This window comes from Heloderma suspectum, chromosome 2 (genome assembly GCF_057233095.1).
Source record: "Heloderma suspectum isolate Gila_16-S chromosome 2, 16-S_ref, whole genome shotgun sequence".
Taxonomy (NCBI): domain Eukaryota; kingdom Metazoa; phylum Chordata; class Lepidosauria; order Squamata; family Helodermatidae; genus Heloderma; species Heloderma suspectum.
In genome coordinates this window covers 165,215,312-165,445,334 of record NC_139459.1, presented here as the reverse complement: position 1 = coordinate 165,445,334, position 230,023 = coordinate 165,215,312, and the positions used below count along the sequence as shown (strand labels likewise).

General features: G+C 44.5%; 4 protein-coding genes across 7 annotated transcripts; 2 read left to right on the top strand and 2 right to left on the bottom strand.

Moving 5' to 3' along the window:
• Positions 1-1,200: 1,200 nt before the first annotated feature.
• Positions 1,201-88,091, top strand: VAV1 (vav guanine nucleotide exchange factor 1). Its single transcript, XM_084835718.1, has 27 exons — positions 1,201-1,684; positions 21,825-21,941; positions 32,630-32,688; positions 34,793-34,858; positions 36,288-36,396; positions 36,820-36,912; positions 38,567-38,635; positions 46,720-46,823; positions 48,056-48,155; positions 49,148-49,243; positions 49,652-49,720; positions 50,071-50,157; positions 54,487-54,572; positions 58,527-58,659; positions 58,901-59,010; positions 66,231-66,332; positions 66,997-67,094; positions 68,415-68,437; positions 74,571-74,616; positions 75,349-75,485; positions 76,933-76,998; positions 77,781-77,812; positions 78,832-78,948; positions 80,053-80,140; positions 82,220-82,334; positions 84,042-84,193; positions 85,054-88,091. Exons 1-27 carry the CDS (start codon positions 1,481-1,483, stop codon positions 85,105-85,107), a joined length of 2,532 nt encoding a protein of 843 aa, XP_084691844.1. The 5' UTR covers positions 1,201-1,480; the 3' UTR covers positions 85,108-88,091.
• A 6,383-nt stretch (positions 88,092-94,474) lies between these two features.
• Positions 94,475-186,122, top strand: SMARCA4 (SWI/SNF related BAF chromatin remodeling complex subunit ATPase 4). The gene is made up of 36 exons (XM_084835713.1): positions 94,475-94,598; positions 108,338-108,426; positions 111,410-111,659; positions 114,751-114,883; positions 116,429-116,821; positions 116,960-117,058; positions 118,747-119,005; positions 119,567-119,693; positions 123,950-124,123; positions 127,113-127,286; positions 127,429-127,596; positions 130,496-130,546; positions 137,965-138,095; positions 139,130-139,187; positions 141,580-141,698; positions 143,407-143,557; positions 143,730-143,893; positions 145,937-146,003; positions 147,394-147,504; positions 151,619-151,861; positions 153,978-154,091; positions 156,922-157,029; positions 157,978-158,064; positions 159,048-159,094; positions 159,854-160,020; positions 163,112-163,275; positions 165,531-165,758; positions 165,911-166,009; positions 166,270-166,347; positions 168,697-168,924; positions 178,326-178,579; positions 180,392-180,500; positions 183,448-183,549; positions 184,342-184,474; positions 185,094-185,233; positions 185,623-186,122. The coding sequence occupies exons 3-36, from the start codon at positions 111,438-111,440 to the stop codon at positions 185,653-185,655; spliced, it is 4,935 nt and encodes a 1,644-aa protein (XP_084691839.1). The 5' UTR covers positions 94,475-94,598; positions 108,338-108,426; positions 111,410-111,437; the 3' UTR covers positions 185,656-186,122.
• Positions 175,993-201,354, bottom strand: DNASE2 (deoxyribonuclease 2, lysosomal). 4 transcript variants are annotated; one of them, XR_014787980.1, is made up of 8 exons: positions 194,817-194,910; positions 193,647-193,760; positions 190,761-190,938; positions 189,939-190,017; positions 189,287-189,451; positions 188,015-188,212; positions 178,211-178,343; positions 175,993-177,071 (listed from the first exon to the last, which is right to left on the bottom strand). XR_014787980.1 is itself a non-coding variant. In XM_084835715.1 (7 exons), exons 2-7 carry the CDS (start codon positions 193,739-193,741, stop codon positions 187,487-187,489), a joined length of 1,113 nt encoding a protein of 370 aa, XP_084691841.1. In that variant the 5' UTR covers positions 193,742-193,760; positions 201,289-201,354; the 3' UTR covers positions 185,917-187,486. The 4 variants fall into 4 exon arrangements, 3 of the variants coding, with proteins under 3 accessions (XP_084691841.1, XP_084691840.1, XP_084691843.1); XM_084835715.1 differs by lacking the exons at positions 175,993-177,071; positions 178,211-178,343; positions 194,817-194,910 and adding exons at positions 185,917-187,884; positions 201,289-201,354; XM_084835714.1 differs by lacking the exons at positions 175,993-177,071; positions 178,211-178,343 and adding an exon at positions 185,917-187,884.
• Positions 201,355-201,984: 630 nt separating this feature from the next.
• On the bottom strand, positions 201,985-221,882 carry LOC146353114 (uncharacterized). The gene is made up of 12 exons (XM_084832202.1): positions 221,452-221,882; positions 220,632-220,770; positions 216,062-216,196; positions 215,407-215,524; positions 210,394-210,444; positions 208,278-208,355; positions 207,387-207,443; positions 205,472-205,531; positions 204,042-204,106; positions 203,266-203,347; positions 202,805-202,863; positions 201,985-202,240 (listed from the first exon to the last, which is right to left on the bottom strand). Exons 2-12 carry the CDS (start codon positions 220,679-220,681, stop codon positions 202,042-202,044), a joined length of 954 nt encoding a protein of 317 aa, XP_084688328.1. The 5' UTR covers positions 220,682-220,770; positions 221,452-221,882; the 3' UTR covers positions 201,985-202,041.
• Between the last annotated feature and the right edge of the window lie 8,141 nt (positions 221,883-230,023).

The window sequence follows — 230,023 nt, the reverse complement described above, 5'->3', positions numbered from 1 at the left end:
AAAGCTCCAAGGTATGTCCAGGCTGCAAATTGCCATGTTCTGGCTCAGTCTATACTTTCCAGAGGCCATATTGATAATGTATCAGAAATGTGATAAACCATTAAGGGCGCAGTTCTATCAGGATACTTGGAGTCTGATGCCTATCCAATGCAGAGCAGCCAGAGCACAGAGGGAATCCTCTCCTCCATGCTCCAGCTACCCTGCATTTTCAGCTAGACACATGATTTCAGCTGCCTAGCCAGGTCGCATTGGAGCGGGAGGCGGGGAGGCTGCGTGGCACATAGGAAGCCTCGTAAAGAGGCTTCCACAGTCTCTTCCCCTCCCCACTTCTGGGAATGCCCCCCTTTTCTCCCTCTCTGTGCTGTTTCCGAGCGTGGAGACCGGCAAGAGCCGCGCTGCCTGTGAGGGGGGCGGCGAGCGTGGTTTCTGGGAACCAAGCTCAGTGCCCTGGCTCTGATCTTGGTTTCCAGAAGCCAAAAAACCCTATGGCCCTCTAGACCCTGTCTAGTGGCCACTGGAGTGCTCTTTAAGAGTGGCTACTTATTACTGCACCAAGTGACCTCACCACCTCATAATCATGTTAGCCAAATATAGGCTGCACCTCACCATGTACTGGCTCAATCCAGAATTTCAGTTGGAGCACCTGAGGATCATGGGAGTAGGCAAAAACATCTGGAGGGCCACAAGTTTCCCACCCCTGATAAATTGTGGAACTCCATCCCACAAGAGGCCTGCTTGTCATGCTAGCCTTCTGGCAAGCAGTGAAGATATAGTTATTTCAGCAGGCATTTCAGTTGTTTATTGATTCAAAATTCAGCTACTACTTTTTCATTTTTGTGGGGTTTGTTTGTCTTGTTTTTAAGTGTTTCTTTTATTAGCTCCTTTAAGGTCTTTTTGAACAAAAGGCAGGATACATATATTTAAATAAAATAAAGGTAACTTGCCGCTGAGCATCTCAAAACTTAAGTGTGCCAAAACCTGCCCCAGTCCCCAGAATGTTTAATGAAAATGTGTTCCCTGCAAAAAGAGACAGCACAAGATATTTCAGCTCCTCATGATGTACTCCCAAATGTGTCACTACCTGAGACAGACTGCCTCATCCTGCTCAATTGCATGAGTGGTCCTGCCTGCAAACAGCTCTGCCTACTGCCGGTGCCAGTCCTTTAGCATTAGGGTTATACAGAAACAGGTGATATTTCCATCCTGCTTCCCAGCAAAGGACTAAGCAGATGCTTCTCAAGGAGTGAGAGCTGTGTGTGTGTTTTTTAATTTGGCGCCACCTCCTCAGGGGTGGGGTGAGGAAGCTCCCCAGCCCCCACACCGGCCCTTTTCTTTGTGGTCTGATGTCAGTTGCAAAAGAGGAAGCTGTCGCCTGTTGCTGTGTTTCCCAGCCGTGTGGAAGGGTGCTGCTGGTGACAGCAGAAAGCGACTCTTACAGCAGCTACAGCAGTGACTTGAGCTGGAGCAGCAGTGTGTGGAAATGGAACTGTGGAAGCAGTGTGCCCGCTGGCTTATCCAGTGCCGGGTGCTGCCCCCGAACCACAGAGTGACCTTGGAAGGTGCCCAGGTCTGTGACTTAGCCCAGGCCTTGCGTGATGGTGTCCTTCTCTGTCAGCTGCTCAACAACCTCACTCCTCATGCTGTCAACTTACGGGAGATCAATTTGCGCCCTCAAATGTCCCAGGTGAGTGAAAAGACTAGTGGGGTGGGGGTGGGGGGGAGTATGTATCTGAGCAGCAGTTTGTAAGGGGTTAATGTTCCCCAGTGTGGGGAGAAAGGGAGGGAAGTACAGTCTCACCAGAAACCTTTTTATGGAGTTCATGAAACCATGTTAGTCACTGAGGGGATTCACAGCTTCTGGATGGAGATGGAGAGAGAGAGGGAGAGATTGGTATTTTGCCATCATGTTCACAAGGGTGGTAGGGTGGAGAGACTCAGGTGTCAGAGGACCCAGGCAGCATAAATAAATAAATAAATAAATAGGGGATTAACAGCAAGGGAATCAAAGTGGAGGATAAGAATCTCTGTGGTGACTGCATGGTCAATATTTGCGAGCTATGATAGTGGGAGAGGAGCATGAGATATTATGACACACGAGGCACCAGTGGGAGCATGGAATCCACTTGGGTTGTACTTGTGGGGTTGAATCAGGGAGCAAAAGGGTTAACGTGTCTCTGAGGAAGTAATTGCAGTGTGATCATATATGTGTGGGTGGGGAGTATTGGTCTCCTGCTTTTAGCTGGTGTGCGAAGCAGGGGCAGGGAGGGGTTTATTGAGGTGCACAGACGTGTAGATTTCGCTTTGACTGTGGGATGGGGATCGGGGTTGATACGACACTGTCTCTGCCAGCGGGCAGGGAAGAGGTGACATTTGCTCTTTGAAATTAGAAGGAAGAACAGTAAGGAGTTCTGCAAGAGCGATGGAGGTCACACATACGGAATGGCAGGGGCCTAACTGAACCCGGGGTAGCATGACCAGGCTCATCTGTATTAAATCATGGCTGGAGAGGTGGCCTGCCCACGTGCTCTGAGAGAGGCTCTGGGGCCACCCAAGATATATGGTGACAAAAGTCAAGAACATACGCAGGGCTCTGCCAAGATGTGAGGGGCCTAAATCTAGGCTAACAGCTTTGAAAACCAGGCTAGAGATGAACAAATCTGTCAGTTTCATTTTCTCCCTCATTCTATTTTTTTTAAATCTCAACTACTTTCTACTTTGTTTATGAAGTAAGTTGTGAATTTTGATAAGTTTTTATCAAAACATGAACAAATTTCTTGAATTTCTGCACCAGCTAAATTCAATAGGTACAAGTATTCCCAGCATGGAGAGGGAATATGGACAGAAGGAAATTGAGGGGGAATAAGTAGGTTGGGGGAGGGAGTTCTTGAAAGTGTAAAGAGGCCCCACCACCAGTAGAAGCACCACCCATGTCTCCTCTGGTTTAGGACAAGGGTCCCAATCCAGATTTCCTGGAGTCCCAGTTCAGTCCTCTAGGCTTCCCCGGATGGCCATGCTGCCTTCCCAGGCCCCACCTGCTTTCCCCCAACCACCAATCATTTGGTGGTTTCCTGGCTTTTGTGCAGTCTTTTTTACTCATTCTAAATGGTTGAAATGACTCTCGTAAAAGTTTGTTACTGACAGTACGGACTTTAAACTCAAATATACTGGTGTTCTGGATATCTTTGGTCTTGCTGCTTTTGCCTTCAGCCCCGCCACAGGAACATGGCTCCTAAGAGCTTCTCCAAAGTGGAATTTTACCCTTGGGCTGAAAGACATTCAATATCCCTGGTTTAGGAGATGCAGTTTTAACTTTTCATTTTCTTCCCAAGCACAACAGGCTGAAATTTGTTCTTTGTTTATAAATAAAGGCAGAGAGTTCATATTTCTGAGGACCTTTTCAGACAACAGAATTCATGGAGAAGTCAAAAGCTTTTAGCCAGAATACCTAAATAGAGCATTCTGTGTTCAGAGGGATCATTTAAGCACCAGGAAGGGCATTGTACCCCTGCTTGCAAGCTTTCCAGAGGCATTTGTCTAGCTGCTGTTGAAAACAAAATGGATTCTTGGCCTGATCCAGTAAGATAATTCCCATGTTCTAATGTGTCTCTCTGTGTAACTGTTTTAATCTTACTGTAATTTCTAGCACCGGTGGCACAATCATATCTCCACACAATTCCTCCAAGGTTGGTACCGTCAGAAGACACTGTGATATCTGAGGTGGAAAATCTAAATAGCACCCCGCCCCTTCCATTAATTAACTTCGGAGCAATCCCATGCCTTTGTGTAGCTCCCATTAATTTCAGTAGGGCCTCCACAGTAAAATGTATCCAATCTATCGTGGGCTTGGTCAGATCTGCTAATTTCATTTGTCACCCTTAATGGCACACAAAATCCACAGCCTGAGGCCTTCACCTTGCCTTGCTTCATGGTAGGCCTACTTTTTGTTGCTGGAAGGAAGTTAACCTTGCTGCAAGGCGCAGCTCTTTCACAGATTATTTTGTGCTGGATGGCTGCCTCCAGGAGCCCTGCTTTCTCAAACAGGTTTAAGGGGCAAACGATATATTAGACATAAATCTGTGTAGCAAAGCTTTATTTTTGTTTTGTTTTTTTAATTACATCCAGTCTAAGGAGGCTGATTTTGAGTGGAGGAGTGGCAAGGTGGTGCTTAACTAGTGTTACACTACTGTGTCGTTTTATTGTTCTTTTTTTATTGGCCTGAGAATTTCTATTTGAAAAGCAAACAATAAATCCTACAAATAAATAAAACTAAATCAAATAAATAAAATTAAATATTTCCTTACTCCCTGTTTTTCTGCTCAAAATCAACTTTTCAGCTGTTTCCGTCTTCTGGATCTCGAAACCCGAGAGTGGGGGAAGTAGCGGGGGGGGGGGATTTAAGTAGAAAATTAGCAATTAAAAAAAGGTTAAGGACTGCCTCCTCCAGCTGCTCTTCTACTCAAAATCAGTGTCCAGAGGTGAGGCTGCTTTCTGTTAATAAAAAAGAAGTCAGGATGTATTTACATGCATTGAGGTGTAATGTAGAGTTTGCACCTACAACAAACAATTCAGCCTTCATGAAAGGTATGGACAGTCAGTCCATAAAAGATTTCTACTTGCACAGCTCCGAAAATATGAACGCTTTATAAAAATTGTGGACAGGTTGCAACCTTAGGAGAGAGGAAACCTTGGGGCAGGGGGTCTTGGTGGAAAATACAATGCTTTATTTTGTTTAGGCAAATTCCTCATTTGTGTATGGATCATTATGGAAACTGTTATAAAGGAGCACACAGTTACCAGATCTCAGCAGCGTAGCTGCAGGGAAGATAATTTCCCTGCAGCCATTTCCTCTTGGTTCTCATTGCATCTCATTGTACACAGCCTGACTGGTCTAACATTTAGAGGGCTGTGTTTGTGGGGTGCCATATGACTTCTGGCAGTGTTTATCAAAACATCTAAACTCACTCTATCCCCTCCCCAACCAAGTACTTGAACTTTCTGTTCAATGGGTGAGCACCTGCATAAGGGAATTTGTGGATTAGGGTAAAAGAATATTAAAGAGGTATGTGTGTGTTTAAGGACACATACCCTCATCCCCTCTCTTTCATGGTCCCACTCTCTTAATTGGCACCAGTCTGACCCATCCAATGTAGCTTAGGAGGGAGGGAACGGGCAGAGGAAAGGTGAGAGGCTAGCATTCCTGGAGCATTTGATGAAGGAGCCACTCCATCCAGTGAAGACCTGTTCTCTACAGCTGAGCTATAGCCCTTGACTTGAAAGTGTGGTACTGTCATTAAGGCTGCCAACCAACCAGGGGGGAAATATATATTGTATTGATGTATTTTTCTAGAATCCTAAATTATGCCTGATATCTTATATTTGTAAGGTAACCAAGACACAAAATGACTTTTCCTCCAAGCCTGATTGCTCAGCAGCCTGCCCCTAATTGCTAGTGTTTTCAAGAAAATATTCTATTCTACTAAAAGGTACAACTACATATTATCATCGTTATCATAGGAATTTCTCCTGACCATAAAGCCTTATGCTTAACAACCTTGTTGGGTTTGTGTGACAAAACTATTAGGGCTTACCGGAGGTTTTGGCAATGCCCTGGTGTTGGGAGTCGCATTTCCACCCAGAACCCAACCCCACTGAAATTCCTACTGCTAAATTTGCTACAATGGCAAAAAAGCAGCAATTTTGCAAGGGAACCATGTGTGTGGGGAACATGCACCTGGTTTACAAGCAGAATCTTGTGGCTCCCGAGAGATTTCTGGAAGCATAATTCTGCTTGCACACAAGGCGTGTGCTCTCTCTGCATGCCTTGTTTGCTTGTAAAAGCACCGCTTTTTGCCACCACAGCAACAATTTCAGCAGCAGGGGCAGGGGGCCTGCAAAAATGGCCATGGGGGCCGCATGCGGCTCATGGGCTGTATGTTGCCTAACCCTGGCTTACAGCCTTAATAAGTATGGTAATTTCATATTTGCATGCTAAAACCTCTAGTCCTAAACATCTGATGAACAATTAGTGCACAAATGGACTTCCAAAGTCCATTTGACAAATGACATATTTCTGACAAATGACATATTTTTCTAACTGGAACTTTTACACAGTGCTGGTAAAATTTTAAAGATCACTTCATACTTTTCCACTGCTACTTACATTCATTCACACACACACACACACACACACATACACACACACACACACTTCTTGCTCATTTCCCATAAGGGTGGTTCTAAGAGAGATTTGAGGCACAATCTTATGCATGTTTAGACAGAAAAAAATGTCCTACAATTCCCAGCATTCCCCAGGCAGCATGGCTGGCTGGAAGGATACTGCGAGTTGTAGGACTTTTTTTTCTAAACATGCATAGGATTGCACCCTAAAACATGTTCAGGGGACTGAATGTGGGAGCATTCAGGATATATGCTCCATATAACTCCTACCACCACTCAGACAATTATCCACTTCCTGGCTCAAGCTAACTTTCTAGTTATGTGGCACCCTGTGGCTTAATGGTGCAGTGACCAACATGGCACCAATTGCAAACAAAGCATACGCTTATCAGTGCCTGGGTTTCACCACAATATACACAGAAGTATTATTATCCTTTATTGATCATTGAATGTTGCAAGGAACATTTAAATGTGTTCTGTGCACAGCTGTGGTACCTCTGGCAGAGCACATGCTTTGCCTGCAAAAGGTCCCAGGTTGAATTCCTCACATCTCCAGGTAGGGCTGGGAAAGACTCCTGCCTGGAACTCTGGAGAGCCGCTGCCAAGTCAGTGTTGACAATACTGAGCTAGATGGAACAATGGTTTGAGTCAGTATCAGGCAGCTTTCTATGTTCATATGAAGTACTGTACCTGTATTTATCCCTCCCTCAGGGCATTATAGCTGCTCCCAATCCAAACACTGAGAGCCCATTTGTACAATCCTGAGGTATGTGGAAATCTCCCCTGCGCCCCCCAGTATCTGGGTTGTTGTGCAATACATATGACATGGGGTTTCTCCACATGGAACTTTTATCCTGCTATTGTGATTAGTTACTCATGGAAGTTTGCAGGTCCTTTAGAAGATCCTCCCCACCCCACCCCACCCCCCCGGTCTGTTTAGAAGACCGGGGCTGCAATCCCTGTAGCTTTCTTCACACGGAGCTTTTATCCTGCGATTGAGATTGCTCCTTCATGGTAGTTTGCGGGCTCTTTACATGACGCAGTGACCCTCCAGGGAGTCTCCTGCGCTAAATGACCTTTATTCCATTTTTAAATAGATTGGAGATAATGAGCTATCAAATTACAGCGTTTGAGTTCCGCTTGAGTTCCCTCATGAAAAGAGAAAAACCGGCAATAAGGGGAGCCAGACCACACCATCTAGCGGCTATATAATGAAACATATGGAAGACTCAGATAAGGGGGAAAAGGAGGCGGAAAGAGGGGGGAAGGAAGCGTGTGTAAAGGGAGTCCGTCGTGATCCTGCATTTACAACAGAAGCAGAAAGCCCCATTTTAAATGCGGGGTTTTAGGCTGGTGTAGAGCTGCCCATTGTCAGGTGCTCTAGTCCAATTGTTGGCAGCATCCAGGCTGGAAAGGGGGCACCAGGCACGCAGTTAATTTGGGGGCCTAGGGAGACCACCCTGGTAGACTCCTTCAGATGGTTCAGAGCCTCAGACTGATGGAATATAGCAAAACCAGGGCCCCATCTACATGGTGCCGACTGGGTCTTTTGTATCGTTGGAGCTGTGCAGCTCCTGCGCTGTGAATGCTAAACGACCTAGATATACGGGGCCTAGTTACTGTGCAGTTTTGCTGAGGCGCAGGAGCCTGCCAAGCACTGTCGCCGCGAGCAGTGGCGCCCGGCAAAGAGGGACACAGTTGCTTGCGGCGGCACGAAGCTCTGGTTCCCTCTCCCATCACGGCTGTGTCCCTCTCTGCCAAGCAGAGCCCCGGCAGAGAGGGATGCGGTTGCTCTCGGCACCGGTGGCACAAAGCGCCACTTCCCTCTCCCCTCCCCTCCCCCATCATGACTGCAGGCATGATGGGAAGCAATTGGGAAGAGAGAGAGGGAAGAGAGGGGAGGAGGAAAAGGGCATCACACCGTCACTCACTGCCCACTCCACACCCACCGCAAACCGCGCTGTCACCCCGAGGGATGGTTAGACAGCACACCTCACTGTGGTGAAGCTGCAGCAGCTGAAACATTCGGAGGAAAACTACACCTTGGAAATCCGCATTTTCTGGGCGGAAACCACAGAAGACTGTGAGGTGGCGACTGCGTCGTCTAATCAAAAGGACCTCCACTTACAGCAGCCCCAGAGTAAAAGGCATGTCTAGATGTGCCCCTAGAGTTCTGTATCTGGCAGTAGCACAAGATTGGCTCTCAGGGATCATCTGATTCCCTGGACCAGATGGATTCAGGTTTGTGGTGCTAGTTCCTTGCTCAAACTGCCTGCCGACCCCACATTCAACCAGCACACAAAATGGGGATTCGGTTAGTGCCTGACTTGCAAGACTTCTGGCTTGAATGCAGTTCAAGCCCAGAGGTTCCCAGCAGTCTATAGGCACAAAACATGATTTGATGTGCACTGAAGTGCTCGTGTTCATGATGGAGTAAACGCCACGTGACTCCTTTGCCTTTGCTGTGAGCATGCTTGAATCCAAGCTGAGCCCAGACAGAAAAATATTCATCTGATGTGCACCAAAGGGCATCTCAGTGAAAGAGTTGACTTATATCATTTTAGTTCCTGGCTTGTAGTTTCCTTTGTAATGTCTCAGAAGAGAACACAGATCAGAACACAGATAGTGCCAGAGATTCCTCTACCTACAAAACCCATCCCTGGACTGATCTGATAAAAAGTCTGTTGTTCCACAATAGCCATGTTGAGCGTCTAGCCATGCTCAGCCTAGGTGGAAGCTAAAGCATCTCATTAACCATGAGGGGAAAGATATTGTAGTTACAGACCCACCAGCCTAACGTGTGGACCAGCTACATTTGTGGGAAATGTTATTAAGTCTAGAATTATTATTTTCAGTCCTTCTAGTAATGAACACAGGTGGTGAGTGCCACCAGGGCAATAGCCAAAATGGGGTAACTGAGAAACAAGAGGGAAGTATCAGCATGCTTAGGAGAGCCTGAAAGGCAGCCTATAAATATTTTAAATAAATTAAATAATGAAGTTAAAAAATCTTTAAAACAAAACACTTGAAGAAGCAGCCCACACCCTAAAAGCCCATCAAGGACAGACTGCATTCAGTAGCTAAAGAATGCCAGAGTTGAGGAGGGGGGTGCCTTGTTTGGAGGGAATGGCACCCTGATCAGGACATTCCTCTTAGGAGGGTGATTACACTGCAACATGCCCCATTTGTTTCCTCTACTCTGGTGGCTGAGTACCTATCAGTTTTGAAGCGAAATGGTGCCACCAAAAAACAAGATCATCGTTTCTATGTACCTGGCAGACTCTATGGGTATGTAGAGGTATGTAAGTTTGTAAATTAAAGCAAAAAACTGCCTAACAAGAAACTGTGAACTTACAGAAGGCTGATGGAAGTTGATTCTATGGGTGGTGGCGGGGGAGAGTATTTAAAGAAACCAGAAGTTAGGCAGATTGTAGCCCTGTGCAGGTGTTCAGGCCTCCCACATGTGAGGGCTAAAAGTGGGGTGGGGGTGAGGGCACACATGCAAGCCCGGCCCCCCAATGTCCCCATGCAGAGAGCCTGCCTTCCCTGCTACCGGTCTTGCTGCATTGAGGAGCAAGGTCTAGAAGGGGTTGCTATTTACATTACCTTGAATGCAAGTAGAACCCTTCACAGGATCAAGAACCTCCTTGACCAGCTGAAGCTCTTGAAAGCTTATAGCAAGTATCCTGGAGGGAGAGTTAGTTCCATGAAATTAAAAACCTCCTCTACAGTATACAAGAATGGTTGAGTCTCCAGACCTGTGTGCCCCCTGTCTAAGGTTATATGGCACAGCAGGGGAAAGCTGGGGAGAGTAAAAAGTGTAATATATCCCTTCTCTACTCCTTAAACTACACCCCCCCCCCCGCCCAATATCTGTACAGCACTACAAGCTCCTTTTTCCAGGCTGGCCAGAGTAGCATAGTAGCTTGAATAAGTAGCACTCTACTTAAGGGATGAGGATACATTGCAACATTCTGTTGGAGATCATACATGTACACACAGAAGAGCAAGTCTGGCAGAGACATGATCAGCACGGCTTCTGCAAAGGGGAGTCCTACCTTACAAATATTTTAGTCTTCATGGCGAGTGTTAAACAAACACGTAGATAGGGGCAATCCAGTAAACAATTTTCAAAAAGATTCTGACAAAGCCTCTCACCAAGGCTTCTCAGGAATTGTAGCAGTCATGGGGTAAGGGGGCAGGTGGATTAGTAATAGGCCAAAAGACAGGAAGTTGAGGCTAGGAATAAATGGGCAGTTTTCACAATGGAGGAAGTAAGCAGTAGAGTCCAGGGATGTTATGTACAAGGATCTTTTCAACTTATTTATAAGTGATCTGGGGTAAAGGGTGACCAACGAGGTATCCATATCTGCAGATTACAACTAGCTATTCAGGATGGTAAAAACCCAAGCAAGCTATTAAGAATGCCCAAAGAACCATATTCCTGTTCCCCAAATCCTAACAGCCCATTTTGCATATTATGCAAATTCTTTCTAATTATGCAAATCCAAGTGGTTGGTTAGCAAAGAATTAAGCAACCTCCTGCTGCTTTTTGGGCTTTTCTACATGAGGCATTTATTGTGAGGTTGTCATTCCCTATTCATGATTGTTTATGGGTTCTTTAGACAACATTATGACCCTCCAGTTTTGCTTTTGTGTTTACCGAGCACTTTTGGCAAGTTTTTTAAGAGCAGGGAACATGCAGCATTTAATTGTGGAAATGAAAGAAAACACTTTTTTCACTTGTGTATTATTCTGCTATACCACAATGCCATCTAGAGGCTAAGTAGTGGGAAAGTAGGAAAGAAAATACTTTTCATGTAGTACTGAGATCTCAATTCTGTGGTGAAACCAAAAATAGATACAGCGGATTAACAGCCAATTAACAGCCCTGTGTAGAAAAGCTCTTCCACCCCAAATCATTCTGTTCCCATACTGCTTTGTATCAAGGAAGCAAGACATTTGGCTTTTCTTATATATGTTCACATATAATGTGAGTGAACCTCAAAGGCTAAAAAAATGAAGACAATTATATACTCTTTCCTTGTGCTCTTTTCCTGAACCAAATCACACTTATTTAGGGTGCTTCCAGATGAGGCTTTTATGGTGCCATCACCCTGCTTCATTCACAGAATTTTATGGAGACGGGGGGTGAGGTCCAGACATTATTATCTATTCATGACCCTCCTGATTTTTCCCACAACTTCTTCTTTTTCCTTAACACAGAAAATCCATTAAGGAGAAAAAAATGGAACAGCTACACAATGCTTTCTGATTACTAGCAATAAGAGCTGTCTGTCTGGAAGCACCCTTAAATACACTGGCCTCTAGCCTAGGAGGTATTTGATGTTAGCTTTGTTTTGGTTGCCTATGGCCCAGCCAGCATTAACAGATACACATTTTGACTCTAGTGCACATTTGTGTCAATGTACTACTAGTGCAGGAGTGAGCAGGTGTAGATAAAGATCTACTGGTAGGTCTCTGGGTGATTTGCAGCAGATTAGCCGGGATTTCCAACAGCAAATCATTTAACAGCAGCAACAGAAATGCTTTTGTGTGGGGGTGGAGGGGGTGGATGGGTCCTAAATTAGGCTGCTGAAACAGAGGAAGTTGGGGTGAGGAGGAGGAACCAGGAATTCATTTTTGTGTGAAAGGACTGTGAACACATGCATTGTACTAAAAACAATTTTGTGGGTTGAGCATGTGCTCAGAATGCACTCTATTGCCTAATTCTACATGTAAGTCTGATCCTATCCCCACACACCACTGCACTTGATTTCACGAGGACCAACAGTTCCTCGTAAAAAAAAAAGTAGATCCCACAAGCCAAATGTCTGTCAGCCCGTGATCTAGTAGAAAATTTGCCATATAGGGCAAACTGGGTATTTTCTAAAATAACACCCTTCTTTCTTGTAAATCATGTGGCCCTTATGTGGTCGAATGATTTAGCCAGGTTGTGTCTAAGGTCATTCTTCTGCGATTTTCTAAACACAAAATGCCGATGTACTGCTTTCCCTCCATTCTCAGTATCTCTGGAGAGTATTCAAAATGCTTCACCCCTCCAATTCTATGTATATAAGGTGACTGGATGGTAGTTTAATTTTGCTTCACCACTGGTGATGGGACAGCATCCACCCATCACACTTGAAGGCAGCAGGGTAGCTTAGGAGGTGCAGGGTAGGCTATGTGGGCACACAGCCACCTCCCAGCATCTGCCACCTGAGGCAACTCTCTCACTCTGCCTAATGGTAGGGCTGGCCTTGGAGGGGAGGGAAACAAAGGTTTGCCTAAGGCCGCTTAGGGAGCAATCCTATAGCTGCTAGATAGCGGCTAGATGGCCATAGGATATCTGTTTTCCAGGAACCAACCTCCCCCCACTTCCACGCTGCCAATGGCCCTGTCCTCCACACTCACAAGAGGAGCGCAGAGTGGCTGAAAAGGGGCATTCCGGGGGGTGTTCCGGGGCAGGGAAGGCAGAAATGCCTGTAGAACACATCCAATGTGTCGTACAGCAGCCGCCTCCCCCGCTCAGCCCTTCCATGGCTAGACAGCCATAATCAGCTGTCTAGCCAAAAATGCAGGGCAGGAGGAACACAGAGGGAACTGCCCTGCCCTGCATTGGATAGGTGGTCGCCTCTGAGTTTGCAGGCGGCCGCCTATCTGAATAGGATTGCGCCCTTAATGAGTTATGGCAAAAGCAAGATTTGAACCGCACTCTCCTTGATTTATAGGTCTTAACCATTCCACTACACCAGTTCAAGATGCTAAAGCTGTACTCCTATGCATGAGAATAAGCCTCCATTAATTCAGTGGGACATAACTTTTGGGTAAACCTGCACAGTACTGAATGTGTTTGAATTGCAGCTGTTCTACAGTACATGCAATCAGATCCATTGAAAGAGTAAACATTGTATTAAACACTTACATTGTTGTTCTTAATTAAGGAAACAATTATGGTCATTTTACTAATTCACCTTGCTTCAGATGTCTATGCAGTACCGGCTATTGGACAGTAAATTAGCACAGCATGCAGATGGGGATAAATAGCACCCTGGGTGAGGAGTACCTTTGATAGCCTCCCCGCTCCCACACTCCTGTAGTCAGTTTTGCAGGGCCACCCAGAGGATTTATGGGGTCTGGTGCAGGTGTGATGTCCATCGAGAACAACATTGCTCAAAACCTTGATCTCTCAGCCACTGTGCTTCAGTTTGCACAACCCAAAGTTGAAAAAGACACATTCTAAGCAGTGGCAGTGCGCTATGCAACACAGCAGGTAGTAATTCCTATCTTTTGGTAAGCATTCTTTATTTTAAAATATCAATTATTTTTATCTTTAAAATAATAAAGAAACGTGATATATAAAAAGGTATCCAGCTAACCTCTTGCAGTGTACAGCTTTATTTTATTATTATTTATGTAGTACTTATAGTGTTTATAGTATCTGAAGTGCTAAGCGCTCCGTTGCCCAGCGCTGGAGTTCCAGGCAGCTGTAGCTTGCAACCACCATTTAATTTCCACACAATGCCTCTGGGCCCTCGATGTAGCATCGCTCCAGACCAATGCTATGTCAGGGGCCCAGAAGCATTGTTGCACAATTAAAATGGTGGCTGCCAGCAGCATTGCTGATGCTGGCAATGTAAAGGGAAAGGAGGAAGGACTGCCATGCTCTCTGCCAAAACTGGTGTATGCTTTGCTCCAGGCACCAAAATATCTTGGGCTAGCACTGGGAGTTGGAGAGAGCAGCTCAAGGCACAAGGCTCTGTCTGAGCATGTCCCAGACTCTGAGTCACCGACTGGAAATTCAGTCCTTGGCCATTGTCATTGGCTCCATTCAGCACTCAGCAGTTTGGTGGCTTCAGCACTGGAGCAGTTTGGGTCGTCTGGAGTATTCATACAATCCTAGAGTTGGAAGAGATGGACATCAAGTTCACATGCATACACACCTATGAGATAGGGTTGTATGTATGTGTATGTCTTCTTCAGCCCCTGCCCCATAACTTTCTAGACCTCAGAGTGCCATAGGCAAAGGGCAGCCAAGTCACAACAAATCAGAGAACTCCAAGGTTTTCTTCACACGGAGCTTTTATCCTACGATTGAGATTGCTCCGTCAGGGACGTTTGCAGGCTCTTTACAAGATGCCATGACTCTCCAGGGCATCTCCTGCACGAAATGGCCTTTGTTCCGTTTTTAAATAGATCACAGATAGTGAGCTATCAAATTACCCCACTGTGTTCCACTTCAGTTCCCTCCATGAAAAAAGGAAAAGTGGCAAGAAGAGGAGCAAGATCAATGAAAGATAATGGAAGAATCAGATACGGGGAGTAGGAGGGGGAAGGGGTTGGGGGAAAAGGAAGCACATGAAAAAGGGAGTAGTGATCCTGCATTTAAAATGGAGGCAGAAAGCCCTATTTTAAATGCAGGATTTTAGGCTGGTGTAGAGGTGCCCCAAGTGGCTCAAGAAAGCAAACCAAGACATGTACTATGAAGATTCAGGGCCAGCCAAGTGGTTATTATGGGGTAGTTATATATGGGGTACTGATGAGAGGTACATGTACATGATCCCTTGCAATGTAGCAGTGGATGCTGGGATGCCAATCTTGGTTTGTGCATGACAATGTGTGATCTGAATGTTATACCCCAGCATCCTGAGTGATATTGCAAAGGATCCTGGGATGCATCTCTTGGGTGATGTGGTATAGCCATTTGTGGGTGGCACATTTTCCCAGGCTGACTTTGGGAGAGCCACAGAGTCACCAGCCATTGTGACAGAGGGGAGATTCCTTCCTATTCTCTACCAGACCCTGAGCAAGAATAAAATCCATATAGCAAAACTTTCCTAAGGAAATGCTGTAAGTGGAAAGTCCGTGCTTCCCAGCAAGCTTGTTAGCCTGATAACACAAAAGAAGAGAAATACCAGTCCAGAATGTAAATAAGAAACATTTTTAATTGTCATTGATCATGGAAGCACCAAAATAAACATAAGAAGAAGTCAGGAAGTTGCTGAATTGTGTAGGGTGAAAGAGCAAGAGAAGGCCTTTTTTTGGCTGGGGAAGTACCTGTAGCAAAGTTGTGGCGAAGAGTAGCGTGGGAAGAGGAGAATGGCCTCTCAACCATTTCTGTGTCCACATACTGCTGTATCCCTCTTTTGGAGCAGCTCTTAGAGGGAACCCAGAGATCCATGATTCTTGGGGAGAGGCCTGGAATTTAGAGCAGCTAGTTTGAAAAGGTCAAGTTGCTTTAATGGGACAGGTCCTTGTACTATATACACACCCACCTGTTTTTGCAATGGTTATGACTTATTGTTCAATAGGACTGTGTGATTTGTGTGCGAGGGGTGATACTGATTTTATCCTAGTTCATTAGAATGGCTCCTCTTAAAAGTAACATAAGTTCATAAGAAAGCTGGGGTGGTCCTCTTAGGGAGAAGGAGAAAACAAAGATAAAGCTAAAGCTCTGTGGCTGAAAAACGGTGAATCATGATAATCTAGATAGATAGGGGCATAATCAAGGACAGGAAGCCTTTGGAGAAAAGATAAGTAATGCATCACAGAGTAAGGACAGATTACCATCATTGTGAGAAGAAATTCAGATTAGGCCTTTCTTGAAAAAGCCATCTCTAGAAATGCATTATGGGGAGGGGAGGGTCATAGCAACCGTCACAGGGTTGTTGTTGTGAGGATAAAATGGAGAGGAGGAGGATTATGTATGCCGCCTTGGGTCCTTGGAGGAAAAAGGGTGGGATAGAAATGCAATAAAATAAATAAATAATAGCTGAGTGAGAGAGCACATGCTTTGCTTGTGGAAGGTCCCATGTTCAATCCCTGGCATCTCATAAAAATATCTCAGGGCTAAAGTAGGACAGGCTTCCCCAACCCGCTACCCACCAGATTTTTGGACTTCAACTCCCATCAGCCCTAGTCAGCATGGCCAAATTATCTGGAGGGTACCACGTTGGGGAAGGGTGATGCAGGAGATCCATTATCAGATGTCCACACATTTTTCTCTTTAGTTAAAAGCAGCTGTGGCCGGAGGGGTGCAGGGAGGAGATGGGGTGCGACCCTTCCACTCCATGCTGTTTGTTTCCCTGATGGAAATTGCTCTTCCCTAAAACCTTCTATTAGCTGCTGAGTGGAGAAAGTCAGGTATAAAACAAGTCTTTTAGCAGCATCAGACAATGGGATTTTCATTTGGTATGCATGTGTGAGGATTAAATCCTCTTTCCCCAGCCCTGCAGGGCACCCACCCTGATCCAAATCTCTCTCTCTCTCTTTCACGCATGCACACACATGCACACTGTGATTGCTTTTAACCAAAGAAAAAAATATTGGGAGATCCTATCACAGAGTGTCCGTGTCACATTTAATTTGGTCCTTAGCTGCCAGTCAGAGAAGACTGTACTAGGCTACATGGTTCAATGATACCATCCTGTATAAGTTTCCATTGTGATGGAGGGTGCCTAGTGCCACCAATCAAAAGGCATTGTGCAGCTATAACAGATTTTCTTTGGTAAGAAAAAACACAGAAGAAGTGGTGGGAAACCTCAGGAGGGTTAAAAATGGAAGGCCCCTATAAAATTCTGTGAATGAGACAGTGATAACACAGTAAAAGCCTCATCTGGAAGAACCCTAAACATTTTTTTGTATGACCCTTCAAGTTGGTGGCCAACCTCTGATCTTGCATTTTGGGGGAAAGTAATTGAGTCTATTGTGACAATACAACTTCAGACATTTCTGGATGACATTATTTCCTGATCCTTTTCTCTCCTGCTTTCCATTTGGGTTTGGGTCAGTTACTCCTTTAGAGGTGCTGCTGGATTATCTTTGCTAAGAGATGAAGAGGCGGAATACCACCCTGTTGATCTTTTGGACCTTTCAGAAGGCTGCAACAGTGGATCATTTACGTTATTGAACTGCCAATAAAATCTGGCAGGTAGCTTAGGGAAAACCCAAGAATGACTTAGATCTTTCCTAGCCAGTCATATCACATTCAGAGATGCCATGGAAACAGTCAGCAGTTGTGAAGTCTGGTCAGTGGTGTACCTTGGGGCTTTATTCGAGCACCACTGTTTAATTGTTATAGGAAGTTGTTGGGAGAGGTTGGGAGTGAGGTGTCTGGTTCTAATTTTGTTTTTCCATCTTTTTGGGAGCAGTATTCTTGGTCCTAAGACAAAATCTCACATCTGTGGCCAAGTGGATGTGGTTAAAGAGACTGAAACTGAGTAACACATTGCTGGTGTGCAAGCCAAAAGTTACACCCCAGCAATCTCTGAGCACTGCAAGGGATTCTGGGATGCGGAATCAATTGAGAATTGAGGCCTCTCAATTCTCGAGATGTAAGCACTCCTTGTCTTCAACATAAATACCACCCAACCTCTGCCTCAAAATATTTGTAGATTGTACCCATTTACAGCCTCTTGTGCAGTGCACATCTTAGCATGTTTACTCAGAAGTAAGTCCCACCAAGGTCAGTGAGACTTACTTAATTCTAAGGGCATCTCTACACCACCCTAAAATCCTGCATTTAAAATGGGGCTTTCTGTTTTCATCCGCTTCATAGAATCATAGAATAGTAGGGTTGGAAGGGGCCTACAAGGCCATCGAATCCAATCCCCTGCTCAATGCAGGAATCCAAGTCAGAGCATCCCTGACAGATGGCTGTCCAGCCCCGTCTCGAATGCCTCCAGTGTGGGAGAGCCCAGTACCTCCCTAGGTAATTGGTTCCATTGTTGTATTGCTCTAAGGGCCGATCTACATTGCGCCCGCCATTGCAATGAATTTGGTGTCCCATTGGGTTAAACACTCTCACATTAAAACGTGATTATTCACGCTCACCCATTTTCGCTGTTGCAGTGCTTCATCAAATGCGTGAGCTCGGTTCGCACTCGAGCGCTGTGCTGTTTTCCTGCTGTTTTCCTGCGTGCGCTTGTCTGATCTCGGATGCTAAGCGGGGTCGGCCCCGGTTAGTAGTTGGATGGGTGACCGCCTGGGAATCAGGCTTCTTGCATTGAGCAGGGGGTTGTTCTATCCCTTCAAATGAGACTAAGTTTTACCCTCTCCTATCCCCTGCTCCAGATGTTTTTTTTTTTAAATTAAGGCGTTATCCTCACAGAATCAGGGCTCGGAACAACCCTGTCCTCCACACTCACAAGAGGAGCGCAGAGTGGCTGAAAAGGGGCGTTCCGGGGGGCGTTCCAGGGCGGGGAGGGCAGAAATACCTGTAGAACACATCCAATGTGTCGTACAGCAGCCGCCTCCCCCGCTCAGCCCTCCCACGGCTAGACAGCCATAATCAGCTGTCTAGCCAAAAATGCAGGGCAGGAGGAGCACAGAGGGAACTGCCCTGCCCTGCATTGGATAGGTGGTCGCCTCTGAGTTTGCAGGAGGCCGCCTATCTGAATAGGATTGCGCCCTTAATGAGTTATGGCAAAAGCAAGATTTGAACCGCACTCTCCTTGATTTATAGGTCTTAACCATTCCACTACACCAGTTCAAGATGCTAAAGCTGTACTCCTATGCATGAGAATAAGCCTCCATTAATTCAGTGGGACATAACTTTTGGGTAAACCTGCACAATGTCTCAGGGGAACCAAAGGTTCAGGTGAACCAAGTCTGGAGGGAGGGGGGAGTATCAAAACAACCACATGGTGACTGAGCATGCTCAGTGGGTAAGCACAGAATGTAAACTGTTTGAGAGGGGAAATAGGGAACTCAGGAGAGGGAGAATGGAATGGAGTATCCTGGAAAAAGGCATGACTGGTTGGCTAGAATCCTGAAGAGGAGCATTCCACACTGCAACATTTTGTTCCAGATCCCACTTGATGGCAAAATGTCTCAGGTGCAGTTTTCATGCTGTCATCTGATGCTCTTTACAAACTGTACCCATTCAGCTCCAATATGATTGGAGATATGATGGCCACATACCAAACCTGAGACTACCTCAACACTGTATAAGGTGGAGGATGGAGTCTTATTTTAAGAGCAAAATATAGCATGTGGATGAATGGAGCCTTTCCCTGCCCCATAGTCTGTTTACCTGGGCACTTTTCCCCAGCTGTGCTTACTTCTGGTGTCAGAACAAAGCTGGAGGAGGGGAAAAAGGAGTTCAGGCATCAGATGGGAAGAGGGAAGTTATGGGACGAGGGAAGGTTAAGCACCCCTCCAACATGTACCCATTTTGCCCTTAAAATTGGATCCTCCACCCTATACAGATGATATGGGCAGATCTGAGTTTAAACAAATGGATCTGCAGTCATCATGTCAAGTGTCCTCCTTCAGCTGTACCTGAATGGCACCTCGCCCATGGTCAATTTAATGCTGTAGCACTCAACCAGAATGGGGCTGGGGGAGGTAACACAAAGAAGAGGTACAGACTAACCAACTTGGGCAAGTTGCACCCCCACTACCTTTCCACCCCTATGGATCCTGCAAGCTCCTCAAGCTACTGCTTGGACTAGTCATGACCAGTACAGTGATCAACGCAGAACCTGAGTGATGTCGTGTATGCACATGATCCTGAACGAAAGTCAGTTAATGCACAGAGTTTATGCATGGACGCTCAAAAGATCTTGAGTGAGGAAGCCCCCTTTGGGGGTAACTTAGTACATCTTCCACAATGTTCACTGTTCTTTTTTGACAAATGTCTGACATATGCTTTAGCATGGCCTCCCTTCCCATCTCAAATGCAACTTCTGGCTAGGGGTGGGAAGGAAAGGATATCTTACCTCATAGACAGTGTGGGGCAACAAGAGGTAGGGCCAGGTTTGCTCTGCTCTGCCAGTGGCAATAGCCTCTGTGGTGGAAGAGAGGGCAGAGGATGGACAGAAGAACAGCTCTGCAATGAGGCTGTTGCCACTCTAGTGGGAGGAGTAAGGAGCATAACCAGGCCAGCTTCTCTGTTTGGATAGTAGGGGTGTGGTGTGGTGAGTGGGGCTGAGGAAAGAACTGGAATTTGCCACCCTGCCCCCACCCATCAAACTTTATGGGTCGTGTGATGATGAGAAAGGTGTAGTTGAGAAAGGTGGTAAGTGTAAGGTGCTAAACGCATACCAACACCAACCATGCCACTCAGCACTTTTTTGCTGGAAGTAAACATGTTGGGGAAACACAGCTGTATGCTCCCATCCACACTGGATGGGGAAGTCAGTTGTGCAAGTGAGAGGGTTGCGTCTTTACTGTTGGCTTTCTGAGTTCTCATATACAAAAGTTGTTGTTTTTTTCAAACTTTTCTTCCTGCTTTACAGCTGACTGGTGTGAAAGTGCCAGAATGTGCAAAGGCCACATTGTGCAAAGGCCATCTACAAGTACCCATTCATATATTTAAAAGCCAGTTTCTGGGTTTCATCATCTTCTGCTTTTTGTTCCAAGAAATGTAACACAGTGGGGCAGAATACAGAGGGAGATATACTGCACCTCCTATAAGGTCTATGTGACATTCTGGGCTTCATCACACTGGGCTTTTATCCTGTGATTGAGATTGCTCCTTCACGGAAGTTTGCGGGCTCTTTACATGATACAGTGACCCTGCCATGACCCTCCTGCACTAAATGCCCGTTGTTCTGTTTTTAAATAGATCCCAGATAATGAGCTATCAAATTACCCCATTGTGTTCCTCTTCAGTTTCCTCAGTGAAAAGACTTAAAGCGGCAAGAAGAGGAGTGAGATCAATGAAAGATAATGGAAGACAGGGAGAAGGGCGGGGGAGGAGGTGCATGTAAAGGGAGTCACTGGTGATCCTGCATTTAAAATGGAAGCAGAAAGCCCCGTTTTAAATGCAGGATTTTAGGCTGGTGTAGAAATGCCCAGAGACTTCCCTCCACTGATTCCCTGTCCATCATAATGATGGATATTTTTCCAGCATCTGTTTCTTTATGTTGAGGAATGTGTGGCCCTCCAGATGTTGTTGGACTGCAACTCCCATCATCTCTCACCATTGGCTATGCTGGCTAGGGCTGATGGAATCTGTAGTTCAACAAAATTTGGAGGACCACACATTCCCTACCCATGTTTTATAATGGCCACTACTGGACCCCGACATCTTATTTTTTGTCACACTTTCCCAATATTTCCCCCATGGACCAGTGGAGGCTGGTGGCTGATGTCAGTGTGGTGGTGAATCTGCTCTGGGTTTCAGTCAGAACCAGTCAGAACTCTAAAGGAGCTATCCAAGGTTAGGTTGAGTGGAAGCCAAATTGTGTTACAATCCCCTGCAGTGTCTTGCTCTATGGCTCTGGTATGTTCATCTAGAAATTCACAAATGTTAGAGGTCATTTCATGTAATCAGTTTTAATCTTTGTTGTATCTCAGTTTGTACTGCAGGGTTCTGGTTTGAAATATGCAACAAATTTAAGGTACATACAAAACAATGTAGAAAAAGACTTGAGGGTACTTTGTTACAAAGCAAATAATGGAGTGAGGAGGTCCCTCAGCATAGGTGAGTCTGCTGACGACCAGTGCCACTTCTTGGCAGTTTGACTCAAAGTTAGGGAGGACCTGGTGCAATCCAACAGAGGTGGCTCAAGAGAAAGTAAAAGCCAGTGGTGTGACTGAATGAAGTGCGTGTTTGGTATGCTGAGCTGCGTGGAGGTGGCATTGTTGAGTCTTCTATGATTCTCACCACCTTATGCCCCTTTTTTGCCCTTCCCTTACAGTTCCTGTGCCTCAAGAACATCCGAACCTTCCTCAGCACCTGCTGTGACAAGTTTGGTCTGCGCAAGAGTGATCTGTTTGAGGTCTTTGACCTGTTCGACGTGAAGGATTTTGCAAAGGTCTGATTACTTCATCTGTCTTTTTCACAAAAACACAGCTTTCATAAGCACAGTGTGGTACTCATCTGACTCCTGAGTTTTTGCACCAATGCAAACAAGCGCTTAAGGTCATTAGTGAAGGACTCTCAGTTTGCCCTAGCTTCTACACTGGGACAGCCAGAGCAAAATATCTTTGAGTGGCCCAAATAAGATCTTCTTGCTGGCACATTTATTCTGTTTCCAAGAGCTACATCTCTCTCTCTCTCTCTCTCTCTCTCTCTCTCTCTCTCTCTCTCACACACACACACACACACACACACACACACATATAACAAAGAACTGGGAACATGAAGGAGAGAGGAGATTGGGAATTGATCCCATGATGTAGAGGGAGAGGCCAGAGAAGAGCAACCAACAAGGAAGTACAACTGGCAGGAAGCAGCAGTGAAAATTGTACAAGCACTGAAGCCCCACATTTTGACCACTGGTAGACCCTGCTTAACCCACTCACCCCAAGAAACTTAACTAGATAGTGCCCACAAATGTTCAAGTCTTTCTTTGCAATCATAAGGGCTAGAAACCTGCTTTTTTAAAAAAGGAAAGGAAATATTCTTAGGATGCTGCCATTCTTAGTACATATCAAATTATACAGCTGCACAGAAAACACACAGGTATGCAGAACACCCAAATCTCATGTCTTTGCTGTTTTGTGAGCTTCTATAACCAAGCAGAAAAATATTGTGTGCCTGTTAAATCCTTAAAGTTCTGAGAAAGTACACACAGACATCCCTTCCCAAACCAAATGCTACCTCTGCCTCAAAATTACTTTGCTGTGTGGTGCTATACTGCTCAGTAAGTGCAACTGGCAGGAAGCAGCAGTGAAAATAATAGAAGTAAGATATAAATTGGAGCAAATGACAATTTACCATCTTTTGTCTTGGGCAACAAAAAATAAGGGCTGCGTAGTGTTTAACAAACCATTTGTCTGTGAAAATAAGGCCAGGTCCAGAGGTCATGACCAAATCATGGATTGGCTGTTGAGAATGTGCTGCAAGCTCATGCACCCCTCCCCTCTCCCCTCTTGCACACTGATTCCCTCCTCCTGGTTTGTGTTAAGCATCGTTTTCCATGACATCTGAATTGGGCAAAGTAGGATTGCCACATCTCCTGGAGCTCAGACCCTGAGACAATGGTGCCTGATAGGGAAAAAGAATGGTGCTTGGTCAGTTAGTGGGCAGATGCTAGCTGAGTCATGTCTGTACCTCAAGGGTGGAGCCTGAAGGAAGCGAGGGAGGTGGCATCACATCACAGGTGTTCTGGGAGGGAGCCAAGCATCTTAAAAATGCTTTCAGTCTTCCCTACAAATGTGTCTCACCAGACCTTCAAGAAAGGTGGATGCTCATATTCACTGTATCTCAGCCTTCCTCTGCCTGGCACCCTCCAGATGTGTTGGATTACAACTCCCATAATCCCCAGCCAGATGGCTGGGGATTATGGGAATTGCGGTCCAACACATCTGGAGGGCGCCAGTTTGGGGAAGGCTGCTGTATTCGATGCCCACATTTGATCACTCCAAGAAGTTGCATCACACACACACGCACAATTCAGAAGCTGCCTCTGAAGCCACCTTCTAATGTCACAGAGGTTACTGGGGCCTCTCAGATCATGGTGAGCGAACACTTGAGGCAGCAAAATGTTTGCTGGGCCAGAAGTGGTGAAAAATTGGCCTGAATACAGCATTGCCTAACCTCTAAGAAGGGAGGTGCCATGAAACACCGAAGCCTGGGGGCTGTCCAGCAGCATGTGAACCGCTTTTCCTGACCTCCTGCTCTCATCTCAGTAGACCAAAAAGCAAGCAAGCATTTGCCCGCAACAGGATGTGAAGTGCAAGAACAGAACCACACAGCAGGCTGCAGTGGGCGTCTCCTAGGGAGGAAGCCTATAACACGTGCAGCTGTGCTGCAGAAAGTTTCCTTGAAGCCAGATGTTGCCTCCAAACCACCACCACCCAACACAAAAAACACCTTGGGTTAGGATGATCCAGTCTTAGCTGCAGTCTTGGATGGTTGCAGAGAAAGACATGAGAAGAGAACTCATTTGTGAGAAGTGAAAATAGATGGAGAGAGAAGGATCACAGAATGACAAGGGGGTCAAGTGGATGATCCAGTTGAACTCCTCGTCCTAAGATGGGCTATCTTATATCAGCCTTCCCCAACCTGGTGCCCTCCAGATGTGTTGGACTACAACTCCCATAATCCCCCAACCAATAGTCCAACACATCTGGAGAGTACCAGGTTAGGGAAGGCTGACTTGTACCTAAGGACCAAGTTAGAAGTGAGGTGATTCATTAGTGCATCTGCCCCATTCACATACAAAGTGAGGTGGGTAGATAGGTGAGGTGCTAATTTTAACATTAAAAAGGGCATGTGGGTGAAGGGAACGGACCCCTTCCGCCTCACTTCCATCGTCTGGGCTGTAGGTTCAACATCCCTCATCCCTGTCTTTTGTTGTATATATTATTTATTTATTACTCTATTATTATAGTATATATTATAGTACATAATATGCCATCATCATCATCGTCATCATCATCATCATCCAAAGAGCTCAGAGTGGCATACATAATTTCACCACCACCACTTATCCTCACAATAAGCCTGTGAGGTTGGTTAAGCTGAGAGTTAGCAGCTGGCCCAAAGTCCCAAAGATTAGAACCTGGAATTCCCCAGTTTTAGTCTAACATTCTAACTGCTACTCCACACTGGCTCTTAAACCCTGCCTAACCCCTGCTGTATTTGTGAATGGGACAGTTTTGTGACTAAACAACTGTGACTGTCTCATCATGCTTAGTTTGGCCCTGAAACAGTTCCTGTCTAATCTTTTCTTGATTGTTTCTAAGGAAGGGGTTTCTGTAGAAGAAGCCAGTGTGGTATGGAGTACTGGGTTTGGGTGTGGGCAAGGTTCAAATACCTACTCAGATCATGCCTCTTTGGGGCCTCCTGCCTTAGGCAAGTACTTCAGTTGCCTGTGTAGTACCTTTGACCATGTCCTTGCTCTGCAGTTGCTCCACTTGGATTTCAACCTTAGAATGACTCACATTGCTACAACTTTCAAGCACAAGGATCGTTTTAAAGCTGTGAATTCTGAAACTGGGGACATCCATTATAGGCATATGAAGTGCCAAAATAATGGACTGATATAGGAATGATGATAATATGCAGGCATGATCCAGCCAAAATCAAGCACTTTTAAGCCCCATTATTTTCAAAGGGATATACATTTAAGCATGTGCTTAACTTTCTAATTTAAATTAATGAAATTTAAAAGTGCTTAATTTTGTTTGGGATTGTGCCCTGTTATATAGTGTTTTTCTTAAATTTTTAATGCACTTCACATATATTATCTCAGAAATGTAAACAACCTTGTAAGGTAGGCCAGTAGGGATGACTGCTGAGAAATAATGGCTTGCCAAGGGAACTCATTGCTGAATTTGAAGTGAGGAATTTAATGTGGGGAATTCCCACTTCACACTGAGTCACCAAGCTAGATCAGCACTTAATAACAATAAAAAAAACAAGAAAGAGTTTTGTGGCATCATAAAGACTATCACATTTATTAAGATATCAGTAGTCTATCTGCAGTGCTTGACCAAGAAAATGTGCTGCCTGCAGCAGAACCCAAATGGTCACACACCCGCACACACACACATGCCTGAAGTGGAACCCAAATGGCGCCCCAGCCCTGTTAGGGCCAACACTTCAGAAAGGCTTGAAGTTTCATTTTGTTTCAGACACCTCTTCCTGTGTCCCCACACCCCACCTCATGAAGCAGGTCACTTCACTCTGTAGTATGATAGGGCTGACCCAGAGGCTTCAGGAGGGGGATCTTCATGACAACGGAATGAAAAGCGCATTGGCGTATTATCCAGATTTTAATGGAATCGGCTTTGGTCCGTCAGGGGCACATGAAGCAAGAAAAGCTGAGTGTACCGTACCTTTAAAATCTGCTTTCACGGGTCACACAGCGCTTGAAAGGAACATACTTCTGGGTTGGCTGGGGGGAGTGGAACTGAATGTCATCAATGTGGCAGGGGCTGCTCAACCAATGAGAGGGGCTTGTTTCCTCACAGCTGTCCAGGCTCCCCCCTGCTACTACATTATTATGAATGGAGAGTAACTAATCCATAATTCCATTCCAGCAAACTGTCACAGAGTTAGAGCTCCCCCCACCTTCCCCCCCATGTGCGCACTTTTGCATGAAGAAGCCAAAATCCCTGATTCTCCAGAGCAGCATCTGAAGACCCCCTATGAGAGCACCCCACCCCACCCAATTTTGCCCCTTTCCAGCAAACTGCCATCGAGTTATAGCTTCCAACACCCCCCTCCCTCTTTCCCTGGGCACTTCTCCCTGCTCTCAGTGACTGGCTTCTCTGTTCCCTTGATCCCGAGACCACAGTAGATCACTACTGCAAATAAGCCCTTATGCGTATACTGCGAATAAGCCCTTAAGCCCTTATTGCAAGCATCACAGAGAAATAAAGTTACAAGGCATCAGAGAAGTGACTTCACACAACATCAGAGACATGACTTCACACAACATCAGAGAAGCAACTTCACACATCACAGAAGCTAAGTAACGCAAATATCAGAGAAGTGCATAATCACGGGGACTAGTTACTCCCACTGGCCAAAAGGAAGCGCAGCGGGATTCTGAAGGCTCGAAAGAGCACTCTAGCACTTTGATGAATTGGAAAGGCTAGTTATTCTAGTTACCTAGGTTACCAAGGGCACGGCCAGGTGAAAGACACACCCCTAAGAAAGCCCCGATCATACTGAATTTAAAGCGGAGGGATGGGCACACAGCAGCTGAACCACAGGGGAGCCGAATTAAAGAAAAACAACAGAGTAAAAGTATTCTGCAAAAATGCGGCTTCCCCACAGGTAAAGTCTGGGGTGGCTGCAGAGTGGCCACGATGTCATGTGTCCCTAACAACTTTAAGCCACAGCAGCTTCGGAGAAAACCTCCCATGTAGATGACCCCAGGAAAGCTTACAGCATAATATATGTGTTAGTCTTTAAGACACCAGAAGATTCATTGTTGTTTTTGCTGCAACAGATTAACATGGCTACCCCTCTGGAAAATATGTAATGTAATTTATTATTAATATTTAAGGGCATCTGGAAACTAACAAAATAGTTGTATCAATCTGGAGGCCTGATCCACTCATGGCCCAGTCAAAACAAGTTCTGGAGTTACCAAGATGAAACAATACCACTTGTGTAAAAGAATGACATACAGTTTATTGAATACATGGTTGTAATATGCAGAATATAAACAATAAATGCAATAAAAAGCTGACACACGCCCCTCCATTGGTAGCTCACAATCCCCTCATTGGGGTTGCATTGGTATCCTGGATGCAACAAGGTGTTGTCCCAAGGGCCCATAGTCTCTTGGCAGGCGGGTGCTCTTCCTCCTCACAAAGTGAGATGAAAAAGCAAACCATCCTGCTGGATTTTATAGGTGTCTCTCCTCAGTTCCAGAAACTGTCAGGAGAAACACAGGGCTTCTTCACACGGAGCTTTTATCCTGCTATTGAGATTGCTCACTCACGGAAGTTTGTGGGCCCTTTAGCCATTAACCTCCAGGGTGTCTGCTGCACTAAATGACCTTTATTCCATTGTTAAAGAGACTGGAGATAATGAGCTATTACACTACCCCGCTTGTGTTCCACTTGAGTTCCCTCCATAAAAAAGGAAAAGCCGCAAGAAGAGGAGCTAGACCAATGAAACATATGGAAGACCCAGATAAGGGGGAGAAGGAGGGGGAAAGGGGAGGGCAGAAAGGAAGTGCGTGTAAAGGGAGTCTGTTGTGATCCTGCATTTAAAATGGAAGCAGAAGGCCCTGTTTTAAATGTGGGATTTTAGGCTGGTGTAGAGATGCTCATAGGATGGGAAACAAATCACTCCCCTCAAGAGAAGGGGGGGGGGCTCTCCTTCAGTTTCTCACAGGAGAGTAGAAGCAACATCCTTATCTCAGAGAACAAGATCATGCAGGTGTAAGATCTCACTCTCTGCTTCCCTAATTTATGCTGTGTGCAAGAAGAAATCAACTTCTAGCATGGCCACAATAAAATGCCCAATATACAGGGCTATACAGGTCTCTGTGCGCTACAAACAACACATAGAACACTGTGTTAGTTCATACCTGACTCCTCACCATTCTTCCGAAACCAAATCCAATACAACAGTAATTGCCCTCAGTAGTCTCGATAGCATTTTTATACATGAAGTTTAAAGTAGCCCTTTGTGAATGTAAAACCTTGTAGTTATGTGGCACCCTGTGGCTTAATGGTGCAGTGACCAACATGGCACCATTTGCAAACAAAGCATACGCTTATCAGTGCCTGGGTTCCACCACCACATAGAAGTGGGAAATTCTTTATTGCTCATTGAATGTTGCAGGGAACACTGGTTATTTAAATGTGCATTTTCTGTGCACAGCTGTGGTACCTCAGTGGCAGAGCACATGCTTTGCCTGCAAAAGGTCCCGGGTTGAATTCCTCACATCTTCAGGCAGGGCTGGAAAAAAAAAACCCTGCCTGGAACTCTGGAGAGCTGCTGCCAAGTCAGTGTTGACAATACTGAGCTAGATGGAACAGCGGTCTGATTCGATGTAAGTCATGTGCCTCTGTCCCAGCTAGGGATGTTGGGGGATTTCTCCACGAATCTCCGGGAGGCCGAATGCCAACGCGTTCGGCCCACCGAAATTGGTGGAGAAACGGTCCCCCCCGCCCCCCCCGAATGGGACTTACCTTTGTCGAATGTCCCTGGCGGCGGCGGCGGCTCCCAACGGCGGTTTGGCGGCGGCCGGTCTTCTGACCGGCCGCTGCCGCCACCATTTCCAAGTAAAACAACAACAACGACAACAAACGTGATAGGCTACGTAAAGATTTACGTAGCCTATCACGGCTAGATTTTCAAAAAACACCGTGATAGGCTACGTAAATGTTTACGTAGCCTATCACGGCTGACTTTGGGGGGGGAAGCAAGTATGCAAATGGCGGCGCCCATGGGCGCCGCCATTTGCGTTCCTTAGTTGGGCACGTGTAGTCTTTGTAAACATTTATGTAGACTACGGCGAAAATAAGGGCAACGCAAATAGCTTTTCTTTTTTTCCCCCAAAGTCAGCCGTGATAGGCTACGTAAACATTTACGTAGCCTATCACGGCTGACTGCAGGGACGCAAACGGCGGCGGCTACGGCTGCCGCCATTTGCGTCCCAGCAGGACAGCAGGATTCGTGGCCGGAGGGACGGGGCGCCTCCCCCCTGGCCAGAATTTCGGCCGGAGGGACAGGGCGCCTCCCCCCCGGCCAGAATTTCGGCGGGGAGGGATGGGGCGCCTCCCCCCCGCCCAGAATTTTGGGGGGAGGGACGGAGCGCCTCCCCCCTCCGCAAAGCAAGCTGCGGGATCAGGTAAGGGACTTTCGTCCATCCCTAGTTCCAACCTATGCTGGCCAGAGTGCTCATTCTCATTCCAAATTCAAGCCCTTCCTTCACTTCTCTTCCACATGTACCATCATGAATAGACAGACAATTTAAGCTGCACATGCAAAAAAATGCCCCTCTAACACTTGCTGGCACAAGGAAAGTAGTCAGCTGATAATAAGTAATATGGACTGTTCCTTTCCCAGCAGGAGGTGGATTCAAACTACCTTTTTTTCCTCCTGTACTACAAACATGACAAGTTATAAATAAATTTATCAGAAGGTTTTCTGTTAAAAACGTACGACTATAGTTTGAGCAATTGTAACAGTAATAGCTTAATTTACATGTAAACTTTCAGGAACTTTTAGTAGGATAATTACACAAAAGCTGTTGCAATAGATGTGACATAATATCCCTTAAAGATTAGTATGTGTAAGTGTGAAAGAAAATTTTGTACCCTCTAAGTGGTACTTGACACACTTTGACTTTGAAAAAAATTTTATCAAGTGAGCAAAGTCAAATAATGGAAATGTAGTAGTTCATTAACCAGTTTTACTCAGATATGGTTTATTTATTTATTTATCATATTTCTATACCACCCAATAGCCAAAGCTCTCTGGGCGGTTTACAAAGATTAAAACATTTAAAAATACAATGTACAGATTTTAAAAGCCAATTCCATAAAATACACATGAACAGAACAATATACAAGAACATATATCTAAAACAACTTCAACAAGCATTCTCAAAGCAGACAACCATAACCATACGCCATTCCAGGATCAATTAAAACTTATCATATGCTGTCAAATGCCTAGGAGAAGAGAAAGGTCTTAACCTGGCGCCAAAAAGATAACAATGTTGGCGCCAGTCAGGCCTCATCGGGGAGATCATTCCGCAATTTGGGGGCCACTACCAAGAAGGCCCTCTCCCTTGTCGCCATTTTCCGAGTAGGCAGTCGGAGGAGGGCCTTAGATGTTGAGCGTAATGTACAGGTAGGTTCGTGTTGGAAGAGGCGCTTTGTCAGGTATTGTGGTCCCAAGCCGTGTAAGCCTTTATAGGTTAAAACCAGCACTTTGAATTGGGCTCAGAAACATACAAGCAGCTAGTGCAGGCGGGCCAGAATCGGTCCAATGTTTGGACCTTCTGGTCCCCGTTATTAATCTGGCCACTGCATTTTGCACAAGCTGCAGCTTCTGAACCATCTTCAAAGGCAGCCCCACGTAGAGTGCATTGCAGTAATCTAACTTAGAGATTACCAGAGCATAGACAACTGAAGCCAGGTTATCCCTGTCCAGATAGGGGCATAGCTGGGCCACCAACCAAAGTTAGTAGAAGGCACTCCATGCCACTGAGGCCACCTGAGCCTCAAGTGACAAAGATGGTTCCAGGAGGACAGCCAAGCTATGGACCTGCTCCTTTGGGGGGAGTGCAACCCCATACAAAACAGGTTGAGCACCCTCCATCCAGTCAGCAGAACCACCCACCAACAGCATCTCAGTCTTGTCTGGATTGAGCTTCAGTTTATTAGCCCTCATTCAGTCCATTGTCACAGCCAGGCTTTCTGATTCAGCACATCCACATGGTTGCATTGCACCAAGATGCAAATATATGGGCAAGCAATCATGCATCGCATGAAAGATATTGCTAACTGTAGACTCAGGCCAGGGATCAGCCATTTATACTTTGTAAAGTATCATCTAAAATGGTGATGTAAATAATGATAGTGATGAAGGTGATGATGATGATGATGATGTTGATGTTATGAGCAGGCAGATTGAATGTAGCAGTTAATTGGAGAACAGAATAGTTAATTCCCTTAACCATAAAGGATGTATAGAAAGAATATGACAGATTACGAAAATGACAAAACAGAGTTGTTTTTTCAGGGTTAGATGTCAGCTAAATAATAAATTAATAGGGTAATATTTATACGTTACTGAAATGTGAACTGATACGCTCACTCATATCCTTCCTTTTATATTATTTTCTATGTTGTAAAAGCTTAGTTTTAAACATTATTAATTGAAAGAAAAGAAGGAAGGATGAACGAATGAACAAACTAGAGCAGGGACTGGGATGAGGTAGATTAGGATCTACTGGTAGATCTCTGGGTGAATTGCAGTGGATTGGCAAGGATTTGGTGGGGCCACGAGAGACGGCTTTTATGGTGGCTCTCTCGCGGCCCCAGGCCCTGGAATTCCCAGCCAAGGGAGGCTAGGTGGCCCCTCTCTGTTGCCCTTCCACTGGCAGGCAAATATATTTTTATTAAGGCAGGCCTTTGGCCTGTAACCTCGTCTGTTACCGAACGGGTTTTTACTTGGTTGAGTACTGTCTATTCCTTTTATTTTCTGTTTTTAATTGTGCTTCTGGATCTGCTTCTATGTTACATCTTAATTAAGATTTTGTTCTTAATCTGTATTTTATTATTGTTAGCTGCCTTGAGCACCAGTTTTAGCAGAAAGATAGGATAATAAATATATAAATAAATAAGAGTTCCTGACTCCCAATTGTCAAACAACAGCAACAGTTAAAAAGCCTTTCCCCTGAATTAGGTTGCTGAGAAAAAATACTTGGAGAAAAACCAGGCGTGGATTTGTGTGTGAAAGGACTTGTGAGTTTGGTTCCGGTACTGATAATAAATTACAGAGCTTAGCATATGCTCAGCGACACCCTGTTCCTTAATGCTCTGTGTATGTGGGCCCACGTGAGCCAGTGTTCTGAACATGACCCCAGTTGGTAGATCTCATGGTTCTAAGTAAAAGAGAAACGGGGGGGAAAGATGTAGATCCTGCAGGCCTGCAGTCTGCCCACTCCTGAACTAGTCAACCAGAAAGGTTACGTTCATCAACACGTACCAGGACCAGAGTTATGAATAAAGTGCTCTTCACCCTGCATCTCAGGCAGACCTCTGTTGGTCTGCTGTGCATGCCCTGATTGGAGAGAAACTGGGGACTGGCAATGCCTAACTGGCAGGGGGTAGGGTGGGGAAGGGGCTGTGTCTAAGGCAGGGCCGTTTTTCACTCCCACCTCCTGCCTAAGGGTTGTGTGTGTCTGCTTTGTTAAAACAGATTTTACAGTGTTGTTGTAGTGTGTGTGTGATTGGCTTTGCTTTTTATGTTTACAATCTGAATGAACAGAAGCTGCCCTGATTCTACAAAGAATGGTGGAATGTGAGTATCACTGACTGCTTCTCTCTCTCTCCTTCTCCTTCCATGCAGGTGATTGACACCTTATCAATATTGTCGTGGACGCAAGTTGCCCAGAACAAAGGGTTCATGTAAGTGCAGATGGCTTTCATTTGTAGCAGGCAAGGATGCGTGTTATTTATGCAACTTTTATAAAAAGACAACCTTTTCATTTGGGACGGCATGCAATGGTCTCTGTCTTTCTGTCTATTTCTCTCTCTCTCTCTCTCTGAATGTGAATGTATATATGTTGTGTGTTTATGTGTGTGGCCTTCCCCAACCTGGTGCCCTCCAGATGTGTTGGACTTCAGCTTCCATCAGCCCCGGCCAGCATGGCCAATGGTCAGAGCTGATGGAATTTGTAGGCCACAACATCTGGAAGGCCCCTGGCTGGGGAAGGCTGTTCTAGACAGAGGACAAGGGGTATTTCCTAACCACTCTGCCTGCTCAGGGGGCGCTCAGCTCTCCATGCAGCCCTCACATTCTTCCTGCTGAAGGGCCAGTATTTCCCCTTGTTCCTGCCCAGCAGACGGGGGTCCAGTCAACCATCCAGGGTGCCATGGGGGGTGCCCAGGCTGCTAACTGATGAGACTGGCTGAACTCTTCTGGTTGGGGATGGCTGGTCTACCCTGTTCAGATCGAGGTATCACTGCTGGTGTTATTGATATAGGACTGGTGGAGGAAAACCCCCAAGCTTATACACATTTTATAGTTCTTCACAGTGTGAATTGGGCTTCATCCAAGAGACCCTTATGGGAATAGAGCTTTGGCTATTGGGCAGTATAGAAATGTAATAAACAAACAAACTCCTTGGTGGTCTTCCCTAGCCCAGTTCTACTGATGATAGAAGAGACATTATGACCACATCCATCCACAAGACAAATAATTTTGTGGCACCTTAAAGTCTAATAGATTTATCATGGCATACGTTTTCATTTATTTCATTTATTGTGGCATAAGCTTACATTCCATTCCACTGAGGCAATTAATGGATTACTTCGTAATAAATTCATTAGCCTTTAAGATGCCACAAGATCTTTGTTATTTTGCTGCAATAGACTGACATGGTTACCCGTATAGAATGTGTGCCACAGACTTGCTCCACTGATAATGCTGAGGGACAGTAGGGACTTTATTTTTAAGGGGTGTTTTGGTTCTCTGGGGTTTCTTTTTGGGAAAATCTCAGTGCCTGAACATCACAAGCCCATAGTCTTCTCTTATCATGACTCAGGTCATCATAAGAGTCGGCACTGTCTATGGTCTTTGCTATTTTACATTACATGTACAGTAGCCTTCCCCAACCTGGGGCCCTCCAGATGTGTTGGACTGCAACTCCCATAATTCCCAGCCAGCTGGCTGGGAATTATGGGAGTTGCAGTCCAACATACCTGGAGCATACTAGGTTGACCTATAGAGACTGCCTATGATGCCATTTGAAAAGATGTTTTTCAGACACAACCCTGGGCCTTTGAACTAGGGTTGTTATCTTTTCAAACAGCCCCTGTAACTTGTTAACCAAAGCTTAATGTCCAGGTGTAAGCAGGTGAAACATTTTGCACCATAGAGGCAATAACAGTTATCACCTGCTAATTGCTGTATATCAAACTACACTTTTCAAGGCACCATTACAGGGGCCAGCTGATAAGCTGGCCACCCTACCTTTGACCTGTGAGGCCAGGGATGGGTAATGTGTGGCCTTCCTGTCGTTGGTGGACTACAACTCCCATCAGCCCTACCCAGTATAGCCATTGGTGAGGGATGCTAGGAGTTACAGTCCAACAACACCTGGAGGGCCACACATTTACCATCCCTCTATTAGGCTTTGGCTACCCTGTGATGATATACCAGCCTTATGTGACTGCTTACCTCGCCCAACAGAGTCAGGCAGCCCTTGTTGAGAGCTGCCTGAGGTTGAGTGACCAAACAAAGGTGCTATGACATGTGAGAGAAACAACCCCCATTCCACTATAAACATGGCTTGGATTCAGACTTAGTCATACTTTGAGTAGCGCTGTTGAAATCAGTGGGACTTAAGTTAGTTGTGATTAACTTAAATCCCACTGATTTGACTAGGTCTTTCCTAAGTAAGACTAAGTCTGGATCCAACCTAGTGGGCTCCTCTCCATATTAGTACAGTTACGTGATCTGTTTGTGAACGTCACAGTCTGATCTTAAACCATCTTTGTTACTTTATAGGCCATTCCCTACTGAGGACAGCATCGCTGATGATGATATATACAGTGGCTTATCGGATCAGATTGAGTAAGGAGCAAGTTCATTCTGGGAGGGGAGGGATAAATCTTTCATGCTCAGGATTGCCACTATTTTTTCCTCCTGGAAAAGCTTTTGGTTTCTTGAAATTACAAATTATACTGCAAATCACCCATAGATCTACCAGTAGATCCCAAACTGTCTGCCTTTCCCTATCCTTGGGCATAAAGTTCTATTTTAAAGTCAGTTTTATGTTTTGGAATAGAACGAGCATGATAGCTGTACATCAGCTTCACTCCAAAGGGACAGGAATGCAGTCCTTCAAAAGTAATATTGAGGGATGGGTTTTAAAAACCATATCCACAAGTCACCCAAGCAGTTGCTTGTGGTAGCCATGGTTTTCATGGCACAGCCAGGCTTTGTTTCCCGACACATTCGTGTTGTCCCCTGGCTCCTTCACATGCCCCGAGGCTTTTTTCCTATCCCACTAGGCTCCACACCCTGATCTGACAGTCATCACCCTCCTGATCCCAGGTGGTAAATTTTGAAGTGCAGGCACTCATGAGGAGGACGGCTAGCCCCCAAGGAGAATCCAGAAATGCAGGCAGCTGTGTTGATCCATACAAACCATTTCTAGCAGTTCTCATCTCCACCAGGAGCAGGTCTTTGACTCTTTGGTAAAGCTAATTCAAGACCAAGCCACTCCAAAATACTTTGCATTACAACAGGGTAGGAATGTACAGATTTTGTTAAAACTGTTTCTTCTGTTTTTTGTGGATTGTCAGGCATCTTTCGTTCTGTTGTCTGCTCATTGACAGAATCAGATTTTTTAAGGGAAGTATGAGAATTTTGTTCCACTTGCACAAGTGTGCATTAGTGCAAATGTGCATTAGCACAAGTGCACATTTGTACAAATCCCCCCCCAAAGTTAAAAAACAGTCCACAGAATCTGAGCAACTCAGAAAAAGCTGATCTGCTGTGGAATTTGCAGGTTGGATTCATAGAAATCCGAACTCATTTGAATCCAATGCGGATTTCTTTGACATCGTTACAGCAGGGTTAACGCACAACAATATATTGTTGCTGGGAAAATGAATTTCTCCCCCAGCCACTGTGGGGATTGCAGCTAAGCTCTGGGGTAATAGGGAAGTCTGAGGGGGATTGCAAATGATGTAATTGTCCCTGTTAATCAGAACATCCTGATGCCTCAACCCTGCAAGCCCTGACTCCATTACAACACTGGTTAGCCTCAGGAGACTGGGCAACCCTATTTAGCTGGGGACTCTTCTGTCCATGCATTACATCTGATGCCCCCTTTAGGGTTATTTAGCCAAGGGTAGCAGCTAGAAGACTCCCCTGCCTCTAAATGACAACCTGGATCAAGCCTCCTGACTTTTTCAACTATTCTCCAAGGAAAGCTGGGTCTAGCTCCCCTTGTGTCATGGGCTCATGGGCTGTTTGCTCTCTCCCTTTCCACTAGTGACACCATGGAGGAAGATGATGACCTCTATGACTGTGTGGAGAATGAGGAGGCAGAAGGAGATGAGATCTACCAGGACCTGATGAGGTCAGAGCCAGGCGTCACACCGGTAAGTGACGAGGCAGTGGTACTTGGCGACTGAGTTATCCCCATGAGCCAGAATTACTACGGCTGGCTCCACTGACTCCAGCAAGAGGTCCAAAGAAAGACAGTACTCAATTGATCCATAAAGAACTTTTAATGTAGCACTATTAATATTTTGCAATATTTATCTTGTTCCTCTTCACAACAGCTCTGTGAGGTAGTCCCTAGTACAATTTTACACACTTTCAGAAATAATAAAATAAAAAGTAGGCACATCAGCATTATTCCCATTTTACAAAGGGGACACTTGGTTCATTAAGATGGTAACATCTTAGGGTGACCCCTTGAGTGACTGTTTCAGCATGCATTTGAACCTGAGTCTCCTGACTGGACCACGCACCCTGTTTTGATAATGTGGTTCTCTACTATGTTGTATGTTTGGCAACAGAGGATGACTGAACTGGACAAGAGGAAATGCTGCCTTCAAGAAATCCAACAGACAGAGGAGAAGTATACAAGCACCCTAGAATCTATTTACCAGGTATTCATTTATGCCTAATGGCCACCTTCTCCTCCATCTCTTCCTCATGGCAGCACAGGCTGCTTAGCCAGATTTCTCCCTGCCATACATTTAGGAACAACAGCCTTATTAGGGCAGACACAAGCACTGTCCTCATACTTCAGGGATGTTAAAACTCAAGCCGGTTGGCTACATTCAGCCCATCTAGAGCCCCACTTCAGCCCTCTGGGATTCCCCAGATGCCTCCTCCCCTTCCCCTGCCCCTTTCCCCCCAACTGCGGATCATTTGGTGTCTTCCTGGATTTTGCACAGTTTTTTCCCCCTTCTAAAAAGTTGAAATGCCCCTCCTACAGCTTAGTTACTGGCAGTTAGAGTTTTAAACTAGAATATGATGGCATTTTTGGCCCTGCCCCCTTTTGTCTTTGGCCTACCCTTTACCCCTTGGTCCCACCTCTTTTTACTTGGGACCCACCCACCACCGGAATGCGGCTCCCAAGAGTGGTCTCTGAAACTGAATTCATCCTTCAGGCTGAAAGATGTCCAGCACCCCTGTGGTATGTAGTGCTCTCCCTCTTTGTGCTACTCACTTTGTGATGTGATGTCATCATGCTGGGAGTTTCCTCACTTCCACCAGCAGCAGCCAGCGATGTGGAGCAGGGGCAGGGAAACACAGTACGTGACGACATCCGCTCACAAAGTGAGTTGTTGCACTAGCCATGATGGGAAACAGGGTAGGGTAGGGGGGGAAATAAAAATGGGGTTGCCATGTTTGGCAGGAGCCCCACATCTGACGTCATATTTAGTGTTCCACCATTTGTCAGTAGCAATCCAAAAGTGACGGTGTGTTCCTGAACCTAACACCCTGAGGGCAGGAGCCCCACATAGGCTTTTTTTCTCCACCCCAGCACAACTATTTAATGCTAAACTGGGCCTGCACAGTTCAATAAGTAAAATTGACCAAGGGATATGTGTGGGTTTTGTGCATCCACTATGCCAGCCTTCCCCAACCTGGTGTGTTCCAGATGTGCTGGACTACAACTCCCCTCATTCCCAACCAGCATGCTGGGAACAATGGATCTAACACAGCTGGAGGGCACCAGGTTGGGGGAGGTTGCAATAGTCCAGCTGTGCACCATGCGGGATTCCACTCACCTGCAGTGTTGCTGGGGAGCAGGAGATCTGCAGGGGCTGTGTGGCTGGGAGGGCTCAGGCATGAGATATCCTAAAGCACCCAGTCAGACATGCCAGGCATGTGGGTTTATTATTGTGGCATGAGCTTTCATAGGCAATACAGAAAAAAATGCCCCTGAGCTCCGGCTAGTGGTACTTCTAATCTAGATATGGGAAGTGTCAGGTCCTAAGGCCAGAACATGCCTTCATCCTATTTTCCTCAGCACCCCACCCACCACTGAAAGTCCCTGTTTGACTGTGGTGCTTTTGGTATGACCTCACTGCTGTTTACTCTGTGGGGTGTGGGAGAGGACACCTGCAGAACTGCTGGCATGCACAATGAATATGTTCTCCTGTTCATGGGCCTTCCCAAGTTCCTTCCTCACATTAGTGTTTTTTCCCTTACTACTGTGTATTTATTGCTTGCTTGTCAGCCCAATACGCATCTTGCCCTTTGGATTGTGTTTATTACTGAATCAGTTCAACCTGCTTGTGCTCTTTCCAGCATTTTTTGAAACCACTGCAGCTGTTTTTGCGACCTCAGGACCTGGAGAATATTTTTATTAACATTGAGGTAAGATGTTTCTGTGCTTTTGGCTATACTGATTTTAAGCAGTCCTGTGTCAGCAGTCCTACATCTATTCAGCATGCCACATTACTGTGGTCCATTGTCAAAGAAGTAAATTGGGTTGGTTTAGCGTAGTTGGTAAGATAAATTGGGTTGGTTTAGCATATAACAAACCCATGTTGGCTTTCAGTGGTGATGTTGCCAAAGTTCGTAATACCCTGGCTCTGAATATTAACCTCAATGACTTGGAATGTTTGCTTCCAGTTTGCGATAGGGAAGTAACAAAATCCAAAACAGATTCAAATGCGTTAGGATTTCCATTAACCTGACCAGAGGATTCTGTGGTGGGCCAGCTTTTTCCAAGTCACACAGATTCCACAAACTTGCAGACCATTTTTTTAACTGGGGGGGATGGGACTTGTGCATTAGCACAAGTGTGCATTAGCACTAATGTGCATTAGTGCAAGTGGAACAAAAGTCTTGTACGTCCTTAAAAAAAATCCAATTCCGTCAATGAGCAGCTAATGGAATGAAAGACACCTGGCAATCCCTGAAACACAAATAGAACAGATTTAACATAATCCAAACATCCGTAGTTTGAGGTGAGCAATGAGGAGGGAATGGAAGAATCAACAAAGCTTGGTCTTGTCCATTTTCCCCAAGCCTCACCTCAGAGCTCAGGTCATCCCATTTTCATGCTTGATCGCAAGTGTTTTGTTGTTGCTGTTCAAGCAGGAAAAGTGTGCATTTAGATGAGCATTTTAATGCCCTCCCCACCCCCATTGACTACAGCATAAACATGAGTACGATTCGAAAATGCACATTTTCCGAATGCAAACAAATTTGGGAGCATGCAAACTTCTCCTGAAAAAATGAGCTCGTGTTTGAGGGTGCAAATAGGACAAATTTGGCTCAAAATCAAATCCACATGACATTCTTGTACATCCCTAGAGGTGGGAAAACGTTTTGCCTCTGAAGACCACATGCAGCAATGGCCAGCAGTTGAGTGTCATCTGCGCACACACATGCAAAGCCTTTCCCTGTGCCCCCACCCCCAGTCTCTCTCTCTCTCTCTCTCTCTCTCTCTCTCACACACACACACACACACACACAGAAGGTGCATTTTGCTCAATTTTCAGGGATCCCCCCTTTTTGTCCCTTCTACCTGCACCTCACCCTGCTCCATTCAGCAGGGCCCCCTACCCTCTGTGCCACATTTTGTGGGGCTGGAGGGTCTGCTGCAGGGAGGAGGGGGTAGGGAAGCTTGCTTCTGCCAGCCCAGTTGCACACACCAAAATCTGGATCCAACCCGTTCGCCCAAATTCAGAGAAAATTAGTAATGCTAATTTCAAGTCCCATTGAAATCAACAGGACAAGTTAGTTGCAACAAATTTATATCCCATTAATTTCAGTGGGATTTTAGTGTGACTAACTTTCTTTGGATTTGGGTCAGTACTTTTTTGTGGGACCAGTACTTTTAAAATTCAAGAACAGCAAAACCATTGAAAGCTGGATAAACAATATATTAATGAAATAAAAACTAGCCAACCCTCATACTAAAGGCATTCTATTATAATTTATATATATTCTGATATAAATTCAGATCTAGTTTTAGTGGCAATAATAACAAGACATGTTCCTCAAGCATAATTAAAATATTAATCCTATTCTGGGTGTTTAAAAGTTTACATCTACTTAGCCAATTGCATGTCTTGCAGTTCATGTAATAAGTCCAAATTTTGTCATAAATTGGACAGCTGAAAAGACAGTAAGGAATAGCTTCTGTCTCATTTCTTCCGCAAATACATATGTTTGCTGGTCTCCTCATACATCTTCCCAGGAGCATTGCTGTTTCCAGAGACAAATAATAAACTTGTGAAAAATTTTCTATGGTTGGTGTCTCAGAGCTCTGCCAAACAGCCTTCCTCTAAATTTTTTTCTTATACATTTGCTTATTTTTAAAATGTAGAATCCTGCCCTTTTAACACAGGCTTGAAGGAAGTTTGAAGATATAAACACAAGCAGTACAATAAAACCAAAGATCAATTGCAGCAGTATAATTAAAACAGCAGCATTAAAAAGCCTTTCTACAAGAGGCATTTATTGTGCACTTGTGATTCTTCACTCATGGTAGTTCGCGAGTGCTTTACCCGACGTCGTCATTGACCAGGCCTCTCCCATGTTTTGCAACCATTCTAGTGTGTGTGTTTTTCATCAAGGAAAGTCTGGTATATCTGGGAAAGATGGAATTAAACCCTTGTATTGAGCAATTCTGCTATACCATAGCACCACCTAGAGGTTATGTAGTGGAACATATAGAAAGGCAGAGAAGGAAAAACACCAGGAAAAAACATGTGTACAGGATCGGATCTTCCACAAAGATTGTGGAAGCAGAAGCCTTGGTAAAGTGGCAGGTTAAAAGCCTTGTGTAGAAAAGCCCAGAATGGTAATGAAAGTAAAACAGAATAAAACCAAACATTTTGAAATACCTGGGAAAATCAAAAGGTCTTTTCCTGACACTGAAATGGCAAGGCTCCTTGGTGAGAGCATTCCACAGACAGGGCACCACAACTAAAAAGGCCCAGTCAGCAGTCACCATCCCCCTAATTTCAGAGGACAGGGGCACCCAGAAAAGGCCCTCGGATCATGAGCTTAATGCACAGTCGGGTACATATGGGACAAGGTGGTCAGGTACCCCGGGCCTAAGCTGTATACAAATTAAAGGGAAAGGGACCAGCAACCAGTGAAATTGCTTCAAAACTGGCCAGATATGATCCCCAGCGGCCAGTCCTGTGTTAGAAATCTTGACACTGGCAAGGAAAGGTAAAGATTTCAGTTCCACCACACGTGACCATTCTTGCTGCGTTCTAATATAATATCACTGCACATCTGCTGGCATAAAGATTTGTCAGTACTGATATTCAGGAACAAGCGATCGTTCAAAATCAGACCATGGGATGAAAACAAAAAAGATACTTTAACCAGCCCAGGAGTAAGAGAGCAATCAAAGTGTAAAAGCTATTCCTGGATACATATTTTAACAAGATATTAACATTGTTGCTGTTACCCAGTAAGTAAAGAAATGAAGCAAAAACTTTTTTTTACTGAGTAACAGTCAATTTCATTTTTTACCAACACACCTGAAATTGATCTAGAGACAAACAGGCTAGGGCAGCCTTCCCCAACCTCCAGATGGCCATGCTGGCTGGGGATGATGGGAGTTGTAGTCCAACACATTTGGAGGGTGCTGGGTTGGGGAAAGCTGCGCCAGGGTTCGGATTCCAGTGATCAGTGAGCATGGTTTCAGTGTCCTACGCAGCTTAATATCCCTCTCCTGTTGTTATTTCCTGCCCACATGAAAGGCCTGGCTGCTAACCTCAGTCTTTGAGCTCTTCTCCCAGTCCTTTACCTGCGCACTTTGATGTTTGCCCCAAGTTATTATTTTGCAAGAAGAATAAATTATGCAGGCCCATGCAAACATAGGATTTGCATAACGCCTCGGTGCAAGATTTTATTTCTTCATGCAAAAGGCACCCAGCCCCGATGACAACATGGTACTAGAAACTCCTCCATCTACAACCAGGTTTCCCCAGCCTAGTGCCTCCAGATGTTTTTGACTACAACTCCCAGCATTCTTGACTATTGGCCATGCTGGCAGGGACTGATGGTAGCTGAAGTCCAAAGACCAAAGATGGTAGTTAAAGACCTAGTGTCCCCCACATTAGGGAAAGCTGCTCTACACAACAGCAACCATTTGGAATGAGTACCATGATTTACAATGTGCCAAGTAGCCACAGGACAGATTGTTTATTTGACTGTAATAATTTCCCTCCTGCCCAGCTACATATTCTGCTTTACTTGTGGCCTAGACTTCCTTCCTCTTGTGTCCTCTGTAACCTTTCACATACGAATGCGTGTGTGTATGTGTCACTGCCTTCCGCTCCTAATTGCAGTGCCAGAATTATTCGCCTGCAAGGTTGAGCCATTTGTTCTGGCAAGAGTTTTGCTGCTTGAGCCTCAGTCTACAAAGCATTAGGAGCTGAAGAACTGCTATTGGGGATTTGAGTCAGAGTAACCTCTGGATTCATTATCCTTTACAGCTAATTGAGTTTTCTCCTCCTTTTCTGCAGAATCACAGCCAGGCATGCATGAGGTAGAAAAGATAGCTACTGCATAGCTTGGTTCCAGTTTATTTTGTAGGAAGACACAGGACGGGCTCCAGCTTTGGGGAAGTGTCACAGCCCTGGAGGCATGCAGAGTTTCCCCCTTTAGCCTGCTGTGCACACGTTCCATTTCTCTGGTCCAAAATTTCAAAAACCTACAAAACATAAGCACAGGGCAACATAGGAAGCTGCCTTTTGCTGAGTCAGAACGTTGATCCATCTAGCCCAGTACTGTCGACTATAGGCCTCGATGGACATCACGATAACCCATGGTGGCTTAATAAGCTTCTCACAGCAGCTTATTTTTTAAATAGTCCACAATGCCCTGCCACTGGGCTAATAAGCCGCTATGGCTAGCGTATTAAGCTACTGTATGTAATTTGAATCACCCCTGCCCCCTGTCCTGCTGCAGTTCTCACACTAGGACCAACCCCTGTCCTGCTGCAGTCCATCACCCTAGCAACGGCGCTGTTTCACCTCTAAAGTGCCAGATGTTTGCAGGATCTGGACAAAGCTTCATACACAGCCTCCCCCAGTCAGGGGACACCCGATCCACCATCAAAACCTGGTGTGATCACTCACCAAGCAGTGAAAATCCCGAGTGCAGCAAAGAAGGGGATGTGATTATAAAACCTTGGGGGTTTGCAGGATCAGGACCAAGCATCATGGAGATGTAACACTCACTCACTAAAGCACAATTCTCCCTATAGCCATTGCTGACAAAGAGGCTTTAATGTCTTCCCAATACTGCAATTGCAAATTCATGCAATTGCGCAAATTCATAATTGTGCGAATTCACAATTCTAGTATTGGGAAGACATTGAAGCCTCTTTGCTAGCATGGGCTATGGGGAGAACTGCACTTTAGTGAATGAGCATTACATCTCTCTGAAGCTCGGTCCTGATCCTGCAAACCTCCAAGGTTTTATAGCCACCATGGATTTTCACTGCTGTCAGTGTCAGGGTGCTGGGTTTTGAGAGTTCATGAGGTGCCTTCTGAGTAGGGGAGGCTGACTATGAGGTTTGGTCCAAATCCCACTGATCCCTCCCCTCCCCCCTGCCATTCATACTGCTGGCTTGGTCGATTGAATGTGTTCCTGAGCACTAAGCCAGTGAAGAGCAGAGCAGCAGCGGTTTTTACTGCTCTTCCCGCACAGTTCTGTAGCTGGCCAGAATAACCCATGGTGACCGCCAGACAACATGATGGGTTAAATAACCCACTCTGCAGACCATGCAGGGACTGTGCTATGTTTTAAATCTTTGTACAACACCTAGAAAAGATTAGCTACTTTTCTATGGCATGAATTCAACAACCCTGCAAGGTGGACTCTTTCTGCTTGTCATGCATCCTTTTAAAATAAACACTGCCACCACCCTCCAAAACCTGCAAGTATTTATAAATTAACATGCAACCCTATGCATATTAAATTGGAAGTAAGTCCCTCTGTGTTCAGTGGGGCTTGACCCCAGGTAAGTGTATATAGGATTGCATTATTATTTTTGTTTTTCTTGTTGGTGTTGTTGCTATTATTATTTCCAGTATTATCTATGTATCGTATCTTACACATATGTGCTAGACTGGTAACATGGAGTAGGTAGACAAGAAAATAAAGGTATATAATTCTAATTGAAAAAGTAAAATTTATTTATTTAGGAAGGAAATAAGAATTTCCATAGCATTTAAATGTAAAAGGAAAAAAGATGTTTCTAAAACTGGCAAAAAACATAAGCAACAGAACAATATAAGATTCCTTAGCCATTCCGTAGATTCCTTATTCTGTTATTTTTTCAGTATTTTATCCCACCTTTCTATAAAATACTCAACATGGCAAACAAAAGTATAATGTTTGAAACAGTAAGTAACAGAGCAGTCCTTACCCATTTGGATAGCTGTCTGAAGGAGTTAGGATGGGGTAGATGTGCCCCTCCGCTGGTGGAGTAGAGTGCCAGCAAGGTAGCAGTAGGGCCAAACGGGACAGTCTGGGAGCATCTTAGGAACAGAACAAAGGCGGCCTTGGATCCAAAGCCTCCCTGCTCCCCTGACATGACCCCCAGATTGGGCCCCTTACCTACACTAGTCTAAGGCTGTCGTAGATATTCTCCTTCCCAATGTAACCAATGGGGGGCGGCAGGCGGGGGAGAGCAGACTTGCTGGGAGAAAAAGGGAACAACCCAGGGTGGGGGAGGCTTCCTGCTTTTGCCAGTGTGAGTCAGGGCTTTGTAAGTGGTGGATCATCTGCCAAAGACCTCCCCCCTCCTCTACTTAGGATTTCATTGTTAGCATCTGTCCTGGATGAAAAGTCCATCATTAGCTGAAAATACAATTAAAAGATCAAGATCAGTACAAGATCAGTACAAAACAGCCACTAAAACCCAAAGTGTCGCACCCCTGTCCCCATGTGGCTGCGCAGCTGCGCATTTAAACATAATGGTAAAAAAAAGAGCAGTGCAACTGCCGCAGTTTACTTCACTTTAACAGCCATGTGTCAGGGCACAGCGGATTTTTCTGTTGGAGAAGTCTGCAGTAAATCACGCATGTACCGCAACAGAAGCTAATTCGCAGCTGCAGTGCTGCGCAGTTACAACAGAGTGAATGTTGAAAGTGGTGCCGTGTAGATGGCCCCCTGGTAATAGTTTTCCCCATAGTATTTCTGTTTAAAATTGTAGTCACTATTTTTAAATGCAGCTATATATTTAAATTAGCTCATGCAAATTTATGCAAATCTGTGTCCTCCTTTGTCCTCTTTTCTGATGATGCATTTCCTCTTTTTTTCCACTGCATACATAAGTGGCCGTTCTAGGACTAACTAACCTACAACTGATTGACTGTTCTCAGAACAGTCCCATTGCATCTGTCAAAAGATTCTTATTGGAATGTTGCGGGGCCCTCCTCTGGTTTTGAAAGCATATCCACTCAAGTTTAGTGGACTTTGGGCAAAGCAGGAAAAGGAGTCAGTCATAGAAGAGTAGAATAATAGTCTTTCCAAAACTTGGGTAATTGAAAGAGAAGTGGCAGTGAACCCAAATTCTGGCTGTATTAGTTGACACAGAAATCTTACCTAGGAAATTCAACATGCATCCTAGCAGGCTAGCTGCTTTAGAAAAGGCTTAGAAAAATGGAGCTGGTCTAGCTACGTTTAGGCCTTAGAAACATGGAGCTCGTGTGGATAAGTTGACAAAATATTAAAAATCCAGCCAACATGGGTTGTTTTCATCACAGGGACTTCATTCCCCTTGCATAGACCACTTCCCCTCCCCACAAATATGTATGGGTGGTCCTGCCCCCCCCATTTGTATGTGTGAGGAGGAGAGGCAGATATGATGGCTTCTTCCTGCTCCTCTCTACCATCTTCCTGGGGGCCTAAATACCATCTCTCAGCTATGAAGGCTAGAGGAGGAAGAGGCACTGCTCAGGGGCATGAGTGATGGGAGCATGGGATGGCCCCAAATGCACTTCTGCATGTGCTGGTACATGCCCAAGAGAAGCAGGCACAGGAAGGGAGTGAGGTGGTAGTATCAACATTCCACCTTGTTGACGGCAAGCTCCCTGGTGGTGTGTAGCTCTGGAAAATGTCCACGGTATAGCAGACAACTTACTTTTCATATGGACCAAGGGTGGAAATTATTTCCATGAGAAACATTTACCAGTAGCATCAAGCTTCTGCAATCTCATTAAAAGTGCAACTTTTTCCCAAAGGATTTTGCAGTTTCCCCAGAAAGCTGAGTAGTTCTACTGCTTGCCCAAATCAAAGTCTCAGGACGATCTCATCATCCCTCCTTCCTCGGTTGTCTTACAGCTTGGCCTTCCAGAGTCTCTGCTAGGGCTCCCGGAGTTCTGAAAACCCCAAGGGCCGCCTTGAGTATGCAAGTGGTTCTTGCTCCATTCTTATGCTGATGCATTATCCTTTATGCTTTATTTTCTACTCAGGAACTTTTGAAGGTTCATCGGTGCTTTCTGGCGGATCTGAAAAATGCATTGTCTTTTAGCAACTCCCAGAACCTCTACCAGGTGTTCATCAGATATAAAGAGAGGTGAGTCCCTCTCCCAAAAGGACCGTGTGTGCCCAACAATAAGGTGGTCCCAACAGGAATGGCTTCCAGAAACTTCCATGTTCGGCGCCTTGTGGATGTTCGGCGCCTTGGGGCTACAGTCCAGAGCTGTCATCTCATCACCACAAACCCAGTCCTTCCTCTGAACAGCCTCTGCAGGTCAGGGTGCCTGGGGAAGGGGAGCTGCCTTTTCCAGGTGCCTTTCTATTGCTTATCATTCACTCCCACCCCAATCTCATTACTTGAGTGTCCTGATTTCCTTTATCTAGTACCATTTTAGCTGCAGGATGCTGAGAGCTGATGTAGTGTAAGCTGTGAACCAGGAGGTCCTTGATTCAAATCTCAGCCACAGGCTCACTCACTTTAGAAAAGCCACTAATCTGTCCACAGCCCCTGGCCCCACTGTACATTATGGAGAAATTAATTTTAACCTACCTTACAGGGTTGTTGTAAGCATTACTAAGGTAATGTATGCAAAGTGCATTGAACACTCCAAAAACATTATCTGAAAGCAGAGGAGGAAGAGGAGGCCTTTGTTATTTATTACCCAGGCCATTTCATACAGAGCAATTTCCTACATGGTGCTCTGTCTCCGTCAGAGTGTATACACTTCTTTCCAATCTATGTTTTGGAAAAATAATGTCCACTGTAATGTATGAAGTGCACACAAGTGTTTAGCCCAATGTGGCAGCTGATATGCCCCACTCTATAAAGGATACATGTGTGGTACTGTAACACATGCATTGACCATCATTGCTTAAAACATGGGGCATGTCTCTGGTAGGATTCCAGATTCTATCTGTCTCATCTCATGCTGGGGTTTATTGCCGTTCAGATGTCACAATCTCTGCCCTAGAAGCCCATTGCTCTAATCCTTATTAGGTGGGTGCCTCTTGTTGTTCCCCGGCGATAAGGAAAATACACTCTGCACATGCAAAAAGATAGTCTGGTAATTGCTTCACATATTCCAGGGCAAGCCCTGGTATGGAAATTCAGTACAATAGCTACGTTTTGTTTAAAATTATGTCTTGGATTTTTCACCCAAGACAGATACTTCACCTTCCCCCAACAATGCATGTGGTATGCAACCCAGTACCATTAGTGGTCCCAATTCCATTAGTGGTCACAGTTCAACCCCAGGTGTTTGCTTACACTGTAGTTTCTACAGCTTGTTGGGCTTCCATTCACACCAGCTTTTTACTCTTCACCTGCAGGTTCTTGCTGTACGGTCGATACTGCAGCCAGGTAGAAGCAGCCACTAAATACCTAGACCAGGTAGCCAATACCAGTGTGGATGTGCGCATGAAACTGGAGGTGAGGGCTGCTCTTCTCATTCATTCGCATGCTGTCACCCTGTATGATGCCCTATGTCGGAAGAGAGACAGGAGGAGTGTGACCTTGTTGATTCTCCTTGATCTCTTGGTGGCTTTCGATACCATCAACCATGGTATCCCTCTGGGACAGCTGTCTGAGTTGGGAGTGGAAGGCGCTATAGTGCAATGGTTTCACTCCTACTGGGAGAATTGGCTCCAGAAAGTGGTGCTTGGGGAAAATTGCTTGGCCCTGTGGATCTTCCAGCATGGGTTTCTACAGTGGTTGGTTTTGTCCCCCATGCTATTTAACATCTAAATGTAACCATTGAGTGCACACATCCAGAGTTTTGGAGTGTGTTATCATCAGTATGCTGATAACACACAGTTCTGCTTCTCCTTTTCATCTTCATCAGTGAAGCTGTGGATGTGCTACATCGTTGTCTGGCTGTGACAATGGACTGGATGAGGGCTAATAAACTGAAACCCAATCCAGACAAGACTGAGATGCTGTTAGTGCATGGTTCTTCTGACCAGACGGAGGGTGCACAATCTGTTCTGGATGAGGTTGCACTCCCCCTGAAGGCCAGGTTCATAGCTTGGGAGTTCTCCTGGAGTCATCTTTGTAACTTGCGGCTCAGGTGGACTCAGCACACAGAGTGCCTTCTACCAGCTTCAGTTGGTGGCTCAGCTATGCCCCTATCCAGACAGGGATAACCTGGGGGGTGTTGCCACGGGTGATTTTTCGTGAGCTGGCTGTGTTTGGAGATTGTTCGGGTCACATGCAAGCTGCCATCTTGCAGCCACCCCAGAGCTTTTCATGGAAAAAACAGATTTCCTGAGACTGCTTAAAGTCCAATTATTTTCCGTTAAGTCTGGTTACTTAGTCTTTTCTCTTTGCTGGAAAGGAGTTAGTAGCTACACAGTTACGTTATTTTGCAGCCTTGCTGGCAACCACATTAAGGTTTTACTTCCCCACTCCTACTTCAATTTCAGGAATGTTCCCAACGAGCCAATAATGGCCGCTTCAGCCTGCGTGACCTCCTCATGGTACCCATGCAACGGGTGCTGAAATACCATCTGCTCCTGCAGGTAACAACCATTTATCAGATTACGTTGTGCCACAAAGGGTGAAAGGTCAGGGAGGAGGAGGAGGGAGGAGGAATGTTGCTCTGAAAACATGTGGCACAATTCTCTTTTGTGCAGTGCCCATTCATTTTAGCCAAGAACCCTAGGTTCTGCTTAGGCAAGGCTTCCCCATCTCTGGGGCTTCTTCCTCCTGGGCTTCCTGGAATGTCTCCACCTCTTTGTGCTGGTGTCATCAAAATCAACACTGGACTCAGCAGTTATTCCAGCAAAAACCCCACGAGAGTATTGGTTTCAGCTCTCAGGGCTGATGCTGACTCATGAATACCAGCATACAGTGAAGGATGCTGTAGCTGTTTTATTTCCTAAATGCAGAAATGTGCTAAGTTCTCTCTGCCCATTCCCTCCCTCCAGGAGCTGATCAAATATACGGTGGAGCCAACTGAAAAGGAGAACCTGAGGCAAGCACTAGATGCTATGCGGGTGAGACACGTCTTCTGGGCCAGCCAGCGTGGCTTAACACAGCCAAAACACTGTTTGTAGCCTTAGAACTTGGAGGGCTCAGTACAAAAGGGAGGACAGCATGGCTGGCTGAGGCATGCTGGGAGTTGTAGCCGAACATGTCTGGAGGGTACCAGGTTGGGGAAGGCTGATCTATATATAGCCTCTGGTAAATGGATCCAAACAATACATTAATTGGGTTGGTGTTCATGTTTTATTTTGTTTTAAACTCCCATGATGTTTAAGCTTATCTCCTTGCTCTTTGGCAACTACTCTAACAGTTTCTGGATATTTTATTGAATATGGATCATACTAATTATTTCCTGGTCTAGGATCTGGCTCAATGTGTGAATGAGGTCAAGAGGGACAATGAAACACTGAAACAAATCACTAATTTCCAACTCTGCATAGAAAACCTGGTGAGTGTTGCTGCAAGAGATTTTGATGATGTTTGGGGACTGAAGAATTCTGATATAATTAGAGAGCAATCCTATACACCAATTAACGCTGCAGGGGGTGGGGACAAATGGGAGAGATATGCCACTACTACGCTGGCAGAACAGTATCCTATATGTGCTCAGTATGGAAAGGAAAAACACCCCTCAGAAATCCTAAATTAGTACTGAAATGGCAGACACACCCACAGCATCTCTAGAAACTGCCAAAACCAACCAATTGGTTTCCTGTCCCCTCCCACAAGCACTAATACAGTTGATGCCCTGAGTCACCCCAAGGGTCATGGTGGTGGCAGCTTTTATTTCCACATTCTGCCAGTTCCTGACCCTGTCCACCCAGTCACATCCCACTGGCTGTCTGCCTTTGAGACTCTACTCCCCTTTGCACCTCTGTTCTATATTGCCCCCAGGCTCCCTCTCAACCTTTATTTCAGGCCCTGATATCTCACCTACTTTCTTCCTCTGTGACAACATATCCACTTTGCTTCTTGGTGATACTGATCATCCCTGTCTTCTCTCCCTAACTGCCTCTTTCTATCTCAGCTTTGGATGGACTCTGCCTCCCTGCACTGCCTTGGATATTCTCTTGGCTTTATCTTCACGAACAACTGCTTGGTCTGTGACCTTTCTGCTCTGGAATTCTTTCTGTCTGATCATCACCTTACCTCCTTCAACACTGCACACAGTCCACCCTCCAGATGTTCTGTCTCTTGCTCCTTCTGTGACCTCCAGTCTGCTGCTCCTGTGGTTTTCTCCGAAGTGTTGTCATCTCCTCTGCTCCTTCTGCCTGATCTGAAAGCGCTGCAGTTAACACCTTCAGCATCCCTGTCCTCACACCTGAGACATCTGCTTCACTCTTGACATGTTTGCTCTATTTTGCCACTCACTCCTCTCATTCCCAGCCCGCTCACCTGCTCTGCAGAATGTTCTAGTGGCCTTTTTAGGGCTCCTAATAGAGCAAATAGTAGTTTTGGGGGTTGGGAGGAAGATTTTCATTGGGAAAATGGAACCATCTCCTTGCATCATGATTGCATCATGACTGGGATTAGGGATGGATGAAAGGGACTTACCTTGTCCCGCAGCTTGCTTCGCGGTGGGGGGGAGGCGCTTCGGTTCTCCCCCCGAAATTCAGCTGGGGGGGAAGCGCCCCATCCCTCGCCGGCGAAATTCAGGCCGGGGAGGAGCGCCCTGTCTCCCCGGCAACGAAAAATAAATAAAAACAAAAACAAAAACACACACCCGTGATAGGCTACGTAACAATTTGCATAGCCTATCATGGCTAGATTTCCAAAGTCAGCCGTGATAGGCTACGTAAATTGTCACGTAGCCTATCACGGGTGACTTTGGGGGGAAAAAAAAGCACGTACACAAATGGCGGCGGCCCATGGGCGCCGCCATTTGCGTTCCTTATTTTGGCACGTCTAGTCTACGTAAAGATTTACGTAGACTACGGCGAAAATAAGGGCAACGCAAATAGCGTTCCCTTATTTTCGCCGTAGTCTACGTAAATCTTTACATAGACTAGATGTGCCAAAATAAGGATCGCAAATGGCGGCGCCCATGGGGTGCCGACATTTGCGTATGCGCTTTTTTTTTTCCAAAGTCACCCGTGATAGGCTACGTGACGATTTACGTAGCCTATCACGGCTGACTTTGGAAATCTAACCATGATAGGCTACGTAAATCGTCATGTAGCCTATCACGGGTGTGTGTTGTTTTTTTTCTGTACTTTTTAATTTTGTAATGGCGGCGGCATTGTAATGCCACCCCCGCCGAAATGCCGCCGAAATGCCGCCGGGACCCGCCGCCGAGAGGGACATTCGCCGAAGGTAAGTCCCATCCTGGGGGGGGGCGGGGGGCCGGCGGAGAATTTCCCCAACACTTTCGGGGGGCCGAATGCGTCGGCACTCGGCCTCCCGAAGATTCGTGGAGAAATTCTCCGCCATCCCTAACTGGGATCCCCAAGGCTGCTATCTGAAAAAAATAAGAGGCAGAGGGCAGGTTTGCACGTTGCTAATCCACTCCTGCAAATAAGCTATGTGGGTTGTTCAGCAAACAACCCACAGTATGCCTGACCGATGATCAGGCTTGCTGTAGGTTGTTCTCCCCCTCCTTCCCTCTCAGTCCTCCAGCTGGCTGTGCCACATATTCTAGGGGATTTTGTGGCAAAACCCGTCTTGTCTCCCCCTCCCCACTCCGATCGCTACCCCTTTTCATTCCCTGGCTTTTTTATTATTATTTGGTGCCTCAAAGATACACAATTGGGGGTCATAATTTATTTATGTTATTATTATTTGTGTTGGTCTTTTGCAGGTGCGCAAGAGCGCTCTTATTCTGTCCAATATGTGTAATCTTGTCTAGTCAAATTTCTTGTCTGTTTCAGCTGTCAAAGGGAGCTGCAAAGGGGAGTAGGTAACATACAAGAAAATTGACAAGATGGGGTTGCATAGGCTGACTTGAACACCTTTGTGAAGGACCAGGAGAGAAATACTACTAAGGGGAAGGAGGACATGGTAGCCCAGTTCAGAAGCACCAAAAGTGGGAGGGGGGAGCCAAAGGAGTAGGTGCACCAAAAGTGGGGGGTGATATATCCTCCTTAGCAGCGTGATCCTCTCACGTTTAAGTGTTGGACTAATGCTTCCCAATGTCCCCCATCTTTTCAGCACCTCCACAAGTCTCCAGCTACTCTGGAAAGGGGAGATATTAACTCCCGCCTTTTCATGGCTCCTTTTCGGAGCACCTGCTGCAGTTGCTACAGTTCCATGACAGTTTTAAAAATCCCACAGAAATGTATGCCAATTTAATGGCTGGTCAGTAAATGGAGGTGAAATTTGTGCAAATTTAATGGACGTGGAGGAAATATTTGTGCACCTGAATGAACTGCTCTGTTACTGTAGGTGCACAAATCTCACCTCTATTTACATTAAATTTGTGCAAATTTTGCCTCCATTAACTTCCCAGTCTTTTAATTTGCATACATTTCCCTTCCATTTACCTACTAGTTCCCCCAAATATACAAATTTTCCCAACATTAAAAAAAACACCTTAGAGGGTTGCAGAATGGGATGGAGCAAATGAGGCACTAGTACCAGCAGTACTTACACCTGACCACTCCCCAAATGGGGCACCACTCACTCCGTCCCATGCAGCCACCTTCTCAGGGTTTTTTTTTTTGAACTGTCAGGGAAATGGCATTGCTTCTGAATTGTGCTACTGGGTTCCTCTTTCATCTCAGTATTTCTCCCCAGGTCCTTTGAAACTCTGGAAAATTAGCCTATGCAACCTCATCTTGTCAGTTTCCTTGTATGTTATCTACTCTCCTTCCCTGCTCCCTTTGACAGCTGAAACAGACAAGAAAATTGACCATGCATATTAGACAACTGTAAAAGCACACTTGTGCACTGTGAAAGACCAACCCCCCCCCCCATTATGACCCCAGTTGCACATTGTCAGGATCTGCTCAGTCTGGGAAGCTCTGCAGCTCCACCTGGGGGCCAGACATAGAAGGCAGCCTGGCTCACAGTATTTGCAGGATCAGGCCCTGACCCTGTAGGTGCTCCCAGGTCCTCTAATGCAGACCAGCTGGGAGCCTCAAGGAGCCCTATAAAGAGTTTCCTCCTCCTTTCAAACCTTGCCACAGTAACACGAATCATTGTGGTGGCAGAATTATGTTCCAGTTGCTTGTTCCTGATCTTTGCTATGCCTTGCTGGTTCTTGACCACTGCCTGTTTGGATTCTGCTTTCACTTCTGGCCCTGCCACACCTTGTTCGGGTCTGACCCTTGCCCAGGGAACCTTTGCTCTCTCCTCATCTCCATCCCACCTGGTCCCAGTGTTCTCACCAAGGATGCCTGCTGCCCACACCCTGGACCTGACACACATTTTTGAGGTACTGAAAAATAAATTTTAAAATGCTGGGGAATGAGTGACAGTTTTTCCAAAGTGCTTTTTCAACACTTTGGAAGGGCAGTCACTGGTGAAATTACAAAAAAGCGAGCAGCATGGGATTTTGCTGTTCTTCCCAAGCAGCTCTGTAGCTAATCACTGCAACTCATGATAAACTCACTCTCCCGAGTTCGGATGACATGATAACAAGCCATGGCTGGCTGCCCATGATGGGTTGTTGTGCTGTGCAAACCCAATCAGAGATTCCCTAATGCATCTCCGTCAAAATGTGTTGTTTGGCCCCTAGCCCCTTGGTCATTGCTATTTTGGAGTTCCATTCCCTCAAAGGGGATGTTCCACGTGCAGGCGGTTTATCTCTTGTAAAGAACATGGTTTCCCTTCTCCCTAGACACAATCCCTGGCCCACTTTGGAAGACCGAAGATTGATGGGGAGCTCAAGATCATCTGTGGGGAGAAGCGCTCCAAAATGGACAGGTGATGGCATGCAAACTTGTAGCAATAGAAATTGATATAAGAAAGGCCAGCCTAAAGCAGCTAAGTGGAACCTAAACCTAGAGGGCTCCTGGAAATGTTGCTGCTTAGCCAAGTAGAAGATTTAGGGAGCAATCCTATGGCCGCTAGACAGTGGCTAGACAGCCATAGGATATCTTGTTTTCTGGGAACCGACCTTGGAGCCTGAGGTCGGTTCCTGGAGAACTGACCTCCCCACACTTCCACGCTGCCTTGGAGGCAGTGCGGAACAGCTCCATCCTCCATGCTCGCAAGAGGGATGTGGAGTGGTTGAAAAGGGGTGTCTGGGGGTGTTCTGGGGCAGGGATGGTGGAACTGTCTGTACAACACATCCAGTGTGTTGTACAGCAGCCTCCTCCCCAGCTCGTGCCCCCCCCCCGCTGCGTCCAGACAGCCAAAATCAGCTGTCTAGCAGAAAATGCAGGGCAGGAGAAGCGAGAAGGGAACTATCCCCTCTGTGCTTCTCCTGCCCTGCATTGGTTAGGTGGTTACCTCCAAGTTCGGAGGCGGCCGCCTATCTGGATAGGTTTGTGCCCTAAGAAAGGTACAGCCAATGTGATAAACCACACATCTACTCACAGGACATATGCCTGTTTGATGCCAAGCATATTATAAAGTCAACGTTTTGCAAAATAATGAGGTAGGGATGGCGGAGAATTCCGCCATGGATTTCAGTGAGGCCGAATGCACTGGCATTTGGCCCCCCGAAATCCATGGCGGAACGGCCTGCCACCCCCTGCCCCCCCACGGATTCCCCCTGGGACGAAGCTTACCTGGGGTGGATGTTCCAGACGGTGGCGGCGGCTGGTCTTTCGACCGGCTGCCACAGCCGCCATTTGCATCCTAGTCTTTGCCGTGATAGGCTACGTAAGTATTTACGTAACCTATCACGGCAAGCCAAGCAAAAAAAAAAACGGCGTACGCAAATGGCAGCAGCTACGGCGGCCGCCATTCGCGTTCCCTATTTTTCGCCGTTTTAGCTTACGTAAATATTTACGTAGGCTATTATGGCGAAAAAAAAGGGGAATGCAAATGGCGTAGTGGGCGCTATTTGCGTTCCTTTCCCCCCCGCAGTTTTAGCCTATGTAAATATTTAGGTAAGCTATTATGGTGGGAAAAAAAGGAACGTGAGTAGCGCCCACTATGCTATTTGTGTTCCCCTTTTTTTTTTGCTATAATAGCCTACGTAAATATTTACGTAGGCTAAAACGGCGAAAAATAGGGAACACAAATGGAGGCCTCCATAGACGCCACCATTTGTGTACGCTGTTTTGGTTTTTGGTTTTTTTGCCCAGCCATGATAGGCTACGTAAATACTTACGTAGCCTATCACGGCAGCCTGGCTGGATGCGGCCGCCATTTGCGTCCACAGCAGCCTGTCCACAGCTGGAAGTCCGGCTGTGGATGGCCCTGGCCGGCTGCTCCGCAGAGCCGGCTGGGCAGGATTCCGGGGGGGAGGACCGGAGCGCCTCCCCCCCCGTCGAGGATTCCGGGGGGAGGGATGGAGCGCCTCCCCCACCACTGCAAATCAATTCCGTGAAAAGGTAAGTGACTTTCGTACGTCCCTATAATGAGGGCAAGATAGTATTTGCAAAACATGAAATAGTTCCAGCAAGTGTCCTATTCCTAGCTAGAAAATACTGAGTGGGATAGACAGAAAAGAGTAAAATTTTGAAATACCTTCTGACATACTGATACCTCACTTCTGAACATTTGTGTCGGAGTGCCCCAACAAGGTTGCTTCCACACAAGCATGTTTTGGAATTGCCATCCTTTGTTCACTGATTTTTTTAATGGAGAGTTGACATGATGCTGCTGTCAAAACACTGCAGTCCAGTGTCTTTTGTGTTGTTTCTTCAGTCCTGATTAGTTCTAATTTTTGAAGCACCAGCCTCTCCAATGTGGACAGGTAAAGCACTAGTGGGGATTTAAATGGATGCTGTGCCTTCAATTAACAGCTTATGGATAATATATTTTTCCCATGTTATATTGATCACAGCTGGGGAATTAGTGATGAATTGCCTGTTTAATAGCCTCTCTTAACGCCCCATTGAACCGGAAGGCACTTACTTTTTAGTAGAGATGTATAGGTTTGCTCTATTAATTGCCCTGATGTAAGTTTCTGTTCTCATCATGGTGCGTGTGTGGAATTACTGGTTTCCATGCATTTTCTCTTTTCATTTTATAGAGAAATAGCATGATTTAATTATAAAACATGAAAAAAATGGCAGGAAACCAGTAATTATCCTTGCCCCATTGGGAACAGGACCTGTAAACAGGAAATTTTTAATTAACATTGGAAAAAACTTGCTGAATGGGACTTACTTGTGAGTAAACATTTTAAAAGGATCTTGTCCATGGCACTGTTGGATAATAGCACTGTTTTGTGTTGTGTGGAATCTTCATTTTAATTCCACTTCCAGCTAATTACAGAAAAACAGTCCTTCAGCAATGGTAAATAACTCTAGTATGAAAACAACCCAGAATTCTCATGACATTATAATTTATGAAATCATACTGTGTGTATAGAACAAAAGTGCAGACAAGAGAAAAATAAGAGCCAAAGAAGTAAGGAAAAAAGGGGATATCTGAGAAAGGTAGCAAAGGATATACACCACTATCAATAAACTGATACTCTATGAGGCCCAAATTAGACATGACACATAGCTATGTTATCTTTGCTCCTACATTTTTTAAACTTAAAGCAGCCTTTCCTACCCTAATGGTTAACTTCATCCTTTCCCCTCCAGCTATTTTTTCCAATATGGGTACCTGTATTTTCCACTCACAGGTGGAAAGACAGAAAGACCGATGGGAGGGGGGCAATTTTGAGTGGAAAAATTACCACAGAGGAAAGGGTTAAATAATCCTTCCTCCTTCTCTTCCTCTTGAGGCTGCTTTTGGTTTAAAAAAAAAAAAGGCAGGGGAAAGAAATCTAGTGCATATCTACTATGGGCCTGAGAAAGTATACAATGTGTCTATAAAGCTTTGTACAAAACACATATTTTGTGTACAAAACACATAATTAATGCCAATTCAATGCTCTGACAAAAAATCATGTTCCACTTTACATTATAAGTCAAGCAGCCAATGAACAAAATAGTTTTAAATTTACTCATGAATGAACGTTTGCTCTGTCAGTCTTGCTGAGTCAATGGGATATATATTGGTCTAATACCTATTTCTGCATAAACTTTACTGTGAAAATTGTACATGATAGCAATCAATGAATATACCTTTGATTCCATCCATAAAAATTAACGTAGTTTCAGACTGCTGTTTTCCTAGTCCACGAACTTCCTAATTCTATACAGTTTGGTTTCTGCCACTGCATTCACTTTCTGTTTCCACAGCTGTTCTCAATGTGCACGAGGGCTATTTCTGGTTCCATCATGCACTGAGATGTGCATATGCTTTCACCCATATTTACAACAGCCCACCTCATTTGTGCTTTTCAGTGCCACATTGCAAGCTAGTGTTATGGGCCCAGTCAGACAGTGCATGGTGGGGCCAGAGGTTGCCCTCATATGCATAGAGGAAACTGTACCTGTGGATGTTGTAAGTAGAGATGTGAAGTCCAGAAAAAATGGGGGAGGAGGGATCTGGGAAAATTAGGAAGGGAAGTAAGTGTGTGTGTGTCCACCGCCCCCTGTTTTTTCTGTTTTTTCCAGTGAGTTTTGGAAAATTTGGGAGGACGTTTCTTCTAGTTTTGTCCCAAGCTTTCACGTTTTTAGCATCCAAAAGGAACCCTAAACACTTGATAGTTTGGTGACTTTAAGTACAAAGAAATCTCAATAGTTACCTTTGCGGCTTATAAAGAGATTCTAGAGTCTGTTTCAGTGCTAAGGACTTCTATCAACTGTATGCTTTTTATATCTCAGCTTTGCTGGATTTTCTCAAGTTAAAAGTCTCTTGCAGATATGCTTTCCTCCTGGATAAAGCCCTGCTAATCTGCAAACGAAAAGGGGATTCATATGACATGAAGAAATTTGTTGATCTGTCCAGCTACCAGGTCCGGGATGACTCTTCTGTGGAGAAAGATAACAAGAAGGTAATGTCTGGATATGTCCTTTTGTTGGGAAAAGCTGAGAAGTGAATGGGAATGATGCGTTTCCTCTGCCCCCAGAATCAGAATTAGGTTTTGCTTTAATTCAACAGGACACCCCACATTCTGTTCTTCCAGTTCTTTTGGTATTACCCAAAGGGGACTGTGAGGGAAGAGGGGGTCTCAACTAAAATGCCCAGACCAATATTTTATTGTAATCAGTTGTTCGTTTTTTTTTTCTTGCCAGTGGACTCACATGTTTGTTCTCATTGAGCTTAATGGTTCTTCAGGCTATGAACTGTACTTCAAGACACGGGAGCTGAAAAAGAAGTGGATGGAACAATTTGAAATGGCCCTGTAGGTCTCTTCTACACCTATACCCTTTGTATGCATTCCAAGCCTCCTATATGTTGGGAACTAATCTGTCAAATCCATGCTTTCAGGGAAGTAGGGTGAACCCCCTCCTGAAGATTGAAGTGGTCTTTGGGGGAGTGAACAAATGTAATGGAAATGTCAGTCTTACTGAAAGTGTGTGGGGGGTCTCTTTCTTCTTCTTCTTCTTCCCTTTATTTGAACTAGCCTTCCCCAACTTGGTGCCTTCCAGATGTTTTAGACTAGAACTCCCAGCATTCCTGGCCATTGGCCATGCTGGCTGGGACTGATGGGAGTTGAAGTTCAAAAATTCTGTCAGACACCAGGTTGGCAAAGGCTGCTTTAAACCAAAAACACCTTGCTTCCCCTTCAAGTGGCACCTCAGCAGCTCACAGCACTCTAGCTGCACTCCTAGGCCCAAATGTCCATGGGAATAAAGCTACATCTTAATCAGTGCTTCCAGACGGAGGGCTCCTACTGCTACCAACCAAAAGACATTGTGCAGCTATTCTATCTTTTTCTCCTTAACAGATTTTCTGCAGCCAGAAAAAAGGTGGAAGAAGTGGTGGGAAAACATGGGAAGGTTATGAGTAGAAGACTATGTCATCTGGGCCCTGTAAAATTCTGTGAATGAGGGAGGGCAATGGTGCCATTAAAAGCCTTGTCTGGAAGCACCAATGTAGTGTTATTCTGAGAGTCATTCTTGGTGGAAAATATGGTTCCCCCCATTTTCCTTTCTCTTTTTTTGCAAACAACAAAACACCCAAACAAATTATATATACCAAGTTCAATACATTACAAATACAAAATTCCAATGTAATCTGAATTAATTAAAAATATAAACCTAATATCTAATATATATTAACATTAATATAAGGAAAAAAGTGAGGGGGAGGAGAAAAACTTCTAGAAATATATTCTCTCACAGCAAACAACTCATTGAAACTACTTCAAAACCCTCTTCTTTACTCCTCTGTTGAAAACCCCCCAATTCAAATGTCAACAAAGAACACATGTCAGCTATCCACAACTGCTAAACAATTAGGGATAGATTTGTCCTTCCAGTATTCTCTAATAATTCTCTTGGCTACTCCCCATGCTCAAAGTACCCATAACTCTTGATATAAGGGCAGATTCCATACACTAGGGCTATAGCCTAAGAACATAAGCATTGTTAACAAGCAATTATAGTTGTAAAATCAGATGAACAATCCTGTGAATGTTGGACCAAAATTAAACAGTAGGACATGCCCAGGTTTTATGTGTAAGTATTCCAATACATGAATTACATTGCCAACAACTAGGGGGCTGTAGCCAACCTTTATTAACATTCTTTGACGTGTCCAATAAATACAAAATGAATGTTTCTGTTGTATTAGCCTCATCTTAAGATGAGGGTTTTTGTGGGATCGGTTCCAGCTTCTTCCTCCTGATGAAGTGGACAAGGTGCTTTCATCTGTAAGGCCGACCACCTGCTTACTTGATCCTTGCCCATCTTGGCTCATTATGAGCTGCAGAGAGAGACTGGGTGAGGGGATCAAGGCGGTGGTGAACGCCTCCCTTGAGGAGGGAGTGATGCCATCAGCCCTCAAGGAGGCAGTGGTAAGACCGCTCTTAAAGAAGCCCTCCTTGGATCCTCAAGTTCTGAACAACTTTCGCCCAGTCTCAAATCTGCCATTTTTGGGCAAGGTGATTGAGCGGGTGGTGGCGGTGCAGTTGAAGGCACACTTGGAAGAAACTGATTATCTAGACCCATTTCAGTCGGGCTTCAGGCCTGGGCATGGGACAGAAACGGCCTTGGTGGATGATATGAGGAGGGCTCTGGATAGGGGTGAATGCTCCTTCCTTGTTCTCCTCGACCTCTCAGCGGCTTTTGATACCGTTGACCACGGTATCCTCCTGGACCGCCTGGAGGGGTTGGGCATTGGAGACACTGTATTGCGGTGGTTCCGGTCCTTCCTCTCCAGCAGGTACCAGAGGGTAGCACTGGGAGAGGAGGTTTCGGACCCGTGGCCACTTACTTGTGGGGTGCCACAGGGCTCCATCCTCTCCCCGATGCTATTTAACATCTATGTGAAGCCGCTGGGGGCTATCATCAGGAGGTTTGGGGTGCAGTGTCATCAATATGCGGATGACACGCAGCTCTACCTCTCATTCAAATCTTCACCAAGGTTGGCCGTAGAATCCCTGTCCAAATGTCTGGAGACGGTGAGTGGCTGGATGGGGAGGAATAAGCTGAAGCTGAACCCTGACAAGACCGAGGTACTTTTGGTGGGAGACAAGAGGAGGCTAGGGGATGTTGACCTGGTGTTGAATGGGGTACGGCTACCCTTGAAAGACCAGGTCTGCAGCCTGGGGGTCATTTTGGACTCCCAGCTGTCCATGGAGGCTCAGATGTCAGCTGTGAGCCAGACAGCGCTGTATCAACTCCATCTGATGCGGCGGCTGCGCCCCTTCCTTCCCGATCATCTGCTCCCATCGGTAGTACATGCCCTGGTCTCCTCTCATTTAGACTACTGTAATGCGCTGTACGTGGGGTTACCCTTGAAGACGGTTCGGAAGCTGCAGCTGGTACAGAATGCGGCGGCTCGCCTGATTAAAGGCAGCCGCCGGCGAGATCACATCACTCCAGTGCTGAAGGAGTTGCACTGGTTACCAGTTGTTTTCCGGGCCAAATTCAAGGTGTTGGTTTTGACCTTTAAAACCCTATATGGTTCCGGCCCAGTCTATCTTAAGGAGCGCCTCCAGCAACACCAGACAGGCCGCTTAACAAGATCAGCCTCGGATGGCCTTCTCTCTGTCCCATCAGCCAGGACAGCTAGACTGGTGGGGGCGAGGGAGAGGGCCTTTTCTGTGGTGGCCCCCACTCTGCGGAACTCCCTCCCTAGGGAACTCTGTCATGCCCCCTCTTTAATGAGCTTCCGTCGTGCATTAAAAACATGGTTGTTCAGGCAGGCATTTGGGGTGGGTTAGGGTATTTTTAAAAAAAATTTATGGTAGAATTTGTTTTAAATTGTTTTATGGTGTGTTGTACATCGCCCAGAGTGGCTGGGTGACCAGCCAGATGGGCGATTAATAAATTTAATAATAAATAAATAAATAAATAAATAAAATCTTAAAATTAAAAGAAGCACATTTCACTGGGCCGGTTCCCATAATCACAGGGTGGCTAATAAGCCATGTTTGTATGCTGGGGGGATTTGCATAATTACCCTCATCAGCTTGTCATGTTGTGTGAACCTGGCCAGGGTGGCTTGTTGCTGTGACAGCTAGCAGCCGATGGTGCTGGTGGTGAACGAGTAATCCAATGTTCTAAAAATCAACACACCATAGGAACCTGGAATGTAAGATCTATGAGCCAGGGCAAATTGGATGTGGTTATTGGGGAGATGTCAAGATTAAATATAGACATTTTGGGTGTCAGTGAACTGAAATGGACTGGAATGGGCCACTTCACATCAAATGACCACCAGATCTACTACTGTGGACAAGAGGACCACAGAAGAAATGGGGTAGCCTTCATAATTAATAATAAAGTGGCTAAAGCACTGCTTGGATACAATCCAACAAATGACAGAATGATCTCAATTTGAATTCAGGGTAAGCCATTTAACATCACAGTGATCCAAATATACACCCCAACTACAGATGCTGAAGAAGCAGAAGTAGATCAGTTCTGTGAGGATCTGCAGCACCTACTGGATAGTACGCCAAAAAAAAGATGTTATTTTAATTACAGGAGACTGGAATGCTAAGGTGGGTAGTCAAACAACATCTGGAATTACAGGCAAGCATGGTCTGGGAGAACAAAATGAAGCAGGACATAGGCTGATAGAATTTTGCCAAGACAACTCACTGTGCATAACAAACACTCTCTTCCAACAACCTAAGAGACGACTTTATACATGGACTTCACCAGACAGTCGACACCGAAATCAGATTGACTGCATCCTTTGTAGCCAAAGGTGGCAGACATCTATGCAGTCGGTAAAAACAAGACCTGGAGCTGACCGTAGTTCAGATCACGAACTTCTTATCACACAATTTAGAATCAGACTAAAGAGAATAGGGAAGACCCACAGATCAGTTAGATATGAGCTCACTAATATTCCTCATGAATATGCAGTGGAGGTAAAGAATAGATTTAAGGGACTAGATTTAGTAGATAGGGTCCCGGAAGAACTATGGACGGAAGTTCGCAACATTGTTCAGGAGGTGGCAACAAAAAACGTCCCAAAGAAAAAGAAAACCAAGAAGGCAAAATGGCTGTCTGCTGAGACACTGGAAGCAGCCCAAGAAAGAAGGAAAGCAAAAGGCAACAGTGATAGGGGGAGATATGCCCAATTAAATGCAAAATTCCAGAGGTTAGCCAGAAGAGGTAAGGAATTATTTTGAAACAAGCAATGTGCGGAAGCGGAAGAAGATAATAGAATAGGAAGGACAAGAGACCACTTCCAGAAAATTAGAAACATCGGAGGTAAATTCCAGGCAAAAATGGGTGTGATCAAAAACAAAGATGGCAAGAACCTAACAGAAGCAGGAGAGATCAAGAAAAGGTGGCAAGAATATACAGAAGATCTGTATAGGAAGGATAACAACATCGGGGATAGATCTGATGGTGTGGTCAGTGAGCTAGAGCCAGACATCCTGAAGAGTGAAGTTGAATGGGCCTTAAGAAGTATTGCTAATAACAAGGCAGCAGGAGATGACGGTATCCCAGCTGAACTGTTTAAAATCTTGCAAGATGATGCTGTCAAGGTGATGCATGCCATATGCCAGCAAATTTGGAAAACACAAGAATGGCCAACAGATTGGAAAAAATCAACTTATATCCCCATACCAAAAAAGGGAAGCACCAAAGAATGTTCAAACTATCGAACAGTGGCACTTCTTTCACATGCCAGTAAGGTAATGCTCAAGATCTTGCAAGGTAGACTCCAGCAATTCATGGAACGAGAATTGCCAGATGTACAAGCTGGGCTTAGAAAAGGCAGAGGAACTAGAGACTAAATTGCCAATATCCGCTGGATAATGGAGAAAGCCAGGGAGTTTCAGAAACACATCTATTTCTGTTTTATTGACTATTCTAAAGCCTTTGACTATGTGGATCATAACAAATTGTGGCAAGTCCTTGGTGGTATGGGGATACCAAGTCATCTTGTCTGCCTCCTGAGGAATCTGTATAACGACCAAGTAACAACGGTAAGAACAGACCACGAAACAACGGACTGGTTTAAGACTGGGAAAGGAGTACGGCAGGGTTGTATACTCTCACCCTACCTATTCAACCTATACGCAGAACACATCCTGCAACGTGCTGGGCTTGATGAAGCCAAGGCTGGAGTTAAAATTGCTGGAAGAAACATTAACCATCTCAGATATGCAGATGATACCACTTTGATGGCTGAAAGCGAGGAGGAGCTGAGGAACCTTATGACGAAGGTGAAAGAAGAAAGTGCAAAAGCTGGGTTGCAGTTAAACCTCAAAAAAATCAAGATTATGGCAACCAGCTTGATTGATAACTGGCAAATAGAGGGAGAAAACGTGGAGGCAGTGACAGACTTTGTCTTTCTAGGCGCAAAGATTACTGCAGACGTTGACTGCAGCCAGGAAATCAGAAGACGTTTACTTCTTGGGAGGAGAGCAATGACAAATCTTGATAAAATAGTGAAGAGCAGAGACATCACACTGACAACAAAGGTCCGCATAGTTAAAGCAATGGTATTCCCTGTTTGACCCTATGGCTGCGAGAGCTGGACCATAAGAAAGGCTGAGCGAAGGAAGATAGATGCTTTTGAACTGCGGTGCTGGAGGAAAATTCTGAGAGTGCCTTGGACTGCAAGAAGATCAAACCAGTCCATACTCCAGGAAATAAAGCCAGACTGCTCACTTGAGGGAATGATATTAAAGGCAAAACTGAAGTACTTTGGCCACATAATGAGAAGACAGGATACCCTGGAGAAGATGCTGATGCTAGGGAAAGTGGAAGGCAAAAGGAAGAGGGTCTGACCGAGGGCAAGATGGATGGATGATATTCTGGAGGTGACGGACTCGACCTTGGGGGAGCTGGGGGTGGTGACGGCCGACAGGAAGCTCTGGCATGGGCTGGTCCATGAAGTCACGAAGAGTCGGAAGCAACTGAACGAATAAACAACAACAACAAAAAGCTTGTCGTGTTGTGTGAACCTGGCCAGGGTGGCTTGTTGCTGTGCATAACAAGCCACCCAAAACACATGGGCTGTTGTAGGGTTCTGGGTGGTTTGTTACCCATAGCAACAGTTTGCACCACACAACAAGCTATGCTGCCAAGGGTAATTATGGAAATTCCTTCAGCATGCAACCAGCATGCATGGCGGGCAGGGGTGGGTAATAAGCCACCATGGCTTATGCCCTCCATGTTCATGTGAATCTGTTTTCAAAAGAACATGCCATTGATTTCAAAGAATAAGACACTCAGGTTAATAATTCCAAAGATCTTGCAAGTAAAATATATCAATTTCATCCACATCTTTGAGTTTCTGATAGAAATAAGTTACCAGTTTAGATACCCCCAATGAAAAACCAAAATCCAGTAAGAAGGAAGCTGCAAATGCATCAGGACCAAAACACTGAGATATTAAATGTTTAGGCTGAATACCGAATTTTGGGAATTTTCCACATAGTAATTAATATCTATTCCCCTGTTAGTCTGCTGTGCACATCAACAAAAGCCAAAAGACTGTCACAGGAAAGCATTTTCCACATCCATCACTTCTGTAATCTCATTGAATTCTTTCTGACAAACAAGCAAAAAAATGTTTAAGTGGTTCAAGGACTAAGATAGAGGGCTTACTCCTCTCATGTTATGGTAAGGATAGTTCTATCAAGAGACTTCTTCCATGTTCTCTTAGTTTCCTATGAGTGAGCAAATGTTTTCTTTGCCTGCTCAAAAAATGATAATGTGGAAAAAAATTATGGGAGTCTCAGCCTTTACAGTGAATTGAAAACAAATGTAGATGGGTAGTGGAAACATTCTATTTGAAGAAGCTGAGAAACAAACATAACAAAAGTAAATTTAATATAAGGGGACCAAGCAATTAATCCATTGCAAGGGCTTCAATAATGTCTTTTACAAGACAAGTTTCTGGGTGGGCAGAAGTGCCCTTTTTTTTTTTTTGAGCCGCTATCCTTGTAGCTTGCTGACTGCCCGTTTCTCCCTCCTGTAGCTCCAATATCTACCCTGAAAATGCCACAGCAAATAGACACGAGTTCCACATGTACTCATTTGAGGAGACCACCTCTTGCAAAGCCTGCCAGATGCTGCTGAGGTATGTATGCTGGACCGTTCTACCCAAGCCGTGGGGGCGGGAGGGTAACATCCTTGATAATATAGCTGCCAGTTTTCCATGATCCCACCTTTTAGTAGTGGTTATGTCCCAGAGGAATGGCCGCGGTGGCTTAGTGGTTAAGACGCTGAACTGCAGACTGGAAGGTCGGCAGGTCAGCAGTTCGAGACCCGAGTGCTGCATGACGGAGTGCACTCCCGTCTTCAGTCCCAGCTCCTGCCAACCTAGCAGTTCGAAAGCAAGAAATTGCAAGTAGATAAATAGGTACCGCTTCAGCGGGAAAGGTAACAGCGTTCCGTGCACCTCGGTGTTCAGTCAAGCCGGCCACATGACCACGGAAGTGTCTTCGGACAGCGCTGGCTCTTCGGCTTAGAAACGGGGATGAGCACCGCACCCTAGAGTCGGACACGACTGAATGTGGACACCTTTACCTTTTTATGTCCCTGAGGAGATGCTAATGTATGGAAGCTCCATGTAATTCATAGAATAGTAGGGTGGGAAGGGGCATTATTAGATTGGAATTGCATCAACTGAGCTTTACTGTGCAGCAGCAGGAAGCCCTGTAAGGCACTTCAGCACAATTACACTTTATACTGAAAAGCCAAAGATATGAACCTCCTCCTCTCTCTCCCCCATCTGCACACAGAGGGACCTTCTACCAGGGCTACCGCTGCACCAAATGCCGATTGCCTGCTCACAAGGAATGTCTGGGCCGAGTGTCCGCATGTGGAAAGTCCAGCTCAGGTAAGTTTCTAGTGTTCTGAGGATGGGGAGAGACACTTCCTGCTGCTATGCTCAGCCTCCTGCAGCCATTTTCTCCTTGGAACCATCTAAGTCTAGAGATGAATGGTCTGGCATTCAGGGGAGCACTTGTGGTTGGTGTGGACCAGCAGGCAGAGTACTGGGATTCAAATCCCAACTCAGTTATGGAGTCTCTGTGTGACTTTGGACAAGTTGCTATCTTTCAGTCTCACTTTCTCCTGTCTGTAAAATGGGAATTATAGAGGCCAGTCTCTCACACCAGAGATAAAGAAAAGTTTATTCACACTGGCTTTAAGTTTTAACACTGCAAGCCTTACAGGGTACAAATACATAATCAAAGAGTACTGATGGCTTTAGCTCACTTCCCCCAAGGTCATTGCAATATATAGTCCCACCCCGGCCTGTCATGACAAGCATTTCACTTGCCTTATTACTGATAGTTCTCTAACATACTTTGAGGCTTAGCCTCAGAAAATCCCTACACTAACTGGCACAGTTTGATGTGCTTACTTCAGTAAACATATTTGTTTAGTCAGCTTTCTCTAACAGGTTTCTTTCGACAAAAACTTGCTACTTACACTTACATTAAAAAAAGATCCATGTTCGTGCCCATAATATAAAAAATATATTTCATAGTATTGTACTTCCTGTAATACCTGTGCAGTCCAGTTTGGAGAATCGGGCTTTAAAGCAGGGTGGGCAACTCGTGGCCCTCCAAATGTTTTGGCCTACAAGTCCCATCAGTGCTAGCATAGCCAATGCTGAGAGCTGATGGGAGTTGTAGGCCAAAACATCTGGAGGTCTACAGGTTACTGACCCTTGCTTTAAAATATTTTGGATATCTTAGCTAATTTCTTAGTAGCTGAATAGCTGCGAAAAACACTGGAAGACTCCAATGTTTCCATTTGAATAATGCAAAAGGGCTTCTGGAAGTCCTTCTTTCTGGCTGCTTTGCAAAGGCAAAGTTGTGGCTGGACCTTGGGGATACATATTGGTGGGGGAATGTGTAGTTCCACCCTCACTAACTACAGGGATCAGGAAGCAGTTGAAGAGCTTCCCTCCCTGCAGCTGAAGAGCTTCCCTCCCTGCAGCCCAAATATATGAGATGCTTCAGGCCTCCACTGCTTCCTTCTGGGTTGCAGGATTAACAAGGCCTGGCGCAGGTTGCCGTGTTGCCTTCTTCCTGGGGGATAATAAGGGACCTGCCGGTGGTAGGTTACCTCTGTTAACTTCATTTTAATCTCCACATCCTCTTTTCCTCTGTGCCTATTATAGTTTTCTCTTATTTTCTGTTTAATGCAGAGTCTGGATCTACAGTGAAAAAGGTAAAAAAAAGAAAAGAAAAAAAGTGTAAATGTACATTGTGAAAATAAAGGTTGAAATATTATCGGAGGGTTTGAACTTAGCAGTGGAAGTGGACAAAAGGCAGAACTACACATAGCCTCAACAAACACATGGGACCCATCTACATGGTGCCAACTTGTCCTTCACATCGTCAGAGCTGCGCAGCTCCTGTGCTATGGATGCTCAACCAGCAAGATATACGGGGCGAGTTACTGCGCAGTTTCACTGTGAGAAACTCCGCTGTGCCCTCCTCCACACCAAAGTATTTCCAGCTTTAGATATGTAAAGGCACGACAGAAGGCCTTGTCGATTGTTGAAATTTCTCATTTGCTAGCTGATGGGTCTTTGTGAGTGTGTGTTTTGCCGACTCTGCGGTTTCCTTGCAGAGAAACAGTGCGCCAAAAAGCCATTGGACCATGGCGAGCAGGAATTCCCTTCCCAATCATGTGGTGGGAAGCAAGCAACAAACTGGAATCTGACAAATATATGCAAGATGGTGATGCAAAGTCCCAGTCCACATTGAAATCAATGGGAAATCTCCCCCCCCCCCCGGATTTGCAACCATAGTGATGCCTTTAGCTGGTATGATTGGCGTGTATCTCTCCATCAACCCTCAGATTTTAGAAAGAGGGATAAGGAGAAGATTTCTGAGGGAGAAGGGGCAAAACGCATTGAAATTAGGGGCACAGTGACGGAAGTCCACCACCACCCTTTTTTAAAATGTAAGTGACAGCCCTTCCAAGTTTGGTTTGGTTTGGTTTTTTGCTGCTCAAATTAAAAGCAGCCATGCTGGACCGGTGTAGCAGCGCAGTCGTGAAGGAAGAGGGAGGAGGAAAAAGGCATCACACAACTACTCACCGCCAACCCCACTCACACCGCAAACCACGACGTCACCTTGAGGGAGGGTTAGACAGTGCACCCCGCTGCAGTGAACCCACAGCAGCCAAAACGTTTGCAGCAAAACGCCACCTTGGGAATCCTCATTTTTCGGGCAGAGACCACGGAAGGCTACAAAGTGGCGAGTGCATCATTTGTGCCAAGGGACCTCAACTCACACCTGCACCAGAGTAAAAGCTGGGTGCAGATGGGCCCATGGTTTCTAAATGTGGGTTTCTGGTTAACTATAATAGGGCTTAGCCCTTCTCCCTTCTTTTCTGCCCAGGCTTCCTCCCCCTATACACATACCCCACCCTGCCTGGCCAGGATTCTTTTCAGTCTCAGGTCCAACTAGGGGGCAGGGTGGGGAAAAAACGAGGAGGGTTTTGCAAGGGAGAATTGGCAGGTTGGGAAAGGTTAAGCACCCCCTACCTCCAGCCAATTCTGCCCTGCAGCTGCCCTTCCCCTCACGTTAGTATTACAAGACGAGCATGGGGTTGGAAATAATGTATTTGCCTTGTAACATGTGCTTCTGCCCAAAGTTGTTTTATTAGTAGGGGCCAGTGACCGTTCTTGTGTGTACTTGAATCCATTCCAAAAGAATTCATTTTTTTAATAAGTCTACACTTGGTGGCCGAAAGTCACTAAGGACACAATCCTATGAGGTTTAGACAGAAAAAAGTCCTACAGCTCCCAGCATGTCCCAGTCAGCATGCTGGGAGTTGTAGGACTTTTTGCTGTCTAAACCTGCATAGGATTGCACCCTAAATTAAGTGGAAGTATGCTGAGCAAATAATAACTAGAAGCCATTGCAAAGAACTCAGGTTTTAGAGCAAAATTTGGGATATCCCTGGTTTGGGTTATATGGATATGTATTATAAAACATAGGTGCTTTTGTGTTCCTGTCCATTCGTTTCTCAGCTAGAGACATACAGCTAATGATTTGGCCAGATTGTTCATAGAATCATAGAATAGTAGGGTTGGAAGGGGCCTACAAAACTATTGAGTCCAACCCTCTGTTCAATGCAGGAATCCAAGTCAGAGCATGTCCAGCCTCATCTTGAATGCCTTCAGTGTGGAGAGCCCACTACCTCCCTAGGGAATTGGTTTCATTGTCGTATTGCTCTAACACTGAGGATGTTTCTCCTGATGTTCAGCTGGAATCTGGCTTCCTGTAACTTGAGCCCATTATTCCGTGTCCTGCATTCTGGGATGATCGAGAAGACATCCTGGCCTTCCTCTCTGTGACAACCTTTCAAGTACTTGAAGAGTGCTATCATATCTCCCCTCAGTCTTCTGAAGGCTAAACGTGCCCAATTCTTTCAGTCTGTCTTCACAGGGCTTTGTTTCCAGTCCCCTGATCATCTTCATTGCCCTCCTCTGAACCCTCTCCAGCTTGTCTGCATCCTTCTTAAAGTGAGGTGCCCAGAACTGGACACAGTACTCCAGATGAGGCCTAACCAGTGCTGAGTAGAGGGGAACTAGTACTTCCTGGGATTTGGAAGCTATGCTTCTATTAATGCAACCCCAAATAGCATTTGCCTTTTTTGCAGCCACATCACATTGTTGGCTCATATTCCGCTTGCGATCTACAACAAGTCCAAGATCCTTCTTGCTTGCAGTGTTGTTGAGCCACATATCCTCCATCTTGTAACTGTGAATTTGGTTTCTTTTTTCTAGGTGCAGAATTAAGCATTTATCCCTATTAAGTTTCATTTTGTTATTTTCTGTCCAGCGCTCCAGCCTATCAAGATCACTTTGAATTTTGTTTCTGTCTTCTAAAGTATTTGCTATCCCACCCAGTTTTGTGTCACCTGCAAATCTGATCAGCATTCCTTGCACGTACTCAACCAAGTCATTAATAAAAATGTTGAGGAGCACTGGGCCCAGGACTGAGCCCTGCGGTACCCCACTCATTACTTCTCCCCAGTTTGAGAAGATCCCATTGATAAGCACTCTTTGAGTCCGATTCTGTAGCCAACTGGATCCACCTGATCGTTGTTTCCTCTAGCACACTTTGAGCTAGTTTGCTCATCAGGATATCATGGGGCACTTTGTCGAAAGCTTTGCTGAAGTCGAGGTATATTATGTCCACAGCATTCCCACAGACCACAAGGCAGGTTACTTGATCAAAAAATGAGATCAGATTCGTCTGGCAGGATTTGTTCTTGACAAATCCATGTTGGCTTCGAGTAATCACTGCATTATTTTTGAGGTGCTTACAGATGGATTGCTTTATCATCTGCTCCAGAATTTTCCCAGGGATTGATGTCAGACTGACTGGTCTGTAGTTCCCAGGCTCCCCCTTTTTACCCTTTTTGAAGATAGGGACAACATTAGCCCTTCTCCAGTCATCTGGCACTTCACCCGTCCTCCATGATTTCTCAAAGAGAATAGACAGTGGTTCTGAGAGTTCTTCTGCCAGTACCTTTATTCCTTTAGGGTGCAGTTCATCTGGCCCTGGAGATTTGAACTCATTCAAAGTAATTAAGTGTTCCTTGACCATATGCCTATCAGTCTCAAGCTGCAATCCTGCCCCTTCAGCCTGTACTTCGCCTTTGCCTGGGGGCTCATAGACCCTCTTTTGGGAGAAGACTGAGCCAAAGTAGGAATTGAGTACCTCTGCCTTTTCTTTGTCATCTGTTACTATTTTTCCATCCTTATTTATTAGCTGAACCACCATTTCTTTCCTCTGTCTTTTACTGTGCACGTAGCTGAAGAAAGCTTTGTCGCTTTTAGCATCCCTCGCTAACCTCAGCTCGTTCTCAGCTTTAGCTTTCCTCACGCCATCCCTGCAATTCTGTGCTACCTGCCTGCACTCATCCTTTGTTGCTTGGCCTTCTTTCCACTTCCTATATGTGTACTTTTTTGTTTTCAAGTCATCTCTAAGCTTTTTGTGAAGCCACACTGGCCTCTTCTGTTGTCTTCCACCTTTTTTTCTTGTTGGAATTGTTTGTAATTGTGCCTTGAGAATTTCCTTTTTTTAAAACTCCCACCCATCTTGGACTCCTTTTCTCATTAGAGTTGCTTGGCATGGGACCTTACTTATCATTGTTCTGAGTTTATTAAAATCAGCTTTCCTAAAATCCAGGATACGGGTTTGGCTACTCACGGCTTTTGCTTCCTTTAGAACCATGAACTCAAGTATAACATGGTTGCTTTCCCCCAGAGTTCCTGTAACTGCTACTTTATCCACTAAGTCAACTCTGTTGCTTAGGATCAAGTCAAGGATAGCCAATCCTCTAGTTCCTTCCTCTGTAGGAGGAAGTTATCCGCCACACAAATCAGGAATTTCCTGGAGGGGCCATGCTTTGCAGAATTTGTCTCCCAACAAATATCGGGGAAATTGACGTCCCCCATTACTACTACATCATGCTTCCTTGAAACATTGGCTGTTTGCTTTTCAAAAGTTTCATCCTTGTCTTCTCCTTGATTGGGTGGCTGGTAGTAGACTCTGACCACCATGTTCCTTTTATTCTTTGCTCCATTTATTTTAACCCAGATGCTCTCGGTGGGGCTACCAAGTTCATCCTCCTGAATTTCTGTGCAGAGATATGTATTTTTAACATATAGTGCAACCCCACCTCCCTTTCTGTTCCTCCTGTTCTTTTTGAACAAGTTAAATCCTTCATTTGCTGTATTCCAGTCATGAGAGTCATCCCACCAAGTTTCAGTTATACCTATCAAGTCGTAATTTCCCTCCTGTATTAAGAGTTCAAGTTTGTTCTGTTTGTTTCCCATACTCTGGGCATTAGTATATAGACATCGAAGACCATGTGCTTCATGGTCTGGCTTTCTTCCTACAAGTTTGTGAAGGCTACTATTAGGTGCTATTAGAGCTGTTCTCGCTGTTGCAGTGCATGAGCCTTTGTCCATTGTTACCCCCAACTTTACATCTCCCTTCCCCATAGGATTCAATTTAAAGCCCTCCTAATAAAGTTCTTCATGCTGTGGCCAAACACATTCTTCCCAGCCTTTGTGAGGTGCAACCCATCACTTGCCAACAGTCCATCTTCCTGGAAGTATAGCCCGTCATCCCAGAATCCAAATCTCTCTCGTCGGCACCACCTTTGTAGCCAGTCATTCACCCGGAATATTTTTATTTCCCTTTCTATCCCTCTTCTAACTACTGGAAGGATGGATGAGAAAACTCTCTGGCCCCAAAGTTCTTGAGCTTCCTTCCCAAAGCTTCAAAGTCTGACATGATTTCTTCGTAGCTCTGCTTGGCGGTATCATTTGTTCCCACATGGATGAGAAGAAAGGGATACCTGTCAGTGGGCTTTATGAGTGCAGGCAACCTTTCAGTCATGTCTCTAATCCGTCCTCCCAGGAGACAGCATACCTGACGAGTCCACGGGTCTTCATGACATACTTGGGTTTTGATCCCACACAACAAGGAGTCTCCCACTACTACTACTCTTCTCTTCTTGTTGTTGTAGGCCTTGGTTTTATTGCCTCTGCTTGGCTGACCTTCAGCCTCTTGCTCGCTCTCATGCAGTTTCCCTTGTAATTCTTCCTCTGCAGGCTGTCCTCCAGTCTCATTATATTTAGGACATACATACACAAATATATACACACAGACACTGGCATATTGATATCCTTGGTCTCTTGAATCCCTGGCTGACAGGCCACATGAGAAGTCTCCTCCCACTTCTCCTTGTCCCCTTTTTATTCCTTCCGTTCCCTATCTCCCTTATTTGTCGTTACCTCAAGTCTCTTCACTGCTTCACCCATCTTTCCCTCATATTCTCACTTCCTATTCGATAGCCTAGGCCTTTACTCTATCCCTACCTCTTCAGTCCTCTACCTCCTAAATCCTCTTCCCATTCAGCTTCTCAATAGCACATACTTCCTCCTGTCCATATATCTTGTGTGAAGTTTTTTTTTTTCTCTGCAAACTGTTCTGTCACCACGGCTTCAGTAAGGGAAGTATGTCAACATGCTATGGACTGAATCTTTCTCCTCATTCTGCTCAGAACACTTGTGAACGTCCTATGACACCACAGCAGCTCAGTCAATGAAAGGATGATTGGAGGGGGAAAGGGCTCCTAAGCCATTGTCAGCAGCTGACTTTTAGCTTAAGATATGTACATTATGTATAATTAATGAAGCACACAGTAACATGTTTGGTATGATATACCCCTCCTGACACTTGAATTTGTGACTAATTTTCTATAACCTGTTGCCTCTCACCCCATTCCTCTTACCTTAACCAAATTCTGTGTGTTTTCTGTGCAGAATAAATCCAACCGGCATACACTGGAGAGAGAAAAAACTGATCTAGGTGAGTTGTAGCTGGTAGCCCACTGTTATGTTTCCAGGATGACACTGATGATGACAGGTAGCATCCCATTACCATGGGCAGAAGCAGCCAAGAGTGATGGTCACTCCCAGTGGAAAATTAGTAAGCTTAGAACAGGGAACCAGGTAAAGATCACAAGTTCTCCATAGGTCCATCAGGTACAGCATAGGATCCTGCTAAGACTTCTTCCAGTAGAACCTCCCTCACCCATGTGCTACAGCTTGGCTTTTGTCATTGCCACCATTGTGAGGACAGGAAGCCTTTTGCGGTGTCATCTCCCTTGCAGGCCACCCCAATGATGGCACCTCTCATTGCTTTGCTACCTCAGTCCTTGTCACTGTTGAAAGGAGGGAAGTGAAATGGGGAGACTGAAGCCCCAGCTCAAGCCAAGCTTTCCTCCCTCCCTCCCTTCCTTCAGTTGTGGCAACATCCCTCAGATAGAGCTGCTGCCATTGCTGAAGGAGGAAGGCTGGCAATAGTTTTCCAGAGCCAGCAACAGGGCAGCTGGAGAACCCAGTAACTCTGCCCATATGCATAGCACACCACTGCCCATGACTTGGTCACACCACAGTGTGACCAAGACACAATAAGAGTATCTTTTTCACGGTCTACTTGTTCTTCCCGGTTATTTAGGAAGGCCCACTTATGTGATACATGTAGGAAAAACTAGGAATTGGTTCATCTCATGCCTTGCAACTCTTCTTTGCTCTTCAGGGCTGCCCAAGCTGGAAGTCTGCCAGGAGTATTATGGTCTGCCTCCCCCACCTGTGGCATTTGGTTCACCACTGAGGCTCAATGTGGGGGATATTGTGGAGCTAAACAAAGCTGAGGCAGAGCAGCTGTGGTGGCAGGTAGGTGTGATTATCGGTGCTATCCAATCACAGCCTTTTGGTCTTGGGGTGGTTCCAGGCCATGGCAATGTAATAATTAGGATGATGAATGGGCTGTGTGCATGTCTTCCCTTGAATTTTCAGCTGGAACAAAATATGTGAGTCCGGGCTCCCTAGAGTCTGATAGGTGAAGCATACTCACAGCCCACTAAAATTGGAGCCCTACTTGGTTCTTACATCCAAAAAGGTTTGCCTTTAGAGTATTTCGGGCCCAATCTACACATTATGAAAGCAGAACTGTGTATTTAAATGCAAGTCTGCTACATGTAAAGTGCAGGGCAGGGTGCAACTGGAAGGACCAAAGGGGCACATAGGTGGAGGATGCTGAACGTACCCCCTTACCCCACATTCTGTTCCCTGAGGTGCCTCCTCTCTGCCCAGCTAGGAGAAAAGTGCCTGGGAGTTCAGCACTCCCTGCCTGGACACCATTGTGGGCCTTTGAATGAGCCCTGTCCTACTAGACAACAGCAGAGAGGGAAGCCCCAATGGCAGTCAGCCCTCCAACCTGTGAGGCCCAGAGATCCCCATCAGTCCTCAGAGAGGAATGTCTGTGGCCCATCCAACATGTCCTCTAGACTAGAGTCCCTTGACTATTTCCAGGGATTAATTTAGCCTGTCTGACAAATCATCAGGCTGTTTATTACCCCAGAGGAGCTTCCTCTCTTTTTATGGCTTGGAAGTAGGCTAGTTCAAACAAAGTCGGTCCACCTCTTAAATGTGCTAAATTTGAAATTTCAGGCTGAAACTGGAATGCTCAAGGACAGTATCTCAGTTCCACCCACAGCACACATTATCCAAGGGCTATTTCTTTGGCAGCAGTTATTTGTGAGTTGTTCTATGGTGTGGATGAAACTACAGCAAAATTTTCCAAGGCACTTCACTTTTTCCAACATAAAGTTATTTACTGGAACTTCTTTCTCACTACCTAAAGGGTTTTTGTTTCATTTTTTAAAACTTCTAATGCAAATCAATCTGCCTTCTGTGCATTATACATGCAGAGGCCCCGGTAAACTCATCTCTGAGGATCGAAACAGACAAGATGTTAGTTTTGCAATTACTAACTCTGTGAATGTTTTTTTTGAAAAAAGAAAAGTAAATAGCAGCTGTTAAAAAGCCTGGGAACAAAAACAGTATATGTGACTGTGGCTGGGGTGGGGGTTCTAACCGTTTGCCCCCACCATAGTTCTAGTCCAGATTGTCCTCCCCTGTACAGCTGCCATTTGCATCAGGAGAGAAGCTCCCATTGGCATCAAAGATACATGATCCATGGATTCAGCAGTGCAGTTGAACATTCCTCGGAGAGTACAGTCATATGATATCCCCCTTCCAGAAACAAGCTGCTAAATTACAATGGAAGCAGCCCTGTCCTGTGTCTGACATGGCTTTTGCTTTCTCCCTTGGGTTGCAGGGAAGGAACACATCCAGCAATGAGGTTGGCTGGTTTCCTTGCAAGAAAGTCAAGCCCTATGTCTGTGTGAGTAGCACTGCTCTGGTTGTGGTGGTGGAAGTGGTGGATGGGGGTTGATTTCTTTGTTTTTTGATTGGTCAGAGTATTCCTAAAACGAGCCTGGTGTGCTTTACTGAGATACCAGAAGGCTTAGATGAGAGTTGGTTCATCCCTTATACCGGGGGGGGCAACACGTGGCCTTTGGGCCGCATGCATCTCCTCAGCTTGTTTTGCTGCCCCCCAAAGTGCTGGGTTTTGCATGCCTTGTTTTAATGGCAAATCAATTCTTCTGGGTCCTCCAGGAGTGAGATTTGCCTCACCATGCTCTTTGTTTTAAAGCAGAAATGCAGGTTTTTTTGCTGCTACTGCACCACCAATAATTCAGAGGTGATTTTGGAAATGGGGGAATTGTGTTCCCTAGTGGAGGACCTCCAAAGGACCCTTGCCCTAGGCATTGCCTTGGCAGGTACTGTGCTGTGTAGTAAGTCACCCATCATAGTTTTAAGGATGAAGAAGAAATGAAGCTTTCTCATTCAGGTCCCCCAGAAAGAATCTTGCTGCTTAATGCTATGCTCTGCATTTGCTCACTTAGGAAGGAAAAGTGGATGTGTTTGGATTTAAGCAGTATAATTCTGCACAGGATTGCAGCCACCATCTTCTGGCTGAAGTCCTGGCATAATTTGTCAGTATTTTACTACCAAAATCAGTGAAGCTAGGACTTCTCCTTCTGTAGTTTTTAAAAAAAACTTTCTAGAAGGAAAAAAAAATCCCAAATCAACAGAAAATAAATATTTTGTTTTTTTTCCCAGACTCCCCCTCCAAATCTATCAGTTTACCGCTGGTAAGTAATGCAGAAGCTTTTTATTCTATGCTGTCTTGGATGAAGCTCAGGCCTCTGACTCTCCTAAGCTCATGCCTCTGACTCTCTCATATATATATAGAGAGAGAGAGAGAGAGAAAGAGAGAGAGAGAGAGAGAGACACACACACACACACACACACACACAGTGCATCCAAACCCTGCAGTCCACATAGGCCTAGGGTTTTCACTGGCTGTAGTCCCCCTCTTAATCTACACTGCAGGCAGATACAACGGGGACCACGTACACTTTGTACAATGCTTGCTGTGTGGCTTTCTCATGGTACATCATAGCTGTTATTTAAAGGCATTCCTCTCACATCACAAGTCCAGCGCTACAGCATCAAACTGAGATCATGGCAATAGGGGGAGGATGGTGCACACTCCTATTCTCCCTTGCTCCCCAACTCTATTCCATGTTGCAGTAGAGCAGGAATTTATTTATTAATTAAATTTATTAATGGCCCATCTCGCTGGTCACCCAACCACTCTGGGCGATGTACAAAGTATATAATAAAACAGTTTAAAACAATAAAATTCTACAGTAAAAACATGAATTCATTCAATGGCTTTATGAGAATACCAGTAGTTATACTGAATTAAAATCAGGCACAGAAGGACTCTTATTCAGCTTGCTTCCCAGTTTTGGGCTCCTTCACACTGGGCTTTTATCCTGCGATTGAGATTGCTCCTTCATGGAAGTTTGCGGGCTCTTTACATGACGCTGTGATAATTCAAGGCATCTCCTGCACTAAATGCCCCTTGTTCCGTTTTTAAATAGAAGGAGGGGGAGGGGGGAAAGGAAGCACATGAAAAAGGGAGTCGTTGTAATCCTGCATTTAAAACAGAAGCAGAAAGCCCCATTTTAAATGCAGGATTTTAGGCTGGTGCAGAGATGCCCTTTGTCGCTTCTCTTCTGACAGTGTGGTACTTAACTCTAGTACAGAGACACCCAGTGACTAAACCATGTACTGCAATTAACAAACAGCCCTCATTGCACAGGTATGCAGGACCTATGGAGAGAGCAGAAGCAGAACAAATCCTTGCCAGTCGTTCAGAGGGGACCTACCTGGTGCGGCAGAGAATCAAAGATGCAACTGAATTTGCCATCAGTATAAAGTAATCTTACTTCTTGTCAAAATTGTTCCCCGCGCAGGAGATTTGTGCAAATAGTATCATGCAGGTGTAGGCAACCTGGTGCCTTCCAGGTGTTTTGGACTATGCCTTCCATAATCCCTGACCATTGCCCATGCTGACAGGGGGTTCTGGGAGTTGTAGTCCAAAACATCTGGAGGGCACCAGGTTTCCTGCCACTGGTGTAAAGAATTAAAAATGAGAGAAAGAAGCCCTTGAAGCTGGCAGAGTTGATATGGATAGAAAGGAATAACTTTTTTGCACACAGTGTGGTCCCCACTAGAATAATTGGACTCAGGTTCCTTTGGAAGGTAGTGCATGACATTTCTCTGCAGTATCTCCAGGTACAGAGGAGGGGGGTGTAGCTCTGGTAGCGTGCATGTTCTGCATACAGAAGGCCCCCAGATTCAGTTCCTGCCACCTCAAGTTAAAAGGATCTGAGGCAGCATAGTTGGCAAAGACATTTCTCTCCCTGGAACTCCGGCACTCAGATTATACGGAGCTAAATGGACCAATAGACCACGAGAGTAAACATGATGGTGCCCTAGGCATGCTTCAGGGCTGCTGGTGAAGGGGCCAGCTAGTCACACGTCAGTCCAGTCAGGAGGAGGGGGCAACTAATGCAAGCATTTGCCCAGGTCAGGGACTGGCTGAGAACCAGAAAGGAGTGGAGTCTCCAGCCCCTATATAAGCCTTCAGTCTGTCATGGATTCTTGCTGAAACAACATTTCCCTTGGAATTCTAAGCTCCAGACCAGAGCTTTTCCTGAACTTAGGAGCTGGCAGTTCCAGCCTCTCATTAAGGAGGGTGTTGCAGCCATACAGTTGTAAATGTATGCTTCTACAGCCATCCTTGGTTTCTTCCTTCACAGTTGAAATGTTTCCCTATTTCAAAGGTTAGCATTGTCTCTACTCATTTTCATTCTGAATGAGGTGCATACCTTGCCAGTTCTAGTGCTTCTTAATTCCATCTTTCAGATTAGAACTGCAAGTATTTCAAACGAGGTGGTAGGTCTATGCCAACCATTAATATTCATGTACAAAAATGAGGGACAGGAAACCAACTACTATGTGGATTTCTATCTCCCAGGTTCAACACTGAGGTCAAGCACATCAAAATCCAGACCAAGGACGGTTTGTATCGCATCACAGAAAAGAAAGCCTTCAAAGGACTTGTAGTAAGAATCAGTTTGCTCTCCTGTCTTCACTGCAATGGTTGTTACAACTTAAGGGAAAAATGGGGGTTAGGGGGAAGAAATCAGGAAGAGGGGAATGAAAGAAAGTTGGAAGGAGAGGAGGAAAGCTACAATACCTTTATTTTAGTTCTAGGTTGGAAGGAAGTGAAATCTTTGGCAAACTTAGTCACAGTAGCAAAGGCCAAACCAGACATTGCGCAGGAGATTCATGAACAGTCTCAACAGTTTGGGTTGCTTTCTGTTTGCACTGAAAAGCTGCCACCAAAGATGTGATCAGAAGCAGAAAGTAGTGTGGGGTGGAGCTGCTTAACCCTTTGTCTGCTCAATATCACCTTCCCATCAATCTGTTTTCCAACCAGGGGCAGGGGGAGATATGAGACTCCAGTTTTATTCCCTGTGGGGAGAAAAGAGGCTTTTGGAGGACAGGTTTGAGCAGACAAATAACAAGAAGGGAATGGATTAAGCATCCCTCCTCCTTGCCCTGCTTCCACTCAAACTGGTGTCTGCTTTTCCTTTAAAAAAAATCTAACTCTTGGTCTCGCCCCAAATTGCTGGAGAGGTTGCTAGTTCAGAGGTACTTTGTTCCATATGGGGTGGGCCTCTGAATATGTGCAAGTATTTTGGACTGCCATTTTCAATTACAAATCTCAAATAAAACAAATAGCTCATGGTACCCTGCAACTAACCCTTCTCTCTATTTTAATGATATACAAAAGCATATGTTTCATAAGGACCTAATTTTATTATTATTAGAAGCAGCTAGGATGGTTATAACATGATACTGGAAAATGAAAGGAGGGTATACTATGATAGATGGGTTTGGAAAATCTGGGAAGTAGCCCTTGCTGAAAAAACACAACATAATTGATTGATCCAGAGGGATAGTCAAGCAGGATTCATCCTTAGAAACTTGGTTCCCCTTCATTACATACATTAATGCAGCATCCAGAGAACAGTGTCCGCAGAGTACACAGTCCTACTTCTGCAAGGGTATAATAACTAGAAAGGCTAACTGATCATTTTGTGGCTATAACAGAGATTAAGGGTGCAATCCTATGCATGTTTAGACAGGAAAAAAAGTCCTACAACTCCCAGCTGGCTGGGGAATGCTGGGAGTTGTAGGCCTTTTTTTCCTGTCTAAACATGCATAGGATTGCGCCCTAAGAGTTATACAGTGAGCATATGTCCAGAGACAATGGTTCTAAAATATGCATAGAACCCATAATGAATAATGTAAAAAAAAGACTCTCTGTGTTGTATATGGTTAATATCTTTGTTTTTATATCACTGTTAAAATACTTGATTAAAAAAATCAAACTATTGGGAGATAGTCAAACTATTCATCTTCTATGTAACATATAGCTTAGACCTGGGAGCCAGTTCACGTCATGTCTCTCTTGTTACAAAGAAGCCAGAACAGAAGTTTTAGAAAGGAGAACTAGAGCTGTTAGAGCAGGAGCTAAGAGGGATTGCAGTTGGGTTCCATTTTTCAGAGGGCCAATATGGTTCTAACAGCTGGCTTGCATTTCCCTACTTTCTCTCTCAAATGAATGAGCTGGGTACATCTTATCAACCACACATAGGCTTTCTTCACATGGAGCTTTTATCCTGTGATTGAGATTACTCCTTCACAGAAGTTTGCGGGCTCTTTATATGACACAGTGATCATCCAAGGTGTCTCCTGAACTTTGTTCCGGTTTTAAATAGATCGCAGATAATGAGCTATCAAATTACCCCGTTGTGTTCCGCTTCAGTTTCCTCCATGAAAAGAGGAAAAGTGGCAAGAGGAGTGAGATCAATGAAAGATAATGGAAGACTCAGCTGAGGGGGAAAGGGGTGGGGGGAAAGGAAACACATGAAAAAGGGAGTGGTTGTGATCTTGCATTTAAAACGGAAGCAGAAAGCCCTGCTTAAATGCAGGATTTTAAGCCCAGCCTTAAATGCAGGATTTTAGGCTGGTGTAGAGATGCCCATAGAGCCTTGCCTCCTCTCCAGTGAGCATATTGTGCAAGCTTCATGATGCTGCATGTATGAAGAAGGGCTTCTCCTTTTTCTCTCTAGGAGCTGGTGGAGTTTTACCAAGATAACTCCCTGAAGGATTGCTTCAAGAGCCTCGATACTGTGCTGCAGTTTTCTTTCAAAGAACCTGAGAGTAAAACAGTGTCCAAGCCATCTGGTGTGTGATCTGTACAGTTTCAAAACTTGGGGATAAATGGGGCAATAGGAAGCAACAAACCTAGGAAAGCAAAGGAGGCTAGCTGTGTTGCTCTGTAGCAACATTATTCTGGGGCAGTGGATACATAGGTTAAGTCTCTAATATGACCCAAACTTCATGGCTCAACCAAAATCAGTTATCATATGCTGGGCAACCCATTATGACTATTCCTAAACAGCCTAGTCCATTCCCCACCTTCCTTCAGTTGGTTTTTTCTGTGCCTGAATCCCCCTTTCATTTTATTGCATCTTAAGGAGATGGATAGGTACCAGAACACTGAGCTCTTCTATAGCCAGTGCAAAACATCAGAACCGGCTCATATAACTTGTGCTATTCTGCACAGTAGTGCTGTGTAAATCAGTTCTCCCCTTCTGTCTCAACCCTGTTTGGCTAACGTACATATAGGAGCTTGTCCGTCCCCCACAACCTTACTTGCCCAGAGCATGAATGGGAAATCCCATCTTTTTTCTGGGTGTCTTTCTACTGATTAACATGGCTGCTATAGATAGAATTTATTTATTTACTTCATTTGTACTCTGCCTTTCTGCCAAGAAAATGGCACTCAAGATGGCTTACGATCATAGGTAAATAAAAACTTGATTAAAACAATAATAAAACAAATACATTAAAAACAAAATTAGAAACACAATAACAAAATAAAACAGCACCCAGTGCAACAGACCTGCTTGTATGTGAAAGGCCTGCTTGAATTAAAACGTATTTATGGGTTGAAGAGTAGAGGTGCTTCCAGATGGAGGGATCCTAGCACAACCAATTAGGCCTTGTCCAGCTATTCCATCTTATTTTCTTTAATGGATTTTCCACGGTACGAAAAAAAGACAGAAGAAGCAGTGTGAAAACACATGAGGCTTATTAGTGGAAGACAATGATGTCTGGATCCTCCATAAAATTCTGTGAATGAGGCAGGCAAGGTGATGGTGTGATAAAAGCCTTGTTTTGTTTAGAATCATGCAGCCTGTAGGCCTTTGTTGACCACAGTTACTTTCATGTTATACATTGGGGGACAGTACCTGCAGCCCATGGGGCCTCCCTATCTGGCCTGCAACCTCCACCCTGCCCTTCTTGGCGCAGCAGTTGGGGGGTTTTGAGCCTCCACTGATGCCGGTGGATTCCTCACCTCCCTGGATGCTGTGAACTCCCCCCTCAAAAAAAATCACTATCTGCATGGCAATTGGGCTTTTTAAAAGCCTCTATTTGCACCAGTGGAGGCTTTTTAAAAGTCTAATTGCTGCATGGAGGTGCAGAGGCAAGGAGGGGAAAGTAGTAGGAAGAGAAAAGAGGGGAGGGAAGGAAGAGAGAGAAAAATGGGAATAAAAAAGGGGGGAGGAGAATGAGACAGAGAGTGAATGAGGAAGAGAGACAATAGGAAAGAGAGAAGTGGACACAAAGGGGGCTGGGAGACAGAAGGGGCAGAGAAAGAGGGAGAAAAGGGGGGGATTGAATGTTTCAATGAGGGAAAGCGGCCCTCGGGCTGAAAAAGGTTCCCCACTCCTGTTTTACTTCATGTTTGGCCATTGCCTTACAGGTGTTATGCCTTAAATACCAGCGGCAGCAAGACAGGAGTTTGGTTCTGTGCAGTTTCAGGGATGTGATGAGTACTCTCTGATCCTGTCCATGACTAACACACCCATATTGTTTTCTTGACAGGGAAAAACTTGAAGTACTTTGGTTCAGCCAAGGCTCGCTACAGTTTCTCTGCACGAGACCGGACTGAATTGTCCCTTACAGAGGGAGACATCATAAAGATTCTGAATAAGAAAGGGCAGCCAGGATGGTGGAAAGGAGAGATCTATGGCCGGGTGAGCACTTTTGCACCCATACAAGTCTGAGCTGCTTGGCTTGGAGAATGTGGTGAATTTTGGACAGAAATGAGCCTGATATGCACACAAAGATCGCCCTGCAGAAGTGAAATACTTGGGGCTAGAAGAAGCTTGATGGTGCTGCTATGACTTCATGCATAACTACAACAGTATGACATGATAAATGCAACTGTGCAGAGAGAGCTGCGTGCCTCAAGTTGTTTGAGCATGCCACTCCACAGTTTTAAGCAAGAGAATGTAATCCCTCTTTTTCTCACTACATGTTGAGATGGTCAAAATTGTCCAGATTGTGCAAAGATCCATTCACAAAAATGGTTTGCCATGTGCAGCCATTTCTGTGCAGTTGTGATTCAAGATCTACACAGGCTGCTTGTCAACACAGAGACATAGGCAGCTAAGCACATGTGAGCTGAAGTGTGAGTCCCAGTAGGACTGGGACCAGAATTGGATACAACTCTCTAGGACAAAGCTTACAAAAGGGCCATTCTGAAGGCAGCGTCAGTTGCAAGCAAGGCTTTGGAACAGGATAAGCAGTGCAACAAACCACTAGAAAGAACAAAAGCCAAGCCATAGTTGAAGCCAGGTATATGGTCCAAACACAGCAACCAGTACAAGGCAGAACCAGAACTAGAGTTAAGCAGAATCAAAAATAGAAGCCAGATAGTTCCACCCAAGGAGCCAAGAGTGGGAACTAGGGAGCAGGAGGAAGCACAGCCTAAGATGCACAGATCAGAGACCTCCATTCAAAGTCAGATAAAGATTCAGGCCTGACCCTAGGAGCATTTTCGCTGTTTATTAGGATTCTAGTAATTCTTTGCCTTGGTGTGCTTTCTCTATAGGTTGGCTGGTTCCCTGCAAATTACGTGGAGGAGGATTATTCGGAGTATTGTTGAGGGCACAGCCCAAATGGGTATATTGAAAGATTATTTGGCAGCGCATCTTGGAACAACCAACAGAATCGGTCTGTTTACTTCCATGAGCTAATGCAAAAACCACTATTATTTATGAACTCTCTTTAGTCCCCACCTCCATCTCCCATCAGTTCCTGTCCTTCATTGTGTGTTCTTGTGTCTAATAAACCGGGTGGTTAATAAGAACCTGAATGCATCTTTGTCCATTCCAAAGAGAAAACCTCAGGGAGGTCAGTATAAAACTCTAATGTGAAAGATGCATTTTAACCTCAGAGTTGCTCATAGCAACAAACATGTTGTGGCCTAAGATCCTTTTCATAGTATATTGTAGTTGCATACTGCAGCATGCCATCTCTTTATTTCCTGAATTGTTCCCCTGTCCAACTCTTTGTAGCCTACTGTGGAAGCTACTGATCTGAAACAAGTGATTTCTATAGTTGTCAACACTAAAAATGCAGCCTCCCCAGACCCTTCTCCCCAGACCTTTCTCCACTATTATCCCAAAGTGGTAACGAGTAATGGAGGAGGAAATTTTCATGTGACAAAGAGACCCCTGGAATCTTCCAATACAGACAAGCATGTGATAATAGCCTTCTAGAGACAGTGCCTTGCCTAACCAAACCCTTTGCTAGTGTGCCTCTAGCCTGTCTTGGAGTCTCAAGAAGAAGTCATATTTTGCACACAGAATGTCCCAGATTTGATTTCTAGTGTCTCCAGTTTTAATACAAAAGATAAGCAGTTGGAACAACCTTTGTCTGAAACCCTGAGGAGCCATTGCAAGTAGGGTCCCTGACTTTTGGGGGGAAGTGGGCACATTTGGAATTTTGATAAGAGTATTGTGGGCATTCACACAAAATGAGTGCCATGGGAGGGAGTCTTGCCCATTTATAAAATGGCTGCCATGGTGGGTATGGCCAGTCACAACACCTACTTCCCAGAAAGCAAACTGGTGAGACTAAAGAAAAAGTAACTTGCCCAAGAACCTAAGTACAAAGCAGAGGTAGGGTCTGAGCACCAAAGCACAAAAACATTCTTTTGAACCCAAATAAAGATGGTGCTGGAGGACAGCATTTCCTTTTGCAGCATGCTAGCCTCCCAGTAAAAAAAAACTGTCTTAGGTAATAAAATAAATATCAGGAGAGACAGGGAGCCTGGCTGGCACTGAGAGATGTCTGCAGGCACAATGGTGCCCACGGGCACTATGCTGAAGACTCCAGCAGTGCACAGTACTAGGCTACACGGATGAATGATCTGACTTAGAAGTAGGCAGCTTCATATGTCCTTCTGAGCCTTATCATTCTCTCATCTTGCATCCCCCAGCGTGAGGGGCACCATCCAAGAACCAATTAAGATGTCATTACTAATTTTAAAGACTTTAAGAAGCTAGAAAGGGATGCTACTCAAAACAGCAGCATCCACAACTTCCCCTAACATTAATAGGGATTTCTTATCATGCTGAATAGGTGCTTCTGTCATTCAGCTATCCAATATGCACCTTACCCTGATGTCAGGTCTGTACCCTGCTTTCCTGGTGTTAAATAACAGTACACCTGGGGAACATAAATGATGGATTAAATTTGTTTTCTGTTGCTTCAGAGGATAGGACCAAACCAATGCATTCTAATATCAAGAAAAAGGATTTCAACTAAACATTAGAAAGAACTTCCTGATGGTATGAGCAGTTCGATAGCAGAACAGCCTGCCTTGGAAGTTGGTGGACTTTCCTTCGTTAGTGTTTTTTAACTAGAGGCTGGTTGGCCAACTATCAGGGATAGATGCTGTAGTAGTGGATTTCCTGCTTCAGCAAGAGTTTCAGTTAGGTGACTTTTGAAGTACCTTCCAACTCTATGATTCTATAATTTTAGAGCTAGGCTGCCATTCTCATTCATGCATAACTGGATCAGCTGCATATCTGAGATGGCTAAAAAAAAACCTGTCAGCCCTGTCAGCAACCTGTGGGGGATCTTCACAACAACAGAATGAGAAGTGTGTTGGATATTATCCAGATTTTCATGGAATCAGCTTTGGTCTGTCAGGGGCACATAAAGCAAGAAAAGCCGGGTGTACCGTACTTGTAAAATCTGGTTTTCACGGATCACACAGCACTTGACAGGAACATACTTTCGAGTTGGGTGGGGGGAGTAGAACTGAACACTATCAAACTGGCAGGGGCTGCTCAGCCAATGAGAGAGGCTTGTTTCTCGCCCTTACCCAGGCTCCCTCCTACTACTACATTATTATGAATGGAGAGTAAATAATTCACAGTTCCATTCCAGCAAACTGTCACAGTTAGAGCTCCCCCCATAGTTTCCCCAATGTGCACACTTTTGGCTGAGGAAGCCAAAATCCCCGATTCTCCAGTGGAGCATCTTAAGCCTTCCCCCACATTTCACCCCATTCCAGCAAACTGTAGCAGAATTATAGCTTCCACCCACCCACCCCTCTCTCCTTCTCTGGGCACTTTCTCCCTGCTCACAATGAAAGGCTTCTCTGCTCCCGTGATCCCGATACTGTCAGGGTGGACACTGAGCCCATAGAACCTCAGAGCAGTTCTGATTCTGAGGAGGAACAGCCGTCCGTGGGAGAGGAGCGCGCTCATCCCTCCCAGGCCCTGCAGCTGGCAGAGATTCCTCCTGCCAGCATTCCAGACATAGATAGCGGTCCTGGGAGTGAAAGAGCGCTGGAGGAGGGCTGGCTGGATGCTCGACGCAGACGCAAAGAGCGATGAGCTATGGAGGGCGTGGAAAGGAGGCATAGCGCCCATTTGGCGCGCAAGCAACGGTCGTGTCCAGAGGACCCAAGGGAAAAGGGAAGGGACTCTCCCTAGCCCATAAGTTCAGGGTCTGCAAGTGATTCTCGTTCAAACAGGGACCAACTGTTTCCAACCCGGGGCATAGGTTACTCTGCTGTTCATAGCTTAGTCGCTGGTGACAGAGTTATTAAGTTGTAAAAGGAATAAAGCCTTGAAAAGAATCCTTTGTCTGTGTCTGGAGTTGGCTACTGGAGTACACTGAAAGAGGCCGGCTAGGGCCCCCTGACAGATACCTCGGCAGATCACTACTGCGATAAAGCCCTAATGCACATTTGCTTAATGCCAAACGAAAGAGTATAAGCTCACTGTTCCCTCAATTTTCCAAGAAGCCCAAATCCCAGATTATCCAGTGCAGCATCTACAGGCTCCCCCTGAGAGCACCCCACCACACCAATTTTGCCCCATTCCAGCAAACTTTCACAGAGTTGTAGCTTCCAAGCCATTTTTACTTCAAGCATCAGGGAAGCAAAGCAATGCAAAGAGAGGCAGGGTAGCGAAGCAATGCAAAAATAAGGAGGGAAGTGAAGTAATGTGCAAGGATCAGACAAGCCTCGAAGTAAAGCAAACATCAAAGAAGCAAAGTAATGCAAACATCAGAGAAGCAGCTCAGTAACGCAAGGATCAGACAAGCACCCAGAGAAGCAAAGTAACACATCAGGGAAGCGAATCAACCCAGCATCAGGCAAACATCAGAGAAACGCATAATGACAGCTCTCAACGGGGAAAAGGAGGCTAGTTACTACCACTGGTGAAAAGGAAGTACAGTGCAATTCTGAAGCCTTGACAGAGCATAATAGCGCTTTGATGAGTCAGAAAGGCAGGCTAGTTACTGTAGTTACTCTAATTACCCTCCCTGGGGATAGTGGTGCCAGTGGGGAAAATGAGTGAATGGCGAGGGGTGTGTGGCAACCCCACCCCTTGACCACGTCACTGCCAGGTCAAAGCCATGTCACAAAGGTATGCCCAGGAGTTAATGTGGAGGAATGCTGCACACTGCAGTGGAACCACATGGGAGCTGCTTTAACTGAAAAAAATGGAGTAAAAGGACTTTCAGATAATGCGACTTTTCAAGACAAAAGCTGCTAGTTGGCAGTGCAATGGCCATGACATCATGTGCCACAAACGACCTCAAAATGCTCAAAATCTGCAGGAAATCCCCCATGAAGACAGCCCCCTGAAGTCTTTGAACAGCCTTAGGGCATATTCCTATGCATATTTAGTCAGAAAAAGAACGTCCTACAACTCCCAGAATTCCTCAGCCAATGCTGGGAGTTGTAGGACTTTTTTTCTGTCTAAACACACATAGGATTGCATCCTTAACATAGCTCTCCCTGGTTCTGGATGCCAATGATTTCTACATAGCCTCGTGAGCTTCCCATATCCATAAATAAATAAACAAACAAACAAACAGTGTGTCATAGTTTCTGGCTTGATTTATTTTTCTAGGGCAAAACATTAGAAATTATTTATCTGGCAAAGAGAAAGGACATCAGTTATGGCATTATTCATACCTGGAACAACTTTTCCCAAATCCCTAAGCCCAACATTTTATCCACGAAGCCTGAAATTAACATTTAGTTTGGTATGTAAATACTCTTCCTATTCAATTTAAATTCAATTTAAAGAACTTTATAAAAGAAGAGTCAACACAGAATAACAGCTAGAGCATTGGGCTAGGACTGGGGAGACCCAGTCTCAGATCTCCACCCAGCCATAAAGCTGATGGGATGATGTTGCATCAGTTACTCTCTCAGCCTAACCTACCTCATGGAGCTGTTGTGAATATAAGACAGAAGAAGGAGCCATGCATCCTGAGTTTCTTTGACAAAGGATGGGACATTAATGTAATAAATAAAATTAATATGTAGTAACGTTGTGACTGGGGCTTGCCAAAAGCACATGTTTCAGATATGCAGAATGGCACAACTAAAAATAAAAATCAGCCTCTGAAGCTAGGGGCTGATCTGCCTGTCTTTCACACTACGCAGTACCCGCCTCGAATTGGAACCGGAATTTCCCGCTTCCATGCTCCCACTTTCAATACCCTGATATCCCGGTATTTCCCCTTAATGTGCTCTGATTTTCCACCTTCGCTACTGTATCTGGTCGTAGTCCCCTCCCCTGCCTGTCCATACATGGCGGTGTTTGTGTTTCCCTCCTGTCCAATCACAGCTCTCGATGGCCCCATGTCATCTCCCGGCTACTGATCGCATAGCTTGCTCAGCACTCAGTGTTTCCTCAGCAGTAAGCAAAGGGCTGGATGTGCGTGCACTTGTCTGATCTCGGAAGCTAAGCAAGCTAAGCAGGGTCGGCCCCCATCAGTAGTTGGATGGGCGACCGCCTGGGAATCAGGCTTCCTGCATTGAGCAGGGGGTTGTTCTATCCTTTCAAATGAGACTAAATTTTACCCCCTCCTATCCCCTGCTTCGGATTTTTTTTTTAAATTAAGGCATTATCTTCGAAGAATCGTGGCTTCTCCACAATTTTTTTTCCTAATTCAGGCATGATTTTTGAAGATTTGAAAATTCGAAGATCATGCCTAAATTAGGGGGGGGGGGAATCGTGGAGAAGCCACGATTCTTCGAAGATAACGCCTTAATTAAAAAAAAAATAAATCCAAAGTGAGGGATAGGAGGGGGTAAAACTTAGTCTCATTTGAAGGGATAGAACAACCCCCTGCTCAGTGCAGGAAGCCTGATTCCCAGGCGGTCACCCATCCAACTACTGACCGGGGCTGACCCTGCTCCGCTTCCGAGATCAGACAGGCGCACACACATCCAGCTCTTTGCTTGTTGCTGAGGAACCATTGAGTGCTGAGCAAGCTATGCGATCAGTAGCCGGAAGATGACATGGGGCCGTCGAGAGCTGTGAGTGTAGTGGGTGTGGAATCAGCAGAAACAGGAAGAGTTTCTGATCCTCCAATGAGAGCCTCCGTCTTTAAGAGCTGGAAAACAGCACAGCGTCGAGTGTGAACTGAGCTCGCGCATTCGATGAAGCACCGCAACGGGGAAAATGGGTGAGTGTGGATAATCATGTTTTAATGCGAGAGCGGTTAACCCGATGGGACACCAAATTCATTGTGATGGCGGGCGCAATGTAGATCGGCCCTAGATGTATATAGATGCTTTATCAGGTTTTACAGATTTAGATTTTACAGACAGCGGCTAGACAGCCATAGGATTAGTCAGTTCCCGGGAACTGCCTTCCACCCCCTGCCCCGCCACCTCTTAGGGAGCGTGGATCAGCCCCGCACTCTGCACTTGTAAGAGCAGCATGGAGCGGGGGAAATGGGGTGTTCCTGGGTGCAGGCTGGGGCGGGGAGGGTGGAAGTGCCGATACAACACTTCCTATGTGTCATCCAGCCTCCTCACCCTGCGCTCCGAGGTCCCACGGCTAGACAGCCGACATCAGCTGTCTAGCCATGGCTGGAGCGCAGAGCAGATGGGCTCCTCACCACTCCTCCCGCCCTGCAGTGCATAGGCGGTCACCTCCGAGTTTGGAGGTGGCCGTCTCCCCCATAGGATTGCCCTCTCTGGTTGCTTCAAAGCCTTGATGTCTGGAAGATGAAAAACATATATTGTAGCATAAGTTAGGCAGCCCTTACACACTCAGCAGAATTAAGCAGTAGAGTTATTCCTGAACTGCACCATTTCAGGTGGTAAATTAATGTGAATGCTTCTCCCATGAGAAGAAAAACTCCCTGCACATAGAAGAACAGGATTACAGGAAGAAATCTAGGCTATGTGCAGGGAGTCCGGCTTTTTGTGTGTGCCTTTTTTCAGTAGGGAAGCAATCAAATATGCAACCCCACCTACCTGCAGCCTGAAATGGTATAATTCATTGATTCTGCTGATGGTATAAACTTATGCTGCCACTCCACAGGTTCAGTAGCAGCCCAAGACATTAATTTATGTTTAAATTTTATTTATTGCATTTCTATACTGCCCAATAGCTGAAGTGCTCTGTGGAATTCACAAAACAAAATGTACAACCATAAAACACGGTAACATAGTAAAACATAATATAAAAAACCTAAGTTTTAAACAGAATAAAACGAAATAATTGGTGCCTCTAAAAATATTATAATCCCCAAGCAACGTAACAGATTCTTGTGTTTTTAGGCTCACTTTGCATACATTATTTGGCATTATATGCATGCTTGCCATGCTATATGCAATCAGGGCACTCCATCACATACCTTTGTTTAAGTGCCTTTTCACAAATCACATGGCAGGAAACCTGGGTTTATTTGTTATTTCTCCCTGAGTGTACATTTCATGGAAAACTACAACTAATCCTGGCTCTCTGGCCCAGGTCTCACTGAGGTGGTAACCCTGAGCCTGGTCTGTCCTCTACATACAAAACAATTATCTGCACATTGAAAGTTAGCATATCATGGAGAAGGCTAGTCTAGAAACCTTCCCCTTGACATCTAAGCACTATTCAGATGTTTGTCTTGGCATGTGTACAGGGGGTTGCAGATTGCTCCTGCTTGTAGCTGCTGTCCTTGCCTCCTACATATATTCAGAATAATATTTTTAAAGCTTATGCATATAGATATGGTATATGTATAGTCTCTATTCATATGATCAAGGACCCTTCCTGTTCCAAGGCTCCCTGATTGCATAGATAGATTGCACATGCAGATGGAATGTACAGAAATTCCTTCAGACATTATATCAGTTACGTATGGGGCAGAGCTAGCAGCCATGATCCTACTTCTCCTAGCGTTCCAGTTTCCTATAAAATGGGATTTATTTATTGTATGGAGGAGCAATTAGTCATGTCAGCTCCCACCTGTAGTCTGGTGGCCTGCACATAGATTTACAGCTTCTGAGCCAAAGTAGATGACGTATCTCCTAACTTGTTAAACTTTAATGGTGCTCTGAATTTTATTAGTACACTGGCAGGGCAGAAGGGACTCAGGAGTGCTTGATCCTTCCCATTTGTCTGCTAAAAATTGTCCTCTTTGAGTTGCTTTTCTCCCTGTAGGAGAAAAGATCCTTAGATTGCAGCATGGAAAGGATGGATATGATGGGTGTGTGGGGAATCCATAGGTTTTAAGCACCCCTTCCCCATCCAATGCTGCTCTGATCAAATCGGAGTGCTCTGCAACAACCTTAAAGGGGAAAAACATAAAAATGTGGAGACACATCACATTTCCCATATTTGGCAGTCAGAAAGAATGAGGTCAAATCTGAGTGAATCAGTATTACCAGTGCCGGCACCACGTTTTCAGAGGCCCTTGGGCAAGATGCCTTCAGTGCGGCCCCACCCTGCGTGGATTCTCCTCATCACTCCCTACCACCACCCAGAGGGAGAGCGCAAGGCAAGTGGAATGAGCTGCTCTGTTTCCTCATCCTTGTTACCACTTGCATGCTCAAGAGAGGCCAGGTGAACAGACAGTGCCAGCAAGAGAAACAGCTGGTGGGCCAGGAAGATCTTGCCATTGGCAGTGGGCCTCCTGCAGGTGCCCAACTATGCCTACTTCTGGTGCCAGCCCTGTGTATGACAAGTGCTTCTGAATACACGTGTCTCACGCACATTTTAGGAAGCTGACCTTTTTAAAAGAACCCACACACACACAAACGTACACCTAAAAAGCTCCCTTAATGCGAGAGGCAGCTCTAACGTGTGGTGAGAAATACGGATGCGCCTCCTCTTGTGCATAACGCATGGGCTCTTTAACGGGTTCACAAGGGCTTGACGTGTGAGCTGGGCCAAAGGGATACCCAGAACACGGAGAAGTGCTTTCCTTTAGCAGCCTTCTTTTCTCCCCCTCAGCTCCCCATCACTCATCGCTTGCTTTACAAAGTCCCCTTCCCCCAATAATCCCCTCAGCCGCAGTGGAGCTAACATTGCGCATGCGCAGCGACAGCCGCTGCCGGCTTCTATGTGCGTTGGGGGGATGGGAGGAGAGATGCCGAAGAGCTCCCAGCGCGCGACTCGTTAAGGCAAAGCGCGTCTCCTTGCCTTGCCAGATACTCCCCCCTCCCCTCACAAAGGAGCGCAAACCCTTCTCTTTCCGCTTCTTCATTGGCTGAGCTAAGGAAAGGGGTGGGGCTTTGTGGCCGAAAGAAGGTCCGCCTTTTCAAAGTGTATGCATAGCTGTGAAGCTTCTAAATGAGAGTTCTTGGCCAAGGTTTTTAACAAATCAGATCGTGTCATTTAGAGAGAGCGAAAGGTCCATTGGCTGTGTACGTGGAAGAAGGCGGGGAATAGGAATGCGAGACGGCTAGCTATTGGCCATTATCTGAAAGCGTAATTCTCCAAAGTGGTTTCCCCTCACCCTTTCTTTCCTCTGATTGACTTCCTATGGAAGGAAGCTGGCGTTGCGACTCGAGAGGTCTGTTAGGGAAAGGCTCTTCTATTGGTAGAAAAGATTGGCCGGTTTAGGCGCGCCCGCGCGCGAGCGCCCCCTCGCCGCGTCTAGACGGTTAGGAGCGCGCGCGCACGCGTGACAGAGAAAGAGAGAACCCGTCGAGCCTGCTAGGAGCGCGCGCGCGCGCGCTCTGTAGTGCTGCCTCCCGCGGGGGCGCGCAGCGGGGAGGAGGGGGGAGCGAGAGCATCTCTTTCACACGCGCGGCGGCGGCGGCTCCTCCTTTGTTCCCCCCACCCGCCCTAGAGATCTCGGGCCGCCCGGCTGGCGGGGACCGGCACGGTAAGAAAAGGGGGGGGATGTTGATCGCGCACGCGCGTGGCTGAATGAATGAGTGTGAACGAGCGAGCAGGGATCGGGAGGTGGGGTGCGGGGGGGCGATCGCCGAAGGTGGAACGCCGTGTGCTGGCCGGGGTGGGGGGTGCGCTGCTATTTCCCCCACGGCCGGAGCCTCACCTGCGGGCTCGGCTGCGAGGGTAAGAAAATAAAGGCGTGTGTGTCTCCGCCTCCCTGCGACCCTCCCCCCTCCTTCAGCATCCCTTCCTCTCACCGCCCCCCCAGGCCCGAGAGGCCCCTCCCCGCAGCATACCTCATCACACCCCACCATCCTTTTTAGCATACCTTAAAAAAAAAAAAAGCATCCTTTTTACTGATATCTCAAGCTAGGGGGATCAAGGTACTTTCCAGCGATTCCCCATTTACGGCTTAATTCATTCATTTATTATTTATCATATGCTTCTCCAACTCTCTGAGTTTTCTCAACTTATTTCTTTATCCAGAGCTCTGATGCATAACTATTAATAAGCTCTACAACTAAATGGATTGGGGGGGGTGGGCACGCATGACTAGTTTACCATAAATTGTGTGTTATATTACAATGGGTACATTGAAAATCTGTTTTTCCATTCATGACATTAAATGTCTGAAACTTTCAAAACCATTTCAGAGCAATGTGTTGTTTATATCTCAAAGACTTGGGTTAAAGTAACAAAAGGTAAAAATCAGAATAAAAATTCTATCATGTTAACTTGTATTAAACCCTTTCCCCTTTGTACAGAGCCAAAACCCAACCTAAACAGACTTTCCCCTGACATTGCCCATCCCCTGTCAGGAAGCCCCTTCTTCTGTTACTCTCCTCATCCCTTTCACCTACCAACTCATTGTGGCTTCTTCCCGTCATCTCCTTCTATAGCCAAGTGCCTATCACTTCAGGCCAACATCTCCTGGGACAGTGCTTGCTCCTTTTCTTACCATCTTCACACCCATTGATTTCACTAGTAATGGGGGAAAGGTGGATTGTACTCTTCCAGTATGCCACTAGCCAGTTTCTAATGGACCACCTAGTTAGTGCTTGCTGGATGCTGGGATTGTTCGACTAAGCAGACCTTTATCTGATCCAGCCATATTCTGCTCTTCAACAAGAATGTTAAGCACTCCTGGTGTTAAGCACCGGGAGCGCTTAACACAGCTTTCATTATGCTTTATGTGTTAACAGATCCCAATTATATGCCCTCTTGCTTTGTATATTTAGAACACATTGGTAGACCATGAGAATTCTAGTCTTGCATTGTTTAAACTAGACCATACAGCACTGAAGTCAGATCACCCTGCACTACAGCATGCCTCTTGACCCAGCTCGCATTACCAAAACAAGCCACCATGGCTTCTTGTGAGCCTCAGTGCGTGTCAGGTGAAATTTGTATGGTCACTACCTGGCCGTGGCTTATCCTGTCATCTGAAACTGAGCGGCATGACCTGTTGGAGGGTTAAACAATCATCAAATAACCCATGAGGTATTGTAGGATTATTTGAGGTTTGTTTGTGTTGTTGTTGTTCAGTCGTTCAGTCGTGTCCGACTCTTCGTGACCCCATGGACCATAGCACGCCAGGCCTTCCTGTCCTGCGCTCTCTCCCGGAGCGTGCTCAAGTTCATATTCATTGCATCCGTGATGCTATCTAGCCATCTCATCCTCTGCCGTCCCCTTCTCCTTTTGCCTTCAGTCTTTCCCAGTATCAGGGTCTTTTCCAGGGAGTTTTCTCTTCACATTAGGTGGCCAAAATATTTGAGCTTCAGCTTCATTATCTGTCCTTCCAATGAGCACTCAGGGTTGATTTCCTTTAGGATGGACTGATTTGACCTCCTTGCAGTCCAGGGGACTCGTAAGAGTCTTCTCCAGCACCACAGTTCGAAAGCATCAATTCTTCGGCGCTCAGCCTTCCTTATAGTCCAGCTCTCACAGCCATACATTACTACTGGGAAAACCATAGCTTTGATTAGACGGACCTTTGTCGGCAAGGTGATGTCTCTGCTTCTTACTATGCTGTCTAGGTTTGCCATAGCTTTCCTCCAAAGGAGCAAGCGTCTTTTAATTTCATGGCTACAGTCACCGTCTGCGGTGATCTTGGAGCCCAAGAAAGTAAAATCTGTCACTGCTTCCATTTCTTCCCCTTCTATATGCCAGGAAGTGATGGGGCCAGATGCCATGATCTTCGTTTTTTTAATGTTGAGTTTCAAACCAGCTTTTGCACTCTCCTCTTTCACCCTCAACAAGAGGCTCTTGAGATCCTCTTCGCTTTCTGCCATTAGGGTGGTATCGTCTGCATATCGGAGGTTGTTGATAATTCTCCCAGCAATCTTAATTCCGACCTGTGATTCATCCAACCCGGCATTTCTCATGATGTACTCTGCATATAAGTTAAATAAGCAGGGTGACAATATGCAGCCTTGTCGTACTCCTTTCCCAATTTTGAACCAATCGGTTGTTCCATCTCTGGTTCTTACTGTTGCTTCTTGACGCTCGTACAGGTTTCTCAGGAGACAGGTAAGGTGGTCTGGTACTCCCATCACTTTAAGAATTTGCCACAGTTTGTTGTGATCCACACAATCAAAGGCTTTAGCGTAGTCAATGAAGCAGAAATAGACATTTTTCTGGAATTCTCGTGCTTTCTCCATGATGCAGCGAATGTTGGCGATTTGATCTCTAGTTCCTCTGCCTCTTCTAAACCCAGCTTGTACTTCCGGTAGTTCTCGGTTCGCATACTGCTGAAGCCTAGCTTGTAGGATTTTGAGCATCACCTTGCTGGCATGTGAAATGAGTGCAATTGTGCGGTAGTTTGAACACTCTTTGGCGTTGCCCTTCTTTGGAATTGGAATGTAAACTGACCTTTTCCAGTCTTGTGGCCACTGTTGAGTGTTCCAGATTTGTTGGCATATTGAATGCAGCACTTTAACAGCATCATCTTTTAGGATTTTAAATAGCTCGGCTGGAATACTGTCATCTCCGCTAGCTTTGTTGTTACTAATGCTTCCTAAGGCCTACTTGACTTCACTGTCGAGGATGTCCGGCTCAAGTTCAGTGACCGCACTATCATGGCTATCAGGGACATTCAGATCTTTCCTGTATAGTTCTTCTGTGTATTCTTGCCACCTCTTCTTAATCTCATCTGCTTCTGTTAGGTCCCTGCCTTCTTTGTCCTTTATCATGCCCGTCTTTGCACAAAACGTTCCCTTGAGATCTCCGATTTTCTTGAAGAGATCTCTAGTCTTTCCCATTCTGTTGTTTTCCTCGATTTCTTTGCATTGTTCATTTAAGAAGGCCTTCTTGTCTCTCCTTGCTATTCTCTGGAACTCTGCATTCAGTTGGGTATATCTTCCCCTTTCTCCCTTGCTTAAGCCATGCTGCCCAGGTTCAGATGACATGATCAGCTGGGGCCAGGTGATGATTATGCAAATCATGTTTGGCATGTGCCATGTGAACCGGCCTCTCTCTTATCCCCATATGTCCCTCCAACCTGGTCTTTCCTCCAGTAACCCCTAATGTTGCCCCTCCATCACTTCCCTGCTGTTTCTCGCTGAAGAGCAATTCCCTGTTTCCTCCCTCACTCCCAACACCTTGTTTTGGTAGTTATGGTCACTAGTAGCCTTACTTTTTGCACCACTTGTTGGCTCATGGCCTATCTTCCCAGTATTGTCCAAACCCATCTCCACTCTATTCTTCCTTCACATCTTTTCACATGGAGTGCCTGTGCTTAGCATTCCTGTTGTCCTTTGTTCCCATGGGCCAACTCCAGAATTATGGAGGCTGTTGGACAATATGTGTTTATGTAATACTTTACTGATGTTTTTTGTAAACTGCCTTGGAATCTGTGTTGTTGTTTTTTAATGAAAGGTGATGCATACATTCCTTAAATAAGTGTTAAACCTGTCTCCAGCCCCCCTGTAATGGGCAAGAGATGGAGGCTCTTTCTGTCCCGATTTTCTTCACCCTTCCCCAAAACCCAATCTCTTATTCCTCCCTTCTGCTGCTTTTCATCTCTTTATCTTCTTTCCCACAAGCACTCATCTGGTTCACGTGACAGTTCTCACATTCTCCCAGAAGACTCTGGAAGAATGCAATCCCTCCTTTGTGCAAGATGCCTGGAAAGGCCAGAAGTAGCATTAGTTTCTCTCTTGGCTTTGCTCTTCTGGAAGCCTGACATGAAATAGAAACCCCAACCTCATTTGAGGATGAGTTGTCTGTATAGAGCTTCCAAGTATGTCAGAAACAGTATGAGTTTCTCCTGTGCTGCTTTGATATTCCTTGAAGTGCTGTTCGCTGTAGTAGTGCTCCTCCATTCCAGAGTAGAGGAGTTGGTTTGTTTATACACGCACAAGACCTGTCACTTTATGTTGTGCTTCTAGCTTGACACACTGGTGCTGCTTCCAACTTCTCTGGGAAGCTAGCATGAAGTGAGAATGCCCCACTACTGTCCTCTGAAGTCCTTTTTATGTACAGAGGAATAGGGGGCATGATTTACTTGGCACCAGACAGTTGAGGAGGTAGGAGGCCCCACACATCCAATCCCAAGCTAGCTCACAATCACGTTAAAAACAATATATAACAAATATTAATAAAATGAAACAGAACAAATGAATAGCTTGTGCCATTCTCATGATGACAGTGTGAAAGGCTTTGTAGGTCCCTTACCCGACACTCGGCTGCAGCATTTGCTTGATCTGATTACCCTCTGGTGCCAGCTATGTGCACATCCAGCCTTCTTTCGGGGGACTGTTCTCAGGGCACCTACCTCACTGGTCCTAGGAACTGTATTTCACATCTTTCTTTCTCTGCAGGTGCACTGCCCTTCTGACCCATGAGCATTCTTGTCATAGCTTCTGACTCCCCTCACAGACAAGGTCCTTTTCCTTTCAATCTCTCTTTGCTCACTGCTCTTTTTTCCTTCCCTTGCTTTTCTTGGGGAAATTGTATTTTTCGCTCGACAGCATTTCTCTTGTTATTTGTGCCCCCTCCCTCGCTTCACATGCTTCCATCAGCATCTCTCCCTGCTGTCTTCCCCAAAGGGATTTGCTTCTGTGTCACTGTTGTCCTTCATCTTTTTCCAAGAACACTTTATCTTCTAGATTTTTTCCCGTTGTCTTCTCTCCAGCAACTCGTCACTGGCTCTTTGGGCTGGAATTTTTGGGGAAATTGAAATATTTGCAATATTTACTTCAAGATGAATATCCTCTTAGCTCAGAAATAATACATAGTAATACAGGCTGTGTTCGCACAAACAGGGACAAGCCGCAGCAAGCTCTTGTACTTTTCCCTACCTCCCCGGCAAGGTCACAAGAAGGAGTTCGGAAGCTTTCGCTTCCATTTTACACTAATTGCAAACTGTGGTTAGTTTTATCTGGATAGAAACTAGCCAACTTCAAACCATCATTTATAAAGCTGGCTTTTTTTCACTAACCATAGTTAAGATTAATCACAGCTTAGTGTTCAGACATATCGCTAAACTATGGTTAATATAAAACAGAAGTGGAAGCTTCTGATCTAACAGCCGTGCCGTGCTGGAAGAGGAGAGGGAAGAGGAGCTGTGCAGAAGCCTGAGGCTCCAGCTCATCCTCATAATGTTAAACCATGATTTATCTCTATGTGGAAACTGGGCAATTGTCTCACATAAAGTTGATGTTGCGCTGTGATGCAGTTGCAAAGGATGACACAGTTGGAAGAATGACATCTAGGCATGTATTAATTTTGTTCCATACTTTGTTCAATATGAGACTATATTTCTCTGCAGGGTCTCAAGAGGCCACTGTGGTTTACAATATTTTTTGCCTCTTTTTCAATTTTATTTTCCCAACAAAATTGTCAGATCAGTTAGGCCAAGAGATTCAGTGATGTGTTGCAAAAAAAAATTCCAAAATTGTAATAAAAACTTTTCTATTGCTATATTTTTCTGTGGAAAATATTACAATTCCAAAAATGCATTAAAGTTTCATAAAATTAGTTTAGTAACATAATAGATACAAGTTAAATTAAGGTGTTTCAGTTGTAATTTTGGGGTGATTGTGCTCAAAAGGCAAATACATTAAACCTTTCTCATACACATGGACACATATGGTCTTTGGCTGTTGAGAAAAGAAAATGAGAGATTTACATGGTATGCTACTTCAATGGTATGCCACTTCAGTTTACTAAGGATGCAGTCCTATGTATGTTTAGACGGAAAAGAGTCCTACAACTCCCAGTATTCCCCAGCCAGCACAGCATAACTGCCTGGGTAATGCTGAGAGTTGTAGGAGTTTTTTCTGTCTAAACATGCATAGAATTGTGCCTTAAAGATAAATAAAATAGCCATATTAAATTAAAATCCAATTAATTTTGGGTAACTGAAAATCTTTCAGGGTCATCCAGTAACTTCTGAGCAGGATTTTATTCAAAATATTGTGAGTTTGGCACTGGAGTATGCATAAATTTAGGGATGGTAGATATAGCCTATAGCTTAAACCCAACAGTGCAAGAGTGGACTTCCCCTTCCTCCTCTCCCTGCTGTAGCCCTCGAGACCCACAACCCTCTACAGCAGATTTGGGTGGTGCCCGGGGGGCTGCAGGAGGGAGAGTGAAATGGTTCCACCAACATTCCATTCCATTGGTGAATGGTTATTGTTTGGCGTAATCCTACATAAATAACTCTTCCTGTTACAGTTTCAAAAAGGCAGGCATACAAACTTGTGAGTGTTTTCACTTGTAGACAGTAGAGACCAACATTCAAATATTTATTTATAAAATCATTTGTTTCCTATCTCCCCATACCCGCTAGCTCACAATCACAAGTTTAAAACAATATGGTATATACATATTAATAAAATAAAGTAGAACTAAACCCCAGAGCAAACTAAAATAACTCTGAGACACAGGAGGGACAGTGAAATCAACCTAAAGACTTGGCCAAAAAGATTGTCCTAAGTATACACTAAAAAGATGTGTAATAAGTGTTTAAGGGTGCAATCCTATGGATGCTCAGATGGAAAAAGTCCAACAACTCCCAGGATTCCGCAGCCTTATGGCTGGGGAATGCTGGGAATTGTAGGACTTTTTTCCATCTGAGCATGCATAGGATTGCACTTTAAGTCTGCAATCCTACACACAGTTACATGGAAGTAAGTCCCATTGAACTCAGTGGGACTTAATTTTGAAGAACAACAACAACAATTCTGTAACAGACTGTGTGGGGTAAAGTGTCTTCTACAGAGTTTTCCCTGGAACACCAACAAATACAACAGCCTGTCAGTTTTTGTGAACAATTCTTGTTTCTGTTTATCTCTCTCTCAGACTTTTTGCTTTCCGTCATTACGGTCCTCTGAGTCTATGCAGATAGATTCCTTTTTTCTTGGTTGAGGGAGAAGGCTGCGGGGTTGTGCAAATTCATCAAAACCATAATTAATTGTGGGTTTGCTTTTAAGCTGACCACCTCAAATGCTTGGTGAAAAACTATCCCAGTTTAGTATTAGCCAATGACAGTAACCCTTATCAGTCAGCAGGGGGGATGCTAGGGGAATTTATGCGTGAGGCTAGGGAGAGGAAGCACACAGTACTGCTGCCTGCCCCTGATTCATTAAGGGCACAATCCTATGCATGTTTAGCCTGCACAAGGCCTTTAAAACTCTGTTCTGTCTAAAAACGTATAGGATTGTGCCCTGTGTTTTAGGAAGCATAATCTCTTTTTGTGATGGGGAACATAGGGCCTGCCAGATGTTGGTGGACTGCAACTCCCATCAGCCCTACCCTGCATAGCCAGTGGCAAGGTGTGATGGGAGTTGCAGTCCAAGGACATCTTGGGGGGGGGGTCATGTTCTCTGTCCCTGTGATAAAGGAACCAAGGCTTTTATTATGCAATTGCTCTGCCTCATCCACAGAATTTTACTGGGGATCCAGATGTCTTCAATTTGTAGCCATTCTGTGTTTTCTGACCCTTCTTCTGTCTTCTGTCTTACCAGAAAAAATACATTAAGGAGGAAAAGACAGAATAACTGCGCAATGCCTTCTGAGTGGTGGTGCTAGTAGTCAACCATCTAGAAACACTCCTAGAGTTAGCATTTTCTTGTCTTTATTAGTGCAGCTTTGCAAATGAATCCACAAAAGGCATGCACACTACCTCAGAAAAGGCATATGCACAGTATATCTGTGTGTTTTTTTGAGCAAAAGAAAAATAACTTTAAAGAGAGTTGGCATCAGCTTGGGGGGGCAGGGCTGCTGATAATTGATGGCATCATAGCAGGTGTGAAGGGGGAATTTAACCTTTTCCTCTTCTGTGTTGTGGCCCTGAGCAAAATTACTTCCCCAGCAGATACTAGATTTGGAAAAGGGATTTTCTTCAGGGCCACAGCACAGGAGAGAAAAGAGTTATATTTCCCCTCCATGCCAGCTTAAATTCTATCAATTAAATCCTCCCCTACAGCTGATGAAATTTGCATTAAAAAAGCCCCTGCAGGTTAGATGCAAAGAGGCATTTCTGTTGCCTGTAGCTTGGCTCTTACACACCAAAGGCAAGCAGGCCAGTGGTGTTTATGAGCCTTGCATTGTTGTCCCTGCATTTTAAGTGCTGGTGGTGGGCCTGTCTTTGTCTGAATTGCACCCATTCATACTCGATGCTCTGACAAATGCAGATTACACGCTGTATTCCAGGAATCAGGATGTATTCCTGTTTTCCTTAGTCATTGCTTTAAATTCAAAGTGTTCAAAGTGTTTTATGTGTATTATCTTAATATCTTCCATCTCAAGTGTGTGAATGTATTTTTCGTCACTTTAGTAGATTTGATTAATCTGCTCTGGTCTCCAAAAGCTCATGATACCAATTGGCTTTGAAGGCGCCACAGGATTCTTTGGCTGGTTTGCATTTAGTGGGAAACCCTAGCTTCCTGCCATGTTCACAAGCTATGGTGAGCTTTGGTTTGCTTTTTCCCTACCTCCAGGTGCTTCTCTCTTCTTTTTTTGCATGCTAGAGGAGGAGATCAGAAGCATTCACTTCTGCTTTTAAACTAACCATAATTCTTTGTTACATTTGAACTTAGGGCACTGTGGTTTGTTTAAACTCTTTATTTTGTAACTAAATACTTCAGGCTTGGGTCCCACTTGCTGCTGGCATGTGACACCTCACTCAAGAGAAGGCAGCTCTAGGGCCTTGACAGAAAAAAGTTATTTGCCCCTAATTTAGTTCAAGCAGCTCAGGAGCAAATTGTGGTTTATGATTCTGGCTTGTTAGTTAACTAGAGAGTTTAAACCAGGGTGGGCAACTTGTGGCCCTCCAGATATTTTGGCCTACAGCTTCCATCAGCCCTCACTATTGGCTATGCTGATTAGGGCTGATGGGATTTGCAGGCCACAACATCTGGAGGGCTGCAAGTTGCTTACCCCTGGTTTAAACAAACCACTGTTCCTAAGTTTGTATGTAATGGGAGCTGTGGTTAGTTCGAAACCAGAAGTGGATGCTTCCAGTCTCCTCCTCTAGCATGCTGCAGCTTGTGCATGTAGTCGGAAGTCTTGGTTTCCCATTTTGTCTGAATTGGTCCTTTGTCTTTTTGCTGTTATAGGCTAACATCACTATTGCTTGGTGTTCTTGATTTAGTGTCCCCACTCATTCTACAGGAGATTTCTTTTTTTGGTAACAAGTTTCTGTTTCCATAGTCCTTTCAGTTAGCAATGTAGCCTTTTATTTTAGATTATATTAATAACTGTCACATCGTTATTTTAGAATGTAGTACCACAGTATTCAAATTTAACACACAAAATGTGCATCCGTTTTCTGATGCAGCAGGTTCCATTTTGTAACGCTGCATGATATTGTCAACATCTGAAGTCTTTAGTACATTTATGTAATATGCAGTTTTATACCTAATTGCAGACTTTGGGTGTATTTGCTAAGGCAGCCAAGGTTGATCAGCTGTGAGGAGCACTAGGCTGAAGATATACATGTCCGTGGTTCATTGCATTCTATAGGCAAAACAAAAGAAGTATCTGAAGAGATTCTATGTATAGCTTTTCAGGTATTATGATGCTATTTTTGATCCAGTATTCTGCAGGCTGCTTAATGTGCCAGTACAATTCCCTTGTGAGCAGGCTTCCTCATTCACTCCAATGGAGGGGCAGCTCTGGGCTTGATCCAGCTTTTAAAATCAAGCACTTTTATCTTCTGTTGCTTTCATTGGGGCAGTGTAATCACTCCCAGCATTGAAAACAGTGGTACTTTAGAAATCCTTTACTGGCTGGATTGTGCTTGTCATGAAGTGGAAGGCCCTTGGGCTTGTGGAAGCTCTGTGTGCACATCGGAGTACATAACAAGCCATGGGTTCAGGGTGACCATTTCGATTGCAAAGGGCAGTTTTCATGCACATATGAAGCCCTGTATCAGGAAAAGCCACTGGAAAAATGTTTTGGAGCAGAGAATGGTGGATGGGGTAAGCATTCCCCTTTCCTTGCTTCTTTGCTATCCACTGTACCCACAGAAGCCGTATTTGTAGTTCAAAATGGGCATCAGGCTACTGGTATACACATGTGGACATCCCATTGAGCTTGCACCTTATTTGAAGATTAACTGTCCAGAACTTTGCAAAGTCAGGGCTTATAGCTCCTGGTCAGAGCAGTGTTTCAACTTGTGGCCTTCCAGATATTTTGGCCTACAACTTCCATCAGCCCTCACCATTGGCTATGCTGATTAGGGCTGATGGGATTTGCAGGCCACAACATCTGGAGGGCTGCCAGTTGCCCACTCCTGCCCTAGAGAGATCTAATGTAGTAAGCTTATTATACTTGTACTTAGTAAACAACAAAGCTTTAAAAGGTACCCCATGTTAATTTTTTGTCCCAATACACCACAAGTATTTGACCTGAAATATCTGAGGAAAAAAATTAAAGCACATTTAATCTCATTTAAATGTTATATTATGTAGAATTTTTATTGGGTTACTTGTAATTTTTTTTAAAGAAAATAGCATGTACTTCCCTTCCATTGTTTAAATTTAAGAAAATAACAAAGGTACTGAAAACTGTTGACACACTAATTAATTTTAGTATCCCAAAAAACTGTGCGTGATATGCTGACAGCCACTCATCTATTTCAATGGAGTTTAACTCTTTTCCACTAAGGTTGTTGGTTCACCTTTAGTTTCGCTGTCACTATTTATTAGTACCAGTTCATTTTAAGACATATATGTATTTCAAAAACATATATGTATTTTCTCACAAACTTGCTAAGGATAATCACCCAAAAAACCTTAAGTACAACTTTGGAACTACCAAGGTTGCCTAACAGCGCATTTGCAATTGACACATATTCATTTTTACTACAGATCTTATGAAATGGACATTTTTCCACGGAAAAATAAAGCACTGGAAAATGTTCTGCCCCACATCACTGGTCAGAGGTTATAAAGTCAGAGTATAGGATCACTGAAGTGGGCTCAGCGATAATCCTGGTAAGATACAGGATTGTCTCCTGGATCCTTGTGCCTTTGATGTTGTGCCAGTCCCTCAGTCCAATAAGAAGCTTGCAACAGTAAATACAGAATGATATTTTGTGGCTTATTTGTAGTGCTTTACCCCAAAAGAAAACTATTTTTTGTATGTTGTTCATTCTTTTAAGTAAAACGCTGTCTTTAACTCAGTGGACTGGTTTGCACAATCATTGCACCCCACCATGGTGTGGATTGCGGCGCATGCTGGTGGCCATTTTGAATATTCAACCACTGGCAGGAGATTGCCATGGTTCATTGTGTCAGCCAAACCCAGGCAGTAGGGGTTGTTTGAAGGTTAACCCTCAAATAATCCGTGGTCTGTTGTAGGGTGATCGCTGCTGTGATCGTGTGAACCTGGTCAGAGTCTCTGGTAGTGGGTTGTGGACTCAGTTTAGAAGAATGCAAATATAGACTGCAACATGTTTGCATTATGTTTAGGTTTCATTTTAAACTGGATTTTTTTAAAGTAGCAATTGCTATATTTGAAATGTGGGATGATGATGATGATAATGATGATGAAAAATAAAGGTTTTAGTCTACTTGGCCAATATGCAGTGAGGAGGGCAGGGGAGGTAGCTGAGAGGATAATAGCTTGGTGAAGCCCACCTGGTGGTTTGTTTTATTAAGTACCATCAGTGTACATGGTGATATATAGAGTAATGTATGTAAAACAGGGCAGGTCCCTACCCCAGGAGCTTGCAATCTGAATTTGAACAGTAAGTAGGATGGGGGTGTATGGAAATGGAGAAGCAAAGGTAATGGATGTAGGGAAGGGAAGAATGGTTGGGAGAAGAAAAGGATAACAGGTGAATGTGAGCAAATACAGGACAAGTACTTAGGACAGGGGTCCCCAACCTTTTTGGATCCATAGGCACATTTGGGAGTTTGAGACAATGCTGTGGGCACCACCACAAAATACTTAATCAGTGGATTGCCACTTTGGTCTACTGTCTACCTGTTGTGTCTACGGATCTTAGGCTGCGTCTTATTCAGCATAAACTTTTGTTTCATGTCTATTGGACACTGCAACATCTCTTTAATAAAGGATTGTCTAATGTGGCTAATTAGTAGTAGAATACAGCTAATGCTTCTTTTAAACCTATATTTTGACAATGTCTAGAAGTTGTTTCTTTTTGGGAGGAGTTTATTACACAGATAAATTTTGTACTGGAACAGTCTTTAATATTCACTAATGTACAGACTCTTTTAATTTTTTTTCCTGCTTCATGGAAATTAACAAATGGTCAGCGTAAATGGATTCTCTGCACCCTTTTGACAGCTGAAAGACTGATATTGCAACATTGGAAGGATATACTCTCACCTCCTATAATGCAATGGACTGAGGATTTTACAACACTTTAAATATTTGGACAGATGGCATATAGACACCACCTTCAAATGGATACTTATTTGGATATTTGGTCTGCTTTTGTTGAAACCCTTGTATAATAGAAAGATATATGCATTTCATACAAATCCATGTATGCATATTTAAAAAATGGAGATAAAATTCATTTTGGGTGCTTGTGGGCACCATATTGGGGATGTACTTGGGGTGCCATTGGAGGTGCCTGTCGGCACCAAGGTAGGGACCCCTGACTTAGGAGACTTCAGAGGAAAGGGATTTTGAGGAAGGAGCTGAAGAAAGAGAGGAAGGTGACACCACAGTGGTCTGGGAATTCTAAGCTGACTTCGACCTAATCTATTCCTTCCTGCCCAGGCTGCCTTGTACCACCCTGGAAAGACTGACTTCTTTTTTTAGAAAGCAAAATCAAAGGGAAATGTGGATGCCTTCTTATGCTTTCATTGGCCATGATCCTCCTTATGGGGAATATGTGGACAAACAGTAGTAAGGGTCACTCTAAATAAGTCTTAACTGAAGTGCATAATGTTTTATTCTGTTGTTCATGTGAACTTGACCTTAGTTCTTCAGCATGATTACTAGAAAGTTTAATTAGAGTGCTGATGTTGCAAATATATCACAAACGGTGTACGTCTGTGGTGTGGGTGTTGCTTTTGTTTTTTGCATGTGTTTAAATGTGTGATTCTTCTGGATTGGACTGTAGCAGTCTATTCGTGTTGTTGGCCTTGATCCTAGATAGGTTTGCCTATACTTAATATTTATACACCAGGTTGCTCTGTTAAATTTGTGCTAGGCAGATGACAGCCATTTTACATCTTGAAGTGCTGACAGGATGCAGATATTTTAAACAGAATATTAAGTACAGTTGTTGTTTTTCAACAGTGTTGGAATAGATATTTGTAACCGGGAGAAAACCCTCATCACCACGCAGGACCGGTGCTATGAGCTAACAAAGGCTTTGAAGTTCACAGGTAGGTGAAATGAGAGGATAAAAAAAATCACATTTCAACTCTTTTAACAACGAGGGGCATAAATAGAAGGCATTTAAGGGGCATATTTGAGTAGTTTTTGTGTCATTTATCAGTGATTTGCTAAATGAGATTGGAAAGTGTTTGTTAAAATAATTTTTAAAAAACCTGCACATTGCCAATGGTAAGTCAAAGCTATTTATTTTTCATTATAAACACAAGGTAACCATGTAAATAAATTACTAAAAGTGTGTCTTTAAAGGGCAATATCTTGTTTAGGAGTGTGTTGCAGGGTGGGGATCTTTCGGGGCATAGTCTCAAGTGGAATTTCATACAAAGGAAAATTCCTGATGAGATTTTAAAAAAAAAGTGACAAGAAAGATCAGGTGGAAGAGATGGAAAGGAAAGGAATGTCTCAATCTAAATGTTTCAGTGCAAGGTAATACTTTCAGTTTTGTATCATACATTGCTAAGGATTACTTATTCTTGCAATAATGTGCATAGGTGTAAGAGAAAACCTACATGCATGACAATTATGCACTTCTGTTTTACTATCTGTACACATATAGGGATCCAGCTGCCAATTATGGTTTGCCAGTACACATGGTAAAATACGCTTATATACAAGCATTGTGCCCTTTGAATATTCTTTATAAAGTGCCTTGTATGTAGATGGTGCTAAATAAATAATAAGATGTTGCTTAATTCCGCTGTGGATGGGTTTTAGCTATGAATCTGCAGGTTTGGCTGAGTGATACTGGAACAAGGACCTAATGGAATCTGGTGAGGTTCAGAAGCCTTTGGTAGCGTGGTAGGCCTTGCGTGATATGTGGTCCTTCTACTCTGATGTGATATGATGAGTAACTGGCAGAACCAGGAAGAATCTGGGCCTACCAGCACCATTTCTCTAAACACAAATGGTGGTTCTACTTACCCCTAGCCCTCTTCTGGCTTGTACATAATCTAACAAGAAGGCAGTGCTCAAAACAATGCTAGAAACATAGAGAGAGAGAGAGAGAGAGAGAGAGAGAGAGAGAGAGAGAGAGAATGAATATACATAGAAAGCTGCAGAGGCAAATTTATTAATGGAAAGTCCAAGAACTGAGCCCTGTTCCTTTTCCCATGAGATCATTGTAAATATTGTAGTAAAACCTGTTTTTAAAAATAAAAGTGATGATCAGGCAGATACCTTAAAAGAGCCCACGAAACATCCCCATCTGGTCACCTGGAGGCAATTCTTGCCACAGACAACCAGGTCGGTAGGTAAGTTGTATAAGTGACTCCTGAAGTAGCAGAGGATGTTATCAAGAGGGAGAGCTGCTCTAGCAGATGTGATGCCGTGCCAGACACAGTTGTGTATCATGTCTGTGTATCATGTCTGACATTTTGTGGAGTTGTATGCAATGAAAGAAAGATTGACATCCCAAATTAAGTTAGTTGTGAGCTGTGGGCTGACCTGGGGAGGCGCAGTCCACACCAGCAGTTGGTGGACTGGTGGTAGGAGAGTGGCTGGTATCAGGCTAGAGACCGTGCAACCCCAGGGGGGATGGATTGGCTTCCAGGGAGATGCAGATGACACCGCTTCCTTCTGTGAAGGAAGATGGAAGGACTGTCTGTGAGCTAATTACAGGGGCATAAGAACTTAAGAGCCATGCTGGATCAGACCAAGGGTCCATCTAGCCCAGCATTCTGTTCACACAGTGGCCAACCAGCTGTTGACCATTAACCCACAAGCAGGACACAAGTGAAATAGCACCTTCCCAGCCATGTTCCCCAGCAACTGGTGTACATAGGCATACTGCCTCTGACACTGGAGGTAGCACATCACCACCAGGACTAGTAGCCATCAATAGCCTTCTCTGCCAGGAATTTATTTAACCCCCTTTTAAAGCCATCCAAATTGGTGGCCATCACTACATCTTATGGTAGCAAATTCCATAGCTTAACTATGTGCTGTGTGAAGAACTACTTTTATCTGTCCCAAATCTCCCATCAATCAATTTCATGGGATGACCCCACTGGGTTCTAGTATGATGAGAGAGGGAGAAAAATGTCTCCATATCCACATTCTCCACACCATGCATAATTTTGTACACCTCTATCATGTCTCCCCTTACTTGCGTTCTTTTCAAGCTAAAAAATCCTAGCTTTTGTAACCTTCCCTTGTAGGGGAGATGACCAGAAATGTACACAGTATTCTAAGTGTGGTCGCACCATAGATTTGTGTAGGGGCAGTATGATATTGGCAGTTTTGTTCTCACTTCCTTTTCTGATTATGCCTAAAATGGAGTTTGCCTTTTTTACAACAGCTGGACACTGGGCTGACATTTTCTTGGTTGTTCACCGCTAGCTCAGATCCCATCAGGTTATACTTGAAGTTGGGATTTTTTGCCCCAACATGCATCACTTTACACTTGCTTACATTGAACCGCATTTGCCATTTGGATGTCCATTCTCCCTGTATGGAGTTATCCTTTTGGAGCTCTTCACAATCCCTTTTTGTTCTAACCACCCTAAATAATTTGGTGTCATCAGAAAATTGCCACCTCACTGCTCGCTCCTAATTCCAGATCATTTATGAACAAGTTGAAAAGCATTGGTTCCAATATAGAGACTTCTGAATATGCCTTATGGGGAGAAATAAGGGGGTTGGTTGGAAGCTGATACCTGCAAGTCTGGCAAAAGAAGCCTTTTATCTGTATCATATTTACCTGGCTATGTATTTTCCTGTGAGTTAATGAAGATGGGCATGCAAGCCCTGATCCAGGGTTGAGGATGGGGGCAAGTTTCAGTCATATGCAGTAATCAAAAGACTTCTGGTACTCCAGTTATTCTCAGTGCTTTCTCTTCCCTAAGCGCAGGTGGTGATGCCTTTGGATTAGCAGCACATCCTGTGTTATAATGTTATGTACCACTGATTATGTTTCATTGACAGATGAAGAATAATTGTAGTTTCCCCACCTAATAATGAATTCTCTTGCTCTAGGATATTACTTTGAACAACATTGTTGACAATGTCCACTCCTGATCCTCCAATGGGAGGGACACCACGTCCTGGACCTTCTCCTGGGCCAGGGCCGTCTCCTGGTGCTATGCTGGGCCCCAGTCCTGGACCATCCCCTGGTTCTGCCCATAGCATGATGGGCCCCAGCCCTGGGCCACCATCAGCAGGGCACCCTATACCACCACAGGGGCCTGGAGGTTATTCTCAGGACAACATGCATCAGATGCATAAGGTAATAAAACATAACGTTACTTCATCTGTGTGTAATTAATTTAAATTGCTTTGCTTGTAAATTCAAATAGAAAATGAAAAAACAAATATTCAGTGCTGGATTTATCCCTCTTTCATTATTGCCCCCTCTAATAAAATACAGCTCATCAGAACCTTTTCTTAGTCTTATGTTTCAGCACAGGAGGTAGGAGACTTATTTGTTGAATGGTTTTCCCCTCCATTGGTCCATTACTTTCAGAAATTCAGTTGTTTATCTTTCTGGTTTTACCTACTTCCTATGGTTTCCAATGTCTATTTCTAAGTGGTGCTGAGACTTTCCCTTTTCCAGATTATGTTAACCTGTAATATTCCAGCCAATTCTTCTCTTTTGAAATCTGTTGTGTTGCTATGTGAAATGGCTTTGAACAGCTATCCATAGATTTTTGTAATTAGTCTCCCCCCCCTTTTTTTTTAAGGAAGTTGAAAGTTATCAGTGTTGGTGGGCCACCTAATAATTTAAGTCATGCCCACTAGCAATAAAACATAGTTCCTGATTTGTCATTAATTCCTTTCCATCTACAAAACTTTCTGCAGCCAGTAATGCATTAGGCTTACATTTGTTTGCAATATACACTTTTGGATTGCACCCAGTCCAACAACAAAACCCTGCACAATTAACCCAGAAGAGTGAAAATTCTGGGTACACAAAAAAGGGGGTGGCGGCTATAACAGCTTGGAGGATTGCAGGATCAGAACCAAACTTTATATGCAGCCCCTTCTAGTCGGGAGGAACCCAATGCACCATCAAAACCCTGTGCAATTACCCCGAGGAGGGAAGATCCCAGGTGTACCAAAAAGGGGATGACAGAAATAAACCCTTGGGGGTTTGCAGGATCGGGACAAAACCCTCAGCTGCACATTTCCTCCCATAGCCATTGCTGGCATAGACGCCTTTATTGTCATCAAAATCAACAGCGCTTTAATGCCGTTGCAAAATTGTGCAAAAGCAAAATTGTGCAACCCCGCCCCCAATAGCCATTTTGCTTCTTCATGGAAAAGTGACCAGAGAAGAAAAAAAGGGGTGGGAGCTATAGCTCCCTGACAGTTTGCTGGATTGGGGTGAAATTGCACAGGTAGGGTGCCCCCATGGGGTGTCTTCAGGTGCTGCAGTGGATAATTGTGCAATTTGTATTCTTCTTGGAAAAGTGTGCATAACAGGAAAAAAGGGGTGGGAGCTATAACTCCCTGACAGTTAGCTGGAATGGGGCAAAATTGCACAGGTGGGGTGCCCTCATGGGGAACTTTCAGATGCTGTAGTGGATAACTCTGGAACTGCGGTGTAGTAGATAATTGCAGAACTCACTTCATGGAAAAGTGAGCAGTTCTTCCCCCTTTCCCCCATTTCCCAAGTTACGCAGTTTCAAAGTACCGTATTTTCCGGCGTATAAGACGACTGGGCGTATAAGACGACCCCCAACTTTTCCAGTTAAAATATCACGGCAAGCGATGTACCTTACTGGCGATTGGCTGGTTGTTGTATACAAAGCCTGCTTGGATTGGTCAGCTCTCCCTGCCTGCCCAGCCCTCCCTGTCTCCAAGACTATCACGCCTCTTTTTTCCATACCCCGGGCGTCCCGGACGCCTGCAGCTTGCTCCGCCCTTCACTTACACCTTCCCGGTGAGGCGCCCGCTCACCTCGTCATCGGGACCGCGTTAAGTCACTTCTTTCCATGAATCCTGGTGAGTGGATTTTCTTCTACCATACTTGTACAGCGCCGCCCTTGCTGCTTTCATATGGTCGCCGCATACGGCGGGGATGCAGCCACGGCCGTTTTTGAGCTCCCCCCACCATATGCGGCGACCGCAGATTCTCCAGTCCGACTCGGTAGTTTCAGCACCCGCCCTATAAGACGACCCCTGGCGTATAAGACGACCCCCGACTTCTGAGAAGATTTTCCTGGGTTAAAAAGTCGTCTTATACGCCGGAAAATACAGTAGCAGTCAGGGAAGCCTGTCATTGTGTAAAACTTTTCTGTAGTGGGGTAGCGTGATAGTGTGAGGCTGTCATTGTACATGAGGAAAACTGTCATATTGTAACTGTAGCGTGGCATCAGGGAAGGCTGTGCTTGTTTGGCTGCGATTGTTCCTGGGCTGCTTGGCAGATCTTAGAAAAAGGGCTCTGCAGGATAGAGCAAAGCAGCTGCATCAGTTTTGGCTGCTCTTGCCAGCCAGCTCTGTAGGTGAGCAGAATAAGCCATGGTGAGCACCAGACAACACGATAACCCTCGGTGGCGTAAATAACCCTTACAGCAGACCGTGGGTTATCAGAGTGGGTTACTTCAGCCAAATAAGCCATCGTGGATTAAAAAATTCTCAACAGATGACACGATAACTCACGATGGGTTAAATAAGCCATGGTGGCTTATTTAACCCATCATGGGTTATCGTGTTGTCCAAACCCAGTCAAGCTGTTAGGTAGACAGTAAACCTATAAGGATGTAGAATTACATCAGAATACTACTGAAAAAAAAACACAACATGCTAAAAATGCACTTATAAAAACAAAATTGAACTTTTTCTGGAGTGGGGAGAGGTAGGGGAAAGTGTTTTTCGTACAAATGTGTTTAGAAATGGCGTTTTAATGTTCAGTTAAATGTATATAGAACTTCTGCATCACATGTTACTGAGAATGTAATCCACGGTATCTGAGATATATGGTGTATACATATGACTTTGCTAGATACTGTTTATGATTAGCTTGGCTTTGGTCTAAAATGTATTCTCCATTATATATGGATATTTGTTCTCAGGTAAATGCCTCCACTTCAGATGGTGGCATATGTTTGGGCAAATTGGGTTGATAGTACTCGGTCATACAAATGCAAATAATAAGAACTTAGTGCAATCCTATACATGTCTACTCACAAGTTCCATTGAAAGTGGGTATAGCATTGCAGCCTGACTCCTCTGGATACCTCTAACGTGATTACCTGAATTTGCTCTATTTGCTGTATGTATTTGCTGAATAGGCTGTGCTTTTTATGTAGGGGTAGCTGAGCTCTTTCATATGTTTAAATGAATTCTAGATATTTGGTCTTATGTTTTTGTTGCAGCCAATGGATTCTATGCATGAGAAGGGAATATCTGAGGACCCTCGTTACAGCCAAATGAAGGGCATGGGAATGAGGCCTGGTGGGCACACAGGAATGGGGCCTCCTCCAAGCCCAATGGATCAGCATTCTCAAGGTACTGCTTCTTCAGGATAAATATGGAGCTGACTGCTAGTTTTCTCTGCAGTCTTGATAACTGATTTTGAAATGGAACCACAACAGCGGAAAAGAATGGCCACAATTTATATAGTCATTTTTGATCTCATGACAGCTCAAGAAGGAATGCAGTCAAGCCTTCAGTCAGTGCTGCCACCGACGTGGTGTAGTATCTTGATCAAGTAAAGCTGTGTAGGAGCATAGCTTTTTAGCAAGACCAGAGTTCCAGTTTTTTGGAACCACATACATTTGTAGTTTTTTAACTGGGTGAGAAGGCAGATTTGGCACATGGTAGTAGCATTGCAGCTACTTTCTGCTATTGGGTTTGTTTGGGAACCTCTGACCTGGTTTGCATGTAATGCTAACTATGTTGTAGCGCTACATGGGCAAGCCCCAATGAGCCTAGAGAAAGCATCAGACTCACATACTTCTTCTCTCTTCTCTTCCTCTTGTGTGCCAGGTGGAGGACTTCTGCTAACTTTAGTTTCACTTGTAATGAATTTTAGCTTAACATTATGTTTGAACCAGGGATCATGGTTTTACCATTAATCTTAGTGTAATTCTTTGGTCCTAGAGAGGGTTTCCCAGAGGATTTTTGGGATTTCTCTCTCCAATGACAGAAAGAGAGGCCTGCCCTCGAAGTGGGAGACATGACCGTACCAATCTCCTACCCATGGCTGTAAAAAGCTCTGCAGCCAGTGCTACTGTGACACTGAAGAGGACAAAAAGGAGACGTGCTGGGGGGATGCCAGAAGAGGCTGTGGATCTACAAAATCCAAAGCCCTTCAGTTCATCTGACATGTCCCCAAACAGTGGGAAAATTATGCCAGTCCTGGAGCTGCCATAGTTTATTTCCTTCCCATTGGGAGCAATGCAGTAGAGAAGTGTTATTTTAAAAAACAGAACACCCAGCTGCAAAAGGTCAAATAAGGGGGGGAAAAGCTTCCCCCATCTTCTGCCCAGCGGCAGGGCATAGGAAAAGGTGGTTCCTCTACCTCAGTTTCTTTCTCCCTCCCCCATAGATTGCTGTGTTAGTCTGTGTCAAACCGTGGGTTATGAAGGTGGATTTCTAAACTAAGTGTTACTTGTTTTAAGCCAGGATTCCTGGTTCAGACATAACACTAAGCTGGGATTCTTTAACAGTGAAACTAAATTGTGTAGATGTCCTTGTAGCTATGCAGGAAGAGGAGAGGGGAGAGGATATTGTGTAAACGTGACACTTAGCTCGGGTCTGTTGAGCCTCATCCATGTAATGCTATACCATGAATTAGCATTATGTGCAAACGTGGCCAGTCTCCTCTGCAAACCTTACTTTTCAATTGTATAGTTGGAGAGTTTATGCTTTTACTTCCTAGTAAATATTGATGGCATAATTGCTCTCATTTTAGACAGCTAATTAAAAACACACACAATACATGTAGTGTCTACCAAAATGCAAAAGTGTGTATAAAATAAAACGTTTTATCCTTGATTATGGGTAGTACATCGTAAATGGATCTTTCTCTCTTCACCCCACCTCCTCCAGGTTACCCTTCTCCACTCGGTGGTTCGGAGCATGCATCAAGTCCAGTTCCAGCTAATGGTCCTTCTTCTGGCCCCCAGATGCCCTCTGGTCCTGGTGGAGTCCCATTAGATGGTACTGACCCACAAGCACTAGGGCAGCAGAATCGAGGCCCAACTCCTTTTAACCAGAATCAGCTACATCAATTGAGGGCTCAAATCATGGCCTACAAGATGCTTGCCAGAGGCCAGCCTTTACCCGACCATCTTCACATGGCAGTGCAGGGGAAAAGGCCAATGCCTGGAATGCAGCAGCAAATGCCAACACTACCTCCACCTTCTGTATCTGGAACAGGACCGGTGCAAGGACCAGGGCCTGTACCTGGACCAACACCTCCGAACTACAACAGACCTCATGGTAAGTAGGGCCCAAAGCAGCCGATCTCTCTTCCACTAGAACCACACCTCCTACTTCCTCTCCTTAAGGAGAGAAGTAGGCTGTGTAGGGGGAAAAAGCCTTACTCTGTGTGTATGTGTCTGTTCAATGTATGCATAGGTATGGGAGGGCCTAATATGCCCCCTCCTGGACCCTCAGGAGTTCCTCCAGGAATGCCTGGGCAGCCCCCTGGTGGACCCCCAAAGCCCTGGCCTGAAGGTAAGATCTGTGGTGGGAATTCACCAAAGTCCAGTTTTGTGTCTAATTTGTATATTGAAATATCATTTGCATGAACAACAGAGTATGATGGCATCTGAAAGACTAAAACTGTAAAGACTTTAAAAGACTGTTTGTTGGCTTTTGCTACAACAGATTAACATGGCTACCCCCTGCAAAAACTGCATAAAACTTGGGATTGGATGCCATATCCCATTGTTTCAGCGATACCAATTTGGGCCTTTTTGCCAGAAAATTAAAGTGGCAGTTTTTAAGATGTTTGGGGCAATAATATTAAAGTAAAATTTCAAATGCTGCCTGTCTGAAAACTACCACTGGATTTCAGATGCAATTTCTGTGCATGAATTATGGTTGGGTTTTTTGTTTGTTTCTTTTCACTGTAGTTGTGTTTTCAAGTAGTAAAGTATCTAGTTTATCAAAGTGTACTTTATTTTATTTATTTATGTGGGAGGTTTCTATTCTGCATTTTTATCAAACTATCCTCAGGTTGGCTCACAATAGCTTGCAATTTTATAAATATATACACACATGCACATAATCCACAGTTCCCTAGCAGATGGCAGAGGCCTTCATTCAGCTTTATAGTCCTAAGGCAAGTGGCAGCAGGGAGAGCAAGGTCTTTGTTCAGCTCCCCTAGTTGAAGACCAGTGTTTTAAATAATACTAAATGGGTTTTAAAATCATAAGCTTTGAAAACTTAACTAGGATTTATTTTGAGTTGCTTGCTTCTGCCTTCCTTGCATAAAGTTATATGTTTTCAAGCTAGTCTGCAGAACTGTGATGTCCTTTGGATTTCCTTTGGATAAATGTCCTTTGGATATCTCATGTCCAGAAATACTATAACTTCTACAGAATTCAACTGTGCTCTCTCTCATATGCACATACATGCTTCCTCTCACACATGCGCAGACTGGGGAACCACAATTTAAATGGGGAAGATGGCATGTGGGGAGAGAAATCTGAACATGCCATCTAGCACTGTCAGCTGGGTAGCAAGGGCAGTGGGGATGCATGATGAGATCTCAGTGCGGGGAGAGCTGGTATGTGTGTGTGTGCACAAGCTAGATGACCTTTCAGCTTTATCAGACATTTTACTGTTGGCAAGAATCTTTTACTCTGCATGTACTCTCGACTCTAACTGTAGTTAGAAAGTTATGGACATTCCATGACATCACTGCAGGTTAGTCAGTGTCTTGGAAAAACTTGTGGTCAACAACAGGAATCAAGCTGTTTTTGGCCTATTATATGTGCAAGATAGTTATTCAGATTTACTGCTCTTAGTGCAGCTCGGGTCTCTGTACAGGTTAAGTACAGAGTACCTACTGGATTGCATCTCAGGTCATTTGCCGGTATGGTGTAGTAGTAGTAGATAGAGTGACAGACGTAGGCTAGAGGGGCCAAGCCATGACACAATAATCAGTGGTTGATCAGGGACAGAGTCTCACTTAACTTCATGGTGTGGCTGTAAGGATGAAATGGAGCAGGGCAGGGGGTCAAGGGGGTGGAACACCAGCATATGCTGCCCTGAGCTCTTTGGACGTAGGCTAACTTAAAATGTATTAAACATATAATAAATGTATTCAGGCACCTAAATGTAGAAGCGTCTTTGAAAATCCCAGTATTTTTGATCAGGTTCATATTGGTTTTCTTCCTAACACTGTTCCTAAATAGGACCAATGGCAAATGCTGCAGCCCCCACTAGCACACCTCAGAAACTGATTCCTCCTCAGCCAACAGGCCGTCCTTCACCAGCACCTCCGGCGGTACCTCCAGCAGCATCCCCTGTAATGCCTCCCCAAACCCAGTCTCCTGGACAACCAGCCCAACCTGCCCCAATGGTGCAGCTCCATCAGAAGCAGAATCGTATCACTCCAATCCAGAAACCAAGAGGACTTGACCCAGTTGAAATCCTTCAAGAGAGAGAATACCGGTAAACAAATGGCATTTTCTATTATATCACTTTGCTGGTACTCTCCTGGTAACAAGTTGACTCTTTAATGAAAGCAGAATTCAGTTGAGTGACTTGTTTGGGCCTGTTGGTGGTACTACTAGTCTTGGGGCTCATTGTGCTAAGTGGCCTGTCATGCTACAACCATGAGAGAATCTGTTAGCCTGTGTTTCCCCTAATATTATATTAGCATTATAAAGCATTATAGCTTTGACAGTATGTTAACATTGCCTTATTGCAGAGGGGTGGGTTCAGGTATCCAGAATGTGTGTTGATGCTCATCTGGTTTCCCAATGCCTTGGTACAGCCTATCCCAAGCTGATGCTGTCCAGATGTTTGAGGCTATTAACTACACATAATTCCTGTCCATGGGCCAGGTGGGCTGGGGCTGATGGGAGTTATAGCCCCCAGAGTACCTGGAGGGCACCACATTGGGGAGGTCTGCCTTGGTGGAGCACTGCTGCATCTGATAGCTCTTGTTTAGACAAAATATAAAGACTTAAACCTTTAAAGTAATTGTATGTCTTAATCTACCATCTGCAGACTACAGGCTCGCATTGCCCACAGAATCCAAGAACTTGAAAACCTTCCTGGGTCCCTGGCTGGTGACCTGCGAACCAAAGCAACCATTGAACTTAAAGCACTACGACTGCTTAATTTCCAGAGGCAGGTAGGTTGTGCCATTACTAGAACTCTGTTGCACAGGACTGTTTTGGAAAGTGGAATTAAATCTGGAAATTGGAATTAATACTACATGGTTTTGTAACTTACTGCAATTGTAAGGAATCATGGTTTCTGTTTGACTAGCTTCATTTAAATAACATCAGAATTTTAAAATGTGAAACCCACGTCCAGACCTGCCAGATTTAGTTAACGGGTTGTCTGGAGATGTTTTTGTTTAGACTTGGACTCTCAATATTGTACTAAATGAATTGTTAGGATTGCCAATACTGTTTTGTATTAGTATGAACAGATACCTTGGAAGGAAAGGATGCTAAGACTGCTTTGGTTTGTCAGCAGTGGAGTTAAATAAAAATCACATTAAATAATGAGGGCGCTTTCCTTACATGGGGCTGGGAATGGTGGCTGAATTTCCAGAGATGGCTGGGCTGTGTCATTCTTAACATCAAGGTCAGAATAGGTGGAGAACTTTGATGCTCCCCTCTTCCTTTCAGCATGTGGCCTAAAGGGTTGCTTGACATGTCTGAATTTGTTTGCTCCTCAGACAGAGTTCTAAAATGTGTGTGTTTTTGTTCTGTCACTCTGTGGCCTGGATTGGGTGGATGGATGTGGATGTAGATGGATGTTTGGTCCTGTATTGTGGCAGGTAGGAGCAGAGAGCCTTTTGGACCATTCCAGAACTTTGTTTTTGTGAAGTCTAGAAATGGGGGTGCAGATATCCAGATTTTTAGTACCCTCTGGCACAAAAACAGAGAGAGGAAGAAATGAGGCCTAGTGACTTGCTTGAGGATTGCTGAAGGGAACATAAGCAGGCTTCTCTTTTCATATGAGCTTCTAGGACCTGGCAGTTTCCTCTGCTCATTAGTCTTATGACTCTTAATGTCCTTTTACTTCCTTTTCCAGCTTAGCTCCCTCAGTCCACCATACTTTCAGTACAGCTTGTTTTACAGTGCTTCTATAGCAAATTGGTCTACCACCACTTGCAGCAGCAGAGCTGCAAATCAGCATCTCAGTGGTTTGTCATGTTCCCCCCCAGTCCTTGGAAATAATGTTTTGCAAGGGTGTAGTGTTGTTTCAAAGGCATTGTTGGGGTGCCACCTTTTAACCCACCATGCCTTTGAAATGATGCTGCGTTCTGATGAAGTGTCATTTCAGAGGTGTTAGGAGGGGGTATGCTGGTCTGAAGGTACACCCATTTGGGGCCTGTCACCACTAATGGCGGCGGACCAATTTTTTATGAAAAGAGTGAGCACACAAGCCTTTCTGCTATTTGTTAAGGTAAGCACTCTCTAGGGGGCAACATTTTTAAGAATTCCTTTTAGCCTATGACAAATACTGGTGTGTGTTTTTCAGCTCAATTTCTGAAGTGTTTTTTTCCTTCCACAAAAAACAAAATGAGTTGAAAACATTTGGTTTAGCACTACCTTGAAAGTGCCTGTATAATTTGGTCTGGTTTCTGCTTTAAATTTTACAATGTCATCCTTTATCCCATTTTCTCTCCCACTTAAAAGATACATTTGGATTTGGAGGTTCATTTCTATTATGTCTGCCCTTATATTACCTTTTAAGAGATGATACAAACAGCTGAGGCTTCAATAGTGACTTTACCTTTTGAAGAGAAAATGGCTATATAACCCCCAGTTATGCCTTCATAGATAAGTTCTTCAAAATTCACTCTTCCCTCTGTTCCTCTTATTTTTCTATTATTTAGCCCTTCTTCACCCCACGCATTGTTCAGGGTCCGTTTCTTTCCCATTCAGCACCATATCCAACAACACCAACTCAGAGTAAATAGCTTGCCCTGCTTTGATCTTTCATTCCGTACATCAACTGGTCAGTGGCTTAGTTTGCATGTCACAATAACCCAGGTTTTTCTGGGTTATTGTGAATAAGGCTGGTACACGCTGCCTGATCGCTCCCACTGCATGTGGGAGCAGCTAAACAACCCATGGATCTTACATTTGTGGTTTGCTTAGCATAATATGTGAACCAGGAACTCTGGTTTGTCTCTCCCCCCAACAAGCCAGAGAAGTAATCCAACAACAAACTGGATTATTTCTTTTGTATTCTCCCTCATAAAGGAAGTACAGTTTTTAAGGAAATTTAGCTTAGTTCCATTCTCCTTTCATTCTGTCTGTCCTTCCAGATTACGAACTTGATTGATTCCTCTGCCCTGCCCTGCCCCAATTCCATCATCTCTCTCTGCTTCTAGTCTGCTGAGTGCTTCTGCAGGGAAAATCTCAAGGCTGTCCTGATTTCCTTCAAATATGGAATCGTTTACCTCAGGGGTCCCCAACCTGTTTGGACCCATGAACACATTTGGGCATTTGAGAAACTGCTGTGGGCACCACCATAAAATGCCTAATCAGGGGATCGATGGTTTGGCCTCTATACCTGTCGCATTTGTGGTTCTTAAGCTGTGTCATATTCAGCAAAACCTTTTGCTTCGTGTCTGTTGGACACCACAATGTCTTTTTAATAGGGAATTGTCTAATTTAGTTATTTGCTGGCAGTGCAATACAGCTAATGCTTGTTTTAAACATACATTTTGGAAGTGTCCAGTAGTTGCTTCTTTTTGCGGGGATGTTACTACACAGAAAAAATTGTACTGGAACAGGCTTTCATATTCACTGATGTACCTACGCTTTTAAATTATTTTCCTGCTTCATGGAAATTAATGAATGGTCAGTGTAAATGGATTCTCTGCACCTTTTGACAGCTGAAAGACTGATATTACAACACTGGAAAGATAAGCTTTCACCTCCTATAATGTAATGGATTGAGGACCTTACAACACTTTCAGTATTTGAAAGGGTGACATTTAGACATCACCTTCAAATGAATACTTATTTGGACATTTGGTATGCTTTTGTTGCAGCCCATGTATAGTTACCAGGAAGTTGTAGTCATACAAATCCATGTGTATATATATATATTTTTTAAAGGGGGGAAATAAAAAATAAAATTTGGGTGCCTGTACACGCCGTGTTGGGGACCCGTTCGCAGGTGCCATTGCAGGTTCCCACAGGCACTGTGTTAGAGACCCCTGGCTTACTTCAGCTCTTCTCTCTTCCTTGTTATCAACTCCCCTCCCCTCACTGTCTGCTGCAGATCTTTCTGTCTTTAATGAGATGACTGCTAAGATTTGTTGTGAATTTTCCTTGCTCCTGGTTCCCTCACCTCTCCTTCCTCCCCTATTTTAGGCACAACTGACTTTTCTTGTTTCCTTTTGCAACCCCATAATCTTCTCTTTAACCATTATTTCCCCATCCAGTTCTTTACCTTCCTTGTCTCTCATTTTTTAATCGATCATGGACTTCCGCTTTTAAGTGCACCCAGATCTTCCCTTAACCCTGGCTTTTCTTCCATCGACTGTGCCATTTCCCTCCTATCCTGCCAACTTGTCAATGAGTAATTGCTTATCTTCGTCTCCCTCCAATCTGTTTCGGTTTGGCTGCTCTTAGTAAAATTTCCAGGGACAATTTTCTGGCTGGGACCATCAGTCTTTTCTTTGTTCCTTACTTTCCTGGATTTCTCTGTTGCCCTTAATACTGCTGCTAGCCTCCTCTGTTAGGCCCTGTCCTCCATGGACCTCTGAGACTCTGTCCTTTCCTTTTTTTCCCTCCTGGTCAGTCTTCCACTGTCTTGTTTGGCAACTTCTCCTCTTGTTTTCCTTTCCATAACGGCAGTTTGTGGGTGTTGTGCTTTGCTTTTGCTTCTATCATCTAAGCAGTGTTCAACACCCTTAAAAATAGGAACAGGTGGAGCTACTTGAATAACAAAATAGAAATACCAAGATCTGTTTTTTCAGATGTGCTCCATGTACGTATGCATGCTTTCTGCCCTACTCAGAGTTTGAGTAGGTGGGATTCTGATGAGGTTCAAAGAAATGGCAGCAGCATTAGGTAAATCACAGGGCTTTCAGCAGAGCCATGCTGGCATTTTCTCTGCTTAAAGCGACAGTCTGATGGTTGTGGGTACAGCTACTGCTGGATCCTCCAAATGTACATATTTGGAGGTATGTTGCACTTACCTTGCTGATTATTTTCCCTTGTCCACTGCTGCGTTTATCCCTTTTCTTTCAAAGTATCTTTTATGTATGTTTGAGATCCAAACCATCTGGGGGTTGGGGAGGGGTGTTGGAACTCTTTGGTTGTGCCAAAGACGCTACTGTTACTGGTCCACTCTCTCTCCTCAACTTGCAGCCATGGGTTGAATGTTTCTTTTTATATTTTTGCCCAAAAGCTGCGTCAAGAAGTTGTGGTGTGCATGAGAAGAGATACTGCTCTGGAAACAGCACTGAATGCTAAGGCATATAAACGTAGCAAACGGCAGTCCCTGCGGGAAGCTCGCATTACTGAGAAGCTGGAGAAACAGCAGAAGATTGAACAAGAACGGAAACGTCGGCAAAAACATCAGGTATGCGATTCTTCTGCTTTTACTTGAAATGGCGGTATGAAGAAGACAGTGGCAAAAAAAGGTGCCAGAGGATATTGTAAAGTAATATTTGTATTTTATTTGCTGTCATTAAGTTGTTGACTTTTGTAAAAAGGTAACAAACAGCAGTCTAATATGGCATTTGGATGTCATGGTAAATCCTACTTTAGCCTAACATCAGTGAGCTAAGAGAAGCCTCAGGCTTGCATGCTCCCTCCAGCATGGCCATAAGGAAGAGTTTGGAAGCTTTTGCTTCCATTTTAAACTTGGTTTCCATTTTCTTTGATCCAGCAAACTGTGATGAGTGTTAACATTAGCTTGTTTCAAGCAAACCATAGTTAACATTAACTACAGGCCTTTGCTTGAGATACCTGGGTCCCAAGTTGTTTAAGGACTTTTTAATATCATACAAAACCTCTGGGAGAGGTAATCAAGGAATTTGGTGTCATCAGACTCAGGTGAGGCTGTGCAGGTGCTGGATTGGTGCCTGGAGACAGTAATGGGTTGGATAAAGGTCAATAAACTCAGACTAAATCCCAACAAGATAGAGGTCCTGTAGGTGGGCAGTTCTCAGGTCTGGGAATTGGGCAGACAGCCTGTTCTGGATGGAGATGCACTCTCTCGAAAGAGCAGGTTCATAGTCTGGGGTTACTCCTCAGTCCAGCTTTGGAGTCATTGGAGGCACAGGTGGCTTCAGTGACATAGGGTGCTTTCACCCAGCTACAACCAGTGTGCCAGCTACATCCATCCCTGGGCAGAGATAGCTTAGCCATAGTGATCCATATGCTAGTAACCTGTTTGGATTATCATAATGCGGTTTACACGGGGCTGCCCCTGACGATGATCCTGAAATTACAGTTGGTGCAAAAATGTGGCTGCCAGGATGCTTCCAGGAACAGCTGTCAAGGATCATAGAACACTGATCCTGAAAGAACTGCATTGGTTGCTTGTCTGTTTCCAGGCTGAATTCAAGGTGATTTGAAGCCAAAACGTCCTAGTCCAAGCCAAAGGTTCTTTCTGTTACTTCTCACTGGCTATGCGAAAGGTTCATGTTCCCCTCTTGTTCAAGTTTGGCCACATACTCCACACCAGAGAGGGGATCTTTTTGGTTCTCTGGGTCCATCGCAATTTCAGGGCATAACCTAACCCACTCACAAAAGATTTGAGAGAATAAAACAGGAAGATCCCCATGTGTACCAACATGACCTCTTTGGGGGGTATGACAAATGAATAAACTAAAATATTATCACTAAAGGATTATCAGCAGGGCTTATGCTCTGCACTTAAAAAGAAATGTTAAAATTCTGCACTAAGAAAAGCTGTGATCTGTATAATTTCAGTAATTTGCATAACTTAACCTTCTAGTTGTGGACAGGGGGCAAAGGGCAAGCCAGGACACTGAAACCCCAAGCCACAGAAACTGGTGTTGTGCAAGGTTGCCCCCCTTCTGGTGCCCCCCATCCCCCAGGCATTACCCAGGCACTATTTTTATTATTTTATACCCTGGTTTTAAAAATAAAATGTTTGTGAGCATCTTCTAAGAAGCCTTGCTTTTCTTGTAGGAATAGGGAAGTCTTGGTAACTTTGCATAGTGCTGCAGCAAGGAGGAGGAGGGCTGCAACAATGGAGGCAGGGAAGTAGGTGGCTTATCCATTGGCTGTAAGGATAAGTTGGAACTGAGAGTGCAGAGGAGCAGCTGAAAAAGCTACCAGGAGCTAAACTGAGGGACTTTTGCTGTAGACGGAGAGTTTTCCCATGGGTGCCAGTGTTGGGCCCAAACAACAGATGTCACAGGAGATCTGTAATAGAGCCCAATGTTTTCAGTATTTTATTTTAAAAAAACCCTCCATGTCATTTTTCCCATCTAAAATTGCCCCATTGAAGATGCTTATAGTCCCCGGGTACCTATTTCCCCCCCCTAATAGCATTGATGGGCTTTTTAGATTGGGCTGGGCAGACTTCAGGCTTGTGGACTCTACTTTGTTTTTTACTGGAAACCTAAGATCCACCAACCGGAGCCAGGTGCAAAAGACATACACTTTGAATTAAAGAATTCTGAGCCCAGGAATTTGTTTTGAGTATCAGAACTGAACAGAGCTCAAAGTCCTTCAACATAAAAAGATCCACTCCTGGTTATCCTAAGCTCTCTTCACTTCATCAGCATAATTTATGGCACACAAGAGTTATTTTGTTGTTGCTGTTGGTAAACCACTGGGAGTCAGAAATGTTCTTCCCTTACATAAGGACCAAATATGTGTGAATCAGAAGATTTGTGATCACATTTCCCAGTTTTTATTTTTACTTTAAAGTAGGAATTGGGGTGGAGGGATTAAGCATTTCCTCTTGTCATTTCCTTTATCTAAACCAGAGGGTAGATCTGGGTCAACTGGTAGATCTCTGGGTAATTTGCAATAGATACGGATGGATTTCTGACTGGATAGCAATGATTGTTACCACAGCCAGACCCAGACTTAGTCTTTTACACTTGGCTGCCGGAGGTGCCTCTAACCCTGTCTCTTCCTGATCCCCTTGACTTCTGTCTTTTGTGAGTACTCACATCTTCTCTTCGCTGGGGTTGCTCCCATTGGGAGGTTCTGGGCAGCTAGGTGCACACTGGGCTTCCTGGAGGTCCCTTCAACCTGAGACCTCTGTTGCTCTCCGCATTGTGGAGATAAACCTAGAAGAAATTACAAGTAGAATTAAGATTTAGGTTGGAGGTCCAGAAGGAAGCCTTAATTGTTGAGGTGATAAAACTCTGCAACAGTCTTCCAGAACATTTGCAACAGCTAAGAATGTCATAGGGCCCTAGATAAGTTGAATACTTTTATGAAGGATCTTGTGTGATTGCTGATACCACAGTTGTAAAATTTTTCCATTTGAAGAGTTTTTGCAGTACAAAATAATAAGCTTTGTCGTGTATTTACTTATTTATTCGTTCATTTATCAATTTTCTTTAATTTTTTTCTTTTAGGAATACCTCAATAGCATTCTCCAGCATGCCAAGGATTTCAAAGAATACCACCGATCTGTCACAGGCAAGATTCAAAAACTTACAAAGGCCGTGGCCACCTATCACGCCAATACTGAGCGTGAGCAAAAGAAGGAGAATGAGAGAATTGAGAAGGAGAGAATGCGCAGGTTGATGGTAAGGCTTTCTTTGAGGTTAAAAAGTCATAAAATGTTCCAGACTGAGTTGTGTAGGCTCAGTTTGGTAATGTTTTGCATTAGATCACTCTTGTTCCCAGTTTTTTAGAAATTAAATATTTTGTGTGTGTATGTGTTTCAAGGCTGAAGATGAAGAAGGGTACCGTAAGCTTATTGATCAAAAGAAAGATAAACGCTTAGCCTACCTGCTTCAGCAGACAGATGAATATGTGGCCAACCTCACAGAGCTGGTGAGACAGCATAAGGCTGCACAAGTTGCAAAAGAGAAGAAGAAGAAGAAGAAAAAGAAGGTAACTCGGAGTTAATGTAGCTTGTTATGATTGGTAACACAGATGAAATGCATGCTCTGCAGAAACAGTTGGGTCAGATGCTTCTCATTTCAAGCCTGCTGCATATTGCTGTTGCCCCCCAGTTGTGTGCCTCAGGGCAGGGCCCAACTCTGTAAACCCAACGTTTTGTTAGAATAATGGCTACGAGTGTTTCACTTTTAGCCAAGCCTAAGTACAGGCTCATAGCTGCTAAAATGTTAATAACAGCAAGCGTAAGTGCTAGAATGCAAAAAGTGAGAGGGCTTTACATAACCTCTTGTTAGCAGCACCTCCCAGACACACAGCTTTAAAACTGAATGATGTGGGTCTGAGTAATACAGTCGGGAAGTGATATTCACAGTTTAGAGAGAACTCAAGTGGTGCTTTCATTCCTTGGCATTCCTTAAATCTGGCATTAAAAGGGCAGGGTTGGAATCACACTGTTTTTTTATTCCAGGCTAGGATCCAAAACGTAGTGCAAGACTGGCTGCATCTCCTGAGGGGTTGTTAAGTGTAGAAAGAGCAATGACAGGAGAGCTGTGACTTCACAGCCAGCTGCTGCAGGGGCTCCGGTGGCTTCTGCTGCTATTTCGATTGTATTGCAATGTGGTCACATCCTCAAGAACCTCCAGCGTTGCTAAGCTGGTAGATCATTCTCACCCATGAACTCTAGAGGAGTCAGCTGAGCACAGATGTTATTCTGAGGAAAGACCATACAATGGAAGAAGTTGTGCAGGGCAAGAATTCCTAGGAGAAAGCCCTGTTCAGCATTGGTTGATGCAAGCGGAAAGCAATTTGGCGGTCATTCTAAGCGTCCAGCCTAGCCTGTTGAGGAGACCAGCTTGTGTAGATTGACATAACTACCACAAGGGCACACATGAACTACTGGGTGCATTCAGTTCTCTGTTTTGAGGCGACTGTCAACTAAATGTGCCCTTGTAGTAGTTAGGTCAATCTATACAAGCCCATCCCCCCTCCAAGGTTTGGATGGAAGCTTGGAATGCCAGCCAAGTAGCTCTCAGCTTGCATGAACTGACGCTACATGGGGCTTTGTCCTGCTGGCATTATTGAAGGCATTTAAAGTATGATAGCAGAATGATTAAGACTTCTCTGAATGTAATCTGTTCATCAGGACCTAGATTGCGGGGGGGTAGCATCTTAACACGTACAGGTATTTCCTGAGACAGTGTGTAGACTCAATTTTCTACAGTTGGACTTGTTTGCATCCCCAGATATACTTGAAAATGGTGTGTTAGCCAGACTGCAGAGCATTGGGGCTCAGGGCTTCAAATAATTCTCCATCCAGTGACTGCAGGTCCTATTCCATGTATCTCCCCCGCTCCCTGCTGCTCCTCTCCACACACACACTTTCTAGAGTTGAAGGAATACTTGGTAAAGTGCAGCTAAAGAAGGCTCTGATGATACTTGTGATGGAGAAGGGCCTGGTTCTCTAATCTGGTTGAGCTCTCCATTAAATGATTGTGGCTGAGTCTGCCTCACTCAAGTAGGGATCCATTGAGCATCCAGATGATGCATAGCTGTGCCTTGTGGCCTGGTGTTGGACCCTTTTGAAAAGAAGAATAAGATTACTTTTTCAAGAATTCCCAGAGTAGGATCTTATGAATCGGACTGGAAAGTTTGCATAACTCATGCAAGTGCAAAGGGCTGAAAGCCTCGGAGGCAAATGGCAAGGAGGACTTGACATTTCTGCCAAGTGGGGCTTGAGGGACTTTTGTCCAACATGCTCAAACATCTGTCTATGACTATTATTCTAATTACTTTTGAGAGGAGTACTCTTCTTTGTCCAGGCATTCACCTCGGTCCACACACAACCTCTTCTCTATGGAATAGGAGACAAACGTTGACTCGACTGTGAATCTTCGTTTCACTTCAGTGGGAAGAAAGTGGGCTGTGGGTGGGGCAGACTTTGTGTCTTGTTCCTTCCAACCACATCTTTGCTGTTGACATGATTTATTATTTATTAGCTAAATTTATGTAACTGCACCGTAAAATAAGTTCTCTGGGTGGCTCACAAAACAAATACAAATGAAATACAATACAAAACAATAAAAGCTATTCAAAACGTAATTTAAAAGCAGATAATAAGGGAGAAGCAAGCAGGGAGGATGTTTAACCCTTCCAGTGCCCACCACTATTCCTCTGCAAACCACTCCCCAGCAACTTTCCCCCATCTGAGGTTATATTTCTGGACAAGTGGAAGGGAAAGCAACTGGGGGGAGTGCAGGGGAAAGGGTTAAGCACTACTATCACCCTGCCTGGTGCTTTCCACCTGAAAATACTCTGCCTCCTGCCTTGCATGCTGACAGCAAATGAGTGATTGGGAATCCTCTATGTTTTGTGATCGAATATTTTCGTTCTGCCGTCAGTCTGGCTAATGTGCTGCTACCATGCGGTAGTTCTACATGGAGAGAACAGGTGTTCCTGCAGTCTGGAGTAATAGAATGAAGGCAGATGGATATAGACAGGGGATCCTGTCAAACATTTTTCTTTATTGGATTTTAGCAGTGGTCAGGCATTAGTGTTACTTTTTCTCCTACACTGCTTGCATTTGCTAGAATTGTTCTTTCTCCCCATCCCCCACTGGAAGCAAGCTCTGAAACTGGATGGGAGCACTTCCAGCTGGAAGGAATACATTCAAATAGTCCTCCCTTTGTAGGCAATCGGAGGCAGAAACCTGTCCTGGGACACTTTCTTTCCACTGTTAGAATGAACTTTTGCACAAAGTTCACCATACTTGACTTTTTTTTTGTCAAGCTCTTAACAGTGCAAAAGTACTGAATGCATTTCATCAGCATAGTGTGTTTTAAAATGCTTTTCAATGACAGATGCTATTAATGATCTTCCTTTGTTTCCTTTCCAGAAGGCTGAGACTGCAGAAGGGCAGACACCAGCAATTGGACCAGATGGTGAAGTAAGAACTAAAAATAATTTGCAGGTCCAAATTGTACAGATTGTATTTTAATGTGAATGTCTGGGTGTTTTTTTTTAATAATAAGAGAAACGTAGGTTGTTTCATATTTGGACTAGCAACTGTAATGTATGCCTTACTGGAGTACTGCTGTATGTGCAGCTGGTTTTGAATGTTCTTTTGGAGATGTAGCTAGTGGACCTGTTGTTGGGAGTTATTGTGGGAAGCACCTTCAGCATTCTCTGCAAGGTCTTGTTGACTTCTTATGGCTTTGTGGACACAGTTCTGATCAGTGGCCATGAACCTAGAAAGCCCTAAAGCAGGAGTGAGCAGCTTGTGGCTCTCCAGATGTTTTCGCCTACAACTTGCATCCTGCTTCACCATTGGCTATGCTAGCTAGGGCTTATGGGAGTCATAGGTACCTCATCAAAAATGTGCCACTTTTCCTAACAACAAAATGAGTAGTGTGATCTATTGGATGAAACAGGGAGATTATACAAAATTTAAAATTTCAAAATCTGCGTAAGTTTCTCCAAGACCTTTTTTCCTCTCCTCAAATTCCTAGCTTTAGGAATAGAAAGATAATTCCAGATTTATTCTAAGAGAACAGGAGTCAAAAGGTTTAAAATACATCTGCTAAAACGTATTATTGTCCAAGGCCTAAGGCATTCAAGATGTGAAAAAGGGCTTCCCATTAAGTAGTAACTGAAATGTATATGTTCTTGAGATTTCTCATTAAACGTAGTTGCTGAATGTAGAACTGCAGCTTTAGATATACGGGTGTGAATGATAAAAAGTTCATTAGGATGGCGTAATACAAGTGTATAGTAGCAATTCCAGTTAGTGGTATATAAATAATATGAAGAAAAAATAAAGCAGATGTTTTAAGAAACACCCTCTTGCAGCATTATAGTACAATATGCAAACTTACACATGCAATGTCAGTGTGATAGACCTTCACACTGATCCCAACCCCCACCTCTTCCTTCTGGCAAAGTTGCTAGTGGCGTTTCTCTGTAAAATCTGGACAAGGGATGGATTCTTCATGTTTCCCCACTCTTTTCATTTTGTCTCTGAAATGTAGTGTGGATCTTTCCAAGTCAGATTTTGTGGAACAGAATTTAAGAGTATCCATGTACAATTACCAGCCATTCCTAATTTGATCAGTCATCCAAAGGAATTACATTTTAAAAAAGAAAGACACACAGAGGAATTATTAGTCATCTATATTGCAGAAAAATACATGCATGCACGCATGCACACCTACTTGTAAATGTATGTTAAATTTATTTATATATAACTGTCCTTTATTGTCAAAACTGCCTAGCACCCCTGTTCTCCTACTTTCCTTCTGACATCAGTGTCAGTTCCTCCCTGGAAAGGATTCTTTCCATTTAGCAGGCAGGGTCTTCATGGCCTGCATTCTCATTTTTTTTTCTCATAAGCCAATTGTTTCTGATATTGAATCTTGAGCAGATTGATATCATCTTGCTCGTCCTTCATAAGGACAATTTGGGGGCTTCTGTCAGTTTTTTCTTCAGCTTGGAGCAAGCTAGCTGTTCTCTTTCAGCTTTTGCTGAAGTCATCTGAAGTTCCTCAATATGGGGGCAGTTCTTCTTGGGCTTCTTTAAACTTCTGTTTCAGCTCTTCATTCTCATTGGCCAAATTAGCCACATTACTGATTAGTCTCTTCATTTCTTCCAAATTTCCTGTTGTGGCATCCTTTTGTGCAAATTCCTATTTGTGCGTAGCCATAAGTTCTTTTGATCCTCTTCGTCTTCCCCACAATCTTTGTGGGTGAAAGCCTGCAAGAGGAAAAGAAGAAGGTAGCAATGAATTCTTGTATGCAGACAGAAAGACCAGAGATTCTACAGACTAGGTCTCAGGACCAGCTGGGCTCTCCTGCTGGTCAGAATCCAGTTGCATGGGTGAAGACAGTTCGCTGAGTCTGTTGGGCAACAGCAGAAATCTGGGTGTGTATTCAAAACTGGAAGTCATAGACACAGACCACTGAGTCACTGGGCTTGGTTGAGTAAGTTTGGGGATTTGGAATAGGATTTGGAGAATACTCTATTTCAGTGTTCACAGGGGAGAATTTGAAGTTGGATATATTATAAAATGTAAGAATATCTGGTCTTATACCTTGTAAAGGGCTTTGCCTCCATAATAAAGGAGTAGCCCTACATCTATCATTGTATCAAAAGACTAAAATTACAAAAGGGCTAAACAATAAAACACACTCCGGGAGAGAGCGGAGGACAGGAAGGCCTGGCGTGCTATGGTCCAGGGGGTCACGAAGAGTCGGACACGACTTAACGACTGAACAAACAATAAAATGTATATAAATATTGGTAAAACAAAACCTGTCACCTGTATTGCAGGAAAAAAAAACCCACACAGCCCTACTCCTAAATGTCCACTAAACTGAGTTATATATAACTGCCCTTTAGAACCTGACATCAGTGTCAGCTCCTCCTTGGAAAGGGTTCTTTCCATTAAGCACTTCAAGCAAAGTCTTCACAGCCTGAGTTTTCATTTTTTTCTCATAAGCCCACTGTTTTTCAAATTGCTTCTTGAGCAGATCGATGTCGTCTTGCTCCTCCTTTATTAGGGCAGTTTGTTTTTGAGCTTCCTTTAATTTCTTCTTCAGCTTGCAGCAAGCCAACTGTTCTCTTTCTGCCTTTGCTGAAGTCATCTGGAGATCCTCCCCGATGTAGGCCAGTTCTTCTTGGGCACCTTTCAGTTTCTATTCCAACTTTCACTTGTCCTTGGCCAGATTAGTACATCGCTGGCTAGTCTCCTCTGTGTTTGCTCCAAATCTGCTATTGTGGCATCTTTTTCTGCAAGTTCCTGTTTGTGCCGAGCCATAAGTTCTTGCATCTTTTGGTGCTTTGTCTTCCCCACGATCTTTGCGGGTGAAAGCCTGCCAGAGGAAAAGGAGAAGGCAGCAATGAGTCTTGAATGCAGACAGAAAGACCAGAGATCTTACAGACTGGGTCTTGGGATTTTGGAGAATATTCTGTTTCAGTGTTCACAGGGGAGAATTTGAAGTTGAATATGCTGTACAGTATATCTGGTCTCATACCTCCTAAGGGGCTTTGCCTCCGTAATAAAGTAGCCCTACACCTATCATTTTATACAAGGACTAAAACTACAATAGGCTAAACAATAAAATGCATATAAATATTGGCAAAGCTAACAACTAACTAAACTAACAGCTCTAAATAACTCTAAACTATTAGATTACTGCAAAGATATTTTCAAAAAAGAATAAAGCAGCACACAAAATCTAAGCATCTGCTCTGTCAGTTAGGAATGAGTACATTCATGCAGCTACTGCGATGACCTCATATAACTTACCGGCATTGTTGAGCAAGCATGGTCTCACTGGGGGAAGGCAGAGAGGAAAGGGGATTGGCTGAGGAGATGCTGCTGGTTACAGGGGCTCTGGCACTAGCCTTAGGATCCAATATTTCAGTGTATCTTTCTTGGGAGTGTCCACAGAAAGTTTAGCCTGAAAAAATGTTAGGGCTGCTAGATGACCAGATAAAAACCACCCCGGCCTGCTTTTATGCCTATTAGAAAGGATGGATCTGCAGAAATCGGCCAGTGAAGCTTCTTTGTGGCGTGGATCTAAACATGATCACCTGCTCGTTGCTGGAGATCAAAGTGCTGTTGAAGGCAAAACTACAGCTCAAAAGATGGCTAAGAAGAGCTCTGTGCAACTGGAAATTCATCCCTTTGAATCTTAGCTTGCAATTTAACAAAACAATCCCAAGATGATCAGAAATAGTTGCTAGTTTTTGGAAACGAATGTGGTATTGCCACAGCAGTTGCATAAGGTCTGATGGACCTCTGCACAATTGCTCTGGGATATAAGCAAATATCCTAAACAACAGAAAGGCTCTCCACATACCCTATGAAGAAACATAAGAGTGCAATCCTATGAATGTCTGCCTAAGCTAGTGAGCTTCATGGCTGAGTGGAGATTTCAGTGTGGGGTTCCCCAGTTCTTCACACTGTCCATTACACTGCACTGGTTCTCAGTAGACAATAAATTTTCTTCTACAAAAGTAAGCAATGTGTATTTTTTCATAAAATGATATTTAAATAATGCCTTTAGTGGTTCCTGCCTGTGCTCCCACACTCATTTCTTTCTCCATTTTTATCATAGAATTACATTGTGGAGCTATGTATTAGGATGGTGACACTTCCTTTGTAGAAATATGGAAAATATGCTTCACATATATTTGACAATGCTAAACCAGGCCTTCAGCCTACAATCCAAAGCAGCAGCAGAAAACCAGGCCTGAGGGAGGTTTCTTCCCAGCTGAGGAAGAACTGGTGAAAACTAGATAGCAATTCTTCTTAGGGACAACTAATCAATGCATAGCATCAAGGCCTGCTCAGTTGCTAACAGATGATGGGTAAACTAGAACAATTATAAATGCAAAATCTAGGGGGCAATGTAACAAATAATGTAATGCCCAATTGGGGCAGAACAAGCCATGCTCAAGCTCTGGGTTTCCTCCTGCACGGAGCAAGGCATTGGACTAGGTGGTCCACAAGTTCCTATCCAGCTCTGTGGTTCTGTTCTATGATTCCTTCCCTGTGGTGATTTCCTGAAGCCCTCCTCTTCAGCACTGCCAGGCAGACGCGGGGTTAAGCACCTGTGTCTGCCTCAGAAGAAGTAGTTGTGTCCTGGGACAGCCAGTGTAATAGGCCTGTGTGTCAAGTATGTATGGCAAAGCCACAAATGCTCATGCTTAAAAAATATAGGCAACTGTTCGACCTGTGTTGTTGATGTTTTTAATATCCAGTGGAAACACAACCCCAACAAAAAGCTCTTGAAATACAGTACTTTTCCTGAAATTGAACCTGGACTGTGTCGAAGAGCAGCCCTTTAAATGTTCCCAGGAATTTGGCTTTCCCTCTCTCTGCAATATCTTTGCTTGCACCCTCAGTGGAATTTTATAATGCTGAAAGCCTTCTGAGTATTATGGGGGCTTGTTTTCAGCATTTCTAATCTTGTGCCGTGGTCTCCTCTTGGCAGCATACCAGGAATGTGATCACCTCAGAGGAGCCTCCCTTTTGGTACCCTGCCCCCATGTGAGAGAGAGAAGGGGGAGTGACTTGTTTAAGATGGCACTTGTCAACCACAGTTTTTTATCACTACCATTATTAAAAACTTTTCTTTTTAATGCTGCCTCAGGGTTAGTTTTTATTGTCTGTGAAAGCAAATTCTTCAGTTAATTGTTGCAATCCTACCAGCTAGGCAGGATCTTAAGCATCTTGTTTGACTTAAAAAAAGAAAAGAAAAAAGGTTCTCAATAAAGGTGTTTGTGGCTTTGATCTAAACACAGATCACCTGCTCATTGCTGGAGATCAAACTGCTGTTAATGGCCCCCAATTCAAAAGGTGACAACCGTACAAGAAATTCCTTTCATATGGGAATTAATCCTTTTCAGTGTTAGTGTGGAATGTAACAACCTTATCCGTTGCATATGGTTTGCCAAACTTTTATGTACTACTTTCCAATTTGCTGTTGGTATAAGCTGTCCTACACAATTGAAATGGTGTACCATCTGTCTTATGAATAAACAAGAGTAATCCTATGGATGTCTACTTCAAAGTGAGTCATTGAATTCAATAGGGTTACTCCCCAATCAATGTGGATAGGATTGCAGCTTTAGGCTGTAATCCTGTACCCATTTAGCTGGGAGTAAATCCCATTGAACATAATGGGACTTAATGGTGCAGTCCTATAAATGTCTACTCACAAGTAACACATATTAATGTCATTAAGAGATTTAAGAATAATGTTTCACCAAATTGATATGTCCTCTTAATAGCTTGGACTTCAGTATTTCATTCTGATCTTAACAAATTAGGATTTGACATGGAAGGTAGGATGACATACATAGTTCTTGTCCCCACCCCCACCTCGCCATGTTATCCTTGCAACAATCCTATGAAGTAGGGTAGCAGTGGTGGTTGGCACCTGTTAGTGCTGGTGGGTGGAGGTTTTGCCTCCGGAGGTGGAACCAAGGCGTCACCAGTGGTGGTGCCGTCCTTTGAATTTCCATATCACAGAAATGGGAAACTTGGATACATGACCTTTAAGATCATGAATACTAAATAGTGTGTGTGGGTGGGTAGGTGGGAAATCCACACAGCAACAGAAAAGCATTATGTTCGACCTATATTCTCCTGTTCAAACAAGAACTCCCATTGCACAGAGAATCAAGTGACTTTAAGATCATGAGTGCAAAACGAGGGTGGGGAGAAAATCCACACAGTCATAACAACCACAGTCCATTGCAAATAGGACACAGAGAGCATACTTGCAAAGCTGAGTGTATGATGGTGGGATAAAAATAATATCCTCAGAGCCACACAGAAAGGCAGCCTTTGGAACCCAACAGCAAGTTCTAACAGCACCAAAATCTTTTTTTTTTTTTTTGCATGAACATCCTCACCACTACCCCCTCTCCATACCTTCTGAAAAGTAACATTGAGTCACACCACAGTACGAAAATCCAGCTTATGCTTGTCTACTCACAAGTAAGAAGGACTGGATTACTCAGGAGTAAGAATGACAGCAACAAAGTTCTGAGAGCATCCAAAATCCACCGCTGCTGCTCTCTCTCAGCATGGGAACCATCTGTATGATGGAGAGACATGAAAGAAGCAGGCTGCCAGGACTGGCTACTGGGCACCCTTCACAGTGCCCTATTTTTACCCATTCCAGCGGGTCCTTTGGGTGGGCAGGGGGGTGGAATTTATGCTCATATATTGCAGCAAGGCAGAGTGCTCCCTCCCAATGCTCTACTTCCCTGCCTCCTCCCAGGGCCCTAGGACTGTCAGGAATGCTTGATGCATGCGTGCCCAAAGCACATGCCCAGTACTGACCAGAGCAGGAAAAGGTAGTCACTCGTATCCTAGAGCAGGAAGTTAGAAGTGCAATAGTGCACATGCCTCTCATGAGGCAGTTTTATATGATAAGAAATGTCAGAAAAAATACTGACAAGAGGGGGTTGAGTTTAGATGGGTGCTGCCCCGTGCATCCCAACATTAGGAACTACTTCTGTAGTGTTGGCTGAGAGCAACTGGGCCAAGATTACCTAGTGAGATTTGTGGCTGAGCAGGAATTTGAATGTGGGTCTCTCCAGTCTAATACTGTCCACTATGCCATGCTGGCTCTCAGGAAACAAACAAAAGTTTTTGAAAAGGTAAGTGATGTCTGATTTTTCGTAAATGATATTTTGACAGAGACATTATTGGCTCCCTCTTGTCCTTCCAGGCTCACGTTTTTCCTCTTCAATAGTACCATAAAATCAAATTATTGCGGAGCTGCATTGGATGATACTTTGTGTATGGAAATGTGAAAATGTGGTTAATATCCAGTTGTACTTTTTCAGCCTTTAGATGAAACCAGTCAAATGAGTGACCTGCCTGTGAAAGTGATTCATGTAGAGAGTGGGAAAATTCTAACTGGCGCAGATGCACCAAAAGCAGGACAACTGGATACCTGGTTAGAAATGAATCCTGGGTAAGCTGCCATCACATCTCTCACAGTATTTTACACCAGAAACAAACCTGTAAAAACTTCCTTTTGTTTTGTGTGTTTTATATATCATATTAATGTGGTGGTCTGTTATCCCTCCATTTTGAAACCCTGATGTGGTTCCAGAAAGGCCAAAAAAGCCAGAATCACAGGCAGTGTGTGTCACGGTGTTTTGCAAGCTTGACAGCTTTCTGCATTTGATGCTCTACTCAGTGATTGTCAAGAACAGCTAGCCTCTAGGTTTATCAACGTTAGATGGCTTTAAAAGGGATTAGACAAATTCATGGGGGATAAGTCTAACAACAGCTATTAGTCTCGGTAGCTAAATGGGACTTCCAGATGGGAACACCAGTTGCTAGGATGTGCAGCAGGAAAGCTTCCCCATGGCATCTGGCTGGCCACCGTTGGGAACAGGGTGCTGGGCTAGATAAACCGTTGGTCTGATCCTTCTTTGTATGTACTTATGCTCACTTCCATGAAGCCTTCCTTTGGGAGGAGGGTATTTCATCACATGCTTTAGCATGTTCATGAGGAAGTGTTCTATTTGTTTTCATTTCCCCCTTCTGCAACATGGTACTGCTTTGGAAATCCCTTGCTTTGAGAAAAAGAGAAAATTGGATTTTCTATAAATTTCCATTGTGTTTTATTATAAGAGAGTAATTTATCATCTTGTTCTGGACAAATTGGAGAGGATTTCTTGTAGATGACAGGCTCTAAGGGGAAAAGAACTTTCTGGGAATGTCCCATTTTCTCTGTTTAAGGGTTTCTTTAATGCAATTGATGTAAAATAGACCTTACACCTCTTGTGTTTGCCTAATGTGCATTCTAGAAATGTCCCTTTTCTAGGAGCTAAGACCCTCTTCCCTCACCTCTGTCTCAACTTCCCCTGTGATTTCAGAAGGGAGGAACAACCCTAGTCAGACTGCCTTCCTACGTACGACTCAGTATAAAGAATATGTCACATTTTCCTGTATAATACTTGTTACCAATATTAAGAATTTTAATATCTATTTAAATAGATATGAAGTAGCACCAAGATCTGACAGTGAAGAAAGTGGATCAGAGGAGGAGGAGGAGGTAAGAAGGAATGGTTTGACTCCCAAATAGTTTTCTTGATCCATTTCTTTAGCAAAATTAGAGATATAAATATGCCATGCTTAAAGGATTTTTTAATCTTTGCCTGAAAAATACCTTGATGTTTCTCTTGTACTCTTATTTCTGTTTTCAAGCAGAGCCTTCTTATTTGCACAGACAACAGAACTCATGTGGTGGTTTATTTTCAGCTTCATGTTGCTGCTTTTGGCTTAAGTATCTCATAAAACAGGCTAGTAGAGCTGAGCTGCCTCTGTGCAGCTCCAACATGTAAAGTTTCTGTCTGCGTGGTGAAGGTAGATTGCCAGGTTATACGCCATGACTGCTCAGTCTTGGTAGGTGTGGTATATTAACCATACAGTCTGACCTAACTATGTTGGAGGAAACTACATCCCACCAGAGAGGTGTGTGAGCAATCACATGGGGAATATGTGTAAAGCAGACTTAATAGCATATGCTCAGTGTCTTTATTGAGTTGTGCTGACTTTAAGGCCATGTGCAAATGTAAATTTCTTGATTGCTTGAAGCAAGAAGATCAAAAGCCTGCTGTTGAATCATACACTCCCTCCCCTTTCCCCTCCCTTCTGAATCATGAATTCCTGCTAAACAGCCTCAGTTAATTTTTATGTCAGTAGTGGCATTATCCACAGTTAAGGCTAACCAACATTCCTACTTCCCTAGAACTGAAACCAGCTCGGAACCCTACTCACCTCTCTGAACCCCTTCTCACCAAGAGCACACTGCACTTCCTGACCCTGTGAACCATGTAACATCCTGCAGAATATTCTGTGACATCATGGCATCTCAGCCAGTGTCTGTCTGTTCAGCCTCTCTTCTCCCATTTCCCTCTTCAGTGCCTCCGTTTCCTCAAACCATCTCCCTTAAGCTCTCTTTTGTCATGTCCATGCCATTCAGATTCATTCCCTGTCTTTTCCTGGAGTCCATCCTTCTGGTTTCCCATCCACTGTCTCTAATCTTTAAACTTTTGTGACATAGCAGCTCAAGCAGATAAAAGCAAGCCAGTGTGTACCTCAGGTTTGTCCTTCTTTTGAGTTTCTGCAAGTCTTTCCTCAAATACTACTGTGTTTCAATTAGCCTGCATGTAGCTCATTCATATTTCTGTGACTATAGTCACCCACAAATGGTATCCACATAAACTTTGCATTGAGAATTATGGTATACATAGGCTTAGTTTCTTAAGAACATAAGAAGAGCCATGCTGGATCAGACCAAGGGTCCATCTAGCCCAGCATTCTGTTCACACAGTAGTCAACCAGCTGTTGACCAGGAACCCACAAGCGGGGCATGAGTGCAACAGCACCCTCCCACCCATGTTCCCCAGCAACTGGTGTACATAGGCTCATTGCCTCTGGTACTGGAGGTAGCACATAGCCATCAGGACCAGTAGCCATTGATGGCCTTTGCCTCTGGAAATTTGTCCAACCCCCTTTTAAAGCCATCCACATTGGTGGCCATCACTACATCTTATGGGAGTGAATTCCATAGTTTAACTATGCGCTGTGTGAAGAAGCACTTCCTTTTATCTGTCCTAAATCTCCCACCAATCAGCTCATGGGATGACCCCATTGGGTTCTAGTATGATGAGAGAGGGAGAAAAATGTCCCCCTATCCACATTCTCCACACCAGGCATAATTTGGTACACCTCTATCATGTCTCCCCTTATCCTCCTTTTTTTCCAAGCTAAACAATCCCAGCTGTTGTAACCTTCCCTCATAGGGAAGATGTTCCAGCCCCTTGGTCATCTTAGTTACCCTTTTCTGCAACTTCTCCAGCTCTGCAATATCTTTTTTTAGATGTGGTGATCAGAACTGTACACAGTATTGTGATACCATCTCCTGTTGGTCACAGTATATTCCACTAGTGGAATCTTCCTATAGTCTCTCCTCTTAATTTAGTTTATCATTTATTTATTTAAAGCATCTTTGCCCTGCTTTTCAGCTGAAAAGGCCCCTAGAGGACTTACAGAAAATCAGTAACAAGCAGCATACTCCCTGCCTTTAGGTTTACAATCTAAAAGACATGACACAAAAGCAAAAAAGGATAGCAAGGGAAGAGAGAGAAATTCACAGGCACCAGTTCTTAAAGTTGCAAAGTTCTTATAACAAGCAGCTTGAATAGAAATAGTTGAGGGAGGAGAGTAGCTCGATGGAGCTGGCTGAGTCAGTGGAGGGGCCCTGAGGTCCCATTTCTCTCTGCTACAATTTGATGGAAAGGCTGCTGCTCGGTGACAGTTGAGGGAGGAGCCTGATGGAGCTGGTCCCTCAGCAGAGTCAGTGGAGTGACTTTGTAGTCCCAAGACATTTTAACTTATCATATTCTATCTATTGTGTCTGACGAGGCCTTAATTTTGGGCAGGAGGAGGAAGAGGAACAACCACAGCCTTCTCAGTCTGCTTTGCCTGTGGAGGAGAAGAAAAAGATTCCGGATCCAGACAGTGATGATGTCTCAGAAGTGGATGCAAGGCATATTATTGAGTAAGGCTCCCTTTGTCCTTCAGAGTCCATGTTTTTATTAGCTGCTGTCTTTCAGTTTTCCCTTTAAAGGTAGGTGGATATGCAGGGTGAGTGTATATGGAGTTCTCCCCTCAAATGGGGGAGAGCAGCTAGCACTGAGATAGGCCCATCCTCTGGACCTGGAAAAGCAGGGTCTAGATTTGGAACTGAAGGAGGAGGGGCCTCGTCCCTTGCTCCCCAGATGACATGTTAGCTTCACAACAGGAGGCAGGTCTTAGCAAGACTCTGTATTTGAGAGCCTGCCAAAATGAGTAAATAAATACACACAAGAAAATATCAGTGCCAGGAGCAGAAAGAGACAGGGTGCTAGCTAAAGGGACAGGAGCAGAGGTTGCCCCCTTCTTCTGCTATCTCTTCTTGCCCAACCTCTTCTGTGGCCCACTCTCCAAAGAAACAATAGGAAAGACTCCCCACCCGCTGCAGGGTAGAGTAATGTCAAGGGATAGGAGTGCTCTCCCTGTGGCACAGGGGATAGCTAGGCAAAATTGCAAAGCTACTCCAGGGGTAGGGGTAAGTGTTGGGGAAGGAGTTGTCACAGGCATTACTCCCCATCTTCATAGAGATGCTGATACAGAGGACATGGTGGATTTGGGACTACAGCTGTTCCTGATCACATTTATTTTATGTATGTAAATTATTTATATTCTGCCTTTCTGCCTGACAACAGCCCTCCAAGGGAGCTGACAATAAGTGAAAATTAATACGTAATAACACACAAAAAGAATCTTTTAAAGACAGTGGTGACTTATGAAAGCTATGAGGAAATGATGATTTAAAATACTTCTCCAGGCCTTACATGTTGCTACTGCTTAGGCTATTCCAACTGCTTTTCTTTGAAGGTTTCATGATGAACATATGGGAGAATAGTGCCCCCCCCCATGTGTGCTACCTAGCAACCAGCGTCAGATAGCACCAGATGTTTTTGCATCTGGGAGTGGGGCATCTCTCTGCCCAATCTACAGTTCATGGCTCTTCCTGGTGGCAGGGGGGGCTGATGGAGGCTCTGGTTGGACAGTGATGAGAAATGTCCACTCCTTGGCCTTAGATGCTGCTCAGATGGTACAGGCATGATTGCCCCAGGACAGGCAACATCATCAAAGACCTCAGCCGATCACCCAGGAGGGGGGAGATTCCAGATCCCTTGAATGATCCTGGAGGAAGGAACCAAGTATTTAAAAGCAGATGTGGCTGGAGGATGGGGGTGGCTTGGTACTGAAGTGCTGAGGGAGGTTTCTCGTCCTTGTCCCATACCACTGTCCTGAACTAAAATACTCTCTCCCTCCCCTACATTCATGTTGATCCTACAAAACAAATATAGAGCAAGTGAGGAGATAATTCTTGCTGAATTAATGAAACTTCAAAACTCTGGAAATTGGGGTGGGGGTGTTGGGGGGGAGGCCTTAAAACACATACAGCCTCACCCTAAATGATAAGACAATCTTTATATTGTCTTGCTGGGTTTGTTTTGTGGCACAGTTGTCTTTGTAGTCCTGTCCTACAAAGGCATTTAATTTTTTTTAAATGTACTAACATAATGAGGACTTTGCCAGTGAAGTATATGATCTAACTTTACTCTTGCTGCCTCTCTCTCTCTCTCTCTCTCTCTCTCTCTCTCTCTCTCTCTCTGTCTCTGTTTTCTTTTTCCATCCTGTTTAATTTTTTCCCCTAGGAATGCTAAGCAAGATGTTGATGATGAGTATGGAGTGTCTCAAGCCCTGGCCAGGGGGTTGCAGTCTTACTATGCTGTCGCTCATGCAGTCACTGAAAGAGTGGACAAACAGTCCTCACTCATGGTGAATGGTGTCCTCAAACAGTATCAGGTGAGAAGCAGATCGCAAGGCCCTTGGCTCAGACAATTGTGTGGGGTGTGAATGTTTGAGTCTTGTGCTTTGCACTACTCTGTGGAAAGTGCAGAACAGAAAACAAGCTTGGACAATATTTTCTCTCCATATGCCCAGTAATGTGTGTGCATTTCTTTTTCTCTTCCCATAGATTAAAGGTTTAGAGTGGCTAGTATCTTTGTACAATAATAATTTAAATGGCATCCTGGCAGATGAAATGGGCCTGGGTAAGACAATCCAGACCATTGCTTTAATTACATACCTCATGGAGCACAAACGTATCAATGGACCCTTCCTCATTATAGTACCTCTGTCGTAAGTATCCTCGTTGAATTCATTTGGTGCTTAAGAAAGATGGTCAGGTTCAACAGTTTCTGCATTCAAATCAAATGCCTTTATTATGTTTAAACAGAATGTGCTGGCTAGCTTGCTGTATTTCCAATATGGTTCTCTGTGCTTGATTGATCTGTATAGAAAAACAAACTAATTTAAAAAACAAACAAACCTATAGTCACCACATTGTGACAAACATAATACAATCTTGTAGGGCAACATCAGCAGTGTATAGTGGTATAATAACTGTCACAAGGGGAGCATAAAGATGGGAACAGTTATGTTTAGCAAGATTTGGCTGGTAGAGTGTACTAATATGAAGGCAGTAGGATGGCTTAAGTGAGACATGCCAAACCTTGGTTTGCTCTAGTTTACACACCAAATTGTGATTTGTGTTCCAGACACAAGTGCCAACCACGGTTTGTACTCTGTGTTTTTCTTCACCCATCTCCAGTAGGAGTCCCTTATCACTCTGCCTTACTCTGTTGCTGGCAAAGTGACACTAGATGAGCTGCCTTGCTACTAGAGGTCAGTAATCTGAAGGGGGCAGTGCAACTGAGGCTGTGCTTGCTCAGCAACCCTTTGAGCTGCTGTCCATTATTCTGATCATGCAGCACATTGCTGCTTCCTTTGGCATTTTGCCGAGAAGCGTTCCCTTTTCGTCATCTTTCTCTCCACTCCCTATTATTTTTGCCCTAAAGATGTGTATGAAGCTTCCTCTGTTTGTTAGAAATGTTTCCACCTCCCCTCCCCATTTTCCTGTTTCATTACCTGGAAACTTCTCAGCATCTGGGATGCATAGGAAAGCAGATGCACAAGCAAGAAAGTCTGCAGAGAGATCAGAACTGTGGGTGGACTAAAGCCAGGCTGAAAATATGTTGCATGAACAGCTATAGCAAGAGCAAGTACTTTAGTTTTCCACCTACTCTGTACTCCCATCTCTATGACACAACAGCCTCAGGAGGTGGAGCAACATCCAAAATGGTAGTTTGTCATTTCGGATTTGAGCCAAACCACAATTTGTGGAAACCTTTGCACACCCAGTTCAAGTAATGGTTTCACTTTTTGGTTTGCTAGCTGATTGCGAACCTTGCCTTGTCAATTCAGACACTGAAAGCAATAAGAGTTAAGCTTTGCAAAGTGTGGTTTGGCATGATGCCTGAATAGAGCCTGTGATGACTCATAAAAATTAGGCGGAAAAAGCTGTTAATGGCTACTACCTATGATGGCCAAGAAATACAGAACTGCTGTGTGTCCCCAGAAGTCCTGCATACTTGAGGCTGAGCATAATTAATGTGTTCAGTGGCTTTCTCCTTGAAGCATCTGATCCTGGCTACTGTTTGAGATATGTTACTAGGCCAGTTGAATCCCATTTAATCCTTAGTTCCTATGTAAATGACTTGGTTTAAATCAGGTCATCAAAACAGTTAGGAAAGGAAAGCCCTGTGTGTAAACACTGTACTTGAAATGCCATGAGGAACTTGGACACCAATTCTTCCAAGGCTTTTAATGGTCTGTTCTTATCAGGAACGCAGTCCATGTTTCATATAGTTATTTAATGTAATGTTTGCAAGAGATACTGCAGAAATATTAAATTTGCTTTGCTAATTGAAAAATGACTGCTGGGAAAACAAGTAGGGTGCTGTTGCACTCATGTCCTGCTTGTGGTTTCCTCGTCAACAGCTGGCTGGTCACTGTGTGAACAAAATGCTGGACTAGATGGACCCTTGGTTCTTCCTAAAGAGGGTTGCATGTCAAAATCAGTTTCAGGATTAGTATCTTGATTGACTGTATCTTGATCTGCTCAAATCACCAGCTAATACCTAATAAACTGCCAGTTGTGAAAGCAAGTTTGAACTATGTTTCCGACATGCAATGTTGCAAAAGGCTTACATGCAGTTCTTATTGATTAAGTCACCAATCTGCATATTATAGTTGTGTGATTTAAAGACATTTTGTCTCTTTAAAACTGCTCAGAGGATTTTTTTGCATAATAAGCGACTAATAACACTGTTTCTGTTCTAGAACTCTATCAAATTGGGCATATGAATTTGATAAGTGGGCTCCTTCTGTGGTTAAGGTCTCCTACAAGGCAAGTACTGTGGTTCAGATTCTCATTTCAAATTTTATGAAAACCTTTGTCTAGATGAGATGATGAGTCAGTTAAGAGTCTATGGCAAAAGTGGAAGATCTTCTGATTGGTGTGTGGAAAGCAAGTTGTATTTTCCCACTGGATGTCATTCAGGAACAACTATGATATAAGGGGAGGGATTCGTTTCTTATTGCCTAACCTGCTTTTGCCCATTAATCATAGGCCAGGAGTCTGGCAGGGCTCCTCCCATAAAGCGAGGCTTGTTCTATAATTTTGCTTATTGACTTGAGGGGGGGGGAGAGGGGGAGAGGTCTTCTCCTTAAGAAAATGTCTATTTCTCAACATGGTACAAGCTCCCCAAAGCTCCCTTGCTTGTCCACTTCCTTCTTCCCCTTCCTTCTTCCCAATAATGCACAGTGCCTCCTGTCCTGCCTAGGTGTTGGAGAGGGTACCTCAGTGCTACGTCACTCCTGTTCTTAAGGGTTGTGTGCCTTTATCAGACCTCCCCCATGAGCCCTTTCTTCTCAGTTTCTCTTCCTTTTTTTTTCAAGCTTCTTTCACTTACCTTTCCTGTTTCTTAGTGCAGTCTGCCCCTTCCTTCAGCTCCTTCACCTATGGACTCTGTGACTAGGTTCACACTGGGTTCACATGATTGCAGGGGTAAAAGAAGCCATCATGGCTTCTCTCCCCACCCCTGCGCGTGCTACTCGCGCGCCCATTGTTTACATAATTACCCCCGCTGTTGCGCAGGTTGGCATGTCATCCAAACATGGCATGTGGCATGGCAGGGTTGGTTTTGTACCCACTGAACAACCCACAACGTGCAGTAGGGGCTGTAGAGTGGATACGAAGCCAGCCCCCACTGCGCCATGTGCCGGGTTCAGCTGACACACCAACTCGCACTGCAGTGCGGATAATTATGTAAATAACAGTGGCCAGGGGGAGAAGCCATGATGGCTTCTTTTACCCTCATCATCATGCAAACCTAGCCCTCGTCTTAGTTTCCCTAACCCTTCAACCAGCCCAACAAGCTGTTCCTGTCTCTAGGGCTTCCGTTAACATTTTAATCCCAACTCCACTGACAGTTTTCCCTTCCTTCACTGAAGCTGGACTACAAACAACGTCGTCCCCTATCCATTGGAATGTTTATGAGCCAGCTCAGCCAGTCAATGTCATGGCCATGAGCACAGTGCAATATAGATTAGCAATCCCCAACCTGGTACCCTCCAGTTTCAGACTACAATTCCCAGCTTTCCTGACCATTGGCCATGCTGGTTGGGGCTAATGGGAGTTGAAGTCCAGAACATCTGGATGGAACCAGGTTGGGGAAGGCTGATATAGATTATTTTTCTAAAAGCTTCACTTAGATTTTCTGATTTCTTATTTTTAGGGCTCTCCAGCTGCAAGACGGGCATTTGTACCTCAGCTTCGAAGTGGAAAGTTTAACGTTTTGCTTACAACATATGAATATATCATCAAAGATAAGCACATTCTTGCAAAGGTGAGACTTCCCTGTTCGTAAGCTCCCTTATTTATTATTTTACTTATTTAATAAATTGATATCCCACCTTTTGGGAAAAAAGTTCGTACAAGGCAGCTTACAATATATACATTTCTAACAATATAAAAACCTCATAATTAAAGCTAAAAACACATAATCAGAATAAAATTAAACAGTGACAACCAGCAATGACATTAAAACCGAACTTAGCCCAATAATCAGAGATAACAGAAAACAACAAGCAGCACCACTTCTAACACCTGGGCTTGATTTTATGCTTATTTTTCACAGTTTTAGCAAGAAAGTATTATGGTATCCTATAGGCAATACTGTAGTTAGACAGTTTTCTTGCAAAACTAACACATTAAGTAATATGTATTTATGAATATTAGAAACACAGATAAATAAAGCATTCATTGTATTTATATGACTTCTGAATAATGAAGAGAGTTCTTCTATTTTATCCTTTTAAACACTGGTAGTGAAATTCCACCTCTTATGTAGCCAAGGATGTCTGTCTCCTCTCCCACTTGTTGAACTAAGACAGATTGTGTCAGTTATATCGCCTGCTGTTCTGAACAATTTAAAACTGCAGTCCACTCTGTCTTTGATTAAGGGCAATTAGATACTATTTTCAGGCACTTACCAAGAGTTACTGAGTGTGTGTACGTGTGTATGTCTGTGCAGTGCATGTGTGTGCATATTGATTTATAAAACAAATTAGTTCAGCCAGTGCAAAACGCACACCTAAATAACAGATTTACTCAGCCCACATGCCAGCTGCCTTGTGAATAGTTCATTAATTTCAACTGCAGTTGAGGGGGTGGAAGATGCTCTTTCTGCTCAGCAACTGTAGTCTTTTTTGCATCAGGGTCCCAGGAGATGCTGCAGAAATTGGTTTTTTAATAGGTGCTTATCCACAACTTTATAAACATGATTAAATTCAAGGAGTGACTGCACATACTAAGTATAATACTAGTCTGGAGCGTATAATATGAAATGCTCTAGAAGTAGCATTTATTCGAAGCCTATATGAAGAGTGAGATTTTTTTCCTTCTCATTTCCTATTTCTGACTTAATATGTTATATGGATTCTGCAAATTAGTGACATAGACCTGATTTGCATGTCACACTTGCAATTTCTGGGTTGTTTAACCAGGAATTACAGGGCCGACTGGAGCACTTGAAGCATGTGCTCGTCATTTCCACTTTTGTTTAACAACCCAGGAACGCTCTGTTCCTGGGCTATTTTGTGACATGCGAACCTGGAAACTCTGGGTTGTTTATGGATTAAACAGCCCACAGCTAACCCAACAATTGTCCATGGTTTACTGTTAAGTTAACTCTGGGTTGTTTAACCCATAAATAATCCATAGTTTCCAGGTTTGTACATCCTGGGTTGTTAACTGAAAGTGGAAATGACAAGCATGCAGTTTGCACACTCCACTTGTCCTGCAATTCTTGGGTTAAACAATCCAGGCATAGCTGCCATGACATGCAAACCAGGCTTCTATACACCTTTCACAGGTGCAAATTATGTAAACTGAATTAAATTTATAAAAACCTAGCTACATCTCCTGCTATCGGGAGAAGGTGGCATAGCTCTCAAGAAGAGGAAACCTTCCCCGGGTTGATTGACAATGTGAGCCAGCTGTGCTTGGCTATGGAGGAAGGCCTTTATCTGCTGGGTCAGAAGCAGAAGCACCACTAAAGGGAGTCACCCCTTTCAGGGGGAGCCACTTCAGGGGGACACAAAGGCAAGGACCACCACCTAACATCTTGGCCAATTTGGTTGTTTAGAGACTTTGATGGGGGACTGGTTGCCCTCTTAGGGCCTGATTATGTGTCTGGGAAGGAGGATATGGGGCCAAGTGGGGGGACCTGGGGGAGGGGGCCCAATCAGTATAGTGACAGGTAGAGAGAGAGAAGGTATTGGGAGGAAGACTAACCAGGTAAGGGAAACATGGCCCAGACAGTCAAAAGCTGTGCAATGTTCCAGTCCTCCCCACACCTGCAGGTTTGGTAGTTGCCCCATCAGCCTGTTCTCAGTTTTCCAGATGCTGCATTTAAATGACAGATTCATGCATAATAAGACCTCCCTTATCTATGATTTAATAGCGCATGAGGTGGCCAATCTGGCATGCATAACTGAGACCTGGCTGGGTGAACAGGGAGGAGTTAGTCTCCTTCAGTTGTGCCTACTTGGTTTAGCACCTGGGTAGACTTGAGGGCCCGGGATGGGAAGGTTTCCGTGGTCTGTAAGAATTCTACCTCTCTCTCCAGGCTCCCTGTCCATCCAACTACTAGTCTGGAGTGTTTGTGTCTTGTGTTGGGCCAGCGGGACAGATTGGGGATTCTGCTGGTGTACTGCCCACCCTGCTATCCAGCAGTCTTCCTACCTGAGCTGACAGAGGTGGTCTCCGGTGCGCTGTTGCAATCCTCCAGATGGTTGGTTCTGGGGGATGTCAACATTCACACTGAGGGCACCTTATCTGGGGCAGCTCAGGATTTCATGGCCTCCATGACAACCATGGGACTGTCCCAACGAGTCATTGGCCCAATATATGTATCAGGGCACACTCTAAATTTGCTTTTTTCCACCGTTCATGAGGATGGTGATCTGAAAGTGGAGGACTTTGAATCAATCCCTTTCTCATGGTCAGATCACCTCCTGTTGAGGCTTTTCCCTTCTGCAAGATGGTCTGCCACTGGAGGCTAATGGATCCAGGGGGCTCTGGGGGGTTTTCTGGCTGATATGGCTGGCGTTCCTATTGAAACCCTGGTCAATCTGTGGAATGCAGAGTTGACATAATTGCTCCTGAATACCCTCTCTGCAGTAGAGCTTGTACGGCTCCATGGTATACCCCAGAGCTGAGAGCAATGAAACAAAATAGGAGACAGCTTGAGTGCAGATGGAAAAAAAACTCCTACTGGCTGCAGCTGAACACTGGTGCGTTCTTTTGGTCATGCATATTCAGGGGCAGTGAGGGTGGCAAAGAAACATCTTGCTGCCTCTTTGAATCCTCTATGTGCTGCTCAGTGGAGCTTTTCAGGCTAGTCCAGGGCTATTACATGCTGGCCCTAAAGACTCTGTGGATCCATCTGAAGCTTACTGTTATACACTTGCTAGGCACTTCCAAGATAAAAATCTCTTGCATCTGCCAGACTCCAGTATTACAGCAGGTGAATCAGGTGAGGTATCCAGAACACAGCCTTCTCCACTTTTCTTGGGTGAGTTTCAGCTGGTACAGCTGGAGGACATTGACAAAGTTCATGGAACCACTTCCATACTGGATCCTTGCCCCTCTTATCTTATAAAAATCAGCAGGGAGGGAACAACCAGCTGGATCAGGGAGGTGATTAATGTCTCTTTGTGAGAGGGACTGGTCACGAGCCTCCTGAAAGAAGTGGCAGAGACACCACTCGTGAAGAAATCCTCTTGAGTGGGTGGTGGCCTACCAACCACAGACACTCTTAGATGAGATCAATGATCTGGATCCATTTTATTCAGGGTTCAGGCCAGGGTTTGGCACAGAAACGGCCTTGGTTGCCCTGTATGATGACCTATGTCTTAACCTGGCGCCAACACTCATCTTTTTGGCACCAGCTTAAGACTGTACTCTACTCCCAGGCATTTAGCAGCATATGATGGGGTATTTATGTCAGCTGTCTTTAGCAGGTCCAGTATCTTATTGACATGGTTTTAAGGCACAGTCCTATGCAATTTTAGACAGAAAAAAGGCATAGAACTCCCAGCATGCCCCAGTCCCATGGCTGGCTGAGGCATGCTGGGAGTTGTAGGCCTTTTTTCTGTCTAAACATGCATAGGATTGTGCCCTTAACTTGTTTTAAATGTTGTGTGTTAAAAATATACTATGTTTTTATTATCTTGTATATGTGGTTTGTAAGTTTTTTGAACCGCCCAGAGAGGTTTATCCATCGGGCAGCATAGAAAATAAATAAATAAATAATCAATCAATCAATCAATCTGAACTATGCCTTACTGTGAGACCCTCTGTTGAAGACTTAATAATGGGGGAGGGGGGAAGCTGTGTATTCCCTGGCAAGTGGGATTCATGTAGACTCTAATGCACATGCTGTCTGGCATCATCAGATTCGTTGGAAGTATATGATTGTTGATGAAGGTCACCGGATGAAAAATCACCACTGCAAGCTAACCCAGGTCCTGAACACACACTACGTTGCTCCACGTCGCCTGCTGCTGACAGGGACTCCACTACAGAATAAGCTACCAGAACTCTGGGCTCTGCTCAACTTCCTCCTTCCAACTATCTTCAAGAGCTGTAGCACATTTGAACAGTGGTTCAATGCACCATTTGCCATGACAGGAGAAAAGGTAGGTACAGGAAGAAGCGTCTAAGTCAGTGTATTTCAGCCAGTGTTCCGTAGAACGCTTTGGTTCCACAACCATCCCCCATGAATTCCAGCCAGCCAGCTGATGAGTTCAGTACCTCAGGTGCTTCACTTTCCCCTCTTGCACAGGTCAGTCACCCCCACTTATTACCAGTTTTCACTTTAGGTGGGAGGTTGGGGTCAGGGAGGAAGGGGTTGGAATTCCTCAAGATATAGCATGTTACAGGGGTTCCTCAATCAAAAAAGGGTTGAAAACCACTGACCTAGCCAGTTTGATATAGGAGATTCTTGTGATTCTGTATGGCTCCACATAGTTTTATTGTTCTGAATTGATCAGGTGGCGCAGCATTCCCAATATCTTTCACATTCTTTTAGTTTTGGTTACATTAATGAGTGGTTTGTCTGCCCAGCAAGGTGGTGTTCTGGATAGGGTCACCCTCTCCTGAGGCAGGGGTATAGAACTCCACACCTGGGAACAAAATTAGCCTTCCTGGTGTCCCAATCCGGTCCTCCACGGTTCCCAAGTTGGCTATGTCCTCATTCTCTGGCCTCACACTCTCTCCCCGACCACTGATCATTTGGTGATTTCTGACTTTTGTACAGTTTCCCCCCATCGTAAAAGGTTGAAATGCCTCTCCTAAGGCTTAGTTACTGGGAGGAAGAGCTTCCAGCTAAAATATGATGGCATTTTTGGCCCTACGCCTTTGCCTTTGGCCCTGCCTGCCACTGAAATGTGGCCGAGAGCTTCACTGAAATGGAATTTGGCCCTTGGGCTGAAAGCGGTTCAACACCCCTGCCCTAAAGGATCACCAGTGTTCTTGGATCCAGTATTATTACTGGAGGCATAAATGGCCTCTATAGCTTCAAAGTTCCTCTTATCAGTTTAGGCTGATACACCAACTGTGACCCTTTCTTGGCAGAGACAGCCTTGCTACAGTTATCCATGCTCTGCTAACCTCCCAGTTGGATTACTGCAATGTGTTGTATGTGGGCTTCCTTTGAAAATGGCCTGAAAACTTCACTTAGTCCAAAATAGGGCAGCAAGATTGCTAACTGGAACGAGATGATAAGATTATATTATGCCAGTACTCTGTCATCTGCGCTGGCTGCTGGTTTGTTTCTGGTCCAAATTCAAAGTGCTGGTATTACCTTTGAAACCCTAAACATCTTAGTGCCTCCTCCCATATATATCTACCTGGACATACATCTCATACCCCCACTAGTGGCAAAATATTAAAAGAAAACCTTGCAAGCACCAGCTAAGTTACCCTGTTTCCAACCATATACTTGCATACTATTTTGGGGGGAAAGTAAGTGTGAAATCTTTTAGGGTATGTGTGTTCAAAACTCAGAATATAACATGCTTATGGTTTTCAGATGAATATTGGAGGGTTGATCTAACTTACCCTGTTGTAATCTCAATCAGTGCTTGTGCATTAAAGCTAAGCTTACAAATTGATACATTGGGGCCAAATTAGGCAGACCTGGCTCTAGGAAGCCAGGTTGCTCCCAAACAGCAGTGGAAGTGCATGGTTGGCAGGAGGGAGGGTGCAAAGCTTAACCCTTCCTTTACCTGCTACTTTTCCCTCAAGATAGACACACACACATGTGCACGTATTTCTGAAACAGCGAAAACATGTCTAGAACCCCAGCTGGCAGAAGGGAGTTGCATGGAGAAAACATCAGGCAAAGTAAGGGTTAAACCACATTACTTTTGCCCAACTAACCCATTTCTGCTGCTAAAGTGCTGCTGCCTTCCCCAGCCATTTTGTGGGTTTTTTGCAACCTGGGTCTGCTGCCAAATTCTAGTTTTGCCCTTGAAATTTCTCTTTCTTTCTCTCTCTCTCTCTCTCTCTCTCTCTCTCTGTGAATTTAATTGGTTGAATTGCTACAGTGGGCATGTTTTGGGGCGGGGGGGACTACAGATGAATCTATGAAATAAAACTATCTGTAATGTTATTATTTGGGTATATAGTTAATAATATAATGGCTTGTTTTTGTTTTGTGTGTTTAAAGTGCTCATAGGTTTTCCTAATATTGTTAGGGGAAAATATTTTAGTAACTGTTGTTTCCTTAAATCTCTGTGTGGTTAAAAATAGGTGGATTTGAATGAAGAAGAAACTATTCTAATTATCCGTCGTTTGCACAAAGTGTTGCGTCCCTTCCTGCTAAGAAGGTTAAAGAAGGAAGTAGAAGCACAGCTACCTGAAAAGGTAACACACATGAGGCAGACAGTATACCTGCTCTTACTAGAATCTTTCTTGCTGGAGGAAAATAGTGTCTTGTCTATAAGCTATCCATTTGGAATTTGATAATTACCAGTTCATTTCTTTTGAAGAGGCTACTGGCGACTCTGTTTATCAAGGAAAGCCTGTAGAGGCTCCGGATATGATGTCTGTGGAGGGGCCATGATTCGGGGGTAGAGCGCATGCTTCGCATGCAGAAGATCCCAGACTGAACACCTCATGACTCAAGATGGTTCTTGGGTAGCTGAGCTGGGAAAGACCTAGACCTGGAAACTTGGAGAGCGACTGCCAGTCAGTGTTGGCAGTAATGGGCTAGATGGACCGACGGTCTGACTCCGTATAAGGCAGCACATTTTGTGTATTCACGGAGAGCATAATATCATGGAAGAAGGCTAAGGCACTGCTAATAAAGTCTTCTTTCATTACTTCATGTGATGTACTTTTGACTTCTCTAGCAAGAGTTTGTGACTTCTCTGCTGACTTGTTTCTATAGAGCTGAGGGTTTTGAGACCCCATCTCCAAAACAGATGCTGGGATCTGTTACAAAATTTGACTTCACGGAAATATGTACTCTCTTGTTTTTCTAATTTGTTTCTGGCTTTCGTAGTCACAGAGAAAAAGTCTGGTCCCTCATTGTCAGAACAAACAAACATTGTCTTTCTCTTTCTCTCTCTCTCTCTCTGATGCTTTTCTGTGTGTACCCGCAGGAGGTGGAAATAGAGCCCTTCCCCAACTTTCTTGGATGGCCTCTTCTGATCTGCATCTAGACTAGTGATCAGGGATGTAGAGATCACTCAAGAGTCTGATATTCATACTAAATAACAGCTCCCTGATGTCATAATGACCGTTGATCCACCTAGGGCATGTCTGGAGTCTGCTACCATGAACTACAGTGGTTGCTTCTTCCCTTCCAGAAGTAAATTGGGCATGTCCTGGCAATGCAACGTTTTCCTTATGCTTGTGCTAACAGCTCGGAGTTTCACCCAGGGGGAATCCCCTTAGGTAACCACAACAGGTCCAATTGACCATATACATCAAAGGGACCTGGTTTAAGGCAAATTTGTTCACAGAGGAAGCCCAAAATAGTCTTGTTTGGCAGAAGTTGGACTACTCACCTTCATGTCAACATCACCATATCCTCAGAAGAATAGCCAGCGTCACCACTAATGCCTGTATCCCTTGGAGGATACAGGTCAGATTTGGCTTTCCAATTCTGACAGTTTTGTTGGAGATATATCAACATGGAAGTCAACTCTCAGTGGATCAGAAGAGTTATTAGTCAGGAAGTTCTGTGCTCTTCAGTGACCTCTTTGTAGATCTAGTTAAACAACTGGAAGGTACTTTTTTTTTAAGTTCAAGCTGAAGGGGCTTACACATTAGCAAAATGACTGGCCTGGCTGTTTCTCACCATCTCTGCTCTCTGTCAGAAGTCCTCCTGATATTTGGTTTGCCCACAGAAATTACCAAGCCAACAGGAAAATATTATTCCGACAGCTGATCAGCCACCATAGTCCACCATGTATCTGGCTCGCTACCTAAAAATTGGGTGTGCAACTGTTAATATACAGGAGTTATCCGTCAAAGATTGCAAAGACTATATTGGCAACCTGCAGAGAAAATAATCTGAATATATGACGCTACTGAAAGTGCATCTCAACAGTGGTGGTACTCAAAATTTCCCAAATCCTCCCCACAAGAGTGTGTGTTCTCTCTCTCTCTCTACACACACATACACACGTTAATATCTAAAATATATTTGTTCTAGCTTTTTAAAATATATAAGTATGCAAACAGTTGCCAAATAAATCACTTAAGAAAGCAACCTAGTTAAGTGATTCCAGTGGGGGGTGGGGAGCCAATTTCAAGACTATTTGAAATTGCGGGTCAGGCGCATTTTAATTGTGTAATGCAGGGGTGGAGGACCTGTGGGCCATGGGCCAGATGTGGCCCACAGGGCTTCCTTATCTAATCCGTGGCCACCTAACTTCTCCTCCTCCTCCTCCTCCTCACCCCACCCCCTTGAGCAGCAATTGGACTATTGTTTTTAAGTTTCCACTAATGCCAGTGCAAACTTCCTTTTAAGATTAATTGCTGCATGTGGGGAGGATGGTGCAGCTGGGGAGGGAAGGGCTAATCCTCCCCTTCCTGCACACCGCAATCCCCCCATGCAACAATTGGGCTTGAAAAAAACCTCTCATTGGCTTCAGTAGAAGACACTTTTCAAAGCTAATAGCTGCATGAGGGATGAGAGTTAGCATGCATGTGGATGTGGGTGAGAGTGTCTGTATGGGGTGGCCTCAGCCACTGCTGGCCTGCAGCCCCCAGAAGGTTAACTATGAGGGAATGTAGCCCTCAGAGCGGAGAAGGGTCGCAAAAAATCATTTGAAGAATTTCTCATACAAATAGCAGGCCGTTCTGCTTGTGTTGGAAGCTGAAATAAAATGAAAACTGTGATGATGTAGGAAGCTGCCTTATACTGAGCCAGACCATTGGTCCATCTAGCATCTAGAGCAGCTCTCCCGGGTTTCAAGCAGGGGTCTTTTCCCTCCCCTGTTGGGTGATGATGAAAACGTAACCTGGGACATTCTGCATACAAAGCGTGTGCTCTACTACTAAGCTGCAGCCTCTTGCTAAACATATCTTGAAGATGCTGCTCTAAGATTACTACAGGTCTGAAGACTGTGAAAGCAATGGAATTCCCAAATTCAGGGAGTCTAGGTTATTTGGATGCTGCATGCATTGTGAAAGCACTTCATGAGTTTCATGAGTTAACATATCTTTTCTCTACTTGAAACAGGTAGAATATGTGATTAAGTGTGATATGTCTGCATTACAAAGGGTACTCTATAGACATATGCAAGCCAAGGGTGTGCTGCTTACAGATGGATCAGAGAAGGACAAAAAGGTTTGGAGTTTTTCTCTAATGTGCAAAATGTTTTATAGTTTTTATGTAGATATTGTTGCCATCACTTATGCTTATGGGGAGAGGGGAAATAAACAGTATTACTATAAGATGGTTGCTTTTGCAGGATACTTATGTAGGTGCAGGTGGGTCTCATGAAGAGCCATATCATACAAGTTAGGCCTTTCTCATGGCTCTCACAAAAAGGCTGTGCAGTGAGAAAATGGCCAGGTGGTCCTTGGAAGGGAAACAGCATGAGAACAGAGGAATTATAGGTGTGACAGGAGATTTTAAGCATCTGATTTGTGGTTGTCCTTATAGATAGCCAGAAAGGGGTATAGGCAAAGATGGTCAGTTTGGGGTTTTGAGGACAATGACCTTCAGATTGTTGATGAAGACCCATCAGCATACTTCATGCAAGGCATTAAATCATTAGTCCTGATCATAATTGTATACTAGACTGTAATGTTTAAATTACTTATTATCCCCAAAATGTCACGCTATGTTACTAATTTTTTGAGATACTCCATCAAGACACTTTAAAACTGCTGTTGCTTTATTGATGCTACAATGCAACACAGTTGCGTGAAGAATTTTGTGAAGACATGAAAGTTTCCACACCCTCCCCAAATTCTTTTCCTACTTATGTTTATTTGGTGAAAGCTACTGTACAACAGCAAGAACAAAACAAAACCCTGGGAAATAAAGCTTAAGAAAGTCATTGTGGGCTGTCTGGTTCCCTTTTCAAGGTCTCGGCCATGATCTCTTGACTATCCTGCTTTTTTGCTCTAGGGTTTGATCCCTAGACATAAAATAACTGTCATGTTGGGAAACATGGTGATGTAATATATCTTTAATAGTTTATCCCCTTCAATGTTTTGCACACACTGATATCCTCAGCTGTAGTTTGCTTCTGCAGAAAGTTTTGGTTAGTAAGTCTTATTCTTGCAGGGCAAAGGTGGTACGAAGACACTCATGAACACTATCATGCAGCTGAGGAAGATTTGCAACCATCCGTACATGTTTCAGCACATAGAGGTAAAGAACTGGAAGCGTTTGCGGTGAAAACATTTTCAGCTTCCTTTATGACCAGTGAGGGTAACCAGGAGTAAAGATGAAATGCCAGAAGTATCAGTGCCTGGATTAATTGCTCTGCAAAGCAGTTTGGGCATGTGGGGCTTTGTGGATGTTAGTTAACCCACAATTTCTCAAACTTTTTGAATGTGTCCCCCCGCAACTTACTCCACCTTCTGGGGGCCCCTCAAGCCTATATGTCTGTTGGGCAGCTGCATGGAGATTCTCACAGGCAGCTGTGTGTATCTTGCTGCTGCTGCTCCCCATTGGAAGCTGTGACTTTGGGTAAATGGATATTAAGGATTATTTTGGCAGGAGTGCTATCCTTTCTCCAGTCCCACCTGGCAACTGAACCTTGAAAGTTGCAGCTCCTTCTCCAAGCTGATGCTTGTAGAGTTTTGCTCAGGGGTGGGAAGGATCCCCAGCCACCTCTTGACTTTTAGCAGTTGGATATTTCCTGAGTCCCACAACTTGTGATACACACAGGCACCCTGGAAGCGACCCACAATTTGAGAACCTGAAGGTTACATATTTGGGTGTTTAATGTGGTGGTTGTATGTTGTATGGTACTTAAGATAAGAGTTAGCCTATATGATGATGGAATCTTGCAGTACTAGAATCCATGAGCATTTGAAAATTTGCACCCATTAAATCCATTGGTATTTGCTTGTTTTGTGCTTCTACATATATTCACATCCTTGTCCCATAGAAAAAGATATTAAGCCAACCAAAATGTCTATTTGTTTAGATCACCTTAGCCACATTAATTTAAAAATGGTAAAAAGAGCTATTTCATTAGCTGCCATGTTAATTCTGTGTAGCGCAGTCCCTCCAGGCAAACAACAGTCAAGAGTTCTGGCAATTGCCTTTTAGAGAAAACGGTCTCTGCAATTGTGTTTGGCATGCTTTCGTCATCCTTATACTGGCTTTTGTACATTTTGTTGCAGGAATCATTTTCTGAGCACTTAGGCTTCACTGGAGGCATTGTGCAAGGGTAAGTTGGCCATTCTAAAGTGTTTAGAGAGTGTGGTGTGTTTTCTCATCTGGAGGCTCAATAGACTGAGCCAGTCTGAAGAGTTTTCTTGTGTAACCTCTGAACACCAAATGCTGAGAAGGCGAGAGCTGTTGCTTTCATGACCTGTTTATAAATTTCCAGAAGCATTTGGCTGCCTGCTTTTGGGAATACAATGTTGGATCTTTGATCTAATCCAGCAGAGCAGTTTGAATGTCTGGGACTATTTCTCTATGCTCGAGCAATGGTTTCCAAATGTTGTTCTGTGAGGCCCTGGGCTTCCTTAGAAGTTTATCAGGGATCCTTCAATTAGAAGATCAGTAATGATGGACAAGCTTCCCTGGAAGACAAATTGTCCACCCATGCCAACCTTTCCCTGCAATGTACTGCCTTAGGGGAATGTTGGTTATGTACTAGGGTCACACCCTCCTTAGACCTGATAGACCAGGCTTGTAAATTCTAGAACAAGGGTAGGCAGAAAGTAGATCTCCAGATGTTTTGAATTATTGGCCATGCTGACTGAAAGTCGAAGTACAAAACATGGGAAGATCTAACTTCTGCCCTCTCCTGTCCTAGAACATGCCCCAGAATCCTCTAAGCACACATAAAACTTCCGTGACAGATACACAAGCACTGTTCAGCAGATAAGTTGACGTGGAAAGGGGACCTTGAAGCTGTTTGAAAACTACTGTGCTAGAAGAAAAAAATTCCGTCTGTTTCTTCTCCTCATGTACAATCTAGACTTGACCTGTACCGTGCTTCAGGGAAATTTGAGCTCCTAGATCGGATTCTTCCTAAGTTACGAGCTACTAACCACAAGGTGCTGCTGTTCTGTCAGATGACCTCCCTCATGACCATAATGGAAGACTATTTTGCTTACCGTGGCTTCAAATACCTCAGGCTAGATGGTGAGTTTGGCACTAGGGCTTGTAACATTGTACTAATTTTGCTTTTGGAGGTACCTGTTCAAGGCCTGGTTTTGGTAGACCATTAATCAAGTATCCTGTCTTCAAGTAGTCTCTGAATATCTTCAATTAGGCTGTGTGTGGAACTGTATACAAAAGTGGAACATAATGACTTTGGTTCCTTTGCATTGTACTGCAGCATGGATGCATAGGAAGTACTCTTGGCACATGCAGTTTTGGGGTCCAATCTTGCATCTCCCAAATGCATGTGGAGCCACCACATAGACATTGGTACTTTGCTTTCCCCCAGTGGGCAACCTCCATGCTAGGCAGGCAGCATTCCAACTAGGCCATTCCCTTTTATACCCCGCACTACAAACATTCACAAGTTCCTCCTTCAGACCCCTGGTGTCCAGATCACTCCAATGAAAAGGAGGAGTGGAGCCACATGCTGAAAGGGGGAGATACAGAAAGGCCTGTCTTGAAATGAATGGCCTAGCTGCAATGCCAAATGCTCAGCAAGACAGAGGTAGGGGTGGGCACTGCTGACACCAGTTGAGTGATACCTGAGGCAGTTTTGGTGCATGCAAGGTGTACAGAATTTCCCTCATGGCCGCTTGGCTGGATGTTCATGCTGGAGAATTGGTAGTATAGGTTTTAGATGGTGTTTAGTCACTTTTAGATTTTATGGTTTTGCCCTAGAAGGCTTTGTCTGTCAATATGGCACAAGCAATTTTTCAAAAAGAGGCTTCAGACATTTGTCATGGAGCTGCTACTTCAGAGGCAGACTTGATTCATTCTCTCATCTGTGCGTGGAGAAGAAGATGCCTCCAGTGCTAATGTGAGCCAAATGAGAGAATGCAGTTCTTCAGCTAGACCACCTGAAGACCTTGGAGAAGTGATCTGGAGGAATTTTCCCATATTGTGTGAAGCACTGTGAGGTGTTGAGAGTCCTAGACTAAGAACCCTTCGGACATTATGGCATTCACTTGGGGACACTATGTAAACACCTCTATCTCTTCTGTAGGTGTATATAGATGCATACATTGCCAATTATAATCGTGGCATTACATTTGAAGAATGCATTAATAAAAAACAGTAGCTCTGGCAATATTATACTTTCACTTTCAAATTATAGAGTGGCAGCAAGACTCTGTCAAATGGCCTAAATTTATTGTAATGAAAGCCATTATAATGACTTGCCACGGTTATTCCTCCAGCCTCCAAGGGTTACTTTTTCCCAATGACTTCTCTTGCTGGTGGCTTTGCCTTGAAATGATGGATCTCTTTTGGATAGTTATCCTGAAAAAATGTTGATTTAGCCTGTTGTATCAAATATTCTGGTAGATGCATTGCTCCATGATAAGATTGTTTTAGCACATTCCTACTATATTTCATAGAATCATAGAATAGGATGATTCATAGAATTTGTTCTTGTTAATTCATGCTAACCTTTATTGTTTCTGTTTTCATATGTTTTCTTTTACGCTCTTGACTCAGGAGTTGTTTCTTAATCAGTGACACAGGCCCCGTTCATATGTTATGTTCCCCCAAGAATTGTTTCTGGGGTGAGTTCAAGAGCAGATCTTGAGTTCACTTCCCCTCACCTCCTGACACTTCACACAATGAGAAAAGAGGCATTTACAGAGTGTCCCGAGATGAATGCCACAATGAGCTTTTCTACACAAGGCTGTTAATCCGCTATATCCACTTCCGGTTTTGTCGCAGAATTGAGATGCAAGCACTACACAAAGAGCATTTATTTTCCTGCTTTTCTGCTACAATACCTCTAGGTGGCACTGTAGTATAGCAGAATAGCACAAATACACAAGTGAAAAAAGCATTTCCCCTGCTTCAGTGTCGATATCGCTTTTTTGATGTTGGTACTGAGGTGTTTTTTCCTCTGTTTCAAGGCCATGTTAGGCAATCTCAAGGAACTGAGGGATTAGACAGGAACCCGTTAGGGGCATGTGCAGCAGGACAGTGGGGGAGGGTTCCTGCCAAAAGAATCCTCAGCTATAGAAGGTTCCCGATAGTGCTGTTTAGCCACAGAAGCAAAGCTGGAGGGTCATGATGTCATCTAAAGAACCCATAAACAGCCATGAGTAGGGAATGATGACCACACAATAAATGCCTTGTGTAGAAAAGCTCAGTGTCTGAAGTATCTGCAATCTGATATGGTATAGTCTCTTCATAATTTTCTGAACATATGACTCCACTGTTGGTCAGAAATTAGGGTCAACTTACACTGTGCTTAGTAACAGAGAAGGTTAGGTGTACCCAAAGATGATGGTACACGGTGCAAGACAGAAGCCTGTTTATGCCATCAACATAAGCTTTATTTTATATGTACCACTGTGTGATTGCTACTTCAGGCTGCAATCAGCAGTCATCCAGGTCTGGCAGATCACGTGATAAAACTCCCATGGCACTGCTGCATCTCCCATGTGGCTGGAACAGGAATTTGACAGATGGTCCAGCTGCCTCGTGTGATTGTAGTTGTCAGACATTGCTGGTGATTGTATGGAGCCCCAATAGTATAGAAGTAGCAACCACAATAGCACTATGAACTGCGCTTTCCAGAGACCATAGCCTGTCTCACTGGTTTTACTGATAAATGATAGAGAAAAGTAGACAGTAGCTTTTAACTGCAGCTTCTGCCACTGGTACATAGCTGAGCATTCATTTATCTTATTCCCCTCTTATCCCCAGTTTGGAGTACAGAAGTAGGAAGAGGCAGAATTGGGAGAAAGCCTCAATACCAACTTCCTGTCCTCTCTTTTTTTTTCTCCCCCCCCCCCCAAGACAGTATCTGCTAATTCAAACCACCTGATTGTTCTCTGATTGTAAGTTGCATTTTGTAATATCATTAAGAGCTTAAACACTTAAATTGACATTCAAGCTCTCCAGATGTAATGATTTTGGAATGTAGCTATTTCTCAACTGTGTTGGTGCCTAGTGTAAAATATTTTCCCCCTGTGGACCAATGCTGTGCTCTTCCAGAGTTCTGGAGTTCCTATAGTGATAGCATTTATATTGAAATAATACCTTTATAGCAGGGGATACAAACCCTCTCTTCTCTGGACTTTTAAAGGGACCACTAAAGCAGAAGATCGTGGCATGTTGCTGAAAACCTTCAATGAGCCAGGCTCTGAATATTTCATTTTTCTGCTGAGTACCCGAGCAGGGGGTCTGGGACTGAACCTGCAGTCTGCTGATACTGTGATAATTTTTGACAGTGACTGGAATCCTCACCAGGTAACAAATATATGCATTACTGGACTTCAGAAAGAAGGATTTTGAAGGGCAGAATTGGTAATGTGGAGTTGGCAATGATAATAGTGTAGTAGACCTGTCATATCTGAAGAAAAGATTCTGTGTCTTGCTCTAATTTGGTCAGCAGTAAACACAGAACAATTCCTCACAAAGGAAGCCTGTATTATAAATCTTTTAGGCATGATGGTTAGCATTCCTGTATTTCTTAGAATCTATAGTGAGAATTGAGGATTCCTTGAATCTGATATGTGGTGGACATTCATCTTATACCCAACATCAACTGCTTGCTAGCTGCTTTGTACCTTCCATGATGGATATCTTTCCCTCACCTTTTATTTTATTTTATATTTTATTTTATGTATTTATTTATTGCCTTTTTGCCAAGGCTCCCAAGGGGTAGTTTACAATGTTAAAATACTAAAACGAATGTTACCAAAAAGATGGAATAGAATTCCCTCAGGCCAATTCCCTCAGGGTACAGAGGTCTTAAGTAGCTCCAGGAAAAGCGGGGGAGGGGCTTCACCAACAGTTTTTGCAAGCCAACTGGTGGTCCTTTCAGGAGTTGATGGCATGATTTCCGTAGCCTGAGCTTCTTCATTTCTGCCTTGCATTAGGGCTCAGAGATCTTAACTTCCCCCAGGGAAGGTGGGGGCGGAACTACCTAGAGCTGGGGTCCTCCGTGTGGTGCTGTGTCCCCCAGTGCGGACGTTTTCCTTGGCACCTGCCAGGCTTCCTGCACCTTCTGATTTTTTAACAGATTTTTTTTGGAGGCTGGTGTTCTGCAGACTGAAGCACTGGCCTCAAGTGCCATCTTTATTTCTAAGAATGCCTCTGAGCCTCATGAGGGCCTCAGACACTTCCTTAGAAAATAAAATGGCATGCAGCTGCAGCCCAGTGCTTCATTTTGAAGCATCCCCAACTGCCTGAAAAAAGGTAAGCTGGATGTGGTAGGAGTGTCCTTTGGGTTTGGGGGAGGGGGAGAATAACAGCTGTATGTTTTGCCTTTTCTCTGTGTGTGTGTGTGTGTGTGTGTGTTTTGTCTGTTTTTATTTGTGGGGAGGATTGTATGGTATTTTCTTGTGTTTTGTGGGGGCAAATATATGATTTGGCATTTGGGTCTCTGACCCCACCTCTGCCTTCTACTCAGTATCTTGGCCAAGTTACTTCTCTGAGCCTCATCAGTTTGCTTTCTGTGAAATGGGTGTTGGCGTAGAAAACTGTGGGTTTGCAAGTATGGTTTTGTGTTTTGGAGCTCAGACTTCACTTCTGCTTTGTACTTAGGTTCATGGGTAAGTTCCTCTTCTATCAGATCCATTGGTTTGCCTTCTGGGAAATGGGTGTTTTGTGAATGAGCAAGCCCCCCCCCCCTTTGGTGGTCTACAACCGTAATAAAATTGATTGTATTGATTGATCCCCTCCCCCAGTAACTACTTTATGAGAGCAGCCACAACGCTCTCAAAATTCCAAACGTGCCCAGTGGCCCAAAGGGGTTGGAGACCCCTGACGTAGAACAACCTGGCTTATACTGAACAAGATTGTTACACAGATGTTTCTGGCGAGTCATTCACACAATCAGTACATTATGTTCATTTAATTGCTAACTAAGGCCAAAAGTCTCTCCGTGTACCAAAGCCAAAGGATGGTGTTTGAAACCAGGTAACGCTTGGCGTTTTTTTAGTTAGCAAGCAAGGATAAGAAGGATTGTTTCTCCTGTGATTATTTAGACATCTGCTCAATGGCTTTCTGAGCAGTCCATTTATGGTACATGTGTAACATAGCAGGTGAGCTCAAAAAGTCAGATAGCCCCAGTGAATGGGTTGCAGTATAGAACATCGGCCTTTAACTGGTGGGTTAGGATACACTTCTGGTTCATAGGCTAACCTAAGGAGGGTCGCAGCAGCAGCATTGCCACCATAGAAATGCTCAGTGTTAAATTAAGGGAGTCCCAAAATGTCTGTGGTAAAGGTGGATCTGGGTCTGAAAAGCTTGAAGATTACTGATACAGAAGCATCTTGCCAGTAGACACCATGGCTGCAGTAGCATTTCCTTTTTGAAGCTATCTAACCCCAAGCATGGGGTAGCCTCCAAGACAGACATCCAGCACCGGGGGACCCACACTGAAATATTGTGGGTTGAACCCTCTTAACGTGCTCTGTTTTAAACACAAGACTGAGCTGAGCTACATTTTAATCACTCTGAACAGTGAGAGCATTCTCCCCCCGCCCGCCCTCCCCCAGGACTTGCAGGCACAGGATCGAGCCCATCGCATTGGACAGCAAAATGAAGTGCGTGTGCTGCGCCTCTGTACTGTGAACAGCGTGGAAGAGAAAATCCTTGCTGCTGCCAAGTACAAGCTGAATGTCGACCAGAAGGTTATCCAGGCTGGCATGTTTGACCAGAAGTCCTCCAGCCATGAAAGGCGAGCTTTCCTCCAGGCTATCCTGGAGCACGAGGAGCAAGATGAGGTAAGGGGGCCATGGAGGACTTGCCTCCTCCTCCTCCAGGGGGCTGGAAGCAAATGGCATGAACCCTTGTCATCCTAGGAAGTAAATTTGAGTGTCAGTGGAAGGTGCTGGATTGACAGCCCTGGAGACTGAAGTCCTCTATCTATCCACAGACCAGATACAGCACGGGCAGCGGCAGTGGCAGCGCAAGCTTTCCCCACACTGCCTCAACCCTGTGCCTCAACTCCGACTTGGAGGAGCCACCTTTAAAGGTGAGAGGGGTAATTCAGTCGCCGCGCCCGTCCAGTCCTTAGCCTCACTATTTAAGTCTGTCAACAAAGTTGCCAACTTGGATGGTGAGCTTCTGCCACGTGGATACCTGTCCACTGAGACCACCTGACTCATTTTCACATGAGTAGCCAAATCAAACGTGAGATGGTAGAACCACATTCGATATAGAGCTCCAAGCACGTGAGCCACCAGATCATATCTTTACACACAAGTTAAATGGGGGAATTTTGAAATCTTTCAGGAAGAAGATGAAGTTCCTGATGACGAAACAGTTAACCAGATGATTGCCCGACATGAGGAGGAGTTTGATCTTTTTATGGTGAGAGTGACTGCCTTGCTTCTTGTATTCCAAACAGGTCAGCTTTATTTTCCTGAATTCAGCCTAATGTTAAAGTATCCTTAAGGAGTGTTAAGTAAAAACATGGTTCTGGGTCCGGAGGTCAGAGCAGGTGGTAGACTCCTGCCAGTAGAAAGAAGTGTGTGTGTGTGTGTGTGTGTGTGTAAGAGAGTGCACGTGCGAGCACACTTCAAAGGTTCATGCAGATTCTGCCCTTGCTTTGCCTTTATGAGTAAGGCCTTTGGGTTTTTTCAATTAGATGGTGCTATTGCTTGGAGGGCAAGTCCCAGTGGCAGCTAAGCAGCTCTCAGTACAAGCATCATGGGCACCTTTACAAAAAGCAACAAGTTGAGAAACGTTTGGTGTGGGCCTGTGGCAGTCTAGTGTGTCTTTGGGAGACAAGAGAGGCTGTTGGCCTGGGCCCACTTGTTATGGAAGTGGGAGAGGGGGAGGTTGATGATGACGGGGTGGCAGTGGGACTTGACTCAATTACAACTTCCACACAGAAACCAAAAGTACAACAGGACTAAACAGGCTCCCTAAGCAAGGCTTTTGGTCTCCATTTATGTATTGAAGCTTATTGCCTGGCCTAAGACTCAGGGCAATAAACATGCTGCACCTGTTTGCCTCTTGGCCAGATCTAGTCTCCTCAGGAGTACTGCCTGCCCTGCTAGCAGGCAAACACCTTTCTTTTTCCTGCCAGTAGCCTGAGCCCTAGAGACAGGAGCAGAAATGCCTCATTCACTCCCCCACATTCCTCTGTCTCCCCTCCTCCAGCAATCAACCCCCCTTCTTCAGGGCATTAAAGGCAGAGGATGGGAAGGAGAAGCCCCTGCCCTCCAGCCTATGCACTCCTGTGTTTCCAGTAGCCACAGATTATTAGAGGAGGGGAAATTATGTTAGGTAAGGAGAGGGAGGTTAGCTCCCCCTCCTCCTTCGCCTGCTAAGTTTACACTGGAGGGAAGTGGGTGGGGAGCTGCTGGAGCTGGTAGCTTTCAAATAAACTATACCTTACATGCCTTATTTGTGCAGTATAAGTGCACATACATTGATATTCATATAACTAAGAAGAGCTCTGAAGTGATATAGTTGCCAGAGTGCTTGCAGGTTTGCATCTGCTCTGATTGGTGTCTGTAGGGGGAGGCAGAGCTCAGTTCATATTTTTTCCATACAAACGTACACATTTCTGATATGAACCCCTTTGGAACTGAGTTAAAATGTCTTCCTTTCCTTCCAGCAAGCTTCCTTTCCTTACAGCAAGCAAAGCCTGTTAACGTGGAAATAAATTTCATTACTAGCAGTGAGGCTTATTTCCAAGTGTATTTAGGATTGCAGCCAACCTCATCCCTCTAGTCCACTGTCTCAGAGGCCACCTTTCTCATGAAAAGCCAGTTCTTTGTGCATAGTTTATGGTGATTCTTGGTACCCTTTTATGATCTAAAGCATTAGACTGTGTGTCAACACATTTTGTTTTTAATTGTGTTGCATTTTGGGCCCAGAATACAGTAACAATGGGAACCTGAATGACTCTTAGGGCCCTTCTGAGGAAAAAAACAGCCCCATTACAGGGGTTTGGTTTATTTATTTAGATTTTAGCTTAGATTTATATTTCACTTCATCCTCTGGCACTCAGTGGGGGAACACAACACTTCACCCCCGCCCCCGCCCCCAAATCTGATTCATCTTCACAAGACAGGAGATATTCACTGAGAATCAGCACCCTTTTTCTACTCCTTGTGCTGACCAAGCAGCAGGAGAAAACTGATAGCCGAAAAATCCCAGCAGTGGTTGTAACTTCTTGTTTGTAATTGCCTTGTAGACAGGGTATGCTATTGGACTCTGTCTCCATTCGGTGGCAACTTCTGCCCTTCTCTCGTGATAATGATGCTTGCTGGTGTAGCCCCACTGTCTTTCCGTAGGAACATCACTCGGGTTGCATGCTGTGATTGTACCACTAACTAGGATTTAGACTATTTTTATCCCTCGGTTTCTCCTTTTGCATCTTGCAGTTGTTCCATGCCTGCCACTACTACTTTGTAACTTTTGTAGAGCTTGCTGTTTTCAAAACCTTAAGGCTCTGAGCTTTCTTTTGTTCCCATTGCCATCATGCTACTCTGACCAATATGTTCTTAACACAGCATATGCATTGCTGACCTTCCTGTACTTAGTGAATCCCTCTTAATTTAGACTGAGATAATAGAACTGCAGAAGGCTTCAGTAGCTTTAAATGGGAGAGCTACACCAGTTCTAAGTAAATGCCCTCGAGTGTATAACCAAAATGACCAATGCAATATTGTTTGGCGTCTTCACCATAGACTGTTCTCCTTACAGCGCATGGACTTGGATCGCAGGCGAGAAGAAGCCCGCAATCCAAAGCGTAAGCCACGTCTGATGGAAGAGGATGAGTTGCCCTCTTGGATCATTAAAGATGATGCTGAAGTGGAAAGACTAACGTGTGAGGAAGAGGAAGAGAAGATGTTTGGGCGAGGTTCCCGTCACCGTAAGGAAGTGGACTATAGCGACTCCCTGACTGAGAAGCAGTGGCTCAAGGTATACATGGTACAGCATCGTTCTCCAATGATTTTCTAAAATTTTATTTCTACCTGTGTCTGTGTTGTCTGTCTGTGTGTCTGAATGTTGAGAAAATACCCAATATCAGAAGTTTTGATGGTCAGCTGAGATTGAGCTAGCAATTATTCAATTTGGTAACAATGCTTCCTTTATACAGTCACCAGAGATAGTCTAGGAAGCTATTAAATTGATACTCTAACCTCACCCTTTAAAAAAAATTTAAAATCATTGAACATTCTTAAATAGATCTTCACCATACAAAACTTCTGTTGGGTATTAGCAACTCAACTGTGTGGAACCATGTTGCTAAACTTAAATTCAATTGATCTCCTTGACAGATGTCAAACATTTCAGATGCAGAAAGCCCACTTGCTATGCAGCTGAGTGTACCTTCTTCTTGCCTGTCCCAGCAAACATTTCATCCTACTTGTTGTTGGGCAGTGATCCAGAGATTGGATGCTCTCCTTCTTTGGTCATTAGGAGGGCAGACTTCAGGGGGGAAACAAGCAGCTGGCCCTGTGCTAGACTAGGAGGCACCACCCTTCCTCCTGAGAGCCAGTCACGTCTCTGTCTACTGCAAGAGAAAAGTGCAGGCTTAGTTAGGTGTGATCTGCTGCTGAACAAGCTAGGAACTTTTTCCTTGGTAGAATTACCCATATGCTGAGTTAGAGAGGAGAGAGTGGTGATTCAAGCTGAAGAACTGCACAGCAAGCAAGGAGACATGCGGCTGCTTCGCTGAACCTACCAAAAGCTTTTGCCGAAGATCAAGAATGCAGGCCTGGAGCCAGAGGACCTTGCTATGAAATTCAGTATCAAGAGTTCCTCCATCCTGCTGTTCAAGGGCATCTCTTTGAACCCAGGTTTCAAGACATTTCTTAAAGCTTCTTGGGGTAAGCTAAATAAGGCACCCTCTTCATGATCTCTCTGTTCCACCCAGAGCCTCAGTTGTTCTTGTTACCTACAATACATGAAACTGCTATGTTCCTTATCATAAATTCCTTCTTGCTGCCTGAGGGAGACTGGACCAGGGGCCTTAAGAATATAGTTATAGTAACTATAGTATACCCCCACTTGGGGGGTGGGGGTTTGAATCTCTGTGTCAGAGCATGTACTTTGCATGTGCAGGGTCTCGGATTCAAGCCAATTGAAGAATCACAGATGGACCAGAGGCAGAGAAAGACTTTGCTGCCGTTCACCATAGGTTACTAGACTAGAAGGGCCATTGGTCTGACATGGCATAAAGCAACTTGCAATACTGCATTCTGCTTTTGTTGGGCTGGCCATTTCACTCAGGACATTTACCAACATAGTTGTAGTGTCTGTGGTTACTTCCAAGGATTTGGGGTCTCTGTACACTCCAGGATGATATACTCATAAGGGCCAAGTTTAGGGCAGAAGTAAAACCTCTTAGCCTGTTTATAAACAACTGGAACAGGACCCAGCTGATTCCTTCTTGGAGGATGCAACATCCAAATGGTTCTGGACACCAGTCTATGCTGCATGTGAATTTCCAAGGATGGAAGACTGAAGCTCAGATCCAGGAAATGCCTTTAGTGCTCTCCAGCTTATCTGATGGCGATGAGAATGCATAGAAGATCTGTCAACCATTCCAGGGCTTCATCCTAACAAACTAGATTCCAAGCAGGATGTCAGTTTTGGGGAAGGGAAGAAAATTCACTGAGGTGATGGCTCAGGAAACCCCTGGAAGGTTTCCTGAATCTCAAATCCTCAAGGTGAGGTTGCAGTGATAGATGTGAGACTACAAGGCTGAGGAGCCTGGTTCTGCCCTGACTGGATTACAGCATTTTCAGAATACAATAGGGCATAATGCTTCAGAATTCATACAGACAACATTTGTACATCAACCTAGAGATTATTCCAGTGTTCCAGAGCCTTAGGAGACCAGCTTGAGCCTTTGTCACCAAGTGGAGAGTTGCTTACTGGTCACAGTTTGGGTTTGAAGTGGGTTTGAAACCTTGCTGAGAACATGGTCAACAGTTCAGAGCTTTGGATTTGAGTTTACTCACTTTTTGTACTTTAACTTGGGAGCTCTATCATTTAAAGGTTCGTGGGAATGGCAACAACTTTCCTTTGCATCTGAAGAAGCGGTGAACAATCTTTTATGAAACATACACTGCAGACAATATATTTGAAGTTCTGCAAGCTGTAAAATACCTGCTGATGAAGGCAAAGGTCTAAACTCATCCAGCAGTTGTCATTGCATCAAGTAGACTCCTAACATTAAAATTGGGATTATTGAAATGGCAAAATTCTTGCTTCTGCAGTTCTTATGGGATCAAGTTGATTTCTACAGTCAAATCTGAAACACTCTCATGTGCAAATTACTGCTTTTAAAGAGAGTGGATTATTTTAAACTTGTGTGTATTAGCAGATCTGTCAGGATTGATTCTGAGCATATGGAGATAGCTAGCAGTTCAGATTCAGAAGGGGAACAGCCAGAACAGGGGGAGGTATCTTCCCGAGCAAGTTCAGATATGGATAAGCATGCTTCTCAGGATGCTAACACAGAAATGGCTGGGCCTGAAGCCCCCCCCCCCCCATGAGAACTGAGGAGGAGGAGAGTGCGGGGTGTGACCTGAGGGATGCTAGACTGCGGTGCAGAGCGAAGCGGGAAAAGTTAGAGGCGGAGCTCAGACGGTCAACCCGGTTGGCGATGCATGAGGGTTGATGTAGGGGAGTATCACTGGAAGGGAGGGGCATCCCTCCCTAAGTTATTCTAGCCAGCAAGTGTTTCAAACTGCTGGCACCATCGTAGCTCCCATTTGGATCCCCTGTTGTCATTTGTAAATGAAGCAGCTGTATTCCTTTGTAGCCTGAGAGTCTTGGAAGATTTGCATCTGTAATGAACCTGTTGATAGTGAATTAAAGGTGTGAGACTGAAGCCTCTCTTCTTGTTTGTGTGCATGAGAAAGGAGAAGGCCAAGGGAACATGACAAGATCAATCTTTGGATACTGAAGCTATACACCTGCCTATAACTGAGCTGTTCAGGTGGCATTCTGCTTTATGTGTTGCCTGTTTGCTGAGTAGGTAGACAAGGAGGGATCAAGATGTATATTTCAGAGTGTTGTGTGGTATCTGGATATGACCTACTAGTATGGAGAACATTTATAGACTGCCTTTTTACTAGGAGGACACAAAATTGTTTACAAATGAAATGATTGTTAAAAACAATGCACAAAACTCAGGATGCTGGTGTTCTTGCAGTGGCCTTCTTTCTTATAGGCATGTCAAGTCTGAAGTGCCATTGGCTATTCGGCGGAAGGATATTTTTAATAAATATTCTAGAAGCCTTGCTGTGGTAAACTGACTGTATTTGTGTGTGTAGGTTCGTTTTAGTGCCATGGACCTCCTAACCACCTCAGTGACTGGATCACTGCCCAGCAACAAATAGAACAGAACATTTAGTCTGAGGTGCAAATTTTCCTTCTGCTTGTTCAGTGGGCAGTAATCCAGAACCTGCCTGTTTTGGGATGGTCTGTGAACTCTTTAGTGTGCTTGCTGTGTGAGGTCTTCATTGCTAGGCTAGGAATAACTGGTTGTCCAGAGGAAGAGATGGTGACCTCTTAGTCCATCCTAGAGACATTTTCGTCAACATCTGCCCCCTGTTGGCTGGGCAGGAAACATGCCCCGTGTCTGGACCGCTACCTATCAAACAAGTAGAAACAAAGAAGGTAAGACCATGTTTTCTGTTTTACACCATGTTTGAGGGTGGCAGGGAGAAAGCTAGCCTAGCCTTTTTGCTTCTACACTAAGTATGTCAAAAGTCAGATGTTTTAGGAAGGATCATGAAGATCATGTTAATTCAAAAAAATAAAACCAGAATGACCGGCCAAGCAAGTTAATGTCCTCTGCTCCTTTTACAGCAGATCACCTCTTTTGTTCTTTCCTGATAGATCCAATGAGTTCAGTTTTATATTTTTAAAATTGCAGAAGCCATATTAGTTGTAAGGATCAAATAGACAATTGAGTGCTGCTATAACACTTTTAAAGACTGACTAAGGGTGCTTCCAGACATAGGGGCCCTAGCACTAACAAGCAGAAGGCATCGTGTAACTATTCCCATCTTTTCTTAATAAATTTTCCATGGTAACAGAGAAGAAGCAGTGGAAAAACACAGGAGGATTACAAGTGGATGACATCGTTGTCCGAACCCCTCCCCTCCCCCCCATTCCATGAATGATGCAGGGTGATTACACATTTAAAAGCCTCATCTGGAAGCACTCTAATTGGTTTATAAGCTTTTATAGAAAAGGGTCAACTTCTTCTGATGGATAAAGCTGATGAAGAAGATGGTGAGTCTGTGAACATCTTGGTGAAAATGTAGTTTCTTCCACTAAAATAACGGGGTGGGTGGGAGCTGAAACTAAGAGGAATGCAGAGAAAATTATTCCTGATAGCTCAGGTGAGGAACAGCAGTAATTATGACTGGGGGTGGCAGAGTTGCAGTTCAATGTATCTGGGGGGTGCCAGGTTGGGGAAGGGCTTCAGCTTTTCTATAAAGATGTAATGTGAAAAGTGGCTCAAACAGACACCCAGTGTTCCTGCCAGATGTTCTAATCAGTTGAATGCTGCAGGAAAGGTCCACATGGCTTCCAGCCCTGGGGAAGAAGTGTGAGGGCAAATCCATCAGCCATAGAAGTGTCCGTCAGGGCAGCACCTTGGAAACATGCAGATGGCTTCCTCACCAACTTCTTTTTTCAAAAAACGTGTTGTCCTTAGTTATTCAGGGTAAGCTGTTTTCATGGGATGTTTTTCTCCTATGTCCTTGCCTTGGAGAGGGTAACCTCTTCCTGCCTTTGCTGAGACAGGTAATACGTTTGGGATCTTTATGTAACCCCTCTTTCTGAAGAAAATTATGGTATAGATCTGGGTTATGGAAACTAGCAGAAAGGTCAGGCCAAACCTAGCCTGATTAAACTTCCTTCACCAGATACCACACAGGCCTGTCATGCAACACAGCAAATACTATATTGCGGTGTGGCCACAAAAGGTTGTTTCCACATAGACATTGGAACCTGCACCTTTTTGCTGCACATTATAGGACCATGGGAGACTCTGAACTCATCCTGGCATTTTCCTGGGACCTAAAAGAATTGTGCCAGTATTGGGACAATGTGGTTAACTTGTTTGGTGCAGAACTTTTTGCAGTTGTTTTCCCTATCTCTCCCCCCACCCCACCCCCCTCATCAAGGAGAAGAATGTATTGAGGAATGAATGTAGGAGTTTGGACACTCCACAGCTGGATAGTGGATCCATTGACCAGAGAATCAGGGAAGGAATGAACCAGGCTGTATTCCCCAGGAAAGTTATAAAGGCCTGCTATAACTTAGGCAGTGAGTGTCTAATGAATTGGGCATCCCAATGAGAGGGAAATTGTTTTTATATACCTTGAAAGGTGAGGCGGGCTTTTGTCATTTTACTTCATGGGGCAAGAGATATCATTTCCGTTCTGGAAGGAAAAGGAAAAAAAAAAGATTTTATACTTGTGCCCTTTAAAAATTTAAGGCACTTTCTGCTAGAGCCCAAACAGTATCTTCAGCATTTCTGACAGATGTGTCTGTGCACTGGACATCTTGCAAGGATCTAGCATGGTCTTCAGCCATACATTTCGCAAACCTGAATGATCTGATGCTCTCTCTTGAAGAAGCACAGCAAAGGAGGGAACAGTGGTGTCTCGCAACTAATGTTCTGGACATCTTACATCCTTTGCTGCTAAATGACACAGAGAACCCAGAAAGAAATGGAAGCCATGCATATTCATAGTTCCTTGAGTCATTGCATCCCATCCACCTTTCTCTGGAGGCAGCTTTGGCTGAGCTAGGTAGTGAGATACGCAGACGTTGAGAGGAACTTAACAGAAAGCAGCAGTCTTGCCCATCCTTTTATTTTGGTATCAATTCAGAGGGAAATGTAAGGGCAATGCGTACCTGAACTTTCTGCAGTGCTTCATGTGTTAGGCCTTGCTGAGATACAGTACCTAGAGTGTGATTAAAGAGGACCATTTCAAGAATTATGAATACAGGATGAGAAACCTCCAAATTTTAGGGAAGCGGGGGGGGGGAATCAAAAGCAGATGTTGTGGGTGCCCCAAATCTCTAAAGAAAAGTCAGGGCAGTTTTCTAGGTCCAGTCTTTTGCTTACAGTCAGTCAAGAGCCACCTGTATCTGTTTGGCTTGTTCTCTCCCTGTTCCCCAAATTGACCAGAATCAATGAGAGACATGCAGACACCAAGTCTCAGTTCCTGGGGAGTTGACATTGCCATGCCTACAGCACAGATTCCAGCAGATTATCTGTAAAGTGGCTGTTGAGTGTGCGGAGGACATGTTTGGAACCAAAATAGGAGAGGCAGAGGAACCCCTACTTCTGCACGCTTGTTTGTTTGTTTGTTTGTTTGTTTGTTTGTTTGGAGGTGGGTCAGCATGACACCCGTCACCAGTTCTCAAACCCCAAAACACTGGAGCAGGGGGGCAGTCAGTGGCCATGCATCTGCACTGTCTTCATGCTGCCCAGGTTTGTTGTCAGAGTAGAACAATGCACATGTGCAAATGTTAAGCTGGCTGGTGGTTGGAGGTAGGCTGAAGAGAAGCCTTGAGCCAAAGGGGGCAATTTTCATGGTCAGTTTCTCCCCCCCCCTCCTGCCCCCCACATAGAATTATTTTAAGCTGGAGGGTGAATTAACCCCTCATATGAAGCTGCCTTAGACAGACCATTAGTCCATCTAGCCCAATATTGTACATTCTGGCTACTAGCAGCTCTCTGAAGCCGTCTTTCCTAGTTCTGCTACTGAGAATCCTTTTGAACTAGAGTTGTCATGGATTAAACATGGGGCCTCGTGCATGCAAAGCATGTGCTTGACCACTGAGCTAAGCCCCTCCCCTTTGCAACTTAAAAAGGCAACAGGAGGCTTTGGTCTCAAATGACACATGTCCTCCAAACCTAGTTTTCCCCACTGCCTCATAATAGGATGCACAGACAACCCAAAAGTGCGAAAGATTACACAACTGATATAGTTAAGTCACTCAACTCTAATGTTTAGGCACAAGTCATATATACATTTTATTACAATCATATATAACTTGCATTGAATAAAATCCAAATGCACAGTGCAGACAGTCAACTCCAACAGGAGATCCAACAAATGAAATACCTACACGATATTGGGATAAAGGCGCACAGTTATCAATTCCTAAATGAGTAAGTGTATATATTTAAGGAAATCACACATTGACACAGAAAGTAGAACCAAGTTTTAAGTTCCTAATAGCCAAATATAATAAATAAATAAATGACTCATTAAGAAATGAAACGAAGTATAGGCATCTGGTAAATTCTTGTCCTGAACAGGGATACTATGGGTAGGATTGGAACAAGCCACAGCTTGGAAGTTCATTTAAGATCCTGGCTTGTTCTGATCCAGGTAGCCATAATTCCCAGTTTAGTTGTAACAAGAAACTAAGGTCAATTAACTTAGGAAGTGTTGAATCATTCTGTGCCAAGAAGGGAAGGGGTAGAGCATGGACAGAACACACAGGAACAAGACTTGTGCATATCTTGGCTCAATATATCCAAACCAGGCCATTCAATATGAAGTCTGCAGGCTGATGCCATCGTGAACTTCCTTGTATAGGCTGCTTACTAGCATTGAAAGCTTAAAGGTGCAGCATGGCTAGCTGGGGCAAGCTGGAAGTTGTAGGCCTTTTTTCTGCCTGTACATGCATAGGATTTCACCCTAAATGTGTTGGTGAAGCAGCTGTCAATACAGATATTGGCAGCTGCAGGAAACCTACTCAGATTTTAATTGCTGTTGCATCAAAAGATTAACTCTGTTGCCTCCAATCATACATAGGTTCCTCATGAGGGTCTGTAATTTAGTCCAGAAAGCCTTTAACAAAGTCTCAGGTTGGAGGGCTTCTTTGGCTAATTAGACTTGTAAGCCACCTGTGTAGTGACAGTTGCCTCTGAAGAAGATACAGTGCACCCATGTTAGTATCCATTTAAACCGCAGTTCTGCCCCTTCCATAAAAAGAGTTTACCCATTTTTCATTAAACTGAATGTGCAGCTTCATTGAGGAAGGCAACTCTTCTGTCTGTCCTCCCTTGGCTCCCAGCCATCCTAGAGAAAAATAAATGTGAAGTGATAAATATTTGAAGGTCAGAATGTGGCACATGGAAGCAGGACTGAGGGGAGATGTGAAGTACCCAGTCTCCCAGGCTCCTAGAAATTTGGTGCTGGCCATTAGGAACCTAAAAGTTTCATATAATTGGTATCCCTACAATTCTGAGAATTGCACTTAGGAATGAGAAGTAATGCTTTTCAGTCTTGCATTCTGCTTGATCTCATTCTTTAACACTCATACAGGGCTGCATGAGAGAAACAGGACTGTGGAATGAAACGCAGACTCCTATGGCGTTGGAATCATTACATTCCTACTGCAGTGATATGCCCTAATACCAGGTTCCGAGGGTGAACCTGGGTCTCTTTTTTTTTGTTCCTTCCTCTCTTTGGGGAGACCTTAGACATACAGGCATGATTGACCACATTCATGCCTTACTACCCTTGCATCTCCCCCCCCCCCCATATGTTGACTTTCCCACTGTCAAAATGTAGGCTGTAAACTACTTGAGGACAAGGACTGTCTTTGCTTATGAAACTTTGTAAATCCCAGTTTATATTGATGGCACCGTATAAATAAATGATGAGGACTAGAACCATGTTGGCAGGCCATTCTTCTCTTAAAAGCTCTTCCCCAGTTTGCTGATGTTAACAGATGGTGTCAGAATTGCAATCTTGGGTTAATTTTCTCTGGATGCTGAATACGTGAGAGCCTCTAGCCATGTATGACTAAAGAAAAAGGAAAGATGGGCAGTTTTTACTTGTGAGTTTTCCTACTTCTGTTATACATGGCCTGCAGTTCACCTGCCTCTTTTCCTCTACTGTTGTTCAATCTGAAGCATTAATAGTTATGGTTAACTGGTGGTTAGTAGGCGCAGATCTCTTTGCAGCTTTAGAAGAATTTTGCAACCGAGCTGGCAGGAGGGGGCATCCCCACACCCTGCTCTTCATAGTTTCTACCGACTCCTCTGCAAAGGCCCTGTCTGCTGGCCTTGTTTAACACGAGAAGAAAAGCTCATAGGTAAGAGAACCAGCTTTCCTTTCCCACCCTTGGAGTTGCAGTCGTCCATGATCCTTATGGTTAACCTGGGAAATTGTGTCTTATGGGAAGCAGCCCACATAGAGCTCCCATTACTCACTGTGCTAGATTGCTTGGCTGTGTGTGAACGTTCGTGTTTAACCATTTCACGGTGTGGTATCTTCATGCATCCTGTTCATTGTACCTGGCTGACGGACTGCTGCTCCTGTCTGTAGGCCATCGAAGAGGGCACGCTGGAGGAGATAGAAGAAGAGGTGCGCCAGAAGAAATCCTCTCGCAAGCGCAAGAGGGACGTGGACGTCAGCTCATCCACCCCAACCACCAGCACTCGGAGCCGGGACAAAGATGACGACAGCAAAAAGCAGAAGAAGCGTGGCAGACCTCCTGCTGAGAAGCTGTCGCCAAATCCACCCAACCTCACCAAGAAAATGAAGAAGATAGTTGATGCTGTGATTAAATATAAGGACAGGTAACAGAAGAAGGGGATGTTTTTAGATATTTCTTTTTAAATTGGATTTCTGCTCTCAGGGTGAATGTTCACTTTGCTAAATCTCTCTTGCATAGACTTGCTCCGCTACATCTGCCGCACTGTGCTTCAAGGAGTAGGGAAGTCACACTGATGTCTGTGTCACATATCATGAGTTATAAGGCAAACTGTGAATTAGTTGCATGTAATTAATATAATTTGCGTTTCATTTTCATCATCATGCAGAACCTGGACTTGGGTTTGTGGGTCGGTGTGTTGTTCTGCAGAGATTTTTTAAAATTCAGTATTTGAACATCTCGGAGGTAGAAAAAAAAAGATACATGGGTACATAGAAATGAGGTGTTGTCAAGTGATCTCAGTATGGCCTCCTTATTGTCAGCATTTCCAATGTTCAGGCATGAGTGCCATTGCTTATGTAGCCAAAATGGCACCATCCCCACACGAGAGGGAGGCATCAGCAGGCTTGGGTAAAACTCCAAGGTTTGCAGAAGAACCAAAAAAATCTAAAGAAAAAACATTGGGCCAAACCCAGCAAAACAGCCCAATGTGGACTGAGCATAACCACTGTTGGGAAGGAAAAAACTGGAAAGCTGAGGGGGAATGGAAGCAGGCATGGCTGATAGGCTGGAAAACTGAATGGGAGCGCTGCACACTGCAACATTTTTTTGCAGGCCCCGCTTGCTTAATATAATTGCCATCATAGGACAGAACTCTCTGTGCTACTATGAAGGGTAAATTTCATGGCAGCACAGACAGGAATAAATTCCTTTTAGATATATTTAAACTGAATGGGTCAGTTCTTGAAAGCTACCCAAATGGATTAATTTTTTGCTCAGGTAAAATTGGAGAAGAAAATATTAAGCTTCCAACCTTGGCAGATCTTGATCCGGTTAGCAGGATGCCAATTTCCCTCTGCTCTGTTGTGATCTGGCCTGACGTGTGTCATTCAGGACCTTGAAGATATTTCACGTAACAAACCTTGTTCCTCAAGTCTGATGCACCAGCACTGATTTTCCATATTTGGGAAGGCTAAACAGAGCTGGTACTTATCCACTGCGTGCTGGTGTTGACATCAGCCAGCACAAAGTTTTAGGGCCAGTCGCCCAGACTTTAATTACGTGGTTAGCAACCATATCTCTGTGTGTGTTTTAATGAATAGTAGGTACAGGGGGGCACTATTTTCATTGGGAATGCAGTACGCAGGGAAGGGAAGTTTAGCCTTTCCTCCTAGCCACTATCCTGATGAAAATCCATTCCCCATGTTGCAATTAGTGTTAGGAAAAAAGCTCCCATTGCTGCTTTTTTTCCTAACACTGCTTAAAGGAATATCTTGAGCCAGTGTGGTATAGTGGTTAGAGTATTGGACTGGGACTCGGGAGATCTGGGTTCTTGTCCCCACTCGGCCATAAAGCTCATTGGGTGACTTTGGGCCAGTCACTGACTCTCAACCTAATCTACTTGTGAGGGCAAAATAGAGAGGAGGAGAAACATGTACACCACCTTGGGTTCCATGCAAGAGGGAAAACAGTGGGATAGAAATGTAATAAATAAATACATATCTAGCTTGTCTGTCACTCAACCAATCTGTGGTGGTGTGGTAGACATAGTATGTTAACCGTTGATGTGTTGCCATATTAAATGCAGAACATTTCGCTCTTTGTAAGTAGAGTCATCTTGCTATTTTGCTGTTGGGACTTTACAGCTACTGAGGAATGTGGAGAGAGTGAGTTGGCCCTCTTTGCTAAAAGGGAGACAGGCTGTTTTTTAATCGTCTTCCTTTTTCTTGTCTTGTAGCAGCAGTGGACGCCAACTTAGCGAAGTCTTCATCCAACTTCCTTCTCGTAAGGAGCTTCCAGAGTACTATGAACTCATCCGCAAACCAGTGGATTTCAAGAAAATCAAGGTAACTCTTTCCTTTTGCCCACAGAGAATACAAATACCAACTCAGCAGTCATCTCGCTATTCTCATATTCTAATAATTCAAAGTTGGTCAACAATTTAAGGCAATGTTCCTATTGTCCATCCTAAACAGGGCAGAAAATTCATCATGTTACACCCGCAGTACAGTTTGCTGCTCACTTGAGATAGTTGGCTATAAGTGAGAAGCTATGTGGCAAATGGCACCTGATGCTATCACTGCAGTGCCATCCTAGGCATTTGTTCTGGGCAGTTAAAGCTGGGATAGCACTGTGCTGGAGTTTCCAGCTGGGGAAATGCAGTGCCATTTTTGAGTGATCACAGGTCCAGACGTGCTCATTCTTTCTCCCCTTGCTTTGAAAGGCCAGATTGCCAAGCATTTAAGCTTTGTAGCTTAGTGCCAATTGCCAGCACAAAGGCAAGTGAACAGATGTCAGCCATTGCCATGTCGTTGACAAATGTCGCACTGATATCTGCAGTGGGCAGAACCAAGATTTTCCTGTTTTATTTCCAAGAATGCTTTCTGGTAGCACAAATGGCTTGTAAGAAGAAGACTACACACAGCTGTTGCTATAGATAAATTTCCAGAACAGAGTAGTACAAATCTTTGTAATATTCACAAGATTTACAGTTTTTAATGTCCTGTGGTTTGATAGATGAGGCCAATTCCAGTTTGCTAGTACAACTACCCATTTTTGCTCAGAAGCATCTTACACAGAAGTGGTTGGTTGAACTTGGACTTACGTCGTATACATCCAAACATAGATATTTCAAGGGGCTTCCCACTTTGGCACAAGAAATTTTCATTAGTGTATTGGATCTTGAGTACTGTCATCAGTGAGCTCCTAACAAGCTATAAGGTGCGTGTTTTATGTTCTCCTCCACGTTTCAGCTTTCTGGAATAGTAGTTGCATCCAAGCCTTTCAAATTGGCTTCAGAGTAAAGGATAAAAGGCATAATTTGGATTAGCAAAGATCCACCCGTTACGCAATTGAGTGGAGCAATTAATTATTTCCCTTAATGCCTCCACACATTATTGTCTTCTCCCCTTGAGTGCTAAGATGTCTCAAAGGCTCATCCAGTGCCACTACCAGATGTGCCACTTTTTTCCTATCTTAATAACTTGTTTCGTTATTCAGGGGCTCCAATCTTTTAAAATGTTCCACTGTAGTCACTAAATCCAGTAAAAGCTTTTTAAACTCCCAGTAATAGCATAGTTAAAGCCCTGTAATAGATGTTACAGTTGTCTCTGGGTGTCAGTGCTTACTCCTTCTGTGACCCATCATCACAGATGTCCTACAAGATCAGTAGTGTATTGGTCATTTAGGTCCAGAACTGCCAAAAATCTTCCCTTGTGCTCCTGAGCGCTAAGTGTAGTACAGTGGCTCAAAGGCTAAGCTGTGAACCAGGAGGTCCTGGTTCAAACCTCGTCTTTATCACAAGCTCTTGCTAAGTGGCCTTATCAGACATATAAACCGTCACTCACCTGGGGTACATAAGGACTGCCTCCAGATGACTAGGCAGAGAAAGTGTTATACACTGGAAGGCATCTAGTCCTTTTTCTTTCAGGTGGTCAAGTGTGCCACAAATTACTAGCATGGGTGATTGGGAGTGAGCAAGCTAGTTGAAATGTTTGTGGGGTAGTTATTTTTGTACATTTATTTACGAAGTTGCCCTATATATCTGAAGGACTGCCTTCCCTAGGAAGACAGTTTGAGCCCTAGCCAGGCTGTATTTCGATGGGGCTCAGAGGTAAGAGCAAGACTAAGCAGACTTTGTTTGGATTGGATTGCCTTCCCCACCCTTTTTATTGTGGTGTGCTCTATGATGTGGGGTGGAAAATTTTCCACTGCTTTGTTTTTCCATGGGAAAAAGTCCATTTCATAAGCTCATTAATAAAAATGAACTTATGCCAATTGCAAATACAATATTAGCCAACCCTCACCATTTCAGAGTTGTACTTAAGGTTTTTCAGGTAATTATCCCCAGCATACGTATATGTCATTATGTATGTAGTACATATATGTCTCAGTGTGAAATGGAAGTAATAAATAGTGACAGCAAAACTGAAGGTGCCCCAACAACTTTACTGGAAGAGAGTTGAACTCTGTTGAAATAGATAAGTGGTTGTCAGCATATCATACACAGCTCTTCGGGTTGCTAAAATTAATTAGTGTGTCAACACTTTTCAGTACTGTTGTTTTTTTCTTAAAATTAAACAATGTAAGGGAAGTGCATGCTACTGTCTTTAATTTTTTATGAGTATCCCAATAAAATATTCTACATAATATAACATTTAATTCACATTAAGTGTACTTTAATTTTTTCCCCTCAAATATTTTGGGTCAAATACTTCTGTGTTGAGACAAAAAAATAATATGGGGTACTTTTTTTAGCTTTGTTTACTAAAGACAAGTAAAATAAACATGCTAAATTAGATCTCCCTAGGGCAGGAGTGGGCAATTTTGTGGCCCTCCAAACATTTTGGCCTATGTCTCCCATCAGCTGTAGCCAGCATAGCCAATGGTGAGGGATGATGGGAATTGTAGGGCAACTGGAAGGCCACAAGTTGCCCACTCCTGCTCTAAGCCATCAGAACATTTTCTGATGCAAACTGAAATTTTTCCTATGCAAATGTCTCTAATTTGCATTGGAAAATTTTCCAATTCAAAATTTTCTGGAAAACCCACAGCACTGTGCTATGGATCATTTTATGATACATTAATGTAGCAGGCAGGTTTTTTGTACGCCATCACCTTCAGGTTTTAAGATTGCTATCTTCTCCTTCATTTAACTGCTGAAAGGGTGGAGTTATATTTTCACGCAGGTAGGTGGATAGAACAGGATCCAAGGAGACAAAGTAAAACTTCTTCAAACTTCAGTGAGCAAAGAAGATCAGGATTGTGACCCTTTTCCCCCCACCTCCTTTTCAGGAACGCATTCGGAACCATAAGTACCGCAGCCTGAATGATCTGGAAAAGGATGTCATGCTCCTGTGTCAGAATGCACAGACTTTCAACCTTGAAGGCTCTCTGGTAAGACTCTTCCCAATGATGCTAACTGTGCAGGCTAGGGACAGCATGTCCTTAACCCTAAAAAGGAAGACTTACTGCATTCCTCTCAGTCCCCCAAGGTGTGAGTTGAACTTGATCTCTTTTTCTGGAAGTAAATTAGAACTGTCAAAACTTGACGGTAGACGCGTTATCGTTACAAATCGTTGCTGTGTTGCCTGTCTCTGAGACAATTGGTATGACACTTCTTAAGGAACCTGGTGTGTGAGCAGAGTACATGTGGCAAGTTTTGAGGTTGCACCAAATTATTCTTTCCTATGGGGATTTCTTGGATTTAAGTAGTATGGAAGAATTATCTGGAGAATTGTTCTGTGAAACTCAAAAGTTGGTCTCTATCCTTTATGCGAACAATCTCTACCTACCCTTTAGTTATATCAAAGTTTTAAAAAACTCATCCAGTTAACCTAGATTATATATATGATCGTCAGAACCATTTAAAATAATCAATTGTCAGTTACACATTAATCCATTAAGAGCCAACATAATATCCCATCTCATCTGCAATGTAGGGATAATACTTGCCTGCCTTACATTTTGTTGGAAGGATTAAACAAAATGTGTGTGAAGTGTTTTGAATACTCAGTAGCGCTAAATCAATCCTAAGTATTATTGGTATTAAACCTGAATAGATCTCCCTTTAAACAAAAGCACCATGACAATGTGAAACAAGGGATGACATGGGAACTAGTTTTGTGGAACTAGGGCTTTGCACCATACATGATTTCCATGTACATCTCCTTTTGTGGCTCCCTACAGATTTATGAAGACTCGATTGTGCTGCAATCTGTTTTCACCAGTGTAAGGCAGAAAATTGAAAAAGAGGAAGATAGTGAAGGTGAGGAGAGTGAAGAAGAAGAGGAGGGAGAAGAGGAAGGATCTGAATCAGAGTGTGAGTAGTTTTCTACCTGCTTCCTCTGCCAAGTTTCTTTTGTGAAGTGTGTGTGTTTCATAAGAGGTCTGTCATATGCTGACTAGAGCAAATATTATCTGAAAGGCATAACCAAACCATCAGTAAAGCTGAGATTTCACTGAGCTAAGGTCAGTGTATAGAATGTATAGAATGGAGGCAAGGCCAGGGCGTATGAGGAAAGCCTCATGTTCCCACTGCTTGTAGTGTCCTTGATCTGGATGTGAATAGAAGACTTCTTGATTTTCCTTGATGCAAAAAAGGGGGGTTAGTGTGGAACTACAGATCCTTTTAGTCATTCCTCAAAGCCAGGCAGATTGTGGCTATACTGCTTATTGAACAAAAAGATAGTGAAGGTCAGATGATGTAGTAAAGCAGATTAAGCTGAGGAAGCAATTGACAAACTTCTAGGTACCACTGCGTTAATGTCCCTCAGTTCTATCTTGGTGAAGAGATGAAACCTACACAGGTGTGTGGGGGAGGGGGTGACTGAGCCTGTCCATCCTCCCTATTTTGGCTGTACTGTGCTAAGGGAGAACAGGAAGGCTGTCTCTAGGCTAGGCATTCAGTCTCATCATTTTCTCTTTCTTTTTCCCTCCAGCTCGGTCTGTCAAAGTGAAGATTAAACTGGGCAGAAAGGAGAAAGCACAAGACCGGATGAAGGGTCGCAGGCGTACCAGTCGTGGGTCACGGGCCAAGCCAGTAGTTAGTGATGATGATAGCGAGGAAGAGCAAGAGGAGGTAACGGCAGAATTTCATTTCCCCCAAATAGTTATCAGTGTCCTAGGAGACTCTGGAGGAGAAATTTCTGCAATTATGGTGAAGGGGGAGGGCAAAGGGGAGAAAGAACAGAGAACTTTTATTTTAGGTAGGCAACAAAGCAAACATAAAAGTGGGTCCCACATTGTTATATCCACTTAAGTATGTGGTGTAGTGGATAAAATGTTGGACTAGAACCTGGGATCCCTATTCATTCATGAAGGTTCCTGGGTGACCTTAGATCAGTCACTGTTTGTCAGCCTAACCTACCTCACAGGTGTGTTGTGAGGATAAATTGTGTGGGAGTGGGGCAGGGGACACCGTGTATAAAATGTTAACAGCTAACAAAAATATTTTCCTTTCTTTCTCAGGATCGCTCAGGAAGTGGCACAGAAGACGATTAAGTGACATTCCATGGTGCAGACCTGAAGCATCAGTCTTTCCAAAGCAGAGATGCTGTATTCCCTTAGCTGCAACGGGTAGCGAGAAACATAGTGTCGGATGTGGGTAAACTGTATAAAATTCTTCCATATTTATACTGCAGTGAAGATGTAGGACTTGTTTGTGTCTTGCCTTGTCCTCACATCAGTAGCATTTGTAACAGCATTAACTGTTTTAAAAAGAATTATGAATTGGGGAACACTTGATATATTTTTTTTCTTTTTATGGCAGTACTATTTTCAGTTGCAGTATTGAATCACTGTAGTTTTAACCTGTGGGTGCATGTGTGTAGCAGTCCACTTCCTAGTACTGTATTTTATGAAATAGGTCGAATGGCCAGCTGCCCACCAAGTGAGGAGAGGGTGGCAGTGGCAACTGTGTCAGTGTCACTGGATTTCAAGCAGTAATAAATTAAGCAAAAAATATCTTCATTGTGGTGCATGCGTGAGTTTTTCCCTGCTTGCAGTGGCTTCATCTTGTACTCAAATGACTATAATTCTCCAACCACTGCTTCCATTGCACAGCTCCTTGTCTTGGCTGATTACTCAGAATCAGAGTTGTCTGCTCAAGACCATCATCCCACTATTTTTTTTTTCACTTTACAAACCTTTCTAAAATCCCACCTGTTGCCTTGCCTCTCTTGTGACACCAGTTTTATTAGAGGGAGATGGCCTGCTGGGTTGCAGCAGCTTCTGTGATGATCCAGTGCACCTGGCAGATTTAGGGTTAGGCCTGCTTCATGGGAGCTGGGGGTGAGCATACCAAAGTCCCCCCCCCCCCCCCCGGGTGAAAACTAAGATGGGAGTATCCAAACACATTGCCTTTAAAGGGTTTTAGTCTTTAATGTCACCATTTCAGGTATAATACAGAGGTTTCACTAACCTACACCAAGTTCTTCACACTGCCATACCCCTCTTCCATTCTAGGGCTCACATTCCTCCACTCCATTGGGCTTCTACTTCCTTTACTCACAGTTTTAGGAATCCTTGCATTTTGAAATGGGAGAGAGAAGGCATGGAGAGATCACCCTGGCTTGCAGACATAGGCCTTCTGTGAGGTCGCTCTATCCTTGGGTCAGCAGTGAGTGGGAGAGCCCACAGAGTTCCTCTTCCAACTATGGCCTGAGCCATGTGTATTCCATACTTCCATAGAATTATCACACAAGTGTGGAAACCAGTATCTTATACACAGTGTGATTTTCATCTATAACAGGTTTAGGGCCTTTGAAGCTAAAGAGATCCTTTAAAATCACTGTGGCTACCTTAAAGTCTGAGACAGATTGGGTTTGTGTTGTTGGGGTGGGAGAGTCCTGTCCTTGCCACTTTTTCTCAAATTAGCATGCCATGTATCATAGTCATATAAATCCATGTACTTTGAACACCCAACTAATGGAAACAGATTTATACAAGGTGTACATTTCTGTTGCAGAAAATGGAATTCCTTGAAGCATTTTCTACATGTAGCTCACATAATGCTGGTAGTGCTATTGTGCAACAGGAGAGGATGCTGATGAAGGGAGAAGTCCAAAGCATAAAGCAACACCTGCCCTATTCCCAAGTCTGGAAATCAAGGGATCCTTTCCAGAAAAAAACTAGTTTAGGGGAGCAAAGAAGTAGCAGAGCCAATTATCAAAAGGACCAAGAATTTAATCTTGTTGTATAGGGCCTTAATATACTGTGACTGAAAACTGGGAGGAGTAAATTTGATAGTAGAAAATATTTGGGCAGAGCATATTTGGGCATTACCCTTTAGGATCATCTGTGGCCCTTTCCCAGCCTGATGAACCACACTCCCCTAATACGGCTGAGATTCTTCAGGCAATTGCAGCCCATATACTGGGTGGTACTGTGCATCATCACAGTCAGTATAATTCTGTACCAAGGAGTGGAAGGCCTTCCAAATGGCTGGATCACGACAACAGATGGTGCCACCCCCACGCCATTCCTCTGCACGATTGCGATTCATGTCTCCAACACAGGTCCAGCCAGGATCATTCTCTGTCCCCACACACCACTTGGAATGGTCCTTTCTGGAAAGGAAGGTGGGGGCTGGATCCTGGAAGGCTAGTTCCTGCACATTGTAGACTCTGAAGTGCCCAGAACAGTTGGAAGGGAGGATCCCTCGGGATCTGAGCCAGAACTCGACATAGAGATCACTGCCGAGAGCCTGGGCCAACCAGCCAGAATACAGATCTGGGTAGGGAAATAGTTGTATGAAGAGACTTGAAGTGATGAGGAGGACATACTACCTACCCCCTTTTTAAGCCTGTTGCACTACATCTCCCATCACCTCCCTTTTCAACCATCCCATCTCATCACCTACCGTCACCAAAGGAACGAAACTTTGCAAAGCTGACAAATTCCTTGCCCCCCAAAGATGTCAGGGCCACACTGGAGTTCCATGGCTCCTTATGGATGTGCTGCCCCTCTGAAGCATTCAACAAGGCAGGCAGGTCCTGAGCAAAAGTACCTTCCACACGATAATCATAGACATGGGGCTCAGTGAAGAGCAACTGATTCCCTGGAACAGAGATACATGGTATGGAATATCAGATCTGTTGCCTGGGAAGAGGTCCAGCCTCCTGCTTGAAATCGAGCCCTCCCTACCTAGTAGATTGGTTGCACCCCTTGGAAACCTTCTGAGTGAGGGAGGCTTAATTCCAAAACAGAAATCGTGCATGCACCCAGAAATGGAACTGCGGGCACAAGACACCCATTAGATTTGCAAGTGATGCATCAGCTACCGTGCCTGGCTTCTTGGCTTGAGAGAGGCCTACTCTTTGTGGGTGTGAACTCCACAGTTGCAGAGAGCAGCACATGAGGAGAAGTGTAAGGGATAGCTGGCCCCTTCTCCTCTTGGAAAGGATTGATATGGTACATGCAGACATTCTTTAGATCGGGTGGGTGAAAAGTAGGTCTCCAGAAGTTTTGGACTTCAAGCATTCCTGACCATTGGCCATGCTGGTAGGGGCTTCTGGGAGTTGTCCAAAATATCTGGAGATCTACCTTCTGCCTACCCCTGCTTTAGATGACTGACTGGCACAGCGACAGCCTGTAGCTTCTAATGCCACAGGCCTACAGGGACCAAAGAAGCATCATCTTGTTGAACTTGTCCCAACAGGACACCTATTTTATCTGAAAAGCTTAGCTAAGGAACAGATAACTGCCTTGAATGTCCAGCAGTGGTTATTCTGTTCCTTCCCTTTTTTCTGTTCCCATAAATGACAAAGGATGGACTGTAGCGCGCGCACACACACACACACACACACCCATATAAGAGCCAGAGGTGAAATGTATCATTGGAGTTCTCCCTCTCAACTTCCCATGTCCTATGCCACATTGTCATGGGGACGGAGATAACTTTGGGTTGGATGGTTCTTACAATTCCCCCCTCATGTTACTCTGCAAAATACCGTGTTCCATGATGGTGCTGTATGAATCATCATCAAATCCTATTTTTGCGTAGCACATCAATCTGGAGGAATCCTACTCTGAGGCAGCCTTCTTGCTCTTCCCAACAAAGAGCCTGGAAAGAACCCCCAAATTCTGCTTTCAGTATGGCTGTTCTATCCATATTAAGATCTGAGGCACCTACCAATCTCTTTGAACTGGCTGTATGGATAGGTAACACACAGGAAGGTCTGCCCAAAAGACAGCGCACTCTGGGGCCAGGCATATTTCTTCTCAGCTAGACTGGGGGGGAAATGAGGAGTGCTGTGAAGGAGCCAGAATCCCTGGGTTCTATCCAGAAGGATGACTCCTAAGGAAAAAGCAAAAGGTAATGAACCTTTCCCTCTGTGTGCTTTAGTTTTAGGAATGCAGCAACAGGTGCCAAGATGGCTGGTCTGCCCCCAAGGAGTCCACTAACTCATGCTCCATGCACAGCATGTGACTAAAGGCATGACCATTTGTAATGGAGGAGCCACCTTTAGGGGAAGACACAGTTGGTGTCCTTAGGAGGACCGACCCAAGACATTCTGCTGCCTAAGCATAGCACCTCCCCATTCCATGTACAGAAGCTGACTAGACTGGCAGCTGAATCTTACTTCAACACTGGAGATGTCTTCCACCACATCTGATGGCAGCAATCTACCTTAGGAGATACAGCACACACTTCTGCCCTCCAACATCTTGCCACCACCACCACCTGCCACCTTTCAAAAGCTGCTGCCTGGGACATCTGCCTCACTCTGCCTAATGGTAGGGCCAGCCCTGCTCTTAGGGCACATTTGGAGCAGAAGCACTACCTTTCGTATGGCCCTTAAGGCTGAAGGAAAGCTTATTTGGAGGCTCATCATTGTACAGGACATAGGCCATTTCTTCCTCCTGAAAGGAAAATAAGGCAGGGGGATGGTTAGGCAACTGTTCTATGTCAGTATCATTTCTGCCTCAGCCACACCCGGCGTGGCCCTTATCACAATTTCTCCCCCTTCCCGTGCCTGCTCCTCTACCCAAGTAGCCCATACTTTATGCCCTTCTCCTGAATTGGGTCTTCCTCTCAGAGCCAGCCCAACTGCACAAGTAGCCCTGATAGTTGCATGGGTGGCAAATGTAAAGGCACCAAAGAAGCAGCTGTATGCAATCCAGGAGCAGGGCTCCAGCACCCTCTTGACCCCTGCAAGAGATTCTTGGGCACACATTTGAGATCAGGCAGTGCAGGTTCTTGGAGCCACAAACTATCTTTGGCCTAGCTATGCACCTGCTCCTTATCCACAGGACTCTATTATGTTCCAATGGACCATCATGTATCTGTTACTCATCCCCACTTACTGAAGCATCCCTTTTTAAAATTATACTGTAAGTCACCGTTGGGGTCCTATTTGGACCGAAAGACGATGCATAAATTTAAAAATAAAAATAAAATTAAAAAGACATTTTAAAAACCCAGGCTCTAGATTGCAAAATAAGATGTATCTACCTCTGGTGGACTAGCAGATAGTAGCCTGCCTTGAGTGAAGGCTTGTGTTGAGCAGGAATTAGATCTTCACAATCAGGTCCACCTCTCACACCATTGCCCCTAGCTTGGAATACTGTTAAGGCAGCTTTGCAGCTCTTTTTCTCAGACTTACCAGCCTCCACCTTGTCTCCATGTACAGCTGCTGCAGCGTCCGACCCACAGCTCCCTCAGTACTGTTCATCAGACTCCTACCTTGCACCCAGCCCTGTGTTTGCCCATCTTGATACATGTACCGCATGCCCTCTGCTGGGGGGCTGTCATGGGGTCTGGGCAGCTTGTAGACAATAAACCTGAAACTCAAACAAATCACAAACCTGTCATGAAGGAGGTAGCTGCCTGCCTGTATTATTTTCCACTTAAGACACAGGTGGGCAACATGGCTCTGACGTAGACATTAACAGAAAAAGGTGGAAGATTAGAAAGAGGATTTTAACTATTTCAGGTATAAAATCCTGGAACAAACTGGGAGCAGCTGACATTCTCACAGGGTAGCTAAGACTGATCTGGAAAGCTTTATACAGTGCCATGCATAAGTACTCACCCCCTTTGACTTTTCCACATTTTGTTGTGTTACAATCTAGAGTTAAAATGGATTTGACATTTTTACCGTTTGATCTACACAACATACTTAAGACTGTGAAGGTGCAAACTATTTTTTTTGTGGCACAAAAGTGGATTAACCAAAAACAAACTGGTATTTCTTGGTTGCATAAGTATTCACCCCCCTGAAGCAATACTTGGAAGAAGCACCTTTGGCAGCAATTACAACTGTGAGTCTTTTGGGGTAAGTCTCTACCAGCTTTGTGCATCTGGATCCAGCAGTTCTTGCCCATTCTTCTTGGCAAAATTGCTCAAGCTTTGTCAGGTTGATTGGGGACCATTGGTGAACAGCAATTTTCAAGTCTTGCCACAGATTCTCAATCGGATTGAGGTCTGGCCTTTGACTGGGCCATTCTAAGACATTCAGGTTCTTGTTTTTAAACCACTCCAGTGTAACTCTGGCTGCGTGTTTAGGGTCATTGTCCTGCTGGAAAGTGAACCTCTGCCCTAGTCCCAGGTCCCTTGCAGACTGAAAAAGGTTTTCCTCTAGAATTGCCCTGTATTTGGCTCCATCCATCTTGCCCTCAATCCTGACCAGTTTGCCAGTCCTTGCCAATGAAAAGCATCCCACAACATGATGCTGGCATCACCATGGGGGGGGGGGTTGTTCTCAGGGCAATGAGCACTGTTGGCTTTGTGCTGCACACAGCATTTTGCGGTAAGGCCAAGAAGCTCAATTTTATCTCATCAGACCAGAGAACCATTTTCCAAGTTTGCTGTGTCTTCCACATGCCTTTTGGCAAAATCCAAACGGGATTTGATATGGGTTTTTTTCAGCAATGGCTTTCTTCTCGCCACTCTTCCATAAAGCCCAGCTTTGTGGAGCATCCAGGTGATAGTTGTCCCATGGATAGTTTCTCCCATCTCGGCTGTGGATCTCTCCAGCAACTTCAGAGTTACCATTGGCCTCTTCGTTGCTTCTCTGACTAATGCCTACCCTACCGAGTTACTGAGTTTTAGAGGATGGCCTTCTCTAGCAGAGTCATGGTTGTATCATACTTATGTACCATAAATCCATTTTGTAATAATGGATTTAACAGTGCTGTGCAGGATGTTCATAGTTGGGGGGGGGGGTTATAACCCAACCCTGATTGGTGCCGTCTCCAGAACTTTATCTCAGACTTGTTTTGATAGGTCCTTGGTCTTCACAATGCCACTTGTTTAGATATGCTCTCCAACAAACTGGGGCCTTCCAGAAACAGGGGTATTTAATCTGAGATCATGTGACACGTGAATTGCACACAGGTGGACTCCATTCAACTAATTATGTGACTTCTGAAGACAGTTGGTTGCACCAGAGCTTATTTAGGGGTGTCAAGGCAAAGGGAGTGAATACGTACACAACCCAGACATTTCAGTTTTTTATTTGTAAATCATTTTGTAAAATATGTAGATTTCCCCCCGCCCCCACTTTGACATTATGGACTATTTTGTGTAGATCAGTGACAATAAATACGAATTAAATCCATTTTAATTCCAGGTTGTAACAGAACAAAATGTGTAAAAGTCAAAAGGGGGTGAATACTTATGCATTCATAAGTATCAAGTAATGGTATTGTACTTTTCCCCAGACAAAATTGGTTAGTGACCCAAGGGGGCAAGGACAGAGTGATTTCCACACAGTATGCTTGGCTGTGTTGTATGTGTCACTTGGAATTCACTATTCAGCAGGTACAATCCACACATTTGTATATTTAAAAAGCAGGTATCTAGCCCTTACGGTTGCGGGGAAGAAGTTGAAAATGTGGTGGTAGTTTTGGACAAAGGCTAGACCCAAAGAGCCTACAACTATGTCAGAGAAGTAGGAAAGCTGAAAAAAGAAGGGGAAAAGAAATCTATATATGTTATCTTGGGTTTTGTAAACCACCTTGGAAGCTTTGCTGAAGGGCAGAATATACATATAGGGCGCAATCCTATTCAGATAGGCGGCCGCCTCTGAACTCGGAGGCAACCGCCTATCCAATGCAGGGCAGGAGAAGCATGAAGGGGATCGTTCCCTCCGTGCTTCTCCTGCCCTGCATTTTCGGCTAGATGGCCAATTGCAACTGTCTAGCCATGGCAGGGCTGGGTGGGGGAGGAGGCTGCTGTACGACACATTGGATGTGTCGTACAGGCATTTCTGCCCTCCCCGCCCCAGAACGCCCCCTGGAATGCCCCTTTTTGGCTGCTCCACACTCCCCTTGCAAGTGTAGAGCATGGGGCTGTTCCACACTGCCTTGGAGGCAGCGCAGAAGAACAGGGAGGTCATTTCTCCGGGAACCAACCTCGGAGCACAGGCTCCAAGGGCGGTTCCTGGAAAACCAGATAGCCTATGGCCATCTAGCCACTGTCTAGCGGCCATAGGATTGCTCCCTCCAAAAATAGGATTAAAAATAAATCAGATGTAATGGACACACACCAGTCCACAGGATGGCCAGAGTCGTCATAGCAGGAAATGCTCCCATAGGCGGTGTTGTGGATGAAGGCCGCAGACAACAGCAGGATGGGCAGCATGATGCCTTCGTCAGAGTTCCTGCAAGGAAGACAGAAGCAGCCGTGGCTGAAGACCAGGACAGCAGCCATGACAGTGTATGTGGGGGCCTTGTGCCCTGAGGGTTATTCCAGTCTCCCTCTCTGAATGTTCAGTTTTCATTACAATTAAAATTCTCCAGCTCTTTTACTTACGTGGGCAGTTTTCTACCCAGTTGTTCCTCAAGGGAGCAGGGAGTGGAGGCTGACTCCTGACAGATCAAGCCATTTTCTCTTTCCAATATGCCCTGCTCCACAATATTCTCTCCTAACCTCCTTCACCCCTTTCCTTCTTTCCCATTTATTTCCTCCTCCCCCCTTTGCAGCAGCAGGTAAAAGCCCTCAAATACCAGTTCTTTGTCATTCATTGGTAGAAGAGGTCCCAACGAGTCTGTGTCAATAAATGTTTGCCTCTGATCATGTGAAGAATGCCTTTCCTTCAGCAATTAGCAACTACTATCACCCCAGCCAACATATTTCTGGGATTTGATCAAGAAGAGGGAAGAAGGCAATGCACTTCTTGATTCCAAAAGGGAACTTAAAAGTTCAAATATAGTTTCAGCCTCATAACATATGCACAGGAGGATTTACACCCAGCATCTGTGGGTGCTCCCAGATCAAGGAGCTCCTAGTGAAACCAATCAAAAGGCATTGTGCAGCTATTTCATCTTTCTTTCCTTTCTTTTTTGGTGCTTCCAGACAAGGCGTCTGTCATGCCATCGCCCTGAGGCAGGGCATGACAGAAGACTGAAGCAGCTGTGGGAAAACACAGGAGGATTACAAGTGGCAGATGAGGCGGCCTGGACCCCCTGTGAAGTTCTGGGAACGAGGCAAGGCGATTTGCCTGATGAAAGCCTCGTCCGCAACCACCCCCTCACTGCAGTGAAGCACCCCACGCCCTCACTTCACTCCTTGTGGGAGAGAAGGCTAAATAACGCCTAGCCAGGGATGCTTTCTTCTCAGCGACAAAGCAGCTTGGCAACTGACAAAGGCGCACAGGTGGGGAAGGTGGCGAAGGCGGAGCGGACTCCAAGCGACTCCCCTTCGTGGCTTGCCTTACCAGGCTGTCCGCCGGACCGTCCGCCGCCGTCTCAGCCTCGTGAAAGCGAAGGAAGTGGCGAGCAAGCAGAAAGCTCGGCAATCCCCACTTCCCCAAAGGCAGCTGGAGGAGGGGGTGTCACGTGCCCGTGGCCCCTCCCTGCCCGCCTGCCCGCCTGCCGGCCGGGCTCCCTCCCGCCCCCCCTCGGCGGGCGCCCTCGCCGCGCCTTGCAAGCCGGGGTGCGCCTCGTGCGGGGGAGGGGTGACTCTTCCGGCGCCGCAGTGCGCCAGGGCTCTGCGGCAGAGCGGGCCGGGCGCCCGGCAGGAGCTCGGGCGCACCTGGTGTTGGGAGAGGTTGCCGCATGGAGCCTGGGAGAGCAAACGCGCTCGCCCTCGCGCGGAGCAGGAAACAGCTCTCTCCGCTCGCCGCGCGCGGGCCCCCACACGCGCTTCTTTTCCCAGGCAGTTCCTGAGGGAAAAGGAGGATAGGACCCAGAAAGTTTATTAGGTCAAACCCTGAGGCCACCAGCCAGTCTTGTAGTCTCCATTATGGGTGACCCAAGATACATAAGGGGGTGCTTCCAGGTGGAGGGGTCCCAACGCTAACTACCAGAAGGCATTGTGCAGCTGTGCCACCTTTCTTGCCTCAATGGATTTTTTTTTCTGAAAAGAAAAAAGATGGAAGAAGTGATGGGAAAACATGAGATGGCTACAAATTGAAGACACACTGGCATCTGCACCCCCAGTAAAATTCTGCGAATGAGGCGGGGCAATTGCACATTTAAAGCCATGTCTGGAAACACCCAGATTTCCCACAGTAATAAGTTAGAAGAAGTGGCGGGAAAATACCGGGGGTGGGTGGTGGACAAGTGGATGATGATGTCTCGACCCTCTGTAAAATTCCCTATATTAAGCAGGGCCATTGCATAACAAAAGTACCCATAGACGTGTGTCTGTAGAAACAGAATCACTGTTGCAAAAGTTCTGCTTAGGCTTCTAAAAAAAATCAAAGCCATATAAATGTTATAGAGCTTAACTAGACAAAGAACACCTAATTGCCAGTGTGATCCAATACTGAGCTCTAAAATCCTTAGGCACAAGAGGCTACTTTGCTGCATCTGTGCATGGATGGATGCTCTGGCACTGCCTTCCTCCAGTCAGAAACAACAGCACCACCCCTGCCCCAAACAGTAATTCATGCAGACGAAGTTCCAGCAGCCTTCTCCAGAAACAGGCCCATAGTTGCTTGGGGAATCTGCGTATATTGTTGCCCCAGTTGAAACAGAGATCCTGCTGTTTGAGAGAACCTCTCTCTCTCTGTCACTACCACCTCTCAAAGTTGATTGCTGTACTCAGCTCTGACTCATAAATCCACAGTTGCAGGCTGGGAAGGATGATAAAGGTAAAGGTGTCCCCAACCAGTCGTGTCCGACTAGGATGTGGTGCTCATCTCCATTTCTAAGCCGAAGAGCCAGCGCTGTCCAAAGACGCTTCCATGGTCATGTGGCCAGCTTGACTGAACACCAAGGTGCACGGAACGCTGTTACCTTTCCCGCCAAAGCGGTACCTATTTATCTACTTGCAATTTCTTGCTTTCAAACTGCTAGGTTGGCAGGAGCTGGGACTGAAGACGGGAGCTCACTCCATCACGCAGCACTCGGGTCTCGAACTGCTGCCCTGCCGACCTTCTGGTCTGCAGTTCAGCATCTTAACCACTAAGCCACCACGGCCCCGGAAAGGATGATACAACCCACCTAAACCCTCAGCAGATATAGCATGCTGCGTGGGCCATCATAATTATTTCCATCTTAATATGATGAGCTGAGACCTTCTCTCTTTTCCCCAACTTCTTACCTATATTGATCCCATTCATCATCTGAGCACCACTTTTTCCTTTCTTTTTTAGGAAATCTAAAGTAAACCAATCACCCATGTAATACATCCCATTCACACACACCCCATCAATGCACGCGCACACACACACACACACACACACACACACAATGGCACAAACATCTTTAGAAAGCATGGATCTAGTTTTCAAAGCAAAGCTACTTTTCCTGCTTCCTGGGACGCTTTTGAAAGCTCTGTGTGGCCTCTGCCTCTTGCTGGGAACAGCTCAGTACTGGAGGGGCAGACACACCAGAAACAGAGCAGGCTGCATGAGGTCCATGGGCCACAAATTCTTCTCCTCAGCTCTGTGTGTTCCTCCCTCTTCTAACCTCCACCCCCACACCCTTCAGCTTTTTGTCCTCCCATTCCTACCCTTATCTGAACCTGATCTCTCCAAGGGTCCATTTGGTGACATACATGGAAGGGAGCTGCTCTTTGGAATGGATTTTGCCTGGTTTCAGACATGGAAGTCTTTTCTCACAGAACAGAAAAAGTAAAAGGTGAGGTTCAAGTGATCCACCAAACATGGGGGCTGTGCACCCTCTGTCCATTTCAAAGGATGTAAGGTACATGGTGGATTGAAGGGAACACTATCCTCCCGTTCCTGCCATCTCCGAAGCAGTGCCCACCCCCTACCCCTAACCATATTTTAAGATTAAAAAACAAACACTCTCTGTGCTGGAGAGGGTATGAAGCACAGGGCACCCTCACCCCCTTATAGTGGGAATGTAAGTTTCTTCAAGAGTTCTGGTCAGAAATCTTTGCAGAATAATCTGGGAACACCCAACAAGTGATAACACTGAATCATTCTTTGGCAGAGTTATCTGTATGCAAAGGCTTCTCAGGTCAAATTTGTCATAAGGGCTTGTCTCATTACCATTAACGAGAGCCCATAGAGAAGATGAAAAACACTGGAAGCAGAGTGTAGAATACACAACGAAGGGCAGGCAGGTAACACTGTCAGAAAACTGACCCAGCACAGCAATGGGGTCAGAGCAGGGCAACCAAACTGAAATTTAGTTTCTGTTTTTGCCTTACATAACACCGGAAAGAGGTGTATTTAACCACCAATACCTCACAGCTCCTTGTGTTACTGTACATGGCTTGACATTTAAAAACGAAAAGGAGTGCTAATGTAATACATGCAAACAAAGCTACCAATGTACTTAAAACTGTAAATAATTACTCTCTCCTCTTTGGTGTTCATTTGTTAAATGTGTTTATTTAAAATAGCACCAGCATCCACACACACACCATCTTAATTGCCCCAGAATGGCATTGGGGCCCCGCTTGTGCTGCCTGGTAAGCTTGAGGTTGTGGGTAGATGAGATGGGTGTGTGTGTGCATTTTTTTCCCACTGTTGCTGGATATACGAATGGTCAGGAGGGGCATGTCTGCACACATAAAAAGTTGTAGGGAGCTCCCTTGAGTGCCATCTTTTGGCAGAAAGATAGGATATAAATAAATAAGGAGAGGAAATGATCTGTTTTTGTCTTCTACATTTAATGCAAACAAAAATATATCAAAAAATAAAATTAACAGCATTATCTTAGTAGCAGGGGTATTAACACAGACCAAACAAATCTCCATCACACTTGTATGTTAAAAGCCTGCATAGAAAGAAACATTTTGTAGCCCATCTAAATGGAAATAATCTATTTTGAATCTTGGCTTCCATTTAAGGAAGACTAGTAGCTTTTTTCCCTGGTAAGTCTGCCCCCTGGTGTCCAATATACAGAAAACAGCCAGACGGAAAGTAGATAAGAGAGACTCTGGTGGTTTATGGGCATGTATGATCCTGCTTGCCCTTCTCCAATCTACAGAGGGCCATGATTTTTCAAGGCATTTATTAGTTGTGTTTCACAGATCAGAAGGACAGCGCTCATCATACAGGACTCTAATTTCTTGGCAGTTCTGGGAAAAGGAGGTTTGGGAGGAACGTAAATGGCACAGGGGAAGGATCAGCTTTCAGAAGACAGATGGAATGAACAGGCATGGCCTGAGCAGTTTTGCTGCCTCAAGTGAGGTGGCAGCGCTCTGTCTCAAAACCAGGTCAAAACCCAGACTGAGATGAGTTTGATATAATCAGTATCTTCCAAAAATGTCTGCACTTGCCCAGCAACTACCCTCTCAAGCACCTGACCCAGAAAAGGAGTATTAGTGACTGGGCAGTGATTGGTATAAACCTCCAGATCCAGGGAGAGGTTTCTCAGGAATGGAGGTACCACCAGTTCCTTCAAGGCGGTGGGCACTGCTCCAGAAGGCAAAGAAGCATTCGCCACTCCCTGGATCCACTCAGCCAGCCCCTCCTGGCTGGGTCAAATAAGTCAGGATGGACATGGGTCAAGAGAACAGGTTGTAAGCCAAACAACTACAAGCATCTTGTCTACATCCTCAGGCCACAGCACCTGAAACTGATCCCATACAGGTGAACCACACAGTGCACTGGACACCTCACCAGCCACAAGCGGTGTTCTAAGTGATGTTATTCTCAAAGCGCCTTGACAAATTATCACAGCAGCCTTCCAAGGGTTCCAACATGGGGTTCACTGGGGAAGATGACAACAAACCCCAAAGCACCCAGAGAAGCTCTGCTGGATGACTACTTGAGGATGCAATAAAGGCAGCAAAGTAGGTCTTCTTTGCTGCCCTCACTGCTGCACAGTAGTCACTATGATGCACTGTCATGCATTTCTGGTTGGCCTCACAACAAGTCTTACGCCACTTAAGCTGTAGCCATCACCCAGCCCGTTTCATCGCCTGGAGATTACCAGTGAACCAGGGAGCACCTCGGGCTCCACAGTGCCAGAGGGTTCTCAGGAGTTATTGTGTCAACAGCCCATTGTGTCTCACCGTTCCATAGTGTGATTAGAGCCTTGACAGGATTGCCAGCTCTGGCTACCAGAAATTCCCGCACTGCATTCAGGAATCCATGGTTCTATAAGATACCGGGAGTGAACCTTCTTAATGGGTCTCCCATCCCTGCAGGGGGAGACTGGCACTGTTAGAACAAACTTTACCAGATAGTGGTCTGACCATGACAGTGGGGTAAATTTAAACCCCCAATATCTGGGCTACCACCCTCACATCCAGAGGCAAGGGCTGAGGGGTTCATTACACAGGGGCAGAAATCTGCATCAATACCAGGGTTTTCCCCATCTGGTTTCATCACGGGATTAGATCGGGCTCCTTGCTGTTTCTTTCTCGTTATATTTGTTTCCTTACCTTTTCACAGGGCGGCTAGTTTTCCACAAAAAGCCATTACATGTGCTGGGGGCATCATGAAATTTCCTCCCCGATTCCTGCCCCTCCCCCGCCACAGATTATTGGTGGTTTGGTTGTGATTGACACACAATGCAAGTAGACAACAACCTCCACCGAGCTGCCCGAACCCTTCTCCTGCTGGAATGCTGGCATGCCAGCATGTTGGCCATGCTGTGTCGCGGAGTAACAGCCAAAGCAAAAGTTGGTGCATCGCATTTAGCCACAGCATGGTAACAAGCCGGCAGATCAGTATACCAACATGCTCACCACCTTGATGTCCCTGCTGTTGTCATCATGACCGCGCTCCCAACAAACTGAAACAATCGCCCGCAGTGGCACACAGATGGCAGTTTCTTCGTGCTATGGGAGAAATATATGAGGGGGGGCGCATGGTGCTCCTGTTGTGTGGGCTGAAAAAATACTGCATTTTTTCCGTTTGGGAATAATATGGGATAGATGGGGGAAAATGGTGGGAAAATCACTGGAGGATTATGACATCGTGCAATGGACCAGCATACTTCCGAGAGCGGCCAATCATGAATGTGTGATAAATTGCAGGTGTAAAGATGCCCTCCATTGGGGGGGGGGTGCCCTACCCTATGCATTGGCTGATGACAAATGGAGACAACCCCATGCTTGTCATGGAGGCCATGAAGTTCCAAGCCAGCTCAGTCAAAGCTCTCTGCAGGGATGGATGGATTTTTGGTTTCTCGCATGCTCATTTTTTAAAAAGTCTCAATATATTCCATCCCACATATGAAGAAATGTGAATTCTGATAAATTCTTATAAAAAATGAATTGAAACAAAATTCTCACCCATCTCAGGAGTGCAATTTTGCTCATTTTAAAGGAAAAATTCCACTTTTTTCTGCTGTCATTTGGCGGCAAATTTGGTGGCAGTGCAACGGGGGAGGGGCAGGGGTATAAATTGCATTTGATTTGTAGAAGGTAATGGATGGTGACCAATGCATAATAAAATCATTTGTACTGAACTCTTGAACTCTTAATATCATTATTTAACTTTGCCATTGCAGCATAATCCTGTAATTTTGTAATCCATTTTTTATCATTAGGTATGTTCCATCTCATCCAATATCTTGCATAAAATATTCTAGCTACCATCATATAACGAGTAAATTCATATTGCAGTCTTTATGCTGAGCCATGGTTATATGACAGTAAATAAAGTAGAGGATCTAATTTGGCTGAACATCCTAGAATGTTTCCCATCAGTATTTTTATCTTCCTTTGGCTACTAGACAAACCCACCACCTATGATAATAGTCTCATTTTTGTTTTACATTTCCAACACATGTTAATGTTCATTTATAGCTCACCTTGCTAGTAGCAGACTCTAGACACTTTAGTTTTTGACTTATTTCTGATGCGTACTCATGTTTTTCCATTTCTTCACTGGCTTTCACTTACGTTGATCTTTTTGACCGTATTCTGAGATGATATATCCCCGTTTGCTCTTTTCAATGTGGTTTCGTTTTTTATGTCTCTGAGACCCTGCTTGGCTGATAGAGGAAATGTTTAGGTTTGGTTTCCTTTGGTTCAGAACAGTTTGCAATCATATCTCCAAGAGCAACCTATTTGAAATGCGCTTGGCCACCTTCCCCTTTCACTGCCTTTTTCCTCCCACTTTGGAACATATGAAGTTGATTAATGGTTGCAGCAGTGCAGTTTAAAGAAGCTCTTGTGACCCTGTGATTGAATGCATTGGCCTGGGATCACACTTGAGAAAGAAATCAGTGACAGATGAAATCAGCTGCACAGGCCACAATTAAAGAGTCTAGCCTGTCACACATGAGCTTTCCTCTGGTTGCAAATAACAGGCATGAGTAAATTCCAGTTAGGACCATGACAGAGCAAAGGGTTAAAGCTCCGCTTGTCGCTCATAATATAGTGCCAGTCTAGTTTAGACACCCCTGCACTGGCTATTTGTTAAAGAAAACTCAACCATACTATGGCAAACCATGTGATAAATGTCATGTCTAGTTTGGTCCTGGATTTCAGGTAGAGACAAGTTTGGTTTGCTTACTATTACACTTTATTAAAGGACATTAATGACAGGAGCATAAATGCCTTCATGACGATAAATGGGGCAATAGCCTCTTGGGCTGGATATAGAGCAAGGGAGCTGAATGGGGCTGTGGACATGGATGGCTGGAGAACCAGCCACGAAGGAAGCGGAAGAACAGAGCCAACAGCAGGATCAGGAGCACAGCCTTCGCTAAAGCCCACAGCAGGCTCCAGGCAGCTCGAACAGTAGGACGTGGGAAGGATCTGCAAGAGAGACAAGAGGAAAGAATGGCCTAAAGGCAGAGAAACAGGGTATCGATTAAAGCTGTAGGGGGAAAAATACCTAACACAAAGTCTGTTGCACAGGTTGGTATGGTTCCCAGTGGTTCACACATGCCTTCAGGGAGCTCTTTCCATATCAATCTGTATGCTATTGAGCTCCTGCACATTTCAAAGGCTTATAGAGAGTATTCTAAGGTGCACAGTTTACATGGGATGCTGGGTAAGCCTCCTGAGCCTCACCTTCGCCCCATATGAGCTGTCCTAGAACACACCCAATGCTTCCTTGTGGGAAACAGCATTGTGTGGATAACATGTCTTTCAGGGATGCTTGGCCTTCTTTACTGATCTTCTCATTGAGAAACCCCTGCTGTTTCCAAGAAACATACCATCCCTTAGGAAACAGCCTGCAAACCACCAGCCTACTCCATCAATGCATGCTGCCTATGCCTGCCTCTTCTGTCCCCCATCCCAGACTCTTCTATTTCATGTCTTCCCATTCTACTATATCCAAATTCCATCCCTCTGAAAGTCCATTGTGTGACTCACATGGAAAGGAGCTTCTCTTTGGAATTGATTCTGCCTGGTTCCAGGCATGGAAGTCTTTTCTAGGAGAACAGGAAAAGCAGAGCGTGAGGTTCATGTGATCCATTAAGCATGGGGAATGCGCAGCCTCCATTCATTACAAAGCAAGTAGGGTACATGGTGGATTACAGAAGAAAACACTCTCTCTCTGAAGGCAACAGGGGATTAAATAGGAAGAAATGCAGCAAGAATCAACACTAAAACCCCTGGTTTGGTTTTCTAGTTCTATGCCACCTGAATTTTGAAAAGCGCTTCTGGGATGCTGAGGACAGAGTTTATGTGCTATCCTTTCCCCCCTTCATTCTGTTTAAGCCACAGGAATGACTCTGACTTGCTTCTTTAAGACAATTCACATGAACCATATATGTCCCAGTCCTGCTCCCCCTACTCCTGCACTCTTGTCAAATCCTTCAGGCCCCTCATACCATCTGGTCACATGCTCGTTCCTCCCAAAGAATGCCTCCAGCTGGGTTTTCCGCCTGTCCAGACAGCACTTCTTTCTGGAAGCTAAAACAGAACATAGCATTAAATTTTTCGAGTGGGAAGCCATCTTCTTCCCACTCAGGCCAGAATAAATGCAGAAGGTAGGACAGGAAAGGACACAGCTTCAAGGACACAATGTCATGTGGGCCCCAGACAAAGTTCTCTTGATAGTATTTTCTCCCCTTTGATCCCACTTCATTCCCAGGGACAATGTTACATTGACTCCTGGGTCTCCAAAGCTGTGAGTTTACCCAAGTGACATCTGCAAAAACATGGGCGACCCTCCTCCACTCTTTCTTTCATAGACACAGAATGCTTCTTGTGGATAAGCATTATGTCTCTGGACGGCCAGCTTTAGCAAACTCCAGAACTAACTTCAATAACTATGAGCAGTCTGCAAGTTTTGCATTTTAATTGATAACATATAGTTAACCCCAAAACATGGGGGTATTTGCTTGTGTTTGTTTACAGTTTCCAGCCTATAATCCCAACATTCATGTTGCTATATTCCCTCTGATACATGTAACTACTGCTCCCACTTTACAGACAGGGAACTGAGTGCAAGACTGTCCTGTCCAGGGCCATCCATTCCATAGCCGAGCTGGGATTTGAACCCAGGGCTTTGACCAACATGCTGGCTAAATCATTCATTTAGCAGATCAGTTTGCCTCTCTGCCTCATCACAACCAACCAGGATAATGTATTGGATCACCCTTACAGCGCTACTTCCTGCTGAGCTTCCATCACACTGTCTTCCAGAAGGGTGATGTTTCTGTGGAGCTCCTTCAACATTTTTGAGAAACAGAGGGAAAAAGAACAAGAACCCTGCTTTAGAAATCCACACACTCCATACCCCAGTTCAAGGAATCAGGCTGCAGACTCTACAGTGAACCATTAACTGGAAGGGAAGAGAGAATCTGAGTACGATATGGATGTCTGGTCCTTAGGACTCCAGGTTGGGAAGCATTGTATGTCATTTAGCAACATCAGACTGCAGTCAGAAGGGGAATCAGATTCTTCTAGGAATAGCAGAAGAAATTTAGCAGGCATGGTCCCAGCTGGAATCATCCCCTGCCCATGCCTACTATTCACATCTAAGGGCCAAACTACATGGAAATCATCCTTTCCCTGGCTGCTATTTGCAGTAAATAGCACCTTTGCAGGCAAATAGCAGCAGGGAGAGAGGTGAGCAGTTTTCGGCAGGAGACTGGTATAGGGTCCAACCTAGATCAGGACCATGTCCTGAACTGAGATCCCATGGCTGCTTTTTCATCGAAATAAAAATAGTTTAAGCACGCTTTTTTAAACGTGTGAATAACATAACATATAGTTTGGCACTAAAACTTTTTGATATCTAAGGCAGAAATGTCAAATGGCAGCTCACTGTGTTCTGATGGGACATCTGCCTGTTTCAGCGCAGCCCATGCAGAAGAATCTCTTAACGGATTCACCCCCCAGACGCCAGATCTGATGGTTCCCCACCCAGCTTTGGGTGTATCCAGGCATGCATAATTTTAGCACAGCACCAGCTGTAGAAGGGGACTCACTATATTTTGCTCAGACATACAATCGTCTTCCCAGGATCAAGTTCAGGGAAAACCTGTCATCCTTACTTGCACCAGAAGTTGCAGTACACAGTGCTGACTGGATAGTAACAGGTAAAGCAATTAACACAATCCGGTCCCCCCTTCTCCCCAAAGCAGATTTTCAACATTTAAAACATTGGTTCTGCTTTTAAATGGGCAAGGGAGATAATAAATATACATTCGACTGAATAATTGTACACGTCTCTTTAAAAAGTGTGTGCTTTTTTTAACCAGGCAGCAGGGAGAGGTTCAAGGCCAACTACTAAATCAGTGTTTGATTCACTGGCCAGTAACCAGTACAGTTGTCAAATTGGTTGCAAAGGAAAGTAGAAGCTACGCTCAAGCTGGGGAAGAAAAAATACAACACCCTGATTTGTATGTCTGTTTGTATGCATACTTCAATGGTGCCCCAAGTCTGCCACCTGAGGCGACTGCTTCACTTTGTCTCATGGTAGGGCCATCTCTGTGACTCCATTAGGACCGTGAGTAGGGTAGTGTCAGCCTGACACATGCAGCAACTGTGGCTCTTGGAACAGAGGCTGGCTGGGTAGGTAGGACATACCTGGCTCCTCAGAGACAATCCTTGGATGGTGGTGCTCAGCTTCTCAATCTGGTGCTGTTTCTGAAATCCCCACAACAAAACAGAAGTATTTTGGTCTGATTTCAACCACAACAAAGAAGACCTGTCTACCCCTAATTGCCTTCCTAGCAATCCTTCCTAAGGATTAGCCAATCTCACATTTAGGCACTTGGGACTGCCCAGCTTGGGGTGTATTCAGGCAGCTCCTAATGCTAACGAGTCATTACTCTTCCACTGCAAGCTAGAAGTGGAATTGCAATTGACTTTCCACACAATCTTGTGCATTTTCAGTAGGTACATCCCACTATGATCCATCCACACCAATGCCATTAGTGCTACTCCTCCATTTTTTTAAAAAAGAACATGGTTTTAATATGGATAGTGACTTATCAGGCAGCTAAACCTATCACAGCTCAACGACATATTTACTACAGAATACTATAGGGACTATACCCTTTGCAGTAAGCACCATTTTTATCACAGGTTTTAAAAAAAATTGACTTTGAAATAGTGCTAACACACATTTTTGGCTATTTTTTTAAATTAAGAACACAGTCCTATGTGATCTGCCCTGGGTACTCAGAGGCTTACAAGTGTCCTATGCAGAGCAGGAGGTATGTGGAACCTCCCGCTCTGCATTTAAGGCATCGGGGAGGGAAGGAGGCTGGGGTGGCCACAGGATTTGTCATATGGCTGCCACCCCAGTTTCCTCCCCTCCCTACCCCTGGGAATGCCCCCTTTTCCCGTCTCCACACTCTATTTTCTGAGCACAGAGAGGTAGCCAGTGCAGTTCTCTCCATGCTGGCTAGGGGGGCGGGGGAGGCAGGGAGTGCAGTTTTCTGGCTCCAAGGTCGGAGCCCCGTTTCTGACCTCAGACCCAGGAAACCGAACAATCTTATGTCCCCCAGATGCTGTCTAGGGGGCGTAGGATTGCTCTCCACAGTAGTGAAATACCACTTCAATGAAAGAGTGTTATAGCACCATACCCCTAAAATGCTATTATATTTAAATAAATTATGGGGAAAACTCTTTCTAGTCACTGACGTTTTAGGAAGTTCATTAATGGATGTGACCAGAAAGGATTTTTCAATGGTTTTTTTTTTTTTTTAATAGTATTACAGGGGTATAGCACTATATCCCTATAATACATTTTAAAATCATTTTTAAAAAGTTATTTTTCTGCTATTAACTACCTTGTTAAAATATTAGTGACTAGAACAGTTTCAAAGCTAGCCCCTGCCTTGATTTCCATTTAAGCCAAAGGCAAAAAGTTCCCCCATTTTGCCATCAGGAATGTGGGTACATTGAAGCCACAAGCGTATCTGAGTTTACCTGACTGAACTAAAATGATCAAGGGGCTGGAGCAACTCCACCATGAGGGAAGGTTACAACAGCTGGGATTGTTTAGCTTGGAGAAGAGAATACATGACAGAGGTGTGCAAAATTATGCATGATGTGGGGAATGTGGATAGGGAGACATGTTTCTCCCTCTCTTATAATACTAGAACCTGGAGTCATCCCATGAAGCTGACTGGTGGGAGATTTGGGACAGATAAAAGGAAGTACTTCTTCACACAGCGCATAGTTAAACTATGGAATTCACTACCTCAAAATGTAGTGATGGCCACCAATTTGGATGGTTTATAAAGGGGGTTAGACAAATTCCTGGAGAAAGCTATCAATGTCTACTAGCCCTGATGGCTATGGGCTACCTCCAGTACCAGAGGCAGTATGCCTATGTACACCAGTTGCTGGGGAACATGGGCAGGAGGGCACTGTTGCACTCATGTCCTAATTGTGGGCTTCCCATGAGCAGCTGGCTGGCCACTGTGTGAGCAGAATGCTGGACTAGATGGACCCTTGTTCTGATCCAGCATGGCTCTTCTTATGTTCTTACCTGTCTAATCCTGTCATTCCTTGTCTTCCACTTGGCCTCCCATTCAGACAAGTGCCTCTGTGGAAATGAGGAGAAACAGAACATGCTTGCAACAGCCTTCTTCATTCAAATGAAAATGCCCAGCCAGCCACCTGCCATCTGAGTTGTCCTCTAATCCCAGTAAGCCTTGACCTTACTTCTGTCCCAGAACTGGGATGTGACCCTAGATTCCTATGGGTGTTTCCAGACAAGGCTTTTATCGCACCACCACCTTGCCTCATTAATTGGATTTCACATGGGGTCCAGACGACAGTATCTTCCACTCATAAACCTTCTAGGTTTTTCTACTGCTTCTTCTGCCTTTTTTCTTAAGATGGAAGGAATGGTGGGAAAATGTAGGAGGATTATGAGTGAAAGACAATGTTGTCTGGACACCTCCCCCACCCCCGTACAATTCTGTGAATGACGCAGGGCGATGGTGCAATAAAAGCCTAGCCAGGAAGCACCTCACATGTATGCATGTGCAATAGAGACAAGATGCATCTGCTCCATTTTCCTAGGTTTAACATCTACATATCCAAGAAAAGAGGCTAAAACCGAAAGAATGTCAACTCTAGCAACTCACTGACAAGATTTTTATAAAAAGCACTGTCACGATCCCCTAAAACAGGCATCTGCAAAATCTTCCCAGAAGGCAAAATAGGACCCATGATTTATCACAGACAACTACCAGAAAAATAAGGGTAGTTGGCATGTACAGTAGCAAACTGTATGCACGACTGCTTATTCCACACTTTTTTCCTACCTACAGGAGTACTTTGCTGGTAGATTCTAGCATTGCTGCGAGGTTCTCCTTTGGTTTCCCAGTCTAGCTGGTCCTATACTCAGATGTACAAAGCATCTGGACCTCACCTTCAGTTCATTGCCTTCTGTTCTTAGCTCCTTCAAAATGTCCTTGCTGGACTTCTCCTCCAACTGTTGCTTGAAGACCTGTGTGTAATTATAATAGAAACCAAAGTTTTCAGGAGTGGATGTGTAAAAGGAAGCAGTCCTGGGGAACCCCTTAAAGACCTGAAACCTGGGTCAGCAACCATGTTGTGATCATTTCAGTAAGACCTGCTAAGTATTGTTCCACACTTTTAGACCATTTTCTAGAAGTTGCAGCAACAAATATTAAGTGTGCATGTGTCTTATGTTTCCTACTGGGATTCCAGAAAGCTCTCACCTGACTAGAACCATTTGAATAAGATTCTCAGATACTTGGCTGAAGCACACACTTCTTGGTAGAGAGAAGGAAAGAGGCAAAAACAGGGTTGGTCTCAGGCACTTTGACTCCCTAAGCAAAAAATATTAACATTTGACTCATTTTATTGGCCTGCCCACCCATCTTCACCTGTTCTCCAAAAAGGCTTTAGACACATTCATGCAGAATAACTCTATCAACAGCTATTCTCCATGTTAGCTAAATGAAACCTCCATGTCTGGAGGCAGCATATCTCTCAATATCAAATGCTTCTGGGGATAAGGAATGGGGGAAGGTTGCCTTTACACCCTGCTTGCGGGCTTCACCAAAGCATATGGCAATCACTATAGGAAACACTATACTGGACTGGACGAATCTTTGTTTGATCTAGCATGGTTCTTCTTATGCCCTTTCATTCCAGTGTGCCTGCCTAAAGGACAATACTTGGCATCAGCTGCAGAACTGCTGATGCCCCCACCTTCCCTTTTGCCAGACACGTCTTTCCCCCATAGGGTTCGAGGTATTCTGTCCTTCCATCACTCCTGCAGTTCCAGAAAAATCCCTACAACTTGCTGAGGAAATGGCCTGGGGATGGCGGGTGGCAAATTGTGGCTGCTGTTGTATTCATATAGTGACAGTTCCCCCCCACTTTGTGTTTCAGGACTTTGTCCTGAATGGCTAGTATGACCAGTATCATGAAACGAGATGTGGAGTCCATCAACGTTGCTTTGCTTGACCCGAATTTAAGGGCTCCTGTCCTTGTTCCTATCTTCCAACCTATTCGGAATCGGAAAGCTCCCCTCTCTATGCTTAGAGGGCTCCCGCCCAAACCATTTCCCAAGCTGAAACTAGGACCAGAAAGTTCTAGCAATACTTACACACAACGAACAGTTGCCAGCATTACCGACGCCACCCACCAGCAGGGGTCATTTGGCCACTCTACCCTTCCTCATCTCCCCCTAGATTCCAGTTTTTATATGCATGAGAATCAAGTACTAATGCTTTCTTGCACTACTCCACTTAAGGCTGCCCATGAAGTGCTAAAGAAAATAGAAGATCCACTGAGCACAAATAAAGTGGCCTTGTAGGCCCCTTCCAACCCTACTATTCTATGAAAGCATGTGCCTGGGAGAAAGCTAAGCCCTCCTCTTTGACACACTAGTTTTCAACATGCAATGAGTGTTTGGTGACCTAGCCAAAGAACGAACAAACAAACAAACAAACAATTCCTCCTTTGCATCCTGACATGATACTGTCTAGCAACAGTTTAATCACTTGATTCTGCTGTATGTAGAAACTGGGCCTTACAGTCAGGAACAAGGGATGGGAACAGTACAGGACAGCTACTAGGGATAGGTGAGAAATTTGCTTTATTGAGGATTTTTTATAGATTAACCCAATCCACACCTCTCTAAGCAAACTGAGATAGAGTTGCATACCAAAATCTGCATTTTTGCAAGCTTCATGATGCAGCTCATCTCAGGAAAAGTGCCCCCCCCATGCCCATATTACAGGAAAATGTGCAAAAATGCACGTATTGAGAAAATATATGCACACAAAACTGCATTACAGCACTGTAAAGTAGTTGGAAAAATGAATAAATTTTAAAATGTGCACAAAAAGGTATACATTTCCATGCCAATTTCTTTTTGACATCTCAGGATTATGTGGAAAGGGGACAGAATGAGCGTGATCTTAAAACATCAGACAATCTCGGCAAGACTGAGATTGCCACAGACCTGTCAATCCCTGTTGCCTACAACTCTATCCCCTCAGTAGACTCACCTTTTTTTCCAATTCTTTAACTGTCTCAGCCATTCTCTGATTTTCTTTTTCCTGTAATTTAATGAAGAGCAGGAACAAGTGATTTCCTGATTTGAGGCTCTTAGAGCTCAATCCTATACATGTCTACTCAGAAGTAAGCCCCATTGAATCCCATTGGACTTACTCTCACGTGAATATAGGATTGCAGCCTTAGTCATTAAGCTGCACCAGCTCAGAATAAAGAATTTTAAAATGTGGTTTGCTTATCAAAACAAACCTGCAGTAAGTATACCAACATATAAAATTTTTTGTTTCTCTAAGAATTTATGTAGAGCCTCATGTGGCGCAGGGTGGTAGGCGGCAGTATTGAAACCGAAACGCTCCCCACGACCTGAGTTCGATCCCAGCGGTCTCGGGTAGCCGGCTCAGGTCGACTCAGCCCTCCATTCTTCCGAGGTCGGTAAAATGAGTACCCAGCTTGCTGAGGGAAAAGTAGTCACGACTGGGGAAGGCAATGGCAAACCACCCCGCTATAGTCTGCCATGAAAACAGCAGCATAAGCAGGCATCCCTCTAGGGGTCAGTAATGACCCGGTGCTTGCACAGGAGGAGCCTTTCCTTCCAAGAATTTATGTAAGTATTCAAATAATAAGAAATAAATGTAACAGAATAGATGCATCTAGAATGGCATGATTAGATTTTTAATGTGTTTATGGGAGTGGAATATCATTGACACCAGAAAGAGAAGCTGTGGGCTCAGAAACAGAACATAAAAAGAGCCGTTTATAACAATGATCTCTGCTTAATGTACAGTTTCAAAATATATTTGTTATAAGTACTATTTAAAACATTGTTCTTAAAAAGCTTTAATTGTTCATTCTAAGAAGATATGGTAACATTATCTTTTCTTCACCCTCAGGCACACCACATGGAAACAGATAGAGGTTGGGCTCTATATATCAGATTTCTGCCCAGAGGTAACGGTTGCATGGAGGGGAGGAGGAGGGGGAGGGCTTCAGGTTTGTTCTATCAGGAAAGGGGAAGAGATCAACCACAGATAAGAAGGTAAGAACTGACTAGGGCTAGATTTACACAGTGCTTCTAAACAGTACTGAAGTGCACTGATAACCATTTGGGTATATTACGCATTCCGTATACCACTTTTCTAGCATTATTTCCGGCTTTTTATTCTGTATTATCCAAAATACCACAACAACTGTCACTGTGTGCACTACGAAGTATAAACGTGCAAGAGGGATATAGCGTTATTGTGATGGGATCGTAGTAATATGATATGAGGGGTAGATCTGACCTTGCTGGATCAAATGAAGAGACCCATATAGTCCAGTATTTGGAGGGCTATTGTGCATTAATGGTACTTGTTGTTGTTCAGTCATTAAGTCGTGTCCGACTCTTCGTGACCCCATGGACCATAGCACGCCAGGCCTTCCTGTCCTCCACTCTCTCCCAGAGTGTGCTCAAGTCCATATTCATTGCATCGGTGATGCTATTTAGCCATCTCATCCTCTGCCGTCCCCTTCTCCTTTTGCCTTCAGTCTTTCCCAGCATCAGGGGCTTTTCCAGGGAGTTTTCTCTTCGCATTAGGTGGCCAAAATATTTCAGCATCAGCTTCAGTATCTGCCCTTCCAATGAGCAGTCAGGGTTGATTTCCTTTAGGTTGGACTGATTTCACCTCCTTGCAGTCCAGGGGACTCATAAGAGTCTTCTCCAGCACCACAGTTCGAAAGCATCAATTCTTCGGCGCTCAGCCTTCCTTATAGTCCAGCTCTCACAGCCATACATTACTACTGGGAAAACCATAGCTTTGATTAGACGGACCTTTGTTGGCAAGGTGATGTCTCTGCTTCTTACTATGCTGTCTAGGTTTGCCATAGCTTTCCTCCGAAGGAGCAAGCGTCTTTTAATTTCATGGCTACAGTCACCGTCTGCGGTGATCTTGGAGCCCAAGAAAATAAAATCTGTCACTGCTTCCATTTCTTCCCCTTCCATATGCCAGGAAGTGATGGGGCCAGATGCCATGATCTTCGTTTTTTTAATGTTGAGTTTCAAACCAGCTTTTGAACTCTCCTCTTTCACCCTCAACAAGAGGCTCTTTAGATCCTCTTCGCTTTCTGCCATTAGGGTGGTATCGTCTGCGTATCTGCGGTTGTTCATAATTCTCCCGGCAATCTTAATTCCGACCTGTGATTCGTCCAACCCAGCGTTTCTCATGATGTACTCTGCATATAAGTTAAATAAGCAGGGTGACAATATGCAGCCTTGTCGTACTCCTTTCCCAATTTTGAACCAATCGGTTGTTCCATGTCTGGTTCTTACTGTTGCTACTTGACCCTCGTACAGGTTTCTCAGGAGACAGGTAAGGTGGTCTGGTACTCCCATCTCTTTCAGAATTTGCCAGTTTGTTGTGATCCATACAATCAAAGGCTTTAGCATAGTCAATGAAGCAGAAATAGACGTTTTTCTGGAATTCTCTTGCTCTCTCCATGATCCAGCGAATGTTGGCGATTTGATCTCTAGTTCCTCTGCCTCTTCGAAACCCAGCTTGTACTTCCGGTAGTTCTCGGTTCACATGCTGCTGAAGCCTAGCTTGTAGGATTTTGAGCATCACCTTGCTGGCATGTGAAATGAGCGCAATTGTGCGGTAGTTTGAACACTCTTTGGCGCTGCCCTTCTTTGGAATTGGAATGTAAACTGACCTTTTCCAGTCTTGTGGCCACTGTTGAGTGTTCCAAATTTGTTGGCATATTGAGTGCAGCACTTTAACAGCATCATCTTTTAGGATTTTAAATAGCTCAGCTGGAATATTGTCATCTCCACCAGCTTTGTTGTTAGTAATGCTTCCTAAGGCCCACTTGACTTCACTCTCTAGGATGTCCAGCTCAAGTTCAGTGACTGCACTATCATAGCTATCAGGGACATTCAGATCTTTCCTGTATAGTTCTTCTGTGTATTCTTTCCACCTCTTCTTAATCTCATCTGCTTCTGTTAGGTCCCTGCCTTCTTTGTCCTTTATCATGCCCGTCTTTGCACAAAACATTCCCTTGAGATCTCCAATTTTCTTGAACAGATCTCTAGTCTTTCCCATTCTGTTGTTTTCCTCGATTTCTTTGCATTGTTCATTTAAGAAGGCCTTCTTGTCTCTCCTTGCTATTCTCTGGAACTCTGCATTCAGTTGGATATATCTTCCCCTTTCTCCCTTGCTTTTTGCTTCCCTTCTTTCCTCAGCTACTTGTAATGCCTCATCAGACAGCCACTTGGCTTTCTTGCATTTCTTTTTCTTTGGGATGGATTTAGTTGCTGCCTCCTGAACAATGTTACGGACCTCCGTCCATAGTTCCTCAGACACTTTGTCTATCAGGTCTAATCCCGTAAATCTATTCCTCACCTCCACTGCATATTCATAAGGGATATGATTTAAGTCATACCTGAATGGTTTAGTGGTTTTCCCTACATTCTTCAATTTAAGCCGAAATTTTGCAACAAGAAGTTCATGATCTGAGCCACAAACAGCTCCAGGTCTTGTTTTGACTGACTGTATGGAGCTTCTCCATCTTTGGCTGCAAAGGACATAATCAATCTGATTTCAATATTGACCATCTGGTAATGTCCATGTGTAGAGTCGTCTCTTGTGCTGTTGGAAAAGAGTGTTTGCTATGATCAGCGTGTTCTCTTGGCAAAACTCTATTAGCCTTTGTCCTGCTTAATTTTGAACACCAAGGCCATGCTTGCCTGTTATCCCGGTGATTTCTTGACTTCCTACTTTAGCATTCCAATCACCTATGATGAAGAGGACATCTTTTTTGGTGTTAGTTCTAGAAGATGTTGTAGGTATTCATAGAACCAATCAACCTTCTTAGAACCTTCTTCGGCCTCAGTGGTTGGGGCATAGACGTGAATTACTGTGATGTTGAATAGTTTGCCTTGGATTCGTACTGAGATCATTCTATCGTTTTTAAGATTGTACCCCAGTACTGCTTTTCCCACCCTTTTGTTGACTATGAGTGCTACTCCATTTCTTCTAAGGGATTCTTGCCCACAGTAGTAGATATAATGGTCACCTGCATTAAATTCGCCCATGCTTGTCCATTTTAGTTTGCTGATTCCCAAGATGTCGATGTTCAATCTTGCCATCTCATGTTTGACCACCTCCAGCTTACCTTGATTCATTGATCTTACATTCCAGGTTCCTAAAGAATATTGTTCTTTACAGCATCGGACTTTCTTTTCACCACCAGACACATCCACAGCTGAGTGGCCTTTCGGCTTTGGCCCAGCCGCTTCACGCTTTCTGGCGCGACTTGGAAATACCCTCTGCTCTTCCCCAGTAGTGTATTAGACACTTTCCGACCTGAGGGGCTCATCTTCCGGTGTCATCTCTTTTAGCCTTGTGATACGTTCCATGGGGTTTTCTTGGCAAGAATACTGGAGCAGGTTGTCATTTCCTTCTCCAGTGGACCACGTTTTGTCAGAATTCTCCCCCATGACTTGTCCATCTTGGGTGGCCCTGCATGGCATAGCTCATGGCTTCACTGAGTTACGCAAGCCCCTTCGCCACAACAAGGCAGTGATCCATGAAGGGGCTAATGGAACTTAGGGAATTCCGTTTCCACAGAATTGCCCCACTCCCTCCAGTCCATGCTCCGGATGAATTACTAAGTTTCTAACACTTTGAGGTAATGCTAATAAGTCACAATTCTAATAGGAGATACTACAGAATTGAGGTGTTGTGTGTCTACCCCATAAAAGCAGAAGAAGGGATTCTGTCTTAATAGATTGTAAAGTCACAATGAACTAAGGGGAGTCATCCTTCCTTTCAGTTCATGGGGCCATTCTAGGGCCAGCTATCCTGCTAGACTTTGAGTACAAATTTGCAGGAGTATCTAGAAGACATGATGCCATGCAACTGATCCTCACATCTCTCTCTTGATGGCTGTGTGAAGGGATGGGGAACAGGCCTGTGGAGGAGTTTGTGGGGAGAATAAAGGGCCTTCAAAATGCCCTCTAAGGGGCTCACTTGCTTGTTGAGGTGCAGCTGGCGTTGGCGGCTCCGATTCTGGAACTCCTGCAGGGCTTCTTGGGTTTCCTCCAGCTCCTCTTGCAGTGCCCGGGTCTTCTTCTCCAGAGGTTGAAGACTGCAGAGGGGAAGAGTCCACTGTGTCCCCAGTACCTACTGTGCCAGGGACCTAATAACAAGTTCTTCCCTTACCCAGAAGTGCCCTGGCCTTCCTACCACGGACTTCTGCCCCTTCCACTTCATCTTACCAGGCAGAACTGGCCTGTAATATTCTGCTCCCTGCTGCCCGCCCCCTCCCCCTGCCCCCCAGCTGCAAGGGTCTTCTTTATATAATCTGAGAAATAGGCCCTCAAATCCTGTGCAGTTTTGCAGAATGTGTTTGTTTTTTAGATTAAGCCACTATTGAAAAATTGTGCTAAATATATTAATCAGAGGCATGGCTGCTGCTGCTTCCTGTCAGCCAACTAATATTCAGGCAACAAGCAGTCCAAAGCCTTTACTGAAACCTCCATACACATCCTTCTGCAAATCCTGAACAGCCACTTAATGGTTTTTGTACTGTTTCTCATGTCCTGTTTCCAATTTTAGAGAGCCAGTTTCTCTCCAGCTCCTGCAGGGAGGGGCAGCAACATTGTGGACAGCAAGAGCCTCTCACCTCTTGGCTTGTAGCAAGGAGCAGAGCTGGGCCTGATGCTCCAACAGTGCCTCATATTGCTTCTGCCAGATTTCACCATGGGCAAGTTCTTCATGAATCCACTCCTGCAGCCAAGCATTCTCCTCTTCAAGGTTCCTGGGTTTAGATGGGGAAAGACTGAGTGAGGAGTGAATGGACATTAGAGGCACTCTTGTGAAATCCAAGAACCAGTACAAGTGGGAGACACTCTTGGTTCCTCAACTCTGATTTGTGTCTAAAGACAGACACCTGATAGTTGCCTGTCTTGCCTTTAAATTACATGATTTATGTAGTCTCATGATTCTTTTTGGAGTCCTTTTTTCTTTGACATCAGAGGTGGGAAACAAGGAGCTCTCCAGATGTTGGGAGACTGTAATTTCCATCAGCCCTAGCCAGCATAGCCAATGGTGAGGGATGATGGGATTTGCAGGCTATCACAGCCTTGTTGTGGCGAAGGGGCTTGCGTAACTCAGTGAAGCCATGAGCTATGCCATGCAGGGCCACCCAAGACGGACAGGTCATGGCAGAGTTCTGACAAAATGTGGTCCACTGGAGAAGGAAATGGCAACCCACTCCAGTATTCTTGCCAAGAAAACCCCATGGAACGTATCACAAGGCTAAAAGAGATGACACCGGAAGATGAGCCCCTCAGGTCGGAAGGTGTCCAATATACTACTGGGAAAGAGCAGAGGGTATTTCCAAGTAGCGCCAGAAAGAGTGAAGCGGCTGGGCCAAAGCTGAAAGGACACTCAGCTGTGGATGTGTCTGGTGGTGAAAAGAAAATCCGATGCTGTAAAGAACAATATTGTTTAGGAACCTGGAATGTCAGATCAATGAATCAAGGTAAGTTGGAGGTGGTCAAACATGAGATGGCAAGATTGAACATCGACATCTTGGGAATCAGCGAACTAAAATGGACAGGCATGGGCAAATTTAATTCAGGTGACCATCGTATCTACTATTGTGGGCAAGAATCCCTTAGAAGAAATGGAGTAGCACTCATAGTCAATAAAAGGGTGGGAAAAGCAGTACTGGGGTACAATCTCAAAAACGATAGAATGATCTCAGTACGAATCCAAGGCAAACCATTCAACATCACAGTAATTCAAGTCTATGCCCCAACCACTGATGCCGAAGAAGCTGAGGTTGATCGGTTCTATGATGACCTACAACACCTTCTAGAACTTTGGAATGCTAAAGTAGGAAGTCAAGAAATCACCGGGATAACAGGCAAGCATGGCCTTGGTGTTCAAAATTAAGCAGGACAAAGGTTAATAGAGTTTTGCCAAGATAACACACTGATCATAGCAAACACTCTTTTCCAACAGCACAAGAGACAACTCTACACATGGACATCACCAGATGGTCAATATTGAAATCAGATTGATTATGGCCTTTGCAGCCAAAGATGGAGAAGCTCCATACAGTCAGTCAAAACAAGACCTGGAGCTGACTGTGGCTCAGATCATGAGCTTCTTCTTGCAAAATTTCGGCTTAAATTGAAGAACGTAGGGAAAACCACTAAACCATTCAGGTATGACCTAAATCATATCCCTTATGAATACACAGTGGAGGTGAGGTATAGATTTCAGGGATTAGACCTGATAGACAGAGTGCCTGAGGAACTATGGACGGAGGTCCGTAACATTGTTCAGGAGGCAGCAACGAAATCCATCCCAAAGAAAAAGAAATGCAAGAAAGCCAAGTGGCTGTCTGAGGAGGCTTTACAAGTAGCTGAGGAAAGAAGGGAAGCAAAAAGCAAGGGAGAAAGGGGAAGATATATCCAACTGAATGCAGAGTTCCAGAGAATAGCAAGGAGAGACAAGAAGGCCTTCTTAAATGAACAATGCAAAGAAATCGAGGAAAACAACAGAATGGGAAAGACTAGAGATCTCTTCAAGAAAATCGGAGATCTCAAGGGAACGTTTTGTGCAAAAACGGGCATGATAAAGGACAAAGAAGACAGGGACCTAACAGAAGCAGATGAGATTAAGAAGAGGTGGAAAGAATACACAGAAGAACTATACAGGAAAGATCTGAATGTCCCTGATAGCCATGATAGCGCAGTCACTGAACTTGAGCCGGACATCCTAGAAAGTGAAGTCAAGTAGGACTTGGGAAGCATTACTAACAACAAAACTAGCGTAGATGACAGTATTCCAGCTGAGCTATTAAAAATCCTAAAAGATGATGCTGTTAAAGTGCTGCATTCAATATGCCAACAAATTTGGAACACTCAACAATGGCCACAAGACTGGAAAAGGTCAGTTTACATTCCAATTCCAAAGAAGGGCAACGCCAAAGAGTGTTCAAACTACCGCACAATTGCGCTTATTTCACATGCCAGCAAGGTGATGCTCAAAATCCTACAAGCTAGGCTTCAGCAGTATGCGAACCGAGAACTACCGGAAGTACAAGCTGGGTTTCGAAGAGGCAGAGGAACTAGAGATCAAATCGCCAACATTCGCTGCATCATGGAGAAAGCAAGAGAATTCCAGAAAACGTCTATTTCTGCTTCATTGACTACGCTAAAGCCTTTGATTGTGTGGATCACAACAAACTGTGGCAAATTCTTAAAGTGATGGGAGTACCAGACCACCTTACCTGTCTCCTAAGAAACCTGTACGAGCGTCAAGAAGCAACAGTAAGAACCAGACATGGAACAACCGATTGGTTACGACAAGGCTGCATATTGTCACCCTGCTTATTTAACTTATATGCAGAGTACATCATGAGAAATGCCGGGTTGGATGAATCAGAGGTCAGAATTAAGATTGCTGGGAGAATTATCAACAACCTCCAATATGCAGATGATACCACCCTAATGGCAGAAAGTGGAGAGGATCTCAAGAGCCTCCTGTTGAGGGTGAAAGAGGAGAGTGCAAAAGCTGGTTTGAAACTCAACATTAAAAAAACGAAGATCATGGCATCTGGCCCCATCACTTCCTGGCATATAGAAGGGGAAGTAATGGAAGCAGTGACAGATTTTACTTTCTTGGGCTCCAAGATCACCGCAGACGGTGACTGTAGCCATGAAATTAAAAGACGTTTGCTCCTTGGGAGGAAAGCTATGGCCAACCTAGACAGCATAGTAAGAAGCAGAGACATCACCTTGCCGACAAAGGCCCGTCTAATCAAAGCTATGGTTTTCCCAGTAGTAATGTATGGCTGTGAGAGCTGGACTATAAGGAAGGCTGAGCGCCGAAGAATTGATGCTTTTGAACTGTGGTGCTGGAGAAGACTCTTACGAGTCCCCTGGACTGCAAGGAGGTCAAATCTGTCCATACTAAAGGAAATCAACCCTGACTGCTCATTGGAAGGACAGATACTGAAGCTGAAGCTCAAATATTTTGGCCACCTAATGCGAAGAGAAAACTCTCTGGAAAAGCCCCTGATGCTGGGAAAGACTGAAGGCAAAAGGAGAAGGGGACGGCAGAGGATGAGATGGCTAGATAGCATCACCGATGCAATGAATATGAACTTGAGCACACTCTGGGAGAGAGCGCAGGACAGGAAGGCCTGGCGTGCTATGGTCCATGGGGTCACGAAGAGTCGGACATGACTTAACGACTGAACAACAACAACAAAAGATCTGGTGGGCCACACAGTCTACATCCCTGTTTTATACAATGCAACCTGCTGAGGTTGCAGAAGAGGGGGAAAAGTGGCATGGTGTTGGAGGAGGTGGGAGAAGAGGGATTTCTGATCCTATGCAGAATTCCTTGCATAGGATCAGGCTGTAAATCTACCCCCCTAAAAGCTAACATTGTTTCTTCATTTGCCTGCCCTAAAATAAAAGAAAAAATTGTTCTCCCCGCATACATGTTTGTAGCTATCCTTACCCAGGTGTCATATTTTCTGTTGGCTAAACGTTCTAGGTTCCTTCTGTCTTTACTCAGTTGAGAGTTTTACATCTGTGAACCTGTTAAATGCACTCAGTCCAGTCCTTTAAAGTGAAGAAGTTGACTATAATTAGAACTCTCTCTCTCCTACCCACCCTCTAAAATGTGGGTTTGATCCATTTGTTCTGTTACTCTTGGTAACAGCGCTAATGTGACATTGTTAATGCCTTTATCCCTTGCGTAGCTGTTTTTTTTTTTTTAATTAAACAGTGGAGGGGGGGCAGCTGAATCAGACTGAGACCATGGCACAACAGGAGGAGGGCTTTAACCCTTTGGCCCCACCATGATCCTGATTTGAATTTAGTATATCTCCCCACACCCCCATGCTTACTGTTGGCAGTGGAAGGAAAGCTCTCATGGCCCAATTGGATCTGTGGCAGAGTCAAAGGCTTAAAGCTCCTCTAGCCCCTTGCCACACTCCTGATCTGGTTCACTCTTCTCTGCCCTTATTTACTTATTTTTTTAAACAGCCACACAGGCAATAAAGATGTGAATAACATTGCCTCTTGTTTGGCCCTCACTATTCTGCATTTGGTGAGCTGAGGATGCCTGCATTTCTAGAATGTTCTTCCCATGGTCTTACCAAACCCCTTGCCCACAATTAGCTCTCTCACAGTCAAGCAGCAAAAGAAAAGTTGTCAGAAACATACCCAGGACTTCTTTGCTTTAGTTTGTTGCCTCGACCCAGTGCCACATCCATGATGCTGAGTTCTTCAGTTAGCCAGTCCCTCTTCTAGAGCAAACTCAACACATGTGCTAGCATGGATGTTGGGAGACTCTGAAAAAGAGCTAAGAGAACAAGCTGTTCTAGATGAGGAGGGGAAGTAATGGGAAGAAAGAAGAGAGAACCTACCACATCATGAAAAAGCAAAGGTAGCTGTGTTGACAGTAAGTAAAATTCCCAAACCCATATTAGTGTAATACATTTATTAGGCCAACTAAAAGATCACAAAAAATGTGCAAGCACTTGAGATCTCCAGATCTCTTCATCAGGCAGTATGTTATAAAAATAGGTTGGGGGGGGATAGGGGAGTGGAAAAAATCCAGCTAGTTGGTGATGGAAAACACTACTGAGAAGAGCTGGATTTTATATTTTCAAAAATGGAGGATCTAACATTTCTTGCTCCTAGCAGCCCTCGGGGGAACTGCAGATCCAACTACTTTTGGGACTCTGAACTTAAAGAAATTTTCCCCTCCTCCATTTTCCCCTCACCTGCTTTTTATAACTTCTTGCCTTATGAAGAGTACTGGAGATATTGAAAGCTCCCACATTTTTTGTGATCTTTTGGTCGGCCTAATAACGGTATTACTCTAATATGGGTTTTAGAACAAGCATAGGTATAATTCCAAAACTATGCATCACAAACGTGTGAACAAAAAGTGAATGCAATTTAGGAGAATAGATACTTGGCACATGAAGCACTATACCCATTTTTGTGAGCATTAAAGGAAGGATCATAAGGCATTTACCTGATTTCTGCCAACTGGGGCCAGTCTGAGCCAAACTGGGACATCAGTTTATGACCACCAAGCAGTCCAGCCCAACAGATCTTCTGAGATTCATCACCAAGCCTGGTTGCCATGACACAGCCATAGGTTGCTTAGCAACCACCTTAGCCCAGCTGTGCTGTTTCCATGCCTATGTGCCCTTTTCAGCCAGTTTAACTCAAGCCTCTCTTCAAATCCAACAATTCTTCTTTGAACAGTCTCCTTCAATGGAACAATAAAGAAACAATAATGCACAGTCCACAGGAAATAAGGAGGTTATCACAAATTGTTGGGTTCAGTGAGAAATTATTGGTGGATGCTGGATAAAAAAGATTTAGGCCTGGTAAAAACAACGTATTCTCTCCCAGGTCTTCTGAGCCTCCTGCATCTTTGCTGGCTTACTTTTGCTGGCCAAAAGTAAAAGAAAGACACCCCAAAGGAAAGTCTCTACCAGTTTATCTCAGACTCCTAGGATCCAGCTACAGCAGGCCTGGCTAGCAGATCCTTGATCTCTCCACCCACAGTATAAACATAGACATTTCTTATGTTGTTCAGTCGTTCAGTCGTGTCCGACTCTTCGTGACCCCATGGACCATAGTACGCCAGGCCTTCCTGTCCTGCGCTCTCTCCCGGAGCGTGCTCAAGTTCATATTCATTGCATCCGTGATGCTATCTAGCCATCTCATCCTCTGCCGTCCCCATTTCTTATACTTGAATACAATACAGAGCTGGGGGCAGCACACCAGCCTCGAATGCCTCTCCTAATGTCATGCTACGATAAAGATCAGCCAGAAGTTCCTTCTTTCTTAATCCATCTGCGGACCAAATTTGTACAAGATGAGTATGCAGAGAGGCATTGGTGATTACTCTAGAGTTGTGGAACTCCTTGGAGATTCTGACCTTTGGCATCTTCCAGAAGAACTATGTAACTTTCCCATTTGATAAGCTTTTAGAGCAGGAGTTAAACTGCTACTGTACTTTTGTTAACTGACAGGAGGGATCCTATCACTATGACCTTATGAGGCATTTATTGTGCACTCATCCTTCCCTACTCACAGTTGTTTACTGGTTCTTGAGAAACATTGTGCCACTCCAGTTTCACTTCTGTGTCTAAAGAGCACTTTTGGCAAGTTTTTTTTAGAGCAGGGAAAATGTGTATTATTTGTGACAGTGAAAGAAAAAGATGTTTTTCACTTCTGTTATTGCGTTATTCTGCTATTTTGCAAATTGTGGGGGAAGCAGTAAAAGACTAGAAGGGCCTAGAAGATCAGGGGTTGCCAATTTCTCAACTGGCTCCTGTGCCCTTAAAAGCAGCTTGATGATCTATAGTTTTCAGCAAGTGGTAATGCTTATCTCCATGCCCTGAAAAGCTTCAACTTGCTGATTTCTCCAGATCATGTTAGCGAAAGATTAGATCAGATTAGATTGTCAGCTTGTGGGCAAGGACTATCTTGTTTTACTGATTATATGTAAGCCACTCTGGAAACCTTTTTGGCTGAGGGACAGGATAAAAATGCTTCACACAAGCAAACAAGCCCCTGTGGGCAAACAGTAAGAGACTATCTCCAATAGCTGGAGATGGAAAAAGCACATTCGCAGTTGTGTTGCGTTCATGCAAGGAAGTGCCTTGAAGTACTCAAGTCATTGATAAAAGATACCATTGCGTATGTGCCAAGAGTCATGATGAGATCATCATGCCCACATGAGTAAGGTATAACTGAGCATGTGCAGAACCTTTGTGGTGTTATCTTAATATGATTGGTTGGTTGTAAGTTGCCGCCAAATGTTGCTATTGGCTGTGTGACCCTTGCATGGAGGCTGTCTTGGAGGTGGAACGGCCCGGCCCAGAGGCTGCCTCTTATATATATGTGTGTGTGTGTGTGTGTGTGACCATTTTGGAGGTGTTGTTCTCTCAGGAGAGCAACCTCATGCATGAATACAGTGCTTTACCCAATCCTCTGAACATGTGTGACTTCCAGTCTTTTGGACCACAATTTCCTTGACAAAAGTCACCTAGAGCAGCAGTCCCCAACGTTTTTGGCACCAGGGACCAGTTTCGTGGAAGACCATTTTTCCATGGACCGGGGGGGGGGGGGTGTTCGCTGGCGGACTTCCGGCCGCTGGGACGCCAATGGCGTCCGCATAGCGGACGCCATTTGTGTCCCTGTTCTTTGCAGTAATAGGCTACATAAAGATTTACATAGCCTATTACTTGAAGAACAGGGATGCAAATGGCATCTGCTACGCGGACGCCATTTGCGTCCCAGCAGCCAGAAGTCCGCCAGCGGCCAGAGCTGGCTGGCAGCTCCACAGACTCACCCCTAAGTTCTGCCCCCCCCCCCGTGGACCCCAGGTAAGGGGGTTTCGCACACCCGTACTACAGCCCAGTTCCTAACAGGCCATGGACTGGTACCGGTCCGTGGCCCGGGGGTTGGGGACCCCTGACCTAGAGGGTCTGTAGCAGAAAAGGAAAGGAAATAGTCTTCATGTAGTGCTCAGATCTCAATTCTGCAATAAAACCAAAAGTAAATACAACACATTAACAGCTTGTTTAGGGGGAAAGGTTTCAGCCTAGTGTTTTTCCAGACATGCTACATGCTACTCCCCTATAGAAGAGGTTTTTTTAATGGGCAAACTGAATCATGTGAGCCTCAGCAGCTTACCTGAAGTGCCTGCTTGCCCTTCTCAGAGTTCTTTATCTTTAAACTGGACTTGGACTGGAGAGCCCTTTAAATAGAGCATGCTGCCAAATAGAGGAAGTTCCTCTGGCAACCCTTAAGCTAAACGGCTGTCCTCTAAAAGAGGGCACATGGCCACCCTAGTAGCAATTGACCTCAAAATGGTCCTTCTCTGCTGGCTTTACCCAGAATTGTTTCTGACCAGGCACCTGCCCATGGAACACTTTGGTTCCGACTGCCATTACACAAGATGTTATATGAACTGCAGCCAAAAGGGTAATGTGTTATCCCACCACCTGGAACAATTAAGGATAGCACTTGGCTCATCTCACTGTGGCCTAAACAGAATATAGATGATGCAAGAACTTCTGTTATGATGCATCACTTGTTATGTAGCAGTTAGAGGGCAGCTGGTCTGGCTGTACCATGACACTGGGTAAAGCAGTTGCCTCAGACACTTAATTCTGAGTATCATGAAATGGCAGCAAATTCTTATTTAATTTATTATTGTTCTGTTTTACTGTCTGGGAAGGGCAGAGGTGATTGTAGGATTTTCAGCCTCAGGTGCCAAAATAGCTTGGCTGGCCTAGGGTACTACGTACCTGGCTTTAAAGGGAGCATAATTTGCTGCTCCACCCCGGGCAGAAAATATCTTGGTCTACAGGGATTACAGCATTTAATACACAAGAGCATGGGGCAGGTTGTAGGAAAGGTAGGCGAAGGAAAAGCAGGGTCTTTGGGGAGAAGTTTGATTCCTGCAGGATGGTGGGAAGGCAAAAAGGAGCAATCAAAGTGCTGTAGCTGCCAGTGCTGGCCCCAAATATGTTGCTGCTCTCAAGCTGCTGCTGTGTATCATCTGATAGGTTTGTCCCTTGATGCTGCAGAGGATGCTTAGCAGGAGCATACGTGGCAGGGTCATGGTGGGGGAATCTAACAATTGCGTGGTGTTTTGTCAGTGCTCTAAAAATACGTTGTTGCTCCAAGGAACCCCTTGAGTCACTGAAGCTGACAGGCTGCTCCTGGCAATATTCTGCAAGGGACAAAGATTCCTGAGGTGGTGAGAAAGAGGCAAAGGCTCTTGTCACACCTGGCCTTTTATCCCACTACAAACCAGTCCTTTTGATTCCAGATCCTTTACGGGATTTACACTGGCCCTGTATACAGGCATCTCTCATAGCTGCCCCTCTGCTCTCTACCTTTTCATGGCTGGGCAGAGCTGCACGGAACAATCAGGACATAAGGGGGCTGCGGGCCCCATGCCCCCTCCCCTCATCATTGGTTCCTGTCCCTCCACTCCTCCACAGCAGGAGGGAAGTCAGAAGCCCTTCTAGGGACCTGGATAGTGAGCTATGGGGGCTGGTCCCCTGCCCCCTCCTTCCTCCGACTTTGTGGTGAGGAAGAGAGAGTCTTCTCAGTGGCTTATCCTGAGGCTGCTGGCGCTTCTAGTCCTTCTCTGCTAAATATGTCAGTGGGTGATGGAATTAAATGCGGTATATTGCTTGCACTACTGAGTTGGAAGGGTATACCGATTTCCGGGATCCCAACTACAGAAGTAAGAAATCCACAAACAGACTTATATACAGTCAATGCTCCAGGCCATCCCTAGCAGCCCCCCTCCCCCCGGTAACTGGTTCACGGTGGGCACTTTCTTCATTAGACCCAGCTTGCTTCCCCCCACCCCCACTGTTGTTGCTTTCCCCCCTTATTCTGGCTTCCCAATGACCCTGCCAGGTGGGCTAGAAGAGATGAGATAGTGGCTGGCTAGGTGGGAGGGAGTACTATGGAAAACCACCTCAGCATTACTGCCTTATCTAAAACCACACACAAAAAAGAAACCATTAAAAATGACCAGTCCAAGCTCTGCATGATGAATTTATTCAGGGGAGGAGAAAAGGCACTTTTAGTACCCATTTAAATCCTAACTGCCAAGCCTTTCTCCTGCATGGCTGAGGCAACTCCCCATCCACCCTGTGAGGAAAAAAGCCCATCAAACTGGTGAGCAAAAGGGAAAAGAAGCAGTCAGTGAAGTCAATAGGGGGGGGGGTTCAAAGTAAATGCATTGAAGGGGATGGGAGACCTTAAGACTGCTACTCTAAGTAGACTTACAATGCACTCCTGTGCATGCCTAATCAGAAGCAAGCCACACAGATTTCAATGGCACTTACTCCCAAGAAAGGAAAGCCTTACAGCCAATGCATTTACTCAGAAGTAAGCATTGCTATGTTCAGGGGGATCTCGGAGAAGCATTTGGGATGGTTAACCACTTTATAGTTCAAGCGCCCATAGTGGAATGGGAGAGAGGCAGAAAGGTCACTGGAAGCATGGTCAGTGACCTGCCCCCCCCACCAATTTGTTGTCATGACAATGTTATTCAACACCCCCTAGCACACACCCACACAAAGCAGGACAAAGTGCTAAAGGGGAAATACTTGGGGGGGGGAGTGGCAATTTCAATAGCAAGCACAGAAAATGCTGGGTTTTCCCCATTCTCAGATCACACAGAAAGAGGGAGGGGAAGTTGTGATTAAAGAAGAACAATCTAGCTAAAAAACCAAAGTGTGAAGAGAGCCAAAGAGGCTGTGTGACGGGGCGGGGGAGTGTAACAATGGGGAAATGGAAGGAAAGTGATTAAGATAAATAAGGAGTGGCCCTGGGCAAGGAATAACAATTAAGAGAAGGAAAACGAAAGGAATGAAGGGAAAGAAAGGAAGGAAAGGTAAAAGGAAAGCAAGAAGGAAAGAAGAAAAGGAAAGGAGTTGGTGAGAGAAAAGTGGGGTGAAGAACAATGTAGCCTCATCAGAATAAAGAAAAGGCAAAAGGGAAGAGCTAATTTTCATAAGGATGGGAAAAATGGAAAAGAATATAGAGATGGACAAAGGATAGGTTGGTAGAAAAGACAGGTAAAAACAAGAAGGAACAGCTAAAGCTGAAGGTGTTCAAAGACAGAAAGAGAGGAAAGCAAATAGCAAGAAGCTTAATTTATTCAGGCCTTCACCTGGACCTGTTCTAAACTGCAACAGGAACTGTGTCACGCACCGGTAGGTGGGATGAGTGCGTTCAAGCTATGCTGTATGGAACCTCCTTTAAAATTGTGTTGGTGTAACTGGCTCAGTGGTGGTGGCATGTCCTTTACACTGATGCAAAGGTGAGTATTCCTTAATAACCCAGGTTACTGATGGTTCTACACAATGTCTGGCTAAGGTAGCTGATGTCAAGAGGATAGCAGGTCTGATATTGGCGCAATCAGGGAATATTTACTCTTGCAGGTAACTGAGGATAAAATTGTTTGCAAGCAAAATGACTGTTAGACCATAAGCGCATGAAAACAACACTACAAAAATTAAGTTTAAACAGTCATCAGGTATGAGATTTTGCTACAATAAGTCCACTGAACATGAAACATTTAAAAGCTGCTACTGTATATCATCTAGGTTTGGCAAATACAGAGCAAAGAGGCTATGTGACAAGGGGGAAAGTATAACAGTTTGAAAAGGAGAGGAGATGGAAAAAAGAAAGTACAGAACAAATGGGGACATGGAAAGAACGCGATTAAGATAGATAAGGGGTGACCCTGGGGAAGGAACGAATTAAAATGAAGAAAAGGAAAATGGATGGATGGAAGGAAGGAAGGCGAAGCAAGGAAGGAAATCGAAAGCAAGAATACAAGGAAAGGAAAGGAGGATGAGGGAGAACTGGGATGAAGTAGAAGGGGGGCTAGTCAGAATGCAGAACAAGTAAAAGTGGAGAGTACATTTTCAGAAGGACGGGAGAATTGCAAAGAATAAAGAGACAGACAGGGTAAGTTGATGGAGAAGACAGGTAAAAACAAGAAGGAACAGCTAAAACTGAAGGTGTTCAAAGCTGGAAAGATAAGGCAGCAAATAGAAGGACCCATATTTTATACATGCAATTTTACACTCCCCTTCATGGACCACTGCCTTGTTGTGGCGAAGGGGCTTGCGTAACTCAGTGAAGCCATAAGCTATGCCATGCAGGGCCACCCAAGATGGACAGGTCATGGTGGAGAGTTCTGACAAAATGTGGTCCACTACAGAAGGAAATGGCAACCCACTCCAGTATTCTTGCCAAGAAAACCCCATGGAACGTATCACAAGACTAAAACATATGATGCCAGAAGATGAGCCCCTCACGTCGGAAGGTGTCCAATATACTACTGGGGAAGAGCAGAGGCAATTTCCAAGTAGCGCCAGAAAGAATGAAGCGGCTGGGCCAAAGCTGAAAGGACACTCAGCTGTGGATGTGTCTGGTGGTGAAAAGAAAGTCCGATGCTGTAAAGAACAATATTGTTTAGGAACCTGGAATGTCAGATCAATGAATCAAGGTAAGCTGGAGGTGGTCAAACATGAGATGGCAAGATTGAACATCAACATTCTGGGAATCAGTGAACTAAAATGGACAGGCATGGGCGAATTTAATTCAGGTGACCATTATATCTACTACTGTGGGCAAGAATCCCTTAGAAGAAATGGAGTAGCACTCATAGTCAACAAAAGGGTGGGAAAAGCAGTACTGGGGTACAATCTTAAAAACGATAGAATGATCTCAGTACGAATCCAAGGCAAACCATTCAACATCACAGTAATTCACGTCTATGCCCCAACCACTGAGGCCGAAGAAGCTGAGGTTGATTGGTTCTATGAATACCTACAACATCTTCTAGAACTAACACCAAAAAAGATGTCCTCTTCATCATAGGTGATTGGAATGCTAAAGTAGGAAGTCAAGAAATCATTGGGATAACAGGCAAGCACGGCCTTGGTGTACAAAATGAAGCAGGACAAAGGCTAATAGAGTTTTGCCAAGAGAACACGCTGATCATAGCAAACACTCTTTTCCAACAGCACAAGAGGCGAGTCTACACATGGACATCACCAGATGGTCAATATCGAAATCAGATTGATTATGTCCTTTGCAGCCAAAGATGGAGAAGCTCTATACAGTCAGTAAAAACAAGACCTGGAGCTGACTGTTGCTCAGATCATGAGCTCCTTATTGCAAAATTCCGGCTTAAATTGAAGAACGTAGGGAAAACCACTAAACCATTCCGGTATGACCTAAATCATATCCCTTATGAATATGCAGTGGAGATGAGGAATAGATTTCAGGGATTAGACCTGATAGACAGAGCGCCTGAGGAACTATGGATGGAGGTCCGTAACATTGTTCAGGAGGCAGCAACGAAATCCATCCCAAAGAAAAAGAAATGCAAGAAAGCAAAGTGGCTGTCTGATGAGGCTTTACAAGTAGCTGAGGAAAGAAGGGAAGCGAAAAGCAAGGGAGAAAGGGGAAGATATATCTAACTGAATGCAGAGTTCCAGAGAACAGCAAGGAGAGACAAGAAGGCCTTCTTAAATGAACAATGCAAAGAAACTGAGGAAAACAATAGAACGGGAAAGACTAGAGATCTGTTCAAGAAAATCGGAGATCTCAAGGGAACGTTTTGTGCAAAGACGGGCATGATAAAGGGCAAAGAAGGCAGGGACCTAACAGAAGCAGATGAGATTAAGAAGAGGTGGAAAGAATACACAGAAGAACTATACAGGAAAGATCTGAATGTCCCTGATAGCCATGAGAGTGCAGTCACTGAACTTGAGCCAGACATCCTAGAGAGTGAAGTCAAGTGGGCCTTAGGAAGCATTACTAACAAAAAGCTAGCAGAGATGACAGTATTCCAGCTGAGCTGTTTAAAATCCTTAAAGATGATGTTGTTAAAGTGCTGCACTCAATATGCCAACAAATTTGGAACACTCAACAATGGCCACAAGACTGGAAAAGGTCAGTTTACATTCCAATTCCAAAGAAGGGCAATGCCAAAGAGTGTTCAAACTACCGCACAATTGTGCTAATTTCACATG

Excerpts from the sequence above, each read along its gene's own strand:
- DNASE2 (XM_084835715.1), bottom strand. The coding sequence starts at position 193,741 with ATGCTGCCCATCCTGCTGTTGTCTGCGGCCTTCATCCACAACACCGCC. Across the intron at positions 190,939-193,646 it reads TCTGGCCATCCTGTGGACTG|GTTTATTGTCTACAAGCTGC; the intron begins GTGTGTGTCCAT and ends TTTGAGTTTCAG. Across the intron at positions 190,018-190,760 it reads TGGAGACAAGGTGGAGGCTG|GAGGAAGAAATGGCCTATGT; the intron begins GTAAGTCTGAGA and ends TTTTCCTTTCAG.
- LOC146353114 (XM_084832202.1), bottom strand. The coding sequence starts at position 220,681 with ATGGATGTGGCACTGGGTCGAGGCAACAAACTAAAGCAAAGAAGTCCT. Across the intron at positions 216,197-220,631 it reads CTAAAGCAAAGAAGTCCTGG|GAACCTTGAAGAGGAGAATG; the intron begins GTATGTTTCTGA and ends ATCTAAACCCAG. Across the intron at positions 205,532-207,386 it reads GGAATGACAGGATTAGACAG|AAACAGCACCAGATTGAGAA; the intron begins GTAAGAACATAA and ends TGGGGATTTCAG.
- SMARCA4 (XM_084835713.1), top strand. The coding sequence starts at position 111,438 with ATGTCCACTCCTGATCCTCCAATGGGAGGGACACCACGTCCTGGACCT. Across the intron at positions 143,558-143,729 it reads GTGTCCTCAAACAGTATCAG|ATTAAAGGTTTAGAGTGGCT; the intron begins GTGAGAAGCAGA and ends CTCTTCCCATAG. Across the intron at positions 159,095-159,853 it reads ACTGGAGGCATTGTGCAAGG|ACTTGACCTGTACCGTGCTT; the intron begins GTAAGTTGGCCA and ends TGTACAATCTAG.
- VAV1 (XM_084835718.1), top strand. The coding sequence starts at position 1,481 with ATGGAACTGTGGAAGCAGTGTGCCCGCTGGCTTATCCAGTGCCGGGTG. Across the intron at positions 77,813-78,831 it reads AATCTATCAGTTTACCGCTG|GTATGCAGGACCTATGGAGA; the intron begins GTAAGTAATGCA and ends CTCATTGCACAG. Across the intron at positions 80,141-82,219 it reads AAGCCTTCAAAGGACTTGTA|GAGCTGGTGGAGTTTTACCA; the intron begins GTAAGAATCAGT and ends TTTTCTCTCTAG.